Consider the following 285,463-nt stretch of genomic DNA (forward strand, 5'->3'; position numbering starts at 1 on the left):
GGATTAGAACTCGTCTCCTACACAACCTATGTCTGCCCATTACCTCGAAGGCACATCATCTCATCAGGACTGCTTTGAAGCTAGGCTGGAGCTAACAGTCTCCTAACGAAGTCCCCCAACATCTGCTAGCTATCTCAGGACTCCAAAGGGTCACATCGTTGACACAGGGGACCTGGCACTAGGATCCATAGAGTAATGAGGTCGAGGTGCTAGTGTAGCAATTGAGAGCTCAGACTCTGGAGCCAAATGGCTTTAGTTCAAATCTCATGCTTATTAGCTCCATGGCCTCAGGCATATTGTGAAATTTCTCCTTGCCTCAGTTTCCTCTAACAGGAAATGATAGTACATATATAATCAGACCTATATAATAAAATGCATGGGGACCGACTTGGGTCGGTGTGTAAAGGGCTTGGTGTGTAAGGTGTGTAAGGTGTGTAAAGGGCACAGACCCAGCACACACTAAGCACTTGTTAAGCGCTAAATGCTACTATTTATTAAAGGAGGGATTTTCTGCATTCAGGATGATTCTTTTTCTTCCTTATGTCCTTGGAACCTCCACTCTGTGACCTTCTCCCTAATTTACATTTATGGAGCCAGCTGTTCCAACAGCCTCTCTTTCTTCTGGTTGGGGATGGGGAGGAAAAGCACCTTGCATATGAGCTCTTATTATTTTTTGGTATTGCTTACAGTGTCATCTTAAACCAATATGCCACAGCTCATTTTCATTCAGCGCTAAGGGCCCTTTAAACCAGCCATTCCCCATTTACTCTGTTTTAAAAAAGGAAGGTCTTCGGGTTTCATGTTCCTTTATTGTATTTTGTAAGGTACAGAACACATATTGGATACTATGTAAATGTGGAATACTCTAACAATAGTAACAGACAGATGAGAAACTCAAGGAAGTGGAGTCACCATTTTGAATTTAGCTTTTATCGATGGGCTGAGTGATTTGGAAGAGACAATGTGGCTCCAAGGCTAAAGAGCCCACAGGGATTTCGATGGCAAAGGTCTGACTCTCAGTCACAGCGGCAGCTCCGGTGACCCAAGGCAAGCAGCTTCCTTCCCCTGGACCTCAAATCCTCCCCTGAATACTGGGCTTGATGCCACATCGCTGCCTCACAGGGATGCTTGGTTGAGCCTGGCCATATGCGGCTGTGCAGATTGTGCACTGCCGAAGGGTACCAACTGAGGGGGCACCGGGGGCATAGGATGTGGTCCACACTCGGCTATCAGTCTGTACCCTGGGAGTGGGTTGTGTCCATCCAGAGGAAGAGGGTGCTTTGCCCGCCCTTCTATTTTACACAGCAATGTTAATATGGGTGAGTGGAGACCCTGAATTGAGCGTCTTGACAGGAATGGGACTTAGAGTTCAGCAAACAGAGCGTACAAATTCAACACAGCCACCGAATGCTTGCTCCGTGCCAGGCCCAATTCTAGGGCTGAAGATATGCAGATGGATGTAGGCGATTAATACCTGTGGTTCAACCTACCCTTCCTTCTCCAGCCCTTCCTCCACTACATTCAATTGACTAACAAGTCCTGTCAAATGCTCCAGTTTTCTCCGTCCCGCCGCCAGCACTTGGCTTCGCTGTGATACAAGGACTCCCACCTGACTCCTGTCCTTCAAACAAAAGCAAGAGTGTTTGTATTAAAATGTGAACCAGAGAATATTACCCCATTTCAACCCTTCAGTGGCTATAATTTAATTTAGGGTTCTCACAATGGCTCACATTCTGTGCCCTGAAGCAAAACTAACCATCTTGTCCTTTAACTAGCCCAGCTCTTCAGTTAGTTTAACCCTTTTGGGCTGGAACACTGTTCGGCTCTCCCCTTTAGCCACCTCTTTCTCATCCTTCAGCCCTAAGTCGACAGTCAGCTCTTCAAAGGAGCCTCCCTGGGCCACCTTGTTCAAGTTACCAAGATATTCTATTATACTTTGAAATAGAGTATACTTTGAAAATAGAGAATTCCACACCTTCTGACCTATCTGATAGATGGTTGAATGCCAAACCAGTGAGGACCTTGCTTATTAATTCTTCCCCGAGTGCCTTGCTATAAGTCTCTGATACACAGTACTAAATATCAATAATACTTGTTAGACCAAGTTGGTAAATGGAATTCATCCAGGAGAGAAGTATTGTGACTACATAATGTGGGGACAAGTACTATGACAAAGGCTGTGGTGTGCTAGGTGGGGTGGGGTGGGGTGGCAGATGGGGAACACAGGTTTTATCATTAGTTGATTTCTGTGATGCAACCACTACCTTTTTGCCAGTGGTTTTAGTAACTCACTACGGGGTATCAGATACTCAACAAAGCCTTGGCGGAGGAAGCAATACTTGATTTGTGTTTGGCAGAATCTGTGGTTTGCTGGCTCAGTCCCACATCCGCCAAACTAGTTAACGTAGCTCTGCTTCCCAGTAGCCCACATTCAACTGTCCCCGATTCCCTTACCCATCCTATCTCTGCTTACCTGGGCATTAAAACATGACTCCATCCAGGCCTCAAACAGTCTGACCTTCCCCGGATCTGACTTTCTACTTAGACTGAAGGACACTGATTCCCAACTATCTTAGTTAGGGTTTCTATTGTTGTGATGAAAAACCATGACCAAAAAGCAAGCTGGGGAGGAAAGGGTTTATTTAGCTTACTCTCCCACATCATAGGCTTTCATTGGAGGAAGAACAGGAACCCAGAGGCAGAAGCTGATGCAGATGTTGTGGAGGGAAGCTGCTTACTGGCTTGCTCAGCCTCCTTTCTTATAGAACCCAGCCACCAGCCCAGGCATGGCACCACCCACCATGGGCTGGGCCCTCCTCCATTGATCACTAATTGAGAAAATGCCTTACAGCTGGATCTCATGGAGGCATTTCCTCAACTGAGGCTCCATTCTCTCTGATGACTCCAGCTGTGTCAAGCTGACACAGAAAACTAGCCAGTACACCAACGTAGGCTGTGGCAGTCGTAGAGAAAGGAGGAAAGGACAGGTTACTTTTCTTCCACCGTTCCTATCACAGCTGATGATTGTGTTTTGTTGCTGTTGCTGCTTTTGCTTTCTGACATGGGACTATTTCATTAGTCTCTGTCTCTTGGGGACTATAAACTCCATAGGGCTAGGGACTGCTCTGTTCATTATTTTCAGCCCCCGGAATTGGTACACTATAAACGATAAAATATAATAATTTTGTTGAATGATCAGATCACTCGGGAGGAACTTTTAAGGAAGGCTCACACCTACATACCCTATAATGAAATTTGGTATGTCTTTTCTCTCTGGACCCCCTAAGGGATGGGAATGAGGGGAGTGGATTGAGGACTCCTATATTGTAAAAGCTACCTACCCAAGGTGTTCATCTTCATCCCTTCTCTCAAACTCAATTAAACTGTGTCTTTACAGGATTTTAACACAAACATGACTTGATTAAATTTGTTATTTACATAAATTGGCCTTTGGCAGTAGGGAGGACCCCACAGTGGTACTGAGATCAGTAAGGAGGACAGTAATCAGCTAGGAAGCAAAGCAGGTGGGAATGAAATAACAGACAGTGGACATAAAAGAGAACAGACTCAAGTGCTAGAGTTAGAGAAGCTACAGCGTTTGGTTACATTCGGACATGGATGGAAGAGGCAATGGAGACAGATGGGAATCCAGGTCAAAGGGAAGAGTGAACGTCAGTGAACAGAGCGGAGAGACAGTATGTACTTTTCAAATATCTCTTATCTTTCTCCTCCCTCCCTCCCTCCCTTCTTTCTTTCTCTCTTTCTTTTTTATTCTTTCTTTCCTTTTTATGGTGTTGAATACTGAACCCAGAGCACCTCACTTGTTAGGCAACCACTGGGCTATACCATTAGTCCACCAAAGCTTTCAAGCCATTTTTGACAAGCCTGCAAGACAGAGATGAGACAAGGCTATCTAGAAGTTGGGAGTACAATAAGCTAAGGCAAAAAGGGGCTGAGCTGGACTACCCCTCCCCCCATTCTTAGAATTGCAGAGAACCATATTTAAAAGGAGAGTTCGGAAAAAAAGGAGCATAGGAATAGACTGAGTCGAACGATTTGGAATGAGGAAGGCAATCCTGGATAGTGTCATAGAAAATAAATGATAATGTCCAACAGCATCAAATGAGTAATGCTCAAGTTAGCCTGAAAATACCTCTTGTGGGTTTGGCGACAAGGACACTGGCTGCAACAAGGACATTTTCCGCGTGGGTAGAAGCTGCCGTGTAGAACACAGCACATACAAGGAAGGAAGTGGAGACACTAAGCGTAGATTACGCTCGAAGAAACTCGCCTGTGGACGGGGAAAGAGACACGGTATGATTGAGTAGGACGTGAGGAGATTTGAGCGCTGAGGGTAGAGATGGAGGATGGACGATATAGGAGATAAAGGGGCGTCAACCCCCTCCCGCCCTCTTCATTTGCCAGCTCCGCCCCTACGTGACGCGACCGGGCCTCGCGAAGACTACAACTCCCAGGAGGCCCCGCGGCGCGGGCGGAGCCAAGGCCTGGCGCGCACCCCAGCGGCGAGCGGAAGAGCTGGAGCTTCATGGTGGCGGCGGAAGCGGAGAGCGACGGCGTCCTGGTAACCACGAACCCCTGTCCCCGATTCTTTCTCACCCTGAGCTGGGGCTGGTTGCCCCCTCTTCTCCCCTCCCGCCCGGGACAAGGCCCACTGTTTGTTTGTTTTCTCACGTGACTTTGCGGGGCAGGCCCCCGCCTGGGACGGGGGTTATGGGGAAGCTCTCGCCCTTCGACCCCTAAGGCCCCCGGACGGGGCGGCCTTTCTCGGGTTCCTTCTGTCTTCTCAGGGGTCGGAGGCCCTGCAGGCTGCCTTGAGCCTCAGCCCCAATGCTTCTCGTAGGGATCTTCTCCCTCCAGTGTGTCAACAGGTAGCGGGGTCTGTGGGGACCCCCTTTGGGCTGCGGGGCTGTGGGTCACCGAGGTCGCTCCGGCATGACGTCTGGGTCGCGGGCGCCCGGGCACTGCTGGGTGGCCGCAGGTCTGCTCCGCTGCCCGGAGGGAGCCCCGGGCTATGGGCTGGCAGTGAGCAGTTTATAGAGTAGAGTGTACTTCCTGCTCTTCATGGGCGGTCCTCGGAAAGCTTCCAAATCTCTCGATCGAAAGTTTCCTCCAAACTTTTTTCGCCGAGTCTGAGTTGTGAGAGAAGGAGCACAGGGTTTGAACCCTGAGAGGATGATGGGTCAGCCGCTTGCTGGACTTGTGATCTTTTTTTTTTTTTTTTTTTTTTTTTTAAATTTAATTTTATTTTTTGTTTTTCGAAGCAAGGTTTCTCTTTTGTAGTTCCTGCTGTCCAGGAACTCACTCTGTAGACCAGGCTGGCCTTGAACTCACAGAGATCCTCCTGCCTCTGCCTCCCGAGTGCTGGGATTAAAGGCGTGCGTGCGCTACCAACGCCCAGCGGGACTTGTGATCTTTTGTTGTCTTATTACCACCACCTCGGTTTCCCTGTCTGAAAAAAGGGGACAGCCTTTTTGGTACTTTGCCTTTCCATGTTACGGGTTTCAGCAGAAGTGATGTACGTATGAAAAGTTTGGACTATAAAGCGTGTTTAAAATAAAGCTTTTGTATTCTCCCTTGTGCGGTACAGGCCGGTTGCATTTTAAAATGGTGTTCATGTCTTTATGAAGACAGTAGTTAATAAATGGTCTCCTTGGAAACGGATGAAACTTACAAATGTTATGCTAGGTTTCTGCTGGAGAGGTGACATTAGGGCCCTACCACCTGTGGAGACAATTTATCAGAGTGTGGACTGTTCTCCACACCCAGCTACTAGCTGCCCCTCTTGCTCTGGAATTTCTCTTGTAAGCACTATACATAACAAACATCTCCTAAGACTTAGAGCTCCCCAAGCTCAGTGCTGAACTTCTTCCCAGTGTCTACTCCTTGTGCGTTTCCCCCTCCTTTTCAGGTCCTACTCATGCAGTAATCGCTGTAGCTATTTGGTGTGTACTTGCTAGGAGTCTTTCCTCGAAGGATTCAGAATATAAATAGCTACTATTGCAGTCTGTTTTCTGACTCTAAAGATTTGAGATTCTGAATGGTTGCTTAGTGTTGTGTCTGTGAGTCCCCTGTCCCCCTTGTAGAGAAGTTTGGGAGTTTGCAAACAAATTTTAAAAGGATTTGGGATATAGTAATTTTTAAATTTGTTTGAAATTGTTGATTGGAAAAAATTTTAAATATAGTTTAGAAAAAAACAAGGATAGAAGGAAAGTGTATTAGGTCAGGGTATAAAGTTGAACAAATTCAAATCCTTGTGTTGAGACTTATGTTGGACAACTTAATTGACTTCTCTGAGCCCATTTATTAATTTCTAAGATGGAATTTACAGCATTTACCTCATAAAATGTTTGTTAAGATTATGTAAGTTGTGACTTTAAAGGGATTAGTGATGGTAAGGGTATATAAATTAATTTTGTGGCTGTTACTGATAAATGATGACAAGGTGATTGTTAATTTTAGGTATTTGACTAGATGCCATTTGTTTGTTTGTAAAACAGGGATAGTTATCTGTACTCTTCAGACTTTAAAAACTATGGGCTGGAGAGATGGCTCAGAGGTTAAGAACACTGGCTGTTCTTCCAGAGGTCCTGAGTTCAATTCCAGCACCCATATGGTGGCTCACAACCATCTGTAATGAGATCTGGCTCCCTCTTCTGACTTGCAGGGATACATGCAAACAGAACACTGTATACATAATAAATAAATAAATAAATAAATAAATAAATAAATAAATAAATAAATAAATAAATCCTTGCCAGGCAGTGGTGGTGCACCCAGCACTAGGGAGGCAGAGGCAGGCGGATCTCTGTAAGTTCGAGGCCAGCCTGGACTACAGAGTGAGTTCCAGGATAGGCTCCAAAGCTACACAGAGAAACCCTGACTTGAAAAAAACAAAACTATTGTAGAACTGGCTGTGGTGTCAACACACCTATAATCTCATCATTTGGGAGACCAAGACAGGAGAATCAAAAATTTGATGTCAATCTGGCCATTTTTAGTGAGATTCTTTCTCAGACACCACCACTACCAAAAAACTGTAAATAGAAGTTCTTGGCCAGGCGATGGTAGCACTTGCCTTTAATCCCAGCACTCAGGAGGCAGAGACTGGTGGATCTCTGAGTTCCAGGCCAGTCTGATCTACAAAGTGAGTTCCAGTACAGCCAGAGCTGTTACACAGAGAAACCTTATCTAGAAAAACCAAACCAACCAACAAACCAAACCAAAAAAAGTTCTCAAAATTACAGATTTTTTTCATAACAATTTCTTTTTTAATAAACATTACAAGGGTTGAGGTGTATAGGCTCTGGGTTCTCTCCCTAAGACTAGCAATAACAACAGCCACTACCAACAAAAGCCTTTAATCCCAGCACAAGAGTCAGAGGCAGACTGATCTCTGAGTTTTTTGTTAGCCAGTCTATGTAGTGAGTGAGTTCCAGACCAGAAAGGGTGATACAGCGAGTGCCTGTCTTTAAAAATATATATATAGCTTTTTTTCACTATTAGGGTTTCCTATAGTACCATTGTGAAATGGTTGTTAGTATGTGCTTTAGTCAAAATTTTTCTAGAGATTTCAATTTTTTTTGTACCTTGTTAGTTGAAATTGGACTGGTGCTTTATTTATGACCTGTACTAAGTGTATTTCATTGTGCAGTGTAGCTTATAGTAGGACAGTTATTATGACTCAGATTATTGACAAGAATAGAATTTTATAGAGCAATTTTTGTGTCTGTTTACATGACCCCGCCACCCCTACCCCGGGCACATATGTATACACGTACACTTTTTAAGCTAGGCTGTTGTAAGATTTTAGCCTGAGTTGGACATGGTGGTGTATGCCTTTAATTCTAGTACTTGGGAGTCAGAGGCAGGAGGATCTCTGTGAATTCAAGGTTAGCCTGGTCTTCATATCAGTTCCAGGTCAGCCAGAGCTACCTGGTAAGACTGAAACAAAAACAAAACAAAAATTTAGCCCAAAGGAGTATGGGAAACTTGATGACCCTCATTTTTTAAAGGTGGAAACTTAATGACTACCTCTGTCGATGTCCTGTCTGTGTGTGTATCTGTAAGGAATAAGTTTAGAGAAACCAAGGAGGACAGCCTTATGGACTTAAATGATTTGTTGATCAGGGCAAAATCTTAGACAGGGTTTCTCTGTGTAATAGCCCTAGCTGTCTTAGAACTCACTATGTAGACCAGACTGGCCTTGAACTCACAGAGAGTCACATGTCTGCCTCCTGAGTGCTGTGATCAAAGGCGAGGATCACCATGTCAGGGCAAAATCTTATGGGTTAAGAATTGAAATATTCTGGGCGGTGAGGTGCATGCCTTTAATCCCAGCACTAGAGGCTGGCGTGGTAGACAAAGCAAGTTCCAAGACAGCCATGGCTACACAGAGAAATCCTGGCTTTAAAAGACAAAACAAAGAATTGAAATACTAATTTTTATTTTCTTCAGGTGTCTCATTGACTGCAGATATTCACACATTTGGATGCTAAGAAAATACTTCCTGTGCCGGGCGGTGGTGGCGCACGCCTTTAATCCCAGCACTCGGGAGGCAGAGCCAAGTGGATCTCTGTGAGTTTGAGGCCAGCCTGGGCTACCAAGTGAGTTCCAGGAAAGGTGCAAAGCTACACAGAGAAACCCTGTCTCGAAAAACCAAAAAAAAAAAAGAAAAAAAGAAAAGAAAAAAGAAAATACTTCCTTTATTCCTTTTTTAAATAGTTGATCTTCACCAAAAGGCCAAGAAGCAATTATTCTCTTTCATGTTGTGCCCTCTGTTTTTTAGATTCATTCTTTCTTACCTTTAGTTCAACATGATTTTTTGCACAATAGTGTATATATATGTATATTCACATATATGTGTGTGTATGTATATATAGCTATAACAATAGAAATATATATTTAAATCTACTTTGTGCATATTGTGTTGTCTCCTTTCTTTCAAACACTTGCTTTTTGACTCCTTTTTACTTAAAAGGACGTTGGAAGGTAGATTTCATTCTTAACTATATATGTAGTAGATGCTCAGTTAGTGATGATTGCTGAATAGGAACATTTTATTGATTATTTTATGCTATATGGCACAATTAGGCAAGGCCATACTCTATTGTGGAAATACCCTGAGCTTTGGAGTCACAGTTCTGAATCCAGTTTCTGCTGGGTATAGCCTTAGTTCCTACTTTTGAATTCACTTCACATCATCTGTAAAGTACAGAGATAATAGCCTGCATGGCTGAAAAGATATATATATATATATATATATATATATATATATATATATATATATATGCATATACTAGTCGAGTTTAGTAGAAAATAGAGTTGCTCATTAATATTTTTAGTTTTTATTACTTTATGACAGTTATAGATTTTGTTCATAATAATCATTCTCTTAATGTTTCACACGATCATTGTGTTTCTTTGTTACCCAAGGTTAAGGTGTTGACTGTGACCATGGAGCCTGAAACATTGTAAAGCTAATTGGCCCACATGGAGTTTGAATCTGTGACCTGTTCTCATTAACTTCATGCACTAAGTATTAACAGATATCTGACGTATTTTTTAATTTGGTATTCATGTAACTCATTAGATATAAGTAAATGAAATAGTGCCAAGAGTAAAAGTATGGATTTTTTAATTAAAAATGTATGAAGGTAGCCCTCATATAATATATAAAACTGGCAACCTATAGGATCAACCACTTACCCGAGCTATAATTGAAACATTCCTTTTCATTGTTGAGTTATATTTCTGGTAGATTTCCTAGCCATGGAAATGCAGAGTAGACTATTGATGTGTTGAAAGAGGACTCAACTGTGCTACTCACCAGAAAAGGTGCTCATAGTGTGCAGGGAAAACATGAATGAGCCCAGCAGGATGGATACAGCTTGGGTAACTCCTAAGAGCTTAGTGAATTACAGAGAATTTAGTTGTCAAAGCATTAGATAGGAGAAAAGTTATAGGGTGTTGTTCAGTGGCAGCAAGCCTGCATTTGGAGAGAGTTTTCTTCTCTGAATAAACCATACACCATTTTTTCCTAGTCTATGGTCTGCTTTTTTTCACTATATCATGTTAGCTTTCTGTGTAGATGATCATTTTTCAAATTCACTACACTTTATTATTATTTGTTGCCTCTCTCTTGTATCTCTCTCTTTTTATGCCAAACATGGCCAATTTAGGATTGGGGATAAAAACAGACATAAAGAAGCAGTGTTGGAGGGAAAAAGAGAAAAGTAGCAATATTGGAGTCAGCAAGTTCTGGTATATAGTGTTGTGAGGTTTTCAGGCAAGTAGATTAAGTGTATATGATGATAGGAATTTCTGGAATGATCAAGTGCTGACCGCTCAGGACCTAACATTAAACTTGATGCAGAATTGAAAATGTGGGCAAAAGGTGTGTAGTATTCATTAATAACAAATTTGCTTCTTAAGAAGTAATCTGAACATGTGTTAATATTAGCTTATGATTGGGCTATTTTGAATTTTTTGCCATGGAATTTCTAAAGAGAATTAAAGAAAGCATGGAAGTACTTTGATTTAAATCCTGTCAGCTTTATACCAGTAGTCTATTTCTGTTTTCATAACTGTAAAATAGGCATATTATTACTAGTTCTACTTTTAACATACAAGGAAAAAGTAAAAAAGGATGTTTTGAAATCAGTTAATAACTACAGGGAAGAGGTCCATCAGGAGAGTCAGACACGTCAGGCAGCACACTAGCCACAGCCTCTCAGGAAGTGGGTGATCAGACAAGCAGAGAAGGGCAGCTCTAGAAGGTCACGCGAGAATTGAGAGGTGGATAGTTAAGGGGCGGGAGATGAGTGAGTGAGTGAGTGAGAGAGAACAGTGTCAGGTGTGAGCTTACCGAGTCTGCTTGTGTCTTATACTTGAGATCTTGCATTTGCATTTCATCAGGAAAGGAAGGAAAAGCAGGAGGTAAAGTGACATGCTCCTGCAGTTATTACATCACCAATTTCCCTTAAATAGTAAATATACCTTGTACATTCGGCGTAGAACCACCAAATGTTTATAGTGTAGTCATTTTAACTACTTACTTGGCCTTTTACAATATAGTTTAAACATATTTTAGAAAATTGAATAACATTTTTTTTTCTTTTTTTTGGTTTTTTTTCCGAGACAGGGTTTCTCTATGTAGCTTTGGAACCTTTCCTGGATCTCACTCTGTAGACCAGGCTGACCTCGAACTCACAAAGATCCACCTGCCTCTGCCTCCCAAGTGCTGGAATTAAAGGTGTGCGCCACTACCGCCCGGCGAATAACTTCTTTTTAGAAATATTTTTATCTAAAAATACTAATGAATGTTTATTGTAGGAAACGTAGTACAGAAAACTTTAGAAGATAAAAACACAAAACCTTCATAATCTCAAGATTTAAACAACACATAACAATGCCCTTATTGTTCATGTGTTTTTTTTCTACTAATATTTCCATCTGTATGCAAAAGTTTTCTCACTTACGTTCTGTTTTCTTTAAAGAATAAAAAAGTGTTTGTATTATAAATCTAAAATTATAATATAAATTAACCATTGGTGGTAGTTATCTCTATATACCTATTTTAATATTTTCATAAACTATTTATATACCTACTTTTATTGGTAGATACAGAGCCTCTTTTATTATCAGTCTCTGGCTTAGGCATCCAGGAAAGTGTCTCAAGCACAGTATGTTTGAGATGAATTGTTAGACCCTCTGAACGAAGATCGCCTTGTTTAAACAGGTCTTCCCAGTTGTACATTGGTGCTTTGGACATCCTTAAAATTGGGGAAAGCTTCATTTGGGAGAGTGTATTTAATATGGAGCCACTGAACAAGTAAAGATGCCGCCCCCACCCCCAGTTGGCTTTTGTTGTGTGGCATGGTACTCCAAAGCTTACTAATGAATACCAACCATTTTGCTCATGGTAAGCAAATATTCTACTACTGAGCTACATATCTGGCCTGGTTTCTGTTTTTATTTATTTTTCTTCCTCTTTCCCTCTCTCCCTTTATCTTTCCTTTTACAAGTGCATGAGTGTGTACATGTGTTTATGTGTACTCACATCCATGTGTATGCACTTGGAAGTCCAGAGGTCATTGTGTCTTGCTTTATTACATTCCAACTTATTCCTTTGAGACAGGGCTTCTCACTGAACCTAAAATTTGTCATTTTTCATCTAGCTGGCTGGCCAAAAAGCTGATACTGGGGTTACAATGTAGGGCCACACCCAGGCTTTTTAACAAGACTGTTGTGGATCTGAACTCAGGTCATGCTTATGTAGCAAGTACTCTTACCTACTGAACCATCTCCCCAGCCCAACACCCCCCCCCACCCCCCCCCTTTTTTTTTTTTTTTTGGTTTTTCGAGACAGAGAAAGTAGCTTTGCTCCTTTTCCTGGAATTCACTCTCTAGCCCAGGCTGGCTAGAACTCACAGAGATCCGCCTGCCTCTGCCTCCGGAGTGCTGGGATTAAAGGCATGCACCACTACCACCCGGCGCCCAACCCCCTTTTTAAGGAGGCAGAATCACAGTCACACAGGACCCACAATCATACCAGATAGCCTGAAACCTACCAGGCTACCTCCAGATTCATAGTTTCCATCCCGCTTCAGCCTTCCAAATTACTAAGTTTAGCATGAGCTACTTAGTAAACTGGCCAGTATTTCTCTTTTCAACTCAAGTTGATCAGTTTCTGCACTTTGCCTTTAACACCCTCCCCCATCATATTAAAACAACAATCTTAATTTGTAAGTGATGAGATACATGTTTACTGTAGATAATTTGGCCAATCAGGAAATAACAAAATCAACCCATAATCTAACTTTCCAGGTGCAGCCAGCTTTTAAGTCCATGATTTTCTATTCATAGTTCCTAAATTTTGTTGTTTTGTTTTTTGAGGCAGGGTCTCACTGTTTTACCCTGGATGTCCTAGAGCTGCCTCTGTAGACCAGGCTGGCCTCAAGCTCACAGAGACTATCTGCCTCTTGCCTCCCGAGTACTGGAATTAAAGGCATGTGCTACCACTGCCTGGCTCCATAGTTCCTAAATTTGAACCTTTCTGAAATGAAAAGTTTTGTTGTTTTTGGTGTGTTTTATGTTTGTGGTGCATTCAGTTGGCAGCAGAATTTAGACTGGTCTGGTGTAGTTATTTGTCATTAATAGTTCTTAAAATTTTTGCTATTAAATATTTTGTGGTGCTGGGTGTCAAACCCTGGGTCTTGTGCATTTAGGCGAGCATTCTACTACCACTTAGCTATATCGTTAGCTCTTAATGTGTTTAATTATAAATTATCCAAACCCTAATTGAATGTGATCCCATAGATGACAGGATTTCTGTTGAGAGTCAGAGTTTGAGAAAAGTGGTTTTGGTGGTTTTCTATGTAAGATAACCCTATGGATTGACTGGAGAGTGTTTCAAGAGGAGTGGTGGTTATGTAGACATCGGAAGGAGTTGTTGAGGAAGAGCAGGAAAGCAATGGAGCTAGAGGAACTGGAAGAGTCAGAATACAAATTTGGGAGAGTGACATATCAACTATATTGTGTCATTGATAATGGCATTGGGAAAGGATCTCAGATAGATCTGGGAGAAAGATAATGGTTTCAGTTTCTAATTTATTAAGTTTTAATTATATAATTTATGTGGTAGTTTTAAATATGCATTAATCTTAATGAGTGCTTCCTCATATTCTGTTTTTGGGGCCATGAAGTTATCCTAGCAAATATAAATTCTTGGCGATGATGTTATGGAACTGATTTTAGGGCAGTAGAGCATTCAAGAAAACCAGTCTTATCACCTCCTGCTTATGTCCTTTGACTCTAAAGGAGTATTCATTCTGCCTGACCACCCATCTTGTTTACCCACTTCTTTATAAGTGATGTTTGGTAGTTTTTAAAAATTAATCTACAGACCCATGAGGTTTACTACTGGAGGAGATTTTTGAGTAATTACTGTGACTGCTGAAAAGATTTAAAGAGGTTCTAGGCTGGGTTAGCACCTTGATCCAGGTACTGTGCACATTAGTTGAGAGAGTGGATTCAGGAAGTATATAGATTTGACTGATCTTTTTTTTTTGTGTGTGTGTATTAGCATGTATCCTATATGAGTTATTTTTGGGTTGCAACTTCCTCTATTTTTAAATGAGCTGGTACTAAAGCTCTCTACTTGATGAGATTGTGCTAGGGATTAGCTCTTAGATTTAGAGCAATACCTGGCAAATATTAAGAGCTCAGTAAATATTAGCTATATATTACCACCTCCCAGATAATTGCTACTACTATCACTTTATCATTTTATTTTAAAAATCAGTTATCTTCTTGTATCTTACACTGGTGGAATAAAAGCTGCTAGAGATAAATTTGGAGCTCTAAAGAGCAGACGTACGTTTTTAAAGGGATGTAGAGTTTCGTGAGAGAGGAACAGAAAAGAATGAAGATACAATATTGGGAAAATATGGTAGAGAATATGGGTGGGGCAGGAAAAGAAGCAGCAAAGAAACTGATGGAAGGTGTTGAGGGAAAGAAAACTTCAATATGATTGATTATCCTTATAGAAGTTATCTTAATTAGGATTGGATTTGGTTGCAGCCAAGTAAGAGGGACATGGTAGAAATTGCTTTCTCTTAATGAGAAGAATCCCAGAAAGCTTCATGCTGTGGTGTTGTGGTGTTCCACAGTGTGTAGATTCTGTTCTTCACAGTGTCTGCCACTTTAGGAGTTCAAGATTAGTTCCCAACACTAAGGTGGGAGGGTAGCTATAAAAATCAGAGTCACTCCAGTCATAGAGCACTCCAGCTCTAGCTATTTCATCCACATTCCACCCAGCAGAAAGGAGGAAGGAGGGACTCAGTCTCTCCCCCTGATGGGGTACTTCTGGAGTTATATATACTGCTTTTGCTTATATGCCATTGAGTAAACTGGGTCACATACCACAAGTTGATGCTGGAAAGGTTGGGAACTGTAGGCTTTGTTTTGAATCTTCAGTGTCCGTGAATGAAAACTTGGTGAGAATATCTAAAATTTGCTCTAACCAAGCTGCATCAAACAGTCCAAGCTGAACAACTTTAGAATGAAATCCAGAATGATCTTGCAGTGTTCTGGTCCCAGTTTAGAGTAAGGGATACTCACCCAGTACATTGTTTTTAGAGTTTGGTCTGCTTTTGAGCCTGGATATGTGTGTGTACCTGTATATTTTCAGCTAACATTGATGTTGACTACAGTTACTTTATTTGGCAGTTTGCAGAAAAATTGATAGTAAATAAGCCTCTTAGATCACGCTTTTGTTTTTAAGCCTGTAGTTTATGTAGTATTCCACCACTCTCCAATTTAGTTGGTTTTCAGCCAATGTTTTTAATCCATCTCTGTCTTTTTATATTACTTCTCTCTCTCACTGCTGTTAATCGTACTTCCCAAAATAGATAAATGAGCAAATTTAATTAAATGTGTTATTTGCACTGCCTCCCGATCATTAATGAATTTGTAAGTAAGGTCAGACCTACAACTCTCCTAGTGTTACAATTACTAAATCCTGTCTGTCTACTCTAATGGTAAGTGCTTTAAGTTATTTTAAATTTTTGAGGCTTTCATATTTGGTATGTTTATGCCTTGTCAATATTAGAAATAAAAACCTAACAAAAAAGAGAACTATTTCTAAAGGCCTTTTTTGTTTCCTTCAACTGAAATGATTTTCTTTATACATTTTTGAATAACAAATAACTTATTTAAGATCAAAGTATATATTTCTGTTTGGTTTTTGTTTCTTTGAATTAATTTTCCAGATTTTTCTTTATATTTAATCAATAGGAATACAGTTTGTAGACGTAATTTAAAGACACACTAGGGGAGCTGGGAGCTGCCAGCTGACTTAGTGGTGAAGAGCACTTGCTTCTTCTCTTCCAGGGTACGGAAGTAGGTTCTTAGCACCCACATCAGGGGCCTTACAGCCTCCCATAGCTCCAGGTTTGCCCTTCTTAAACAGCCATATCCAGTGGTGTTCTCTTCTTAGCCTCCCAGTGTTGTTACGTTTTGACACTTGGCTAAATTAAATAGTGTTGCATTTACATTATTATGCCTGTGCAAATTTTATGCCTTGATAGTGGCTTAAATGGCCTCGTTGTGGTCTTCCACAAGGTCATAATAATCTTTCAGTTCCAATTACCCTTCTCCCTTCTTCTGTCCTCCCTCACCCTCCTCCCTTCTGTTCTGAAGCTCCTTTTCTACAGACTTCCATTATCCTATTTGGGTGATGGCTCTCTGGGTCTACTGTGCAGTTCTTTCCCTAGGATTATTTCTCTTTTTGTAATCTGTAGACTTCTCTTCTGGGTTTGATTTCCAGTCTTGTCAGAACTTCTATCTTCCTCATTCTTCATTTACCCTCTTGCTTAGGTGGAACATGTCCTCTAGTAGTGTCTGAAATAAAAAGATGGCACTATAGCCAAGAGTGGGAGAATGGCAGTCTTCATTTAACGTACCTATTGTCACGTCCCTTTTGGTCTGGGTTGGGTGCTTTTGACTTGTGGTGCACAATTATTCTGGAAGTCTGATGTTCTAGCATTCTTTTACTTCTTTCTCATGTTGGAGATCTTGTTTTCCATATTCATGCTTTCTTCTTTTGGCTTCTTGTACTTGTCAAAAGGATGGGGCTATCACATATTATGTAGAATATCAGGCCCAAAATCTTTTTGAACAAAACAAATTGCTAATAATGTATATACCTTTCTGTGTTCTAGCTTCTAAAATTTTACTGCTAATTTTTTTTCTTCTTTGCTATTGTCTTTCTTTGGATTTGGATCTTATGTCTGTTATTATCTTAGTAGGGTTTCGGGGGAAGAAGCAGAATTACATGTTTGTATGTACATTCTGCCCACTTTTCCCACAAGACTGAATTTACTTGATTAGATTAGATATCCTGGACATAGAGATAGGATAGTTCAGTCCTGTAAAGTGAGGATCTGATTTGGATTCCCAGTACCTATATAAAAAGCCAGCATGTAATCCTATCACTGGAGAGGTAGCCACGGCTTGGTCCCTGTAGCTTTCTGGCCAGATAGCCTAGCCATATTGGTGAGATCCAGGATCATTGTGAGATCCTGTTTTAAAAGGAGAGTGATTGAGAATAACACCCAACATTGACCTCTGGCCTGTACATGCAGGCTTGTACCCATGTATATTCACCTGCACACACATGAACATGTACATACCACACACATATATGCATACAGACACAAGACTAGGATATTCTCATGTGATATAATACTACACTGTTAAAATTTTAATAAGTGAAAGGTAAAGTATTAATAGCAAGATAGTGGTTAAATACAGTAACCAAATGGATTTGCAGAAAGAGCACTACTGTAGAAGAGGAAAAATGTTGTGTCTCCTTTGATTTTTGAGCTAGCTGCTTAATTGGAAAAGTCTGTAGAAGCATTTCATCTTTATTGTAAAACAAGTAGAAAATAATGATTAAGGTGAAGGGGGTGGATTACTTTGATTCCACTATCCAGGGGGTGACCAAATCCATCCAGTTTTCTTAAACATTGCTAAATTCCATTCTGAAGGCATTATACAAATTTCAGTTCTCAATAGAGATGTGTTAGTTTCTCTCACGCTCCCCCTTAGAGAGTTTAGATATCTTAGACTTTTTCTAACTGGGTAGGTAGAGAATGGGATCTCAGTAAGCTTTTGGTTTTTTGGTTTCTTTTCTATTGGTGGGGATGACAGCTAAGTCTCACTCTGGCCCAGGCAGTCTGGAAGTCAGTGAGTGGTCAGTGAGCCACCATGCTCTGCTTCCGTGTGGTTTTAAATAATGTTTTCTTCCAGTTTGTCAGTTTCCTGTCATTTATAGTGTTCTGAGTATTCAGGCTTTTATGTAATCCAGTTTCTTAGTCTTTTGTTTCATTTGAATATTGTTTTGAAATTGAAAAACCTTTTCTTATATTGTGGAAAAGAATTCACCTATATTTTGATTTAAGTACTTGTATGATTTTAGTTGTTAATTTGGATCCATGCTCCATTTGATATTTTGTTGTTACAAATGTGTGGACCTAATAAGCTTTTTTTGCAGACTAGACTGAACATATTTTCTTTAAAAAGACCCTTTTTACCCTCACAATTTTTGAGATGCCACCTTATCACAGTTGAAATTTTTATAATTTCTTTCTGGATGTTTATTTATAGAGATGTCAGAGGACAACTTTGTGTAGCTCTTTCCTACCTTTATGTGAACTCAGATCACCAGGCTTTTTAGGTCAGTACCTTTAGTCACTGAGACAGCTCACTGGCTGTTTCTGCAGTTTTTTTTTTTTTTTTTGGTTTTTCAAGACAGGGTTTCTCTGCGTAGCTTTGCGCCTTTCCTGGGACTCACTTGGTAGCCCAGGCTGGCCTCGAACTCACAGAGATCCGCCTGGCTCTGCCTCCCGAGTGCTGGGATTAAAGGCGTGCGCCACCACCGCCCGGCCTGTTTCTGCAGTTTTTATGCCTGCATCATTATCCCATTGTTTTTGTTATAAAATCTTTGCAGTGTATCGGGCTAGTTTAAAAATTGTGTGTGTTAAGCACATGTACATTAGGTTTGTGTATACATGTGTGCACATGCATGCAGAGAGCAGGAGTCAGTTGTGTCTTCCTCATTTGCTCCCCAGCTGACCTTTGAGACACAGTTTCGCGGACCTTAGTGATTGGGTGAGGCTGGCTGCCAGTGAGCTGTAGGATCCTCCTCTTTCCGCCCTTCCAGGCATGCTTACTGCGCCCAGCTTCTTAGGTAGGTGCTGAGATCTGAACTCAGTTCCTTGTGCTTGTGTGGTAAGCACTGTATTGACGGAGCCATTTCCCCAGCCCGTTCTGAAATAGAAAGAAAAAAAAAAACACCTATTATATAATTTCATATGTTAAACTTTGTTATTAGCTTGTCTATCTCCATTGAAAACATTGCTGAGGGGCTGGAGAGATGGTTCAGTGGTTACAAGCACTGGCTGCTCTTCCAGAGGTCCTGAGTTCTAGTCCCAGCAACCACATGGTAGTTCACAACCATCTGTAGTGGAATCTGATGCTCTCTTTTGGCATAAAGGGATACATGCAGATAAAGCACTCATAGACATAAATACGTCTTTTTAAAAAGTTGTTGATATTTTTATTTAATTTACATTAAGTTGATAATTTAATGATGATTGGGTGTTTTGAGAACAAGGAATGCCTTCCTATTTGCCCATGTCTACTTTTGTGTCACTGAAGTAGCCTAGGTTGGCCTCAGACTTGAGGTAATCCTCCTGCCTTAGTCTTTCAAGTGCTGGAATTACAGTGGAGCTTGTCATACTCAGCTTCAAGAATATCTTCAAAGTGTCATCATTTTGGGTGTGTATATTCCTTTTAAAACTAGTTTTCTTGTGTGTGGTGCCAGGGATCAAATCCAGGGCCTTGCACATGCTAGGCCAATACTAAACACTCTTTCTTGACCTCTTTTTTTTTTTAAATTCAATAATACCTTACAGATATTTATATCAATTACAAAGATATCTATCTATCTATCTATCTATCTATCTATCTATCTATCTATCTATCTATCTATCTATCTATCTATCTATCTTTTTTGGCTTTTCAAGATAGGGTTTCTCTGTGTAAACTCTGGCTAGCCTGAAACTCTTTGTAGACCAGGCTGGTCTGAACTCACAGAGATCCTCCTGCTTCTGCCTCTGGAGTGCTAGAATTAAAGGCATATACCACCACCACCTGGCTATATATCATTCTTTTTAAAGCATGTATAGTATGAGTATACCATATCAGTGTACATTAGATTTATTTATAATTTTCAACAATCTGAACAGTTCTAGAATAAGTATATGTAGAAGTCCAGATGTTTCCTTATATCAGTCCTCTAAGGAGAATTGCCTTGTCAAAGTTCCTTTGAATTATGAGTTTATTAAGCATATTGTTTAGATGCTGTCTCTAATAGAAATGTGTGTCTACTAGATAATGTTCTTGAGCCTTCTTCACTGACTTCACTGAAACAAGACTTATTTTAAAAAAATTTTAAAGTTAAAAAAATTTGGAAATTCTTAAAAAAAAAAGAACATCTTTAATTTTCATTTCTTTGCTAACTCATGTGGATTTTTCTTTATTAACTGTTGATGTTTCTTTTTATAGCCAGCTAGCCTGTGTATTCAGCACCTGCCAGTAATATAACATATTGAACTACAGTAATGCCTGGAAGTTGAACATCTTTTTGTATTTTTTTGTAATTTGTTCTATTTTATTTCTTATCTTTTTTTGATGGCAGTTAGAAGATATTTCTGGTCCATTACACCAGTTCTCAGAGGCCTAAAGTGAGATGTCATTTCTTTACTTATGTTTATTGGTGGTTGTCTAAAAATGTGTGTGTGTGTGTGTGTGTGAATTTTCTCTATACAGTCCATGGTAAATTACTGTAGTAAGCCTTTACTATTTACAAAATGAGATAAGGAAAGTTAAATGCTTAGATGGGAGTCACAGAAATATTGTGTAGTTTTAGAAATGATTTTTGTTGTTATTTTTAGGCAGGACTGTCAGAAGGGAAGTTTTGTATAATTTGCTTTTAGACACAGCTTGTCTGTATGTAGGGTTTTTCTTATTTAAAAAATAAAAGTGGTAAGTTACCTAATACATAAGCATATTTTATAGACCTATTGTTTATTCTAAATATGTTTGCTTATTTGTGGTGCTTTGTGGGAGCTCGTTCTTGGGTTCCCTGTGGCTTTACCCAGCAGGTCCGAATAGAGGATGATCAGGACCACGGGCCTGAGTGCAGGTGTCTGAGATGGTCTGCACTTGGCTGTGCTGGGGGAGGAGGTCTTTTGCTCCACCCCCTTGGCGTCTCTATAAAAACCCTGGGGCAGAGACAGGGCCCGTTGGAATAGGTTCCAGGCCCTCTCGAGGCTATCCTTTATTTTCTATCTGTTTATCTCTGCAAGATTCTCTGCAATAAATCCTTCTATCTAATATTTCCTGTTGCTCGCACTCAAGAAAACTCCGGGGAACTGTGGGGGTGGTGGGTAAACACCCCACAGTGCTTGAATGTAATTTTGTAACTCTCAGGTGAAACACGTTTCTTGAAAGACTTGTGTCCTTTGCTTCTGCTTACAGTCTTTAGTAAACTTAGTGGTTATGGAGTGTGGACTTAGGTTTCAGGGTTGGATCCCTAGCCTTCCATAGCTTAGTCTTTTTTGATGTAACAACTGAGAATTAGTACTCTTATCAAGCTTTAGCTTTGCTATAATTCATATAGAAGATAGCAAAGATGCAGTGTTATTATAGGGGTTTAATTAACTCACTCAAGAAGAATAGATGGCCATTTAAATCCTCAGTAAAGTATAATGAATAATGTTATTAAAGAACTTGGAGATGAAAATAATTAGTTAACTAATTTTAATTTTTAATATTACTTTTTAGGTATTTATTTTCAATTAACTTTTTTTTTTCTTTCAAAGAGGACAGTATATCAATATGAACTGCTATTTTGTGAGAGTTTTTCCTGCTCATCCTGATGGTCTTGTCACTGTTCTGCAGCTTACCTTATGTGTAGCCAGGAGCAATTTGGGAAACTGGTATTTGGGGTAGAGGTTTTAGTGGTGATCAGAGGGTTGGCCACAGCAGCTGTCAGATGATAGTTTACTTATGTTGCTGAAGCACATGGCAGAACTTGGGTGGAAACTATAACAAATATGATAGTGATTTTTTTTCCTTGTTTTCTTCCATGTCTCTCTATGTAGCTCAAGCAGGCCTTGAACTGTCTTTGTAGCCCAGACTGGCCTTTTGATCCTCCAGCCTCAACCTCTTAACTGCTGTGATTACAGGTATGTTCTTCAATACCCGGTTCAGAAGTTTCCTTTAAATGGTTTTGCACAGTGAGACATAGTCAGAAATAAATACTGATGTCAAGACCCAAGTTTAAACAGAGTGGCTTCAATAGAATACAAGGATAAGAGGCCACAGACACAGAGAGAAAAGAGAAAATAAGACACACATACACACTCCGCCTTTGATGGAGCAGAAAGCTGCTTTTCAGGTATTTCTAGATGTGTGATTTAGTGAGTAGATGCATTCACATGACAGACAGCCTAGATCTCAGAGCAAACCAAAGGGAGTTTGAATCTTGGTTATTTAAAATCTCCTTGTACCTGTCTTATTAGGAGTATTTTTTTTTTTTTAAGAAGAAACTAATTTGCTACTGGCTATAAAGAGTGACATTGTGTCCGGGAAAATGCTGTACTAACACTCTGTACTGTCCCCCAAGAGTACTTCTTAAGTCCCCAAATGCAGTACTGACAATCTGTGACAGGCTGTGAATTGTTGAGCAGCCGTTGGGGAAGGTGGACAGCAGAATAAATTGTTATATGTAAGCTAAAGAGGAGATGGGAGGGGAGAAATGAGAGCAGAGAGGAGCAACTCTTAGGTATTGTGGGCAGTTTAAATGCAAGCTGTTCTAGTAGTTAAACTCTGCTATAAGCAGGGAGACAGAAAATAGGATATGGAGGGGGGAATTGATGGGGCAGAAACACCCGTTCAAAAGTGTCATTGTTTTGTTCTGTCATGTCATCAAAACTGTAAGGTTCAGGGAGCTGAAGAGTTAAGAGCACTGGCTGCTCTTTCAGAGGACCCAAGTTCGATTCCCAGCAACTACATGGTGGTTCACAACTCTGTAACTCCAGCCCAACGGATCTAGCACCCTCTTCTGGCCTCAGGCACACACATGGTTTACAGATATACATATAGGCAAAAACACCCATACACATAAAATGATAAGAAAAAAAAAACCTGTAAGGTTGGATAAGATGGAATTTAAATTGTTAAAGAGACCAGATAAATCACTGTATATCAGGATCAGGAAAAGACACTAAGTATCAGTATAATCGAGATGAGAGTTTAGAAATTCCTCTCTAGGAATTGTTGCAGTGGTTGGTAAGGCCCTTTAACATAACTAGATCCCAAATAGCTTGGCCTTTAACACAGGCCAGTGTATCTGGTTAATTGGTTCAATTAATTTGATTCATAAACTTACATATAACCACCAGCTGGTATGGTTTTAGGAATACACAGCTCACCATAATAGTGTTAGATATCAAGGAATGAGTTTCTAGATTCTGAGGATTACTTCATAGGGACAAGTTATAGTTTTCTTGTACTAACTTGTTCTATATGTGGAATTAGACTTGGGAGCCAGTGCTTTGGAGTCTGGTCTTCCTGCAAATTCTGCTCTGGTTTTAGGTTGTACGTTTTACTGCTTTGTTGTTGGCAATGGGAGAAGTATGAGTAAGTCTTGAGGTTGCTTCGCCTGTCTTTTCAAAAGATAAAAGGGTAATGTGGTGATCAGGAACTAGTAGAGACCAGAGGCACTAATAGTATCACTGTTCAGATCATCTGTAGGGCCCAGACTGGATTCCTCACTGCTCTGTTTGAATGCCTAATCCCTGGTGTTGAAGCCTTTCATTGTCAAGTCTTGGCCTGAGTCTCCACAGCTTTCTCACAGCCATCCTTTGGTTTACTTAATCTCATGTTATGGCCTGAATGTTTATGTTTCTTCCCACCATGTTACTACACATGTGGAAATGTAAATCTCAACATGATGGTGTTTTAGAGGTCGATCGAGTCTTTGGGAAGTATTGTTAGGAGGGTAAAGCCCTCAGATTGGATTAGTGCTCATGGAAGAGGACACTAAAGCATCAGCTTACCTTCTCAGTCTAATGAGGATACAGAGAGGATTAGCCTTAGAAGAGGGCCCTCCTAAGAGCTTGGACATAGTAGCTCCTTGATGCTGCCAGATCAGGCCAGCTGCATACGTCACCACTGTGTCTGTGGGCCTTTCTGACTTACTGCCTCTTCACATGGTTTTTGTTGTTGTTGGTGGTGGTAGTTTTGTAAGTTTGTTTGTGTGGTTTCTTTCTGTTTGGAATGTCTCCCCTAAATTCTGTCTGAATAACATTTTGTTTGTTTGTTGTTGTTGTTTTGAGACAAGGTTTTACTGTATAGCCCTGGCTATCCTGGAATTTGCTCTGTAGACTAGACTGGCCTCGAACTCAGAGATCCACCTGCTTAAAGGTGTGTACTACCACCGCCTGGCTGAATAATACTTCCTAAAGGCTTACCTCTAGTACCATGTATTTCATGACATTTTATTTAGCTGTTCCAGGGCCTTAAAGATGCCTCTTTACTTTGGCTTTCTGTCATTTATTGCCTTTTCTTTATTGGCAATTATATGTACTCCATTCAGACAACTTATTTCCCGTGCTTCATCTTTCTAATTAGTTAAAGACATCTTATTGGGGGAGGCTCCGTTTCTTTTCATGTGTCTCAAATTATGTTGTTACCTGTAGTCTGCTTTATAATCTCCACTGCCCCAGCATAGATCTCACTTAATAAATACTTGTTTGATGGTGAGAAAATGCCACTGCCTATTATTAGCTTTTATCTCTTTTAACATTTATCTTTGTTTTTGAATCATGAGAATAATAGATTGAATGCGCTTTAAGTATTTGAGCAATGTTTGTTCAGTAGATTGTTTTCCTTTGAAAGGCTCTGCAGCCCTCTGTGCAAGTTTTTTGATCCTTAAAACATTGCTGAGAAGATGTTTTTATATTCTAAGGTAATTGTTATTCTTGAAGCTCTTAATTAGTAAACTTTAAAACTGCATGGGAGAGAAGTTCTTATTTATTAACTTCATGTTTTCTTTGCTCAAAGAGAAACTTGATTTTTGGTTTTCTCCATCGCTAGGCACAGTTTTCTTTCATATATGCTGATGTAGCTGCAGGGAGAGGCAGATAAACAGTTGTAGTTATTTATAGTATGTGGACTCCACCTCCTTCATTTACAGTTAACTCATTTTTTTGTTGGTGTTTATTAAACTATACTCTGCTATTCTTTTTACTCCATTACAGGTTTTAGAAAGTTTGTCTTCTAGTCTAACATAGTAGTTAAATTCAGGGTCTGGAACTCTGAATTAACATCTGGAAGCTCTGTGATCTTAAGTAATTGAAGTTTCAGATTTCTCATATATGGAGCTGAGATAATGATAGATACCATGTAGTTTTTTGGTTGGAGTCAAAAGAGATAATACAAAGAGACACTAAGCACAGATTAAGTATAGTGGCCTTAACTTTGAAAGTTCACTTAATGGTTTATTGGCTTTATCCTAAAGAGGGAAAAGTTGTAATGCATTCGAGGGCTGAGACACAGCCCCAAAGCTTTATCCGTTTGAGTGCTTTTATTGTCAGCAATGGGATGCCATTTTAACTCAGAACAGGTCCAGGAGAGAGACTGTTAAGTAACTTTAGAAACACAGACCAACATCCAGATGCGGAGAGAAAAAAAAAGAACTTTTTGTTTAGTTTAGTTTTTTTTCTCTTTTTGTCTCTGCTTGCTCCCTAATGCCAAGTGTATATGCAGAATGGGAAACAGAAAAGTCTGCTTTCCTGTTTATTATATTGTTCTTGTTCAGTTACAGAAAACCTTTGATCTGAGTGCTTTTAGAAATGGTCAGTAATAGAGCTAACATTAAGTTTGGAAGAGTTAAGTTGGTGAGCCATGGGGTTGCCATGCCAGTGGAGTGTGAAAGAGACTAAGTTTCAGCCTGTTTCCCAGCCTGTAAAGTGTGAAATCAGTGGTGCTCATGCGTGGCGACTGTAGCTAGTAAAGTGTGAAATGTTGGGGCATTAATTATGCTACATTGCGAGGAAAACCTTTCATGCTGTGGTTTAAGACTCAGGGTTCTGCTGGGATTATGTGTTAGGTACCTTTTGTTGTCATCCCGATATTCAGATTTTTCAGGAAATGTTAGACGTTGTAGTCTCTTTGTCTAACTGCATGCAGGGAAGCAAAGGCTGTCCATGCCTGAGGAAAACACAAAATACTGTGACTATTATGTCCTCTGTAAGACTGCATCTGAAAATACCATCTGCAGCTCATATTTGATACGTGTTTCTCATTTTGTGATTTTTTTTTTATTTTTTTCAGATAGTCTTGTTTTATAGCTCAAGCTGACCTTGAACTTGGGATCACCTTGTCTCAGCCTCAGGTTCTGAGATTATGGTTGTGCACCACCATGTCTGGCTTTGTTTCTTCAATTCTAAAACAACAAGGAAGAACTTCTATATTCTGATTTGAAGCTTTCTCTAGTCTGAAAACTGTACTATTAGTTTTACTGGTCATTATTCCCATGTGTATGTATGTATGCCTCTGAATGCTTTCAAATACTTAGAGAGTTGGGGGGAAGAAGTACAGACATTGCTCTGTTGGGAAATGGAAGAGAGGGAGCTCCCGACACCTGCTGGAGGTCTTCACCATATGGCTTTGAGGGTGAGGCAAGGTGAATGAGGAAGTTCAAACAATAGTCAGCTATTATTGTCAGCACTTTAAGTCTAGAAGGTTATTGGAAGTAGACATGCCATGAAGGCAAGTTCTTTCATTTTTATCCTGGTGGTTTTCTCATTTTACTGAGGCAGTTTTAAATTGTCTTTGGTTGCTTTGCATTTACAGAGTTTAATCAACTTGTAAATGTTTATGGAATTAATACATTGGTGTGTCTTACTGAATATCATGTAGCCTAATGTAGTAAGTAGTTAAGTGTGGGAACTTTGATATCCTAACAATTAGAAGCTAGGTGAGCTTGAGTCGTTTTTTATTATAGTTGAGAGTAAATGAGATTTTATTTATTTATTTTTTCTGGCCATGTCCCATTAAATCTTAATTTATTAAGAAACAGTCCACAGTCCAGATTTAGACTTGGGGCTATATTTTGCAGATCCTGGTTGTGATGATTAATCATCACTGCTGATTTTGGAGTCACCTAGAAGACTGCTGTGTATGTGTATTGTGTTGTGTTTGTGTGTGTATGTGTGTGTGTGTGTGTGTGTGTGTGTGTGTGTGTGTGTGTTGTGTGTTGTTGATTTCCAGAAAGGTATCACTGAGGAGGGAAGGCTTGCTTCAAGTGTGTGTAACTCCTTCCTATGAAGCAGGGTCCGTGTGTGTGTGTGTGTGTGTGTGTGTGTGTGTGTGTGTGTGTGTGTGTGTTGTGTTGTGTTGTGTTGTTGATTTCCAGAAAGGTTTCACTGAGGAGGGAAGGCTTGCTCTGAGTGTGTGTAGCTCCTTTCAATGAAGCAGGTCCCAGACTCAATAAAAAGAAGAAAAGGAGAAAGCCAGCTGAGCCCCAGATTTCATTTCTCTCTGCTTCTTGACTGCATCTCAATGTGCCCAGCAGCCTCTTGCTCTTGTTGACATGGCTTCTCTGCTGGACTGTTGCCCCTCAAACTGTGAGCTAGAAATGAACTCTTGCTTAAGTTGCTTTTGTCAGGAACTTGTTACAGCAACAAGAAAAGTATCTAATGCTGTGGTGTAGATGAACCTGACTATATACTTGCCTGTTTCCATAACAGTCCCCTGTCCGCCTCAGCATGGCATTCCTTCCAGGGGAGCTCTTCTTCAGGATAGGGACAGTTGAGTGTACCCTCAGAAGCCCATGTGAATGAACATTATGTGGTCCAACTTTTCATTGGATAATATCAAAATGACAGTTTTCTCTCCAAGAGTCTTCAAAACTCCTATCTCAAAGTTTGCCTTTCCAGGCTCTTCAGTACCAAACTACCATCTTGGGCTTCTACTTCCCCAAAACGCTGGCCTTTGGTCACACCTCACAACTCCCTAAATATTCTGTCATGGTTTTCTCCATGGTCAGTGTGATCTTAGTACAGTAAGCAGTTAATTTCAGTGTTAGATGCTGGTAGCAGATGAGATTTTTATACACACACACACACACACACACACACACACACACACACACACGCAATTTAATGCAGTCTCTATGGCACTTAATGTGACACACTTATTAGCTGACAGTTCCTTTTTCTTTCCCGTCCTGTTACTTCTATCGATGATACTCCACCACTGCTTCCCTTTTGTTTGGAGGGCCTAGACCTTAATGAAACAGAAGACATAATTAGATATGGTTCACAGCAGCAGATTAAAAAAGAAATAAGTCATCATTTTCTTAGGCATTGACTAAATACTTTCTAAACCAAATTGGAAAAATGAAAGATCAGAATCTTCATATTGGTTTAAGATAGCTGTACAAATGAGTTTAAAAAATTGATTATTTTAAAATATATTTGGTTAATGCATATAAAACAACCTTTCTATGAACTTATGGATTATATGGTTCAAAGAATTGCCATTATTTACTAATTTAACACCAGATTTTTTTTTTTGAGTGATGTGCCCTTTTTTGAAATTCTTAAAAGAATTTTTTTTCTCTCCTTGGGAGAACAGTTATGGAGTTCTTGTCTAATGTATGAGGCTCATTTTTGTGGGAATCAGATAGGAAAGCTGTCCTGACCATTTACACTAATGGAGATGAGCATTAGCATGGATAATATATTTGGATTTGATGTGCATTATGTGATTATTTTTGCAGCACAATTAACTTCCTGATTAAACTTCACTGAGTGAGTATCTTGAGCATACACTTGGTGGAAAAGTGGGTGATAAAATTATTAGTTTACTTGGTAGGTGATATGGATTTTGGCCTGGCTTTCCACTCAAATAGTTGTGAGTCTGAGATAACTCTCCAACTAGTTTTCTCATCTTCAAAGTGAAGAGGTTATACAACCTGAATTTTTAAAAACTTTTTATTGATTCTTTGTGAATTTCATATCAAGTACCCCAATCCCACTCTTCTCCCCATCTCTCCATATCTGCCCTCTGCCCTTGCAACCTTCCCCACAAAAGAAAACAAAAAGTAAAACTAATAAAAAAATAAAGAATAAAAATAAAAACAAATCACTGTGGAAGCTGCGGTGTGTCATGGTGTGTCACCCAGTCTACCCTTTTGCAGGAACAGCTTTGCTTTCAAATGTTCATTGTAATGGTCATTGGCTTGGTTTGAGGCCTCTGCTTCTGCTCTACTGTCAGTACTGGATCCTCACTGGGGCTCCTCTCAGATATCCTGTTGTTGCTCCATGTCATGGAGATCTTGCAGCTTTGGTTCTGCAGGAGCAGCCCCTTCACATTGTTCCAGCAGTTCTTAGATGAGGTGGATGTTGGGGTGGGCCAACTCAAAGCCCTGGATCTAGACCTGGGTGGTAGTTGAGTTGGTCAGCCCAGCTGCTCTCCTGTGCCACCAAGGTCATCTCTCCTGCTTTGCCCAGGTGAGGAGCAGGGCCAGCTCTCCCACAGGCACACCACCAGAGCCAGCTCTCCAGCACTGCCCTGGCAAGGGGTGGAGCCAGCTCTCCTGCCGTGGGGACCACCTCTCCCATGCCTGCACCACTAGGGCTAGATCTGGTGTTCTGCACTATCCAGGCTGTAGCCAGCGAGGGATGGGGCCACCTCTTCAGCTCTCAGGGCCACTTCTCCTGCCTACCACAGGGGAGAGTATCTCTCCCTCGCCCACGCCACTGTAAGGCCTGTGAGGGTGGGGCCAACTCTCCTGAGCTCCCACCCTCGGTTGGCTCACCTCCGCCCCTACCACTAGGGCCAGCTCTACTGTGCTGCCCAGGCGAGGTGTGGGGCCATTTCTCCCAAGTGCTGCAGCCATGAGAGGTGTGGCCAGCCCTTCATAGCCCTTAGGCATGAGCATGGCCTAAGTGGCAGCCCAGACCACAGGTGTCTGCATGGCTTTTGGTACATGGACATTGACCCAGAGTCCTTCTGCTGCAGGACCATGGACCCAGACATGACCCTCAGCAACAGCATGGGCTGGGACATCTCTATGGCCTAGGTGGCTGGGCAGGCTACTCACATTGGGCAGTTCCTCATCTCCCCACCATGTACTTGTTAATTGCAGTGGCGCCCAAACTGTATGGCTGTGGGTGGGGGGCCTCTGTGGTGTCTCTTACCTTTCAGCCCCAAACTACAAAGAGCTGGAAGCCGAATCTGAACTTCAGTTGGTCTCCACACAGCTTCTGTATAAGGTACTAGGCCTCTTTTTTGGCACTGTGTCAACCCTACTTATCGTTATTGTCTCTCTGAAGTTTTCTTCTCCAGCCAACTCCAAGCTCATGAGAGCAGGAAACTATCTGCCATGTTCCCCAATGCCAAGAAGAGGGCTTGGCCCAGAGTCAGCACTGGTCACCGCCATCACGTCTCTGGTTGTGCCTTTCTCAGTAGAGCGCACCACTCTATTTTTCTATCTTTCCCTCCAGTCCTTCACGTATTTGTTCTTTGTAGTGGTGTCCTGTGCTGGAGAGGTAGGTTGGAAACTATAGATGCAGTAGTGACATATTCTGGCCACCAGAGGGGGAAGTCCAGTCAGTCATCTCATGCTGTTTCTGACCAGAATATGTGTCATTCATGGAAATGAAAGGGGCACATTTCACCCATATCCTTGTCCATTTAGGGTGAGTTGTAGTGCCTCTTGCTCTCTGATTCCTGTTTCGTCCTTTCAATGTTCTTGGTAGAACTGGGACAAATAAAGAGAGTGGAGGTTGTCAGGGCTTTATCTAATTTTATTCTGTAAGATAGTTAATGACTCTCAGATGACCAGTGTGCATCTTAGATGGGAAGCACAGTAGTGATGAGTCACCAGATTTGGGCCTTTGTGATCACTTCCCTTGTTCAAACACAGGCATACACAAACAGTACTCAACCCATGACTTTCCCTCTTGTTGAAACTCCAGGGATGAAAGTGAACTGTCTTGTGAGAAGTATAGCGGATGGAGCATGCCATTTGTAACTAGGTCCCAGTTGTGTATTGCTATTTAGTATTTATGTAACCATGGGCACTAAAACCTTGGATCTGAGCTGAGCATAGTGGTTTATGCCTTTAATCCCAGCGCTCATGAGACAGGCAGAGACAGGTGGATCTCTGAGTTCGAGACTAGCCTAATCTATATAGTGAGTTCCAGGCCAGCCAGGGCTACATAACGAGACCTTATCTCAAAAACAAAACAGAATGGAACAGAATCCTTGGATCTATAGTATCTTTATTTGAAATATTAGGATGCTTACTTTTAACCCATTTGATCCTTTTTTAGTAGTGAGAAATACTGTAGAAATTCTTTAATATTTATGTGAAAAGCAATACTGTTCTTAAATAGAACACTATAGCAAAGGTACATATTTTAAATATAGCACATTGTTTTGATAAAAACAGCTGTTGGTGATTATTAAGATATAAGTACTACAGACAGACAGTTGCCACTCCAGTGAGACATCCTCTTACCCCACAAAAAGATAAATAAATTATCTGAGCATAGGTTCAAAGTGGCAATAGTTCAGTCACCAGTTGAAAGACTAGGAGCAGGTCATCTTGATTGGGGGCGGGGGGGGGGGGGGGGGGGTAGGGGTTGATGATGAATCATTTAGAGGTTATTTGGGAATGAATAAACATAGAAAAAGATTTGTGAGTTCCAGGATTCCATATCACAAAGCTGATGTCACATTCTATTTTTTCTAGCCATAAAAGTGAAATAATTTTGATACAGAATCCAGTTGTATGACTCTTACGTTGCTGGAGAGCCAAGGGTAAGATGGAAGGAACAAAGGCAAGCGTGGAATCTAACTAGTCAGACAGTCATATGGTGTTTAGAAGGCAACAGAACAAATGGATACAGAAATGTGCAAGCAAGGATTAGGATCTAACAATTTGATGTGCAAATAAGAGAATAGAGGCTGGTCAAGCAGGCTAGATCCATACAACGTTTTTGGATTCTGTATAAGACAGGATTTTAAATCTGGCCTTGCTTTAATGAGCATTCTTGGTGTTGGTGTACTTGGTAGATCCAAGACTCCACACATTTGGGGTTATTGATGGTATCGCTGACAAACTCTAGGTGGTTTGATGGTTCTAATAGCTTCACACTCCACTGGATACACATACTCACAGATCTGCTCACCACTGCTGCAGAGTTCATTTCCCAGAAATGAACTGGCTAGTAAAAAATTTGGCAGGCAAGTCAGCTTTTCAAGTACTGCTAGGAATAGAGCCCAGCTGTTCCCTTTGGGCTTTGAGCTGTTGGAATTCATTGTGTTAGCAGCTAGAAAGAATCAAACTGTAGCATTTTTAGCCTAGTTCATGACAGCAAAGCAGAGGTGTTAAGATTTCTGTTTTAGAGGTTTATACTGCAAGTAACTTAACCTGATTGTGTGTCTTAATATTACTGGGCTTCTGACCGCTGAAATATGGCTTGGATCGATGGTGGTTTGGAGAAAGTAGAGAGAGGGCTATCCATCATTCAGAGGCTCCATAGAAGCTGGCTGATAATGCTGCTTTCACCAAGCAGCCATCTGTCCATCCATCCATCAGTAGGATGAAATGAGATTTAGCGGAACAGGCAGCCGTAACTCTGAGACACTTTCTAACCAACAATTGTAGCTCTGGCTTGAGTCTGACCACAAACCACAGCACTGGGGTTTGGCGGGATGTGGCAATAAGGGTAGTCTCCTTCCCGTCACTGCCAGCCTACAGTATTCAGTATAAGGCCCTAGTCCAGCCTTCCTTCCCATACAAAATTTGGCTAAACTTGGGATTATGATACAGTCATTCTCTTTGAGCTCCAGACAATTTTGCAAGTTAAACAAATGTCTTTCATGGAGAATATTTTTGCTCAGCGCTATAGGTACTTTTTGCATATTCATCATAATAATGAGTGATGAGATTAAATTTAAATAATTTAATTATTTAATTTCATACAAGTTCCTTTTTCTTACTAAATTAAAAAATTACCCAAATTCTTAAGTAGTGAAAATTGAATTTTCATTTTTATTTCTCCCTACATTAGTGGTTCTTATATGAAAGGGAGAAAATATGGACAGGGAAATGGGTAACCAATTATAAGCAAGAAACAGGATGATACCTAAATGGATAATGAGGTTCTGATAAGTGAAATCAACTGTGTCTTCCTAGTTACTCTGTTTCCAGCGTACCACGCCTTCTGAAAGAGCCTCTTGATCAGTGTATGGCACTTTGTGTGCTTGTTGCCCAGCCTGCTGCCTTTCCTAGTCACAGCCATCTTCCTTGACCATATTATTGCAGTGGTCACTTGAGGCCTCAGCTCCTGTTCTTTGTTCTGAAGCCGTGGTTCTCACTTCAGTTTGAGGGAGGGGTTGAGGGGACCTAATGTACCGGAGATGCCTCGGAAATGAGAGCCTTGGATGAATTCCTGGGCTTATTGATCCACCGGCAGTTTATGCATCCTGACATTCATAATCTCAGTAGGCTGCTGATGCTCCTGATTAATGGGCCCAGGGGCTGTCCATCCGTCACTTCACATTAATTACTGAAGAGGTGTTTTTCCAGTGATTTACCTGACAGTGGGCTGTGATAAATACCCCTAAGCAGAGTGGGCAGTGATTAATCACAGGACCACACCCCTCCCCCCACTCCTTTCCCCCTAACCACAGGCCAGCATTGGGACCTGACCAAAGAGTGCCCCCTCCCCATAAGCTATCTATCTCCATAATTGCTTGTGGATGCATATTTATTGGGCATAAGACCTGGCAGATAGCATTTTAGAATTTGTGCCAAAGATGATGAAAAATAAATCTTATTGGTAGGAAGAGCATGTTTTTACATGGGGAAGGTAAGTGTATGTGAGCTGCTCTTATGTTACCTTAAAATTTTGAGGGAGCATTGGCTACCTACTATGTATGTATCTGCATGCATACATGCATGCATACATAAATGCATACATACATACATAGGGAAGAGGACAAAGTGGGCTGGCTAATTAGATGGCTTAGCAGGTAAGGGCAGTTGTCACTCAAGTGTGGTGGCCAGAGTTCAATCCCTAGAACCCATATAAAGAAGGAGGGAGTGCCGGGCGTTGGTGGCGCACGCCTTTAATCCCAGCACTCGGGAGGCAGAGCCAGGCGGATCTCTGTGAGTTCGAGGCCAGCCTGGGCTACCAAGTGAGCTCCAGGAAAGGCGCAAAGCTACACAAAGAAACCCTGTCTCGAAAAAACCAAAAAAAAAAAAAAAAAGAAGGAGGGAGAGAAGTGATTTCACAGGGTTGTTCTCTGACCTCTACGTGTACACTGTTGCATGTATGCCTATACAACACATCATGCATGCACACATACGCAAACACATAAATTAAAAAAACAGCCTAGCTTTTGCATTTCTGATGCTTGTGGTTTATTCAGAAACAATATATGAACAAATATACTGTAGGAGTTATTTTAGGTACAATACAATTTGACTGGAGTAGAACTCCAGGGTTCCATTTCTTACCTTATGGCTATAGAAAAGGAAATTAGTTAAGTACTGAAATGATTTAGTGTATTCCATGTGCCAGGCCCTATTTTCAGCTGTGGAAGATGAGTGTAATACAGCTGCAGATTTCACAGAGCACAGTCTAATGCTCCTCGTCTCATTTTCTAAAAATATAAAAGCAAACTTTTCCAGGAAGTTGTTAAAGTAATTTAAAGTTAACTTGTACATTCATTCTTTTTCTCCGAGTGTTTATTTAGTTCTGTGTTCACAGATTTACAAAGGAACATGTTAGGGACAATATCTACCTTCAAGAAAGTTACAGCTTATTTGCTTGCTTTTTTAAAAATACGTATGCGTATGTTGTGTCAAGGGGTTTCAGATCCCCTACAGCTGAACTAGAGACAGTTGTGATCCATCTGATATGGGTGCTAGGTCCTCTGCAGAACAATACATGCTCTTTCTTAACTGCTGAGCCATCTCTCCAGTCCAGAATTCTTGGGTATAAGATAACATTCACAAATGCATAAATGTAACCCCTCCTTTTTTTTTTCTTAAAAAAAAAGAGAGATGGAGATATCTGTTGTTTAGGGTAGCACCAAATTCCTGGGCTCAGGCAGTCATCTGTGCAGGCTGCCTGGACCCTTACATATACAACATCATGCTTGGCCAAAAAAGCAACCTAAGAATATCCTATAAATAATAACATGAGTGCCATAAATGATGAGTGCATATGAATTTACAGAAGTGTGAATCAGTTGCCTTTACAGAGTTATAGGATAAAGTTTAATTTGTGAATGCATCTTTTGGATGAATAGTGACTGGTGCTGTTTAATCTGATATAGTTCAAAGAAAGCATTTCAGAAGTTAGAAGGAGAGGCCTATGATGTCATCCTGCTTAGAATGGAGAATTCATATCTGAGAGTGGTAGCATCATAATTAAAATAGTAGATTGATACCAAGTCAGAGGAACTTTAGTGCTTGATTTATATCTTGTAGGCTATAGTGAATCACTGAGAGAAAGGAGAGAGAGAAGGAGGGGGGGGGAGTTGAGAGGTTGGGTGTTGAACCCAGGGCTGTATACACACTAGACTAGCATTCTACTGAGCTATTTCTCCAGTCCTACTAGAGGGTTTTCTTAATGTGTGGTCTACATTCAGCTTTAGGTTTGCCCTTTTAACCGGTGTTTCATAGAGGGTATTTCTCCATCTGCTAGCTCTTCTCCTAAGTAGTTGCTTCCTTGAGGCTTTGTAGCCATGTGGGATATTTCCTGAGATGTGGTTTAATCTCAGCCTTTTCATGAGCACCTCAGTTTTCCTCTGGGTCTCAGGCATGAGACTTTTCAGTGATTCTGCCCTTGGTCTTCAGAGGTAGAGGTTTGTTTTCTTTTACCTAGCTACAGAGGATCTGTGCCTGTGCCTGGAGGGCAGTAGCTCTTGCTCTTTTGTTTTCCAGACACTTAGGCCTTTTTTGAAGGGGACATAGGGAGCCTTGGTACTTCTCCATGGGCCCTACTGTTCCCTCCTCCCAAATGCCTCTCTTTGCCTATAGTCCTTCTCTTTGTATCTCCATTGAGGTCTATGGAGAAGATACTGTATGTAAGAGTTTCCTTTGTTTCCATGGCTACTAAGAGTTCTGTATTGAACTTATGGTAATCCATATTTGATCTGTGGCTGAGTTTTTGCTGGCTTCTCTAGTGTCCAGCATGTATCTCTTGTCCCGCTTGTCCTTTGAAGAGCCTTTCTTTAGACTTGAGGCATTTGTTTGTCTTTCGTCTTTGGATTAATTGCTTTGTGATGTGTAGAATCACAAATTTTCTTGAAACCAACAAAGGTCACGCTTCAGAATTCTGGAAAATTGATTGATACATTATCCACCTTTCAGTTTTTTTGTTTACAAATGAGAACATTCTTTCTAGCTTCTGCCATCAGTGGCCCTCATGAGTCAGATAGCAGTGGCTGAGGTAGGAAGGCATATGCAGGGGTTATAAAGCTGGACAGTCTCAAAATGATGGGATTTAAAACAAATATTCATCTGTCCATTGTTAAAAGTTAGGTGGCCAAGAGTTGGGGTTGCATAGCGGACAAACAATTACAAACCTGGATATTAGAGCTGAGAGGGTGTCAGTTCTGACTCTTAAACTTGTGAGAGATGTGACCTCTTCATTTGTAAAGTACTCCTGAAGGTGCACATTTGTGAAGGAGCTGTGTGATGGTTCAGTGAGATGGTATGGGTGAGCCCTCAGCCCAGTGCTTCATTTGCTCACTTCTTCGGTGCGTTACAAATTGAAATTACATTGTCATGTACATGCAGCTTCCTGGAGGCAGCAGTCTTGGGCTCTTGGCATGTATTTATTTACTTACTGTGTATGCACGTGTGCATTTGCCATTCTCTCTTTCCACCCTGTGGTTACCTGGGATGCATACCTGTGGCAAGCTCAGAAACTGTCATAGCCTTAATTCTATTTTATTTCATTGCAATGAGTCTATGCAATACTTCAATGCAAAAGTGGGTAGTGCTTTAAAAACACAGAGTAACACTTTATTATTGATAATGGTATGAAATTGTGTTTTTCAAGAATGAACCCTGATGGGTAAGGACTTAAATATGCCTCTGGTTTAATTTTGTCATCACTATTACTTTACACATGATTTTAGTTTCTGTAAATAATTAACACATATCACATGTACATGCTTTACTAGGAAAAGAATGAGTTGAGTCAAAGAAATAATATTATGACAAAGAATTTGTCATTAAAGAATGTGTGTTCCTTTTACTGACTACACACGCACATGGGTGAGAACATACACACACAGTCTCAATGAAACATTGAATTGCTACTGCTTTGTTAAGGGACATTTGCTTTTGTACTCATTTATTGACCAGATTATTAATGACACCCATATGCTAAGAATGCTGCTTAAGTATGGAGAATATAAAAAACACTATGGCTTAGTTTTGCTTTCAAGCAGCTCAAGGGCTAATCGGGAGTCCGACAGGTTAATGGCTTGGTGTGGCAGCAGGGTGTAGAGAAGCCTCACCTGGGTTTGCTCACTCAAGCAACATCTGTTGAAATTGGCTATGTGCTAGTATTCCTTGAGCTTTGAAGGATCTTTGAAGATTTACTGTTAGGTTGTCTAGAGGTATGAAAGAGAGTGAGTTAGGACCTCTGATGTTCTAGGCATTAGCTAATTGAAACCGTTATTCTCAGTCCTCTTTTCCAGAGCATTGTCAGATATTAAAGTGGAGCTGGGTGTGGTGATACCCACCTGTAATCCCCATAGTCAGAAGAATAAGGGAAGAATGAGGCTAGCTTGGGCTACATACATGAGACCTTGTATCAAAGAAGACTAAAGTGAAGGCCAGGCAGAGTGGCACATACGTATAATCCCAGCATTTGGGAAGTAGAGGCAGGAGGATTGCAAGTTTGAGGCCAGGTTGGGCTACATAGCGGGCTCCAGGCCAATTTGGGGTACATGGTAAGAACTTGCCTCAAAAACAAAAAAACAAAAAAACAAACAAAAAAAGTGAACAGTACTAAAAACTCCACAAAGCATCTATGCAAACAATCAAATTAATCTTTTACTGTATTTCTGGTTCTTTGGCCTTAGATGTATTATATAACATTTCTTGATGCCTCACTTTTATGATTTCTAGAACTGGACTAGTACTAATGCATTAATAAAAACTGAATAATAATAGTGGAGTTTTAAAGAGGATTAAGTGAGATCATGCTATAGTGAGAACAACCAAGGTCATCAAGTGAGTAGTAAAATCAGATAAGTGATCAAAATAGGTCTGTAGAATAAAGTTAAGGTGAAGATCATATGTCTTGCTGTAATGGGAGGTACCCTGATCCTTATTTAAAAGTTTTGTTTTTTTTTAATTTTGCATGTAATTTGGAGGTAGTGAGATTTGCACTGCCCAATAGATTGTTGTTGGGCTTTTTTGTTGGGACTGTTGACTCCCCAGTATTGGCACAAAAACTTATTATTAATTATGAATGCTCGGCCAATAGCTTAGGCTTGTTTCTAACTAGTGCTTGTAACTTAAATTAGCCCATTTCTATTAATTTACTTTCTGCCTCATGGGTTTATTACTTTTACTCTGTACTGCCCATGCTGCTTTCCTGCTTCTTCCATATCTGGCTGGCAGATCCACCATCTTTTTCTCAGTGTTCTCTCTGCCCCGAAAATCCTGCCTCGCTATTGGCCATTTAGCTTTTTATTAAACCGGTCACAATGACATATCTTCACAGAGTGTTAAGGAATATTTTATAGCAATTGAGAGACTGAAAATGCTTAAGAATAGCAAGAAATGACAGGTGGCAAAGAAAATGACAAAAGCCATGTACCTGGAGGTGGTAATGTAGGGATCCTGTGTGGGGGTTATTCACAGTGAATAGGTGTTGGCTTATACGTGGCCCAGTTTGGCAGTGTGAATGCAGCTGTTTGACGTCTCCTTCTGCTTCTTGCTTGTGAATCTCATCTTTTATGCCTTTGAGGAAGGATTTTAAATGATTGTCTACCTGACTTATTTCTCCTCAGTCCAGTTAAAAGTCCAGTGCATTAAAGAGAAACATTGAAGTAACTTTTCCACATAGTCTTAACAGATTATTGTCTTATTGTGTTAATTAAAATTGTGGTACATATTTTGTAGAGTCTGGTTTGAAGTGACGTAAAATAGGAATCTTCAAGTGGATATAGGAATTATTTTGTGTTTTCAAGTGGGAAAGTGCAAGTGCATTTATGGATTATGCCTTAAGAAAACTAGCGGAATCAGTTGTGCTTCATTAACAGAGTTCATAGATTTAAAACACGTCCTGGCTTTCTGCTCTCAGTTATAATTTTTCATGTTAGTATAGAACAGAAAAGTCCATTTCTTGTGCTTCCTTCTTGTTCATATTTGCATATATGGTGTTTGTACCTGACACTGGGAGGAGAGGATTTCCAAGGTATAGAAAGACTACATATGGCCGGGCGGTGGTGGCGCACACCTTTAATCCCAGCACTTGGGAGGCAGAGCCAGGCGGATCTCTGTGAGTCTGAGGCCAGCCTGGTCTATGGAGCAAGATCCAGGACAGGCCCCAAAACTACACAGAGAAACCCTGTCTGGAAAAACAAAAACAAAAAAAAGACTACGACTACGTATATTTCTGATTTCTTTTTTACTTTATTGAGTAAGATTTCTGATCAGGTGATACAATATGTTTTTTTTAACTTAGGCATTATTTTACCTTCTATTTTGCACTGCAACTAGAGACTTCCAAACCATATGAAACAGAGATATTTTCTGTGCCTGTTGTGTAAGTTTCTGATATGAATTTGCTCTTAAAATTTTTTCTAACTGACAGTGAGTTGAAGTCAACTATAATGGATAAATTCAGTTTAAATTATAAGAATTTTTAAATAAAAACTAAATAAAATAGGTTAAAAAATAAATAGCAGTGTCTTATTAATGGTATTTTGTAAATACTATTAAACTTTGAAACTTCTGCATAGTGAGAAAACAGCTGAGTGAAAACAGCCTGCAGAATGGGAGAATATATTTGCATACTATGTGTCAGAGGTGTTAATATCCAGAAAATATAGGGAATCCCAGTAACTCAATCACAAATAGCCTGATTAAAAATATGAGGAACAGGCCTGAATGTGTATTTCTCCAAAGAAGATGCTTAAGTGGCCATAAAATATGTGCAAAAGATGTTCAACAGGAAATGCAAATCAAAGCTATAGTGATATATTATCTCACACCTGTTAGGATAGCTATCGTAAAAACAACCAAATCCGGAACAGAAGTGGGCCACGATGTGGGAAAATTGGAACCCTTTCACATTGGTGGTAAGAGTGTAAAATGGTGCTGTTGTGATGGAAAAGAGCATGGAAATTTTTCAGAATACTAAAAAATAAAATTACTTTATAAGCGAGCATTCAGTTTTTAGGTACCATTAGAAAAGATTGAAAACAGTATCTTGAAGTGGTATCTATTCTTATGTCCATTGCAGCATTATTCACAAAATAAAGATGTGAATGCAACCTGACCTTTCATTGGTAGCTAAATGAACAAAGAAAATGTGGTGATACACAGTGGAATATAATTCAGCCTTCAAAGAGGAGGGAGTTTCTCCTAATGACACACACTCTTATGATTTTTCTTTCTTTCTTTTTTTTTTTTTTAAGATTTCTTTATTATGTATACAGTAGTCTGCCTTTATGCATGCTTGCATACTGGAAGAGGGCACCAGATCTCATTATAGATAGTGGTGAACCATCATGTGGTTCCTGGGAATTGAACTCAGGAACCTCTGGAAGAGCAGCCAGTGTTCTTAACCTCTGAGCCATCTCTCCATCCCACTACATGATTATTCTTACATGAGGTATCTAAATCAAACAGATATAAAGAAACAAATGTAGACAAGTTGCCAAGGACTGTAGAAAGAGGCAAACAAGGACTAATTGTTCAGTGAATGTAAAATTGCGGTGATGCTAGTCTGTCATTCAACAATGTGTAAATTAACAGAATTCTACAATATTCACCACTGTAAAGTAGTAATACTCTACAATATTCAATGATGTGTGTAAGTTAGCAGTATCCTCCAATATATTCAATAATATATGCAGGTTACAGTATTCTATAATATTCAGTAACGTGTAAACTGTTCTCCAATGTTCAACAAGATGTGTAAGTTAACAGTGTCCTGCAACATTCAAAATGTGTAAGTAACATTCTCTACAGGCAAATATGATGTGCATTTTATTACAGTTTAAAGATTGGGACTGGTTAGATGGCTTAGCTGATGAGGGCACCTGTGACTAAGGCTGACTTAGTCCCTGGGACCCACGTGTTTGAAGGAGAGACCCAACTACTGCAAGTTGTCCTCTGGCCTCTCTACTTGCACCGTGGCATCTGCACACCACATTTGCTCACACAGTAATTAAAAAACTAAATGTAGAGTGTGTACGGAGAGTCTAGATAGAGCTTTGGAAGATAAGACTAATATTTTACCAAAATATTGTAGATCTCACCGTTTTGTTGTTAGCGTTATACTTTGTTATATTTTTTTTTGTTTTTGAATTTTCTTTCTTGTTTTTGTTTTGTTTTGTTTGTTTTTGGTTTGTCAAGACAGGGCTTCTCTCTGTAGCCCTAGACCAAGATGGCCTTGGATTCAAAGATTTCCTTGCCTTTGCTGGAGTTAAAGGTGTGCGCCACCACCACCTGGCCTCTCCTTTGAATTCTTGTGGATTTCTTTTTTAAGTTAATATTTTTTAAGTTAGCATACAAAGTAATGGGTTTCACTATGGCGTTGTTATGCATGTGTTGTTAGAGGTTTTTCTAATTCATTCCTTTGTCCTCTGCTGGTTCCCTTCCACCTCTAAATATTCCCTACTTCTGCTTCCATTACCCACTCTTCCTCTACTCCTGTAATATCTCTTCTTCCTCTTTAATGAAACCCTTTCTAGTTTCATGGCCTCCCCGCTACACAGGCAGACATATGTTCCACATATGAGAAAAGTCATGTAGTATTTTGTCTTACGGTATCTGCCTTATTCATTTAACATAATGATTTCTAGTTCCATCTATTTTTCTGCAAATGTCATAATTTTCTTTTTCTTTACAACTGAAGACAGTTCCCTACTGTATAAGTACCACATTTTCTTTATTCAGTCATCTTTTGCTAGACAGCTAGGCTGCTTCCATTTCCTAGCTACTGTGAACAGTGTGACAATAAACATAGATGTGCAGGTCTCTGTGGTCTGCTGACTTGCCTGTGGGTATATAGTGGTACCCCTGGGTCATGGTAGTTCTCTTTTTAGTTTATAAGAAACCTCCATCGTGATAGCCTTAGTGGCTGCACAAGTTACATCTCCCAGCAGTGTGTAAGGGTTCTTCTTTTCCCACATTCTCACCAGTATGTGTTGTTTGGTGGGTTTTGTTTTGGTTTGGTTTTAGTTACTCTAACTGAGGTGTATCTGTGGGCAGATTTAATTTGCATTTCTCTGATGGCTAAGGATGTGGAACACTTTCTCATGCATTTATTGACCATTGCAAATTTTTTTTTGAGAACTGTGTTCAGTTCATTATCCCATTTATTGATTGGATGTTTTATTTTTGGTGTTTAATTTTTGCAGATATTTATATATTCTAGATATCTGCTGTGTAGTTGGCAAAGATTTTTTTCCCTTCCTTTCTACAGATTGTCTCTTCACTCTAATGGTTTACTTTGCTGTGCAGAAACTTCAATTTCTTGTAATCCCATTTGTTAATTCCTGCAATTATTCCCAGTGCTTTTGGAGTCCTTTTCAGAAAGTCTTTACTTTGTCTGTATCTTGAAGTATTTTCTCATAGTTAAGGTCTTAATTTAAGGTCTTGATCCATTTTAATTGTGTGTGTGTGTGTGTGTGTGTGTGTGTGTGTGTGTGTGTGTGCGTGCGCGCGTGTGCTGGGAGATACCTAGTTTTATCAAGAGAATAGTGCTAACAAATGCTTGTGAGGATGTGGAAAAGAGGAACACCTAATACATTGCTGGTGGGACCATAAACTTGTGCAGCTACTGTGGAAATGAGAGTAAAAGTTTCTCAAAAAACTGAAAATAAAATTACCATGTGACCCATCTATGTGTTCCTGGGTGTATACCCAAAGGGCACTAGAAATTGAGTTTTCCAACACAATTTGTTGAATAGGCTTTTTTCCAGTATGTATTCTAGATGGCTGTAGCTGTATGCATTTATAAATGGGTCGTCTGTTGTATTGGTCCACATGTCTGTTTTTACATCTGTACTGTCTTGCTGTTTGTTACTATGGCTCTGTAATACAATTTGAGGTCCAATATTGTCCTATCTCCAGCACTGCTATTTCTTTTTAGACTTGCTTTGGCTGTTTGGAGTCTTTTATTCTTTCATATGAATTTTATGATTTTTTGTTAAGTTCTGTGAAGAATATTATTGGGATTCTGCTTGAAATTGCATTTGAATCTTGTGGATTACTTTTGGCAGTATAGTCATTTTCATAATGTTAATGTTACCAGTCCATGAACATAGAGGTCTTTCCATCTTCCAATGTATTCTTCAGTTTCTTTTTACAGTCTCTTAAAGTTTTCATTGTGGAGATCGTTTACCCCTTAGGTTACATTTATTTCCAGTTTTTTTTTTTTAAAGCTATTGTTAGCAGAGTTTTTTCTTAGATTTTTTTCTCAGCAAGTTCATTATTGGTATATAGAAAAACTGATTTTTGCATGTTGATTTTTGTATCCTGTTGCTTTGCTAAAAGTGTTTATCAGTTTCTAAGAGATTAATGGTGGAGTCTTTAGGGTCCTACCGCCACTGTTTGTTTAAACATAGCATCATGGGGTCCCTGTGATGGCTCAGAAGGTAAAGGTGTTTGCTGCCAAGATGATAACTTTACTTCAGTTTTCAGATACGGAAGGAGAGAACCACATTGTTATTCCTCTGGTTGTCCTTTGACCTCTGCCTGTGTGCCATGGCATGAGTGTGTACTTGTACATACATATGGTAAATAAGTAAAATATAAAAAATTAAATATAGGATCGTGTTATCTGCAAAAAGGGTTAATGTGATTTCTTTCTTATTTGTATCCGTTTTATCTTCTCTTACTGAGCAGTATATTAAATAAAGGAGATTGGGCACACTTATCTTCTCCCACGCTTTAGAGGAAATGCTCTCCGTTTTTCCCCATTTAGTATAGTGTTGGCAGTAGGTTTATCATATATAGTCTTTATTTTGTTATTTCTAAATTTTTCTTAAAACTAACTTACCCTCTTTTACAGAAGTTGGATCCATCTGTTTTGTTATTTTGTTTTTTTTTAAGTGTTCTTAAACCTCCATTCCCTCTACTTGAAGCCTCAGTCTTCATCTAGTAGCCTTTAGTGACGAAGTATAAAGTGTTTGAAGTCTGGTTCGATCATCAGATTACTGAGCAGTATATAAAAGCTGCAGGTTGACTGTTAATAGCTATCTGGTCACTGAGTACTCCAGAGATGTGAACTGACTCTGTAGAAATAGTGAATTTATAAATGGGGTTTTTAGCCAAGAATATTTTTACAAGATTTTGAATATGTAAACTTTGTTAGGTACAAATACTGAGATTTTAACTGTCATTTGGTGGATAATTGAGCAATATAGAATATTAGAATATTATATTCTTGGCCGCGCGGTGGTGGCGCACGCCTTTAATCCCAGCACTTGGGAGGCAGAGGCAGGCGGGGATCTCTGTGAGTTCAAGGCCAGCCTGGGCTACCAAGTGAGTTCCAGGAAAGGCGCAAAGCTACATAGAGAAACCCTGTCTTGATAAACAAAACAAAACAAAACAAAAGAATATTATATTCTTTATACCATTTCTGTTTCTAACAAAAATAAGATGAAGCAGGTATTGTTAGCATTTTTAACCTCCCCATTGCTAACATTTTGTTTGAGGACCCAAAGCCTATTTATACCCTCTTCCGGGTTAGCCATCTCACCCCTGTTTACATTCTATGTGTCCCTTCCCACTGGGCATTCTTACCTCTGTGCACTTTCTAACCCTTTCCAGTGAGGCACTCCCTTTTCAGCACCACTAAAGCAGTTCCATTGTTACCAACAACCTTTATCTTGCCAAATTTAGTAGGAACATTTCAGGGCTTCCTGTTGACATCCCAACACATTTAATATTTTAACACAAAAGTATTTTCTGTGCCTTCGGAGATACTAATGCTCCTTTTTGTGTTCTGTGCTCTCTCTCCTTTAATGGCAGTACCTCCTTGTCCTCAGCTCTAGGGATGAGTTCCCCCATGGCTTATCTATCCTCCACTGTATTTGCCACTGCTAGGTGCTCTTATCTTACTCCTTGGTTTGGATCTTGGTGGTGATTATTCACAAATGTTCACCATCAATTCTTCCATGTCCTTGGAGCTTTAGACTAATTTCTTATTATTTCTTTATCGGTACCAGGACATCTGATTAGCCCCTCAAATTTATGTCCACATCAGACTCTTGATTATTTCTTTCTTCAACCCTCACATCTTAATATATATGTAACTAATATCACAACGGATCATCCCAAAAATCTCAGTGACTCCTCTCTTCATGTCCCCTGCTCAGCTCACTATGTTTTGTTGTCTTCTTTTCAAAGTCTGTCCTTTATCTAGTGGCTTCCTCCATGTTTACCTGTGCATGCTGTAACAGGTTTCCCTCCTTCCGTTACCCTTCTGTACTCAGTATTGGAGACAGATCTTTAGCAAAGGTCAGTCAGATAGTGTCCGCTAAAGCCTTCCCGTAGTTTCTGAACACGTTGACAGTAAAATCCACAGCTCTGTCATCACTCTAACCCTTCTCCTTTTGGCCCTTGGCTATCTTACTAACTACTGTTGCCATGTAGTCTTCTCTTAATTCTTGTATGTGCCTTAGGACTTCTGCACTCGTTCTCCCCCCCCAACCCCCCGCCCCCCCCCCCACACACACACACAATTTGTGTACCACATTGATTCAATTCAGTATGGGTTAAGGCGTTGACCATTCAGAGTGCTCTTCCTGCTTTACCACATAGTTTCCCCTTCTAAAACAGCCATACACAGCCCACTAATCCATACCCATCCTTACTTTATTATGTAATGTTTTTCACTTACACATTGGTGGTTTATGTTTAAATGTTTATTATTTTCACCATTGAAATATTTGCTTCTTGAGGTTTGGGGCCTTGTATTCATTACAATGTTTCTAGTGCCTAAGATAAGATGAGACTTAGTATATAAGAAGTATTCAATAGATGTTTGTGGAATGCAAACTGAATGGGTCCCAAATATCAGCTGTGGCATAGAGGAGAGCACCACTCATTGGAAGGTTTCTCTTGCCATGATTTTACATCTACTAATTTAGTGCCAAGTAGATTGCATGACTAGCCCCATATTGAAGAGGCAGATATTGAAACAACCATAAAACAGTAGGTTCATTGCTTTAATAGAGGCACATGTAAAAACATATATTGGCAGCTTTTGTACAGGACCTTGGTCTGTCAAGGAGAATCAGTGATGACCTTATAAAAGAGGTGACTATTTTTCAGCTAAGAGTTGAGGAATGAGGATAAGTAAGCATCTCACTGAGGAAAAATAATATACTTTAAACCACGGAGGTGGTAAAAGACAATTGGACTTGTTTCTAGTACATCTAATACTACCAAAATGATAGCAAACGGAGCCTGAAGTTAGGAGTAGCTAGAGCAGCAGATGGGAAGTGTTGGGGGCTATGGGGCTGAATTACATAAGACTATATACTATGAAGGATATTTTAAGTTTCTGTGTAGTGAAGAGCCATTGAAGAGTCTTATGGCCAAACCTGTGATAATGCCAAGGGCAATGACTTCTGCAGTTGTGTCTTGAACGGCTGAATAATAAATACCATTAGTCAGACTGTGAAACCGAGGATGGAAAAACAGTGATTACTTGTGGTGAGAATAGTGAAAACTTTTTAAGTGTGTAATAATCTTAGAGTCCAGAAACCCTTGGTCTGTTGCTGTATTTTGTGTCTGACTTCTAATTTTGTAAGTACACTGACGTTATTTTTCAGATACCTTTAGCCAGTTCTTTACAAATGAGATACACATTGCTGACCTGAAGGGGCTTGGCAGTCCCTAGTTTTGCCAGTTGGTAAGTTGACTAAAAACAATAAAGAATACTCTTGAAAATATTGTAAAGCCAGGGGCAGTGCTTTCTGAATGTGCAAAGAAACAATTCTAAATCCAGGGCCTTCTGTGGTTTCTAGCATAGGTTTTGTTAAAGCCTCTGTTTTAGGGGAATAATGTTAAAGTGGTAAGCAGTACTCCTGAGTGTGTTGTTGATCAGTTTTATCTCAAGGGCGTGTTGTATAACTTGTCTTACTTCGGGTTTTATGAAATATGAGTAGATTTTTGCATTTAAAATCATTTTGAATTTACAGAATTAATTTGGTGTATTACTATGTTGCTGAAGTAGACACTATAAAGAGGAAAACCAGGCTACCTTTGCTTATGGTTAGCAATATGGAAACATCTTGAGATAGTGCTGTTCCATTAGAAGCATAACATGGGCAGGAATATGAAACATGTAAATGATTTTAAATCCACCAACCATTTTTAAAGTATAAAAATAAACATGAAACTAATGTTTTATGTAAGCTAGTATATCCAAAGCAGTTGTCATCTCTACATAGAATCGGCATAAAAATAACGAGACACTTTAAGTCGTGTGTGTGCATGTGCACATGCATGTCCCAAGTCTTTGAAACCCCAGAGGGTTGCATCTCAGTTCGGACTGAGCACACTTGAGCTGCTCAGGTGCTGCGTGTGCTCCTGTTGGTCAGTGCAGTCCTCGATTACTCTCCAACCAGTAGAGGTTGCTCGGCATTCCGCAACACTTGTCGCTGTCTTTCCACCATCAAGGAATTTATGTGCGGCTTGTTTTCTTATACTGTCAAGTACGTTAAAGCATCCTCTCTCTTCTCCATTCATCATTTTCTTACCTACAGTATTGTTCAGTAAAGATCTGTTTATGAATGTTTATTGCTGTTGGTTTCTCTTATGCCACTTTATTGTACTATCCTGTTTTACTAAAATGGTCTTTGAATTTCGGTGATTTTGTTTTTAATACTGCAGGCTTGTTGTAACAAATTTAAATAATGTGATGCATGTAGTATAAAATAAGTAGTCCTTTGACATCATTCTTTTCTCTCTCATTTCCTGTTCTTTCATATGTAACACTGTAGATAATTCTCTTTAGAAATATACATTTAGGAAAAATTATTGCTAACTGAAAGAAGTGTACCTGGAAAATATTTTTAAAAGATGGTCTATTAAAAGTGGACACTAAAGTTTCATTATATCAACATATATATTTTTAAAGACAGGCAGGCTAGCAACTCACAGTGTAACCAAGGGTGACCTTCTACTGACCCCCCCCCCCCAACCTGCACTGTACCTCTCAAGTGCTGGTATTACAGGCTGACCTACCATACCTGGTTTCTGCAGTTCTGGGGATCCAAACCAGGAGCTCATTCATGGTAGACAAATATTCTACCAATTGTGCTACATTCCCAGCCCCTCATTACTGTGAATTATCTATGAATTAAAAAAAAAAAAAAAGTTGTCATGAACAGTCCTTAGAAATGGAAACATTTCTTTATTATACCTTATATTTAGTAAATTTTAGCTGTGCTGGTTCTCAAAATTAAAGAATGGAGTGTGTAGGTGTATCTCACTGGTAGAGCACATGTTAGCATGCACAGGACCCTGGACTCCATCTCCAGGATCAACCAAACAAAAGGAAAATAAAGGATATGCAATATTTTCTTGGCACAGTCAATATGTAATAGTCTGATGGCACCCTTCTTGTTGTCTTCTGTTCTAGCATTTCTCAGATAGAATAGATTTGTGCAGAACTCTTTACATTTTTCTACTTTATAAACTCTTTTTGCCTGAGGAATTTTTATGTTGCTTTGGCCATATGCATGTATTAGTTACTTTTTGTTGCTGTGTTCAAAAACCATGACCAAAAGGGACTTATGGAAGAAAGAGTTTATTGTGGTTCCCTAGGGGAGCGTTCATAATGGTGGGGAGACATGGCAGCAGGTGGCTGGCGCAGGAAGCTGGGCGATCACATCTCAACTGGAAGCAGAGAGACTGGAAATAGGGGGAGGCTGGAACCATCAAAACCTGCCTCAGTGATCTACTTTCTGTAGCAAGGCTGCACTTCCTAAAGGTCCATAGCCTCTTCAAACAGCATCAGTCGCCAGGGACCAAGTGTTCAAATGTGTGGGCCTGTGTGAGCCGTTTTTATTTTCACATAAAGAATTAAGTCTGCGGGCCCAGAGAGATGGCTCATTAGGTACAGGTGACTGCAACCAAGCTTGGTGACTTGAGTTCAGTCCCTGGGACTCTAGTGTAGAAGGAGAGAACCAACTCCTGCAACTTGTCCTCTGACCTCTACATAGGCACTGGAGCAAGCAAGTGCTCTCCATCACACATGAATGAATAAATAAATAAATAAATAAATAAATAAATAAATAAATAAATAAATAAATAAATAAATGTAATCTTAAAATTTTTTCAAATAATTAAATCTTGGCTGAATATTTGATATTCCAGGAGATAGTGCATCTACAGTGTTTTTTAAGAACTTATTAATTTATCATTGTCAGTTGTCTTAGTCGGTGTTCTTTTGCTGTGAAGAGACACCATGGTAAAGGCAACTCTTAGGAAAGAAACCATTTAGTTGAGGCTTGCTTAGTCTCAGAGGTTTAGTCCATTATTGTGGTGGGGAGCATGATGACATGCAGGCAGACATGGTGCTGGGGAAGGAGCTGAGAGTTCTACATCTGGATCCCCAGGCAGCAGGAGAAGAGAGACACTGGGCCTGGCTTGGGGTTTTGAAACCCCAAACTCTCCCCCCTCACACACCCACTTCCTCAAACAAGGCCATACTTGCTAATCCTTTCAAATAGAGTCACTTCCTGGTGTCCAAGCATTCAAACCTATAAGCCTATAGGGGCCATTCTGCTTCAGACCACCACATCAATGCTGAGATTGTCAGTTCACATAAACACATAGTACTAAATAACAGAAGTATGTTTGGGGTTATTTTCAGAAATTGTTGGAAATTCCACTCTGAATACCAAGTCAAAATTTATGCAGTGATTTTTTTTTTAAATAACATCAAGTTAACTCAGACAGTAATTTTTAGAATAAAACATTCTAACACAGTACAAAGATACAGTAATTTGATGCATGCTGAGGAATGAGAATAAGAAAGTTAGATCTTTGTTTTCTGTGCTTAAGCCATTGTTTCTGTGAGAACAGAAAACTTTATAGTACAAAATATTGTCATTCATAACATGCAGTAGTATGTGTGGCATACTGGTGTGTTTAGTGCAGAGTGTGCACGTTGTGTGTTCAGAACAAAGGCTGCAGTAAAATATAGGATGCAACACAGGTGATTCGTGCCCCAAACACCCTAAATTCATTTTAATTTTGAACAATTGATCATTGTGCAGTCAGTGATAGAGCACTTATCTGTCCTGTTTGTGGCCCTAGACTCCATTCTAATACCATTAAACATCTGTTTGTTAAGAAGAGTCAGCGAGAGAGACTCAAATAGGGCTTTGTGTACTCAAAATTATTCCTGACAGCTACAGATGAGGTCTACCAAATTTTCAAGGAGCACTAAACCCATCTGTAAATAAAAAAATTTAACCGACTGTCTTAAACAGTAACTTTGATAGCTATAGACTGAACTCACTTGAATATTACAGAAAGGTAAACCAAGTGAAGAGCCAGGGAGTGTTCTTATTTTCCCACTGTTTTGAAGTACCACATCTGTTAAAATGAGTCCTATATGATGTAGGACTTTCCGTCTACCACCTGAATCTTGTATTTAAGACAGCTGCATTGGCATTTTATTATGTGACAATTGTAGTCTGATAGTGTACCCTTTATGTAAATATACTACATTGGGTTTCTCCCTTCCCTTCTTCCCCTTCCCCTTCCCCTTCCCTTTTTCCTTCCCCTTCCCTTTTTCCTTTCCTTCCCTTCCCTTTTCCCTTCCCTTCCCTTCCCTTCCCTTCCCTTCCCTTCCCTTCCCTTCCCTTTCCTTCCCTTCCCTTCCCTTCCCTTCCCTTCCCTTCCCTTTCATTCTTTCTTTCCTCCTTTTCTCCCTTCCTTCCTTCTTCCTTCTTCCTCCTTCCTTCCTTCCTTCCTTCCTTCCTTCCTTCCTTCCTTCCTTCCTCCCTTCCTCCCTTCCTCCCTTCCTCCCTTCCTCCCTTCCTCCCTTCCTCCCTCCCTCCCTCCCTCCCTCCCTCCCTCCCTCCCTCCCTCCCCTCCCCTCCCCTCCCCTCCCCTCCCCTCCCCTCCCTCCCTCCCTCCCTCCCTCCCTCCCTCCCTCCCTCTCTCTCTCTCTCTCTCTCTCTCTCTCTTGTAGAATGCTTAAGAGGATGCCAGAGTCAGAACTCGCTATGTATCTTACTTGAGACATTTCTTTATTCTAAAACATTTCATAATTTTTAACAAAGTTAATGAAACTTAGTCTTCAGAAAATTGATTTGAAATAAAACTAATTGTGGAAGTATTTTCAGTTAAGAATATTTTCCTCTCTTACTCTCATATCTTTGTTTATTAACATGAATTGATTGTACTGTGCCTCATTTTCAAAAGAATTTGACATGGCTAAAAAATGAAAGAAAGAAATAGACATCTGGTTTGTATTAATTGTTGCATCTTAGGTCTAGGATATTTTCAGAAAGGAACAGAAAAGGGGCACATGTTGTATCTAGTGAAGGGACCATATAACTTTTGGAGACATGCCCTTTTTTTCTTGTACAAATGGAACATTAGATAAGATAATAATCCTTGATTTTGTAAAAGTTAGAAAATGTTTTTCAGGTGGAAATTTCCTGTATTGTCCAACCACAGCTGCTGGGATTTTAGTATTGAGTTTTTAGCTTAAGAAGTCTTAGCGTGTGTTGTGAGCTAAGATACGTGGTTTGGTTTGGTTTTCAGAAAAGTGCTCTGGCCTGAGTGGTAAATGTGGAGTGACTTCTACTTGATGGAAAAAATCATCATTTTGCAGCCAGCCCTCATAAAAACTGGGTCATATTAAAACCATCAGATTTAGCTAAATGCTCTCCAACAGTTCGGGGGAAGCATTCAGCCTGGGGGAGGGAAGGAAGTAGACAGAAAGAAGGGCCGTGTGTATTGTAAATGATAAAGTACATGTGGTGACATATGACTGTAGGTAAATTAGGTAAAGAGTATATGAATTTTGTATTGTTTTTAACTTTTAGAACTTACCTATAGGTTTTCAGTTAAACCTCGCTAATAGAAAGTTGATACAGGTAGGCATGGTGGCACATTTGTGATCCCAGCACTTGAGAGGTTGAAACAGGATTTCGATTTGAGACCAGTCTAAGGCTATCTAGTGAGTTCAAGGCCAACCTGAAATAAACATTGAGATGCCCCCCATAAAAAATTGAGATAATGTATATGGTGTAGTTATGATACATTTATATGAACCAACAAAGTAATATAGAACATTAGAGAATTTGTTCTCAAAGCATAGTTAGCACACCCATTGGGTCATTTCTTTCAAATATTAGATAGTCTGAGCCTTTTTAAATCCTGAGTTTAGTCAATTCCTGGTTGTCTATTGAGTATTTAAAGGGCTAACATCCTGTTGTTGGTTGAAGAGCTGAGTATATTCAGATAACAGATAAAGGACAAACAGTGTGGACCTGTTGTGAAGACATTAAAGCTTGATTTGTTTGTGTCATCTATGTTCTTCTGAAGATAGACCAGAGAGGTACTTAAAGTTACTAACATTTTTTTCTCAAGAGAACTTGAAAACAGTAGGAGCAGTTGGGAAGGTGCTGAAGCATAGTCCCAGTGTACAAAAGTTACAGAGAAAATAATATGGTCAGAATTGCTTCAAAGATACATTTTAGTAATTGCCTGCTCTCTATCAAAAAGGAACCTGGCTTCTTATCCCCTTTAGAAAATGTAATTTTGAACAGAATTGAATGTTACTAGTCTTTCTGGAGTAAATAAGCTGCAAAATGTAGAATAATTAATTCTTTTCTCCAATTAAGTTAGTAAAAGCTCTTTCAACATTAAAAAAAAAAACTTAAAAAAAATGCTAAACTGTATGGGGAAGAGCTGAGCGGAAGTAAGAAATCATATTCGGTGAGTAAATACCTGGATGGGAGGTTTTGTATGTTCAAGTGTGGGCCTGTGTGTGTGTGTGGGGGGGGGGGCAATGGTTGACCTCAGGTGTCTTCCTCAGTGGCTCTCCACTTTATTTTTTAGACAAGTCTCACTTGCCCTAGAGCATGTTGGCTATGCTACACTGGCTGGGATCCTTCTGTCTGCTTCCCTGGCCCTGAAGCTGCAGGCACAAGCCCACCAGGCATAGCTTCCCCCCTCCCTTTTATAAGTGCTTGAGGTTGAACTCAAGTCCTCATGTGTGTATGGCAAGTGGTACTTGACCATCTGAGCCGCCTCCCCAGGTCCCATATCCGAGCACATAGGCTTACTATTAAATATGCCGAATTTTTAAAATGTAACAACTGCTTACGAACTGTGCCCTGGAAGTTATAGTGTATCATACATCTCTATAGTTGAAGACTAGTATATGTCCTTACAAATTTCCCCAAATTGGTGTTCAGTGATATCACATTAGTAGCTTGAAATTATCCACGCTAAGAATATTTGCTGTACAGAGATTGACAGATGCCATAAATCAGGGCTTGATTACTTACTTATTGATTGTCTAGACTTACATCGATGAAAATACTACTAATGTAAATGTCATGTCTTTAGCTACTGTATTGTGAATAGCTTAAAAAATGAAGATATACTCTTCCATTATTCCTTGAGCAAAGGAGTCACTATAGACATCATTGATATAAACAGCCAACACTCTGAAATACACCATGAGCTTGTTGGTAATTTACCAACATACTGCTTGTTATGGCCCAATTGAATTTAGCACTTAGGTAGGAAATAGACAATATAAGTTTATGCTATTCTGATTTAAGAAATAATAGTATTTGATATATGATCATTAAGGAAAAGGGATTGTTTTGGAAACCGTTCACTATAGCATACAATTTTGAAGTATATAATTTGGGGATTCTACTAGTCTAGTTACAGATTAGAGATAGTAATTTGATTTAGAGTATGAAAGATGCTTAAAATTAGACCATCTTTGTTATAAATAGAAATGCTTTCTCTAGTTTATGCCAGTCATTTAGATGTATAGTTTTTACTGGAAACGACACTCATTACCCAATAATAACATTGGAAAAATATAGAAATATAGGGTTTTGTTTTGTTTTTTCTTAAATTGAGTTAAAGCTGTTGCTTTTTTTAATTTTTGCCAATTGATTCTGGAGAAATGTAGACACATAGAACTGTGGAAGAAGAATGTCCCTTATGTAGAGCGGCTGGTCTCTGGTGTAACGTTAGGTGTGATGCTCCATTTCAACCCCTCTAGAGAGCAGGAAGCATCCCTCAGTTAGTTCTCCCAATCATGTAATAGGATGGCCTTCCTCTCCATGCGAAGTGTTGCTTTTTAAAACTTCCTCATCACATTTTGGCTTTTTTTTAAACCTTGTGCCTGAAATGGAAGATGTCAGATACTTCTTTGAGTAGATTTTACAGAAGTAAATCTTCCGTTAGATTTTTTTTTAATCCCAAACAGACCATTGTGTTTATTGTCTGTTGCCTTCTTCTTGGTTTTCACTTCAGATTCTAGAAATGTGCTACAAGCCGCAAAAATATACAAAGTAGGATTTCAGCTGATTACGACAAAGCTAATACCTGGAAGAAGCCAAGGGCCTTCCAGAGGTCAAGCTGAGGTTTAAGGAGCCTTGGTGATATTGGCTTTGATTATCAGCTGTTTCCTGCTATGAGTTTCTTGTGTGCTATTGTAGCTTTTCCACCATTTATTGGGCACCATTTCCCCTCTACTAAAGGAATATTTAGATAACCTTCTGTGCTGACAGCTATGTACAGCCGGAACCCCAGTTCAAGTCTCCCTGTAATTATCGTTATTGGCAGCATCCGGCCAGGTCCATCCCCAGATGGAGGAAAGTACCTTATCAGAGATACCTCTGTACTCGGTAAGAACAGACTTAAGTGTCCAGACTACCTGTTTGAGAAGGCCTGGTGGATGTGTCAATTAAGCTTAATTTCCTCCTTTCCCAAATCTTACCTCTAGTTCCAGATCTCCCTTTAACTATCACATTTCTTTTGTACTGTTTGTTGATTGTGTGTATCTGACTGCCATATAAAATAATAAATTGAAAGGACTGTGGGGATGAAAGTCCATATTGTTCAGTACCCTCTCCTTGTTTACATTCACTTCTATTCACTATCATTACTTCTGTAATTTAATCAGTCAAAACAAGAGTTACAAGCTATTTCAGCTAATCCACATCTGCCCATTTTTGCCCAGAAGTTTGCCAAGGTATATACCGATAGGTGCTTTACTAATTGAATTGGACACACTGTTAATTACATCCCTTCAAGTAGGATGCATATACCTTAGAAACTTTGACCTTTTTGAAATTTGGCTCACTATTAAAGTCATAGGCCAGCAAAATGGCTCAGTGGGTAAAGGTACTTGTTACAAAGACTGACAGCCTGAGGTCAGTCCCCAGAATCCACATCATGGAAGGAAAGAATCAACTCTAACCTCCATGAGTACACTGTGGTGTTCATGTGTGTATACACAGATATACACATAAATAAATTAATACATTTAAAATATATATATTCTTCCACAATCAGAATAATAGAAAATCTATGAACAGTGTTGGACCAGATAGTAAGAGTTCAAAGTAGCAAAGGGGCTTCAGCTAGGTGGCTCACCAAGTAAGGGTGCTAGCTGCCAAGCTTGACAACCAGAGTTCAAGTTCCAGGATTCTCATGATGCAAGGAGAGAACCGATTCCTGTCAAGGTACCACATGGCACAATGGTGCATGTGCACAAGTACATACATGCATGCACACGTGTGTGTGCACACACAGACAAAATTAACTAAATAAGTACTAATAAATACTTTAGTAGAAGATGAGAGGCTAAATGTATAAGGAAGTTTCACTGGGGAGGCTGAAGCATGAGACTCTTGAATTCAAGGTCAGCCTTGGCTCTATACCAAGTTCTAGGTCAGCCTAGGATACATAGTGAGACTTCGTGTCATCTTACAAAACAGAAGCAACCCAGAAATAAGACCATCACTGGAGATACTTGATCATGGCATTTTTTTTAGGCTTAAACAAACAAACAACAACAAAAAAACAAATCCTGCCATGCAAGAGTGTCATCAATGATGCAAGAATATTGTGATCAAATGACTTTTTAGGAATCTAAGGCAGAGTGAACAGGAGTGACAGGCTTTCCGTCTTTCTTCATATCACTCCTTTAAAATAATATGTTGTGGACTATTAGAAGGTGTATATGAGTTTGTTATGTAGCCCTTTTTTCTCTTTGTCCTAAGACCGCCATGCTTCATAGGACTAGTTTGAAAATTAAAAGAATAATCCAATGTGCCTAGCATGTTTCCTTGTGTTTATTGGCACTAGATAAAGGTTTATTTAATCTTTCCTAAAGTTCTGTTAAATCCTTGGACAAACCATGGTGGAGGTCATCAGGGATTACTAGTGTGGATTGGCTCATCTTAGTTTTCCCGTGCTCCACTTTCCTTCTTCCTGCTTGGATCTATCTTATTACTGCTGGAAGCAGAGAAAACTCAGAGTGGATCACTAAAGTGACTAATTATAGGCTGGGTTTCCTTGATCTGAAATGCTTTGCAGCAGGAGTGTTCCAAATTTCAGGGGTTTGTGGGGTTTTTCTTGTTCGTTTGTTTTTTTATTCCTAGAATGTTGGTATATTGACTTACTGGCTGAACATTTGCTAATCCAGGAACAATTCTGAAAGCTCCAAAACCCAATATTGAGTGCTGACATGTCACTCCGAAAGTTTTGGGTTTTGAAATTTTGGTTTTTTAGGTTAGGGATGGTTGACTTAAACTTAAAAAAAAAAAAGTTTTTCTTCAACATTGTATTTTTGTTTTGTTGGTACAAAGGAATATGTATATTTACAAAGTTTGGTGTGAAACACACACACACATACACACATACACATGCACACAAATGTGTAATGTTTAGACCAGGGTAATTCAGTACCTTTCTCTTTTCCCCTATCTTTTTTTCTTTTTTTTCAGCAATATCATGATTCAAATGTATCATTTTCTAGGAAGAATTAATTCCTCAATCAATTGCTTCATTGTATAGCTGTCACACTTGGCTCTATATGTACGTGTGTGTGTGTGTGTGTGTGTGTGTGTGTGTGTGTGTGTATGTGTTTATGCTGGCAGTTGTGGCGTTTTGAGATCCTCCTTGAAAATACTCTTCATAGCAGAAGTCTAAGCTTTGGAACATGGAGATGGCTATTCTTTATGAGGACAGAAGAGCCATCACTGTTCACACAATCTGTTTTTAAATTCAAGCTAAGACAAATTACTTTTTTAAAAGGAGAAAACTTGAAAGGTAGAGCAAGTGGTTTTGAAGATCCAAAGAAAGGGTGTGTTTCCCCCCCCTTTTTTATTTTTTATTATTAAGAAATTTTCTATTCATTTTGCATACCAACCACAGGTCCCCCTCCCTTCTCTCCTCCCAACCCCCAGCCTTCTCTCCCAACCCCCCCATCCCACTTCCCCCAAGGCAAAGCCTCCCATGGGCTGATACACTCAGCTGAGGCAGGTTCAAGCCCCTCCCCCTGCACCAAGGCTGTGCAAGGTGTCCCACTATAGGCAGTGGGCTCCAAAAAGCCCGCTCATGCACCAGGGATGGATCCTGATCCCACTGTCAGGCCCTTTAAGCAGATCCAGCTACACAACTGTCTTGCCTATGCAGAGTGCCTAGTCCAGTCCTGTGGAGGCTCCGCAGCTATTGGTCCACAGTTCATGAGTTCCTGCTAGTTTGGTTTGGTTGTCGCTGTAGATTTCCCCGTCATGATCTTGATGCCCCTTGCTCATAGAATCCTTCTTCACTCTCTTTGACTGGACACCTGGAGCTCGGCTTGGTGCTTAGCTGTGGATCTTTGTATCTGCTTCCATCAGTTACTGAATGAAGGCTCTCTTAGTCCAATAGGCATTGGCAGACTCTCAAAAGGGTGTGTTTTGATAAAGTCTGACCTCATGGGGCTTTGGGGATCTACTTTCCTTAGTTACATGCATGATTACGTTAAGTATTTTATGACAGATTTTACTTTTTTTTTAACGTTGGCAATTGCAATGGAATAGATTAGTAGACCCTCTACCCATTCTTTAAATTTTTCTTGGTTCAATACATTATACTTAGTTTTTATTATTAAATCTTCCATTTTCTTTCAGATTGAAGTGGTGCCATGCAGCAAGAAGCAGAGAGATGCAGAGTTCGAACCAAAAGGCCTGACATGGCACTTTATGTACCTAAAGCTCGAAGGGGTACAGCACTTCTCAAGGCAGGTGACAAGGAAGAAAGCTGCCGGCCTCCTGCCCTTGTGGTGACAGAGCAAAAAGAAGGTTGTCTCCCCCAGAGGATCTCTGGAAATAACCCCGAGTCTCAAAGACTAAGTGGCCGTTCTCATAGAAGGGAGTATGACTATAAGGAAGGAAAGAGATCTTCATCAAAATTAAGGAAAGATGGGTGTCTTCAAAAAAAGAATAAAGATAAGGTTTGTGCTAAGAGAGGAAGTGAAGAATCCAAAGAAGCCTCATCTCAAGAAGCGCCCCCTGGTGGGATTCTATCTAATATACCTCTACAAAGACTTTTTGAACCAAAGGAAATGGAGTGTTTGGAAGTTCCGACTGTGGGAGTGACGGGACACCCGGAGGTGCTTCTCTCAAAGTCTTACTCAGAAGTCAATGGTGCTCAGGTTCCAGACAGATCATTCCAGAACATGGGGCTTTGTGCTTTTAGTGGAGAAACTTTTGTAAATAGAAAGTTGGAAAGCAGAATTGAAACGGAGGCCAAAGTTATGGAGCTCGTCTCCCAGTTTCCTCAGGTTGTTACCGCTCTGTTGAAACCAGAGGGTATGGTTATACCGGTAACACTAAGTTCTGATCCTGCACCTGCACCACCCAGTGTGGAAACATCAGATGGAGTGTCAGAGCACAGTCCGGGGAGCACCTCGGCAGTTTCTGTGCCTGGAGGTCCAGGTGATGATGTTGAGCCAACTTTTATAGACTTTGAAGTTGAGAGTGAGGATACAGTCAACACTACAGAGTCTGTCTTGGGTCAGAAAGGTGTAGATTCCATTCCTGAGACTATGGGTAACATTTCTCTTAAAATGGCTGTAGTTAGCAAATTAGAGAGCACAAATGGCATTATTGATCCAACAGTGACTAGAGGATGCGAGAGTGACAGCTCTGCTGATGAGTTATGTGTAAAGTATGACCCGTCTGATACAGCTGTCCTTGCTCGTGAAATAGACACAGATAATGGATTTGAGAACGTATGTGACACAACCAGCAAGGCGTATACGGAGGACATTGCAGGTGCACTTTGTGATCATGTGACTGCGGGCAGCCCGTGTGTAGTTGCCGTTAGAGAATCTGATGAGAGTAGTAGCAATGCAAGTCATTTCTCAGATTATCTAGAAATGAGTGCAGATGTAGCCCTGCTTGATGCGGCTGAAAGTGAGAACGACTCTGAAAACATTAGCAGCCTAACTGCTTGCTCAGATATTTATGCTGAGAGTATTGCATCTAGTTTTACAGAGTCAACAGGAAAGTTGATAGAGAGTGTGTCAGGCTGTGCTTGCTCTTTACCCATAAAGAAGATTGCTGATAGTAATTGTACCACTTGTTCGGACTCTGAACTGAGTGTGTCAAATGGGACAGAAGTCCTTTCGGAGAGTGCCTTGGGCAGTGATCTGAATAGTACTGAGGAGATAACAGAGGCATTGCACGAACTAAGAACTGCTGAAGAGTTTAAAACTAAAGAGGAAGATGACTCAGAGAATGCAGTGTGTGGCCTATCGTTTTCTGATAGAGATTCATCTGTGCAAACATCCAGAGAGCTAAAAACAACAGACACTTCTCACATGCAAGGAAGTATTGCTGTGGAGGAAAGCTGGGAATCTATGTTTAATGATGATGGTGACTGTGTAGATCCGCGTCTTCTCCAAGAGGTATGCTCAGTTGAAATTACTTGATATTTAGACAGTTTATAAACTTAGGAAATCTAGATTTGGAAGTATTTCTGATAGACATTGTATACATTCATTCACTTTCTCACATTCAGTTTAAGTTCTTGCAGTAGCAATAGCTTGACAGGATTATACATTAAGAAAAGAATATCTGGTAGATATGGAAAAGTTAAAACATACATAATCCTGCTATATCTGTAATTGCTAAGTTCTAAGAGATGTTATACTGAATAGATTAAATATGAATTTAATGGATTCTGACTGCTCATTGAGGAAATACAGAGAGGAAACTTCAAAATGTTTTTCTGTGTTGACAACATGTATTTTTACATAAGCCATTTGGGGGAAGGAAATAATTTTATAACTTAATCATTCATTTTTACTTTTAGTAAATTTTGGAATGTTGAAAACTGTAAAGGAAGTAGAGAAGAAAATGAAAGAATATGACTATTTTTTACAGAGTCAATACTGAAATCAATTGAATAAATGACTACTGATACATATAAGGACCTATAAGTGAATAATGATGTGCTGAAGCATTAGAATTCATAAATACAAAATGTGTGACTTGAATGCATTGTACAAATGCTTGAGCTCCAGTCATTTTCATATTTTAACATTTATTCTCTCTGCCATTTAAATTCTTTATTACAAATTAGAGCCACTGCTTTTAAATAGAGAACCGTTTTCTCTCTCTTATTATGGGTTCACATGGCCTTGGTCTGGAAGGGGGGAGTGGTTTGTTTATGAGCTCCCCAGGTAGTTATCCTTTAGGAAAGACATCAGGATTTCAGTCCTGTTCTGTCATTGACAATTGAAGTTGTCATTTACATTCATGTTCTTTCTAACAGAGCATGTCTTTACCTGAAAGGTTTTGTCTGAGCCACCGAAGAGCCTTTTCAATGCTAAATGATGAGTTTCTTGTTTCTAAGAATTAAATCAGGTGTATAGAAGAATAGCACACACTGTGAAAGCGACCCCAGAACTAAAGAGAACAGCACATGGACAGAACTTAGTTTCCACTGTCAGGCAGTCCTCCCTCATTCTTGGGTGTTTTACTGGCTTTCGTTATTGCTGTCATGAGTGCTGCCTGATACCAAATAGGAGACATCTTCAGCCAGCATTCCCTAGAACGAAATACAGACGGGAGAGTAGTTATGAGTGAACATCCATGAGCCTTTTGAATTTACATCAGAATTGCATATGTCCAGTGCATTTCTTCATTGCTTTCCTTCGTCAGATTCGCAGAGACGGTAAGTGGTTCCTAGAGTATGATATTTGGACCAGCAGGGTAAGTATCATCTGGGAACTTCTAAGAATTGCATATTCTTTAGTCCAACAACTTATCTATTAACTTTTTCAAGTGATTCTGAAACATGTAATGTGCTGCAAGCCACAGGAAAATGTAATGGAACTCAGCTACTATCACAAAAGCTACTGCTTGGAAAAGTCAAGGACTTTTCCAAAGGTCAAGTCCATGGTTTAAGAAGTCTTGGCGATATTTTAGCTTTTGTATATATATTAGCTGGCTCCTAAAATGATTTTCTTGTGTGCCTCCAAGAACTCATAACAGTGTATTTATCTAAAATACCTATTAAGCATCCAAGGCCAAACGGATCTCCTGAACTAAGGTAACACCCTTGTTCCCTAGATCAGGTGGATAGCTTTATTTCTTGTGCAATCTGAGACCCTCCTTTTCTATTACTAACATTATAGACTCCTAACTTCTTACCTAACCACTTCTAGGAATGTAGAATGAGCACACAAATTTCCTTTTTCTGATGTACTGACCGACATTAGCTCTCAGTTTACCTTCTCCTTTAACCACTCCCCTTTTGGGTTGTAAAAGAAAGCCCAGTGGTCACTGCCTGAGGAAAATTCTTACCTGCCTTTATGACCCTGTAGGAATTCAAGCCTGGTGACCTGGCTGGAGGGGGAGGATTGCTATTGCTTGGGTTTATAACTGGATACCCTAGAGAACTAGGGGAGGAACAACTGAGGAGAGGTATAAGGAGATTCACAGGAGGAATTTGAGAGAGAACTTGAGGGCGAGATGGAGAAGAGAAAAGAGAACAGAAGAACTAGATGGGTAAGAACTGGATTGAAGGGCTAGAAGAGAGTACTAGAGGAACAAGATGAGGAAGAGCCAGGTGGGGAAGAACAAGATGAGAGAGAAGGAGATGGGAGAGGAGCTAAGGGACTAGATGGATGAGAACGTAGATGGGGCAGAACTAAGATGAGAGAATTAAATTAGAACTCAGAGGGGACAGCAGATAAATGTAGAGAGAAATCAGACAAGAAAGGAGCTAGGCATGGGAGCAGAATAGAAGCTGTGTAGAGAGAGAACTGACACAAAATAATAAAGTGTATGGACTAAGGAGTTTCGTGTACATAGATTCATTTCTTATCAAAGATTAAATTATCAGCTAGTTGTAGATCCTTCCCGGACCCTGGGAGGGGACTGTCGAGGGCCTGGACCCCCATAGTTACCAATAGTAAAGTTTTACAATATTTGCCTTAAATGTCTGTCAGAATGTGACTGGGGAACTATTGTTAGTGGTAGTTATAAAATTACTATCAAACAGGAGTTTGAGGCCCAACTCATGTTAGGAAATACTAATAGAGGAGTTAGATGAATGGGGGCAGCTTTATAAGGTTCAGATCATTGGCAAAGGATCTTAGTCAGAGAAAGGAAACTGTTATAGGAGTTGACAAAAGGCTGACTTGAGACTGGGAGAGAAAGAATAACTTCTTGCAAAAAGCATCTGTACACATGGCGGTGCTTAATAACTACCTACGACGGGTGGAAATGACCAGTTAGAATTGACGTACTGTCTTTTTTGAGGTTGGCCTCTATTCACTTAGACACGTTTGTTGTGAGGACTCAGATTCTTAGGGATTTCAATTTCATTTATGTTTTGGAAGAGGGGATTCATGCATGCAGCTTGGTCTTTCACATCTAGGTACAAAAGAATTTAGGCAGCAGTCAAGTGTTTTGAGAAGCATGGTAACAGTGAGAGGATGCTGGATGACTGAAGGCCGGGGATGCCGAGAAAATGAAGTATGTAGTGCTTTAAGCCGAAGAGAGCTAGTGCCTATATGTCTTTGGCAATACTTAAGGAGGGGTGGGGCTAGGTTAAGAGATGAGGATGGGTGCAAATAGAAGGAATCTGATGGGCTGTGGATGCAGTAGACCCAACTCTACCACAAATCTAATAATATAATAGCCCTTTGGTGACTTTTGCTCTTAGTTTATTATTTATATTACTCAAACATACTTAATTAAATGCAGAACTAGAGTGCTTTATCTACCTTGAAAGTGTTCCAACAGGCGGCTTTGGCTTTTTTCCCAGTTGGCCTATTTATTTGTTGATAAGGGCTAGACATAGAAGCATATCTAATGCTTCTAATAGGCAGGAAGATATGCTGTAAAGTAGGGTATGGCAAACATTGATAAGTTACATTTGAACCTCTAAAACTGGTCAAAAGAAAATAGAACATAGTGAAGTCATAAGAGCTCCTAGAACTGCAACCCTTGATGCATTGTCAAAGATCACATTTCATCTTCTATTTTCATTTTAATTAATTTGTTTATTTATTTTTTCAAGACAAAGTCTCTCTGTGTAGCCTTGACTTCCCTGGAACTTGATCTGTGGATTAGGATGGCCCCGAATTCAGAGATCAGCTTGCCTTTGCCTCCTGAGTGCTGGGATTAAAGATATGCACTACCTTTAATGGCCTGGCAACTACATTTCATCTTCTAAAGCCAGGATATTGGATGCCCAGAAATTTAAACTGGTAACCAATAAAGGAGAGAATGTTGGCATGACCTCTTTTATCTCTCTAGTAATTAACTATTTCCCAGGGAAAACAACAGCAACAAAACATTCATAGTCCCTGCTGCCTCCTATTATGGCCAGCAAACTTATTGGTAGAAGGGCAGGTGAGGTACCAACTGTATAGCACTAACGGTGTTGATGGATGTTGGCATTGGTCACCTTCATTGGCCATATCTTATCTTTGAGTTTTTGCATAGAAATAAATAGAAATAGGTAGTCTTTCAGTTTACAGAAAGCCACTAACCTTGTGTAACCCTGAGAATTGGGGACCAAAGTAAGGAATTGCACACACTTCCACTCACTATATTAATCAGCATTCTGGCATCCTCTGTCTCCCTATAGTCTGCTACAAAAATGTTGTCTGTTTTTAAGTGGAGAAACCAAGTTAGAAAGAAAAAAAACTTAAGAGTTCAGCCTCTTAGAGCCTCTATGAAATACAGAGGGAGGAAAACCCTTTATAGTGCTGCTTTCAGACCACTCTTTTTTTTTTTTTTTTTTTTTTTTGGGTTTTTTGAGACAGGGTTTCTCTGTGTAGCTTTGCGCCTTTCCTGGAACTCACTTGGTAGCCCAGGCTGGCCTCGAACTCACAGAGATCCGCCTGGCTCTGCCTCCCGAGTGCTGGGATTAAAGGCGTGCGCCACCACCGCTCGGCCCCAGACCATTCTTTTAACTGGTTGATACTGTATTCTCATCACTTAGCAGTTGAACAGCAAATATTGAACACTTGGAGTTTTGACACTGTTTTAGTTAGGATTTCTATTGCCGTGAAGAGACACCGTGACCACAGCAACTCTTATAAAGAAAAACATTCAATTGAGGTGGCTGCCACAGTTCAGAGGTTCAGTCCATTATCAGGGAGCATGGCAACATGCAGGCATCCATGGTGCTGGCTACATCTTGATCAGAAGGCAGCAGGAAGTGTACTAAAACATTGAGAGGTATCTTAAGCATATATGAGACCTCAAAGCCCTCCACAGTGACACACTTCCTCCAATAAGACCACACCTACTCCACAAGGCCACACCTCCTAATAATGCCACTCCCTTTGGTGGCCATTTTCTTTCAAACCACCAGACACTAAATTGCAAATAGCAAGATATTATTTCTACTACTATGTTAAAAGCATTGTACTGAATGCTGGCTATGTTCTAAAATTGCTCATATTTTATTTAGAGAGAAAATATGTGATTATTTGATCATATAGCCACACAGCAATCTGAATGGTAATTAATTTAAATCAATGACTAAAACAGCAACACAAGATGTTATTTGATTGTCTGAATGACACACACACACTCTAGACAAACTAGATCTCCCAGGGCTGAACTGGTTAATAACAGTTCCATGTTGATGAGGCCATGAAGTTAAAAAAAAGACTATAGATCTTTCTTCCATATTGTTCTGAGTGCCTAACTTCTTTCTCCTGTTTCTTTTAATGTATAGATTATTTTTATACAATTTTAGATTTACAGGAAAAAAATGACGAAAGCATATACTTTCCATTTTTTTTATTACTGTTTCTATTTTCACAATGTTTTTTTTTTAAATTAGTTTCAGCTCATCTTAACAGGTTTTATATTTTGTATTTTTATAAAACTTTCTGAACTGATAGGTTATTGACTACCAGAGTGGGAATTTGTAGAGACATCTTCCAGTTGTTGTGTGTTCTGTTGTGATCACATGGGCCATGCAAAGGTTCACTTGATTGAATCATCTGCCTTGTTCAGTCTGTTAGTGCATGGTGATTAGAGACCCCTGGGTCACACAAAAAGAGGGAACATTAAGTAGATCCCTTTTGTTGCTGTTGTTGTTGTTTTAAACCTGGTGATTCCTAAAATTAAAAAACTCCCTTCTGAGTGTTGTTAGATTTGTTGAGTGATGTACAAGCCATTAACACTTTAATTCTGAGCTGTTTAACAGCTGAAGAAAACAGTTCTGAGTCCGTACTGGCAGCGTGAAGGAGGCTTTCCTTCTGCAGCACCAGATTCCTGGTGCTCCTGGTTCTGTGCTTGAGTGTGCTCTGTTCAGCAAACTCTGTATGAAGTCTATGTGGCTGGGGCAGATGGAGATGCGATAGTGACCTGACTCACAATGTTTATTCCATTCAGTTCATTATATGTTCAAGGACACTGGCAGAGAGGAGAGGCGGGAGTTGGCAAAGAATCTACTTCTTTGCCCTTGTCAGAAATAAACAGACAACAACTTCTCCAGAATTAAAGATCCATTTATGTTGGAAGGTTGGTTAAAGACAAAGCATACTTTAGGGAAACACAATCTTGCATAAGCTTGGATCTTAATTAATGTTATAATTTGTATCAAAAACTACTGGTGAGTTACTCTGTTGCTAGGTGTAAGGAAGGAGTGACCAGCTGTAGTCCTGACTGCAGAAATGATATTGGATAGTCTAACTATATTCAAATCCAGACTTGGTTTTGTTGTGGTAACTCTGGTGTATGGGAAGATGGAGATTTGCATGAAGCCTAGAATTAAGACAGAGGAAACATGAGTCCTTCTCAGTAATCTTATACAGAGCTTTGTATAGATTGGCCAAAGGCTGAAATGATTAAGGAAAAAGCAAAAAGATGCCAGGCATACTGGATACCAGATTAAACATCGAGACTAAGTAGCTAATCCTTCATGCTATTGTATTATACTGCTTGCTCGGATTAAGATTAGCTTTCTTCTTAAAGCAGTGGGTCTGAGTCTGCTGTCAAACGTCAGAAATACATGTCTCTTGCCTGTTGCTGAGAGGAATAGATGGGCAAGGATAATACCCTGTGAAGTAGAAGCAAGGTAACTTGTGTGGTGGTAGACCAGCTGTGCATATGATGCAAGACTCTGGGTAACTCAAAGTAGCATAAGGAAAAATTGTTTTGGGTTCTAGAGAAATTCAGAAGCAAAATGACAATGAATGTCAATTTTGCTAGCTTAATGTTTTCTTAAGTTTCTTGGACAATTGTTGTCATTGAGTATCATAGCAGTACTTGAGGACTAATTTGAAAAAGTTGAAACCTGTTAGCATTCTTCCTTTGACTTTTTTTTTTTTTAATTTCATTCAGCTGGTTATTCTTACCATTCTACTTTATCAGTGGTATCTCCTCGTCTGTTCTTAGAAGCCTATGGGAAAGAGGAGAAACCCCCCAGTTTTCCTCTTAACTGTACATGCAACCTACTATGTGTTTCGACTGTTAGTATATCTGTATAACAGCTTTCCAAGAATGCCAAGGTCAGCCCACCATGTTCACCTGTCTGTGCTGTCTGAAAAGGAAGCAGGTCCTGATTCATGACAGTTGGCACGTTCACTTGGTTCCTTTTTTCTGTATTTTCATGTGCTAAGTGAGTCATGTGCTAAATTCATAGGCGGGTACTAGAGCTTCCATTTGTTCTCTGGTGCCAGAGTCCATAAATGATCATCCGCACATTTGGAGGCCTGATGGATGATTTGGGGGTTAGGATCGAATTAGAGAAGGAGAGGTCTAGCCATGGTACAAAGTGCTGTGTAGTGAATACTATGAAAGTGCAGGTGAAATTAGTACTGTTAGATGCACAGAGGACAATATGAGTGACCCATGGGGTGTTTAGGGAGCATTCACAGTATGGGCAGTATTTGAATAGGTCCATGGAGAATGCTTGAGATGTACAAAGGGCAGATACAAAGGTACATCCTAGTCAGTGCTCAGAATAGTAGGAGGAAGTGTGCACCATGTAGGCCTTCAAAGCATACTCTTTGGTTGGGATGTGTCATATCTGTTTGGTGACATGAGGCAAAGAAAAAAGTATATTCGATATACATATAGTATACATATAGCATATAGTATACTGCTGCTGTAATAAGTGGCTAGAAACTCAGTGGCTTACAACAACACAAATTAATATTCTTGCAGTTCTAGGGATCAGAAGTCCCAAGATAGATCACCTCTGGACTAGATCTGGGTATTGGCAAGGCTGTGATCTCTTATGGAAGCTGTAAGGGAGGTGATTTATTTTATTTTTAAAAACCCTTTTCAGTACCAGAGGCTGCCCTGCATTCCCTGGTTTATGGCCCCGTTTCTGTTTGCAAAGCTAGCAGTGGCCAGTCAAGTCTACTCACTGATTCTTTCCTGTGAGGTCTTCAGCTTTTAGAGATGCGTATTATTGCACTGGACCCACCAAGATAATCTTAGCTATTTTAAGGTCAGCTGATTCGCACATCTGGGTCTGCTGCCTTAATTCACATGCTGTGTGGTGTTTTTACAGGTTTCAAGAATCAGGGTGTGAACATATTTAGGAGGCTGTTACTCTGCTTATCATGGGCAATGTTTTTTTGTTTTGTTTTGTTTTGTTTTTTTAAATTACTCTGTAGCCTATTAGTATATAGGCGTGCAATGAAAGCCGCTGTTATCTTTTCAACTTTGCCATTGATACTTCCTCCCTCCCACCTACAACAGATGTACCCATAAATCCTTAAAACAAAAGAGTGATGCACTGAACACTGACAGGACATTGCTTCTGCTTCCATTTACTGTAAGGCCGCTTTACTGTGTTATTGGATGGAAGGCTAGATTAGCAGCCAGGTGACTGGAATTATGATTCAGACTTTGTCAGTAATCTGATTTGTAACCATAGGGATATCCTTTTAGTCTATCTGTGACATATTCTCTGTCTGCACAAAGAATTCGGGATAATAATAGCAGCCCATCTGACAGAGATGTAGATAACTCTCCCAAAATAATGTAGCATATTTTAATTTTTCATCTATAGAGAATAAATCAAATCTTTTTATTTTCTTTTTGTATTTTAAACAATGAAGAATTAAAGAGCCTGTGGATTTTTTTTTTTTTACTTCTCATTATTCTTTTATTTTTTAAAAATGTTCTGTAAATAGATTTGGATGATTATGTCATAATAAGTTAAGCTCTATTTTGTGGAGCTGGCCAGACTACTAGGGCAGTAAGACTCTTCAAGACCATACTTTGAAGAAGTTGACTAGTTGAATAGTTTGTGGAATCAAGTTGAATAACAGAGGAGTATTCTGGTTTCACCTATGCTTTCTAAGCAGCAAAACAAAACAAAAACCATAAAAGGTGAGTCTTACAATATAAATATTTCATATTGACTTTAGTAAATATTGCCCCCGAACCTGTAACACTTAAGATTAGTTGTCTGCAATAGAAATATGAGCCACATGTATAGCTTTGAATTTCATCCTTCCCTTCCCTCCCTCCCTCCCTCCCTCCCTCCCTCCCTCCCTCCTTCCTCCCTCCCTCCATCCCTGAGACATTCTCATTGTAAAGCCCTGGCTGTCCTGGAATCGCCATGAAGACCAGGCTGGCCGAAAACTTGAAGAGACCCACTACTTCTCGAGTTTGGGGATTAAAGGGCTGTGCTACCACACCTGGCAATAAGTTTGAATTTTCCACTAGTCATATTAGAAAATATAAGAACAAGCAGTTATAGTTTATGTATTTCAATATAATATGTCCAGCATACCATTTCAACATATGATTAGTGTAAGAAATCATAAATAAGATATATTTTATGTTCTGTTTTTGTATTAAATCTTTGAAACTTGCTACGTACTTTATACTTAAAGCTCATCTTATGTGAACTAGCTGTATTTCAGGTACTCCATAGCCTCATATCATGTGCAGGTACTATATCAGACAGTCTAGGTCTGCCTCAAAGGTACCTAGATCATCAGTATAAGTATCTGTCTTCTATTATTCTGTTTATAAATAAGGCTCAAGGTTCAAAGACTGGGTTAAAAACCTTCTAGCTCAGAGAGGCTGGGTTGCAATTAGCTAACTTTCTCTCCTTGCTGGTGTCTCCAAAAGACCCATGCTTCCGCTTCCCTAAACCAGAAAAGGCTGTGCCACTCCAAACCCCACCCTACTACTTCCTGTGTCTGTCTCTCCCAGATGCTCTCTGATGCTCTCTGATTACTTTCTGTCAAGGAGTTGCTAATGCAGCCTCCTAACCCAAGGTTAATTTTATTTAACGCAAATGCAAACTCAGAGTTCACAGTGTGATCGGATGTCCATAAAGCTCTGTCCTGTGTGTCTAACCCTGATCCCTCTATGTTAGTGGTCCTACCTTTACAATCTTGCTTTGGTTCTTCATCTTTATACTCTTTTATTTTGAGGGCATTTCCCTCTTTTGTGTCCCATGTATGTCTCTCCTTCTAGCTCGCCAGTTCCTTCTGATACTTTGCTGAGATTCTCAGGACAGAGAGCATTAACAGTTTGTGTCATGTCCCGTGTCCGTCCCCCTCCTCGCTTTCTCTCTTACACACACACACACAAGAGTGTTAAGAATAGAAATGTAAACAGCTCTAAATAATACCCAAAGCATGAGGGAAGTAGACATTGTTTTTACGGAAGGTCTGTAATTCTTGGTGATAATGGAATCTGTGTTAATGGAAAAACTCATCAGGGGTGTACAGTTTATAGACTTTCTATCTGATGGTCATGAAGTGTTGAGTAAGAATTATGGGGTGTATTAGTTACTTGTCTTGACACTGTGCTGCAGTGACATGCTCTTGATAAAAGAAGTTTAAAGGAGGACTTACTTTTGCTCACAGTTCCAGGTTACTGTCGTTTTACCAGGAAGTGAGCTGGTCACACCACATCTGCAGCCTGGGAGAAGAGAGCCATGAATGCTCCTGCTTAGCTCACTTTCTCCTTTTTTATTCGGTTCAGAGCCCAGGCCCATAGAATGGTTCTGCCCATGTTCTGGGTGCTTCTTTCCACCTCACCATAATGTAAATAATTTCTCAGAGGTGTACCCAGAACCTTGTCGCTTAGTTATTCTAGATTCTGTCATGCTGACAATCAATATTAACCGTTACATGGGTTTTGCTATTATTAACACTAGGTTTTTAGTCTCAGAAGCCAGAGTGCTCAATAATTGAATTTGTAGGTATACAAATTCAGTTTTCCTTACTAGGTTAGAACAAAGAATTTTAGTCAGTTTTTCTTACCAAACCATCCTGATAATCAGTTCATAGGATTTCTGTTTTCAAAGATACTTTATAGTCTGTATTTTACTTCTCACAATGCCTTATTTAACCCTAATTGTAAATGTACAAATACACAGTGCTTTGTTTAGCTTTTGCAAAGTAAATAAAAATGTCAATGCCAGCAATCATAAAATGAAATGAAGAAAGCAATTACATTACAATAGCATCACAAAGAAAGTATTTAGGACTAAGTTTAGCAAAAGAAGTCTCAAACTGGTACTCTGAAACTCCAAATGAGGCCTTTGAGACGGCTCTTTGAATAAAGGTGACCTGAGTTTTTCCCGGGGCCTGTGTGGTGGAAGGAGGGAGCTGTAGTGGGGAGCTGTTCTGTCTATGACCCTGAAGCATCGCCCCTAGAGAGGCAGCAGGTTACTGTTCCACCTGCCTATGATCTTGAAGTACATGCCCCTGGGGTGTGGCCTCTCAGTGACCCTTAACACCTGAGGCACATAGGCATTGGCCACTCTATGCTCCATGGTGGACTTGGATGTGAGACTGATCCAGGCTCCAGGAACAGCCTTCCAGAACCTGTATCAATTCTGTTCTGTACAGTGGGTTCTTCCCCTTAATAAATCCTTTGCCCTTTAAACAGACTGTGGATTTCTTGCATTAGGGAACTAGCTATTTTAAGGTTGTTATCTGATCCCTCCTCAGGAGCCTACACATGTACATGTACACACAAAATAAATAAGTATGTAATAAATTTCAAAATATATCCCACTTTCATCTGCTGGAAAGCAATACTAAGATAACTTTCCAAATTGGACAACATCTGATGCCTACTTTTTCAGAAATTAGAAAGCTGATCTTCAAATTCCCCAATGAAGACACTGGGCCCCAAATAACTGGAGTGATTTTGAAAAACAAAGTTGTAGTCCTCAAACTTGCTGATTTCAAAACTAAATATATAGTTCTGGTAATCACAGTGTACCTCTGGCATAGGCCTGGTTTCTAAATGACTGCAGAATTCTGGAGTCTGTGGGGTGTTACACTACTAGTACCATCTTGCCTGCTTGTGATGACTTCCTGCCACGGTCTGCATGCAGAGAGGAGAGCTGCCTCTGTGCTTGTGGATTGAGGACTGAGTTTAAAAAAAAAAAAAAAAAAAGGAAATAGAAAGAAAGGAAAGGACATGACTGCTCCTTAGTGATTTTGAGTTTTCTTTTTAACAGAGTTTCATTACTATTAATTATTTTAGAGCCTTAGGTAGCTCTTATACTAGGGACCTTGAGTATAACTGCTTATGCTATTTATATTTGTCTTAACAAATTCCTATGTAAGCTTTCTCCTCACTTTTTAATATACAACAAAAGGTGAAGTAAAAGTTTTTCACCCTTAAAACTTTATTTTTGTTCACTTCCAGAAAAGAAATTATGAGATGGGCCTGAACAGTGAGCCCAGTTAAAACAAATGTTAATTCTTCTCTTCAGCTGTTGTCTCTCAGTTTCCAGGATGTGCCATTTGTAACTCATTATATTCATCCTTCCATCCATCCTTCCTCTGGCCATTCCCTGCAGCAATGTGCCCTGGGGCCTTGCATGTGCTAGACAGGTGCTGTGTCACTGAGCTGCATCCACTAATCCACTCCTGATTAGTCTATATTCTCTCACATGATAATCGATAGAAACAAGTTAAGTTTTATGCCTTGCTTATCTGCTGAGATTTTCATACTTTTCTCATGTTCCACATGTATGATTATAAAGGTGGTGGTAAACATCTAGCCATTATTGTGTTCACAAACACCACTAGTACAGAAATAGTGCCAAAAGTTAAGGAATAGGAGCATGGAGACGGGAGCAGGATCGTTTATACATGGAAGGATATTTTTATAATGCCTTAATTTCCCGTTAGTAGGCACTTTACTATGTTTATTGCTCTCTAGTTATCAGGGAATATGAAGAACAGAAAAAGCATCCAGGAGCCTAGATTTGATTATTACAGCCACGAACTTCCTGATATTGACCTCAGTGAATGTGAATTCCCACATGTCATTGAAATTTATGATTTTCCTCAAGAATTCCGTACAGAAGACCTTTTGCGGATTTTCTGCAGTTACCAGTAAGTATTTGCAAGTGGTTCCAAATGATAGACAAGGTGAGATAAAGTCTTAATACTCAAGAAAAAAAATTATGTCTTTTTAAGTTTTTAGTCATTTATTTTGGCATCGGGTTTGTGTATTGTTCGGATCCATTAGAAAGCCTGTATATCAGACTAGTCTTCAGTTCCTCGAAAGGGCCCAGGTAGCCTTTGTAGACATTTACAATGACCACTGTTGATGACTCCTAATTCTGTCTTGTAGATACATTTAGTCCATTTATATTTGTTGTCATTGTTGATGTATTTGAACTTCTATCAAAGCATTTGCTTTTGTATTTGCCTGGCCTCTCTCCTGAGTCTACTTCTCCTACCTTTCCTTCCCCTTTCTAGACCTATGGATTGACTTTTTTAATGTTTCTGTTCTTTGGTGGTTACTCTAGAAATTATAAAAATGTGTGCTTAAACTGTTGGTGGCTAAAACTAATGTTTTTCCTTTGCCTCTTTCTAAATACTGCAAGGTCTTTTTAATTCCATCTCCTACCTTGCACCCAGCTTACATGCTGTCGTAGCTGTTGGATTCATTGTCTTTCTGAATGAGCTATAGTCTTTATCATTTAACTTACTAATGGTTTTCCAGTATCAAACTCAGGTGTTGTTACTTGAATGGTTTTATATCATTTTCCTTCTTGTCACAATGATTTTTTACTGTACAAAAGATCAGTCCTGGCTCCTATGTATGCCAGTATAATGCTCTACCACTGAACAGTCCCCCAGTCCTTCATTCTTGAAAAGGTTTATGTTATTAGTACTTCTAGATTGGCAGTTACTTTTCTCTCAAAACATGGAGATACCCTAATGCATCTGGCTTTCTCTTTGGGTGAGAGGTTCGCTGACTGTCTCCATGCCACTCTGGTTGTAATCTCTTTCCTCTCTGGATGCTCTTAAAATTTTCCCTTTGACTTGGCTATTGATCATTTTCACTGTGATGTGGATTTTGTAGGGTTTTTTTTTTTCCAGATATACGCAGATTGAGATTACGTGGGCTTATTAAATCAGTGGTTAATATTTTCATTGACTTTGGAAAGATCTTGGACATTGTCTCTTCAGTGTTGCCTCAGACCTAGTCTCTTTTCACCCTGTCCAAGACACAAATTGGGTGTGTAGGAGATTTTCTCATTTAATTTTCTTGTTACCTCTCTTGTATATTCCATCTCTTTTTGCCTCAGACATTCGGAATAATTTCTTCAGTTTGGGGGCTCTAGTTTATTTATTCCAAGCTGTGCTAAATTGTTAAATATTTATATTGTATTTTAAAAGTTTGTTTTATGATACCTTGAATTTCTCAAAAAAGTATTTTTAAAGTCTGCCTGGTCATTCTTTTACAGCTTTCCCCCTCCATAGATCTTCAGTTGTCAGTATTTCTTCCATTTTCTTAAGTACACTGAGCATGGCCTCCTGGAGCCCTTCTGTTACCTGCAGCCACTTTGGCTGTAGCTTGTTCCTGGTTAACGTCTGTTCACGTCTGGGCTTGCACATGGTGTCTTCCTTTTTGAGGATTTAGTTATATTTTTAATGGGAGTCAATGTTTTTTGGGGGATTGTATTTATGGGCATTAAGGCCAATGGAAAAAGAAGACTTCTCATAAAACTGTGCCTTTTCGTGTGCCATGTACCAAAAATGCTACCTGTTTGAGTCTTCAGATTAAATTGTGATCTGAGGTTTTTGTGACCACTCAGAAAAGTCAAATGGAGAGTGCTTTTGTTGTTGTACGTCACAGATGCTTTATCTTGACACAGGTTAAGTGTCTGATTACTTAATGTGCTTTCCAGCCGCGCCTCTCTTCTTAGTTGCTAGTGTATTGATTGGACAGTTCTTCTCGGTCATCTCCTACTGCCTTGTCTGTAATTTATAGAGTCAAATTTGTAAAGAAAGACAAGAAATTTTAACACATCTTCAGAGTTTTCTCAGTGAATAGTTCCACGGGCTCTTTTTTAGTGTTGTTTTTAAGTAACTTTTCTTTAGTCTTCCAAATCATTCAACTAACTCACCCCGCCCCCCCCCCCCAACAGGGTTTCTCTGTGTAACAGTCCTAGCTGTCCTGGAACTCACTTTGTAGACCAGGCTGGCTTCAAACTCTCAGAAATCCGCCTGTCTCTGCCTCTCAAGTGCTGGGACTAAAGGCATGTGCCACCACCTTTAACTAACTTTTTTGCTGGTGTTTGTTTGTTTGTTTGTTTGTTTTGACAGGTTGCCATGTAATCAATCCCAGCTGGCCTTGTGCTCCTCCTCCCTGATTCACCCTTTGGAGTGCTGGGATTTTAATCACAAGCTGCCATTCTTGGCTCAATTAGGTTTATAGACACAATAGTTCTTCTTTGCACTCATATTCATTCAGTTTTGTATTATTAAATATAGTGAGGAGTTCAAGTGTGTTACAAGTGCTCTTCAGAACATTTATGCTGACTCTTGGTATGTAGGTAGGTGGTACATTTTGGAAGAAGGTAAGGGGATCAGAAGTATACACATTATTTCTAACTTACAGTAAAAAATAGACTCAGGAACAGAAAGATAATCCAGAAAGTTATTAAGAAAAAGATGTTCAGGGTCTAGAAGAAAGTCAGTATCAAGGAGTATACTTTAATATTTCAATCCTGCTATTAAAAATGAATCAATTCTATCTGATGCTACAAATTTAAACTTAAAATTCAGTTTATTTATATCCCAGATGCCAAGATTATAGACATGCTCTGTCAGATCCCAACTTTACATTGATTTGTAAGATTCTGTTTCAGAGCATAGCTCCTAATCCTTTCTTAAAGGATCCGAGAGTGAATATTTCAGGCAGCTCTGCTGTCTCACTAGAACAGCCATAGACAGGATGTAAACAAATGAGTGTGGTTGAGAAAGTAAAACTTTATTTATAAAAATGGTTGGCTTTTGTTTTAAGATAGGATCTAGGTAGCCCAGGCTGGCCTTGAACTCTTGATCCTCAGCTTTCAGAAGTGCTAGTGTTTACCACCACATCTGGCCTGTCTTATTCTTGAGGAAGAGTTTTAAGTGCTAGCATAGATGAAATTAACTAGCAGTTGTATACTTGTTTTTATTAGTTAAACTCCATTGGGGAAGACAATTGAAAGAGAGAGGAGTGAATGGGTTCTGGAAGACATTTGATCTATACCATAACCTTACTGTAAATGTGTAGTGTAGGTAAGTCGTTAATTCAGTTTTGTTAAGACCAGTGTCGCCGGGCGGTGGTGGCGCACGCCTTTAATCCCAGCACTCCGGAGGCAGAGGCAGGCGGATCTCTGTGAGTTCAAGGCCAGCCTGGGCTACCAAGTGAGTTCCAGGAAAGGCGCAAAGGTACACAGAGAAACCCTGTCTCGAAAAAAACCAAAAAAACAAAAAAAACAGTGTCAAGTGCTTTTCAATTCCTAATAGATCCTCAAAAGCAGTCAATAAGACTTAAATCTCAAATTTGAGCTATCTTAGATTATCATTGATAAAGTTAAGACGACTGTCATTAATAAAATAAGGATCATTTTGTCCATGTCCAAAATTTCCTTGGGATTATTGGGCTTTGTTGCTATTTTTGTTTTTGAGACAGTTTCTTACTATGCAGCCTAGGTTAGCCTTGAACTCAAAATCTTCCCATCTTCACCTCCCCAGTACTGGGTTTTAGGATAGTTAATTCTTTTGTGTCATTTGCTTCCCTTTGCTTTGTCTCTTCTTAACCATATTAGAGCATTTTCTATAAGATCTAAAGCCGTTCTCAGGAGGATTTGAAAGGACTGTGAAGTCTCCAGGGCCAAGATGAGGCTTTTAGCTGTCAAGGTCTTTCCCATCTATTTTAAACCTGCAGCAGAAACTCTTACTGTGGTCATTTTATAGCATGGTCCAGCTTTAGAAGCTCTCTAGCTCATCTTTCAAGTTTCCTTTATTTTTCTGTCAAGGAAATTAAGAAAGAAAAGCTGTTTTAGCATTTTTCTTTTATAGTGATTTATAATTTTTTAAAGGTCATGATGCAGAAGTCTATAGTAATACTTGAGTCAAATACCAGAGTCAACTTTGCTTCATCAACATCTTCATCAGTATTAATCTCCCTAGTGATTATTGCTATTAATAATAAAATTAATGAGCACTGTTGGGTTTACAAGTTGCCTTCTGAGTGCTGATTATCATCTTCTTGGCCTATCGTGGACAATCTCATTTCTATTTTCCTCTCCAATGGCTAGCTTTTATAGTGCCTCAAGGTGCTAGGCAAGCTGCAGGAGAGAAAAAATACCCACAGTCTTACCCCGCTGTGAACCCTGTGAACTACAGCAGTGATTCCTGCAGCCAGGTACCACCCCATTGGTGCAGTAGTGTACTGGGGGAGTGCTGGCCACCACTAGCTGTCCGGCTGGATTTAAGGCCTGCCCAACAGGAGGAATTCATGCCTCATACTGTAAATGACTAAGAAGCCATGGCTCCAGGGGTCCTAGGCCCTAGGGGAGAATCTGTCACTGTCATTTTGCTAAATTAATATGGTATCCAACACCTAAATACTTAGGAGTTGAGGGGTGAGGGGTGGATTTAATCAAAATAAAATGTATTCATGTATTAAGGAAAATTTAAGTGTGTGTGTGTGTCACAATCCTGATAGTCTTTGTGCTCACTGTGTAGTTGTGTTCTAAGCTAAAAAGGTATTTTTTCAAGTATAAATGTTCATTATTTGATTCTTTTTTTCTTGAATTTTTCTGGCTAGCCATGGTTATTCCTAACCTCCCCCGACCCCCACACACATACCTTATTTTCCTTCTACAACAAGGAAGAGCAGTAAGCATTTGTGAGTACCGTTGTATTTTTTATTATTTGGCTTATTTATTTATTTGTTTATTTATTTATTTTTAGTTTGAATCACATCTCTAGCAATGTAGTACCCACCCCCAACACACAGTTTATATTTGCATCAAATCCAGGTGACCCTTCCTGACTTCCTGAATTCTATACTTCCTCTGGCTTCCTTTTTCATCCCTTCCCATTTCACCTCATAAGGACATCTCGTGCATTAAATACTTTACATCTCCAGCAGATTTGTGAAGATTAATTAGTTGGCATCTATAAAATGCTCCCAGGTAATTCTTTATGATGGTATTATTGCTTTTAAATTTTAGTGGCTTCTATGTGTCAAGCTGTTTTTATGTCACTATTTCCATTCCTCTATCTTATGAAATGCTTCGTAAGGCTGTTTTAAAGACATTTCATAAAACAAGTTATAAGAAATGTAAAAATTGTTTTCTTTTGTTACAGAAAGAAAGGATTTGATATTAAATGGGTAGATGATACACATGCCCTAGGAGTATTCTCCAGTCCAATCACAGGTATCTGTCCAGTGACTATCAGGAATTCCAGGGCCCTCATACTGTTGATTTTCTCCTTCTTCTTGTTATTTCCCTTCTATTCCAGCCAATTGGAACTTTGCTCAGCCAGTATCTGTGATAGAATAAATACTGTTTTTTGAGACGTGTGGCTTGGTACCCACATGTTCTCTCCTTCTTCTCTTTAATCCAGCATTTGGTATTTGCAAAGGTAGGCACTTCATCCCAGGCTATTTGCACACAAAAATGTCAGGCGTGGTAAAGACCACAGTGAGACTAAATTTTGCAGTATTTTTTTCCTTCAGACAAATGAATTTGAAGTAGTGTATCCAGTGAGATTACTGTAGTAGCTACTCTCTGAATATTTGGTTAGTCTTTTGCACACATACATATCCTGGGCTCATGATGGAACTTATTCAGAGGAACCCACAGTAATCAGAGGTGCTAGCTTGCTAGTTCCTGTCTGAACCATCTCTAGAGCATGGATTTTCGTGGGCCAGATAAAATATTTTTGGCTTTGTGGAGCAAAAAATTTTCTGTCATTACCTAACCCAGCATTGTAGCAAGAAAGGCAAAAAAGCTTCTGTCCTTACCTCACCTAACCTGGTTATTGTAGCAAGAGAGCAGCTACAGTGTGCAAATGGGCACGGCTCTGTTTCATAACACTTTATTTACAAAAACAGAAAGTCCATTGGCTGGGTTTGGTCTAATCTCTGTTCTAAAGTGATCATCACCCAACTTACTGTTTACAGATGTTCTGTATTGTATGATCTTTTTTCCTTGCCATGTAAACCAACAAACATAACTTCTAAGAATAAGTGCTTTATAAGAAATAACCCTAAATTTTCTTCTGCATCACTTTACTTCCTTATGTCTGTTCTTCCTTGCAGCTCGTGATGCTCTGGGTATTAAACACACCATGGTGAAGATTCGGCCCTTGTCACAGGCCACAAGAGCAGCCAAGGCCAAAGCTAGAGCTTGTGCTGGTGAGCCCACAACCTCTGCCTTTGTTTATTAATGGTGAAGTCACTGTTCATTCCAGCAGTTTCACACCACCCAGAGCTCAATAGACACTGTCTTTTTTATGTTAATACTCTACTGATATGTTTTTAAGGACAAAAGGAAAAAAACCATGTTGGAAATATGCCCTTTGAACGAGCAGCCTCTTGAAGTGTGGGAGAGCTTATGAGCAAGCAGTACAGTGACCAGACTCTGATGACATTTCAGTTGTTTGATAGAGTTGCTGTGAGACGCTGTGCTAATGCAGATAATGCGGCCAGGGCTGTTTGTGCTTTGCCATACTAATTTCCTCGGATCGTCATCTACGGGGTTGTATTAATTACTGCTGATACCGCCCTTGTTAGTCTGTTTTGTATGTTAATTACTGTGTTAAATCACTTGGAGCTGTAGTGGTTTCTTTCTTACTGCCTCTTACTCCTTTTTTTCCCAGAGTTTCTCCAGCCAGCCAAAGAGCGACCTGAGACTTCAGCAGCCTTAGCCAGAAGGTTAGTCATCAGTGCCCTTGGGGTTCGAAGCAAACAGAGCAAAACGGAACGGGAGGCAGAGCTCAAGAAACTGCAGGAAGCCCGAGGTGAGTTAGTGGTAGTGTTGTCCGGTCCACAGGGTTCACTAGGAGGCACATGCTGAAAAAGAGAATGGGAAAGAATGGAGTCCACTCCAGCTTGTCCCTCCCTTTTCAGAAGCCTCTCAAGTGTAGTCGTTCTCAAGCCTTCGATTCAAGAGAAGCAGTCAGGATTTGTCTCCTGTTCACACACCAAGGCATCTCATTAATTTACTGTTATTGAGAGATAGGCTCCACTGTCTCGGCTCATTCCTGGCTTTTCTACAGCTTGCTCCACATGGAGAGAACATTTTCCTTTGAAGACTCTGCTGCTTGCTTTGCTTTTCCTGGGCCATGACGGTGCCATGGTGTAATCAGATGGCTTAGGTCTTTGGTAGAAGGCAAATTAAGGAAGAGCCAGCAACTGATAGTGGTAAGAATGACTGTAAGAGGGATTTCTGTCTTCTTAAGAGAGTCTGGAGTAGATCCACCTGTCTTCTGATTTCTTTCTAACACCTAAGAGTTCTCAGAAAATATTTCCACAATCCACAAGCAGAGTTTTTCTTTCTTAGAGTTTGGAGTCAAGCTTAAAATCTATCTTCTCTTTATAGACTGTTGAGTTCTTTGTGAAGACCTGAACTCGGGCTTGATACAGAAGTATTTTTTTTAATTAGCCTTCAAGCTTTAGACCGGCTCTTTGCCTTTACTCAATATCTATAGAATCAGTGAAGACAATTCTGAAAATTTCACTTACCATAAAGTGACTTTATTTTTTCTTAAACCAATTGAAGTTTCAAACTCCTTGTTTATTGCCAGTCTAGCAAGGCCATTAATACTTCCTGTCCACTCTGCTTTGGTGATAGCGGGCAGCTCTCAGACTCTAAGCTGCACTGGCCAGATAACCAGTGAGGGAGAGCATCATGGCAGGTGTTAGAGTTTTAGAATTGAACCCAACTAATTTACCTTAATGATTATAATGAGGCAATTTTGTTTTTGTTTTTGTTTTTTTCTAATAACATTGTTCATTAAAAGGTTTCTTAGAAAAAGGAAAGGATTGCTTTTTTATAGATGGTAAATAATAGAACTGGATTAAAGTAGAATGAGCGGTATCCTTAATCTTTTGTTAATTGGTTATCTCTGACGAAAATGACTCTTGGGTGGTAGCTACAGTTATCTCAGAGGGGGAATGAATAAAGGCTTGGGGATGTAGCCCAGTTGTAAAGCATTTGCTTAACATGCCCCAAGGCCCTGGGTTCAGTCCCAGCACTGAACAAAAGCAAGCAAAAAATGATGAGTGGAGGGTAAGGACAGTGGCATCGAATGAAGCTAGACTCCTTTTGCATATGCCATGCCCACCCTATAAATGTGATATCACCTGTGTCTCTACGAATACTGTGGCGGCTGCTTTGTTGCTTGGATAATATCTGAGTGTCCTCTAGTTCTTGGCAGGCACATCAGCATGCGGTTGCTCTTGAAGTGTTTGTTTTAAATGCTTTGCTATTCAGAGGACATTTTCATGGTGCAGTTTAAAAATGAGACTGTTGGCCTAGTGAGCACCTTATTGCTTTTATTTGTTTTTGAAACAGAGTTTTACTCTGTAGTCCTGGCTGGCCTAGAACTTACTATGTAGCCTAGGCTGCTTTTGAACTTATGTCAGTCTTGCCTCCAATTCTGGGGTGCTGGGATTATAGATGTTAGCTGCCATGCCAGCTTCTCTGTTGCTTTTTTTAAATGAAGAACATTTCTTTATTATTTAATTATCTGAAATGATATTCTCACTGTTGCTGAACTTAAACTTGTAATCATCCTGCCTCAGCTTCTCAGCTTCCCGTAACTGGAACTCAAGAAGGCTTTTGGTTGTAATTAGAGACCAAGGATAGGTTCTATCAGTGTGTGGATTACAGAAGATCCTTCCCTCATTCTGCATCTGGGCTCTTTTATTCTTTGTGTCTGAGAAAATGAAGATGGGAAACTTCTCTTTCTGGCATCTTTTGTATTGAGCATTCTCAAGGAGTTGTATGGAGGCCGGGCATCTCACTTCAATGTGTTTTGTTCCTCTCCCTAAGACTTGGAGTCCAGTGGGGACTATCTGCATTAAGCAAAGCACAAAACAGGGATTGCTTTTAGATATTTTAAGCAGTTGTTTTTCCTTCCATATTTTCGCTCTTCCATGGCTCTCTCTCTTCTCTTTCTCTCCATGTGGTGTTGGGATTGGATGCAGGGCCAGTGCAAACCAAACACTGTCACTGAGCTATACACCAGTTTCTCCTCATTTTGTTTCTGAAAATTTTTAGTATAAGAAATGGATAAGGTTTTGTTGATGAAAGAGACTGGAAGGAGGAGACTCACAGTAGTTATTTTGATGGTGTTGTCTTGATACCTCTGATGCAAGATGCTGTCTCCAGTGTAGAACTGACCCCAAGAAGTTAAGTCAGTCCTAGGTTACCCAGCTAGGAAATGAGAGGAGGGATTTGAATGTGGGCTTCTCTAATTAAAACTCAGACTTTTTTTCTACCCCTTTGAAGGGTTTTGGAGACAACTGCTATTTTCTCTCTCAAGAAAAAATATTACCTTCGTAAATAAATGTTTTAAGTCCCCAGAGAATGTACTACAGTTGGCTTCTTTTTAGTTATAGATACCAAAGGCTAACTAGCAGCTTTGACAGAAAAATTTTCTTCAGTATGACTTAAATCTGTGTGGTTAGTTTAAACCTGTTTCTCCTTCCTTTTTTCTTAGTAGGAATCCAGAACATCTAGATGTCTTCTATACTAGCAGCCCTTTACAATAAAGACAAGGGCAGGTCGCTAAGGAAATAAAGAAATCTGGACTGTAATAGAGCTGTTGCCATTTAGCTAGCTGTGTGGCTTTGGGCAGGTCAGTTATCATTCTTTGTCTGCTTTCCAACTAAGTGGAAGTGATTGCCCTGCCTAACATGGAGAAGGTTTGGAGCATAACATAGTGTGTAAAAATGTTGAGAAAGTGCTTTGCAAATTCAAGATACTATTCTGTTTTCTGTGTTATAATATAACATGAGGCAGTAGTGTGTGTGTGTGTTTTATGTATTGCCACTCTCCCATTACACATAACAGATGTTGCTGATCAGTCATGGCATTCTCCTTTGGCAAGTACTGACATGCCCATTGCCAGATGATGAGAATTAGCATGTACTGAAAACTATACACTATTCTGTCATAGATCCTTTCATTAGTATTGTGTAATAATCTGACCCTTCTTTGTGCTGCATGAAGAATTCTGTTGACTCCCATGTTGTTGAGGACAAAAAAGGGACATAACGTGTGCTCATTGACTCTCTATATGAATGACGTTTATTATTTTAGTTTTTCTTCATAAATGTTATGGTATTTTACGCTGAGCTTTCTCTACCACCACCCCCAAAAGAGTTGAACACACTTAATCTTTTGGGCTTTTCTGATAGTATTTTTCTGTCCTGCTTGGATTCTACTAACCTTTTAGTGGGACAGCTTCTACCTCAGTCCTTTAAGGGAGATTCACAGACTAAAGCTAGTTCTGAAAGAGTTGAGAAGGAAGTGTCAGATCAAATCACACTGTACCAAGAGGAGAAAACCTTTTTAGTACATTGTTCTTGAACATGAGTAAAGTCTCTTTTGGTCCAGCAGAGTACACAACGGATCAGAGCTGTACTCAGAGTGGGAAATGGAAGTGCAGATCATCCTTGAGTGCAGAGCTATACTCAGAGTGGGAAATGGAAGTGCAGATCATCCTTGAGTGCAGAGCTATACTCAGAGTGGGAAATGGAAGTGCAGATCATCTTTGAGTGCTCTGGACTTGACTTAATCAGGTGTTTTCAACCAGTGATTCATGCTGAATGATGAAACCACATGAGTGAAAGAATGAACACAGGAATATCTGTACAGTTTTTCCATGTTCGCTATTCCAGATATTTGATTGCTGACTAAAATTAGAAATGTAGAGCATTGCTTCTCAAAATAAGCTGCTCTCTCATCTTCAAAGTCTGCTATAATTGTGTTTCATAATTTAATTTCATTTTATTCTTAGGAGTAGGTGATTAACTGACTGGTTCTAAAAGGCCAGCATTTGGTTCATAGGCTAAAGCAGAGGAAGTAAACCATTTGATCATGTAGTTTGATTAGTTAAATCACTGCAAACTTGGAATCATCTAGATAGTACCTGCTCTTTTGTAGTAAAACAGATTTACCCATGGTAACTAACTCTGGAAAACCTTCTTATGCATGCCATTAGTGTACAGTGCTGCATTACTGACCGCAATAAGATTTTCAGGGTGTTTGCATGTTTTATTTTCTGCCCTGTTATCTGAAGTTTACTTCATTTTTAACCATATTATAAATATGTGAAATTTTTTGCAGATGTGTAATATTTACCTTATTTACCTTTTTTTTTTTTTTGGTTGCTTCTAAATCAGAGACAAAAATGTCAACAGTAGGACTAACTGACCACATCAAGCCTTGCTAAAATAAATAGCATGTTGTTCCTTGTGTTTAATACACTGCAAATAATTTCTCCAGTTAAATGGGTCCTGATGAGGTCTCGATTATATTTTCCTAGTGTACTGATGCGGATATAAATACTTGATAAACTTTATCTGAAGCCTTGCTAAAATTAAGAGGTTACGTAGACTGCTTACTTCTCCTTGATCTACTAAGTCTGTCAGGGAATAAAGGAAGGCAATTAAATTTGTCCAGGCTTGTTCTTCACAAAGCTTGCTGATTACTACTCTGTAGGTGGCTACAAGTGGATTTTGTGATCATTTTTAAAGTGTCCAAGGAAATTTGGAAAGTCTTTAATTTGCAGCCCTTCTCTCTCCTTCCCTTTTCTTGTCAGATAAAGCATGACCTTAGAGTGTTCCCTTTTCAGTCGTCAACACTCTCTTCCCTCAGTGAGAAGCAGAATCCTCCCTGATTAAAATCAGCTGGTTCAATAGGCATTTCTGTTCGTTTACTTTCCATAGTGGGGATAGAAGTCTTCAGGGCCAGTTTATGTAAATGTTTCAGGTTAATCATTCACTTCTAATGTTCTAGTCTCTCTCAGTTTCTTGCTCTCACAGCTGCTGTGGGCTGTTTAGTCAGTTTTTTAAACTTTTTAATTTTTATAAAGGCAATGTTAATGACGGCTTTTTTCCCCCATGCAGCCAATCATCTAATTAATATCTTGTTTTGATAAAGGAACATGTTTCTTTCATTTAATTTTTTCACATGCTTTTCCTTTTTGGTATTTTCCGATGTCAGGATAGTAAAAAGTATGCTGCATAATAAGGGTCTGGGTTCCAGCCTCAGTTTTTCCTGATTATTTCATTAGCCACGTTACTCAAGCTCTCCGACTCTGTTCCCTGTCGGAGCAGGGAATTTCTTACAGTGCATTTGACCCTGTTCCTCTCCGATTCTGTTCCCTGTCGGAGCAGGGAATTTCTTACAGTGCATTTGACCCTGTTCCTCTCCGATTCTGTTCCCTGTCGAGCAGGGAATTTCTTACAGTGCATTTGACCCTGTTCCTCTCCGATTCTGTTCCCTGTCGAGCAGGGAATTTCTTACAGTGCATTTGACCCTGTTCCTCTCCGATTCTGTTGCCTGTCACAGGGAACTTCTTACAGTCCCACTTGACCTGTTCCTGTGTGTTTCACAGGCTTCATGTTTGCACTCTTTCTTTGTGCTTCGCAGTTTGTTTTCCTGCTCTTACTAGTGTTTCATGCTTTACCACAAGGATTTACACACACACACACACACACACACACACACACACACACACATACACACACACACACACACCACAAGTTGGGGAGTTTTTGTTAGCAAGCATTTAACACTAGACACACTTCAAAACTGTGAGCTCTGCGGACTTTACAAAGGTGACACGGTATCTATAATATGTTTGGTAATCCTGAAGGCAAACACATTCTCACTGATGCGTCTTAAGCCAGGTGTGTGGCGGGTCACATTAGTAAGCCAGGCAGCCTCGTGTCTGGTTAGATTTGCCACCTACAGTGAATTCTGACCCAAACTTTAAGATAAAAACAAAAACTGTTTTCAGAGCTGTTTTGATTTTGGACTCATGAATTATATAGGTTGGTCATATTTTTCTATTGTTTATGGATAATATTTCTGATTTGTTTGCTATCTTAATGAAATTTGTGAGTTCTAGTAACTCATTTTCCTGGTTTCTTTGTTTTTCCTTGGAATTCACAACGAGTCTTTGACTAATTTCATCCAAGACTACTTTGCATTAAATCTTACCTAACGCCTCTTTCTAAGACTAAAAACTATACAACTTTCCTAAGAAATCCTGGCATCCTTTGGATAAGTCCATTATCCTTGGCAGTGCTCATGAAGAACCTCAGCCAACTCAAGCCTGCCTGCTTTGCAGCTGAGTCCTAACATCAGTCAGCCTTCAGCTCACAATTTGGTGATCCTCATTGTTTGCCTCATGTAACTTTGCTGCTATATTCAGATGATGCCACAAGATGGTGCCCAAATAGCAAGGAATTTCTCTATCTCACATTCCCACGTGTCAGTCAATTTCCCAACCAACTTCTTCCCTTAAAGTATAGTCAAGTATAATTCAGAGATTTTGTAAGTGATTTTGCTGATTTGGAAGATAGGTTGAAATAGCAGGTGTTAATTCTAAACTCACTTTGATTTCTGTAATCCACCTGGTTTATGACTTGAGGGATCTTTTATAGACGTTGTCAATCTGGAACAAGAACTCCTAAAAAGAAGCAGTTAAGACTTATGGTATACATTTTCTAGTATTAAGGTGAATGGCTGTCAGCCATGAATTTAGAACCAGTATCATGTACATAAGAAACTATTTTTACATTATGATTCATAACAGTAGCAAAATTACAGTTATGAAGAGGTAGTGAAAATAATTTTATGGTTGGGAGTCACCACAGCATGAGAAACTGTATTAAAGGGTCACAGCATTAGGAAGGGTGAGAACCGCTGCTCTAGAACATTTCTCATTCCTGAAGTGCTCTGCGAAATACTGGCACAGGTTTGCCTCTGAGTTGTTTCTCTTAAACTTTCAGTAAGGAAATAGTGAACCCCACGGGATGCTGCTGCCATTTGAGCCGTTTGGGAGATTAAAACACATTGGTGGCTCAGTGATTAAGAGCACTGGCTATTCTTCCAAGGACCTGGCTCTGATTCCCAGTACCCAGCCCTTCCAGAGGACATGGGTTTAATTCCTAGCACCATATCATGGCTCAGAACTATTTGTAACTCTAGTTTCAGGGAACCTAATATTCTCTTCTGGCCTCCAAAGGCACTAGGCATGCAGGTGGTACACAGACATGGAAGCAGACAAAACACTTATGTACACAACAATAAATAAAACATTCTTAATCCCTATTGAAATGTTAAAAAAAAGTTCAGTACACAAGGAATTAGGGGCAATTGTTTGAAAGTTGAAGTGCACCTGGAAAGTAGACGTAAGCACCTGCTAGCAAGACTAGCAGCTGAGTCCTACTAGGTTCTGACCTATCAGTATAGTGTAATTAGTTTATTTTTCCAAATCTTTACTTATCATTCAGAAACCATCCAGTGTGGGTCTGGGGAAATGGCCCATTGTGTAAAGGTGCTTATTGGCTCACTGTGTTAAGACACTTGTCACTAAGCCTAATGACCCGAGTTCAATCTTCAGAGCCCACCTTGTAGGAGAGAGCTGACTCCCACAAGTTGTCCTCTTACCTCCACATGTCATTGTGGCGTGCACACAAATGAACACACATACTATAAAATGCTTGGGGGGGGGCTTTCTATTACTATGATACAGACCTGACCAAAACCAACTTGGGGAAGGAAGGGCTTATTTCATCCTGTAACTCCCAGGTCATAATTTATCACTGAGGGAAGTCTGGGCAAGAACTCAGGGCAAGGCATCTGGGCAGGAACTAAAGCAGAAGCCATGGAAGAATGCTGCTAACTGACTTGCTCCTCGTGGCTTGTTCAGGGATGGCACCACCCACAGTGGTCTGAGCGCTCCTTTATCAATCCTGATCAAGAAACTGCCCCACAGACTTGCCTACAGGGCAGTGTGAGGAGGCATTTTCTCAGTTACGGGTCCCTCTGCCCTGATGACCTGAGCTTGTGTCAGAGTCACAGGAACTAAGCGGCACAGTTCTCCTGGGGCCAAAGCTTAGGGGTCCAGTGTGTGTTTAACATGTGTGGAGCCTTGAGCTTTATCTTCAGTATGACAAAAAAGAAGAAAAAGAAAGAAAATGGGGCAAGAGGCAGAGAGAGGAAAAACAAAAGAACAAAAATGTCTTAGAGTAGTATCAATTCTATAAAGCACTTGGAAAGTTAAAAAGATAGTAACCTTTGGACTCAGGTGGGCTGATCAGGAAGCCTACCTGTCTCATAAATAAAGTTTGTCTTGTAATTTGAGTAAAGGAGACTCACTGACTGTGTGAAATATATAATCGTATGATTAACATCGACTTTTATTTACAGAAAGAAAACGGTTGGAAGCCAAGCAACGGGAAGACATCTGGGAAGGCAGAGGCCAATCTGCAGTTTGAACATCACTTACAAAAGGGTGAATCCATGAATTAGGAAGTGTTTTCATATTCTTGAGACAAGAGGATCCTTCCAGAGCTGTGTTCATGCACATGAGCATGTTAAAGAAAATGGGAACAAGACAAAAGACTGGAGGGTATAGCAAGAACAAGGAGTCCTATCCTCACCCCTGTGTTCAGAACTGCCCTCCTATGGTAGATGTTAAAAAGCACCGTCAAGTGAGAAGAAAAATGGAAGAAGTGGCTTCTGAGAGTCCTCTGGGTAGAAGAGGTCAAAGCAGAACAGAGGATTCAGAGCCTGCAGTGACAGAAGTTGGAGGCCCACGGGCAGGGCATTCCTTAGTTCTTCATGAAGTTGAGACCTGCAGAGCGGGTGGTGGGAAGCCTTCATAGAGACAGACAGGCCGGTGTACTCAGCAGGTAGCGTCTACACTGCCGGCTCCAGAACTCTAAAGCCAGGGAAGTGCAGCACGAGTGGGGGTTTGTGCTAAGCTTGGTGCCTGGTACTGTTCCAGCTGCGCAGAAGCCAGCCGTCTTCCCCCTGCCTTCCTCCCTGTAAGCCAGTCCGAGGGAGCTGAGGGCCAGCTCCAATTTAAGCAGTAATATGTTGTGAGAGGGAGAGATTAAAGGCTATTTTATAATATAATCACTTTGGTGTTTATAAGTGTCCCACCCCCCAACCCAACCACAACAAGAAAGAAGAACCCGTAGATGAACTCTCTAATCTTCATGTCTCTGATGCCATGCACGATTTAAACAGGTGCTGCTTGATCAGCCCCCGGAGTATACTCCCTAGGTGACTGTCCTGGTATTTCTGTGTCTTTCCTCCAAGCTCTTGCCTTTGCCGTAGCTGTCAACTCGGACACCCTGCAGGGAGCATCTAGCACCCAGCATGTTCTTAGGACATCTTAGCCTGTGCCAGAGGCACTTGGCCAACAGCACCAGACTGTCCAGTAGAGCGATGAGCTGCCAGCATGAAATAAACACCTCTAGTGAGCAGGTCCCAAAAGGACGTGGACAGGTCCGAGCCACCAGCTCAGGCCTCTCTGTCTCACGTCTGCCCTCTTTGTAGTTTTGGGAAGTAGTTTTCTGCAGTTCTGTGCTGAAGAAATGGAAGGTGCTAGTCTTGACGGTGCTGAGGAGGCAGGAAGTGGTGTCACATTTGCTTTCATCTAGGGCAGAAGCCTCCTCTGTAGCTAGAGTTTTTCTGCCTGGCCCACAGTTAGGACAAATCTTTGTCACCTGCCAGTCCCACAGCCGCTCAGACCCAACCAAGTAAACACAGAGACTTATATTGCTTACAAACTATATGGCCGTGGCAGGCTTCTTGCTAACTGTTCTTATAGCTTAAATTAATCCATTTCCACAAATCTATACCTTGCCACGTAGCTCGTGGCTTATCGGCATCTTTACATGCTGCTTGTTTTGGTGGGCGGCTGGCAGTGACTCCTTCTGCCTTCCTGTTCTTTCTTTTCTCCTCTCTGTTAGTCTCGCCTATACTTCCTGCCTAGCCACGGCCAATCAGGTTTTATTCATTGACCAATCAGAGCAACTTGACATACAGACCATCCCCCAGCACAGCCAAGTGCAGACCATCTCAGACACCTACACTCAGGCCTGTGGTCCTAATCATCCTCTATGCGGACCTGCTGGGTAAAGCCACGAGGAACCCGAGAACGGGCTCCCACAGGACATACAGAACATCCCACAGCATTTCTATGCCCATGACAGTGATGGATTATTAGCTTTGTCTAGAACATGGTCCTCAGGATGACACTGGCCTTGGGTCTGAGTCTTGATCTGTCTCTGTTGCTAGTCTAGTCTGGGAACCCTGTCACAATTCTTCAGCATTGTCTCTTGTTCCAGGTTTCCTTTTCCGGTGGCCCTATTCTGTGAGTGCCACCATTCCGTACGTGGGGAACTGTGCTGTTTTCCTGATCCTCTGTTTCCACTCGAGTCTTTGTCCTGTACGTGTGTAGGGTTTGTTCTCTGTCTTCATAGAACAGACTTCTCTAATATCGCTAGGTCTGTTTGAACAGTGGGTGCATTGAAAGAAAATGCCAAGGAGTCTATCATTGGCTTTTGTTATTATTATTATTATTAACTTTATGTGTGTTAGTGTTTTGCCTGAGTCTGTGAATGCCTGGTAACTGGAGGCCAGAAGAGTGTGTCAGATCTCCTGGACCTGGAATCCAGGCGGTCATGAACCACCATGTGATTGCCAGGCATTGAACCTGGGTCCTCTGGAAGAGCAGGATCTTCCGCTGAGCCATCCTCGAGCCCCAGCATTGCTTTATGCTGAGAGGTGTACTTGTAAGGCACACACTTGCCGTGTTTGGGCAGCCTACCCCGTGTTAGATAGCAGACCTGTAGCCACACATGTGCTGGATAGGACAGCACTCTACCTCTGAGCTGTACTCCCAGGCTGTGTTTGGATTTTTGAAGACTACGAGTGATCTTGAGAATCAAACAAACAAAATGACTTCTCTTATCACTTGTCTGTGAAAGTACTTCTTGTTAACTGTTTAGTACCCTTTAAAGGCATTATTAATGATAATGTACAGCCCCATATTATTACTCAGTTTTTAAATAAGTCTCATCATTTCCAAAACAATTTTTTTCTCATTAAGTGTTCTAGCAACATATCTTCCATCTGATGATCAGCTTAACTCTCAGGGTGAGCCTTATAACCCGTCTCAGAGAATAAGTTTTTTAACTCGGCATTTGAAAGTTACGGTGCATTGCTCTTTTACTGCTAATTGAAATGTGCTTTTTGCTGACATTATTCCAGTAGTTGGGGTTGCTGTGTATTGGCCAGTGTTGAGAAGTCCCGGCCCAATACAAACTGCCTTGAGCTCGTCCACGTAGGATCAAATCGTTGTTATGTCGAAGCTGAACTTTTGTCAGAGGAATGAACAGTGTGTGGCTGCCACTGTCTCATGGACCAGACCTCTCTAAAATAAGAGCTGCTTAAATGATGTGGCTGCTATAAAGAGATATTGGTGTTGGGGATGACATCTCATGTTCTCTGCTGTACATACATGTTTTGTGTATGGTGAACATGTAAATCTCAGGGTTATGTAAAATCTGTAGTAGAAAGTTAGAGTTCCTACAGAGTCTAGTTTTCTCTTCATAGCATGAAGACCCTTGTAGCACTGGGAGGTTACTTTCTGAAGAAGCTTCCTAGCACCTCAGGGACAGTTGCTCTGAGGCCATTCAGTGCCAAGGTGAACGTCTTCTGAGGTTTCGGTTCTGTCTGGAATTTGGTGGTTGGTATTCTGTTAACATTCCTCATCTGGTTATAAGTCACACCAGCCACCAGTCTTCCCGTGCCGTTCCCTTTCAACTCAGAAGTTTAACAGCACAGCCCTTGTGTAGCTTTTTCCAGGAATTAGAACCGGCTGCACCCTCCAGCTGTGTGATGTGGGCAGGGAGGCCGAGACCCGTGCTGCCCGCTACTGTCCGCCTGGCCTGCTTCTATGGCCTCTTGGAAACTAGATCTAACAAGGAGCGGAGGGTAAGCTCCCTGCCCAAATCTAGTCATCAGTACCACTCCCACCCCACCCCACCCCCAGCTAACTGCACATTCTCTCGCAGACCATTAGCTTCATGTATGAGGATAATGTTGTCACTGTTTGCTGGATCCAACAGGAAATCAGTCCTTCCCTTGTTTACCTAAACCGCTACACCAAAATAGCCTTCCTCTGCCAAATGAAGGAGATGAGGGAACGGAGGAAATGGAAAAAGGCACTTTGTACTCACAGAAGATACCCCCAACACATGTCCCTTTTCACTAGCGGGGTAGCTTGTGTATTGTGGGGAGGTGAGTACTGTAAATCAGCTCTGTCTGCTACCTACCGTTCATTTGTTTTGTAGCCTCTATTATAAAAGTTTACGGTCTTTGGATTGTACTTTCTCATTCCTCTCCATCACCTCTCAACCTTTCTGACCCTAGTTTGAGTGCTGAGCCTCGGGAGGGTAATTGTAAAGCAGGTTGGCATCTGACTGGAGAAACAGACTGGGGTGGGCTGTCCCAAGGAATCTGTTCTGTGCATCCTCGGCCAGCTCTGGAGGGACGAGGGTGGAGTGAGTGCTATGTACGGAAGCTACAGAAGCACTGCTGGTCTGGTCTTTGTAGCAGTCCGTAGTGAGCAAACTTTATTGGTATTCTAAATATTAAGACCTAGAAGGATCATCGGTGTGCATGTCATTGGAGAAAATGTCCAGACATGCCCATGACCACCCTGGGGTCTTAACATCACCTGAGCAGGAACGGAGCACAGCCACCTCACACACGGATGGTGGTCTTTCCCATCCGTCCTTGACGAAGTGTTCCTTTTCACTTCTGGTTTCCCCAGTCTTCTTTCCCTAACTCTCCCAGACCTGTCTTCTTGTTCCTGCAGAGTGGCTTGATTGGCCAGCTTCCTCCCAATTGCAGAAGTTTGTTTAAGGTGAAGTGGCCTTGGTGAAATCTGAAGTTTAGGCTAACCCTGCCATGTGGGCGATTCTAAAAGAGACTGGACTGCCTGCCAGATGTGGGACATACTGTCGTCTCTTTTGGCAGAGATCCTGACAGACTGAGTTTATGTGACCTCAGCTGTCCTCTTGATCTCTTGCTACTCTGTCTTGCTACTTCTATGAAACTTGCCTCCCACCCCAGTCCCAGTAATTAGGGATGCTGATCCATCCGGAAATGGAGGGAGGCCTGAGGGTTCAGAGGTATTAGAAACACCTCTGTGTGTGACAGAATGAAGGAGAGGCTTCAGAGGGTGAGACATGAGTTCTGAGTGGGGATAAGGTGAGGGACTGCAGTCACCAACTTCTCTGCCAGCTGTGACTTTGACATGGTTATTTTGCACAGAGCTTGTAACGGAGAACTGACTCCACTTCTTGTGTTCTTTGGTCCTCCGTCCTCTGCTCCTCTAAAATGTTTGCAAAGCAACACTTAGAGGGGGCCTTGGCCACAGTTCATCCCAAGGAACTTAGAGCTCCTGGAACTGGGAACTGTGCATCCAATTTTAAAATCGATTAAGTCCCTTAAGGAAGAGAAGGCTTAGCTGGCCAGAGCCACTTGGAGGAGGTCCAGAGCCATCCTGAGAGTGCTGCCATCCAGGTGGTGGTTGGCCATCAAAAGGCTTCCTGAGCAGGTTCTTGGTGCTCCTTGTCACTGGCCCCTTGTCCTGTGAGTCAGGGCTCTGTGACGGGCATGGCTCCAATAAGCTGAGGTATCTGGTGTGTAAGCAGAGCTGGAAGTGTGCAGCAGTGGCGTCAGATCAGGTTGTTCCTGAGTCGCTGTTCCTGCTCTAGGGAGAGCTCTGCATTGGGTCGGTAGGAATCTCCTGTGGGCCAAAGGGAAATAGCTTAAGTAGCCAACCCCCCTACAGCCCCTTTCCATCAGGGCAGTCATCGGCACAGACAGTCAGTCTACTGGGTGGAGAGGGCTGTGCTAGTTCTTGGCTCCCTCTCCGGGTTCATTCTGTGCCCTGGGGACTGGCCACCCTCCTTGCCTTGTCCCCTGGTTTCCACCTGGTAACTCAACAGCAGCAAGGGGTTGGGAGTGGAAGGAGAGGCCGGTCACGTCCTCTGCTGTGGCTCTGCAGGGGCAGGGACTGTCTGTGACTGCAGCTCCAGCCAGCGTCACCCTCCTCCACGGCACTAGCTGTCGCCTGGCTTGCAGGTGCCCTTCCCCCTGCAAGCTCACCGGGGATATCGCTGGGCTCTCCGGTGCTTTTGTCATGTAACTTGAGGTGCATTGCCGTGAGCCCTCACACTTGTGTAAGGACTCTAGTGGGCTCTGCCTTCTGCCATTGCTGGTCTGTTCTTGTCACTGCCCCGGGTCCCTAGCAGTCTGCATATGGAGGCTCTCTGTGCGCACTCCCAATTCCTCTCCCATTCTTGTTCAGAGTCAGCAAAGGCTGCTGTTACCCAGATGGGAAGCTTAGATGCTCCCTCTCATTCTCCCCCGTTTGTTGGCAGAGCTACTTTTAAAACAAACGAGGTGAGGGATGTAGCTCAGTGATGGGGTGCCTGCCTAGCCCGTGGAGGGCTACTGTGTGAACTCAGGACCGCAGAAGAAATTTAAAAACAAACTTTGTCCCTTGACTGGAATTTGTCAGTGGTTCCTAGAAGCCCATGGGATGGAGGCATCAGTGTCGCTGAATCAGGGCTCAACCCCCAGGGCCTTGGGATCCCCAGGATTGCCTTTCTGTCACAACACAGCCTCCAGTAACCCCTCCCTGAAGAACACCTCAGTGACCTGGAAGCTCGTAGTCTGTTTCTATAAAAGAAAACTATCCAGGCAGAGTGAAACATGCCTGTCTCCAGGAGGCTGAGGCAGAGAGTGCCCCAAGTTCAAGGCCAGCTCGAACTGCATACCAGACTCTGTTTCAATCAAAAAAATTTAATTAAAAAATCTGTAGCTGGAGGGATGGCCCAGCAGTTCAGTGTGTGCACTGCTCTCGAGGGCCTGACTTTGGCTCCCAGCATGCACTGCGGGCCTTACAGTGTCCTGTAACTCCAGTTCCAGGGGCGTCCAGTGCCTCGGGCTCCAGGGACACTTTACACCTGTGCACTTACCTTCACACACACATAACTAAAAATAAACCTTTAAAAAATAGTAAAGGAGAAAGCCCTCAGGTTGAGGTTTCCTGCCTTGGGTTAGAGAGCAGTGGGGTTCGTTTAGAAGGCAGGCACATAGAATGCTCGTCTTCTGCAGCTCCCCCACTTCCAGAACCCCACTCCAATACCACTTCCTGATCTCTCATCCAGCTCCAGGCTTTTGCTTGCTCCCCATTTACTTTATACCCTTTCCGGGGACTCACCAGGTTAGGGGGATCTGTTTGTATGCCTCTCCACCCTCGGCTGCACTGAGTTCCTGTATCCTGCTGTCAGACACATTGACAGGAAGGCCGGCTCGGCCCTGCACCTCACCCTTACACACACACCTGCAGGCACTGTTCAACTGTAAGATGGAGGGATGCTGTACAAAAGGCAGCTGCCTCCTTCCGCTGCCTCTTGGACACTGCAGTTCTCTCTGCCCTGTTTATAACTGGAGGTGACAGGAGAGACCAAGGGGAACTTTTCCTGAGAAGGCCGTTGAGGAACACTACAGGAAAAGGGACAAGTATGGACAGGAAAGCATTTTTAAAGGCATACACTACTACACCCAGCCAAAAAAGAAAATCTTGATGTGGCTTGAGAGGACAGGAAAGATTCTGAGAGGATGGAAATTAATTCATAGTGGAGTGTAGCTGCTGGGTGGTGAGGGTGCTGGTCTGACCAGTGTCCCCCCATCCATAGCCGTCTGTCCATACCTACAAGTCACACCCGGGTGTACCTTTAAAGCTCCCTCCTACATAAGGCTGTTGTCGCCATGGCTGAGTTACCTGTATGGCAGTTGTGCAGCCACACTCGCTGCCCATCATACTTGCAGCGGCAGCGCAACATGTTGTTGGAGAAATCGGACTCTGCCACATCGTTGGTGGGGTTCACGACCACCTGCAGGGAAGGGGACAACCAAGTGGGCGGTGTGGTTTCCGAGTGAGCGGACATGTAGGGTTCTTTACACCTCACCTAGTGTTTTACAAAGTGGTCTTTCTATGCCCTGATTTGCCGATCCTTAGTCACCCCAGGAAGTACACATCAGCGTGCCTTTTCACAGATGAAGACTAGGAATTGCCCAGTGTCCACTGACTAGGGACTCAAGCCCAGAGCCTTGGGGTCCCTGTGAGGGCTCTTCCCCTACAACACAGCTTCTAAAAGGGATAGCGCTCCTGGATCCCATGGGAAATCACCTTCCTCTGACCCCAGAGAATCTGTAACTGCTGGAAATAGTCCTTACCTGGAAGATATAGTCCCCTGGCCGAACATCTGTGATATCCACCCACTGGCAATCGATGTCATGGCGGTACGTGTCCCAGCAACCTACAGCCACCCCCTGTTCCCCAAAGTTGGCACACGCATAACGCCGCTGCACTCCTGTAAAGGAGAGTACACAGTTACCATGGCATCAAGAAGGCATTGTGACCGGGCACTGTGTGGTCCTTCATAGGCTTCAGCAGTTAGTCTTCAAACTGGCTTTACCAGCTCTGTTCTGCCCAGCACATGAGTTTGGGGCCTATGGTTCAGTTCAATGACTTGCCCAAATAGAGGGTTCATGCTCACTGAATTTGGCATGGGCAAACTACAAGGACAGTGATATTTTGGATGCACTAATAAAAGTCCCTGTTGGTCTAAGAAGTGTGGTGGGGATTCTAGCCCTCTGGTGCTGATTCCGTCCCCCAGCCCTCAGAAGGTCTGGTTTACCTGGTTACGTCACTAAGGGATCAGACTGAGAGGTACAAGTAGGAACACATTCCCTGCCCTCCAAGAGCTGCTGGAAGTGTTAAGCCTCTTTAAGGTGGTACAGAGTGCTGGGGATTGAGAGGAAATGAGAGCTTTCCGCGGAAGGTTTCAGAAGGCAGAAATTGAAGTTTTTGAATTGCCCTTGAGTGCTATTGCCAAGCTCGACTCTTCGGGAGTGTGGGCTGTTGACCAGGAAAGAGGAGCTTGACCCCCAAGGTACTTGAGATCTGTCAAGAGTGCACCAGGAGGCTATGTGACTAGGAACCCACAAACCTGTGGGGCAGTTAGTGTCTTCCAGACAGAAGCTGGCCTTGTGATCTGTCAAGAGTGCACCAGGAGGCTATGTGACTAGGAACCCACAAACCTGTGGGGCAGTTAGTGTCTTCCAGACAGAAGCTGGCCTTGTGATCTGTCAAGAGTGCACCAGGAGGCTATGTGACTAGGAACCCACAAACCTGTGGGGCAGTTAGTGTCTTCCAGACAGAAGCTGGCCTTGTGATCTGTCAAGAGTGCACCAGGAGGCTATGTGACTAGGAACCCACAAACCTGTGGGGCAGTTAGTGTCTTCCAGACAGAAGCTGGCCTTGTGATCTGTCAAGAGTGCACCAGGAGGCTATGTGACTAGGAACCCACAAACCTGTGGGGCAGTTAGTGTCTTCCAGACAGAAGCTGGCCTTGTGCCCCTCGGCCACTTTGGAGCCATTGAGTGTGAGCAGGTCATAATGGGTGAAGACTTCGATGCTGTGGTAGTGCCTGAGGAAGAAGCAGAGCTGTCAGCCCCACAGCAACAGGAGTGGGTCATCTGGAGAGGCTAGCAGGGAAGGTTGAGGTCCCGTCATTACCCAAGGAGGGAAGTCGTAATAGCAGGGCAGAGCCCTTCTTCCCAAACTCAAGATTAGCCTGCTCACAGACTTCTTTGTGGCATTCCTGTCAGGCACAGCTGTCTCCTTTATTCAGGTAAAAGAGGTACAAACTGCCCCTGGCAGCCTTCAGAAGCCTGGGACCTTGGCTGCAGGGTCCAAGGTGGGGAGCATTAGCCCAGAGGTGGCCTCGTAGTGAAGAAGATGGGGAGAGAGTACTCTGTCAGCCTGGGACCAAATTGCTACCATATTTTCCAATCCAGTGGTAATGACAGCTCTGTGCATGCTACAGGAAAAGGTGCTTATTAACTCAGGCAAGGCCAAGTCCCCAAATCGCTGCCCAGTCCTCTCAGCCTTCCTACACACAGCTATGTCTTGAGAGAAAATAGTACAAATCCCTTCCACTCTCCTCTGTTACAGGCATTACCTCTCCTCTTTCTGGTGTGGAGCGTCCTTCTAAGAAAGGATGCTTATTATCTCCTTCTGTGCCAGACTGTTCCCTGCCATTCCTTTGAGGCTTTGCCTTGTTACTACAGGAACCTGCCAACCTTTCTGCAGAGCAAGCATCTTATTTTGGGTCTCCAGGTTTCTGGGGTCCCCACTTTACTTGGCTTCTGAAGACCGGGGCCACCTGAGGTCCAATGTGGAAGATGTGTGTCATACCATGCTAGCAGAGATCACCTGCTGGCAATCACATGTCTTTGGAATATTGCTCTGGGCAACCGCTCCCATAAGCACCATCCACGTGGTTACATCCAAGGAAGATGTGAGGGTGTGGGAGCAGGTAGATGCTCTAGGGATCCCCTTGTCTCCTAGGGTAAGGCCAGCCAGGTGGCTGGAAAGGCAGACTTAGCGGGACTTTACCTGAGGCCAGGGAAAACCATACTGTTTAGTCCCTGGACTATTTTTGTCCCTCACCCTCTAGAGCCAAGTGTGGGCAGGAACTAACCTGTGGCACTGGTGCCAAATCCAGCTGTGGCGTCCAGCCTTGGGACGGAAGTCGGCCCGGCCAAGGTTGTAGATCTGTGAGGAGAAGCGCAGCAAGCGCCGGTGTCCGTAGGGCCAGTCCATGTGGTCAGCAGACTTTGAGAGGCACTTTTCCTCGTGGGCACAGTACAGCATGCTGAGTGGACGATCCTCCAAGTAGGCCGTCTCTTGTACCAGCTGGGCGTTCATCACAAGGTCTGGAGCGGCTGGGGGGCAGGGGGCAAGGTGGGAGGCACAATGGGAGGGCAGCAGAGGCTGCTCCCCAGCGTGAGCACAGACTCACGCACCCCTGACTGCCGAAGGAGCGCAGGAACAAGGGCAACTGAGTCAGAAGGTGTGAGTTCTAGTGCTAAGGAGAGCAGCCCATCCATCACTGTGACCCGGGAGCCGCTCCATTGTCACGGTTAAGGTTGCTGCTTTGGGGCCAGCACCCATTGCCTGAGTTTCTATACCGTTTACCAGCTCCGTGACTGCTTAATGCTTTTGTGTCTCATGTTCGCCATCTACAAGGTGGGAGTCATTGGTGGTATTAATAGGTGGTATCTGTAATGTGCTTAGAACATTGTCCTGCAGTAAACAGGAACTGAATGTAAGTTGTTACGTCTTTTTTAGTCTTACAAAGTGATTTCAAGTAGCTTAGAGGGTAAAAGCCTTTCAAAGGCTTTACTGATACCTCACTCGGTTGTTTCAGCCAAGTCCCTGGGCCTCAGTGTCTCGGTGTCTCTTGGGCTGGAGTGAGAGGACCAGATTGGAAAATGAAGGAGTTGATCCTGGAGCCTGCCCCTCAACTGTGCTGTTCAGGCTGCCGAGGTGTGCTCTGTGCTCCCTCTGGGTGGTCCTCTCTAGCCTAACCACTTCCACAGGTGTCCCCATGCACCGCGTTTCTCAGGCATCAGGGTATCTCCAGTGCCTCTCTGCATGCAAGAGTCCAGCCTGAGGTCAGCAAGGTGGCTCAGCCAGTAAAAGTGCATGCCGTGCAAGCTGGGCGACCTGAGTTCAATCCTTGTATTCCAAGTGGAAGCAGAGAACTGACTTCCAGAAGTTACATACATACACACATGACAATAATAATTTTTAAAACTCCGGTGTGCCTCGTCTCACTAGTCGGCTCAGCCTCTTCCCTCACCTTTAGGGGGCTCTCTTCTGAGGCTCTACCACCACTGTCCTTCAGGTGTCAATACTGGTGTGGAGTGAGTCATTGCTGTTACCATGTAAACTCAAAGGGGAAAAGCGGCCTTTCTCACGGGTTTGGGGTTAAGTATCGGGGCAGAGGCACCTGGGGTGAGGCTCTGTGCTGACGAGAGTGGATGGGAACACTCGCTTGTTTCTCTGGCTGGGCCTGGAGTGCTATGCCACACGGTGCCCATGGTGTCACTATGCATGCCATGCGCTTGAAAGTCCTGTGGCTTATGTTGGAGAAAGCCGGAGACGGCCACTGACAGACCTGAGCTCCTGAAGGAAAGGAGCGCTTTCAGAGGGAGTGAGGGGAAAGCAAACAGAAAGATGTGAGAAAAGCCGGGGGTGGGGGTGAGTACAAGCTGCTGATCCACCTGCCCAGTGCTTAGCACCAGATGTGCTCAGGAGGACAGCTGTCCTGGAGGTAGTTAAAGGGACAGTCCAAGGTGGCCAAGCAGGGGGACTGAGAGCAGGTAACCAGCATGCTGTGAGGCCTGCGTGCAGAGGGCACCACTGGCATCCCATCTCTTTCAGGGGACGGTGAGAAGGGTGGGCCCAGGGCTCTCCCAAGGGTTCTACCCAGAGGGCTCACTGATGGTTAGGATGTCTTGGGGTTGGAGCGTGGCTGGGAAGAAGGGCAAGTGGCCTCCGGGGTTGGTGCCAGCCTGCAGCCTTTGGACTGGATGTAATTATCTTGGCCCCGGCCTTGTCGGTCAGTGTCAAACAGATGCTGCTCCCCTGAGAATCTGGGTCTGTGGGGCAAACTCTTGCCACAGAGTGGTCTTGTCCTCAAGCCTTCTGGGTAAACGCCACAGCTGGGAAGGGAACCCGCAGCTCGGCCTTAGGCTCTGGTGTCCCTCACATTTGTGTATCCTCTACAGTGTATTTCAAAGTACTTCCTACAAACAACAGTAAATTCACTTTATGTTGTAACTGGGCGCACACACAGTTCCTAGAAAAACCATTACCCTTCCTAAATGGAATGGACTGCCACGTTTTCTGTTCAGTTTCACTCTTCTGAAAATGTTGTTCACAATCCCCAAGTGAAAAGCCCTCTGTTAGCTTCTTGTGCTTTTATGTTTTCTCAATTTTCGTTCTCACAGAAACTCCATGAGGGAGGGGGCAGGCAGGGCAGGCCCTGCATCTGGATAGGACAGATGGCTCAGCTGCACAGCTGGAGACTGGAGGCGCTGCTGTGTCCACTCCCGACCCTGTCACCCACTGGCCCCATTACTCACTGTTCATGCAGGCGACTCCAGCCGAGAAGCGCCCTGGGCCGTGGGAGCAGTGCACAGGCCCGTGTCTCTGACACTGCTGAAGGGCTAGCTCTGTGCCCGAACAGCGAACTCCGCTCATCACCACCTCTTTAGCCTCTGGTGTCCCCTGCCAGTACCAGGTGTCCTAGGGAGACAGCCAGGCAGCATCGTCCCATCAAGTCATTCCGATGCCTCCATCACGCCATCCCCACCCGATAGTCCAGCATAGGCCTTGAAATCTGTACTCATGAGAACCCTACCTCATGGGCAATCAAACATATCACATCTATCACATTTGGCCCCCTCTGATGTTAAAAGTTTCCTGCTGCCTGTGGCACTGTCCCGTCCATCTCCAAGAAGGCAGCTCTGCTGTTGGAGCAGGACAAGTCTGACCTCTCACTCCCACTAGTGTGTCCCCATTCCCAGCTGCTCCTCACACCCCAACCAGGGCAGAGCCCAGGCCTCTGGGTAAAGTCTGCCCTTGCCTCGCCTAGCAGGCCGTTGGCTACAGTGATTCTGCCTCTTCATCCTTTACCCTTGAACTCTGCGGCCCTCTCCCTGGAGAGCACACTGCAACCCTGGCCCCTCATTTTCTCAACTGGGTCAAACTTTTGCTGGCCGCAGGCCTTTCCACGGCCTGTTTATTCTCCTTCCCTCTTATCTGGCTAACTTCCATTCATGATTCCCACAGATGAAGACAGATTGCTGGCCATCTGAGCAGCCTTCCCTCGGCTGTGCCCTTGTCTGTCACGCCATCCCCAACGCCCACTTTGTACCAACCCATAGCCTCACTCAGTGAGTGACTGCCGAATGAAGGAGGCTGGCAGCTCTGGCAGACATTTAGTCCTGCCAGCCCAGGAGGCTGAGGCTTCACAGAAGGAGCCAGACTGGGACCTACCTGGATCGCGAAGTTGGCATATCCCAGACCAAGTTGTCGGCAGGTCACCATGGCTTCCATGAGCCCCCAGTGGTCACTGCATACGGTCCCCCAGCGTGGGACGCCATTCACCTCCACCTGCACCTCCACCACTCCCTCTTCGGGGTTGCGCCCACCAGCCAAGCGCACCTATAACCGTCAGAGGTGTGTAAAGGGAGAAGCCAGGAGAGCCAGTGGGAAGGCTGCCAGAGAAGTGTGCTATGATCTGCCCCAGACACCACCACCACCCATCTCCTGTGTCATGGGCTTAGTTCATCAGCCAGTGTGTGATGCCCATGCATGCTAAGAAATCTCACTGACAGTGCCCGTGGCAGGGGCTTCTGCCCTGGACCATGCCTTCCTCTTACCTAACATCTCCCACCATCAGTGATGACTCACTTTGCCGAGGGCACCTGTATCTGCCACCTTGTTGACTGTCAACCCGTTAGAGAGTTAACACCATTTTCCAAGACATCAGCCATTTGCCCACGGTCCCCAGGGCTGCTCTCCAGCACTGCTCTCTGGTGGCCCTGGCTTGATGCATCCTCTTTCTCAACTTGCTGAGGACCTGGGAGTGTGGGCCAATGTGTATACCAGCAAGGCCCCACGTCCCTCTGCCATCTGTGGGACTCTGTGTGGGGCCCGGTGACAGAAGGGAGTTCTTCAGGCCAGCCTCAAGGGCACTTGGACCACCATGGCAGAAACAGTAGCTGTTCTTCTGAACCCCTCCCCCTGGCTCCAGGTTGTGCCCGGGGGCTCCCCAGACCCTGCCTGAGGACATACTCAGACTTAGACCCACCTGATTTTGGAAGCCCATGTCAGGGATGTTGCACCTGACAGCAGCATCATTTGCATGTTGACAACCAGTCTGTGACCCTTCCAGGGCAAGGCAGTCACTGAGGGTCCGCTCGTACCCCCTGCAGCGTACCTCACTCAGGTGGATGGGTCCTAAGCCTGCAGGGAAGAGTGTACCGTGTGAGGCTCCTCCGTAAACCACACCCATGACTAGCCCTCCCTGGAGAGTGAACTTTCTGTCCTGGCCTGCCAAGAGAGCCTGTGGCACATCTGGACCGTCCTGCACACCCCGTACCTCCTTGCTCACCTTGGCCCAGCTGGGCCCCAAAAAGGGCCTCCCGGGCAGAGCCAAAGCCGAGCTGACGACACACGACGCTGGCTGAGATGAGGTTCCACCTGTGGTCACAGACTGTGCCCCACTGCCGGTTCAGGAGCACTTCCACGCGGCCCTCACCCACCTGAGCCCCAGAGCGCAGGCGCACCTTCAGCTCCTGCTAAGGAGGAGAGAGCTGGGCTTCAGGAAGGGCAGCCAGGGGCAGAGCCACCAGGACGGAGCTCGGGGTGCGACCCCTGCAAGCTTCAAGGCCAGCGCCAAGACCCAGATTGACTTCCCCCAACTGTCCTTTTCTCAACCTCTGCTTCTTCAGTGGCATGGTGAGGAGGGGCTCCCTACTTTTTTTGAGGGGGAGTGTGTCTTTTTGAGACAGGGTTTCTCTGTGTAGCCCAGGCTGTCCTCGAACTCGCAGAGATCCGCCTGCCTCTGCCTCCCGAGTGCTGGGATTAATGACGTGTACCACCACTGCCTGGCTCTCACCTACTTTTTTAAACAAAAGGCCAGGCTCAGATTCAATACCTTCTTCACCCTCAATGGGCTACAGCTACAATTTAATTACTGTTTTCACAGTTGACTTCTATCCATGGTAAGTGATGGGTGGGATGATAAATGATCTCCTTAAACAACAACAACAACAAAAACCCAAGGTTCTTTCATTCTGTGAGGCCAGCTCCTCCTACCAGTATGGTTCCTCTCTCCTCTACCCACTGGGCAGCGGAGAGAGGTCCACTGAGAAGGACCCCCACCTTCAGGTTGCTCGAGTACTCTGGGACCCACCTCTGCACGGGACTCCTTGTGCCTGGGCTTCGGCTTCTGGGGGTGAAAGTGGGGCCCTGCCACACAGCTGACCACAGCGTGCATGCCCCCTGGGCAGGCTGGCCGAAGCTTGCCCCTTCCTGGAGCCACCTGTACCTGGCACTTGGCCAAGTGGGGCTCTGTCCCCAGACAGTCAACCCGATGAATCCAGAAGGAATTCTTTTTTGTCAGGCTGTTTAGCCTGGAAGACAAGGAAATATGGGTGGTGGGCTTGAATGGGGATGCGGGAGCTCAGGGGAGAAAGAGGGAGGAAAAGAAAAGGGGATCAGGGGAGGAGGGGGAAGCCTTCCATGCCAAACCCCGGGCTGCCCTCTAAAATACCACTCCTCACCTGGACTTGGGGTCCTTCATCTTCAGATTCCAGACTTTTCTGTGGTAGAAAAAACAGATAGGGTGGAGGGATGCGGGAATCGCCTGCCCCGATCCCTCAGTTCTGAGTTTATAGCAGACTTCATATCATAGACTCATAGACTCTTCCCGATCTTCTCTTCCCCTCCCCCTCCCCCCTTTTCTTTCCCTCTCTGTTTCTCCCTCTAAAGTCTCCACTGTGGTGGGGCTGCCACGGAATAAACAACTCATTCTTGCCGCTCCCAGTCCAGATGAAGGGATCCTTTAGGGGGTCTCTGAGAGAAGGCACCTGGAAAACATCCCCTGGGAACAGTGGCAGCTGAGAGCCTTGGTGGGGGCTTGGGGCAGGGTAACCAGGCAGGCTGTACCCAGAGCTGCTGCTCTGCTGAAGGGTGGCAAGTCCACAGGGCCTGATTTGCAGTTACTAGGTGGTGGGGAGCCAGGGGGCCATATCCCCACCATATCCCCATCATCCCCAAGGATGGGGTTGTACGGCTGCTCACCGTGCTTTTTATTCAGAACCAGGCGGCTGTAAGCCAGAAGCAAGGGACTTGGAACTGCCTATAGATGAAGCGTGGCAACCCGTAGGGGTGGGGCAGACTAGATGACGGGAGGCCCCCAGGGAGAGTCCTCTGTCTTGCGGGTGTCATTGGCACAGCTGTGGAACTGGGGTGGTGGTGGTGGCGGCTGTCTGTGGAGCTGACGCAATCTTCTCTGACAGTTTGGCCGCATTTCTGACAGAGTATTTTTATGTCTCCTTTACACAAATTCCCCACCCGAGGCCTTGCTTGCATGCAACCCAATTATAGTCTGGCTTGGAACAGAGCAGGGGTTCCCTGGACAGCACAGAGTCCCCCCCAAAGGGTAGTTGAGGGCCATGTGTACCCCAATCAGAGCTAGTTCCTGATGGAGCCAAGACCAGGATGCATTCTGTCTACACTTGCAGGCAACGATGTAAGGACCTTCAGTTAAATCCTTGTAACAAGGGACACAAAGTTTTCCATCCAGTTGCTTTCATTGTGTACCACAGTCGGTTCTTTCCATTGGGTGGGCGAGCATGAAGTTTACTTTCTGACCACGTCTAGATGATTCTCGGGACCTTGAAGTTCCTTGCTTACCCTTAGGTTTCTTGAGAGATCCATAACTCAGCAAGTCCAGGAGATGTCCCCAGTTGGTCTGTTTTCCTCTGTTCCCCAACATGTGAGGACTGCACTACCACAGACCTCCACCCCATCCATGTGTCCCTCCAGTTTCACTGAACCCTTCAAGGTTCGCACCACTCACACTCGAACACACAGGCCCAGCCCCTCCCTACCTGTAGTAGTGGCTGTTGACAGGTACCTGGCTGGGGAAGCCCAGCATCCCGCACACAACCCGGCTGTTGTTCATGGTCCAGCCCTGGTCACACACCTGCCTCCAGTGGCCCTCGTACCGCACCTCCACAGCCCCCTCGGTCACGGGGCTGTGCCTTTTGGCACTGGCGAGGATGGGTTTGAGCCGTACCTCTTCCAGCCGCCGGCCCTGCAAGGCATGGAGTCACCTTACCATAGGCCATGTCCCCGGGGTCCTGGGTCTCCTCTAGGCCACTGCAGATCTTCCTGAGAAAGCCAGGCTCAGAGCCATCCTCCTGCCCCCTCGTTGTTAGGCCCAGAGAACTGGAGGCATTTGCTGAAGACTGCAGGGGAAGTGTGAGCCAAGATCTTGGTTTGTCTAGATCTAACTGGGGTCAGGAAAGGAGCCCTCGGACGATGGGGATGTTCGGTGGGCGTGGAGGGGTCTTCTTTGTGCCCCCCAGAAAAGAGTTGAAATGGGCAAGAACAGTTGCTTGAGACCAGCCCCTGTATCCTGTGGACCCACCACCCTAGCTCCGATGGACTTAAACCAGTGTGGAGCCCTCCCTCCATGGTGGCCCATTGCAGATCCAGGGTGCCAGGGCCAGCTAGCTGTCCTCAGGCAGAGGCTGCCTGGCAGCAGAGGGTGGGAGCCCGCTCCCGGCCCTGCCCATTACTGTTGTTTGGCTTGAGCTGTTTTTAGCTTGGGGTTGTTTGTGCTGGGAAGAGGCAGCAATTGTGGCCAAGCCTTGTGGGTGAAGCAGTCCCCTTGCCCCATGTCCACCTCCTTCTTGGGGAACAGCTTCTGAGGTTCCCACCAGGCCTAGTGTCTGGTCCCTCGACTGGTTCTACATTAAGCGAGGGTCGGGATGGCTCAGCCCGAGTGCTACTCTTTCCTTCTCCTTCCCCCAGGCTCACCCTGCAGGAGGCTTTCTGCCCTGTCCAGGCCTCGGCTCAGGACAGGACCTGTGCAGCCTCCTCACCTGGGGCCCGAGGGCATTGGAGACCTTCTCAGAGTGGTAGCCACGCTGGCGCTGTGGGTGGCATACCACCCCAACATCTTCTGAGTGTCTGCAGTCACTGACACCCCAGCCGTTAGATCCACACTGGTCCAGGGTGTTCTCGGTGCCCAAACAACGCACATTGTCCAGCCAGATGGGGCCTGTGGGGGAGGGGAGAGGAGCTCAAGGATGAGGAGAGAGACAGCCTTCTCCTGGGTGGGACCCTACACTGTCAAGCACAGAGGAGCAAGGGAGGACAAGGGAGTTGGTTCTCTGGGGAGTCTCGGGGGTGGGGGCGGGGGTCTTAGTATCCACACCCCTGCCCACCGCGTCCTCTTGGAGCCAGCTCCACAGAAACTGTTTCCGGCTACACAGGTAGATCTAGCGATCAGACCTACCTGTCCATCTGTCTACCCTCTCTCCATCAGTCACTTCCTAAGTACCCACCGTGTGCAAATCACCATGCTCAGAGAAGTTAGATTAGTGATGGTGATGCTGGTGATCTCCTTCCAAGAGAGAATGGGAAGGTCAGAGCAGAGGTCACCTGCAGCTACACTCAGGAAGGGTCTCCAAGAGGCCATTTGAACTGGTCATGAAAGGTTGGATGGGCTTTTAGAAAGTTCTGTTGGGGCCTCAGGGAGCCTAGTTCTAAGAGAAAAAAAAAAGCTGGCTCCCATCTCTGCATCCTCTGGGGCAGTGTGTCGCAGTCACTCACCCTCCCCTTGGCCGTACTTGGCACTGTGTGCCCAGGTCAAGGCTGACTCAAAGCCCAGTTGTCGGCAGGCCACAGTAGCCTCCTGGAGCGCGAAGTCGTCATCACACACGGTGCCCCACTGGCCCTGGTGCAGCACCTCCAGGCGCCCTTCCTCTGGCCTGTTCGCCGGACCCACCAGCCTGAGCTTCTTGGTGCCTGAGGACTGCAGCCTGCAGGGAGGGGCCTGGTCTAGCAGCAGCAGCAGCAGCAGGAACAGAGAGAAGGTGGCTGGTGGGGGCCACATCACGGTGACTTCAGGAGACCTGGGGAAGGAATGGACAGGGATCACCACCTCCACCCCACCTCGCCTCCTCAACAGTGTGTAAGCAGGAAGAGGGGCCTGCTCACCAAATGCTCTCCCTGGAGCCTCCGGGAGTACCCTCAGGTCAGAAACACCTGCCTGGTGGTAACACGCTCGTCGGCCATCTGATGTTCCTGGCACCCCAAGTAAAGGGTAAAATGCTGCTCCCCAACCCGCAAAAAGGTGCATGGAATGCTGGGGTGGGAAGGGACATTCAGAGGAGTCAGGGCCCTTCCACCACTGCTGTGTGGCCTAGCCAAGTCTCTTAAATTCCAGGCTCCAGTTTCCTATTTCCAAGGTGAGGAGGTTGACCCAAATACCATCTGCTGTCTCCTCTGGCCTGGGTGGCCTGTCTGTTAAGCCACAGCCCAGGCCTACGCCGCTGTATGGCCCGTGCATCGGTTACACTCTTGGGAGGGATTTTGCTTTGTTCCTTGTTCAGCCAGGGATAGGGACATGAAGGAAGCATTATATACTCCTCACCTTCACTACACCCAGAAGGGGAGTGGGCGAGGCTCTTAAAGAAGAGATGTGTAATCTGGGCAGGGTGATCTACAATCACAGCCCTTGGGAGATAGAGGCAGGAGGATCAAGTGTTCAAGGTCAGCCTCAGTTACATGATGAGTTCAAGACCAGCCTGGGCCACATGAGATCCTAGCTCAAAAACCAACTAACCAAACGACGAAAGAAACATAAAAAAGAGAAGGCACTACTGAACCTGGGTCTTGTTGGATGTATAAGAGTTCTCCCAGGCTGGAAAGGGGGCAGCCCAGCTTAGAGAGGTCAGGGTGGGCAAAAGAAGGAAGAGGAAAAGGAGTAATGCAGGAACAAAGTGCAGGTACCCGTCCCCCATCCCTGCTTGAGATTTGAAAGGAAAGGGGAGAGGGAGGCAGGTCCCAGATGATCAAGGGTCCTGTGTGCCTAGCAGCGCATGTTCCCTTCATCTTGTCGGAAATGAGGAACCCTGGGAGGATTCAGGCAGGGACACATACATTAGAGGGAGGGCCAAGCTGGGCCCCTTAGCGTTTTAGCAGCCTTAGTCCTGAGACTGGAGGGCAGGGCAGGGCACAGAGATGAACCAGGTCTGAACAGTTACTAGAGTCCTCTGGGGCCGCTGCTGCTTCGTTTCCTCCACCCTGGCTCTGGGGGTCACTATAGGAATGGAGGGAGAAGATTGACACTCTGCTAATGCTTTGTGTCTTCTGAGTCACACACACACACACACACACACACACACACACACACACACAGAGGATCTTGCTTATACAGTTAGAGCTAGCCTTGAGTTTGGGACCCTCTTGCCTCTGCCTCCCGACTCCCGGGATTCCAGGATGTGCCCGTACAGCTGACCTCTTGGGGATTATCAGTTAGGACAGGTGTTGAGACATAGAAGTGAAGACATTAAACACTATCCTTACCCTCACCACACACAGAGGAGAACTGGGAAAGCTTCTAAAGGTGGGCAGGTCAACCAGTAATGGCAATGTGTAATCCCAGCACTTGGGAGCCGGAGACAGGGAGGTCAAGAACTGAAGGACAGCCTTAGCTACCTAGCAACCCTGCTCATGGGGGAACTCATCAGCCGGTGTAGAGAAGGTCTCAGGCCCTGCTACTCCAGTCCCCAAGGTGGGTATCCAGCTGAGAGTCACTCCTTATTCCTCCAGGACCCAGCACTGCCCTGAACCCCATGGCCTTGATGAATGCAAGGCTGGATGGTAGGGAATAGAAATACACCAGATGGCCTTGAGAAATGAGACTCCGTGGCAGTGAGGACTTCCTGTGGTATCCCCAGTGCCCAGAATGGTGCCAGATGTGAAGGAGGCACTCCAAACCCCCTATGGTTGCCTGTGTGGGAGGTGCCATGGCATGGGGCTTGAGACGGGGGAGTCAGACTGCATGGGTTCAAATTGCACCTCCCCACAAGTCTAGGTCATGTGAGGCAACTTTGCACCTCAGTATCTCCCTTCTGTAAAATGGGGGTGACAGTGACATCTGCATGCACCAGATCAATAGGACTGTCCACTGGATGGACACTTCTAAGGCAGTCCCTTAGAAGAGCAGCTTGCAGCAGCGACCATCAATACCACCACAGCAGCTCGACAGAACTGCTGGTCTCCACCTGTCCAACTGTGGGTCCGAGACTCGCCCCGTCCCTTCCACCTACACTGCGAAGTCAGACCTCCCACACACACTGAGGCCAGGCCCCTGCCATCTTCCACTGGCCCTGCTGCTCTCTTCCAGATGACAGCAATGACCTGGTGTCACTCCAACTCAGGGGCCCCGGGGGCTTCTGGCTGGCTGTCACCAGAATGCTCTCTGCTGCTTCCCGGTGGCCCTTTCTTTCCTCTGTGCTTCTCTGAGGAGGGGGGCACCAGGGTTGGAGCCACACCAAAGTCACCCCAGAGAGCATTCCCTCTCCACAGAGGGGGCACAGGGCTCACAGCCTGGGGTCACGGGGTCTGAGTTGAGAGATGAGTCTACACTGCTCCCGATAGGAGTCAGGGAACTCCTGACTACCATCAGTGACCGTGTCGAGTCCAGGTTTCTCAGTGCACACCTGTAAAGTGAGAACTGGTCCTAGAGTGTAACACGCTGTTGGGGTCTCCGATGGATGGGCTGGGCTGTTCTGCTTTGGGGCTTGTGGCTATGGTCCACACAGCATAGAGGAGGTCTCCCCAGAAGGCACAAGACAGGGAGCTTCTGCTGCAAGATCCTGGGCTCTAAGGCAGGGAAGTGCCCTTCCTTTCCAGCTACCAGGAGGCAGACCCTAAGAGGGGTTCCCTCCCATACTTCCCACCCACTCCGGGATGCCATAACTCACGCCGAACTCTTTGCATCATTCCCAAAACAGAGCCTTCACTCCAAGTGCTCAAGTGTTTGCTCCTATCGCTCATTCTACTCAAACTATTAAGACTCCTACACACACTTCAACACCCTGTTCAAGTGCCACTTCCTCCAGTAAGGCCTCCCTGGGGTCCTACCTTCCTATTTGTTTCTGCAGAACTGAATGCAGGAGGAGGGCTGGGCTGAGAATGAGCCCTTGGAGAAGGAAGCAGTCCCTTTTCTCGAGGGAAGAAGGGACTATCTGGGGGGTGGAGAAGGGATAGAATGGAATGTCCATTAGAAACATGTCTGAAGAGGCATCTCCATTTCACAGATGGAAAGGTCAGGCACAGAGAAATGAAACAGCTGGAGTGGCCGGGATTCAAACAGGCCATTTGGCTACAGGTTCGGCTCTCAAAACCGCAAAGAGTGAAGAATGCTGGGGGGGGGGGGGGGGGCTGGGTAGGTGAATGGAACAGCAGCTTGTTGCTGGTTGTGACTCAGGCTGAAGTGTGAGGGCGCTGGTGTAGGTACCAGCCCTGCCTGCTTCCAAGGGGCAGATCCAGGACCCTGGCAGCTCCAGGCTGAGCACCTGTGCCGCTAGGTAGGAAGGGCTAGAAAAGGGTGATTGCCCCAAGGATTACAAGAACGCGGGGAAGCTGCGCTGGGGCCCCCGCTGTGGGTCGCTGCTAGTGCTTTGTAGCTCTCTGAGGCCTGCTCTAGGTCCTGCACCCTCATGACATCATTGCCGTGGGAAAAGCAGAGCCTGAAAATGGGCCGCCACCTGTACGGGGCTGGGGAAGGTGGAGTTTAAAGCCCTCTGCCTCCATTCCCTCTTCCACCTCATCTCCAGAAGTCAGCTCTGGGTGGGTAACTGGGGGAGCCCAGCTCTGCCCTCGTGCTTAATAACCCAAATCGCAGGAGTGACATCTGGTCCTGTTTTACCCTGTCCCTAGCATTCCTGGAGGGTGAGAAATGGTTTTGCACAGAGTGTTCAGAAACCTAACACACGTACTTCCTCGGGCCGGGGCGCACCACCCAGGCAGCCTTGGAACCAACTCCCCCAACTTGGACACGTGTCCAGTGGGGAAGCAGGTTGTGACCCACGGGGGCAAGGCCGACGTGTCCATGGGGTCCCCCCATCCCTCGTAGCCCCTCGGAACTCCCAGAGGCCTGCCCACCCGCGAGAGACAGAAGGACAGAGAGCAAGAGGCAAGCCGGGGAAATCGCGTCAAGCTGGAGCTCACCGGCTGGATCCGGAGGTTGGGGCTGGGCCGGCGCCACAGCCGAGCAGCGCTAACGGGCCTCTCGGGGCGCCCTGGGGGCTTTTTATCCGCCAGCCTCCCGCCCCCAGTCGGGGCCTTCCCCGGGGAGGCCGCAGGCCCCGCCCCGGGCGCGCCTGTGTGCACGGGCGCCCCGCCCGCCCGGCCATCAGCCAGGCGCGCAGCTCGGGACAGGGCCAAGCCGGGAAGTCCCGGGCGCTGCGGGGAGCGCGGGGGCTGATGGAGTCCCGGGAGAGGCGCTGTGGGGGCGATGATCGGGTCTGAGAATCCCGATGCAAGCGCGGTCTCCTCCTCTGTCTAACGGGAGATCAAGGCTGTGTCCTACTGACCTCGTGGCACAGAGCGTCCTGCAGTCTTAGGTCTGGATCCTGGATTCCATGGGCTGCTCATGCAGGACAATGCAGGCGCCCTTTTGGGGTGAGGGCCCTGCTCAGTGATAGGGTACTGCTGCTTCAATAACAGGGGGTAGCCTCTCTATGACCTGGTCCCCAAGGGTTACTGAATGCAGCCTGAGAGCAAAGCTGTATTCTGCTCATTGTGAAGTTCTGTCCCAGGAGCAAGGACTTGCTTCCCAGGAGCAAGGACTTGCTTCCCAGAGTCATAAACCGCACCGCGGAGAACTTAAGACTTGGCCCTTGTCAGGCTTAAGGGGGTGAGGGATGGAGGATCGATGACGGATAGTGAGGAGTGAGAGTCTGTGGAACATAAATGAAGGAAGGCCTGAGAACGGGGGTCCCTAGCTCAAGTAGCTCCCAGGCTCCAGGCCTCAGACTTCCCAGTCTCGGTCACCCACTTGTGAAATGGACAGAAGTTTTCAGCTCCTCGTCCAGTCCCAGCGCAGCGAGTGTCTTGTCTCCCACCTCCCATCTTGCCCAGGCGTCCCCCTGTACGGGCTTCTTCATTCGGGACCCTCTGTTGATTTTCTCCTATGTGCTAGAAAGGGCCCCGAGTGCTAGACACTGTCCCAGTCTGGAGAGGGAGGGATGTGCAAATAAACGTGGCCTCAAGGCAAAAGGTCAGGAGGGCCAGGATGGCAGATGTCGGCCAGGTCACCCTCACCCTGGTGCCAGAGACCTGGGTCCACCCCTGGCTGCTCATGTCTAAGATGTCCCCCCAGTGGCCCTGCCCCACCCGACCTGGGCCCAAAACATTCCCGGGGATGAATCAACAGGAAAGAATGCTCCCAGCCTCGGGTCAGTGGCAGAGGCAGCAGCCTGGCTCCTCCCCCCCGGGACAATGAAGCGGCTGTGGACCAGGATACCAGGTATGCGCGGGCCTCCGCCCTCTGCCCAGCCACCTCTAAAGCTGAGCCAGGAGCAACAGGAGGGCTCCGCCTGCTGCCAGTCACCCACCAGGCCTGGCTGCCCAGAGCTAAAAATACCTTGGAGCCCAATGAATGAATTGATGTTGTCCGGAAGTCCTTACCTCGTAAGACGGGCAGAGGCATAACGGGCAGTGGATGAGGGTCTTCCTTGAGAAGTGAGGGTATGGGTTTAGGCTTAATTGTAGTGGGATTTTCCGAAGAAACCATACCCTAATTCTTTTTTCTTTTTTTCTTTCCGAGACAGGGCTTCTCTGTGTAGCCCCTGGCTGTACTGGTACTCATTCTGTAGATCAGGCTGGCCTTGAACTCAGAGATCCACCTGCCTCTGCCTGGGATTAAAGGCGTGTGCCACCACTGCCTGGCTTCATACCCTCATTCTTAAGTGCCATTTTGTGAGGGTCAAAAGGGAGAACTCAGCTCATCTCCGCTGGCTGTGATTAGATTGAAATGCTGGAATTTAACTGGGTCTGCAGCTTCCTCCTTCCAGCCTGGCTGGACGCACAGGACCTCAGCCCAGTGTCTGACGCTCTACCATCCTCCTCACGGGCAAGTCTGTGGCTGCCTTGGCTCTCTTTGACCTTCTTGTTTATCCTAACCCGGAGTTCTTTACAAGGCCTGGCACACAGCAGGTACTCGTCACTACTCACAGAAATGAGTACATGGGCCTAGGAGTCACGGGTCCCCAGACTGGTCCCAGAAAGACACAGGCAAGCCACCTGTGGTCCTGTCCTCCCCTTAGTGAGTTTACAGAGTCGTGGGAGGGGATGCATACAACCAAGCAGCCAGGAGAGGCCCCTGCCAGGATCACTGTAACCACAGGAAGGCTGGGGGACAGTTGCCGAGTTCCATCTCATTCAGTCCTCTCAAAAACCTCCGTGCCTCATAGTCTCACAATTTTAATAACAGATACTAAGATGGGGCAGACAGAGGCTATACAACACGGTCAAAGCCACACAGCTGTCATCCACGGAGGGTAGCTGCGGTGAATGGAAGCAGAAACAGGGCTGGGAGGGTGAGGGGAGAGAGTCACCCCAAAAGTGCCTTGCGCCTCGAAGGATCGCATGAGTGGGGAAGGTGAACAGTAGGGTGTGATGGTTAGTACTGACTGTCAACTTGACAGGAGCCAGGACCGCAGAGGAGACTAACCTCTGGCGCGTCTGTAGAGGAGTTCCTACTTTGGGTTAGTTGAGGTGGCAGACCTACACTAGCTGTGGGTGGCACCGTCCCCAGCGGCCCTGAACCCAAAGGAGAAAGTGAGCTAGGCATTGCCATAATCAGTGCTTCCTGACGGCAAATGCAGCCTGAGCATCTACTTCCTGCCCCTGCTGCCTGCCACTCCATGCTCATGACGTCACTCTGCTGCCCTGCCATGACGCGGGGTATCCTCAAACTGTGAATAAATAGAAACCATTCCTGAAGTGCCTTTGCCACAGCAAAGAGAAAGTAACTAACATGTGGGGTGATCATGGAAAGAAAAAAAAAGCCTTCCGTGCGCTGGAGGCTGCTGTGTGTCGCACATACCAGGGAACTTCAGTTCCAGCTCAGACAGCTGTGTGGCTCCTGGAAGTCCTCTGACCCAGCCAAGGCACTTCTTCCAGCATCTGTCTATCTCTCCTTTGCATCCCAGATCCCTCCTTGGCATCGCTGCTCCACTGACATCAAGTGCCCCACCAGTGTGCTCTGGCAACAGCCTGGAAGCTGCTCCCCCCCCCCCCCCCGGTGGTCCCTGACTTCATTATACCTCACACAGGCTGACCTGTGTAAAGGGCTGATGAGCCCTGCCTCTGCCTTCCTACCACCTCTGCTCAGAGCTCCTTGACATAATTTTCCTGCTCTTCCTAGCCCGGCTTAACTCAGATTCTAACCATGCCCCAGATTCTTCCACTAGAGCTCCTTACGTGAATGCTCCCACAGTAAAAGGTGCTGGAAAACAAACACACAAAACCAAGCCACAGAGCTGAAGCAGACCGTCTGTGCCCTCAAGGATCTCGCAGCTCAAGGGCGTACAGAGCTGTGAGGAAGGTGGACTGTGATCATGGAAATCGGGACGAATGAGGGAGCACAAACCAGCAAGTTGGACTCTACCCTCAGTGGGAGACGTCTAGCAGCCATGGCTGGGGGAGCTGGGGGACCTTGGGGACCTTTCGGAGGAGGTTGGGTTGGTACTGTGAAGAAAGAAAACGTAGCAGGGAGGGGGATGGGCCAGGAGATGATTCCCTGGGCGAGAGACGGGTAAGCTGGCAGCAAGGAGAGGAAATCTTAGGCAAGGCAGGGGTGGTTTGTATGACAACCTCTTCCTTTGGGAAACTAATGAGAATTCTCTATTACCAAGTGAAGTTTGGAGTTAGACAGCCTTACCCCAACATCCACAGGGAGCCAGGGTAAGAATCAGAGGGGCCTCATTCCATACATATGCCCAAGTGTTTACAAGTTATAAATCACTCTGACTGCTAAATAAAACATTGTCTGCCTTCCAACCCTGATGTGCACATGCATACCTTTAGGGAAACCTACCAGGCCTGAGTTCAGAACTTTCCAGTGCTTACAGCTCTGGGTGGAACGTCATTACGGATCCTTTTCTAGCCTGGGGTCCCCATGTTTTCAGTCCATTTTCTGCCCTCTCTCCATCCCACAACAAGGGCCTTGAGCTGTCACGGCTCCCTGAGCAGGGTAGGTCTCTGCACACAGCTGTCTTGTACTGTGCCCAGGGCACACCTCAGAGGGGTGGCTCATTCAGCTTCAGCTTTGGGGCTATAAAGGGAGACGGTTCCCCCAGGAGGACAGTGAAGACATGTGATCTGGGCTGAAGTTGAAGAGATTGAATAGGGAGGCTGAAGAGTGAAGGGTGAGAGGGAGTACTAGAACCCAGGACATGGGACAGGGACGGAAACAGCCTGGCCTGAGAGCTGTGAGCTCTCAGGTGGGAACTGACCTCAGCAGGTAGGTGTGTGTGTGTGTGTGTGTGTGTGTGTGTGTGTGTGTGTGTGTGTGTGTGTGTGTGTGTGTGTGACAGCTTCCTGAGGAGGTGTGGGTTCAGATTTTAAGAACCTGGTACTTTTTAAGCACTGACTGGAGTGGGATCCAATTCCTCATGTTCACACCTTGGGCTGGGGTTGGGGTGGAGCAACAGCTAGGAGTTTCTAAGCAGTGAAGCACTAAAAGGCGGGATTCAGATTCCCACCTGCATGTCTGCCTCTACTTCCCGGATTCCCACAGATGTTCGGACCTTCAGTTTTACTTGCTATCAACAACGTGATGCTCATCTCTTCCCCGGAGCCCCTTACCTGCCGCTGTAGCAAGAAGCATGGCATCACTTCACCTCGCTCCCCCAGCTTCTCATGTCTGACTCCTCACATGGGGAAGGCTGAAGTCATCATCATCCTCACTGCCATCCCTCACATTCTCTCCCTCCCCTCCAGACCACTCTAGACCCATCTTCCTTCTCTCCCTCTTACCCACAGACCCTCTCTCTCCAAGACCTTTCCAGCTCCTTCAGAAACATTCCCCACTCCTGTGCCCTGATCCAGGGTCACCTGCAACCCTTCGATTCCCTGTCTCAGCAGCTAAAAGTAGGCACAGCACAGTGCCCAGGCATGCTTCTGTTCAGGTAAATTAAAGCCATACATTCTGAGGGAAAGTGAGACTGAAGGAAGACAGTGCCAGAGCCGAGAAGCCCCTGAGGTCCCGTCATGAGTTCACTATGACTTCAGTGCCCTTTTTACCCACCAGTAATTGAGGCCCTTTTTCCTCACATGGCACCAGACAAGTTAAATTAAAAGACATTTCTTATTCTATAATGTTTTCCTGGGTCATTCATAGCAACAAGAATAGTAATTAGATTTCTGCTTCCGGTCTCTCTTGGCAGGTGAGATTACCAGGCCTTAATGGGCTAGCCTAGGAACTTCAGTGACTGTGGGATGGCTCCCCTCATTTAGGGTTTTACCTCATCACACCCTCTCTGGGGAAAATCATTGACTGAGAACAGAGGCACCTGAAATGCTACAGTACTCACTCTTAGCCCTGGGTCAACCACTTGTGAATCACTCTGGAGCTGACTGGAAAGCTGAGGGGAAGAAGAGGGAAAGGAGAAAGCTGTTGACTGAGGAACACCACGTCTAACCTTAGCCCAGATATCTGCAGTCTCCTTTTCTCCTGAACTGGAGTTTGTCATTCCTGGACCTTTGAGAGCAAATTATATTATCTTTGTCAAGAACTGGTCTTTATCTTTGCAGCAATAATGTAAGATTGCTTTAATTTTTTATTTTAATTCTTATTCTTTTGTGTTTTTGAGACAGGGGCTCTCTATGTAGCCTTGACTGTCCTGGGACTCACTACGTAGATCAGGCTTGCCTCAAATTCACAGAGATCCACTGGCCTCGGCTTCCCAAGTGCTAGGATTGAAGGCCTGGGCCACCACGGCCAGCAATTATTGGAGATTAGGACTGGCAGATTCTGTAGTTTGCTTCCATGTAATCAGCACATATCTTGCTCTCAGAAACCAGCAGAGGGCGGATAGGAGGTATGCTGATGGGAATTTTTGCTGACTTTGTTTGCCAAGGGGTTGAAGAAGGACCTGCTAGAATAGATATCAAGGAAGAAGAGTCGTTCCAAGACACCCATCAGAGAGCCAGGGGGATGTGGGTCCATTGGCATCAAAGGATAACCAAGACTAAGACGGACCTCAGGCCAGCGGATGAAGGGATAGGAGACAGGCCCTATCAGAAGCCAGAGATCAATCCACTGGACATGTCATGTTCAGATAGGGTGGCGGGGGGGGGGGGGAGGGGGGGAACTCCTGGCACCATGTGTTGGTCCAACCATTCTCTGAGAGTGGTCCTGGACCAGCAACATCAGCATCACCTGAGAACATCCTAGGATTGACAATTACCAAGCCCCACCTTAGACCCACTTAATTGAATCAGAAACTCTGGGGATGGGACCCAGCACCTGGTACACAGCAAGCCTCCCCTTCCCTATAATTCCAGTACCTGTTGACACCGGAGAACTTCTCCACTCACAGTCTTAGAAAAAGTTTGCTCTTACAGAATCTAGAGTCTTGTAGATGCCATTCTCCTTGGCATCTCCAACTTGCCTGGTGAACCTAGTCTTCTCCAACCCTCTTGATTATGATAGGACTCTTTCATGTATGGTGAGTCTCTGGAAATTTCAGCCTTTTACATCCAGGATTACTCTCAAATGCATCTGAAAGTCTCAAATCTCTTCCTGATGGGGTGGGTGGGTCTACAGGTCTGCTTAAGAGTCCTTTCTGTTGTGAAGCATCTTCGTGTAGGAGTATTCCTCATTACTGTCCCTAGGAGGTTCCCATTCCTGGGCCAAGAATTAGGCGGTTAGGTCAACATATAGATTGTGGCAGAGTCTTCCTTTGCAATAGGAAATTTGGCCTTTCTTCAACATCATAAGAATCAATGGCATTGTAAATGTCAGACTCTATAAAATCTGAAATCTCTCAGAGAGAGTTGGCCAACAGGTGTCATTGAGGTCCACTATCTTGTAGCAGGCTTTCTCTGTACTGCCAGCTCCCAATAACAACATGAAGGCATCTTATTAATTATGAAAGATTGACCTTAGCTTAGGCTTGTTTCTACCTAGCTCTTATAACTTTAATCTATTTCTATTAATCTACATGTTGTCCCATGGTTCATTACCTCATCTCTCCATGCTGCCCATGCTGCTTCGCCATATCTGTCTGGCCACTGGCTTTCTTCTTCCCAGAGTTCCCTCTTTGCCCTGAAGTCCGGCCTGTACCCCCTGTCTAGCTATTGGCCGTTCAGCTATTTACTACACCGATCATAGCAATGCATTTCCACACAGTGCACAAATATCCCTCAACACTAGCTCTTGCAGAAAGACCAAGAGCTCATTCTTAATGTTTTCCTTCTCCTTAAGGTTGGTCCTGGCCTTATAACCTACACTTGACACCGAATCTTAGTCCTTGACTATCCCAGATACCCTGGTGGCCCAAGAAGAGTTAATTACCTGTAGGGCTGTTAACATTTTCACAGAAGAGACCTGCCCAGAAAAGAACAGAAAAGCTTCATTTCCTAGCCGCTTCCCGAAACCCACTTTTCTTAGGACAGCTTGACCTCTACGGGTTGACTGAGGCATCCAGAGGAAATGCAGATAACCTGTGCCTCCTTTTAGCCTTGAGTGCTAGTAAACAAGGTGGGGAAAGGAATTCCACCAACAGAGCAGCAGCAATGTGCTTTGAGGGGAAGTAATTTCCTCTCTTCATTACCAATTAATGAGCATAGCTCCTGCCCACCAGGGCTCTTTGAGTTACAGTCACTGTGGTGAGGTGGACTGATGGGAACTTGGTGCAACGCCTTATGCCTTTGGCAAGCATCAGTAAATCAAAGCTAATGGCTGAATGCGTCTCATTCAAGACAGGGTGTTGTCCTGTACTAATTCCTGGGCACAGATCCATCATCTTTGCAAAGAGAACACTTTTCTAGGCACTACAGGATCACAAGGAGGCAAAGACCCAGCTCCTGGCCTCAGTGTGAGCTGCCCAAGTCATGAATTGTACTCCTGTCATGGTACAAAAGTATGAATCCCATCGGCCTCTGAGGTCATTCATTTACTTGTCCATTCAACAGATACTTATTGAGCATTCATTGTTTATGTAGTAATTTGGGGACTCTAACAAAAAAAAAATCAAACCCAAGTTTCCAACGCTCTCTATATACTGGTAGGGCCATGAGTGGTAAGGGCCATACTTTCCAGATTCTTGTCTCTGTTATTCAAGTAGCACTTCCTGCCCTTGCCCCCACCCCTAATCAGGTGATCACTCAGTTTCCATTGAGGAGTTTTCTGAGCCATGTACCCTTCAATAGGCTCTGAGCTCTGATTCAGTGCAGTGTCTTCCATGTCGTCCACCTCAGCTTTGCTCCTTCGTCTTCCCACAGATGTTCATTACCCAAGAAGATTCTTGGAAAATCTTGTAGAGTTTCAGTGGTTACTTGCCACAACAAAATGGTAAGGCCCCGCCAGTCACTGTTTCAGGCACAAGGTGGTACTTTCTCCTTTAGAAGTGAGGACCATGCCTCCCCACTGGACTTCCATGTGTCACCTGCGCCTACCTGTGCTTTTCACTAAGACACACTGCTGATTATCACAGTTTATGCTGCACTTTACATCACGTAGCGTGAGCCTTTCTAAGTGGTTTGCTGTGGGATGTTCTGTATGGCAAATGTGTTGCTCTGATTGGCCAATAAATAAAACACTGATTGGCCAGTGGCTAGGCAGAAAGTATAGGCGGGACTAACAGAGAGGAGATAATAAAGAACAGGAAGGCAGAAGGAGTCACTGCCAGCCACTGCCAGGACAAGCAGCATGTGAAGATGCTGGTAAGCCATGAGCCACATGGCAAGGTATAGATTTATGGAAATGGATTAATTTAAGCTATAAGAACAGTTAGCAAGAAGCCTGCCACGGCCATACAGTTTGTAAGCAATATAAGTCTCTGTGTTTACTTGGTTGGGTCTGAGCGGCTGTGGGACTGGCAGGTGACAGAGATTTGTCCTGACTGTGGGCAAGGCAGGAAAACTCTAGCTACAGTGATTCTTTTTCCAAACTGCCCGGCTTGTTGTAGTTCCTTTGTATTTCCATACCTACTTTAGAATCCATTTATTACTTGCTACCATAAAGGGGCCAATGGGATTTTAATTGATATTGCGCTGGATTTGGAGATCAGCTTGAGGAGAGATGGCATTTTAAGAAAATTGGGCCTTCTGATGCAGAGTTCTCCATTTATTTTGGTCTCCTCTGATTTCTTTAATTAGTGATTTGTAGTTTTCAACATAAATAGCCAACAGGCCCTAACATTTCATTAGGCTTATATTTAAACACTTACGTATTTTGGTACTATTATAAGTAGCACATAAATGTTCTTTAATTCTGATTAGTCATTGCTAGTATATAAAGCAATCAGTTTTTACATATTGACTTTATGTCCTATGAAACTGCTCAACTTCTAGTAACACTGGATTTTTCTGCATAGCCTGTCATCTGTGAATAGTGTGTTTCTTTCTCTTTTTAAATATTCATTTATTTTTATTTATGTGCATGGATATTTTGCCTGCATTTATGTCTGTGCATCATGTGTATGCAGTGCTTGTGGGGGCCAAAAGAGGGCTTGGATTCCCTGGAACTGGAGTTACAGATGGTTGTGAGCCACCATGTGGGTGCCTGGGAACTGAACCCAGGTCTCTGCGGGAACAGTAAGTACTTTTCACCACTGAACCACCTCTCCAGCCATCCCACTAGTTTTGATGAGCTGTATTTTCACTGTCATTTAGTTCAGGTTTCAGACTTCCTTTGTGGGCTGTGAATTATTTAGAAATCTGTTGCTTTGTTTCTGAGTTTGGCTGATCCTGTTATTTTTTTTTCTTATTTAATCTGGTTTTGTTGTGGTCAGATAATATACCCTCTGATTTACAAATCTGTTGACGCTTGTTTTATGGTCAGGACATGGTAAATGGCAGCATATGTTCTAGGTACTCCCTGGAAGGATGTGTGTTCTGTGTGGGCAGGTAGAGTTTTCTACATCTTTTAGGCCCTGGTGTTTAGTAGTGTTTTGAATCTTCTGCATCCCCTGATGTCTGGGCTGGTTGTCCTATTGCTTGTTACAATTTTAAGTCCCATCTTCTCTTCTCTGCCTCTAGGAGTCCAGTTGGGTGGGTGATAAATACAAGATCTTGTTAAACCCACAGTTCCCGAAGGCTCCGGCCATTCTTTATGGGTCTCTATGTCAGGATTATGTAATTCCTTGCTCTTTCTTGGGTCCTTCCCATAGTGTTTTTGAGCGTACTCACTGAGATTTAAAATTTTGTTGACTGCAATCTTCTGTTCCAAAGTTTCCTTTTATTCTTGCTTTGTTTTTCAGTTCTACCTCAGCTCTCCCTTAACTGTAATGGAAGAAAATACTTCCGTTTTATCTTCCTGGAAGCTGGCCCATGCTTCCTCTTGGTTTGTTCCTGTGTAGGGTTGGTGTCTTTGCTTCCTTAAATGTCTGGTAGAATTTTCCAGGGAAATTTGATTTTTTCTCCCACTGAGCTGGAGGTTTTCTTTGTTGGAAGAGTTTTAACTGAATTTTTTTACTATATCTAGGGTTATTTGGGTTATCCAGTTCTCCTTGAGTGGGTTGACAGATTCCAGGACTGTCCCAAGTCTCATGTCCTAGACTCTTCCAAGGTGACTGTTGTGGTTTGAATGAGAAATGTCTCCCACTGGCTCATGCATTTGAGCATTTGGTTGCCAGTCCATGGTGCTGTTTTAGGAAGTTATGAGACCCTAGGCCATGGAGCCTGATGGAGGAAGTGGGTCACTGGAGGCAGGCTGAGAGAGTCTATAGTCTCACCCCTCGTCTGGTTCACACTCTGCTTTTTTGTGTGTGGATGGGAATGTGATCTTCCAGCTCCCTGCTCCTGCTGCCAGGCCTACTCCACCTTGATGGACATCTAGACCTCTATAGCCATAAGCCAAAATAAATGCTTTCTTCTCTAAGTTGTTTTTGTTGTGGTTATTTTATCACAGAAACAGAAAAGTCACTAATACAATGACCTTAGTTAGGAAAATGGTTTTTGAAGATGTGATTAGGCTCTTGGCAAGAGTCTCTCTCCTTATAGAATGGGTCCTACATCTCATGATTGTGCGGGGGGGGGGGGGGGGGGGGGCGGGGGGGGGGGGACGGGACCCGGGGGAGGTTTGAGACACACAGGCACAGAGAGGAGCCCACGTGGAAACAGAACCAGACAGTGGATTAATGCTGCCAGGGAACTCCTACAGCCTTCAAAAGCTGGAAGAGCCAAGGAAGACATGATGACTCATGTTGACTGTCACCTTCAGGATCTGGAGCCACCTAGGAAACAAGCTTCCTGGCACCCAGGAGGGGTGATTTAGACTAGATTAATCTCTGGAGATGCCTCCGAGGGACTATCGTGATGGTGCTGATTGCGGTGGCATCTTTTCCTTGGCTTTGGCTCTGGAATACAGAATCAAGAAGGGAGCGAGAACCAACTCCTGTTACTTCAAACTGCCCACCTATTTTGTAGTGAATTCTCTCGGCAGCTGCAGGCAAATCATGCAACACTCACAGATGAGAAGTGGCTGAGAGACCATCAAGGACCCCACTGCCACTTTGGAGATCACAGCAATGACCTGACCTTCACGTACCTCCTGAATCTCACTCTCAGTGCGTCTGAAACCCGTCCGTATCTAAGTCTTAATATCTACTCAGTGTTTGCTGTGACCTGCATAGTGTCTCTGCTTAGCCTTCAAATGGGAGAAAGGGCTGGAGGTCAAAGGGCTTAGCTTTGCTGGAAGACACAAGTATCATCCCTCTGATCTTCCTAGTGGCAGCCTTTGGGGTGACATTGATGTGAGGCCTGTGTTTGGAAACAATAAACACCAACTTTATCTAATTTTAACAGCAAAGAGTCTATTGGAAAGTGGTAGGAAAGGATGGACACTGTGGGATCAGGCTAAGTTCAGGAGACCTGCCCTTCAGCTGAAACTACAGACTTCTGATTCAGGTACCTACCCATGAAGTGACTTAGACCCTGTCGCTCTAAGCTCCCAGCAGAGAATGTCCAGCTGGGCCAGAGGATGCCAGTGTTCAGGGGTGCAGGTGGGGGTGCAGAGGTGAGAAAGGAACCCCTTGACAGCCTGCCCGAGACACCATGAAGTGAGAGGGTAGTTTCTGGAGGAGAGTGAGATGCAAGTACCAAAAAAAAAAGGAGAAAGGACACTGGTCAGAATGTCAGCTGCCCAGCAAAGGATGGGCCCAGTCTGCTGTTCCTTCTCCAGCTCCCTTTCCCAGTCACATCCGCCTGCTTGGTGCCTAAGAAGAGCCAGGAGCAGGAAGAGCACTGGGTTTTTCTTTGTTTATTCGTTTGATTTCTCTCTCTCTCTCTCTCTCTCTCTCTCTCTCTCTCTCTCTCTCTCAGACAGAGTTTCATTCTGAAGCTCAGGCTGGTCTGGAACCCACTATGTACCCCAGGCTGACCTTAAACTTGCATCAATTCCCCTGCCTCGGCCTCTGGAGTGCTGAGATTACAGGCTTGAACCACCAAGCCCAGCCCGCCCCCACCTCTGACTTTAGAGGATGCCTCAAGTCAGCGGTGAGCGATAATGAGACTGTGATCGTTCTATTTAAGCGCTTCACTTAATCAATTGGCTTCGTCCATGTTGCCTCCTAGTATTGATCACAGAGTTCCTGGTTCTGAAAATCTCCAAGCACCCTCCTGGGACTCAGCCACCACTGCCACTACGAGTCTCCTCAGCATACCAATGCTCTGAGCTGAAGCACACCTTTCTGTGGGTTGTCTGGGATCCTTGCTCATCGTAATTGTTTCTGAGATAGGACAGAGCGGTAGTTCCCGCCATCACTAACCCGAACCTGAGTGAGGAGCAGTGCAGTTAATGGTGCATACAGTTGCTCCCAGAGGGAAGGATGGGCTTGACTGCTCCAGACACCTCTCAGAGGACAAGGACACAGTCTAGAGATCAGCTACGAACAACTGTGAGGATGGAAATTGAGGAGAGGTGACCCCGCGCAGACACCAAGCTGCCCCATCTACCCGCATTCATCGTGGTAGGCAGTGGCGGCTCAGGCCTGGCCAGTGACCTGTGGAGGCAAGAGGGGGCTTGAGCTGCCTCTGCCAGAGGCAGTGCAGGAAACAGGGGAGGGCCTGGAGGTCAGGCACAAGGAGACAAGCTGCCCTGATTTTCAGACTGGAAGCATATCATACAGCCACACAGCCTGGTTCTGCCCGCACAGGATGAATCAGAATCTCAGGAGGCATCTTTATTTCCTCAAGTTCCTGGTGATGGTTTATTTCAGTTGAGAAAATGAAGTACACATGCCTTACTGTCTGGTCTAGACCTCAGGTTCTTCCAGCCCTGCATCCCAAGTGCTGGCATTACAGGTATGGGCCACTGTGCCCGGCTTCCCAGGCAATCTTGTTGCACATTAACGTTGATAATCACTGGGATAAAACAGGTTCCTTAAGCCGATGGCCAGGGCTTTGGAAATCTGTCTTGTCCTCTGAAATTGCCTACAGTTTTTTTTTTTTACATTTATTCATTGCATTCATGTATGTGTGGGCATGTGTATGCCACAGTGTGTGTGTAGACACCTTACAGTTCATACTTTGCCTTTGTCAGGGTATTTTATAAAAGCAACAGAATTAAAATGAATGCATTGCCTTGAAAAAGTGTTTTGCAGAGTGGGTGTGAGGAAGACCATTCCGTTTTGTTGTCATTGGGGAGACGGTGGCCTCTGTTGGTGGCTGTCCAGGACGGGGTGAGGTGAGAACTCACTCCCTTTCAGGGGTTCTCAACTCCAGTGTGCACCAGAATTACCAAGGGGCCGGTGATAGGGAAGCTCCTTGGGCTTTGGCATAGTAGCCAGCACCACGTGATGCTGATGCCTGGGCACCCTGGAAGCTCTGCCGTAACCCTTAACAAAATTGCCTCCCTCCCTTGGCTTGGCAGGAAGCCTGCTCACTGTCAGTCTTACTGGTAATGGGGCAGGTGACTTCCCTCCATTTGTGTGAAGCAAGCAGTGTTCGAGGCGTCAGGAGCGCTGTGTGGAACAGCCCTTCCCTTGATGTTCTCTCCTGGGTGGTAAACATTTTTCAACCACTGTTCAGTGAGGTGGAGGCTGCTGCTCTTCTCAGGGTCTTCATGTGTCCCTGGGAAGTTTTATAAGAGACCAGCTCTACCCATACCACCCACCCCTTATTCATTTTGAATTCTAAGCAAGCAGGGAAAACCAGAATTAATTAAATATTTAATTCATGTCCATTAAAGCTAGCATATTGGTTTTAGTTAAAATTTATGGCCTTGTTGTAATTTTTATTGCTGCCCATATATTGCCTATAGGCCACTGACTCCTTTCATATAATAAAGTGTTCCGTATCTTCATGCCCATTTTATAGGATTTGGAGCATAACTTGAGTGTTCTCAGTGATTATAGAAACATCCAGTGTTTGCTTTTATGATGTTGGTTGTAACCGTGATAAATTTGCTGTTGGGTTGCTGCTAATAGAGCCATAACTACACTCATTCTTCCGTGCCTGTGGGATGCAGGCCTCCTTACTACAACCCTTTTTACTGTGCCATGTTTAGGACTCTTCTGAGGCAAATTTGAAGCTGTTGGTGAGGTTGTTGGTGACTGCCTGTGAGGCTGTTGGTGACTGACTGTGAGGCTGTTGGTGACTGCCTGTGAGGCTGTTGGTGACTGACTGTGAGGCTGTTGGTGACTGTGAGGTTGTTGGTGACTGACTGAGGCTGTTGGTGACTGACTGTGAGGCTGTTGGTGACTGCCTGTGAGGCTGTTGGTGACTGCCTGTGAGGCTGTTGGTGACTGACTGTGAGACTGTTGGTGACTGGCTGTGAGGCTGTTGGTGACTGACTGTGAGGCTGTTGGTGACTGACTGTGAGGCTGTTGGTGACTGCCTGTGAGGCTGTTGGTGACTGACTGTGAGGCTGTTGGTGACTGTGAGGTTGTTGGTGACTGACTGAGGCTGTTGGTGACTGACTGTGAGGCTGTTGGTGACTGCCTGTGAGGCTGTTGGTGACTGCCTGTGAGGCTGTTGGTGACTGACTGTGAGACTGTTGGTGACTGGCTGTGAGGCTGTTGGTGACTGACTGTGAGGCTGTTGGTGACTGACTGTGAGGCTGTTGGTGACTGACTGTGAGGCTGTTGGTGACTGACTGTGAGGCTGTTGGTGACTAACTGTGAGGCTGTGGGTGACTGGCTGTGAGGCTGTTGATGACTGTGAGGCTGTTGGTGACTGACTGTGAGGCTGTTGGTACACTCACTGACTGGGAGGCTGTTGGTACACTCACTGACTGGGAGGCTGTTCGTACACTCACTGACTGGGAGGCTGTTGGTACACTCACTGACTGGGAGGCTGTCCCCTGACCTCACAGTAACAAAGTAATGCTCAGAAGCAAAGTTCTTGACTGAAGACATGACTTCAGCAATTCCTCGTGGACAGAGTACGTGTGAGTGATGCATACAGCTGGGAGAGGACCATGCAGGCCTCCTTCTGCTCCTTGACTTGTCTAGAACCTTGGACAGACTAGAGTGACTCTTGTAAAAGATTTCATGGTCTATTATTATTATTATTATTATTATTATTATTATTAATTTACATGTACATGTGTGTATTTCTGTATATGTGCATGTACCTGAGGTTAGGGCCATCTCCTGGAGCTGAAATTACAAGCAGTTAGTTGTAAGTTACCTGATGTGGGTCCTGGGTATTGAACTTGGGTCCTCTACAAGAACAATACGTGTTCTTAACCACTGAGTCATCTCTCCAGCCCCGATTTCCTGGTCTTCTACCATCAGTGAAACTAATGTTGAAGTTGGTTTTGGCTCAGTGGTAGAATGTGGGTAGAACTGACCTTCCCTACACTGGCCCTCGTTTTCAGTGAATTGATTTTATACAGCTTTAAATGTCTAGAATGGATGAGGTGGGCTGTTTCATGTAATACAAAACCTGGAAGAAGGTTTAGAGGCAGATGTCCTTTGAAGATAAGGGGGAAAAGTACAATTAAGCAATACAGAAAGAAAACCAACTTTTCCTGAAAACACAACAGATACCGGGCTGTCCTGTCTCATTGTCTCTCAGAAAAGCGCCTCCCTGTGGAAATCCCATCCCTGCCTACAGAGGAGAAAAGCAAGGCTGGGTGGAGTTGAATAACTTGTCAATGTCATCGAGTGAGAAGGCAGCTCAGCTGTGAGGCCCCGCCTTGTAAATCCCCCCCCCCACCCCTACCCTTCCCCTGGGATGTCTTTATAGGCTAGGGAGTGGAGGGTGAGTTTAAACCCAGGGGAATGAGGAGTCAGAGGTATTAGAATGGTCCCGAGAGAAAGCTTAGAGACACTCCCACACTTCCGGTCACTTTTGCCAGATAGACAGTAGAAGGATGTAGAGAGCGGCTTCCTGGGCTGGATCTAGTCCTTGGTCTGAGAACATTCCACAGGATCCCCAGAATGTCATTATTTGAAGCAAAGCATTTTCAAACTTTGCACCAGTATGATGTATCTCCACCTCAGTATTACTGGAGGATGTCATGTCCTCCAGATGGACTGGAAGTGACCGCACCTGAATCCTAAGCCTTTATTTAGAGCTTAATTCTGATGCTCAGAGTCTCACTATGCAACAATTGAAATACCACAAATTGTGGCCCCACTGAACCTGCAGGACTCATTCTGAGCAGAAAGTTGAGGGCCAGGGAAGCAAAGAAGCCTGCCCACAGGCACACAGCAGAGTCCTGACCGGGCCAATGCCTATGACCCCTCAAAGCTCCCCCAACCATGTCCACTGGAAGCTTCACCCTAAGGAATTTTAGCATTGGGCACACCTGGTGTTTTAGAGATGGCCCCACTTGGCTCACAGCCACTTCGATCCATCCTTCAGCTCATCTTTTTTTGTTGTTTATTTGTTTGTTTTTTGAGACAGGTCTACACAGAGAGCTGTGTAGTACTGGTTGTTCTGGAACTCGCTCTGTAGACCAGGCTGGCCTCTGCCTCCCAAGTGCTGGGATGAAAGGTGTGCACCTATTGCCCAGCTTCTTCAATTCATCTGTAGACCTGGGTTTTATTTCAGTTCATCAAGTTCTGGCCTCTACCTTGTCAAGGAAGATAACTTGACTTTCATGTGAAAATCAAAAAGGAAGGATGCCCGTTCTTGGAATGCAAAGTGGTAAAAGCTAGTGTGGGAAAACAATTTAGTTATTTCTTACAAAGTTACACATACACATAGCACATGGTCCAACTCATTCCTGGGTGTTTCCCCAAAGGAATAAAAATAGATTTACACAATTCATAATCAACAAACAAACAAAAACCTGGAAAACATACATGCCAGATACTTTTCAGTAGATAAGTAAAACTGGAATGCCTGTATGGTGGCTCTTGCTCAGCCACACAAGGATCAAATGCAATGGCCAGGTACCTTCAGAGGCAGCCTGTAGCCAAAGGAGCTAGTCTCAGAGCTGAAGACCCTTATTCCATTTATAGAACGTTCTGGAAGAGGCAAAGCCAAGGTGATGGAGAACGCATTATCAGGGGCCAGGGATTCTGGGTGTGACTTTAGGGGGTGGAAGGCAGTCTGGGAATGATGGGGTAGCCAGAGTAACCTGACTGTGGTGGGCTATGTGTGAATCTGGCTGACATAATAAAGCAGGTCTGCAGGCTGCTACACATGAACAATCAGTAAGCCCCACACACCCAAAGATACAGTCGTCCCATGGTAACCAACATAACAGCAGGGCTTGGCACTGTGCTGAGGGATAGAGTGCTTGCCTGGTGTGTTCCAGGCGCTGGGTTTGATCTCCAGTATTCCGCAGTCAACAATAGCAACAGCTCAGGGAACTGCACACTTCAAATAAGATAAACAGCACGAAAGACAGGACCCATGGCTGCTAGCATGTATCCAACAGTGCCAAGAGGAGGAGCGAGACACAGACGAGGGCTCCACTTTCTCCTCTGCCCTCACCCCGGACTGCACTCCGCTTGCCTTATAGGAATGCCCTCTCCTGACAGCCCACCTCCTCCCCACCCGGTTGGGAAGGAGCACCAGTTCTGAGGCTTTTTCTGGACTATTCTGAAGTTGGTCAGAAGGTACCAAGACCCTCTGCTCTCTGGTGGATACTGGGGAGCAATTGGCTGGCTCTAGGGACAGAGGTGTGAATCACACTTGGCTGTTACTTGGACCTCTGCCTACCCCCTGGGATTCCAGAGAAAGGAACCCCATCCTCCGCTTCCACCCCAGTCATCTCTCAAGGAGTAGCCACTCCACCCTGTTACTAGGAAGGACTCTGGAAGCAAATTAGCTGCAGTCAGCTAAACTAACTGGGAGCTTGGGAAAGCTCGAAGGAAGAATCCAAGGATATTGGGAAGAGGGACCCAAGGGTAGCCAGTTCCTAGGATGCTGAAGCTGATGCTGGCAGAGCCTCTGGCCCTTCTGAGGCTGTGTGATGACTTGTGTGACACAAGGTTGTGTCAGGAGACAAGAAGGGAAAAGACTCAGTGGTGGTTCTAACCATTGTGGTTACACAAGGGGGATTCTTAGAGTGGCCTCTTACGGCACAAGTGACAGGCTAGGTAGTGGACAGAGCTGGGCCATCATCCCAGGCGGCTCTGGGGCTACTGGTGTCAGCAGCCAGTACTTTTCCCGGATTACTCACCCAGCTTCAAAACAACTCCACCCACTTGCTTCGGAGGCTGCCCTGCATTTTTCACCTTTGGGCTATCATGCCAAGGAAGAAATATCAGCCCAGGAGGAAGGTTTTGGCCAAGTTCAAAGGGAAGGCTTTGGGGAATGGAAAGTCCTTTGAAACCTGGCTTGGATGGTGACTGCCTGACCCAGATTTTCCCCCTTTCAAAAATATGCTTCGAGCTCAAAGGCCCGGGTGTCATGTAGACATGGGTGTGACAGAGTTGCAAAGAAAATAGAAACCAAAAACACAGCTGCGGCTTCACTCAGAGAACTCTCAAACCTGTGCGTGGCCAGCCTCCAGAGGTTAGCCTGTCCAGGCACGTTCCCGGGGCGCTTCTGGGGACACTTGTTGGGTTGAGCCTGGAGCACACCCGGTGGGTGTCCCTGGCTGTGTGTTTGGGGCCAATGCCTGTGCCAACAGGAGGACCCTCTGCTTTGTTTCTCCCGCCTCAGTATCTTCGTTCCTTTCGATAAGGAACCTGAGATGCAGTAGGTGACCCAGCTGTCACCTGTCTGTTTCTGAAGCCTGAACTATGCAGGTAGGAGCCTTGGACTCCACCCTCTATAGTGAAGGTGGGCCAGGGCTACATTTTCTTTTTCTTTTTGGTTTTTCAAGACAGGGTTTCTCTGCGTAGCTTTGGAGCCTGTCCTGGAACTTGCTCAGTAGACCAGGCTAGCCTTGAACTCACAGAGACCCGCTCACCTCTGCCTCCCAAGTGCTTGGATTAAAGGCACGTGCTACCACCTCCTGTCAAGGGCTACATTTTCTATGTCTACAGTTAGCTGTCATCTCCATGGTGGACAGCAAACCTTCATCCATCCTCCTTCCAGTAGGGAAGTGGGTTTGACCCAGCAAGGACAATCTCGGGTCCCATCTACATCTGATAGCTACCTTTCTCCCTGTAGAAAGAGTCAGAGGCGGCCTTTTTGTAGGTTCTGGTTCACCTGGGACTGTTCAACCCAGAATTACTTGGTTATCCACTGAGTCACCACTGCCATGACACACTTGAGTCTCAGCTAAACCCAGCTGCCAGGGGCCCTTGCAGTTCCATGGCCCGGAAGCCTCTGCTTGGCTGTCACATTGCAGACTAGGGCTTCCCTGATTCTCTCCTACCTACCAATCCTTGACAGCTTCTCTCAGCCCAAGCCCAGAGTTCTAGTCTTCACTCTGTGGTGTGACTCTGGGGGCACGTGCTTTTGCTAGCTGGTTCCTGTTAGGTTCTGCCAGCGGGAGACAAGGTCCCTGGAGACCTCGCCCGACGATGGTTCTTTGTCTTGGCAGCCACAGCCAGTTCCTGTGTTTAGCTTTGACACTGGGTCCTGGACCGACTTCCTGGCATCCTTCAGATATACCAAGTAGGTAGCAACCCTTATCCTGTCTCCAGCCCCAGCTTCTAATAATGCCTTTCTGTGTGTTTCTACCTGTGCTGGCAGCTGCTGTTTTCAGCCAGTCCATTCTGGTCTCTCAATGTGTGTGTGTGTGTGTGTGTGTCTGTCTGTCTGTCTGTCTATCTTTTATCTGTCTTTTTGTCATCTAATAACTAGTTTAACCAACCCACCAGATTAAATTTTCTTTGCTAAAGTAACTGCAGCGGTTTCCGTTTTCCTGACCAGACACTGGCTGCTACACACCCTACTGCTGCCAAGCAGACCGAACGGGGAGGCTGTAATTTACCATCTGTTTTTCATTCATCCAAAGACTAGGTAGCTTTACCTAGTCACCACACTGTGCTGAGGCCATTCCAGCCCAAAGCAAGAAATCCTGATATCCTGGCCAGCCCTGTAACTCAGGCAGGAGCAAAATTATGGATTCCCTTTCATCTTTACAAGTGGCAGGATGCTGAGATCACAGGAAGAGAAGGCACAGTTGTCTGGCCTCAGAGGTCCTTGGGCTTGAAGACACCCCTACGGTCATGAGACATCCCTCCAAGTTCTCAATTCCAGGGATTCTCCAGGGTTATCCTTTTGTGCCCATCTCTCTGCCCATAGCCGGTTAGAAATGATCCCCATGGTGTGGTGGAGTTCCCTAGGGCCCAGAGGGAATGAGGGAATTCCAACACACCCACACAGCAGCCAGGTTGATCCTTTCTCATCTTAGCAGCAACAGAAAGTCCGAACTGGAAGACTTCCCAAGGACCAACTGTTCCTATCCTGCCATTTTACAGATGCACCCAGAGAGCTTGCCAAAGCCTCACAGTCATTAGAAGCAAGCTGTGGCTTTTCTGCCTCTAGAGAATTCCTTGCTCCTCTCATGGGTAACACTGAAATTACTCTGGTCCCTAGGTCTCCACAGGTTGCTGAGTTCAATGTGTCTGGGGCCTCGTGTGAAGTTAGAAGAGCTCTCTGCTAAGCCCTGACTTAGCTCAAACTTCCTCAGAGTTCTCCCCTTGATCTCTGTCTTACTCTGTGAGAGAATTTATAGCCTCTGTTAATTGATGGGAAAAGACCCACCCTAAATGTGGGTAATGCCACCCCATAGGCTTGGGTCTTGGACACACTACAAAGAAAATGAACTGAGCACCAGCATTCACCTCTGATGTGGAAGCAACCTGACCAGCTGTCTTCACATCGACTTGCCTGCCTTTAACTAAGATCTTGTTCTCAAACCACAGGCTTGGAGGTACCATTCTATTGAAGGTTCCTGGGAATCTGGGCAACATCCCATCCAGAGGAGTCCAGACACACTGTTCTATTGATCAGCCTCAGTTACTCCCTAAGGCATTTTCTCGGCAAGCTTGACAGTACAGAAGAAAGATATCTTCTCTCTTTGAGCAGCAAAAGCAGCGGCCGTTCTTAGAAAGCTCATCTAGATTCTGTCCCTAGCATAATAGAATCACAATTTCCATTTGTGGCAGGAGGCTTTTTACCCTGGTTCAATCCTTTAAAGTCACCCGGGAGGGTTCTTAACGTCATGCTCTTGCCTTCCTCCTGAGCTTCCCAAACAGTCCCCTGTGTGTGGTGGGGTGTCCGAGGATTCTTGTGCTCAGACAAATTGAGATGCACCACCTAGACAGATAAACAGCGGTGCATCGGGGTTATCATCACGCTTGTGTGGGGAGAGAGGATACAGATGGGGGTCTGAAGTGCATGGTGAATGATGAGATGCCATCAAACCCTTTGAAGCTGACCATCTGTCCCAGAAATGGGCTTCATGGGGTCAGATTCTGGGCTCAGCTCTTTGATTCCTTCTTCTTGCTCGAGGGCGACTCCTGTGGGGTCTGGCTGCCTCTGGAACCCAGGCTGAGAAACTGGAGACCTTGCTACTCTGCTGTCCTCTCCTGCTGAGTGGCTCCAGGACCATACACCCCTTTAGGGGCTTCTGTGAAAATGTGTTGTTTGTGATATCTGCCCCACACAGAGTTATCTAATGGCATTTGTAGTCTCACTTCGGTTTTGACAAAAACCATTACTTTCATTTTGTGCCAGTCTGATAATAAGAAAATCACATTTGGGGGCTGGAGAGATGGCTCAGCAGGTAGGAGCCCTGGCTGCTCTTCCAAAGGACCTGGGTTCAGTTTCTAGCTCGCAACTGTCTGTAGCTCGTGTTCCAAGGTATTCTACATCCTCACGAAGGTATGCATCCAGGCAAAACACCAGTGCACAAGAAATACAAATAAATCATATACACATCACACACACACACACACACACACACACACACACACACACACACACAATCACATTTGAAAAAAGGTGTAGCTAGGGGCTAAGGAAAATGGCTCAGCCATGCAAGCATGAGGATCTGAGTTGGGATCCCCAGTACTGATGGAAAAACCCAAATGAAGTGGTGGTGTGTACCCAAAATTCCAGTGCTGGGAAGGCAGAGGCAGGAGGATCTCTGGGGCTTGCTGGCCAGCCAGTCTAATCAAATTTGTGGACTCAGGGTTAGTGAATGAACCTGTCTTAAGAAATAAAGTGGAGAGCAACAGAGGAAGACATCAACTGGGGGAGGCTCAGCTCAAAGAAAGCACTGGAGAAACCAGGATTGTCAATCACCTGGACCTGTTTTCTTCAATGGAAGGAAATGAACGATGCCTATTAACCCGGAATGCCAGAGTGAAAAGTGGTCAATCAACCTGGTGGTTCTTTGCTGTCTAGTAGGAGCCAACATGCACTTGAACCCCCAACATCTTGCAGTGAACAGAACACATCCCTATGACAGAGGCTCCAAGTACTTTGCATCCTCCACCAGTAGAATCTATCCACATGCTTATCACAGATCCTTTTCTAGGCCCTAGCCCTGAGCTCTGTTTATCAGTCAATAGAAGTTATTCTTATTGTAAGGGTCACAAGCCACAAGTTGTACTATGTTTAAATGTGTAAGAAAAGTAAACCATGAGGTCAGTCCCTGGAGGTCTTGACCTAGTGCCCACAAAGATGGCGCTGTCCTGAGTTTCAATCCTCACCTCCCCCACAGACCCCCCCCCAGTCATGAGGCTTTTGGGGGTCCCTGACAATCAACCTCTTTTCTACACACACACACACACACACACACACACACACACACACACACACACTAATTTTTAAATGTGACTAAAGTACTTTTCCTTCTACCACTTCTAAATTTTACATCTATCGCGTCCATCTATCCCTCCATCCATTCATCTATCATGATAGCTTCAGAAGATTTATGCGTCAACCAGCATTTGAAAATGGAGTACACCAGGAGTCAAGCAACCCCATCAGATGTGTGTCCATCCCGTCTTTCCAGAAATAACTCTTCCTGCTCCAGCACATATGCTCTTGTCCTCAGGCTAGCCCATTTGGATTGAGTTGATTCCAAACAGATCCAATCATATTTTTCTCTCCCAACAGGTTGGTCAAGGTATGTTCTGAGCCTACAGAGTGAGAACTTAAGAGCCAGGGAGGGTGATAATCTGCTGAGTGCTGTGAAGAGCAGAACCAAGGAGGAGACCCCACTGGGAGGTGGAGATGGTGGGGAGCCTGTGGCCTTGCAGACCCTGGGTTACAGCCCTTCTGAGGCTCTGCCCTCATGCTCACACTTCTACCACATCCTTGTAGCACGCCACCATTTGTGTTTCTGGGTTTTGCTCACCTGAGCAAGCACCTTAAGGGAGGAATTATTTGGTTCATAGTTTTTAGCCCATCATGCTGGAAAAAAAAAAAACATGGCATACTGTAACAACAATTTCATTGTAGCCAGGAGAGGGAGGGAGGAAAGAGGAGGGAGAGGGGGAGGGGGAGGGAGAGAGAATATGCCAGTAGAGAGAATGCCAGTGGTAGGTTGCTAGATGCTGGCTGGCTTTCTCCTTTCTCCTTTTTATTCAGTGCTGGTCCCAGCCTATGGCACAGCTCACATCCAGTGTGGCTATCCCCCTTCTGGAAGCATCCTCGCAGATACACACCTAGAAGTTGGTTTTACTAATCCCCTAGGAGGAACATCAAATTTAGCTATCATACAAGCCTACACTCATTTTCTGTGACTTGCAACCATCGAGTCCTAACTCATGATTGGGGAAAGGAGTCACCAGGTCAGGTGACAGCATCGGCCTAGATATGGCAGGGAGGCTAATGTGGATATTAACACTAGGCATTTGTTTTGAGGCATCAGATGTATGCTAGACACGGATAAGTGTTTTATGTTCGCCAACTTTAAAAATCTCTACATCCCTAAGAGGCAGATGTTATTATCTCATCTCAGAAAAAGGAGTGGAGGCTCAAAGAAAAGAGACAGCTCCCTCCACACAATAAACAGCAGAGCTACGATTCAACCCAAATCGGTGTGGGTTGAAAATCTATTGACTTGCCACGCTGCCACACTATTTTTTTTTTCAGGCACTGTAAGAGTGAAGAGAATGCAGGCCCTGTCAGGCTGTTGGTAGTGCACGTAGTTGGCACACGGACAGCCAACGCAGCTCAAGACCGGAGGGTCTGCTGGGTCAGAGTGGCCTGCGGAGGTTGTCCAGTACCCTGGAGAGCTCCCACCGAGCGCAAGTCCACTTGGTTCCATAGGCATGAGCCTACCTGGCAGCTCAGCCTCCATCAGGAGCATCAGGGCTGCCGTTCACTGGCATGGACAGAGACAGCTCATCCTGGGTACCCTAGGTCACCCTCCCCGGTCCATCCTAACCCACTCTAAGCTTCATCTGCATCAGCTCTGGCGGGGGGGGGGGGGGGGGGGGGGCGGATACTGGCTTAGGATGCCTGTGTCATTATAGGCAGAGAGTTGAAAATAACTTAATCTCTTTCCAGCCAGTCCACCTTTTTCATAGATGAAGAGACCGGCAACTGTGATCTGTTAATCATGCCAAACCTCCTTCGGCAATGTAAAACCAAATGGACTGCTTTGCATAATAAAAGGTTAAAATTATGAGTCGTTGAGGGAACAAACAGAGCCTGATCATCCAGGCTCGAAATGTGTGACTGCCATCTTTGCACTTGCGTTTCCCCTTTGCTCCGTCATCAAAGTCTGCCCTCTGCCGCAGCTGTTTATTTTTAATTCATACGTCCCCGAAATAGATATTCATAATTTTCCCACAGTGTCTCTGGCAGCACCTTCCACATCGACCAAGAGCAACAGTATTTCCTTGACTGTGCGCATTTGGGGTTTTCTTTGACATATAGATGGATCTTTTGCTCGGTGTCTAAGCTGTTTCTTTGTGGGTAGTGTTGGCTGGTTCAGGCTTCCTTAATACGTTCTTCATGACTGCATTTTGATGACATTAATGAAATCATTCTGAATATCAGTGGGCAGATAATGAGTCTCGAGGCAGGGATGGGGCCAGGGCCCAGATGGAGGGAGGGGCAGGGTGATGAGGGGAACGGTGAGCGATCTTGAGTTTTTGGCTCCAAAAGAGAGGTGACGGTAGAACTTTAGACCCCAAGGTCTACTTTTCCCCTCCATCTGGAGAGGCGTGGGAGGGAGCATCCTGGGGTACGGCAGTTCTGTCTCCAGCCTGGGTGGGAAGGTGACATGCTGCGTCTATGCTCTGGAACAGAGGTTAGCTGGGGTTTTTCTTTTTGAGTTTGGAGAGGCCCTGAGGCAGGACGCTGGTGGGTTTTGAATTATTTGCCTGTACGCTCTTCTTTGCAGCCCCAGTGGCCCTCATGCCGGCCCACCCCCCTGTGCTCTCCCTCCCTAGCATCCTGCTTCTACACTGATGGGCCAGCTCGCAGTCCTCCAACCCTCCCTTCCAATCAGAGCTTGGCCTGGGCTCCCATCCATACTTCAGCTATTTTCTGGGCCAGAGAAGGGCAGAGGGGGGCTCCACCGATCTGCTCCCAGAGTTTATGGGTCGCCAGAGGCCGTCTCTTTCAGGTTGAACCAAAAGTCGAGGGAACTGAAGGGGAAAATCAAAGTCCTTAATGGGACCTCATCTGAGGGGAGGTAGAAAGTGACAGGGCGACCAGTCCAGTGTACCACACGTGGCTGTGCAGAGCAATGGGGTGACCAGTCCAGTGTACCACATGTGGCTGTGCAGAGCAATGGGGTGACCAGTCCAGTGTACCACACGTGGCTGTGCAGATGATGCACAGCACAAGCTGGGAAGACAGGTCCTGTTTGCTGCTGCTATAACAGATTTACAGATGAATTAGGGCACTTTTCTGGCAATCAAGTGTCTTACACTAACAGCATCCATACCTGACAATATTGTTTCAACCACTGGAGTGGGCTGGGGGACATCTCTGCATCTCAATTAGAGCGGATCTCATTTTGTCCGTCCTGCTGGGCCCCAGCAATGTGAGCCTAAACTTGTTTCCAAAACTAAGAGAGCTGTTGACAGGGTAGCTGGGTTCTCTGGAATCAGTCACGTGACTGCTTGGACCCAGTTGATCCTCTGTGGACCATGATGGTTGCAAAGCCTGGTGACCTTGTACACCAGATGTCAGAGTGCAGGCACGAAAATGATGCTGTCTTTCTTTGGAAACCGGAATTTGAAGTTGTTTAAAAACTCTGATCCTATAATATACACAGAGTTGCACAGGCAGGGGCCAGATCCTCCCCCCGCAATCTGCCCCTGCAAACAGTAGTTCCGTTTCATCCCTCTAGACATTCCAGAGCTGCTGGACTAACAGTCTGCTCTTCAGAAGTATGCCATTCAATAGCGGCCGCCCTGCCCTGCCCCTCTGGCTCTTCCCATAAGAAAACAGGCTTCGCTGGAGGTAGAAGTGTGAGGCCAGGGTCAGCAAGGCAGCTGCAGAAGGCATTGGGTGAGCCAGCTTTGCAGCTATGACTCTGGGCAACGGATGACCCAACTGAGCAGCCAGCCAGAGTCCCTCAGGGAGGTCACTGGGAGGCCAGGAGCTGTGGCTGCCTTACGGGGACACAGACAGTGCCTCCTCTGGGCCAATCAGTAGGAAGGCTGGAAGAGGTGGTCACGGAAGGCCTTAGCGACTCAGAGTTGGGGCCGTTCACCTCCTAACAGACTGTAGGTGCCTGGCGAGGGGATGGCTCACAGGTGGATCTGTGTCCACCTCGGTCTTCTCCCTGGAGCCTGAAGCTCTCAGACCACCCCGAGACAGCTTGGATGGGAGGAAATACATTCCTTTCCCATCTGGGAATGGAGCATTGCCCCAGCCCAGCTCTGTGGCCCCAGCTCCAGACAGCTGCTCTCCCAGCTGGAGCACATAGAGATGCCAGAGCAGCAAGAGCACTCAGCAATTGATTCTGCAGCGGCTCCGAGGCCGTGTGTGTTTTCTCCATCCCCTGGAGAAACTGGTCCCTGGGGCCAAACAGCTCAGGGAGTGCAAGGCTGATAAAAAATAGATTGCAGTCAAAGCAGCAGAAGAGGAAAGAGGAACAGAGCGCTGAACCTTCCTGACAACTCAGCCATGGGCCCTACCTGGGGAAGGGGCCTTGATGGTCCTCTGAATGCAGGTTTTGGACTATGTCCTCACTCAGGGAAGGATATGGGACTCACAGCAGGATGTGGGTTCACAGCGTTACTTAGTGGAGAACAGGAACTTGGTTGTCAAGTGAATCACACTTGGCCAAGTGTAACAGGAACTGGGTTCATTATTCCTAGGTGACCATGGTACCCCTTTGCTGAGAGCTAGCTACATACTAGGAACTGACCATTATCACTTCACATAGTTCCCAGAGCATTCATCAATGAATTATGCTGCGACAGTTAGTTCAGGCTGCTGTAACAAAACACTGTAGACTGGGTGGGGTAATAAACATAGAAATGATATTTCTCTCAGTTTTGGAATAGAAAGCTCAAGACGGGGATGCCCTGGATGGTCGGGTTCTGGTTGGGACACTCTTCAAGCTACAGACCTTGGACTTCTATTATACTCTCACATGTGGGAGAGAAGAAAGAAGGCAGGGAGAGAGAGACAGAGAGCGAGAGAGAGGGAGGGAGGGAGAGGAGAGAGAGAGAGAGAGAGAGAGAGAGAGAGAGAGAGAGAAGAGAGAGAGAGAGAGAGAGAGAGAGAGAGAGAGAGAGAGAGAGAGAGAGAGAATATGAAGAATATAAGTGTACATACACCCTGGGGTCCCTTTCATAATAGGCCAACAATTGCACTCCTAAGGCCTCCATCCTCAAGACCTTCACACTGACCCCCCCCCCCCAAGACTCCACTCCTGAGGCCACCACATAAGGATTTCCATGTGAATTTTGGTGCATTGCATACCATTAGCTCCACTTCCCAGGCAGGAAGAAACTGCAACAGGAGCTTGCCTGAAGCCACCCAGCTGATCTGCAGCCATGCCAACTCCTAGCTCCGGCCTCTCCAACCATTAAGTCACATGCCTAACCACTGGTGGTGTGGGCAGCAGACCTTTTGTGGAGCTCTGCATCCACATTGCCAGACTAAGGGGCTTCCCAGCAAAGATATGAGGGTGTGGAGAACAGTGGGGGGGGGGTGTCAGTGCATTGGGGAGATCTTCAGTATTTGAGATGCACAATGCAAGAGAAAATGAGGGTATGGATCTGGCACATGTGTCAGGACTGTCAGGGGCTGGGAAGTTGGGGGAGCCCTGGACAAGTGGCCCGTGTCTGGGTGTCTGGCAGAAGAGCACAGCAGGTAACTCAACAGACAGGTACTTGGCCCGGAGAGGGATGCCCATGACACGAGAAGGATTTTTCAAAGCTCTCAGAAGCCTGCCTAAGTCAGAACCTGGGCCTGCCCATGACGCTCTCTGGGGGAGGGGACAAGGACCAGGCTTGCACAATCTCTTTGAGTGACTCTCAGTTAGGTGATCAACCACACCAGGAAACTTCACCAAGGGACTTGAAGAGTGCAGGACGGGTCCCATCTCAGAGAAAATGGAACAGGCAGGAAGGCAGTCCAGCCTGGAGCTTGGACACCAGGACCCAGAGAAGGGCCAGCTGACATCAGGACAGATCCTGGGTTCCCAAGAGGAACTCCCAGGGAGTCGAGTGAGGTCTCCTGATCTTTATAGGACTTGCTGCACCCTTAGAATAAACCCAGCTCCCTTCATGTCTGTTAGGGTCCTGTCTGCCATGCCCTAGGCTACTTCTCTGGCCTTGCCCACCCAGCCTCTTTGTCGTCTACATGGCTCTCCCTCCATGCTTCCACCTCCAAGCTCTGACAGGCTGGCTATCTACACGGGCAGTCACTTTCTGCCCCAGTCCTAAGGGAAGACTCCAGGCTTGGGTGCCTCTCTGAGATGATGCCACCTCTGTCCCCAAACACTGCCCATTGCAGTTTTTCTTTCTTTCTCGCCACTGTCCCAGGATATCTTCCTTCTCGGGTGCTTCCGGCTACCATCAACTTTCTGAGGTTGGAAAGGACCCAATAATCAGTCTTGTATAACTGTAAATCCCCACAGCCTATTGCTTTATCATTTTATTAGTGGTGTGTGAGTGTGAGTATGTGTGTGTGGCATGTGAGTGTGTTTATGAATGTGAATGTATGTGTGAGTGTGTGTGTGTGGTGTGTGTGAGTGATGTGTGTGTGGAAGAGTGAGTATGTATGTGTGGTATGTGCATGTGAGTATGTACGCTGTGTGTGGTATATGTGTGTGTGTGTGTGTGTGCGTGCGTGCGTGCGTGTGTGTGTGTGTGTGTGTGTGTGTGATCAACAAGGCTGCAGAAGTCTCTCTGGTGACTTTTGAAATGCTTTCTTAACATTAATTTAGTCTCCTGGAATGGGGAAGCAGAGGGAATCATATCCCTTCCAGCTCTGCTGTCCAGGGATATGTGTGTTTTTGCTCACTCTTTACAAGGTACAATAAATACGGACAGCATCTGTTGACCAGTTCCCCTTCCATCAAGGCTTTGCTTCAAATGTCGCCTCCCCAAGGAGACCTTCCCGACCACCTTCTGCCTCACTCAGCTGGCCAGATGTGGTCGATCCCTCTGTATGCGCTGCACCTTCGCTTGGCTCCTAGTTACTGCCACAGCTATTTCAGGCAGGGTTTCTGTGTATGTGGAATTGCTGTGCATGTTTGGACTCATCTACATGCCTTTGCCAATGAGAGAAACTCCAGTCAAATCAACTGAACTAGTGAGGAGTGAAAAAGGTGGTCAGCTGATGAGAAGGTGGTACTCCAGTCAATGAGAAGGTGGTGCTCCAGTCAATGAGAAGGTGGTGCTCCAGTCAATGAGAAGGTGGTGCTCCAGCCAATGAGAAGGTGGTGCTCCAGCCAATGAGAAGGTGGTGTTCCAGCTGATGAGGTGAGTGACATTGAAGGGCTGGGCAAGGGTAGCTATGATCTCTCTCTCTCCCTCCCCCCTCTCTTTCCTCCCTCCCTCCTCCTCCTCTCCTGTCTTTCCCTTCCTGTCTCCCTCTTTTTCTCCTCTCCCCTTATCACCCCATGTTCAGGCTCTTCCCTGTGGAAGTACCATTTTTTCTCCTTTGCTGTGCATGGCGTATGAGTACTGCCAGACCCAGGCATCCTGCGTCACTGATTACTGTCCGTGGAATGAGCCCCGGGCCCACATCCTCAGACTGCATGGCAGCATCCAGCTCAGCACTGCTTGGGTCACTTCAGCCCTTTGGCCAGCCCCTGTGAGTGGGAAGAGACTTGGTTGCCACCCTTCATCTGTGGCACATGCAACACATATGTAGGAGGAGGGAGGAAGAGGGTTGCTAAAAGAAAGAGCCATGGGGGAAAAGTGCCAGGAAGTTGGAAATGATAGATGTTTACCTAGATTGTATAATTGCTTCTATTTAGAGTGTCCACACGTAAAACACACCACTACTTATGATTGCTTTGTAGAGTCAAAATGAGGAGTATGCATGGTAGGTATAAAGAGGAAGCAGGATGAGAAGGACGGGTCAGCAGTTAAGAGCACTTGTTGCTCTTGCAGAGGACCAGATTAGTTTTCAACACCAAGGTCAGGCTGCTCACAACTGCCTGTAACTCCAGTTCCAGGGGTTCTGACACCCTCTTCTGGCCTCCCTGGACATCTGCACACGTATGTGTGCATCTGCACACGTGCATGCATGTGAACACACACGCATGTGCACACCCATGAATATAAAACAAATCTTAAAAAAGGAGGAAACCAAGTTCAGAGAAGTAAAGTAACTTGTCTAAGTCACTTAGTGAGTAAGTGCCTGGCCCAGAACTCAAATGATGTAGCTGTGTTGTTCCTCAAGGTCCAACTCGGTCTCGTTATTCCTGGTAATAGAGACAATCTGTTACTAGATGTAAGCTGATAACGTCACATGTTCTCACTTTGGAATTTTATTAGTTAGGACAGTCTTGGTTAGGAGACACTGATAAACAGCCCCAAAATCTCAGTGGCTTAAAGTTCTTTCTTGATCTATGGACATGGCCATTACAGGTCAGCAAGAGAACTGTGTTTATCACAAGAGCTGCAAGAGATGAGCGGACTGAATAGCTGCTGTTTCAAGTGTTGCCTATCACTGTCTGTCCTAGTTAGGATTCCTATGGCTGTGATGAAACACATGACCAAAGAAACTTGGGGAGGAAAGGCTTTATTCATGTGACATGTCTACATCCTAGTCCATCACTGAAGGAAGTCAGGACAGGAACTCAAGCAGGGCAGGATCCTGGAGGCAGGAGCTGACGCAGAGGCCAAGGAGAGGTGCTGCTTACTGGCTTGCTCCCTCTAGCTTGCTCAGCCTGCTTTCTTATAGAACCCAGAACCACCTGCCCAGGGATGGCCCCACCCATGATGGGCTGGGCCCTCCCCCATCAATCACTAATTAAGAACATGCTTTACAGCTGGGTCTTACGGAGGCATTTTCTCAAATGAGGTTCCCTCCTTTCAGATGACTCTAGCTTGTGTCAAGTTGACACACAAGTGGCTGGTGCATTGTCAGAGTTGGGAAAGGAGCTATCGAGGGTGAGATTAAGCTTTCAGTCAAAACTTTTAGGCCAGAGTGGCTACTGAGCCTCAGCTAAGTATGGGGCCTCCAAAAAATGAAATACGCCCTGGGGACTATGATGATTAAAACCAGGAAGCACTAAAGAAATGCTAATGAATCTAAAAATAATTTTGTATATAAAGTGTTTTTAATACAATAATTTTATTTTATATCAGAGTGTTATTAAAAAGTATATTATAAAGTTTATTTTAATCTTTTTTCATACCCATAATGTATGAAGAGGAATTGAGGCATTCTCCTCATTAAGTATATGATAAATGTTGTTTACTTTACTCTAAGTTAATTATGAAAAAAGGCGATTTGTTGACAAATCTAATTTGATATATTATGTTTTATTTGAGAACCAAAAGTATTTTAAAATGCAGATTGTAATTATAAGTTACAGCATTAAAAAAAACTGTTTCCAAAACCTCAGATTAAAGCTATTGAAAGTTTTGTGTTTTGAAAAATCACTTCATCTTTTAAAAATGTAAAGCATTTTCTTCTATTGAATATTGAGATTAAAAGAAATGCTTGTAACTGCTATTTGCCAGCATGTCTTAAAAACATTGGAGGGGGGTGGATCATCTTTATTCTTAATAAACAACAACAAAAAGGCTAAATTGGCTCTAATTGCCACTGCGTTTTCCCCTTTTAGCACTGTTTTATGGAGTGCTAGGAAAAATCTAGAGTTATTCTGTGTTTTATGTTCCTCATGAACGTGATACTGCCTCAGTGTTCCTTATGTTTCTTGTCTTAAGCCAATGGTCCATAGTAGATGTAAATTAAACTGAGTATGACTAAGTGCAAAAAGAATTTAACCCTGAATGCTGGTGAAATCCATGGATGGTTCTCCTTCAGCTGAACGACGAGCCAATGGGCTGGAGACCCAAAGAGTCACACGGCCACATTGACCCGGTCTTCCACACAACTGCGGGCAAGAGTGTAGATGTACCACCTGCATACCTCCCGCTCCCTCCCTCCCACCCTTCTGTTTGAAGCAGTAACCATTTCACTACTGATTTAGAAAGAGCTGGAAATGCATTGTCACGGCCTTGGAACCTGGGTCCCTTGCAGATCACAAGCATGCTGTGGGGGAATGTTCCCAGTAGCCTGTCAGAACCTGGTGCACATCTGAGATATGATAATCTCTGTGGGCTGCAGCTTCCCATCTCCAGCCTATGGTATTTTATAAAAGCTTGGCTGTTTGCTGCTGGTGCATAATCTGCGATTTGCATAATATTAGAGGGGAAAAAAGCTAAATAATTTTTAAAAGGAGGAAAAAATCAAGGGCCCCTTCTTGAGTATTTTCGGCTTCCTGGTTTAGTCAACTGCTTTGCCCAGGCTTAGGCTGTGTCTATACAACCCAGGGGGTGCGGGGAGCGTGGGGCTGATGGGCAAAAGGACCAGGCAGCTGGAAAGGAAGGCAGACATCCCTTAGCCAGCATGTGAACTCCCAGGCCCTCCTTGCCACAAGGGGCAGAAATAATGAAGATGGAGCAAGTTCAGAGAAGGGCGACCGAAGCCATGCAGGAGACATGACTTACGGGACAGAGTTTAATTGGTTTAGCCTAAAAAGCCCATTATGCTCTCTAGCGGACATGGAAAGGCTATAAATATCTGCAAGGTGACAACAAGCGAGAGAGGCTGAGATCCACCTGGCTGGCTCAGAGGGATGGAAGAATCTGCTGAGGACTGGAGCCCATTTCAGGGGCTTTTTTGAAGTCAAATCCCTCTGTCCTGTAATATGCACACGAGCTCTGTCATGGAAAATGGGCCCACAGGGTAGCATCTAGTTGAAGTGAAGGACCCGGCTCAGACCCCTCTGCAGCTCACTAGCCATCCTTCTTTGTCAAGGCTTAACTAGTATTCTCCATGGGGTGGGGTAGGTGGCCTGGGGTCTCAACCAGCTCTACTAACCCCATCCCCTCCCCCCGTGAAGAGTGTAGCCATGTTCAAATTGGAGCCAGATAGAGAAGCCTACAAAGGACAGGGTGGTGGGCTGCCCCCCACAACAGGGCCATGGGGCAGATGGGAATTTGGAGGAGATCCCGGGATTGTGAAGGCCCGCCCAGTCATGCCTCAGAAGAGCAGAGCTCACTCAGTCCTTAGCTGAAGCTGGCAACAGGGTGGGGGACCTCGTGTGCTTGTGGAGTCAGGGCAGGCAGGACAGTGCTGAGATTCATCTCCGACGTGGAACAAGCAGGTCTTTGTGATGGAGCGGACACAGAAGAGGAGCCCAAGCTTCCGGCCAGGGTGGCCTCTGGTATTCCTCAAGATGGGGATCTCGGAAGAGGGAAAATTGGTCAAGGAGACCGCTGCTCCTTCTGTTTCTGGTGTTAGTTCCACTGGGGTGGGGCTGTGCAGCCCCGTTGTCTAGAGGGGAGGCTAACCCGCGGCCCAGCACCAAGCTCTTGAGCTTCTGCCTTGCATTTGGACTGAAGACAGCTCAGCAAGGCCATTTCACAGATGGCGCTGTCTCAGAGGAAAAGTGTCGTCTTTAAGTTGAGAAGGAGATCTTGTCTTGCAGAGGCTGCCTTGTGGAGGAACCTCCTGATTCTCAGAGTGAGGGGCTGACTTGGAACTGAGCAGAAATTCTTACCCAGAGGGCCAAAGGGCAGTCCCTGGGGAACCTGTTGCTCCTCTAAGCATGTATTCAGGAAGTGCATGGACGTCTTCTTTCAGTTGATTCTCAGCCATCCTCCATCCCCAGCTCTCTGTTGGAGGGAGATCCAGGGCCCACTGCAGCTGTGAAGACTGGAGGAAGGGCAGAAGATGAGGGGAGGGGGGCAGAGGGTTATGTGGATGCAACTCATGAAACACTAGTGGCCCCTGGGTGATACCAGGTCATAAACACGGCATCCGATGACCAAGGTCAGCAAATGTGTCTCAGTTGTGCTTGGGGCTGTGACACAGGGGAGTCGGAGGGGGAGCCCTCCACTCTGGGTCTGTGCTCTAGTCCATGTGCATGAATGCGTGGTCTGTGTGTGTGTGTGCACATACATGCATGTGCTTGTGTGTGCACACACCTTCCTTGGTCTCTGGACTTGTTTCAGCGTGGGGCTGTGGCTCACTCTGATTTCTCAAGTCATGGGGTGGGGGGGTTGTGGGGGTTCCTAGCGGGGCTGCCTATGCCTGGAGCCCATTCTACCATTTGGATGGGGTAAGGGTTCCTTAAGTGACTTGGGAAAGTAACGGATGGGAAGGAAGATGGGCAGAGGGCTGTGGTGCAGCAGCAGAAAGAGGCCCAGGAGGCCCCATTCCCTAGGAATATGAGAGATGCACATATTCGAAGGGCAGTCATCACCCATGCTTTGGGGCTACGCTGCTGTCTCTCATCTTTTGTATGATCATCACGGAGCCCCGATTTTCCCACCAGTCACTTCACTAATTCTCATGCAGCCAGGAAATGTACCAGCTGGGAGTCCCATAACAGGTCAATTCTCTAGGCATTGTCCTTCAGTGTGGGGTTAGTCTTCCTCCCCTCTCCCTACCTTCCCTCCTCACTTCTGCATCTAGCACTGGCCCCTGGGGCTTGTCAAAAGCCAGCTCTTGGCCAGATGGCTGCCGCTGGCCCATCACCAGCACTCTCCTGCCCTCTTATGGCCGCCCCGGAGCCAGCCTCTGATTAGAGCCTTTCCCAGGTCATAGGCATGGAAGAGCAGCAACCTAGAGAGATGTCCTGGGCCCTGGCTCCTGGGAGAGAGACAGAAGGCTTGGTTCTACCCCGAGTCAGGGGCTCCCTCCCCAGGGACCACCCAGTGGGCCACCCTTGGATTCTTCTTCCGTTAGGGAACAAGGACAGTCCCTCAAGGCAGTCCCCTGCTCAGAAACTCAGTCCCTGTCTGTCTTGAGGCAAAATTGCAGAGTGATGGGCTGTCTACACTCTAGTGTCTTCATGTCTTTCCTCCAAATTTTCCTCCTCAAACTGCATTTAACACCCCCCCTCCCCCGGCTGCAGCCACTCTATTTCAGCCTCTGCACTCCAGGCCCCACAAATCTTTGCTCTATTTCTCTGAAATGCTGGTCCAGTGCCAGCACTCTTCATGACCGTGGATCCAACTCCCTCTTTGTGGGATGCCAGAAACATAGCCGGCAGCTCTTAATGGGAAGTCACCTCAAGCCTTCTCAGCAGATGCCATGGGACTCCCAGAATTTTGTCTTGGGTTGCTTGTTTGGGGGTTTTGTCTTACTCTGTGGCTGTGGCATCCTTGGGCTTAGGCAGTAGCTGCATGATCATGTATTAGATTTACTGGGGGGGGGGGGTCTCAGTCTGGGTATGGGCTAAGTGCTATTTGTGCAGGAGCTCTGTGTTTGTTTGCCCCTCTCCCGGCTTCATTAGCATCATTGGTACAAGACAGCAGGTGCGTCAGGAAAGAGTTCATTTGAACCAACGTTTTGTGCTTTAAAACACAGGGGGTGTGCACAGCCGGATGCACTATCTTGGAGAATGATTTGGAGTGTACAAATTTTCTTTTGTCCCCTTTCTTTTCTTTTAAGGAGTGTTCCTGGGCATCTTTATCTTCCTGCCCACAACCCCTCATTTTCTGGAAGAGCACACGGGCTTTTTTCCTTGAATTAAAATTGGGCTCCCAAGGGGCAGGCTTCGGCCCTGCCATCTCCAAGCCTGGCACAATTGCTGTATACAGTAGACCCTCACAGGTGGAGCCGAATGTGAAGGGTGCTGTGCAGGGGAACTGGAATGTGCCTAGATTGGAAGGGCAAGATCAAGTTCATAATTACCTAGTACATGGGGTAATTTGGGGCTGGGGCCAGCTCCCTGCTCTGGGAGACTCTGGAGTCTCAGAGGGCAGTTGGCCCTGGGCGGGAGTTTATTGTGAGGCACCAGGATGGAGAAGCAACTGTTGCCACCCTCCGGGGCTCAGGAGGGGCCTGACTCTGTCTCTCACCCTCTGCTGTCACCTTGCCAGAGGAACCCATCTCAGAGGAAATGCCCTTCGGAGTCTCCCAGAGGAGGTTTCACCGGGGATGTGCTCCGAGGGCCCTGGGTGTATGTGTGACACATGGATGCTTCTCAGAAAACCACGTGGTGCCTGGAGGAACTCTGTGTTTGGAATCTGGGCTCCACTTCCCATCCCAGCCTTACCGTTTCTGAGCTGTATGACTTTGGGGAAGTCACTCCTCATCTCTGACTCACTATTTTCTGGGTGATAAAATGAAGATGCCCAAAAGTCACTCTGCCAGCGTCAGGACCAGAGTGAGAGAGGAGGGTCAGCCAGTATTGACCGGGAAGCCTAAATGGTCCCTCTTCTTCCATGACAATTTCCTGGCTCACCTTCATTTCAAAATAGCAACTGACCTTGAAAACTGATCTCTTTTCTTTCTCTGCCTCTCTCAGCCCATCGCTCATTCCCGATGTGGTCTCTGGGTCTTATCATCCTTCATTAGAAAGTGGAGGCCATTACACAACTCACAGGGCTGTGTGAGGACCCGGATGATGTATAGCGCCTGCTGTCAGGTTCACACACAGAACATGCTCAGTAGAGGCAACTTCGGTTCTAAGAAGCAGGACCGTACCCTGGTCATAGGGCTGGACTAGAAATAAACTGAACCCCCATGGAGGATGCAACATCTAGTTATCCCTTGAGGAGCGCCGAGACTGAGGGAGCAGACTTAGAGAAAAACCGCAGGCCCCTCCCAAGGCCCAGGCCGGGTGCAGTTGCAGGAGCAGCAACAGTAGTAACTGCACCCAGACCACCGTGTCCCACTCTGCCCCGCTGCAGGCTGGCCAAGCTGCAGGCTGGCCAAGCTACAGGCTGCCCCGCTGCAAGCTGGCCCCGCTGCAGGCTGCCCCCTGCAGGCTGGCCCCGCTGCAGGCTGGCCAAGCTACAGGCTGGCTCCTCTGCAGGCTGGCCAAGCTGCAGGCTGGCCCCGCTGCAGGCTGGCTCCTCTGCAGGCTGCCCCGCTGCAGGCTGGCCCCGCTGCAGGCTCTCTCAGGCAGCAGCCCCTCCCATGGGGAGTCCATGTGACACATCAGATGCCTGGACACATCCCTGTGCATCTGCCAAGAAACACCACTAGCAGCTCTCTCTGGGTGGCAGAGTGGTGTGTGACCCACAAGGTTCTGCCACCTTCTGGGGCTCATTTACTCTCTCTGACCTTCTCAAGACCCTCATTTCATAGACAAGGAAACTGAGACCCAAAGACAAGAATCTGTCCAAATCCCACATCTACCAGGTGGCTGAGTGGGGCATCTGAGCTGACACAGGCCTTCACCTCACTCCTCCAGCATCCGGCCCCTCCTGTGGATCAGAGCCTCAGGCTGCAGCCCGAGTTGAGTGCAGAGAACAGAAGTGGACTTAGATGACGAGAATTGTAAGTTATTTGCTGAAATCTCAGGGTAAGAGGCACGCCGTGGTTCTGACTCAGTGCAAACACCTTCCCTCAAGGAGAGGCCCCTGTCCAGGGATTGGGCCGGCACAGCAGGAGATGCGTAACTCCAGTCACTCAGGCCAATGTTCTAGAATCTTCCTTGGCATTTGCAATGACAGGCTGGTAAAGGTTTCTATTTCCTTTTCCACAGTCTCCAATCTTTCAGGTTCTATTTGTCTCTGTTATTTGCCCAGCATCCTGGAAGTGTAACAAAGAAAGACATTGATACTGAGCACGCCCCTACTGTGTGTCTAACACGTGCTCTCCTCAAATCCTCCACGTGAGTCTAGCAGATAACAGAACTCGGGTTCCAGACAGGGACAGTCTGTGATGGGTCCAGGTTGCACATGCAGGAGAGAAGAACTAAGGTCTTGGGGGTGAGTGTGGCTGGTGGCTTTTCCCTGGCCTGTGAGCGTCAGTTTCACAGGGAACGCTTCTCAGAAGCCAGCAACACGGCTGAGCAGGTGAGCTTACTCTACAAGTCTGTCTGTCTTCATTTGATCCCTGAGACCCATGTAAGAGTAGGAGAGAAACCAGACTCTACCAAGTCACCCTCTGACCTCCACACTTGTGCTGAGGTACCCCCACCCATCGATCATAAATGAAGAAACAAAACAAAAAACAAAAAAACAAAAACAAGAAAATGAAGCCAGCCACACCTTGGACTGGAATTTTAAGCCATGTTTAATTGAGCCAAATGTAGAAACTGTCCAAAGAAAATGAGGGACCCTTGAGGACCTTAAAATGTACTTCTAGGGTTTCAAGGACACCGTTCTTTTAAACTGCTGACAAACATCCATGAAAGGAATTTTTAGCATTAAATAAAATTTAACAAGTTTTTATTGCTACCTTCTTAGAGCAGATATGTGTGGGGGTGGACAAGGCTAGCAAGGCAGACCTGGAACTCTTGAAACAGGGATGGGGCACTTCTGGTGCCACCATCCTGGCACCCTCATACTACTGTGGTAGAAGGAGGGTTCTCTGGTGAAGTTGTCAAGCATATCTGGGAGGCATTGCTTCCAGAACCTTCTTTGGGAGCTCACCCACAGTATCATTTCTAACGGTTCTAAGTGGAAGGGTACAGGCTTAACTTTCTTCAGACCAGACTTCTCTGAACCTGTTTGGTAATGGTCTCTGCCCCTAATACTCTCTTGCCTCTGGGGAATATTTATTGACATCCTAGGAATATCCCTTGGGCCTACAGGCAGCTCGGTGGTGGGTGGGTAGACTGGCAGGCAGAGGAACACACTCTCTTGGTTCAGCCCACCATCAGGCTCTGCTGATGCCTCTCTTTGCTCTCTTGGACAGAAAATGTGTTTGCTACGGCTAGGACCCAGCTTGGCTGCTTGCTTGAAATGGGTGTCTTTCCAAATTGGGGGATTACTCAAACTCTCAGCCTCTGAGCTACAGGGATCCCTCAGGGTCAGCAAGCAAGTGTTCGGGCATGTGAGTGCTGCGTGGCTTTCCTAACACGTGCAGGAGCGGTGTCCAGCAGGAGGCTGATGTTGCCTGAATTCTAATCGGAAGAACAGACTGGAAAAACGACAGAAGAGGGCCCTTGGCCTCCAGCACGCAGGCTTGGTGCACAGGACACTGCTTTCCTCTGTTCTGAGCTTGCCCTCCCAGGAGCCAGACTCCCAGCATTCATGTGCAGGGTGAAGGGGGGGTAGTGACTGTTTACAGGACCCAGCCTCCAAGCCTGGACCTCATGGCCATGGCCTCTTCTCAGAAGTGACACGTAGCCAGGGCTGTTTACCCAGCAGAGCCAGTGCAAGGGGCCACTTAGCTTGCCAGGACTGTGGTAAAACGAAATGCCTGTGTGGGTGTGGTGACATTTTTTTTTTTCTGGGTTGGGAAATAGCCTGGCAGTGTGACGAAGAGGATGTTCTTTTGTGTCCCGCAGTCCTGGCCCGGCCTCGGGCCTGTCACCAGGCTTTCTGAGCCACCAGCCTATGAGGCATGGACCCCCTGAGCTTGGCTTTCATAAAGTCAAGAGTCTGTGGGAATCTCTGCAAACTTTACCAAGTAGTTCTCTTCTGAGTCACATGCATTTAAATGGCCCAGCAGCCATGTGAGGAGGGATATGAGGGCGCTCCTCATGTTACCTGTTTGGAAACAGCCCCAGAAAGGCTAAACTGGCTCCAGCATTCCTGGGTGGAGCTGGTACCTTTGCTTAGGTCTGTTTACAGAGTCCACGTCTTGGCCTCTTCATCTCTGCTGCAGAAGTGTCCTTCCTCCTTTGTATGTGAAGGATACAAAGAGGGCCTGGAGGAGCGTGCAGGGCCCAGGGCCTCCAGGTTCCTTCTTAGGACCTTTCCTGCCAGCTGCTCTAGAGAAAGGTGTGGGGAAAGGAGAAGTTTCTCACTCTGGCCTGCAGGCAGCTCTCCTCTCTCTTGGGGTCATGGGGCACTGGCTTATGAGAAGTCCAGTGGCTTTGTTGCTGTGTCATGACGAGTGGTGAGGACGTCGATCAAGCTCACTTTGTTTTAGTATCTCACTGTGTCCTCCCAACAGCTGTGAGAAGGGAATAACCAAATGCCTCATTTCAAAGTCAGGGAAACTGAGGTACAGAGGAAAAAAATGTATAAAGTTACATGCTATCGAGCATCAGAGCTGAGGCCCAAACTCAGAGTGGCTGGCCCTGGGCATACCTGCTGTATATCATGCTGTATTTCAGCTCTGGAAGGGCTGAAGAGGGAAGATGTGGCCTTGTTCTCAGACCAGGCCTGCAGAGGAAGAGATGGGTCCTCATCCTCATATCGTAGGAAGCCACAGACTCTATCTACCTTAGTCCCTTTCCTCTGCATCCAGACCCAAGGGCAAAGTGTAAGATCAGAAGCCCATCAAGAGGCAGCTTAAGGGAGGAAGAGCTGATTTTGGCTCACAGTTTTAGGATACAAACCCACTGTGGTTGGGAGGTCAAGGCAGCTGGAGGTCACATTGCATCCACAGTCAGGAATGAGAGAGCGGACAGGAAGTGGGACAAGACTACCAAAATGTAAGGCTCGCCCACTCCCTAATATTTTTCCACCAAGGCTCCACCTTGTAAAGGATTCATTATCTTCCACATCAGCACCACTAGCTGGAGTCCAGGTGTTCGAACACAGGAGACTATGGGAACATTTCATATACAAACCATAAGGGTAGGGGGAGGCTGACAGGGGACACTGAGTCACCTGCTGGGGCAGTGCTGTCAACTGGAAAGAATTTAGAATCACCTGAGAGATGGGCTCCTGAGCATCCCCAGGGGGATTATCTTGATTGCACTAGTTGGTGGGAAGACCCATCTTAATTGTGAGAAGGACTGTTCCCTTGGCGGGGGTCCCGAACTGTATGAATAGCCAGCTGAGTGCTAGTGCATGTGTGTTCATTATTCCCCATTCCTGATTACGGATGGGATGGGACCTGCTCCCTCAAGCCTCAAACCACGACTTCTCTGCTCTGAACTGTGAGCCACATTATATCCCTCTCTTTTAGCATGGTTTCATCTGGGTATTTTGTTTGCCTTTTTTTTTTTTTTATTTTGTTTTGTTTTTTTTTTTCGAGACAGGGTTTCTCTGTGTAGCTTTTGCGCCTTTCCTGGAACTCAATTGGTAGTCCAGGCTGGCCTCGAACTCACAGAGATTCGCCTGCCTCTGCCTCCCGAGTGCTGGGATTAAAGGCGTGCACCACCACCGCCTGGCTTTTGTTTGCTTTTAAATCATAACAACAGGAAAAGAAGCTAAGACAACTTCCTTGTATCTGTGATGACCACAAGCACAATAGTTTTCTCTGGAACTCTGATTTCTCTCTCCTCTCAGCCCCTTGACCTATCCCTGTCCAGAACTCATGTGTTTCCTTACACAGAATCTCCAGTCCTTCATGGTACTCCGGGTTCCAGGACCAGAATCCTACAAGGGAATTCAGGGCACAAACTCAGCCCTGTTGGAAGGCACCAGGCCATGGAGACACTATACTGGGAAGAGTGGATGGAGTGACGGATGTCCACACAGGCTGAGCCCAGCAGTAGGGAAAAGGCACCCGTGTATCTGTTGGCTCCTTTGAAACATTTTACTAAGCACCTGCCACGTCAGGCACTGTGATTGGCCCTGGGTTAAGGACAGAGCTCAGTGAACTTGAGTTTGACCTCCATCTGAAGCCAGTCACTAAGCTTCCGGGCACCAACGTCCTTCCCTCCTCAGTGATGCTGGGGGTAGCACAGCTTCTGAGCTCTAATGAGGCCTCCGTGAAGTAATAGACATCAGATACTTAGAATAGTGCACGCCTGTGTAAGAGCTGAACAAATGGTGGCTGTTAGTGCTATTATTATCTCTGTCCTTGGGAGTTGACTGTCTGGTGAGGCACAGACATTAAAGGAAGTAGATAATTTCCTGATGACTTGGGCCAGGAAGTGATGCTGAGTTGCTGGGAGCAATGAGGTCAGAAGTCCTGCCTCTCTTGTTCTCTTGGGGGCTGGGGCTGAGGCTAGCTTCAAACACTCCTGCTGTGGGCCAGGAGTCCTGGGGCCCAGGCGAGGTGCCTGTGCCACTTGGGGGTGTCTTCACCTTTTAAAAGGAGGGCGAGGCTGCCGGGGCGGAAGGAGCAGCCAAGGCTGCTTTACGATTCTGCGGTGCAGACAAGAGACAATGAGACGGGAACTCCAAATGGCCAAATGAATACATAAAAGCAAGACATTTAGTAGCACGATGACAAGCCACCCGTGAAGTGATCGTCCCCTGGCAGGCGATGAGCGTTTGGAAGCGATGAAACAGAAAAGGACCCTCAGTCCCGGCCTAGTGCAATTCCTCTGGGGACTCTCAGCCGTGTAGATCAGGTTCACTCCTCCGTGGCAGGACCTAATTCCCAAGTATCACCTACTGTATGAACTCATGATCTTGGGCTCCAGTGGCTCCAGACATTCTCACCTTCAATTAAACCTGTGGTTTTCTTACTTTCTAAGTCTAGTTAGAGAAAATAAAATGATTTGATTTGTAGCTTTATATTGTCAACTTTGTACCCAAAAGTTATCTCCAGGAGGTATTTTTGAAAGATTAAAAAAAACCAAACAAACCTTAAATACAATCTTGAAGTAAATGATGGTGTATTTGGAAAACCGTCTTTCTGGGAAGAACAGTGTGTTGGACTTGTCAGAGATGGGGCTGAAGCTAGAGGGGGCACTGGGCTGCTGATTGGTGGGGACATTCGTGGGTAGTACTAACAGAGCTCGGTCGTGATCTGGTCCTCGCAGCAATGCTGAGCTGAGACGGTGGAGGAGAACCAGGGTGAGAAAGAGGAAGCCTGTAGGCTGAGCTAGCTCCCTGCAGGTGTCGAGATCATTTGAGTGGTCTTGTCTTGGTGGGATAATGGGTTGAACGGTAGATTCCCAAAAGATCTGTCCACACCATAACCCCAGGAACCCACAAATCCTTCCAACAGAGAAGAGAGGATTCCATGAGAGACGGGAGAGCTTGGAGTTTGCAGCTCATGCCCGGGAGTGCATTGGGGTCTTGAGAACCCGAGGAGAGGGAGGCTGTCTTCCGTGGAGGAGGGTCACTCTTCTGTGGCGTTTTGGACCTCTGGCCACCGGAGCTATGAGCGCATACATTTCTGTGGTTTTGAGTCCCTGAGTTTGTGCTGGCTTGCTATGACACCCTAGGAACCAAATGCAGTGGGTGTGGAAGCAAGTGTGAGAACCCAGGGTGCAAAGCTGAACCAGGGAAGACAGCAGTCCCTGAGTAGAAGGGGTCTCTGGTGGCACTGGGTCTAGGGTGGGCTGCTGTGGGACAGATGGATGAGAGTCCAGAGCTTTCTGTCTCCATCTTCATTCAGCCTGAGGAGATTCCGGAATGACTGGGTAAGGCCCAGCCTGGGTAGCCCTCCCATTCATTCCTGCTTCTTCATCCTTCCAGTTATGATTTCTGACTTGTCATGGTCACAAAGAACAGACTCACCCAGGTGACTTGAGGATGTCTGAAAAAGCACAGCACAGGGACATCATCTCACCAGCAGCCAGGTCACACTGGTATCTGGTACTTTAACCCATGTTTCAGCAGATGCAGGGGGTTAGGGCAGTGTTGGTGGCTCTGGGGGAGCTTCCCAAGACCACGAGGTGCTCTGACAACAGACAGCAGGGCTTGGAGTTGGAAGGGACTTTCTGAATCTCCAAGGACTGGGTTCCTGCTCTCAGGTGCTCCGTCTTCTCACTTCTGATGCATGCTTTCTCCTAAGCACGAGCGTGTCTAGGCAGCCTTAGGCTGTAAACACAAACCAAGGTGGAAAGAATGCTAAGGAGGTTCCCTAACAGCCAGGCACTGCCTGCAGCCTTCCTCTCCTCTTCTTTCCCTACGACATGTGTGTTTGTGGTTGTGGTGTTATATTGCACACATTAACGTAGTCATATTTTTTTTTTACTAATAAAATTGCGCCTGGCTCATATAATGGGATTAAATATATCAGTATTTCATGGTGTTCCGCAAAAAGCCCCATAACTTCCAGGTGCTCAGCCACATGAACAAGTTTGAGAACCACTGATCTATAATGAAGGGTGAAATCACTGAACACAGAAGCAAGCAGGATGTTTGAAAAAAGAAAGAAAGAAAAAAAAACACAACCATTTGTCATGAACCCATCGGAATTCCTGTAAGGTGTAACTGCCTGTGTGTGGGTGATCTGATAAGGGCAGTTTATTCGAATTTTTCAGCAAGTGTTTGGGAGGCTGGGAAGATGCTCAACTGATAGAGTGCTGCTGTGTGAACATGCGACCTTGAGTGTGATGGCTGTTCTTGGTTGTCAACTTGACCATATCTGAATGAACTACAACCCCGAAATGGAAGGCACACCTGGGAGAGATTTTCTGCTTGTTTTGACTTGGGTGAATCCACTTCTGGTCCAGACCTTTGAGGCAGGAAGACACAAGCTTTTGATCTGGATCCTGAGGTGGGAAGACTCACCTTTAATCTGGGCCACACCTTCTTCTGGAAGCCCATGGAAGGACATGGAATAAGGAACCTTAGGCTCTTCGCCTGCTTGCCGTCACCTTGCCGGCACATCCATTCCTTCACTGGCATTAGAGCCGACTTCTTCAGGACTCCAGCATATACAGAAGACCAGCTGAGACACCCAGCCTTGTGGGACTGAGCAACTACTAGATTCTTGGACTTTGCCTTCACAGCTAGACATTGTTGGATTAGCTGGGCTGCAGCCTGTAAGTCATTCCAAGAAATTTCCTTTACACACACACACACACACACACACACACACACAGAAGTTCTTTGACTCTAGAGAACCCCGATCAGTATACTGAGTTTAGTCGTCCAGCACCCACATGAAAAAGTTGAAAGGTCAGAAGATGCCTAATGTACACCTCTGGTTTCCACATACATGCACACACATGTGCATTTGCACCTGCACATACATGTGCACACACACATGCCCTACACACATATACACACAAAGGTATTTGGATATACATCACATCTGGTAGACTTGACATGAGATGTCCTTGAGGACCTCCTTTGGCTCCAGAGGCCAGCTAAAATATCAGCCTCATTGCACTGTGAACCAGTTGTAGCCTGATGAGTAAAGGTCATACTTTGATTTCTTTCCAGTTGTCCACATAGATAGATACCATGTGTGAAAGCCACATCACAGCTCCTGTGGGCCACCTGTGGTCAGCTGGCTCTGGAAGACTTCCCTCGAGGAAGCCATCATCAGTACTGGGGCCAAGGCCATTGTTTTCCTGACTTGAGTTGCCTCCTACTGGGGGATCACATGAAACCTCGGTCACCTTGAGGCCCAGAAACTGCTCTCAGCAGCTGTTTCTGTTCTGCAGAGGGCAAGAAGCCTGGATGTTGGCCCACTGCCAGTGTGCCCCCCTCAGCCTCTCAGCACAAAAAGCTTGCACAGCTGGAGTGCAGCATGCTTACCCACCACTGCAGCCCTGGAAAAGGAGACCGGTCAGAGAGGCTTGCTGAAGACCACTGGGTGGTGTTGGGGAGCAAGAAGACAGAGAAGTTAAAAGCCGTTATACAGTGGTGGTCAAAATAGAACTCTGTGCACACCAGGATGATATTATCATATAATGAGGATTAAAAATGGTGAAGGAAAAGCAAGGGGGGGTGGGGATGGACGAACATTAGAGCTGGAAAGAGTGGCTTGGAATGAGCCGGGAAGAAATGTTGATTTGTAAAATGGAGTATGTTACCAGAAAGTGATACCGCCTAAGGGTGCAGGCATGAGCTCATTTTCTGTGCTGACTGAAGAATCAAAAGGCAGAAGTGTCACCAGAAATCATCGAGGCGTCCCAGCAGGGCCATCCTGCGGTGCTGGGGAAGTCAGGGTCCCCTCTTACGGCTCTTAATTCCATTAACAAAAAGAACTTGAGAACAGACTCCAATGCAAGCTTGCGGGCAGCCAATCAGAGTTTAAAGGGAAAGCCCCTGGGCAGGCAAGCTGTCCATCTCACAGCTGCCCAGAGGAAGAGAAGGGAGGAGAGAGAATGCTGGGAGGGTCCGCCACGTGGTGGGGAGGGGAGATTTAAAAAAAAAAAAGGGTGCAAGGAAGCTCAGAGCATTTGAAAATTTAAAAAGCATGCTTGGGCTCAGAAAGAAAGTCAGAAGAGCTAGAAAGAGCTACGCCACCCTGAATCAGGACCCGGATGAAAGAACCTCCTAGTGCCTGTTGCCTATAGGCTTCTCCAGAGGGCGGGGCCTCTCTCCAGGGCGGGGCCTCTTCTCTTGAAGGCGGGGCCTCTCTCCAGGGCGGGGCCTCTTCTCCAGCAGGCCCAGGCCCGCTCAGCCCTTCCCCTCTTCACAAGGGAGTTACTGGGGCCAATGGTTTTGAAAGCATTGGAATGACTGGGCCTAACCTAGAAACACAGAGAAGGCAATGCAGTTATAAATATTTGATCTTAAACAGTGTGACTGATGACATTATTAGCTGCCTTGAAGAGTTCCAAACACCTCATTTATGTCCTCCATTATGAGTCTAACAGAGAGGGAGGCACTCTGGGGACAGGGGTCACAGGCAGGCTCCAGGGGCTTCCGGGAGGAGGGTGTGGGCAGCTCCAGGAGAGAGGTAGCTGGAGGCTGGTGCTCAGATGGTCAAGGACAAAGGGACTGGGGGGTGGGGACATCCCAGGAACCAGTTGAGGAGGCTGCCTTCCTTTGGCTCCCAGAGAGGTGAGAAGCCGAGCCAGCAAGGAATAGTGATCCAGAGGGAGCTCTGTTCCCTGTTCTCTGGGCGGCCCAGGGTTTATACAGAGTCGTGTCGGCCTGTGAGACAGAGCAGGCTGCCTATCTTCCCACAGGCTGTGTGGCAGGAGGATAAACTGAGCCCAGGGTCCCCAGACATGGAAAGGCTGCCTGCGAACTCTGTTTTCCTCTCTCCTGGGAACATGTGGGATCCTGCCATAGAGGAAGATGTCGCCCCCACCCCCACCTGCCCCTGCCTCCGCTGCCCTATCTTGGGCTTCATCCTGACCTCCCTACTGCTGGCACAGCGGCTCCTCACAGTTTCACTATCACCCTCACTCCCACACACTGGCCCCTCCCACTTCCTCCTGGCTGCCTCCTCCAGACCTGTGATACTTTAGTTGTTAGAATTTCTGTGTGGGGCTTGTCTAACATCAGTAGTCCTATGACCTCAGCTTCGTCCTCCCGAGGCCTTGGCCCCAGGCAGGAGCTCACTAGCTGGCTCCTTCTCCTCATGGCCACTAGCATCTGGGAATCAAGAATGGGGTCTCACTCATCTCTCTGATCCCCAGTGTTCCACACAGTGCTTGGGCACAGTACTCATTGCTGAGTGACTCTAATCCCCAGTGTTCCACACAGTGCTTGGGCACAGTACTCGTTGCTGAGTGACCTCATTAAAGAGTGACCATCTCCAAAGGATTTCATATCTGATGTGTTCCTAGGGGCACTTTTCAGAGGCCCAGAGGGGTTAGGTGACTTGTTTAGAGTCACACAGCAAATCAAGAAAATGATGCCACTGGGACTCTGCCACAGCCTGGGCCCATGGCACCCCTGAGGGACTATACGTCCTAGAGCCTGGGTTGTCTGAGCTTGCTTGGGGGATCGGGCTGGTACAAGCTGAGGGCCATCGGTCCTGAGGCTCCTGGATCATCAGGGGGACAGACAGACAGACAGACAGAGATTGAGAATTTCCTGAAACAAGAGGCCTTTAGGAACCAGATGTTAGTGCTCGCCTGATCCTGCAGTGGGGCAGCTGGATTACTGAAGTGTTCTCTTTGTAGTGCCTACAACTATGTCCAGCAGAAGAAAGGCACAGAGATGTTGGGTTACCTCCTCAAGGTCACACAGCTACTCAGTGACAGAGCTTAAGAGCCATATATTTCCAGAAGTCTTTGACACAGAGATCATGCCAGAGCCTAAAACAAATCTACCCCCAGGACGGCTGCTGCCAATGATTTAAGGGGCCCGACAGTGCTTAATCTTGCTTCCAGGCTCCCTCATTTTAGAAAATGTAGAGATTTAAGAGCCTATAAAACTGAGCTATAACATGACCTGACAATGTCTTGCATGGGCTCTCTATCCTGGGCTGCCCTCTGCTCAGGGGCCCTGATTGTGTCCCAGGTCACTCCAGGACATGTCTGTAGTCAGTTAAAGCTGCTGGTCTCCTTGCAGCCTTGGGGACCCATCAGGCTATCACGTCCTTGCCAGGACCTCAGTGAGCTTCTGGAGTGACAACGTGGAGTTACCTGTGGGATTCCCCACATTCTTGGGGACTCTGATGATGGTGGCGATGGGGGTGGCTGCAGCAGCCTAAGCAGGGACGGCACTGGGCATCGGGCACGGCTTGGTGACAAAATCCAATGAGCACTGACAAACATCCACACGGGGCCATGCTTTGGTGGCCACAGCCAGACCCCGGGGCCCACAGAGGCAGCTCATAGCTATCAGAAGCCCCCTCCTAATCTGTTTCAGTGCTCACACCCTGAACATTATTTTCCAGTTAGGTCTCCAACACATTGCACAGGCCTATACGGTCCATCCGACATGCAGGCTGCATGCAGCTCAGGGGCGCTATGAGTGCTGACTATCACATGATTGTAAACTTACTTAAGCATGTGTGTGTGTGTGTGTGTGTGTGTGTGTGTGATTTGCTTCTGTGACTTGGTTGTGTAATTCTCTGGTATGAACTCTGTGGATCACAATGTTGCGTTGCAATTGCCAAAAGTCTGGAGCCCATTGCATGTGGCCCAAACAACAGATATTAGATGGAAGGATGGACAGACAGAGGGAGGGATGGTAGCAAGGAAGGGAAAGAAGGAGGAAGGAGGAGAAGGGCAGGGCCTAGTGATCATGAAAATGACCCCAGTTCTTCTCCCTGGATTCACAGCTTCCCAATGTGGCTTAAAGCTCCTTAGTCAGAGAGGTGACATGCCTGGTCCCTCCATCAAATCTAGGTGGCATTTATAACTTGCTTTGACTGATGGAACTCAGTGGAAGCAAGTGTCGCCAGTTCCCAGAAAAGGCACGACACCTCTTGGAATGTTCTCTCTTGTGGAGACGTGTTCAGCTGCCAAGTGAGTAAGTCTGAGCTGACTTCGTCATGACAGACATGTGGGCCAGCCTCACTTCCACCCTTCTCCAGCCACCAGATGCCACCCACGTATATGAAAGGTCCAAGGCTGTTATGAGCCCTGGCAGGGTTGGTCACAATTGACTTAGGTCTGCTCAAGAGGCACCAATCACACAGGGAACAAATGTCAGCTGCTCCTAGAGTACTAAGTGAGGCTAGTTATGTCATGGTAGCTACTGGACACAAGGAAGAGACCACAGGAATCTGTGTATTCCAGGCCAGCGTGGCTGCATGCCTGAGTTGGAAGACTCTTTCTGCCCCGCTCTGTCCTATGCACCTTGCCACACCTTTCCTGGAGGCTTCCATCCTATGTATAGACTCTGGTCAAGGCCACACCTACGATACTGTGAAGCCCTTCCAATTCCATCCAGCTGACACTTGTAGTGCCTCTCTGTGTGCAAGATGCCATGGCAGTCTGTGGCAGTAGAGAAAAGTAGCAAGGCTCCTACCTTCACTTACTTGGCAATAATAGCGACGTTAAAGATAATGATGCCTGCACAGTGTATGACGGTGTGTTTAGAGTGTTCATGTGTTTTGGGGATCTGAACGTAGGACACAGCAGCACCGAGTGTTTACTGTGTCCACAGCCCGCGATGGAGGCCGTTGAAGCACACATATCTGTTTTGGTGTTCTGGTTAAGATGCTCCCTTCACAAAAGGTTGTGGCGCTTGAGCCCACTCCCTTTATGCTAATTCCTGCTAGTGGACATCCAGCTTGGCATTGGTGTGAGGAACATATGGGGTCACGTCTTGGGGTGCTTGGACACAGGCTGGTAGGAGCCTGGCTAGGTCGAGGCCTTCCAGAGCTGGCTCCATGTTCTGAGTCACAGGTTGACAGGTTAGGGGCTGGCCTGGGAGAGTGAGGATGAAAAATGGCTGGAGAGCAATCCCGGTCAATGGAGAGGATTCAGGATGTGCAGCCCAAAGAGTAGCTCGAAGAGAGATGGAAGGGCAGTTTCCCAGCTCCGAGAAGCCCAATGGGTGAGCAAGCAGCTTTCCCCCTGTCAGCTGAGCAAAGTGAGGGGCAGATTGGCATTTTGGAAATGGAGTGGGGCTGTCCCTCCTGCTTCAGAAACTGCTGTCCGGCTCTGAGCCTCAGTCTGACAGGTTCTTCCACTGCCCAGCACCTCGGGTCAGGACCCAGTTTCCCTCACCTTCTGGGGCTTCTCAACCTCCTTCCTTTTGAGTCTCTGTGAAGAGGAACAGGCCCTGCCCATCTTTTGGAAGATGAAAGCATCACAGATGAAAGGATGCCTGGTGGCCGCTGAGCCCAGAGAAAGCACTGGTTCCCAGGGCACGCCTTCTTACAGGGGCTTATCCAGAGGTCCTCTCTGTACAGAGCTCCACCAGCCCGGGGTTACAAAGACCTTGCCTGCAATTACACAGCTCTGTGGCATCTATAGAGATGTGGTATGTAATTTACAGTTCTGCTCTGAAGAGGATGTTTCCCCTTTTTTGTCATGACTAGTGGCTCATCCCTCGCAATTAAAGAGTGCAAGGGGCCCTGGGTTAGCCAGAGGCAGCTGCAGAGGTGGGCAGGGGACTACCAGGGAACACGCCTAAAGGGTGATCAGAATAGCAAAGCCATGGGGAGCATGATCTGCCGGGTGGCAGTGAGGATAATAGTGATCTTGGTTGGCAGTTATTGAGTACGTATTGTGTGTCAAGGACTAAGCTTTACGTGTATCACTCCATTTAAACCTTCCAGCAACCCATTGTGGTAGATGCTCTTTTAGTAGAAAGGCAATTAAATGACAGAGTGTTAATGTAACTTAGCCAAGGTCACACAGACAGGAAGTGGCGGAGCTTACGTTTGAACCTAGAACACCTGCTCTACATCTAAGCGTTTACCTCTTGGCAGTCATATCCTCTCTGTCTGCAGAGGGCCATCTGTCTGTCTTTCAGTCACCCACGGTTCCTTGGGGATGATGGCATCAAGGAACCTTTCAAGAGTGAGCAATCCCACAGTCTCAATATATCGATTCCCCCTACTGAACGAGGCAGGAGAGAAAGATGACTTCCGGCTGGCGGCATAAATTAACTCTGTGCCCTTGGGTTTTGTGACACCATGCTGCCTCGGTGCCATTCAGGTACGGGCTGGCCTGCTGCAGATCTGTTGCTTTGGAGCGATTCACGAGCGGCACATGGCAAGTGCCGGGACAGCAGCTTCCACACGGAGCCTGGACAAATGGCAGCCCAGAGCAGAGGGCAAGGCAATTTACAAGGAATCTTAGCAACCAGGCAACGGGCAGCAAACCAGAAAATCGCCAAGGAAACCCAGCAGAGCGTGAGCTAAACGAATTGCAGGATTTGTGAACCAATTTACACCCATCAGGGGAGGGGCAGCTCGGAGAGTCACAGCCAGAGACACAGAGGCTGCCACCTCCAGTGCACTTGTTGAAGGGCAGTGAGGACATAGACTCCATTGAGGGCCAGACAGGCAGGAGCCTCTGGTGCACTACTGAGTGGACTTCAGGCCTGGTTTGGGGGTGCCTATCATTGCTACAGAGAATGGATGTCGGGTGCAGTGGGGAGGCTACAAATGCAGTGGCTCTTTCCCCTGATCCAGGAAATCAGTCAAAGAGAAATGGACCACAGTTGACCAGAACTGGAGACCACTCTTGGTGTCCATCCCCAGGATTAGGAAGTAGGCTCTATTGATCATGTAGGAGGGCAGAGAGGCTCATGGGGATATAGAAAGCAAGCAGATGAGCAAGTCTGTGAAGGATGGCTTTGGCACACAGCTGCTCAGAAACACATTGTCCTCTAGGGACAGATCCACTTGTGCTCAGGACCTGTAGAGTAGTGAGGGCCCAGAGGAACAGGTTTCCGGGATATCAACATGTCTGCCTGGTTAAACAAGAACTCTGCAAGGACATCCACAGGTGAACACGCCACTTCCAACCACACCACAACCAGAACATTGTCTCTGCTTCCATGCAGCCTGGGAGCCTGAGTCTCAGGGGGATGAAGTCGCACCAACAGTGACACGGGCCGGATGCAGAATTAGTCATAAGCAATATCACCTCACGTTAAACTGTGCACACATTTCCACAAGGAAATTGAGTTGCCACTCATGAGATAATTAACTGATAAAGAGAACAGTTTCTTCCGGATCATGGTTCTAGAGGTGCTGTGGATATTGCTCTATATAAATAAAACACTGATGGCCAGTGACCAGGCAGAAAGTAGGTTACCAGGCAGGAAGTAGGTGGGACAAGGAGAGAGGAGAATGCTGGGAAGCGGAAGGCTGAGGAGGGAGACACTGCAGCCACCACCAGGACAAGCAGCATGTAAAGACTCTGGTAAGCCACCAGCCACGTGGCAAGGTATAGATTTATAAAAATGGGTTAATTTAAGATAAAAAAAAAAAACAGTTAGCAAGAAGCCTGCCACGGCCATACAGTTTATAAGTGATATAAGCGTCTGAGTGATTATTTTATAAGTGGATTGTGGGACTGCGGAGAGAAGCCCTCCAGCAACATAGAGGCTTCAGTCCGTAGTTGGATACTCATTGCTTTTAGGCCTTTGGCAGGGTGCTGAGTGATAATGTCAGGGCATGTGTGACAGAGTAAACTACCCATCACTTAGCCAGGAAGCAGAAGAAGAGGAAGGGCCTGGGGTCCCACAATTCCCTTTAAAGACCCTCCCACCAATGACTGAGGGTTTCATCACTCACTAACAGCACCATCTTGGGAACTAAGCCTTCAACACCTGGGGCTTTGGGAGGCGTCTGAGAGTCCAATGGTAATGGACTAAGGGGCTGCCTCAGGAGTGTGACTCTTGCTGATATTCCTGCAAAGTGGCCATTAGGTCATAGCACAGGGGTGCTGGGGGATGGTCTGTATGTCAAATGCTCTGATTGGTCAATATATAAAACACTGATTGGCCAGTGGCCAGGCAGGAAGTATAGGCGGGACTAATAGAGAGGAGAAAAGAAAGAACAGGAAGGCAGAAGGAGTCATTGCCAGCCGCCGCCATGACAAGCAGCATGTGAAGACGCCGGTAAGCCACGAGCCACGTGGCAAGGTATAGATTTATGGAAATGGATTAATTTAAGATATAAGAACAGTTAGCAAGAAGCCTACCACAGCCATACAGTTTGTAAGCAATGTAAGTCTCTGTGTTTACTTGGTTGGGTCTGAGTGGCTGTGGGACTGGTGGGTGATAGAGATTTGTCCTGACTGTGGGCAAGGCAGGAAAACTCTAGCTACACAGGGGGAAAAACAGATTTCTCCATTGTTTAGTAAGGGCACTGGGGCCACAGTTCCCTGGGCCTTACCCAGCTCTGCCCCATTAACTTGCTGTTGTGGTTTGAATGATCTTCCTCACAGGCTCTTGTGTTTGAACCCCTGGCTCCCAGCTGGTGGTGCAGTTGGGGAAGGTCGTGGGTTACTAGGGGTGAGGTTTTATAGCCTGGCCCCCACCTGTTTGCTCTGCTTTCCTCACTGCTGATACAGTGTGGCAGCTGCATCACATGCTTGTGCCGTACCTTACCCCACCCCCATGCCGCCATGATGGACTGCATCCCTGTCAACTGTGGGCCCAAACAGAGTCTTCTCTTAAACTGTTTCTTGTCAGGCATGTTGTCACAACAAGGAGAAGAGTAACTAATACGCTCGGTGACTGGGAATGTAATGCTCAAACCCATGTGCCTCTGGGGAACACTTTATACTCAAACCACAATAAATGGGGTCTTGGGACAGACTTGGAATACAATACAAGTGGGGTGAAATTTCTGGGGATCTTTGTCTGAAAATCAAGGTCAGAGGGTAAGACTGAGAAGCAGGAAGGCTGTTTCATAGTGTATCAGTCAGCTTTTGCTATATAACAAACAGCCCTAGCATCTCATTGGTAGGCAGTGTATTCTGCTCCATAAAGCTCCATGTTGAAGGAGATGATATGCTCATGGCCTTGGCAGAAGCACAGAGGGACAAACAGAAGGTTACTAGGTCTTAGGCACACTGCCACTTGTGTCCCTTCTAGTGACTAAAGCAAGCCACAGAGCCAAGCTTAAAGTCAAGAAACAGAGTCCACTCTGGCCACATTGAGGCCACAGCAAGGGTGTAACTGCAGAGAGGAGTGAGGAACTATGTGATTTCTCATAGAGCAGACTCTGAAGGATGGAAGTGGGATAGGAGGCAGAAACAGCCCGAGGGGACACCAAGGGACACACATCAAAGTGGGAGAAGGTCCAGATGGAGCCTTAGTATCCCTTGAAGTAGCAGAGCTGTCCATTCTCATAGGTCCCAGCGCCCTGAGCAAAAGAATCACCATCCAACACCCCCCTATTTCACCCATCAACTGCTAATGGACCAGCCTGAAAGCAGGGTGACTGTCATCCTTACAGGGAAATAGCCACTGTCACATCCGAAAGCCAGTGTGCATGATAGAAGACTCTCATGGATACAGGAAAATGCCTGGTGGATGCCACCACGTGACAGTCCATTCCTAAAGACCCCATCCTGCTCTGTCGACTTCACTGTCCTCGAGTTCATCTTGCTATAGTTTCTTAGTCCAAGAGCTTGAAAATACCAGAAGGGAATCTGGGGCTGGCGAGGGGAATTACCAATTAGCAAGGCAGGCAACATCTTACAGGCTGGACTGGGGTGAAGACAGTTGTTTGTTTATTTATGATTTGGATTCCTAGGAACTTCCAAACAACTTCGAGATGATTTATAATTAAAAAGATAGACCCTGCGACAGCAAGATTAAAGATAAAATATCCAAAGTCACATGGATGAAGGGAGGAAATGATTAAACCAGAAACCTAACAGAAGATACTCACTGCAATTGCACATTAAATTGAGCTAAAGCGAAGGGGGAAATATGATGAGTTATTGGATAAAAGAAAGTATAGCCATTTGTCAGGGGAGCCAAACTTTTCCCTGACACTCCATGTGAGCACAGATTTATCATAAGAATTGCAGTAGACGGGACAGAGAGGCACATAATAGACACTCTCTTCAAAGACTTTTGCAGAAGATGCAGAAACATCCCTCAGACAGTCGTTTATTATATCGACCCAGGATAAAAGCTAAGGACTTAGGGATGAACCCGTTGAGATTTAATACAGCCTTGGCTAATGGCTTATAGATTGCTTCAGGCATGGTGTTTGGAAGTCCAGGGCTAGAGCCAACAGCAAGAGTCTTGGAAGCCAAGCTGAGAAGGAACTCCTTGGCTTGACATGATGTGTGTGGTTCATGCCATCCTGCAGTCTTGATGGGCTAGCAAGGCAGTGTCCTCAATGAGCAAAGGGTAGGGAAGTCCGCTGTCTAAGAAGAGATGTGAAAATCAGGCTGCAGAGTCCAGGGTAGCCACATCTCACTGACAGAAACAGAACGTCCAAGAGAAAAAAGAGGAGATTGAGAACTCCACCCACTCCTTCCCAGAAGTCATTTTGGGGCTCTGTGAACTTGGAGGATTCTTTTTCTTTATTATGTTTTAGCACTTACTACATTTTCCTCATGGAACCTGTAAAATCTCAGTCTAAAACAATTGGGGAGGGGCTGTGAGGACAACTTAGTGGATAAAATGTTTGCTTGAACAAGTGAAAGGACCAGAGTTTACAGCCCCAGAACCGATGCAAAGGCTGGGTAGGTGTGATGGTCACCTGTAGTCCTAGCACTCAGGAGGCAGAGATAGGGGACCTTCCCACAAGCAATTTAGCAAACTGCACTGCCTGAAAGTGGCGACCTCTGGGCTCAGCAAGAGGCCCTGCTTCAATAAATATTGTAGAGGGAATAAGGCTGATGTCAACGTTGAGCCTCCACACACACACACACACACACACATACAGAGAACTCCATGCACATGCAAATGCAATACACACACATGCACTCATGCCACACATACACATGCAAAAAAAAAAAGGTGAAAAAGTATTTCTTTTCTAAGTCCTGATTTTTGACATCTTCAGGTTGGGAGGAAGAATCACATTTACAACCTGTGTTCTCTTGAAACTTCCAGGCAGGTGGGAATGAGACTCTCAGAACTACAGCTCTTCTTCATCCCCGTTTCTGCTTCTCTCATGATCTCCTAACTCCACTTTTCTGATTTCAGAAATAAATCCTATGCCATTCATCCCACTGAGGGGTAGAGAAGATAATGAGTGGCATGGGTAGCAGGGTGATCTACTGGACCTAAGGGTGACATTGCATTGACATATTCCTTTGGCAAGAAAATTGGCAATTTTTTTTGGTCAAAAGTTGAAAAAATATGTATCTTCTCCCTGTATTAGGTTTACACGTGGGGACTTGTCCTAAGGAAATAATTGTGGCTATGTGTGATTACTGAGCCATAAAGCACGTGTGGAACAACCTGAATATTGGCTCCTGGGGGTCTAGTTGAGTAGACATCCCAGAGAAAATGATATACCCATCCTGAAGGACAGCTTGAAGGATCCTGAAGGTGTCGGTCATGCTTAACAGCCTCTGCTAAGAGAAAAGTGTGGATCGGAAGGTCCACACAGTGGACCACTTCAGTTTTGGAAAAAAGAAAAAGTGTATGTATCGCTCAGGGTGTAGATAATTTCTGTTCTTCCTTGCTGTGGATATCGCTCTGTATAAAATAAAACGCTGATTGGCCAGTAGACAGGCGGGAAGTATAGGCAGGACAAGCAGAGAAGAGAATTCTGGGAACAGGAAGGCTGAGTCAGGAGACACTGCCAACCGCCACCATGAGTACCAACATGTAAGATACTGGTAAGCCACAAGCCATGTGGCAAGGTATAGATTTACAGAAATGGTTTAATTTAAGATGTAAGAACTAGATAGCTAGAAGCCTGAGCCATTAGGTCAAACAGTTTAAATAATATGAGAGTCTGTGTGTTTATTTTATAAGTGGGCTGTGGGACTGCTGGGGCTTGGCGGGAGCTGGAGAGAAACTCTCCAGCTACACTTCCTCTTACTTCTGCCTAGTTGCTCTGTTTCTGTGTATTTACTACAATTTATATTTTTGGCAATAAGATAAAAGTAGAAGGAGCATTCCCCCGACAAAAACGCTAAGTGTTATTTCATAATCCTGTCTTTGAGGGTGAAGGAACACCCTCAGGATGAGGGAACTGAGACAAGGTCTCATTATATAGCCTGGGCTGGTTTGACACTTACTTTGTAGCTCAGGCTGGCCTGGAGCTTGAAAATGCCCTGCCCTGCCTCCATGGTGCTTGGATCGCAGGCATGTGTCGGTGTGCCCAGCTTTAGGGAGTTTATTTAGAATAAGCTGACACTGGTTTCAGGGTAGGAAGCTGCTTGGAATGAGACACCTCTAGGCCACCTGTCTCTTATTCTTTCTTCTCTGGGTTTCTTCTCTGAGTTTGAAGGGATTTTTGTGAGAGCCCAGAGCCTCAACAATCATCCTCCACCCCTTCTCCTGTGCCAATGGACAGAGGAGTGAAGAATTAGCTCTGGATGATTACGGGGCTTGCTTCAAAACAGTGGCCTGTGGTGACATACCCCACTGGATTGAAAAATGATGGTGGTGAGGATGAGAACAATTGGTGGTGCTGACATCAGGTTGGCTTCTAAAAGATGACACATTCTTCTCCGGATAAACCAGTTTCCCAGAGACCAGACCCCAAAGCGTGCCCTGTGCCTCGTGTACACACTTCAAGAGATTTATTTGGCTTTTCGTTATTAAGTTCAGTCCTTCAAAAATCCATCTCAGTCCAATTTCTTATTGTATCGCTCATCTTTGCAGACAGGCTAAGACCGACGAATGCCTCTCACCTCGGATTCCTTGGCTTGTAAGCCCCCAGAAGTAAAGGGACCTGTCTTCCAGGAGAAGAATAAATTTGAACATGTTGTTGGACATTGTGCCATGGAATTAAGGGATGTCTGCTTGAAATAAAGAAGGACGAAGGAAAAATGTCATTGGGGCAAAGGAAAGACCCATAGACCACAGGAGTCCTGACTTTGAAGAAGTCCAGATAAAACTGGAAAGGCTTCATTGTCTGTAACCCAGAGCTGTGGATGGGACTTGAGAATTGCCAGGTGCTGTGTGGACAGTGAGGAAACAAGTCAGAACAGCACCAATCGTTGGGTGCTTGTGCTAGGTACCACCAAGCCTCACACACCCACAGGGAGCAGCTGGCGTTATTCACCTCCAACACATGCAGATACCGGAGTTCAGAGGAGTCGAGTGGCATGTCCAATGCCACACACCTAGAAAACAGTGCCTGATTTTCACCGAGTGGCTTTCCTTCAGCACCAGTGTTTATTGTTAACAAATTATGGAAACGAATGGGCATGGATCTGCCTTGGCAGTGACCAAACAGCACCAACTGTTTGCCAGAGGCACTTGGTGGAAACATTTCAGTGCTTTCTGTTTCCGGCATGCCTCCATTGTTGGCTTTTGAGATCGCAAACAACACTTCCTGGTGTTCTGCCAAAGCAGTGCCATCGTCTCGTTGGCTCTTGTGAGAGATTTTTTAGTTTATTTGATTTTGCCTCGGCATTTTGCAGTGGTCAGCAGAGGGAGGTGGGATGCAGCACTTGGCTCACTGATGGGTAATGGAAGGGACTTTTCAGGAAGACTCCCTCCTTGTGTGAAGCCTGCAGGGCGCGGATCATCATTGCAGCTCATGGTGGTTTGATAACCCATTTTAATAATTTATTTTGAAGTACTTTCACACTCACAGGAATGCTGTGAGAACTCCATTATCTCTTTACCCTCGTTCCCCGAAGGTCAGCATTTAGTTTCCTCACCCTCTCTCTGCATTTGAATGTCTATCCATTCTTGTTATTCTTCTCTGGAACTACTTGAGAGCGAGTTGCAGCCATGATGCCCTCATCCTTAAAGTCTTCAGTGTGCACTTCCCTATGTCAAGGACACCCCACCCCCACCCCACACATACACATACAACCATAAATCTTATGCCTTGGACAATGACGTTGAGAATGATTGTTCAGTTCACAGACCCGATTCAAAGCTTGCTGATCGTTCCCTCTTTTCCTTTATCCACAACCTCTGCAATGGTTTCTAAGTGCCAACCGCTGATTTTCTGTCCCTTCTACATATATTTATTTAAAAGGAGCTGGCTCTTCTGATTTACTCACCTACCCACTGCCTCCCTCCCTGTCAACTCATATAGTACAATCTGTTAACATCACTGCTTATCTTGGCATCCAGTTGCCCTGAATTTGGCTATGGGGCCCTTTAGGGGGCCTCATGTATCTTTTTAACAGGTCTTTGTCCCCTCTGACAGAAAGATCATTGAAGTGTTTTCTGGAATGAGGTCTTTGCTCTGCTTGGGAATCAGCCGTTTCTAACAAAGCCCTGGGTCCTTTAGTGGAGGGAGGTACCTGGGAACCAGCCTCTGTGCTGGATCCTTCAGCTGATGGAGTAAGGAATCACATGTGTGCATGCAAGAATGTTCATGGATGTGGTTTACTGTATATTTGTGTGTGTGCATGTGAGCAAGCATACACGTTTATCTATCTTCAGCCATCTATTTGATCACAAGTTCACTGCCACACTTCTGATTGTACAACGTCACTTCTGGGTTTTATCTACCCCATTTGTAGTTGACAACCTTCATTTCCAATTTGACTGGATTTGGAATCACCTAGGAGACACACCTCTGGGCACATCTCTGAATGCATTTCTGGAGAGATGTAACTCAGGAGGGAAGGTGCACCCTGGATGTGGGTAACACTGGTTTATGGGTTGGGCCCCTGGACTGAATAAAAAGGTGAAAAAGAGAAAGCCGAGACTCAGCATTTAGTTAATTCTTGGTGTTTCCTTACTACAGACACGGTGTGGCCACCTGTTGTGGGAATCTAGTAGAGTCATTGTATCTGGGGTAAGCATTAGAATGAAATAGTTGTTTTTCACTGCATCCAGGGTAACATTAGAATGTAATAGTTGTTTATGGGAGGTTTTTAGACCTTGAAGAAGTCATTGTAGAGAACAGTGATTGTTTTCTATGCTTTATAGAGTTGTTTTTCTGAAGGGGGTTTCCATCCATTTCATGACTTTGGTCACAAGACTATCCTGGCACACCTGGAGCATCTTGCTTTATTGGGTACAGCAAAGAGCACACAGTAAGGACTAAAGTTGTGGGGTGCGATGATTTCCTTCAGAAAACACATAAATCAAAGGGCTTTGGTATGAGGAACTTGCTTTATCCAAAAAACAACCCTTATGTAAATCAATAAATACCCTTCCGCACGGCTGTTTGGGGTTCAGCTCCTTCCTGTTGCCACAGAACCTGAATGACATCGTGGAGTGCCCTTCTTTCTTCGATCTTCATGAGCAACACAGAACACCAACAACCAGCTGCCTCGTAGTCCCACAATCACGCTTTTTCTGTCATAAGGGATTACATCTTCAGACTGAGCAAAGCAAACCTTTTCTTTCTTACGTTGCTGTTGCCAGGCATTTTGTTATAGCAACAAGGAAAGTACCTAACATACCTCTCTAACAGTGAAAACAGCCTGTCTCCAAATCAAATATTCTTTTATTTTCCATGACTCTTTATTTATTTATTTTGCATGTGAGTGTGTGCGGGGGTGGGGGTGGGAGGCACATGTATGCCTTGGTATGTGGAGCGGAGGTGGTCAGAGGACAACTTGTGGGAATTGATTCTCTTCTTCCACCATGTGGGTGCCAGGGTTTGAACTCAGGCCATCACGCTTGGCAGCAAGCAACTTTTATCCACTGAACAGTCTTCTTGTCAGTGTTCCCCTCACCTATGTTTTTAACTAATTTCATCTCCTTCCACAACTAATAGTCTAACAAAGTCAATTGATTCTGAAGATCTAGTCTTGCCACTCTGATTCATCTCCCTACAAACTCCCTGGGCTCCAGCCACATGTCACCAATTTGGGCTTGATGCCTTTAAGCCATCAGCTACTCTGGCCAAAGGAAGAGGATGAATACGAGGAGGAAGAGTCATTTGAGGACTTGATCGTCTTCTTTGGGATCTTTCTGTCTTATTCTCTTCTGTAATGAAGACAATCTAGAGCCTCCTTTTTGGAAACCAGCCTCATTCATCCCTTTACCTTTGCCCCCAAAAGGCACCGAGTGGGGACAGCTAAGGCGTTGGTTGGCCAACAGCAGTTGTGACCAAGGGCTGGATGGAGAATGGCAATTCCAGTGGTGACAGTGAGCAATGGAATCACCTATAGACCCTGACTTCAGCATGTTGGTGGGGTGTCAGCAGGGGCCGATCTGTGGAGAGAATGAGGACAAGACATTTCCACCATTTGAGGAGACTGAAGCTTGTATAACTTGGAGATCTTGGAGAAAATGATATACTAAGTGCCTTAGGTCATTTTTGTTATTTCTATAAACAAATGCCACAGACTGGAAAGTTTACAAAGAATAAAGGTCTAGTTAACACACATTTATGGAGGATAGGGCCTTGAAAAGCTGTATCTTGTAAAGGTCTTACTGATGGGGACTCTGCAAGGTCTCAGGTGATGCAAGGCATGTAAGTCAAAAGACCCACTCTGGAGATAACCCATTAACTCACTGGTCCATGAATGAGCCAATTACCTCTTCAAGATCTCACCTACTGTCATCTCTTAATATTGACCAATGGGCATTGGATTTCAACATGAGCTCTTTGGACGCTCATGCCGTAGCAATGGGTGCACAAGCCCACAGTACTCAGATGACCCTCGCTCTCTCTCTACTTAGGAATTTTTGAAATTAACCCAAATGGGTTTCCACTACTTGCACCAAGAGCTAGCATGGAATTTTAGGGCACTGAGAATGAACAAACTCTAGGCAGTGTCCTCTCCTTTTGATTCCAAAGGCAAAGTCAGTTCAATATTCTGTCCCTGAAAAATGGTCCCACCACCAGACCACAGGATTTCTAGATAAAGTCCGAGATTCTGCAGCAGTAAATAAAGGATCAAAAGTTATAGTCTTGGCATTGCTGTCCTGGTGTGTGTGTGTGTGTGAGAGAGAGAGAGTTGGTCTTGTCTCCACAGCAGCCCTCTAAATCAATACAGTGTCCTTCAGCACCGCCGTGACTAGGTGTTGCCGGGGGTGCTTTTCATGCAGCCTAGGATCTGTGGAGTTCTGACCAGAACTCTGCATGTCCTCCCCCAGCAGATACTTTAGGAAGTGTATGAACAACCCCTTCTGCAGGAGTCAGTGGGCTTCTGACTCAAGACTTAGTTGGTGAACTCACCAGCAGGGGGCAGAGTGGTTGCTGGCTGCTCCTCCTGGCCTGCATTGCTTTGTTCTGGTCAACAGGGCAGGGTAGAGAGAGGTTCCCTCTGCCCATGGCCTTCTTCCTCTACCCCCACTCCCCACCCCCGACAATGCAAGACTTAGAAATGACTTGGGCGTCTTTTGTGAAGGATGTTCCAGACTTCTCATCAAATGATGACGAAGGGCTAGAGCAGGAGGGACCTTTGTTACCCAGCCTCTGCTGCACATGCTCTAAACAAGCTACCTGCCTTCCCTAAATGTTGAAGCTTCTTCTATAAAATGGTACAAAGAGAACACCTCTAAGGCTCTTTGTAAACAGCTACCTGTGATGACAATGATGGAGTGTGGCTATCCTTGTGAATGATGTGCCAGGCTCTGAGTGATGGAAGATTTGAACCATAATATAAATATCTGATACACAGGATATCTGATATGTGACCCCTGTGGGGGTCACAACCCACAGGTTGAGAACCTCTGTCTAAGAAATATATTTTTTTTAGTTTCAGACGGGACATTCACAGCAAGCTCTTTTCCTTCTGACTTGGGGGAGAAAGGGGTTGTGGGGGGGACTTAGAGACTTATAGGATGTGGGGAGCACACGCTTCTGGTCCATTAAGAGGAAGGGAAGCATCCCCACATCCTCAAGAAGGTCATGTGGGTCTGGTGAAGGGCTCTGACATCCTGGCATTCTCTGGAGGGGCAGGAGTGCGCTCTGCCTGTGGGTTCAGGACTGCACTGACCATGTGGACAGCCTGTGACCTTGGCCGCCCCAGAGAGGTGGCCCTAGGCCTCACTGAGAAGAGTGAGGCTGCCTGGGCACAAGTGACCCAGTCCCCTGTGACAGTGTGCTTCCTAGAAATCACTACTGTTTCCAGGGACTATGAAATTCGAATTGCTACTTTATAATTAAGCGACACCAGGCAGCTTATGCTTTAAGACCTATATAAGCTTTGACTAATTTGGGGGAACGATTTGGTGACCCTGAAAAGGAAAGTCTTATGAGATATTGCTTGGAGGTGTCCAGTCACTAAAAGGATATTTGCCCAGAGACCCACCCAGTTCAATGACATGGCCGCTTAGTGGCAGAGCCAGATCTAAGTGCCTCTCTGGATTTAAGAGCTTGGGCTGAGGAGTCATTGTGAGGGACCATGAGGAAGCTTCTCACCCTGCCCACACCCCTCCTCCCCAAGGTTTTATGAGGATTGAATGAGTTAGCGCACGTGCTGGTCTAGCCTGGCTGGCAGTGTGAAGATGAACTGTAACTGCTGTCTGGTGCTTGTGCTGTGGCTTAGGGATAATACTCCCCGCCCAATTCTTTTGAAGCATTGCTGGAGTGCTCAGGGTTTTTGTTTTTTGTTTTGTTTTGTTTTTTTTGACATACTGACCTGGCTGACAGTGTACCGCACACACTGATGAGTTCAACTGAGTGAGTCTTTGCATAGGAACGCATCTGTGAAGCATCATCACAGCTACAATAATGAGCAGATCCATCACCCACAAAAGATCCCTCATGCCTCCTGGAGGCCATCCCTTCCGCCTCCTTCTCAGCACCCTACAAACACTCCTCAGATATTTGACATGGCACATTAGGCTGCGGACCCCAGAACTTTTATAATGGGGTGATATAATATGCACTTGGTTTGGGTCTGCCTTGACTCAGCATAACTACTTGAGATTTGACCCTCTTCTCTGTTATTGACATGGCTTTTTAAAAAATACCTTCCCCAGCCCATGGCAAGCAAACATCTCCCTCTTCTCTGGGGTCTTGCTGGGCTTTCTAGTCTGGACTCGTGGTGCTGGGGGTTTCGAACATGTGCATTTTGAGTGTTCTGACACACCCATGTCCCACAGTGTTCAAGTGTATGTGACTCTAAAGCCACAAGGCTTGCCAGGGCACATGCAGCTCTTCCTTATTACACGTGCCCAGGGCTGAGGTATAGCCTGGTTGAAAACCACTGTTCTGAAGTCTTGACACTAATTTCCGAAGGCCATTTGAGCAGTGTCACCAAGGCAGTGCTTGGTGGTGAGAGCGATATTTCATACAGGGGCGGGAGCTTAGCCTGAAACCCCTTATGACACCCTCAAGCTATCGTGGCTAATATAGATTGACCATCTCTAAAGCCAAACTCCTAAGTAATCCAGTTCTGAACATTTTGAGATCCTCTATGACACCACAAGTGTCCGCGCCTGATCTCATGTGCCAGGCTGACACCAACAACATGGACTCATTAAAAACACTATATAAAGTCACTTTCAGATTGTGTTCATAATGTGTATATGAAGCACAAATTTCATGCTTAGATTTGGGCTCCGACCCTCAAGTCATCTCATCATGTATAAGCAAAGATTCCAATATCTGTGGAAAAATCAGAACTCTGAAGAACTCTGGTTCCAAGCTTTTCAGATTAAGGATACTCACACTGAACCTACAAGCTTAATGGCCACATCCAAAAACCCACCTATTTCGTGGATTTATTTCAGCTTTCTAGACACACGTGACCAAAGGACCACTATATGTTGTCCATCAGGAAATACACAAGGGTGTGGCGTCACCTGCCCGCACACTCAGTTCCAGAAAACCACACTCAAGGGGAGGCGGAAATCAATATGGAAAATGAGACACTCGAGTTACCACAGAGGGCTATTTTTGCTTATTCCAAATTGCTCTGTTTCTGAAAGTAGCTATTTTCAGCCAGCCGCTTCCCTGGCTATGTATAGGATGGCTCTGCCATCTAAACACAAGTGGTAAGCGAAAAGAAATCTGCAAATAGGCTTGCACCCCAGGGATAAATCTGGGGCAATTGAAAAGGTGGTGGGAGTTGGTTCTTCCCCAAATACGGAACCACTTCAAATTCCACTCACAGATTGGAACCCATCAAGAAATAAATATCTGTGTAAGCTTGAGGGACACTTTCTAGTAAGTGCTCAGGGTTTAAAAATAGGGATTTCAATGTGTCTGGGGGCCACTCCCAGGGCTCTCCTGCTCTGCCAGCCAGGGACGTGTTTAGAGAGCAGGTGAGGGGAAGCTGACTCTATTTTTAAAGGTTTCTGGTTTTCTGATCATTGCCAGGGACCCTGTGGACAAAAGAGGAGTCCACAGCTCAGAAGGTGGCCTCACACGTTGGTCCAGTGAATCACTCGTCAGTTATTTACTGGTCCTACTGCCCCAAAATACCCCAAATTTGCCTAGTGGGGCTTCGATCCCTTTGCCACAACATGGCCTTAGCTGCCCTTTCTTTTCGCCTTGGCCAGGGCACTTCCTGTTTTCACTAATGTCTCCCACAGTTCATGTTCCCTCCTAAAGCTAGAGAGAGTCTTTCAAGAGTCAACACTGGACTAACCCACCACCCCGATTAACATAAATGGACCGAAAAAAACTTGGAAGCCCGTGATGGCGGACGCCTGTGGGGAAAGGACTGAGGAAGGCCTACAGCTTTCACTGCTCCTGTTTCCATGTGCTTTGGGTTTTATACACCGAGCTTGTATTTCTTTCCACAATTTCCAAAGGTTCTCAAACATTCAATGCGCTTCTTCCTATGCTCCAGGAACTCTTCCTCCTGCCTCAGAGTCCCAAGCAGTAACAATTCCACTTGTCCTCACGCCTTGAGAAGCAGTGGTCACCACAAGTGGACGTTATTGCAGAACTGAGCATTCAGCGGGAGGGTTCTGGGAGGCACAGCTGCCTGAAGATTGGCTGGCAGGTTGTCACTCACTGACAGTGACAAACGTCATTGCACGCAGCTGGTGCCGGGTGCCCTTTGCTGGGAAATGTCGTAGGGATTTAGGCTCTCACAGGGTTCCGTGACTCTGTGATATTCCAGCAGGAATGTAGTTTGAGCCCTGGCCCTCAAGGGGTGTGCTCCAGGAGGCCTCGCCGATCTCCTCTTTCCTTCCTTCCTTCCTTCCTTCCTTCCTTCCTTCCTTCCTTCCTTCCTTCCTTCCTTCCTTCCTTCCTTCTCTCTCTCTCTCTCTCTCTCTCTCTCTCTCTCTCTCCCTCCCTCCCTCCCTCCCTCCCTCCCTCCCTCCCTCCCTCTCTCCCTCCCTCTCTCTTTCTTTCTTTCCTATCTTTAGGTTCTATCCGGCAAATGCAGGACTCAGTCTTGCAGGACTCAGTCTTGCAGGACTCAGTCTTATATGACTTCCCCAGTTTCACATATCCAAAAGGTGTGGACATAAGCAGAGTGTGTGTGTGTGTGTGTGTGTGTGTGTGTGTGTGTGTGTGTGTGTGTGTGTGTGAGAGAGAGAGAGAGAGAGAGAGAGAGAGAGAGAGAGAGAGAGAGAGAGAGAGAGAAGGTGGGATTTGTGGTGAGTCCAATTCCCTATCACAAGTCAAGGGGACAGAGCAGAGCGGACTTTCCCAAGCTTGGCCTTGGGGCTTTGACCATAGTGGCTCGGTTTCACCCCAGCTCTAGGGCACCTTTTCTCCTGGTGGCTTGCTCTCTCTAACTCAATGCCTTAGGTGCAATGTCCCTTCTTGACACTCATTGTTTGACTTCTGGAAGAGAAGCCATACCCAAACAGCTGTCCAGAAGGATGACATATCCTTCTAGCTGTTCTGAGTCTCCGTGAGAAATAAATAGAGAGATGTTGGTCCGATTGGACAGGGGCTTTATGGAGCCTACCTGGTTTCCTGCACTTGCCTAGACGTTTACAAATTGGTTGAACTGTGTTTTTATTTTTTTCCACTACCTCAAGGCCATACCATCTTTCTTTTTAATATACAGACCATGCCTCAAACGGAGTAAGTGCCAATAAATATTTGTTGAATTGATTTTCCTGTTCAGAGACATGGCAGAAAGACCCTCCTGCCTTATGAGCATAATTCTTTAGTTTGACTCTTGTTGAATTTCTTCCTTGTGGATATGGGTCTCATCAACCACTACAGGGAAAGCTCTGAGTCTGAGCTGAGCTCTTTCTGGGTCAACAGTCACAAATGCAACCCAATGCTGAGTTGTGGGGTGTGACAGGAAAGGGACCCCAAGGTTGGGCTATGATTTAGCTCTAGACTGCCCCCCTCCAGCTGATGGGCTTCTGACCTCATCACTGGATCAGTCCACTGATGGGTTTATAATTTGTTGGACAATGGGGATGTGATGGAATCTGGATGGGGGTCCCCTCAGAGGAAGTGGGTTGCTAGGGGCATGCTCCGATCTCTTTCTCTGTTTCCCCTTTCCTTTCTCCCCCCTTCCCCCCTTCCTCTTTCCCAGTAGTGTGCAGCTAAACTTCACTCTCCTTCCCCTCTGTGGAGCTCTGCTTCACGGTTCAGGAACAACAGAAGCAAATGACCAACATCGAAACTCTGAAAACATGAGGCAAAGTCAGTCTTTCTTAAATCAACTCCCTCGGGTGTTTGGTCACAGCAATGGCAAGTGACTGATAGAGAAGCTCAAAAGGAAGCAAGTCCATTCTCACATGGATGGGGGTAACCGTGAGCCAGAGGCGGGAGTCAAGGTAATAGAATCGTGTGTGAAGAAGAGTTTAAGGAATGGAGAACAAAGACAGGTGATCTGCTTCAAGATCAAGCAGGAGAACAACCCGAGTGGCCATGTCAGACACCCTGGGCTTGCATATTATTGTGGTAGAAGCCACCGGGACCCCTTAGCTCTGCCGAGGCCCATCCTCAGTGGAGAAGCCAGGGGGTTCACAGTCACCATGAGGAATAAACAAATAATTTGCAAACACTGTAAGCTGAGAGATGTAATGCAAAAGGAAGAGACGTTAATAGGATTTAAAGACAATCGATACCCTTGAGTAATTCTTTCCAGGTACTCCTCAGTCTTCCTGGCTTTCTCCCTGGTTTGTTCACAGAAACCAGGGCCTCTAAGTTTGACAGGTTCTCAGGATTCATTTGGCACATCTCTGTCACCGTAGGCCAGGAAACTGGCTCAGAGGGTGTGATGGCTATTCTTGGTTGTCACGGTGACTAGATCTGCAATTAACTAAAACCCAAGCAGCTGAGTACACTTGTGAGGGATTTTTTTTCTTAATTAAATCATCTGAAGTGGGAAGACCCATTTTTAATCCAGACCTTTTGAGGTGGGAATAGCCATCTTTAATCTGGGCCATGCCTTCTGCTGGCAGTCTATATAAAGGACATGGAAAAAGGAAATTGGCTCCTCTTTGTCTGCTCCCCCTTTCTCTCGGTGGCAAGTCTATTCCTTCACTGGCATTAGAACTTACTTCTTCAGGACTCTGGTGCATACTGAAGACCAGCTGAGACATCCAGCCTCATGGACTGAAGAACTACAAGATTCTTGGATCTTCCATTGGCAGACAACCATTGCTGGACTAGCTAGATCACAGCCTGTAAGCCATTCTAGTAAATCCCAATTCTATATCTATATCTGTATCTATATCTGCCAGTCTATCTGTCTATCTATCTATCTATCTATCTATCTATCTATCTATCTATCTGTCTGTCTGTCTGTCTGTCTGTCTGTCTGTCTGTCTGTCTGTCTGTCTGTCCGTCCGTCCGTCCGTCCATCCATCCATCCATCCATCCATCCATCCATCCATCCATCCATCCATCTATCTATCTATCTATCTATCTATCTATCTATCTATCTATCTATCTACACACACACACACACACACACACACACACACACACACACACACACATTCTATCAGTTCTGTTCCTCTGTAGAAACTCTAGTCAGGGTTCTCTAAAGGAACAGAATTCATCGAATGAATGAATGCATATGCAGTATGTATTAAAGGGGGATTTGTTATTAGAATGGCTTACAGGTTGTGGTATGGGTAGTCCAACAATGGCTGTTTCCTAGTAGAAAGTTAAGAATCTGGTAGTTGTTCTATTCACAAAGCTGGATGTCTCAGCAGTCCCAATCTGGTGCTGGAGTCCCTGAGGATTCCTAGAAAGCCACTAGTCTCTGGTCTACATTGAAATTCTGAAAAAGTACATCCCAATTCCAATGAAGGAATGCCTCAGCATCAGGATAGATGAACTTGCCAGCAAGAGTGAGAGCAAATAGGCAAAAAACAAAAGTGCCTTTTTATGAGGGCTGCCACCAGAGGTATGGCCCAGATTTAGGGTGTGTTTAGATTGGAACACCTCAAATGATCCAGTCAAGAAGATCCCTCACCCGCATGACCAGCTGTTTGGGCTTTAACTGACTCCAAATGTGTCAAGTTGACAACCAAAATTAGCAGCTATCACATAGTGCTAGCTAAAGTCACACACGACTAATTAAAAAACAAATCAAGTGCCACCCCCCAAATGAAAGGTTCTAACATTGTTTACCTCAGCATGCATGTTTTGCTTTCTTTGTTTTTGCTGTTTTGTTTTTCTTTCATCCCACGCGTCATTTGAATGGCAGTCACATGGTTACTATAGTTAGTGGCATCTGTCATTAACAATTGAATACATGGCAGACACTCTCTCAGCCTTAGCAGTAATACTTCCTCAGCTCAGATGCCTTGAATCTCTGCTACTGCAATCCAGCTGCTCAAGAGATGGATGGCCTTCTGCAAGGCAAGGTGGGAACGTTGGGACCCCTTAGCTCTCTTGGGCAGTACAGCTTGGTCCTTGTGCTGGCTGATATTGGCCATCAGCTTGAGCAGAGGTAGAATCACCTAGGAGAAGAACCTCAGGGCATGTCTGCAAGGCTTTGTGGATTGGGTTAATTGAGATAGGAAGACCCACTCTAAATGTGGGTGGCACCATTCCATGGGGTTCTGTACCAAATAAAAAGTAGAGGAGCTGAGCACCCACATTTGTCTCTTTCTGCTTCCTGACTGGCTGCAATGTGACCAGCTGCCTCACATGCCCGTCACCATGACTGTCACACCCCACTTGAACTGGGACGCCAAAGCCTTCCTTCTCTGATGCACTGTCCGGTATTCCAGAGACAGGGAAAATAACTGATGCAGTCCCACTCTCCCGCGGGGAGTTTCTTTTCCTTCTGCACGTTTACCTATGTACTTCCTGCTTCCTGCTACTTTCCCCTTTTATCTGATGAGTTTAACAGAGCCCTGAGGCACCTCGAGGGCAACCCCTGAGCTTTTCTGGTTGGTCCTGGTCTAGGTAACTGGGGCATACCTGAGAATATGAGGGATTGCTGTAGACCCACATCCATGTACGGCACAAAGACATTACACAGCAGAGGGAAAAGAACTGACTGGAGAATGAACAAACCATGTTCTGTGTGCAGGTTTTTTAAATGGAATAATGAGGATCCCTAAGGAAGGTAGATGGGTGCGCTCTTTCCTACCTGTCCCTTCACGAGTGAGAAGAGGAAGAACAGGCCAAGGGGGCCAGCAAAGGCACAACACCTGGGGTGTTGCTCAGCCACAGAATTGCGGGCTCCCCCCGCCAACACACCTCATTTAGCAGGCTTCCAAACATCACCATCTCCTCAACTGCTGGGAGCTTAATTCTGCTCATCCCCCAAGTCCCCTGTGACCCACCGGTCCAATGTGGTTGCTTCCCCACAGCTGTGCCCTGTGACCCCCATGCCGGGGCTCCCTGCCTGTGCCTGACCATGTCATCTCTGAAATCCTGGCTATTAACTGTGGGGCCACTTGACCTCCCAGATGTCTCCCCTGTACTTTCTGATGGGGAAACCAGCCCCACGATACAATCGTGTCTCCTGATGCTGGCCAGCCTACTCCTGCTTCCCAGGAGCAAGGTCTGATGTCCAAGGCTGATGATGACAGCAACATGCAAGATGTGTTTTCCAAACCACCATAGGCACCACATAAATCTGTGGATGCATACATATGCTAAAAACTGCAGACAATACTGCTAACGACCGAGCGAGCTAGCTAGAGCTGGCTTGGGAACAGGCAGAAGCTACCAGCAATCTCGTTAATGTTAATTTGTGCAGCCAGGCACAGAATGCTGGTGTTAGAGGGCTGCGAATCCCATAAGCTCCCTGGTTGCATTACCATTAAAATAAGTCTCAGTTTCCTCATTTGCAAAATGGGCTTAATTATCTAAATATTTCCCATCCTATTTACCTAACAAGGTTGTTGTATGATCAGAGCACACAAAGCCCCGTGAAACCTGTTCTTAAAACTCTATACATATACCAGACTGTTAGTTCCACAATTAGCAATTGTCTCACTCGGTATAAGTGCTCTTGAACAATAACCCCATCTATGCACACAGGAACTCTCTCTGTAACTCGGAGCTGTGGTTTTTGTGCCAGGAGGCGACCTGGCACCAGCATTATGCTCATTAAGTAATTTATGAGGGTGTGATTGACAGTCTCATCGCTTGGAAGGAGGCAATATTGGGATAATTAATGTGGGCTTCATTCTGTCAAGCATATTTAATTAAGACTTTTCTATTGGTGTGGAAATAAAATGTACTGTAGGAAGTGACCAGTTTGCTTGGGAGATGGAAACACGCAACGACACTAGGTAAGAGATCTCAGATCCTGAGTAGGGCAAGATCAGTTCTTTAGGTTTTCTAAGGGGTCAGCTTCATTCGTGTTACTCCAGAATGTAGAAAGAGGGTCCACAGAGATGTGTCAATGAGAGGAGGTGGGTAGGCCAGGGCCTGGGAGATGGCTCAGAGGGTAAGAATACTTGCATTGAAGGCCTGAGTTAAAATCTCTGGCACCCTTGTAAGAAGCTGGGTGTGGTTGCATGTGAGTCTGTAACCCCAGACCTCTTGGGGGTGGGACAGGAGGACTACTGGGATTTGCTGGGTTCCAGCCTACCGCCAGGTTCTGTCAGAAACCCCTCCTCCAGGGAATAAGACAGGGAGTGGGAGAGCAGAATATGGATGTCTTCTGTTGGCTTCTGCGAATCTGCACAGACACGTGCACATACAACATGTGCATACAACACAATGCACTCTACACTCACTCCCCCACCACCCCCACGTAGAAGAGGTGGGACAGATTTGTGAGAGCTGAGGAACTAGGATGGCAGATGAGCTGCCGGCTGTTCTCTGTGGTCACATCTCATCTTAGCCTGTGGGGCTCTGTAGGCCAAGTTCAAAATAAAGAAAGAGAGGAAGAAAGGCAAGAGAGGGAACGGGAGAGATAGAGGAGGACTAGAGAAAGGGGAGGGAAGACTTGGGACCTCTGCCATTATTCTTCTCTGAGGATTCCTCCCATTGTCAGACCAAGGCTTCCTGCGAACACGGCACAAACCACTCCTGTGGTGGTATTGTGTTCACCAAAATCTTGTGTACTCTAATAAATTTATCTGGGGTCAGAGAACAGACAGCCACTAGATACAAAGGCTAGAAAATGGTGGCACTCACACCTTTAATCCTAGCATTCCAGAGATAGAAATCCCTCTCCATCTCTGTGAGTTCAAGGCCACATTGGAAATAGCCAAGCATGGTGACACACGCCTTTAATCCCAGAAAGCCAGCCTTTAATCCCAGGGAGTGGTGGTAGAAAGCAGAAAGATATATAAGGCGTGAGGACCAGAAACTAGAAGATTTTGGCTGGTTAAGCATTCAGGCTTTTGAGCAGTAATTCAGCTGAGACCCATTCCGGATGAGGACTCAGAGGCCTCCAGTCTGAGGAGACAAGACCAGCTGAGGATCCAGTGAGGTGAGATAGCTGTGGCTTGTTCTGTCTCTCTGATCTACCAGCATGGACCCCAATAACTTGCCTCAGGTTTGATTTTATTAATAAGAACTTTTAAGATTCCTGCTACACACTCCCATCCCAGAGTGGCCTGTGAGCCTCATCTCCTCAGGCCACACATATGTCCTCACTGGACCCGTGTCCTGGTCAAGTCCCTAGCTCTGCAAACCAGCCTCCAGGCAGGATTCTCTTTAACGCAAGGAAGGCAATGGCTTGCTTCATGCTGAGCTGGTTATCATGGATTCTTTGTGTATGGCCTTGACTTAGTTAGGATTTTCATTGCTGTGAAGAGACACCAAGACCACAGCAACTCTTAAAAAGGAAAACACTTAACTGGGGCTGGCTTACAGTTCAGAGCATTAGTTCATCATTGTCATGGCGGGAAGCATGGAAGAGAGCTGAGAGTTCTATGTCTGGATCCACAGGCAGCAGGAAGAGACTGAGACACACTAGCCGGACTTGAGCTTCTAAGACCTCAAAGTTTGCCCCCAGTGGCACACCTCCTCCAACAATGCCACACCTACTCCAGCAAAGGCACACTTCCCCATAGTGCCGGTCCCTATGAGACCATTTTCATTCAAACCATCACAGACCTCAACACACACCTGAGTAGGAACTGGAATCTATTTGCTTGTGACTCTTCGACTTCCAGAAGGTTCCCAGAACTCTGAGAAAGTAAATGTCTGCTCATACAGCCCCCAAACTATGGTACTTTGTTATGTATCCCTAACAGACTAAGCCACACTCTCGAGAAAAAATATTACAAAAGGAAGAATTTCTTCCAGATGCCATTCTGCTACTTACTGGCTCAGGGTTCTTGTACAGATTTTTGCTTGTGAACATGAGTGCCATTGGTAAAATGTGGATCCCAGCACCCATCACAGAGTTGGGGATCAAGAGAGAAGTTTAGAAAACGTTAGATGTAAAGACACTCACCTCCAGTCAACATCTTGGTGTGATCATTTGAAAAATAAACCCCTCCCCCATCAAGACCACCTCCTCTGGAGGTACAATTTGAATTACTTTGGGAGCTGATAGCAGATTGGTCATCTCCTACCACCTGCTCTTTGGAGAGAATTACCAATCTGTTAAACATTAAAAAAAGCACCCACCCTCCCGGGATGGGCAGACATAGGTAATGTCCATGTGCACATTCCAAGGACAGATGGGTCCCCCAAGGCTATAACTCACATCCGGAGCCACTGCTTGAGGGGCAGCCTTGAGAACCCCATAGAGGAGTCCGTGTGGTCAGTTTCCCAGATCACATCAGAGACAGGAGAGATTTACAGCTTATCTCAAAACATCCCAAGCAGCGATGTCAATTCCAGACAAGCACCGGGAGAAGGTCCTCCGTGCCAAATATCAGGCCTCGCTTCTAACGATCAGCTGCCTGGCCGTTGACCTCAGCGTTTCGCCGTGTGCTGCCTCCTCGTGAGTGCACATCTGGACTCACAACTAAGAGCGAGCACTATACATTTTTCTTGTTGTTGACATATGGCTCTCCCGGGGCCCAGCAGGTTGGGCCAGCACAGACACTTCCAGCATCCTGACCTCAAAGATCCCGCATTCTCTGGAATGACAGAGGGAAGGTTTCCAAGTCTGTGAGCCGCTGTCAGCTAAGAATCCAGGCATGCTGAGAGGGGACTCTTCCGCTCATCGCTGCCCTGCTGCAGCCGTGGAGGGGAGGTAGAAAATGTGATTAACATGTAACTGTAAAACGCCGCTGCCATCAAAAAAAGAAGTGAGAAATGTTCACATAAGTAATAGCTGCACTCATGGCCACGCCAAGCTGCAAAGCCCCAGCCTGTTAAGCCGCAGCCATATTGTTCCACCACCTCTGCATTTGCCAGGAGCCAGTCACTGACTAATGGCAGAAGAGATCCTGGCTGCAATAGCTCACCAGGGTCTCCAACACCCTTGCATTGGACTTTCAAAAACAAAACAAAACAAACCCCCCCAAAACAAAAACGACCCAAAGATGTATCCTGCAGGGGGATACGTCTCAAAGGCCGGGGTTTATTCTCAAGGGCAGAGTGTAGTCGAGTTTGATGTGCTAGAATTAATTTCTTTTCTTTTAGATTTACTTTTTTGTTTTGAATTCTGTGTATGTGCGCGCCTGTGTGTGGATATGTACTAGTGAGCACAAGCGCCCACAGAGGATGCCAAAGGTGCTGGAACTCTTGGGACTGGAGATGAGCAGATGTGGGTGCTGGGAGCCCAGGTCCCCTGCAAATGCCCTGTACACGCCTAGTCGCGGAGCCGCCTCTCTCCAGCCCGGTTGGTTTCTAAGATAAAGGAATCGCACTGTGAGGAAAATGGAGGGGTGGGCAGGGAGGGAAAATGTACAGGAGTGTATCCATCCAACTTGTGTTCTGAAGTGATTTTCTAACCAGGAGACAAGGAAATTGTTAAGACAAGACAAAGAGCCACACAACTAGAAAGCTGAGGTCAGGAAGTTATCTCCTGTGCTAATATGCTTGAGATTATTTCTTGCTTTCTCTTCTATCAGGTTCAGTGTATCTGGATTTATGTTGAGGTCTTTGATCACTTGGACTTGAGTTTTGTGCAGGGTGTTAGGTATGGGTCTATTTGCATTCTTCTACAGGCCAACATCCAGTGAGACCAGCATCATTTGTTGAAGATGCTTTCTTTTTTTCCACTGTATAATTTTGACTTCTTTATCAAAAATCAGGTGTCCATAGGTGTGTGGATTTATGGTTTGATGCAGACCCACAGCCAAATATTAGGATTAGAAAGGAGTGTAGGAGCCAGAGGGGTTAAAGATACCACAGGAAGGCTCATACAATCAACTAACCTGGGCTCATAGGAGTTCACAGAGAGTGAGCCCAATCCAGGGAGCTCTCAGGGGTCTGACCTAGGCACTCTGCATGTATGTCATGGTGATATAGCTTGATCCTCTGTGGGACTCTGAACAGTGGGAATAGGGGCTGTCTTTAACTCTTTTAGTGGCTTTTGGGAGCCTATTTATTTCTCATACTGGGTCCCCTTGCCCAGCCTTAATACATGGGGAGGTCCTTAGTCTTTCTGCAACTTGATATGCCATGTTTTGTGGATACTCATGGGAGACCTGCCCTTCCTGAACAGAAACAGATTGGGGAGTGGGAACAGAGTGGGGTTGGGGGAGGGACTGGGAGGAGAGGAGGGAGGGGAAACCCGTGACCAGGCTGTAAAACAAACAAACAAACAAATAAATTTATAAGAAAAGAAAAGTTGACCTCTTGCCGGCCTCACCTCACCAGGGAACACCCTCAGCAGGGAACAGACAGCAGCCCTGGGTGGCAATGAGCCTGGGGAGTTGACGATTCAGAAAACAGAGTTTCATTGTGGCTATGTGAGCCAAGGACCAATGGTTACAACAGCCTGGATAGTGTAGAGTGTGTCCAAAAACTCACACTACAAATCCACACATCTCTCCGTGGCAAGTTAAAACAAATCTCAGTTTCCACTGTTTCGAAGAATCTCCTGAGGTCAGTGCATGGGGTGGGGTGGACGGTGGGGGTTGGAGTGGGGTGTGCTCAGCTCATGGTCCTTTCTGAGCTTGGGCTGCTTAGAATTAGTAGGTGTGAACCACAGCATCCACTTTGATATCTCCGAGTCAAATTTCTCGGCAAGTGGAAAGTTGTTCAGCAGGGAGTCGTTGAGGCAAGGACCGTTACAGGTGCATCATCAGCATCATGCCATGTTGGGAGGAGATGAGACTTACATCATCCATGTGAGCCAACCGTCCTTTCCTGCAGAAGGTTCCAGCTTCCCGGGGCTTTGCCTTCTGCACACATCCTCAGGGGTTCTCTCTCATTGTCGTGTTAGCAGTAGCCTCCCCACCTCGGTGCTGCTGAGCCCCTGCGCCCATTCTTCCGTGAGGGTTTCTGGCTCACTGTTCTTAGGTGGCCCTGTTTTGCTGTTTCAGAGATAACATTCTTGCTTTATCTTGTACTTACAAATGCATTCTCTTGTTCGGTGTCACTGCTCGAGTCTTCTTGATTCATTTTGTTCTATTATCATCCGCAACCCACTTTCTTGACTAAAGGCTCAGTAACAAGAATCAGGCCTCCAGGTTCATTGGTGGAACCACACAGACAGGAGAATGTTCTGTCTATCGGACACTGACCGACCTAGACTGAAGGGCCTCCTGGCCCACTCCATGGGGCAGCACCGTGCGCTTGGCTGCTTGATTGCTTGACACAGCTATCAATGTGACCTGGGCCTGAGTCCTCTAACTCTTACTACTGTGGGACAAAGCCAAGAACATGCCCATCTCAAGCCTCCATCTTTTAGTGTGTGACACAGACAGATAGGTGTAGACCCTGCTTAGTCTGTGTCAGAGAAAATAAGCAAGCTCACACTCGGCACCGTACCAGCAACACTCCCAGGGACCAGTGAAGAAGAGCGTCTGCGTTCTTTGTAGTAAGGGAAGAGTTCTGTATCTTGACTGCAGTGGGAGCAGCACAGGTTTACCCACGTGAGGAAGTGGCACACCCAGTGTCCGTTTCCTGGCTCCGGCTTGTACTACAGTTGCACTCTGGAGCAGGATTCAAGGGGGGCACTTCTGTTTTACCTTTCCAACTTCCTGTGAGTCTGTAAGGAAAAGGAGAGAGAGAGACAGGCAGAGATAGGGAGGGAGGGAGAGAGACAGAGAGACAGAGAGGGAGAGAGATGCTAAGCACAGGTCACTAGTGTTTATAGATTTAATTTCCGATTCCCGTCTGCTGTGTGACTCCAGAGCCCTGGTGCAGACCTGCTGCTGGATCGCTGTGCCTTCGTCTTCTGATCCATTCCAGCTCCAGCCTCACAGCCTCAGTGCCCATCCCAGCTAGGCCCGAGATCACTTTCAAGCAGCGCTCTGTGGCAACTGCCATACGTGACTTCTTGGTAAAGCCCAGCCAACAGGAAAGGCTGTCCAGAGACAGCCCCAAACCGGGCTTATTCACTGTGTGAGCATGACTCTTACGGGTCTGTAGGCCTGGTCCTGGAGGGAAGCTGAGGAGCTGAAGTATCGCTGTAGTCCCAGGATTTCGGGGAATGGGTCCAGTTTGTGAGTTCAAGTCTCCATGGAAGTTCTACCCTGAAACATACAATAGTTTCAGTCTCAAGATTCTCTCCCAGTGAGAATGAGAAAATGCAGAACACGTCAATGACAGAATTATCCTCCACAGTCCCATATCCTCAGGACTCCACCCCCTAGCTTATGGCATTATTTTTGAAAGCTGTGGAGCCTTTAGGAGTGGGACCTAGCTGGTTGAAGTAGGTCAGCAGGGGTGAGCTTCTAAAGGTTTTACCCACATCTGGTTTGGGTTGTTGCCTCTGCTTTCTCGTACACAAATATGTGAACAGACATGTCTCATGCTCCCGCAGCCATACACAGAGCCGCTCCAACCTCCACGCCTTCCCTACCGTGATGGACTGGAATCTCTTAGAAACCATTTTCCTGTCCGGTGTTTTGGTCACAGTGACATAAAAGCAACTGATACAGAGAATACAACCTTTTGACAAATTCTAAAGTCAGCGCTGAGAGCCAGGGTGAAACTGTAGAGAGTGTAGGAAAGTAGGAGGGTCGAGTGGACTTGGGAAGGAGCGGGACAGCGGCAGGCAGGGCGAGCTTGTCAAAGCCTCTGTGCCTCTGGCAGTCAGATAAGGCAGATAAGAAGCTTCCACAGGAGTCTGCGGGAAAGTGTTAAAACCATCCACACAGGACAGGGAGACTGTCGGGGGGGGGGGGGGGGTGTCTCTAAGATGCCTTCAGCTTCTGCTGAGGCTGCAAAGGTGTGAAAGCAGTGATGAGACCATCTGCCAGAGGTGAACCCCAGCCAGAGAGGTGAACCCCAGCCAGAGAGGAGAACCCCAGCCAGAGAGGCGAACCCCAGCCAGAGAGGCGAACCCCAGCCAGAGAGGCGAACCCCAGCCAGAGAGGCGAACCTTTGGGTGCCTTCTTAGGAGTGACAAACAGAAAGTCAAAATTCTGTTCCCTCATGTTGCTGAGCTTAGGGAGGAGTCTTCACTCCCATTCCTGGGTGTACATGGAATGATTTGGGGGCACTCAGTTTCATAATTCCAGACATGTCTGTGGGAGCTTTCCTGGGGAGGAGGACCACATCTCTGGGATTTTGCTAACAGAACGAAAGGTGCGATACTTCTGCCATGCTCTGGGCTTCCCACCCACGATGCCTCTCACCAGCAGGAAACCTGGGGTTGTCTCTGAATTTCAGTGTTCTCTGCTGGGTAGAAATGAAGTTTCTTCCCCGAGATAGCTGGGAAGGGGACTGGGAAGGTGAGCAGACTTTGATGGCGGTGGCTTCCTCTCAGATCTAGTCCTGTAACTGTGGCAGCAGAAGAGACAGGGGACTTGTAGTCTGGGGTGTTTTCTTAGAGATGGGCAGGTAAAGTAGTGCAGTAGCTTTGCTTGGAACTGGAACTTGGAGCCAAGTGCCCGGAACTGGTGTGTAGGAGTTAGAGTCCAAGGAGCAAAGGACATGATCGTAATCCACGCAGGAATGCTCTGGACAGAACAGACCCCGGAAGCAGCGATGGAAGTCTGCAAAGAGCGAGGGGGAGACCTGGGAAGTGCACGTGGGGCTGTGAGGCCGTGGGATGGAAGACAGGCTGGACCTGGAAATGCAAAGTCTACAAGTGAGAAAGAAGGGAGGGCATGCCAGTTCATGTCTGCTAGCAACTCCACCTGTCACCAGCAACGACCTGCTGGTGCTCAGAGCTACAAGGAACAAGATAACGGAGGTCCAAACCAAGTGACCAAGGAGAAAATGGGACCTTTATAAGAGCAGTTTCCAGATGTGCTAGTGAACATGGGCATGGCTCAGACTGCATGGTCATGTGGGGCCTCTTCTACAATGCTAATGAGGAGGGGAAATGGGGAATTTAGGAAACATTATCCAGGGATCCAGGAGCCCAGAGAGGAAGCAGCATTTTGAGGAGGGGTATGTTTTGTTTTTGTTTTGTTTTGTTTTTTTTGTTTTTGTTTTTGTTTAAAGAACCTTCTGCGGGTGATGGCCTCATTGACCAGAGAGGATTAGAGCAGGGCATGTTCCCTACCTGCCAAGTCCAGATCTCTGACCAGCCCCAATTACATTTGCATCATTATTGACCCCAGAGAAGAAGCCTAAACTGCATCAATGGTCCTGATGAGAGCTGATGGAATGATAAGGATGTTAGCTGAGGATAACCCTAACTGGCTTGAGGCAGCCATGGCCAGTGAGACAGAGCAACTGTCTCCAGCCCTGGGCTTCTTACCCAGTCAGACCTGGCCTCTGACTCCAGGGTCACTACCCTCCAATCACATCCCCGTGGGCAGGCTGCCTGAGTGCTCCCTGAGACTCAGCACTCCAGGCCTTAGGTGGGAATGACATAAGCCCTCTCTGACTTGACAAGGAAGTCACTGAGGCAGTAGGTGAGGCACTCGGCAGTAGATCCAGGACAGTCCTCGAGGGATTTTCCTTTCAGCCCCTGAAGGTTGACTGAGGTGCCTGGATAAATAACAGAACTGCTGTTTGCAGCTGCCCCGACTGCTGCCAACATTGCCACTGGTCCTTTTTTATTCGTCTCTCATATTGTGAGCACAAGGTGCCTCTTAAAAAATTGGGGCTCCAAATGATGAACTCACGTGAGACACAAAGACCACTACTCGATAAAAATCCCTTTGGGGGAGCTACCGAAGGACCATCAGACACCCTGGAGAACAGTGAGGTAGGTGTGTGGGGACCTAGCAGACCTTTGTGCCTGAGAGTGGCCCTGTGTTTGGCTCTGTGGTTCCTGGCCTATGCTACTTTCTCTTTCCCGGGGCCTGGAAGCTTCTTCCTTCATTCCCACCTGACACATGATTTGCTCCCCATTCCCGGATCTTCTCTTTCTGGGCTCTTCTGTGTCCTGTTTTGCTGTCCCAGAAGCCTTGGGTCTCTGTTGTCTCCTGGACGTTGGAATCTCCCGCCCCATGCCACCTACTGGATTGTACCAGTTCACACTGGGTGAATGACGCTTCCCGGAGGAATATGTTTGAGGCCCTGAGACACAAAAGGTGAGGGGCAGAGGGGTTGTGGTGGGGCATGTGAGACCACTCAATCTTCAGGGGCAGGGAATGCCACTCACCCAAGAAAATGCCCCACTCCTCCCCATAGACGCTTTCTCAGGGCTGTCGGGGAGAAAATGAAAACCTGATGTGGAGTCAAAGGGCCTCCCTTCTGGAAACCTCCGTTTTTTAGCTGAAGTTAAGGGCAGAGTCCCTGTGGCTGAGGCTATGTGATCCATTGACCTGGCAGAGGTTTCTCCTCCAACCTGCCATGGGCTCCATCTAACAAATGTAACCAAAGACAGGCAGCAGGTTCAGCATTTTGTCCCTCTGCTCCGGCATATTGCAAATATGGGTTTTTGAGCTGTGAGGTTCCATTAACTCTCCCCTGACCCTGGGGCTTTAAATTTTCCATTGAATTTATTTTATCCAACATTTATTGGCCATGGCTGAGATTCTGAGCTCAGCATAGAAAATAGTAACTTGGCTTCATGAAGGCTTATGCCGGCTAGGCACAAGTCTGCCAGTCTGTGGGACTATCTGGGCTGCTGAGTGAGGGAAGAGGCCGTATTCCTGGGGCAGAGGTCCTGGATGTGGGTGTACTGCTGGCTGAGGAGATCCACAGGAAGGAGGTGAGGTTGATGTTTGCCTGAGAAAGGTCTTCAGGCAGAGGCAGCCCCGTGAGTGAGAGGCAGAGGGAGGTGTGGCAGACAGTGAGTGAAAGCAGTTGGCCCAGACTCCAAAGGGCATGGTCTGAACCTGAAGGCTAAGGGTCTAGAGGGCGTTCGATCACTTGGATTCTGTGCAAATATCTAAGAGATGTGAATTTTTAAAGGAGAGAGTCTGTGTATCTCACTGGGTCCTCAATGAGAGCCAGAACCATCACTAATGATATGGACCATGGAAAACTCAAAAGGACATTCCTTTACAGTATCAAATTTTCTACTTTGGAGAATTTTCAAGCACATGAAAAGCAAAATAAGAAACTAGTACAATGGCTCAGCACCCACCTTAACAATGGCCGACGGTGGCCAGTCTGCTCACCACCCCTGGATCAACATGCTGATCTCAGATATCATAGTTTCAACTGCAAAAACTCTCTATATTTATGAATTAAAAAAAAATATGATAATGGCCTAAAAATCACAACCAGAGCAGTCGTCTACAGTCTTTTAATAAAACTGTCTTGGTTCCAACAGTATCTGTCCAGTTAGAGTTCCATTTCCCTAATTGCCTCTGCACTTTCTGAAAACAGTTCTGTTTCAGGTTCCTGTAAACAATCTTTAAGCATTGAAAGCCCTTTAAACCATTCTCCCCTTCCCTTTCCCTTTCTCCTCCCTCTCTTTCCTTCTCCTCCTCCGCCTCTCCTTCTCTACCTCTCTATCCTCCTCTTCCTCTCTAACCCTCTCACTTTCCTTCACTCTCTACACATGTCCCTCTGCCTGTCTCTGTTCCTCCTAACTCTTCCTTTCCTCCGTGTGTGTGTGTGTGTGTGTGTGTGTGTGTGTGTGTGTGTGTGTGAAAAACCTGGCCATATGCCCAGCAGAGTTTCCCACAGTCTGGGTTTTATGAGGTGAGCATCCATGAAGTCATTTAACATATGACTGTAGCTCTGTATTTCCTGTGAATTTTGGGGGGTTTGGCCTACCCATGTCATCAGATTTGGAGTTGATTTGTTTGTTTGTTTAACTCCTTCATGACATTCATAATGCTTTTTGTCTTTCTTTGTTGCTGGCTAATGATTTTAAGCTTGGAAGGGATATGAGCACTTGAGAAGGGTCTGTGCAGTGTGGCACCTTATAGAGGCAGAGAGACCAGTGAGGAGGCTCCTGCTCTGTCTAGTCAGCCCTGAGGACCAGCCTGTGTGAACCAGGGGGTAGCAGTCACTGGCATTTGTAAAGCCCCCCTGGAGATACAGGCATTCCTTTGGCTTTCTACAGCTTGTTTTTGTGACCTGGAAGAACTTGACTTGATGTAGCTAAATACAGCAAGACAAACAGGCACTTTCCTAAACCTATTTGCCTTTTCTGCATCTACCCAAAGTCCCGGGAGCACTGAGTTTGAGTAGCTGTCCCTTCTTAGAAACATAACATCCCCAGGACTTGTTGCCATGGAAAAATCTACCAACAAAGAGAGCTCCCCTGCCCTGTGTGGCTTCATATTTACGTGCAAAGGTGAAAAACACAGCAGCTTTTAGTAACGGTAAATGTCCAAACAGCGAAAAAGCTCCAGATCGCAAACATCCTCTCTGAAGGAAATGAATTTAATGTTTGAAAGGGTTTAAAACGTCTTTGAGGACTAAAGACTGTCTCTTTGCCCATCAGCCAGTCTCTGATATTTCTTGAAATTTCATAAGAGGGAGGGAGGGAGGAAAGGGACAGAGAGGTATATTACAATTCTTTTCAGAATGAGCACACATAAAAGTATCCGGTAATGCAATTTTTGAATGTTTGAGTAGGCTTATTTTCTTATAGCACTGAGTCATAAAACAGACATTAATTTTAGACAACATTTTGATTTTAGGGTATAATAAAATTGTATTTGATGCTGTGAAATATCCTAAAGTATGTTTTTAAAGGAAGTAATGCATTTTGGATAACTATTAAGGAGCTTAGCTATTGAGAATAAACTATAAAAGGCAAATAGAAGCATATTTCGAAATTTGGTACAATACCTTAGAGATGTGCTATAGCAACAAGGTTAACTCATCTGCGTAGACCTCATTGGGCTTGTCACTATCCGCTCTCTGCACCCTGCAGCTCTATCTGTGCAAACCGATGCTGATGACTCTCTGAATGCTTGGGGGAAGGTAGTTTATGAACAGCCAGGCTGATGTGGCATGTTGAGCAGAGAGCAGGGTCTGGCCTGCCCTGTGTGGAGACCAGAGACTATAGGACGGTGGACAGGAAAGGGAGACTTTGATTTGAGGCTTATAAAAGGCTTTATTTAGTTCAACTACAACCTCCTGCCTGATGACTTTGGGTAGGCTGTGTAAGGACTTTTGATAGACCCCAGTGCTTTTCAGGAGTCAGTGAGATTGGGATGCTGGACATCTCCTGGATGTCTGGGAAGGGCTTTCTAAGGTACCAGCACTCTGCTGTCCTCTGTTTTGTTTTTCTGAGAAACTTATCATTTAGAAAAGTCACAGATGCCAATTTCTGGGGGCTTAGAATTGGTTATTCATATAAGGGAAAATGATCTGGAGATAATGTCCACAGAAATGTGTCTCTTTTTTGACAATCTGGCTTAATGGGGAGAAGACAGGCTTCATCTGAACTTTGCCCAAAACTCTGAGGTAAACTAAGATGTCAAGGGGCTCGAAGAATTCATAGGAGTTGCAAAATATATTAGTGGAGCCTTGGAGATGGTGTTCATGCCCACATGGGAAGCTATTGACAAAATATGGAACTTCCCAGAAGATTGGGCATCATTATTACATTCTATCTTTATGCAAAAACACTTTTTAGAGACATGATCTCACTATTTCAATCCAGCTATGTTCACCTTAAACTCCTGGTCCCCCTGCCTCAGCTTCACAAGTGCTAGAATTACAAGTGTTTGTTACTGTGTTTGTCTTTACCAAACCTTTAAGCAGGCAACTGTCATTCCCATTTTACAGATGAGACTGTAATAACAGTAACATACGTAAGATGTGATATAGGTGATAAGTGACAGCACAGACTGACCACACAAGGCTGGACTTGCTAGACTTAAGCGGTGAACAGTCCTTCAGCTTGTGACTAGATGTGGACAGGCTAGGAAGACAAAGGTTCAGTCTAGATACAGCTGTAAGATATTGTGCCCAGTCTGTTATCTCTTGTTGACCTAATAGTTTGTGAGTATGTGTGCTTATATCTATGCAATATATATCACATTATTAAAAAGTGTCTACGAAATCTAAAACAATGTAATAAAATGATCACCCAAGTACTTAGCAGCCAGTTTTCAAAACAGAGTGTTGCCAGGAACTTAGCTTCTCTTATAAAGTTCTTCTGGTGGATTTTCCATCTCTCTACTCAAAAGTAGTACCAAATTTTCTGTTAATCATTCCTCATCTTTTTTCCTATCCACTGTTTGAGAAATTTTCTGTTCTGCTCTTAGTGATTAGCATTCTTGTCATGGAGAGGCCTCTAGACAAGACTGACAAAGCTTTCCAGTTTTCTGGATGAGAAATCTATACAAAAAAGGAGTACTTTGTTGTAGAATATTATTTTACAAATATTAGGCAAAGATGTGTTATATTTGTTTATGCTACAGAATATTACTTTAACTGTGTAAAAGTGGGCTACTTTTGTTGATGTTGCATATGTTTAATTATAAGAAAAGCTGTTTTACCTTGCCTGCCTAAGGCACCTGATTGACCTAATAAAGAGCTGAACTGCCAATATCTAGGCAGAGAAGGGATAGGCAAGCCTGGCAGGCAGAGGAAATAAATAGGAGAAATCTAGGCTCGAGAGGAAGAAGAAGAAGAACCAGAAGGAGGCGAGGAGGGGCATGCCTGGGGCCAGAAGCCAGGTGCCCAGCCAGCCAGACATGAGAGACAGTGAAAGTAAGATACCCAGAAGTAAGAAAGATAGCAAGTCCCAAGGCAAGGGATAAATAAAGAGACACAGGTTCATTTGAGCTAAAAGAGCAAGCCAGAAAAGAGGTAAGCTAAGGCCGAGCACTCAAAACTAAGAGTAAGTATCTGTGCCATGATTTGGGAGTTGGAAGAAAAATCCTGGCTTTTCCTTCTCCTGAGCAATACAAGTGACAAGGACTCAAGGTGTTAGTCATGGACCTGTAAAGGTTAAAAGAACTTTAGATATCATTAGGCTAGAGACGGTGAGTAGATGAGCCGTTCCTGTGCTCAGGCAAACATCACTAATCAATCATGGCATCATTAATCAATCACAGCACTCTCTCACGCTAACCTGTCTTGTTGATTCTAGCCAACGGGTTTTGTTAAAATTCTAGCTACTCCTCTTGGACTAACTCATTACTCCTCCAGAAGATCATATAGCATTGTTCAACTTTTATTTGTTTTTTCATCTTGTTATTGTTATTGCTCTGAGCATATTTCTTTGGTTCTAGTTGGCATGACTCTCAGGAGGTAGCTTGTGAGCTACTTGAGGATAGGGGTCTTAGCCTGTATCTATAGTCCTCACAGGGCCTACTTCAACCTTGAGCATATAGTAGTTAGTACTTCATCAGAACCAATGGTTGACAGGTTTGCTAAGGTCATATTCAAAGCCAAGCCTAACTGGGTATCACTGGTGACTTGTAAGTCAGCGATCAACCACTCTAGCAAGAGGCAATGAGGCCAAATAAAGAGATGCCTCTAGTGTGCTAACGGTACTCATGGTTGGCTTTTGTTTTCTTTTGTTCGAGAGAGGGTCTCATTCTATAGCACAGAATGTCCTGAACTTACTGTGTAGCTCAACTTGGCCTCAAATTCGTGGCAATCCTCCTGTCTCAGCCTCCGTTCTGGCTCATAATTCTTATTCTAAAACCATTTGCTGTGGTTTACCTGATTCTTTATCTCTAAGTATTCCAAAATTTCCCATTTGGTACTAAAGAAAAAACCACACCAAAAGTCCAAAACCAGCGTGGGAGCGAGAGAGGACACCACCCATTGGATGGAAACAAGACATGAACTCTGGCTAAGTCTGTCATCAGTCTGCACAGGAAAGGGACTGATGTTAACATCTGTTGTACGTCAGGAGCAGTGCTAGATATTTTCTTTTTAGTCTTATTTAGCCTTTATACACAGTCTGAAACATCAGCTTCCCCATTTACAGATGAGGTAACATCAATCAGAGATGTCTGAGTTCCTGCCCAGCTGGTTTTATCAGGTAGGTATTCCAAACCTGTAAGATTGCGGAGCTGGGCAGAGCTGGACCCACTGAGAGTACAATGTAGACTGATCAGTGAGAACTCACCATGAGACCAGACAAGAGTTCATCTGAAAGATCGACCAGGTGGCCCCTGCTCCTTGCCTAAGAGAGCAAGCACAGTTTCTAGGGGGACCTTGATTATTAGGCACAATATTCTTGTGTATTCATGATTCTCTCTTCCTTACTATTGAGGATGAGGAAACAGAGGAGGGGAGGGGAAGCCATGTGCCCTGTGATCCCAATGGCCTGAAGATCACATTCTTTTTCTTTTCCCTTGCCAATCTCTGTTACCTGAGCACTCACAGGCCACTAGAACTTTGCACATTTAGGTATAGTTTCTGACCCTCCTGCAAGTGCTTGGTGAAAGACACAACTTTCGCATTGAACTCAGAGTTTTTTGGTACGGTACAAACGGTGGTGCTCATGTGTCTCTGCCTGGCAAACACTTGATGTAAAAGGTATCTGAGGAGAATTCTGGTTCTGAGCAGAGGAGGAGGTCAGGCCACCCCTGTCAGAACTCTCCCATTCTGGCATTAAAGGCTCCTGCCTCTAAGGCTGTGGGAAGTGGCATGGATGGAGCGAAGTCAAAGGCTAATTATCATCCAGAAAAACAAAAACGCTGTTTTCAAGTTCTGTCAAAAGGGACTCAGATGGGTGGAAGTCCAGGTTATGTCGTTGATACTCACAGCAATGTGAACAGGCTACATTTCGAATGCCAGGGCTAAGTTCTGGTCTTCTAGCTTCCTGTTGGCATCCTGAGGCCTGCTCGTGGTCTGAGGACCAATATGTTCATCTGGGTAATTCACAGTGACCTGTGCACAGCTCAGTAACCCAGTGTGCACACCCAGCTTGGAACAAGGGTCAGACACAGCACAGGGCAGGCTTGTTCTGCCGGAAACATGCTGGCTGCCTTGGGGGCAGGCTGATGAAGTGGGAGTTCCCGACTTCACCTCAACCTACCCTCAGCTTGGTCACGAACTCTGTGCCCTCTTTATCCCCGGATGAAAGGGGACAGTTGTCTTACTTGGAGTTAGGGTGCCAATGTGTTTACTCTTCTTTGTAGGGAATGTTTCTGGACCTTTCTTCTCCTTCTCACAAAGACCCAGGGCAACCCTCAAGAGTCCAAAAGGGCCCTAGACCCTGCTCCTTTCCACACGACAAGGAACTTTGACTTCTTTCCTTATTTGTTTCAGAAGGTGCTTTTAGCTGACCTGCCATCCCACGATGGTCAACTACCACTAACAATGCTCTGTGTGCGTGTAACTCACCGTCAACTCGCTGCTGCATCAGGACCTCGGTCCTGCACATCGTACGTGCTGGTTACTTGGAGATCAGGAAGGTAAAGAGGAGAGGTAGGGTTCTAAGTGGTGAGTGGACATGGTGGAAGAGGGATGAGGAGGTTTGCTTACTGGAGGAGATGTAGAAGACGAACGAGGAGAGGAAAGTTTATGTGGAGAATAAGGAAACTGGGTGTGGGATGGAAAAACAACCAGGATACGGCCAGGGACCGTCAGGTACCACACCAGGGCCTTTGTGTGATTTTTCACATAATCCTTACACGAATCAGAAAACATTTCTTACTCATATTCTTTGGTAAGGGGACTTAATTTTCAGAAAGTTTACGTGGCTTGTCCAATGTCACTCAACTATGAGGCAGTAGTGACAGATCTGGAGGGTCCAACCCTCCCTAAGGGCAAGCTGGTGGTTAAGCATTGTTGGATGAGAGTTTACTGGAGAAAAATGTAATGTATGTTAAGTCTTTATCGCAACTCCCTTCCCCCCTTTTAAATGGCTGGAGCTATTGGGCATAAGTAGTTTAGCTGCTTGATTGACAGCTGTCAGACCCAGGACTGTCCATGATGGCAGCTGCCTGGGGGCAGAGCTCCAGGAAAAGATGGAAGTCAGATTGGGGCTGCTAGTGTTGTCTGCATAGACCCTACGTCTGGAGGGCTGGTGCACTCTACCGCTGCCTCTTCTCAGGCTCTCCTCTGGGGAGGGGGCCACAGTCTAGCCAGTGACTCCAGGCAGAGCCTGGGACCCACCACAAAGATCTTTGCCTCCTCTCCAACCATAGCTATGCTTTGGAAAGCGTTGCTTTAGGACACTTCAGATACCAGATACCCTGCCCCAGTTCGGGGAGACTTCACTTTGACGACAGCTCCAGATGACCCTTGAATGACTCTGCCTACAGCTACTCCAGGTGACCCCTCCTGCCCCCCGAGTCCTCTCACCTCCTCATAGCCATCCTCAATCTGGTTGGGGAAGAACACTAGCCTACACCAATGGAAGAGAGAGCTCCAACTCTTCAAATGCTGTTGAAAGCGGTGGAGAGTGGGAGCTGAGCGCTGACATGACTCTTCTACTGGACGTTTTCAGGTTGTTGCCTTCTGGTCTCTTTAAACTGCATGCAGGCTGGAGCAGAACTCAGCAGGTTGAGTTTTTCTCATGCTATTGGAATTGTAACCATTACCATCACCATAGGAGGATGAGCAGGATGCCCACATTTTCCAAACCTGAGGCTGGAGGGAAGCTCTCTCTTTTTGGAAGTTGGTCTTCATCCAAAACTTACCATAATTAGTCTGCAGATCCATTGGCAGCCCGTAATCTGCCTCATGGATGCATCTTGTGAAGGTCACGCATCACGCAGAGGCCTCCAGAGTCAAGCAAATTGAGTTGAAATCTGGCCCCATAACAGGCTATATTCACCATCTACTGTAACGCGAATTGCTGAACTGTCTTATTAATAAAAAACGCAGAACCAGATATTGGGGAGAAAACTGAGAGATCAGAGAAGCAGAAAGAAGCCAGCCACGTTCTTACCATTAGGAAATGCTCAGCCAAAGAGAGCTACTTCCTTATATACCTTTCTGTGCCCTGCCATCTCACTTCCTCTCTCTGCCCAGCCACATTACTTCCTCTTTCTGTCCAGCGCTATCACTTCCTGTCTGTCTGTACAGACCTCCAGACCTCTATGGTTAACGAGCACTGGGATTAAAGGTATGTGCTACCACTCCTGGCTTTGTTTCCAGTGTAGCCTTGAACTCACAGAAATCTGGATGAATCTCTGTCTCCCGAATGCTAGGATTAAAGGCTTGTGCTACCACTGCCTGGCTTTTATGTTTAATATAGTGTCTGGCTTTTTCCTCTGATCCTCAGATAAGCTTTATTGGAGTGCACAAATAAAATATCACCACAATCTACGTTCAGGGCCTCAGCTCGTGCTCTGTAAATGTGGAAGTGTAACTGATGTACCTGGAAGGAAGAAATGGATTCTAACTACACGTGTCCCCCTCTTTCTCTGTCAGACTCTTGAAAGAATGGGCTCCAAGAAATTAGAATTCTCCAGGAATCTCTTGCTGGGAGAGGAAATGGCTGAAGTCCTGGGGGAATCCAGAGGAGGAACTTGTCACCTAGAGAAAAATAGTTTCTCACATGACCTTGTAGGAGAGACTTGGAGCTGAGACAATGGTGGGCTGAGGACCACTCCTTGCTGAACTGCTTAGTTATGTATTATTTTTGCTTTCTATTTAAACCCTGCCCTCATGTCAGGATCCCAAAAATTGGGGGCATCACTGGATCCTTTGGTCCTTCTGCCTATGGCCCCACTGAATAAATCTCCATTTTCTGCTTTTCACTGTTAATTTGGCTTTTTCCAATTGGCATATGGGTGGCTGGATCTGGCTTGTTGGGGCATTGGCTGTGACTCCTGAGTCTGATAACAGGAAGGTAGTAGTAATGGAGACTCTGCCTCTGTCTGGATCTTATTTTATTACATGAGGTGAGAATTGTCACAAGCACATATACTGAGTTCTATAGGAGTCGCTGTTGTGAATTTCACTGTCATCAAGGGAGCCCAGGCTCTTGAGTAGGAAAAGTGGACAGTCACCTTCAAACCTCGGTGACGAAAGTGGAACTTTCAGAGGCTAAGGGTAGGTCATGGGGGTTGTGGTCATTGGAACCTTCCATTTGCTCTGCATTTAGAGCCCCAGGAATAATTGAGGCTCCTCTACATCCTTTTACACACCCCAAGACTAAATGCCCCGAGGGTAGAGCTATGGGTTTAGCCAGTAATTTAATAACTTCTACCTAGTCACATCTAAGCTCTGTCTTCTTTACTAAGACTCCAAATGTTCAGCCCTTCCTGGCAATTAAACTTCTAAAGGCTGAACGCTTGCAGAGCTGGGCCATCTCCAGATTCCCTTCCTGCCTTCCCTCCTGCGGGTTGGCAGCATGCAGGGTGGAGCCTGGTAACGTGCCACGTCCCCCTCTACCACCTGCATCTCATTGGCTGGCTGACCTTCACTGCAGCTGTGCTTCAAGATGAGCACTTCAGTCATCGCTTCCTAATAACCTATTCCCCACTAATTCCAGAGCTAGTGAGTTCCTGTCCTCACTCACACACTGCACTCCAAGCCATCTGCACACACTACAGGGTGCTTCCCCTAACATCGCAATGTTCAGACCCACTTGCATCTCACATTGCACTATGCATGCCCTAAGAGAGCAACCCAGGAAGACCAGGCCTCCTGTCTCTTTACACATTTAATACAGAGGCCAGGGACTGATTTGTAGCAATACAGACTTGGTCTTAATCATTCTTCTTACTAACTTCTCATGGTATTCCTCATCTACATCTTTTAGTGACTGTTCTAGGCACTTGTCCTGAGGTCCTGGGCCCACTCATGTCTAAGAGTGGTCTTCAGATTGTGGACTTTATTTTCTGCCATATTCCATGGCATCTGGAACAGTGCATTGCAGACCCTCAGTAACCACATGTCAAAGAATGATCAGTTGTGTGGACAAGAGCCATGATGCTGTGGGATGTCTTTCTGTACGCTGTGATTATGTGTTGCTCTGATTGGTTGATAAATAAAGCTGTTTGGCCCATGGTAAGGCAACTTAGAGGCAGGTGGGAAATCCAGAGGAGAGAGAGGAAGAAGAAAGGCAAAGGCGAAGGAGACGTCATCCCGCCATCCAGGGAGCAGCATGTAATAGCACACAGGTAAAGCCATGGAATATGTGGCGACATATAGATAAATAGAAATGGGCTGAGTTTAGTTTTAAGAGCTAGCTAGCAAGAAAATTGACCATAGGCCATGGCCATGCAATTCGTAATTGATATAAGCCTCTGTGTGTTTACTTGGGTCTGAGCGGCTGCAGGACGGGTGGGACACAGGAAAATTTTCACCTACATCATGATGCCACAGTATATAAAGCCCCTCCCTCATCGAGTCCAAGGATTACTGCAGCCTCATTTTGGAAAGGGTTTTATTTCACCTGCCCCTTCACTTTGGAAGCAGGAATCTTATTTTCCCAAGTTATTTAGGGGAACTTCCAGTATAGATTCTAATTATGATGATATCCAGGGAAGCTTTTGCTACAGGGCTTCTAAAGACAATGACAAACTTGTCTAAAACTGAACCTAATTTATGGGGTGAGAATTTTACACAGTTTACTGTAAACCTGACATAATTACATATCATAAGCCACGATCATGCAGTAGGATTCTGGTATTAATTTCCAATCCCTCCTCACCAAGGACTGGTGAAAATCCATAGCCTATGTGGTCATGGAGACGTCTTATCAGCATCTGCTTAGGCTTCATCACTTGTGTGACACCGGTTATTGCATCCCACCTTGCAAGCTGCTCTGGTCATCACAGGGATGTTCATGTCCTTAATCTGAGAGTTTTCTCTGAGGAATTGCAAAGGCTTCTTCAGTTTTGCTTGGAATCGAACACAACTCGGATTTTAAATTCAAAAGATGAAAATGGGGCGGTTTGGACAAAGGTGCCCAGAATATCTGAATTAGAAGAGATGTGAAGCACCATTGAGCCCAGCAACACACAGCTCTCTGTCTTAGGCACCAGCACCAAGAGATGCTGGGCCCTTTGCCAGAAGGAATGCTGAGATCATTTGCCGATGTTGGCCACAAGAGCAAGGGGTGAGGCATTGGTGGCAAATGGCCACCGATTTCTCCTTGCAGAAGGCAGGGATGCCCAATGGGTCAGGGGTGGGAAGGACTCACTCAAGGATCAATGGTGAGACGGTCTCAAGTTAAAAATAGCACTGGATTTTAGGGAAATGGAAAACAGGTAGAAGATGGTGTCAATGTCAACTGGTATTCAAAAGCTCTTCCAAAATGACAAGGTTGGGAACAGATTAAAAAACAAGAATGCCTGGCCACAGGTAAGCAGCTTTAGGGCAAAGAAGGTCTGAGTCCAAACAATGGTGAAATGTCCAACTGTGAGTCCAGCAGATTTCCATTCTTGTGAGCATCACCAGGAGTGACAGGGACAGGAAAGTGACACATGTCCCTTACCCACAACAAGTGTACTAAAATTATGGGAATCTTGCTCTTCAGGCATTTGGAAAACCTCTCCCACTTCTGCAGAAAAAAAATGTTGCCATTTCCTAAGGACAAATCAAATTGGTTCTGAGAACACAAAAGACATAATTTAAAGAAAACTTAGGCTCAGAGACAGTCCAGAGTCTGCAGCCTGGACACCCCAGGAGACAAGTGACTATGGCCTACCACAGCTTCCTGGTGGAGCCCATCAGTTGCCATGCCTGGAGCAAGGACCATACACAGATCGCCATCTGCCCCAACAACCACGAGGTGTACATCTTTGAGAAGAGTGGTGCCTAGTGGAACAATGTTCATGAGCTTAAGGAGCACAATGGGAAGGTGACAGGCATCGCCTGGACCCCTAAGAGTAAACGTGTTGTGACCTGCAGCACAGACCACAATGCCCATGTGTGGACACTGAAGGGCCACACATGGAAGCCCACAACGGCCGTCCTGTGGATCAACCTAGGCACCCGTTGTGTTCCCTGGGTCCCCAGTGAGAACAAGGTCACCATGGGCGGTGGCTACCACATCATCTTCATCTGTTATTTTGAGCAGGAGAATGATTGGCAGGTGTGTAAGCACATCAAGCAAGAAACCCATCCATTCCACTGTCCTCAGCCCCAGCTGGCACCCCAACAATGTCCTCCTGGCTGCAGGCTCCTGTGCCTTTAAGTACAGGATCTTCTCTGCCAATATCAAGGAGGTGGAGGAGCGGCCAGCACCTGCACCGTGGGGGTTTTAAGATGCCCTTGTGGGAGCTGATGTTCGAGTTTAGCAGCAGTTACAGCTGGGTGCATGAGTCTGCTTCTTGGCAAGCTGGAGCTATGTGGCTTGGGTCAGCCCCGACAGCACCATGTGCCTTGTAGACACTGACAAGAAGATGGCTGTCGCTACCCTGGCCTCTGAAACCTTGCCACTCCTGGCCATTACCTTCATCACAGAAAATAGTCCAGTGCCAGCAGGCCATGGCTGCTTCCTGGTGCCGTTTATCTATGGCAGTGCTGTGAGGATGCTGAGCTTTGGTGGTCAGCTGAATGTGCCCAAGCAGAGCTCTCAGTGTGGCCTGACGTCTGTGAGAGCTTCCAGAATCCTCACAAGAAGGCCAGCTCTGAGGGCGGTGCAGCCACGGGCATCTGTCTAGACTCACTGCACGAGAACAGTGCCCCCCAAATGTCAGTGCTCAGCAGGGTCAAGGGCAAAGACTCGAAGCTCTGCACTACAGGCATGGATGGTGGTGTGAGCATCTGGGATGTGAAGAGCTGGGAGTGCTGAAGATCAGATGAGATGTCGAGAGTGCCACCCTCGTTCCAGCTGCTGGGAAAGTGGGAGAAAGGATGAGGAGGCTAAGGGTTGCTTTGCTGAATGATTCTAGGGTGCCAGTACCAGGCTTCTCCCCAAGGAAGGGAGGGGACAGGTGGGAAACTTTCCTACCTATTTAAGGAACATATGCATTTTAAAGAAATGCTTTCACTTATTGTTTTAAAAAAAAGCTGCCCCCCCCAAAAGAAAATTTGTAATTTAAAGAACAGGAGAGAACAACATGGTAATATAAATACATACTTATGTATATACTATGGATAGTTACAAAATAAATGATGGCTTATTAATCAAAAATAACCCAAATGGCATAAAAAAATCACACAACTTGTAAATTGCCCAGACCTCTGGATTTTGATGTTAGAAGTAAAATACAAAATTTCTAATGTTAAGATTTCAAATATAAAATTTCTAATTTATGGGCTGTTTAAGTAAGTGAAAACTCTGCCTGGTGACTGTTGTACTCCTGCTAAATGTCACAATTATTGTGACTGGAAGATTCAGAACAACATGGGGGACATTTGTTATGAAGATAAGAAAAGTATGATAGTGTAAACACAGGATGTCCAAGGCTAGACCACACCAGGGTTTCACTGGGAAAAGCCTCATCTTTTCCTCCCCAGAGGAAGGACAGTGAATGCTCTCTGCTATATGTGGGTAAGGCCCTTTCTATGAGCATCTACTAAGCATCAAATTATTAATAACATTTGTGCTCAAGAGCTGTAACCAGGGACAATTTTGTGTTAGTTTTTATTCCATCATTTATTTTTGTTTATTGTGGCAATATTAGCAAAGAGACGCATAAACATAAAGAAATGACATTTGCAATTCTGCCTTGGATAGATAACATTTCGTGTTTTCTTTTCAGACACTTTATTATGCAGACTGACATGTCAGCACATTTTAAAAATAAAACTGGGAACATCCTCTATTGCTGGAGGATGTTTACAACCATGGCCTTGCATGGGCCAGCACCAACCTGCTCCATCAGGACTGCCTTCCTTCTCTTCCGGCAGACCAGAATGTTCTATAATCCAACCGAGTGAGTTCCTCTGCCGAATCTATAAAAAGGGGTTGGAGGAAGAAGCAAGGTGATTTGTAACCTGCCCGGTTCCCGCACAGGCCTACCCTTTGCTGCCACATGACGAGCATGGTGCTTTTGTTCTAGAATGAGGGAAGGGCAGAATGGCTCATTGAACCTCTGGCCTTGCCAAATGGTGTGTGGAAAGGCAAATGCCAAACGGCCCTACCTGAGGCATTGGAGCTGGCGCGTTCCCCATCCTCACGGCATCCCTGGGAGAAGGAGGGTTGGCAGCCAGGCTCCCAGGGGAAGGGAGTCCCAAGGCTGTCTGATCCTGCTGTGGCAGGGACAGAGGAGATGCTGAAGAAAGCAGGCTGGTTTCCGCCCAGGGGCCCCTTTTGTCCCTGGGTAGCTGCAGAACATGGAGAGGGGGATGTCCTGACAGCTAGGGGCCTGAGTCCCTCAGAGGCAGTCACTCTGGGGGCTGCCGAAACAGTATCCCAAGCCTGGTGGCTCGAAGCAACACAGACTCATTCTCTCTCACACCTCTCTCTCCCTGTTCTCCCTCTTCCGCTCTCCTCTCACCAGGGCAGAAATCATACCTGGATTGGAGCCCACTTCATGACCGTCTACACTTGGCCATACATATAAAGTTCTGTCTCCCAAGGAAATAATATTTTCACAGGTAGCAAAGGTTGAAATTTCAGCATGGTGGCACAGTCAACCCTCACAGGACCAGTAGGGGGAACTAAACATGACTGACTAAACAAGCTGCCCATAGTTCCGGAACACTCAGACGATTTATTTTGGGTTTGGTTTGGTTTTTAGACAGGGTCTCACTCTCCATCCTACAGTAACCTGGTTTGGTGACTCATCCTTCAAGTGCTGGGATTACAGGCGTGCACTAACATGCCCAGCTAGGGAGAAGACTCATGGGGGCTTCGGGTAGTGGTGTTCGTGGTTGTGGTTAAGGGGCTAGGCACCTATAGCTTTGTAAAAGCAACTTCCCTGGGCCTCAGTTTTCTACTTAATGAACTGAGTTAAAGCAGTGACTTTCAAAGCGTTGACCTTGACACTCTCGCTGGGTGAGAGTCGTTCTGATGACATTAGCTGACCCCAGCAAACGAATATTTCCTGCCCTCTCTCTCTCCCTTCTCCTCTTCTGTGGACTCTCCTGTACACAATTAAAGGTTACTTGCCAGTAATCCCCCAAAATCTGATATTCATAAGCTAAACTTAGTGTTCCCCAAGTTTGTTATTCCATACTATGCTTTACACAGGAGGGGTGATTTTGAACTTCAACCGCTGTTTTGAGCTGCTGTGGTTTTGGTTGCTGCGACTCATAATTTTTATTTATAAAGTATTATTGGTTCTGTGTCCTCATTATCCATTTAGCTTGATGAGAGTTTCTGGTTTGTCATAGAGTATTTACTTTAAGAGAAAAACTGACCTATGAAAGTGTTCAATATTTAAGCATCACATATAATTGAATAGCAGTAGAATAGTTGACCTCTTGTGTGCCCCCATTGCTAAAGGAGATGTGTACACAGCCCCCTTGTGGCTTGTTTAGAGGGGGCTGGCTCTAAACCAACTCGTTCACACAGACTGAAGGGCTTGCCAGCATGTGGAGCCTTCAGAGCTAAAATTGGGAAGATCCTGGGCAAATTGCCACCCTGGGTAACCCTATTATATAGGGACACTTCCTTGACACATCTGTGGAGATGAGCTATTTTAATATAAAACCAAATCTAGCATAATAAAAGTAGTAGGACTGTTTCTGAGATCAAGTCTATAGCATAAAATGGGAGCAGGTTCTTTAACCTAGACAGGAAGTGAGAGAGCTGGGTTAACAGGAAGTGTTCGACAGGTTTAAAGCAACACCTTCATTTAGTTCCTGTGCGATTCTCGAATCCTTCCCCTGACAAGCCCTGGCCTACTGACAGACTCTATGGAGGAGTGTGTGTGTGTGTGTGTGTGTGTGTGTGTGTGTGTGTGTGTGTGTGTGTGTGTATGTTATGGTGCTCTTGACCCTATCCATGTAGGTATAGTTGAAAGAGTCAGGCATGGCTATGTAAGCCTATAACCCCAGCCTTGTGGGACGAGACAGGCACATCCCAGGAGCTTTGGCTTCTAGCTTTGCCAGAAAGGTGAGCTTTGAGTTTAGTGAGTGACCTTGTCTGAAGGCCATGAGGTAGAGAGTCATAGAGAAGGGAATCTCTATCTAACTCTGACCTCCACATGCATGTGCATGAACACAGTCCCTCACCACACACACACACACACACACACACACACACACACACACACACACACACACACACCCTGCTGCTAAGCCCACCTTGGCCTAGCTCACTACTCTAAGTAGAGGGGAATATAAGAATGGGCCTCACAGAATACCTGGGGTGGTCCTTACAGACAGCAGACTAAAGGGCAGGCATCTCACCCTACCAAAGTATGTTTCAAGGGTGGTATCACTAAGGACCAGCTTACCTGACTGCACAGGGACCAAGGGATGGAGGGCAGCTCCCTTGAACCGGGAGTCTTTTTCTTCTGCATGAACCCATCCTCTGAGCCATGCGTGGGGTATAGCCAACCCTGCTCTGTAGGTTAGGAACTCAACTGGAATCCAGGCCCAGATGCTGTGACCTCACTCACATCAAGCTCTGGCCTCTCGACCACTGCTGTGGTCCCAAGGAGCCCAGAATGTACTCACCCAAGTGGAAAGGTCATTTGAAATTGAGAAAGAGACAGGAGCCTTAAATAGCCCAAACAAACAAGAGGCTGACAGTTTAAAACAAAACTAATACAAGTTCAGTTTGGAATAGAAACTCCTGACAGACCATGCTTGGAATCCATTGTCCCCAATTTCTCCCAAGTCCTGGGCCACACCAAGGCCACTGCCTAGGCTGCACTTGGCGCAGAGTGTGCTGGGCACCATGAAAAGCAGCTGAAGCACGGTGGATGGAGGCTTCCCCCACATCCTCCTCCTAACTCATGGCGCCTGTTCTAATGCAACAGTGTTTCTGATCTCTGAGTTATCCTGAACTGTGGATAGGTGACCTCCGGCAGCCAAGAGCGAGAACTCTTTCTGTCCCCGGGCAGGGGACAGACACAGCATTCCAGACATTGTTAGCATTGGGACTGCCATTTATTTAACTGCTAATCCCACTTATGTGAAATTAATTTACTCTGCTATTATAACTCACCCAGTTTCCCGCCCCGCTGGACTTTTATAATTCACACCCGGCTGCTCCGTTATTGCTCCTGTTTCCTGTGCTAAAGGGCAGAGGCTGACGCCGAGTCTCAGGGTGACTCACATTAGGAGGCTGCTCTGTGCCGGCCGCTGCAGAGGGCTTTTCTCATTAGGGACTGAGGAAGGTTATTGTAAAAACAATGCTGTTTTCTTTGCTCCTCAAACCCAGCTGCCCGGGAAGCCCTCCCATTGCAAGGAAATCTTTGTCCTCTCATTCAGTTTCTTCCCAGCTCCAAATATGGGCTGCTCCAACTTCGACAGTGCGCAGCTGGGTCTCTGGCTTCTCTGGGAGAAACTGGTTCTGTCTGTCCTGGTCCTGGACGAAGTGCAGATGGCCACCAAGTACCAAAGTGGAGTCTTACTCCAGGGGTCTGAGTTACTCTTATGGGAAACACTTGCAAGGTGCTGAGCGCTGAGCTCTTGGCCAAGCAGTGGGTAGGACAAGCTGATGGTCTGTCTGTTCTAGCCTCCTGGTGACAAGTTCCCACTTCTAACCCACTTCTGACTCTAGATAACTCACTGAGGTCTCTGGCAAAGAGCTGGGGGGTGGCAGAGGATGGAATGCTGGACTCTGGCTCTGTGCCTTTGCCAACATTGTGAATGGGATCATTTAGACCAGCCAAGGGCAACCTGCCTCCCACCCCGTTGACTGATGAATGAATTCCAACTCCTTCAATCTTGCTCAGGCTCTCAGGAGCTTGGACCTCCTGCCTGGCCATATCCCACCATCTCTCTTACAAACCCTCTTCTATGCCATGGTGTGTTGTGAGTACTTTGCCCGATCCCAACATCCGGCTTTTACCACATGGTCCCAGCAAAGCTGGAATGCCCTCCTTGTCCTTTGCACTCACCAAATCTAGTCCACTCCTGTCCTCTACTGTAGGAAATGTTTCAGCCAGATCTGATGGTGCACACTTTTAGTTCCAGCACTTGGGAGGCAGAGGCAAGCAGCTCTCTGAGTTCGAGGCCCGCCAGAGCTACAGAGAGAGACATTGTCTTGGGGAAAAAAAGAAAAAAAAACAAAGAAAGAAAGAAAGGAAAAGAAATGTTTCCTGACCCTGTGAGCTCATGCAGTCAGGCCAGCTCATCTCCATCCCATGAGTGCCCGTGCTGGTCTGTTTCACAATGGAACATCTGGGATCTTTACATGTGGGCTCTTTGTTTTTCCCACTGGACTGTGACTGTGCGGAGACTCTGGGCCACTGCTTCACATTTGTGGAAACCTTGCACAAAAAGTGGTCAGCCCTATGGTGACCATGCAATCAATTGTCTCTAGTTGGGTCAGAGTGCATCTCTTTGCTTAGAACGTGACTTTCAGTCCCAGAAAAACCTCAGTTCATCTTGACTGGATCAATGTCACTGTGCCGATGCTCAGCTGAACCAAGCCGCCTCACTGTAAAGTGAGGTTGGCTTACTGTGGACCTAAGTGAAGTAATGTTCGTGCTGTGTCTGGTTGGCTTGCCATCGGAGCCCAGGAAACAGCAGCTACCATTATTAGTGTGTGATTCTGTGGGGGGCTGGTACCTCTGTTGCAGTGAGTCCCTCAACAGCAAATGAGTAGAGATACTAGTTTTAGGGGTGGCATCCAGAGAGAATGCTGGGTAAGTTCTGGAAGTCCAACAAGGAGAGACATCAGAGGCCAGTCCCCATCCCATTTTTCCTGGTCTCTCACAGCCTGCAGGCAAACTCACCACCAACTCTTTGTCCAGGAGCTGCAGAGCCTTGCTTGCCCAGGGTGGGGGTAGAATGCTTGTGCGGGACCAGGAAAACCAGAGCTTGTCTCCTGACCTTGAACGTAGCCTGCAGCCCCTGAGGAAGGTAGTTCCAATTACAGCCACAGAGTCGGAGGAGCCCTTCTCAGGCACATTGATTTATTGGACCAGAAATACAGCCTAGCAGTCACTCGGACCTCTGCCTTTGGCAAGCTGCCCAGCCTGCTTCCTTCTTTGCTGTCCTGTTGTATTGATCTGCGTGAGTCGCTGTGGTTTATTGTAGAGGTGTGTGTGTGTGTGTGTGTGTGTGTGTGTGTGTGTGTGTGTGTGTGTGTGTGTTATTGAGGTCCCAGGATAGAGGCTGTTCGGCTGGGGCCTCTCCCATGGAGAGAAGCCCTATGCCTTCAACGGAGGGGATGCATATCTTTTCCGTTTCAAATGATGGCTTACATTTCATTCTTTTCCAGGTGGGTCCAGAATGTTCCCATATGCTTCTCACTTTGTCTAATCCATTTATGAGCATAGTAACTTATCATTTTGTAAAGAATGAAGAAAACTTTCCTTGTTGTGTGCCTGTGTGAGGCAAAACGTCTTCATCTCCATTATTTACAGAAGGAACCGAGAGTTGGCTGAACGAAAGACTGGCCAGAGGTCTGGTGATGGTGGATTCCCAGGTGCTCTGCCTTGATGACCTCGGTGGTGCCTACTCCAGGCTTCACCCTCCTGGAGGGCAGATGGCCAGGCACCAAGAGGGTCCTATCCTAGAGTAATTGTGGAATCTATAAGCACAATTTCAATTCCCACCATGAGACCTGCTTTGCTCCCATCATGTTCATGCTGTGGGTCTTCTCTCTTGCCGTAGTTACTTGTCTCTTATTTCGTAGTGTTAGACAACACACATTTGTTCTCACACAGTTTCAGATGTTTAAGGATCCAGGCTTGGATTAGCTAAGTTCTCTGTGTTAGAGCCTCATAAGCCTGTACCCAAGGCACTGGCCGGGCTGCACTCCCACTGGGAGGATGTTAGGGATGTCCACACTCCTTCTCACGTGGCTGTTAGCAGCACCAGGTGCTCTGAGGTGCAGGATCGAGAGCCCTTCTGTCCCCTGGAGGCTGGCTGGAGCTACTTGCCACCTTGCGTTTTGCAGTGTAGCCCTCTTCTTCCTCACAGAGAGCCAGAGATCCAGAGAGTTCTGAAAGATGTGTGTTGTCACCTTATGTAACCTAATTGCCTATGTCCAGGTACCCTTGTCATATCCTGTTGCTTAGAAGCAATTCACAGGTTGCTTTATATTCAAGGGAGGGGATAACACAAGATAGGCTCTAAGCAGGGGTCATGGGTGGGGAACCCCAAGGGTCTGTCTATCACCGCTTTCTGTTCCCTTCTTTTTCATCCTTCCTTCCATGTTGAGACTCAGACCTATGGTTTTGCTGGGAAACGAAAGCTTTGAAGCCAGGAAGCTAATACGTGATAGCACTTACGGCTCAGGTGCCAAGCTGGTTTTCAGCTTTTTTATGTGAGTATAATATGTACAAAGAAGCTGCCCCATCCTAAATGTGCAAGCACAACCAGTATTTAGGAAGGGGAACACATCTTCGTTACTGTAACACAGATCAAATTACAGAGATCACCTGCACCCCGAGGGTTTCCATCTGCCCCCAAGGCCCTAAAACCAACGAAGATGAAATCTAATAAGATAGCTTTCTTTGACCTGATTTTACTCGTTCCACAAATGGGATTCTGCAGCATGAATTACTTTATCTCTGGTTCCTGAAACTCACCACAGTACTGCTGTGTGTGGCTCTAGAGTGCTCATTCTACATTGTTCATGGCATTTCAGCACATGAGTGTACACAATTTACCGTTCTATAGTTGGTAGGTGTCCGTCTGGATAGTTCGGTTTCCAATTTAGAGGTGCTATAAACAGTGATGCAGGCTGAGTACCCTAATCTGAAAATCTAATATCTCAAATGCTTGGAAACCCAACAATCTGAAGGGCTGACGCTCACAAAGTTTCAGGTTTTCAATATCCCACCTGGCGGTGCTCACCCAGGACAGTCTATGCCAATGTTCTCAAATCTAGAAAACTGAAATCTGAGAACACTTCAGTCCTGTATAAGTCTCACAGGGGGTGCCCGTCTGTGTGTCTGAGATGAGCGCACGAACACATTTCTGTTGGGTCTCTACCTAGAAATGAACTCGATGGGTCTATGGACATATTCTGGAAAGCTATGAGAGCTATAGCCCTCGAAGCTCCTTGGTGAGGAAGGCATCATTTCCCTTTTTATATATTATACATTTTATATATATACATTTGAGTCATCTACATTTCTCTGCAGACCCCGAACAATCAAAGACAACCTTCTTTTATTATTTAATCTTAAGCATTGTTTTGGAAGATCGTTGCATCCTGAGCAAATGCCCTTTGCTCAATATCGTTTAATTTGTCTTCCAGGTCTCTTGTCATTGGGAGGCCTCTCTAGCCAGCTGTAGAGCTGTTGGCCTGACCACTTGTGGTACAGGGCTGACGAAAGTCAAGTAAAATCAGGGAAGATCCACAATGCTAATTTTCTATCATGGTGTTTTTAACTTTCCAGATCAAATGTGATCATGAGGTTTGGACCACAGTTAGTTAACTTCTGGTGAGGTTAAAATGATTTTTTCAGGCTTGCTAACCCATGTTCTGCCCCCACACTCTCTCTTCTCTCTCTTTAAGTTTCCCCTCCCTCCTCATCCCCGTTCAAATGCGTTTCTGTGCTCACTGTCCCATCTTCCACCACTGGAGTTCCATCAGTGTCCCAGAACTCAGGCTGTACAGCTGCTGTGCAAACTCACAAGGCACACTACCCACCCCCGCCCCCGCCCCCATCTGGCCCTCCTCCCACCAGGATAGCCAGATCTCTTCCGGAGCAATAAACCTCACATGTCGCTGAACCTCTGCTCACCGTCACTGCCGCTGTGTGACATAATGACTTCACCAGGTGAGCTTCCTGTGCACTTGTGGTTCCTAAAGATCTGCGCCTGGGAGGAAGTTTCCCTCCTGCTTGGGGACGCCGGCAGCTGTAAATCAGGTAAGGGGAGGGCCCTGACTTGTTTATCCCGGTAAGAGTTTTATGTGCTGAAGTCAGCAAGGGACCTGTTCGCCTGATTCATGGCCAGTCTGAGGAGCCATCACTTTGAGTGGGGCCGACCCACCCTTCTCAGTGGATTGGCATGAGCCGGGGCCTTGGAGGACCTGAGGTACTCCATAGTACTGAAGCCTCATCTTCTCTCTCCATCCATCTGGACCAAAAATTGTATCTTCCAGAGATGTGAGACATCCGGTGGGGAATCTCCAAACAGTGGGAAGTTCTTCCTCACAATGTTAAAACAGCTCCCCCCCGCCCCCAGTTCCTTCTCTGTTAGCAGGAATGGCCAGCAGCTGTGTCTGTGAGCCTGGCTTTGGTAGGGAGGCTCCACGCAGGAGAAAGAATGCCAAGAGCAGCTGTCTGGCCTTGGGCTGGTGTCAATTAGCAATCAAGGTCAAGGCTGGACTGAATGTCCCATAATTATGGCTCATCCTCACATGGGAATATTAGACAGCTATTAAAAATGTTTTCAAATGTTAATGGACTGGACATTGTTAATGTAGTTCTTGACTGTATATATTGTATGTACTTATTGGATATAGTATTTCTTATATTTTGTGAACACTAATAAACTTATCTTGGGTCAGAAAAAAAAATGTTTTCAAAAGCACTCTTACAAGACTGAATAGGTTTTGATATGGAGTAAATTCAAAGGTAGACAGATGTAAATCACACAAAGAATATTATAATATATCCCGATTGTGTGAAAGACTAGATGTTGTAAAATGGTAGCCATGACTGTCTGTGCAGGAGTGGTTGGGTGAGGTGTGAGATCCCAGTAACCTTTTCTCTGACCTACAGAGGGGACAGCTTGGGATGGTGGCCTTTAACCCAATGTGGAGAGGCTGCCGGCACAGTTGTGTTATTAGTGGAACTTTCGTGTGTGTGTGTGTGTGTGTGTGTGTGTGTGTGTGTGTGTGTGTGTGTGTGTTTTCCTCTGATAGTGACAGCCCAACTCACTGCAGAATGACACCTGTTTGTGTTGAAACATTTCGTGACAGACGTGGCAGATTTAGCGTCTGGCAAGCAGAAGGTGGAGCGCTCTGGTATCAGGCAGGTGGTCCCCCACACAGCTTCCGACGAGCCCACTTTGCAGTCACCCTCGACTGCTGTTTCCTGACCGGAGGTTTTGATGGCTTGAGAGGCAAAGCTCAGGTCCGTCATGTGGGTGACACTGTGGGTCACTGGGGCTGTGAGTCTGTTCTCATAGTGACAGGAATGTGACAGTAGCTGACTGGACCTGGGCAGGCCAGCCCTCCAATCAGCTGTCAAGAAGGGGACAGCAGGGCCAAGCTCTTCCATTCATTAAGTGGACTGTGTCCATCTCGTATGCAAAGTTCCTCCTGCCTGTAGACACGCAGGAAAAACAATACACACCGTCTGTACAAAACATTGTTTTTAATAAGACACTCCCAGATGGTCCATAGAGGCCTGGGGCACAGATGAAACTGTGCTAAATGTAACTCGGGCCCCGATTCAGAAACAATGGCACCTTGGTAATGCAGTTGTCTCCAGTGGTGTCCTTCCGAGCAGGGCATCTTGCAGGCGCCTCAAAAACGCAGGGAAAGCTTGTCTCCCAGGGTCAGAGTTGGTCCAGCATCACATGCTCTTGAGGTCCCTAAAGACTGCGTGGGCTGCATTCCGTCCAGCCGCTCCCATGACGCTGCCTCCTGGAACCAAAGCTCCTTTCAGAAGCCCACCAAAAAGGGAAAGGGTGGGGCTCAGAGAGCAGCCAGAGTTGGAACAACTACCACACTGTCTGGGCTCCCCACAGCTTCCACACAGGCCGGCCTGGGGGAGGGCAGGCTGTGGTCACATTGGCCTCCTGTTCCTGAGTCTGCCAGACTACAGGGGGGCACTTAGCAGTCTAGCAGGTAAAGCTGAAATGTAAGAATCAGGAGGGGCACAGAGGACACAGCTGTTGATGAGAGGGTGTCACCAGGAAGTGACAGATGCAGCGAAGTCAGGTAGGCTTGGAGTGGGTACAGCAAAGAATTTCTCACTAGAAAAACATTACTGATCCTTTCTGGCCTCAAATATGGGCCAGGAATTAAGGAATGTGAGTCTCCCACAACACCTGGAGGAGTTTTCCCCGCCCTCCATCAGAACGTGTCCCTACACCTAGGTGGGAGGAGGTGTGTACCCAGAGCTGAGGGTTGTGGCAGCCTGGCAGAGATCCTGCTGTATGCTTACCCTGCACAGAGGGTGGCTTCCCACATCCTCCTCTGTCTGCAAGCTTACGACCTCCTTCATCCCACAAGCCCTTGCAGCCCACATAGGAAGTAGGTCACTCACCAGGGTGGGCTCCACTTCCGCAGAGGTACAGGCCCTGGATAGGGCATCTGTAGCCAGAGTGCTGGGGCACTGGACGGGCGAAGTAGAGCTGGTCCAGGGACATGGCACCATGGAATATGTTCTGTGGAGGCAGGGCTACGGTTGTTAGCTTAGGCGTGCTGTGGGGCTTTGCCATCCTGGCTGGCTCTTCCTCTCTCTGTTCTCTAACCCAGGTCCTTTTGCTTCTGGCTATTTCCCTGGGTTCTTAACTAAGGGTGAGGGAGGAGAGGGGCATGCCCCAGGCTGCAGGTGAGAGAGAAGAGGGACATGTCCCGGGCTGCAGGTGAAACTCCCAAGGTGCTTTATTTGGGAAGAGAGGTGTAGGGGCCTCCATAGAATGCAGGAAAATTGACTGGGAAAGAAAAGGGGGGACTCTGAGGGTTTGCTGTGGACCATGAGCCCCCGAGTCTGTTGGGAAGGCGGACTTGCTCTGTTGGCACAGGCTCTTACTGGGGCATGGGTCTTTGGGCAGCCACATCTCTCTCTGGCCTTGAGTGCCCCCACTCCCACACCTGTTCCGCGGACATCACTGTCAGCAGCAGATATGGCACAGGGGGACCTGGTTCTGCTCACTAGAAAGACAGTGGGTGTCCTAAACAAGACCAGAGTCTGCTAGATGTCACCATGGGCTGTTCTTGCTGCCCCCTCATCTGGTCCCCACGTGAACCCTTTCTTCCCCGACGCCAGCGCCTCTCAAGCCATCCTGCCTTCAATGACCACACTGCCATCCTATCCTTAGCCTCTGGTTCAGCCTTCATGTCAGGCCCACCATCCAGATCAGACTGTCATCAACACTTCTCACCCATCCCTGCCTCGTACTGACTATCCACACATGTAGTGGGTGGCCGTTCTAGCTATGACTTGAAGCATCACCCCTAGTGAGGTAGCAGGTAACTGTTACACCTGCCTATGACCTGAAGTACATGCCCCTGGGGCGTGGCTGCTTAGGGCACCCTGAAGACCTGGGATGCACGTACAAGGCCCTTGCTTTGCTCCCTCGAGATGGTTCTGGACGCTGGGACAGACCAGGCAGATCTTAGAAGAAGATCAGCATGGGACATAGCTCGGCTTTCCCGGACCCTACAATAAATGCCTGTGCTATAGTGAGTTACCCCCTAATAAATTCCCTTGCTCATTTAATAGACTCCGCGGATTTCTCACGTCACACACAGTCTGTGAAGTCCCTCTCCCTCCCTGACATTCTGCCTTCTGTCTGGATCAGCGCTGCCAAAACAAAAACATGACTAAAGCCATGCATTCAATTTTACACTTACATTTAAAAAGTAAGAGGCAAATTGGTGACATTTATGTCAATAGTGCATTTTATTCCTCTAATAGATCCCAAATTATCACCTTGGCACATAGGCAATGCAATAGTACTAACACGATGGCATCACTTTTGTCCATGCTGGGTCTCCCCTATCACACAGCTCACTCTGGCCTTTTCAGGCTCAGTAGCTGCTATGGCTGGTGGCTGAGGGGTTGGAGGTGCCTCCTCATGGAACTCTGGACTCCTCACGGGCTCCCTGCCTCCTCATGGGACTCCTGACTTCTCTCTGAGTTCCCTGCCTCCTCACGGGCTCCCTGACTTCTCTGAGTTCTCTGCCTCCTCATGGGCTCCTTGGTTCCTCATGGGCTCCCTGGTTCCTCATGGGCTCCCTGGTTCCTCACAGGCTCCCGGGCTCCTAGCCGGGTTCTAGCTTCTGGCCTCGCATCTCCTTTATCTGGTAAAGTAAACTCACTACAAGAGCCTGTCTCCTTAGGGAGGGAGCTCTCTTTAGAAGAGGCTGATGGGATGTTGGAGCAGAAGTGCTTCAGGCCTGGTGATCTTCTCGAGTGGCATCTGTGTGTCTGTGTCCTCTCCTGTCCCCACTCAGCCATGGGCTCTCTACCACTTCCTAATGAAGGCTGGGTAAAGCCCAAGGCGGCCAGCCAGGGAGGCAGGTAGGAAGATGAGTGTCAGGAGGCCCCAGAGCTCCACTCACCCCTCCAGGAAGCCTGAAGATTTTCTCTAGATCCGGTGGGGTGAGGATGTCTCTGGCCAGCACAGAACTCTTGAAGCCGGGGGCGTAGGCCTCAATGCAGTCAAACACTGTGGAACCCAGGGAAAGCATTGGGAAGAAGAGTGGACAATAAGGTTGTATGACTCCTAAGTTTACTAAAATCTATTAAATTACGTGAGTCAGGGGTTTATTTTATCCTATGCAAATTATATACCAGTAAGAACAAAACAAACAAGATGAAAAATGGTCCCTAAGCAAATGCTTTATCAAAGAGGCATGTAGCCAGTCCAGCCTCACGCTCTCATTTCTCACCCCGACCTAAGCACGAGACTACTGTCACTTCCCGAATAAGTGACGCATTCTCCTTCTCGTTGCTTTGCCCAAACTGTTCCTTTGGCTGGGGACATTCTTCGCACTTGGACCAACCCCATTCATCGTGGAAAGGCCACTTCAATGTTTCTTCCCCGGAGTGCTCTCCTCGTCTCTGGCTCATCAAGTACAGTGTACTCTGGTGATCTGCCCCCTTGATAGTCTCCCCAAGTGGACTCTGAGCAACTGGAGGGTAAGAGTGGAGTCCTCCGCTTTATAAAAATGTTATGAACTATTGAGTGTGTGTGTGTGTGTGTGTGTGTGTGTGTGTGTGTGTGTGTGCGTGCGTGTGCGCGCGCGCACGCGCGCGTGTGTGCGCGTGTGGCCCAGTGTGTGTGGAGATCAGACAACAACTAACTTTTGGGACTTGGTTTTCTCCGTCCACTGAATGTCAGACTACCAAACTCAGGTTATCAGACTTGTACGGCATGTGCCTCTACCTGCTGAGCCATCTCTCTAGCCTGGGACCCTGTCCTTTTGGCTTTCTTAACTTAGTGCCTGGTCACAGCCAACATTCACCACGTTGGTGAAAGGCTGCCTCGGACACGTCTCTTCCCCTGGGACAGCACCTGCGGAGTTTCGCCTGGATGAGGCTGTGTGTGGGCGTGCCCAGTGGACCCCACGGCCAGCTATCACCCTGCAGAGCATCCTGGGCTGCACTCTTTACCGTTGTCAGCATAGGTGTTTTTCTCCTGCTCATCCCAGATCTTGCCTCCAGCCAGGGTGTAGGGCGTGTATTGAGTGAAGAGGGAGACAACATGGCAGCCAGGCGGAGCCAGGGTGGGGTCCAGCGATGAAGGGATGCAGAGCTCAATCATGGGTCTGTGACATGGCGGGGGTGGGGGGTAGAGAGGGTCAGGACTGAGAAGAGCTCGGGGCCACTCCGAGGTGACATGAGTCAAAATTAAGGCCCTCAGAGACCACCAACCTGGGCTGATTATCATGAGACCATGGTGGTTAGCACAGACCAGACCACCTCTGTGGTGTTCCTCTAGACCCACAACCCCAGATTCCACGGCTCTGGTCCTTTCTCACCGGGCTCAGAGATGCGGTCCAGTCTTGTCTTCCTTCCCCATAGACCTGTGTTCTAATCTGGGCTCCCCAACTCCAATACTACCAGGGTCCAGAGAGTGAGAACCATGGAGGAGTCAGGCCCAAGTCAGCAGGTGCTCAGGTGTCCGGGGTCCAACCAAGCCCCCACGTCCAGGCTACCCCCTTTCCTACCTGAAATCACAAGCCCCTCAGCTCTCTAGGAACATTTGGCCCTCCATGCCTGGGTGATCTGTGCGTGCTCCAACTACAGACTGAAAGTACTCTAAAAATGAAAACTGTGCCTCACTGAACATGCTGACTCTCCCCCTGGCATCACCCCATAAACAATATCGCATGGCAGCCATCTACCCAGCACCCACACGGGTATTTTAAGTCATCTAGAGATGACTGCCGAGCTACAGGGGATGTGAGAAGGTTAAATACAGTCTCTGCCATTTTACAGAAGGGACCTGAATGTCAGTTTTTGGTAACCACAGGCTCGGGGATTCTGGAACCGTTCCCCAGAACCATTCCCAGACCACATGAGCATCTTTCAAGGCCATGTAAAATGCCCTTTCTCAGGGTGCCAGCCCTCAGCTGTACCTTTCACCTTAGATATCTGCCAGCCTATCCAGCCACTGTCCAAATCCACTGCCTAAATCCTCTCAACCCTCCCAGAAGCCCCTTCCTTTCTCATACTTTTCCTCTCTTACACACCACTTCCTGTCCAATGGCAAACCTCCCCGGCCCCTGACCTTACCCTTAAAACATGCCGAGTATTTGGACACTTCCCATCCCTTCTGCTGTGTCCACCCAGGTCCCCGTCACTGTCCTGTTACCCTCACACTCCGCATCCAATAATCAATTGCAACAGGACTCCTCTCTTTTGTCCACTTTTTTTTTTTTTGGCGGGGGGGGGGGGGGGGTCTTTCTAAAGGAACAGTCAGGCTTTCCTTGAGTGAGAGCGAGGGCAGTGGACAATGCCTGGCCGCCGCTGCCGCTCTGCGTGCTCCATTTTGGCCTTGTCTTTATGTTCCTAATCCAGCAGCACATCCCTGCCCTAGGGCACCGGCTCTGCGCTGGGTGTTCTTCCTCAGCTACTCCACAACCTGTCTTGCTTCCTGCAGTTTACTGCTCAAGTGTCCTTCTTTGAAAAAGCAGACCTCCCCCCAGCCTGCCTTCTTTTTCTCCTCAGTGCTTGTTATCAGTGCGTGGTGTTGGCTGTTTTCTAGCCAGCAGAGGCCAGCACAGAGGCAGAAGATCTTTTCTTCCTGCTCTGTGTCTGAGCTGACAAAGAGTTGGCACCACATGAGCAACCTAGCGTCTCTCTTTCATCTTATGCTGTGAGTTCTTTTTATTTATTCATTCATTCATTCATTCCAGTACTCTGTAATAAATTTGTGTACAGTACTCTGCCTGCGTGTGTCCCTGCAGGCCAGAAGAGGCACCAGATCTCATTACAGGTGGTTGTGAGCCACCCATGTGGTTGCTGGGAATTGAACTCAGGACCTCTGGAAGAGCAGTCAATACCCTTAACCACTGAGCCATCTCTCCAGCACGCACCAGGCTTATCATAAACTTGTGTCGGCTTCACATCCCAGGCCCCACAACCTGTGCCCGGTGGGAGCCTGGCACTGAGTAGGAACCCAGCACACGTCTGTTTAACAACACAGAGGATGAAGGGTGTCCACCCCACAGAGCCCCGCCTACCGTCTGCTCTAAAGGATGGAGACGCAGCTGGGACCAGACGTGCTCCTGGGACATGACTAGGGGACAAGTGAGCCTGTCTCCTACTGCGTCACGGTACCTGAGAAGCCCCCCGCCACCCTCTCAGAAAGTAGTTTCTCCTCTTCTCAGAGTACTGCTCTCCTTGGGACTGTCCTCACTAACCTGGGACACTCCTAGCATGCACTGCTCTTCACCTCCTCTGCTCTGATGTCCGGATTTCTTGTCTGAGATACAGTTTGTGTTCTTGGAACATGGAGATGTTGGGAATCTCCAGCTCGGGGGAGGGGGGGCATGCCAAACCCCGCCCAGATGTTGGGCTGGGAACCCGCCCCACTCCTCCCATTCCAGACCCCGCCCAAAGAAAGCCCACCAAGCGGTGGCCCCTCCCCTGGAGCCGCTCAAAGACTGAGCCTACAGGGTACTTAAGCTCCGGTCCCTAGGGCTTCCATGTGGTTTCTCCTGAGATCACCCGGGGATGCTTGGCTCATTAAATCTAGACTTTTAATTCAGTTTGATTTGGCTTCCTGCATCAGCGGAGTTACCACTACCGGGGGATTTTTCAAAAATACTTATCAGAAGAGACTTAGGCAGACTGGCCCTGGGACACTGAATGAAGGCTTAGTGCCAGGTAGAAGAGGCCAGGCCCCTGCCTCAGAACACACAGGGGACACAAAGGCCAGGTCTCACCTACTTTTTGGAAGGCAGGCCACCCTTGGCATCTTCAAAGGCCTGGTGGAGGATCAGGGTGTCTTCACAGTTCAGGTGAATGGAACACTGATGATGTGGCTGCGGATGATCCCTGGGAACATTGGGGGCCGCCCGGAAGTTTGGCAGCCTGTCCACAGCCACTGAGGAGACAAGAGGTCAGGTCAGGTCCCCAGCCTTGCACCCCCCCCCCATAGTCACAACCTGCTTGTCTAGCTAATGGACCAGAAGTCTGAAAGTAGGATAAACTGGGGGGACAGGAGAAGGAGAAGACAGTGTGGCTGGGTTTCCCTGATTTAGAGTTTCCCACACAGACGGTGTCAAAAGGCAGATGAACCAGGTGTCTCTTACCATTGATCTTGGTGACAGGAGACTTTGTGTCCAGCTGGGAGATCCTCTTCACAAAGGCCCCAGGGAGCCACTCCTGGAAGGAGAGAGCTCTGTGAAAGGCCTGGGGTAGCCAAGGCCCAGAGACGCTGCCCACACCAGTCTTTCAACCTCTATCTGAGGAGATCCTCTTCTTCCTTCAGAACTCAGCACCAAACTGCCTCTTCTGTGAGATCTTCCTGGAGTCCCCCCACTTTAGGCTAAGCACATCTTCCTCTGCCCGTGGCCCACTGTCCTGGCTGGGAGTAACTCTCATCACGTCCTGCTTGGGACAGGGATGGCATTTCTATGCACCCTTGCTACTTCAGACTTGCCTTAACGATATGCACTAAGAGTTGTTGAATTTTGTGAGTGGAAATACTCAGAGACAGTAGTGCTTTGCCCCCAGGAGCAGGCTGCCTGCTCAGACACATTATCTTATCTTTCGGGGACAGGGAAGGTATGGCCAATTGCAATGTTCCGAAGTCCTGAGCCTTTCCTGGACGCACGCCCCTTTCCATGTCTCTCCACAGTATCCCCCACCTCTGCCCCACTCACACATGACCCTAGACTGGCTGGGAGACTTCGCCAATGTCAACCAATAAGATGGATCCAGATCAAACAACCTGGAGCTTGCATGGCTGAGCTTGCCTGCTGTTACCCTCTGCCAGGCCGGAGAACATGCTTGGAGCTCCTGTGCCAGAGGCCACAGGGTCTGTCCTGAACCCCCCACAGCCAGCCAGGTCCCAGGCACAGAACTGAGTCCAGTCAAGACCAGCAGAGGCACAGCCACAGCAGGTGACAGACAAGCCTCAGCCACGACTCGGTCAAGATCAACCAATTTCCTCCTGTCCACGAGCTAAGGTCATATCTGCCCCGAAGTTTTATGGCTGTGCTAAAAACAAAACAAAACACAACACAACAAAAAAAACCTCCCAAAACCTCCATTCCCAGAGTTAATACCGCAATAGATCACTGGCAGAGGGTAGAATCCGAGACAGTGAGAGGGGAGAAATCCAAATACAGGTGGTAGACAAGTCAGAAGGATAAGGCAGACCTGGGCTCTGGCACTAGCTTGACCTATTGCAGGTGGTGTGGTTGGGGCCCTCTCACTCATGAGGCTTCTCCACTGTTTGCAAGCTGCCAACTTCCTCAGAGAAGGAGGCTTAGTCCTTGGAGCTCCCACCCTGATGTAATCTGGGCTCCCGACCCCACGTTCCAAGCCCCGTGTGGCAGATATTTTACCCCTACTCTGACCCACCTCACCTGTGGCGTCAGCTCCAAGAAGGTGACCTGTGGTGATGCACAGGATAAGACGACTCTGCTCCTCACCTCCTGGCCATCCTGCAGTATGACTCCTTGAACATGGCCTTCACTGTTCACCTGCACCTTAGCCACAGTCTGGGGTCCCATCAAGAGACCCCAAAGCCCCCAGAAGAAAGCCCAGGTTAAGAATAGTTGGGTGTGTCTCGTGGGCACCTAGACTTCCTCACCCCCAATCCATGCCCTTAACCAGAGACTTCTCAGGAAGCCTTGATGCAACCTATCCACCATGGAGCATAATCCAGGCATGGGTTCATGACTGGTGGACTGGAAGGGTTTGCTCAGCTGCCACCAGGCCCCAGAAATGTACAGCCCAGATTCTGGGCTTCCCTTGTTCATCAGTAATTCCAGGGTCTCTCTAAATCTATTCTATCCTGCCAACAGTCAGGGTTGGGGGATGGGGTCCACACCTTTTCTGTGAAGATACTTGCTCCATGTGTAGTAGCTGAGCTCGCAATGGCATCTGAGAGGGCACCCATGCCACCTTGGACGTAGCCCCAGGCGCCCTGCATTCCCTCCAGGCTGCCCATCACATGATGCAGCAGCACATACCTGAGGGCAGAGCATGGGGGGGGGGGATGAGGCGGGATCCCATCTCAGTTTCAGATGCAAATGACTCTCCACGTCCTGGACCTTCATCACCTCCTTCCCAACCCAGCCCTTTCCCTGAGCCTTTGCCAGAGCTCAGTGCCCTGCATCTCATGCCACACTCTCTCCCTGCGCATATGTATGACGCAGGCCTCCAGCCTCCCTGTGCCACAGTCACTCCAGGCCCCTGCCTGTGTCTACCTCCCGTAGCCATCTCTTCGTGGGTGCAGGTCTGGCATGCAGGCATGTCCGGCATGCACGTTAAACCCAGCACCTTCACCATGCATTCTCTGAGCTGTTCCTTTTCAGTGTCCCCACCCACATGAAGGGCACTTTCAGAGTTCCAACAGAGACCCTGGTGTCACCCTTGACCATGCTTCAGCTCCTCAGAGTGCTCAGATGCCTCTCCCTTCTCTCCCTCAGACACAGCCAGACCGGGGTCACCGACGCTCCTCAGCACTTGCTTCCCTGGAGGCCGCCCTCTGTGGAGCTTGGATCCCTGGCCTCAGGGCCAGATGCTCCCGTCAGGCTTCTTTTCAATGCCTTTGCTGTATACAGTCCTGCCTGAGGGCAAGGCCAGCCTCATCAGGTGGTATGCATGGCTCCTGCCTGGTGTCAGCCTGGTCCTACCGCGCTCCCTCACACTGCACACCCCTACTAAGCCGAGTCCCTTTGGTTGCTGGAATGGAGCACTTGTCCATGCCTCTCGGGCTTCTCTACTTGCTGTGCCCCCAGCCCGGAACCTCTCCTTCCTCAGCTTTTTGCCAGCAAACCCCTTCTCTTCCCTTTGTTTCAGACCAAACATTCCCCGCTTCCGGTCTTTTTTTTTTTTTTTTTTTTTTTTTTTTTTTTTTTTTACAGCAGGGCAGTTTCCCCTGCCGACCCACTATCAGAACACACTCCACACTTCATGGTCTCTGCTTGCCCCGGGTCTCTCTCCTGTGAGGATTTCTGGTCCCTTGACTACTGTATCTCCAGCACCCAGCACAGGCAGGTGCTCATCAGTAGTTGTTAAGTGAGGCAATGGATTTCTAAAAGGCATGGTTCACAAGCTGGCCAGTGGCTCGGCTTCCCTAAGACCCAAGCGAAAAGGAAGGGAGGCCCCAGATCCACACTGGCTGGTTAGTCAAGAGCTTGGCCGAGGGCAGGCGGCACTGGCCATGCTTCTTCTCCATGGCTCTGGGGAATTTAGGACTGGCTTGACCTCTGTCGAAAAGCCACTTCCTGCAGAGGGGCTTTCATCCTGGAGAGATAAGCCACACTGACAGCTCTAGTTCCATCTTAGGAGTTCAAACCACAATGGCAGCCCTCACTGTGTCTGATCGCCCCTCTCCGACTGGGCTCCAGACACAGCTGCTCACAGAGACGGGCAGCTGCTCATCCCCGGGAGGAAGCTGTGTGAGTCTGCAGCCAGAGGAGAGACGCGGGCTTTGCAGGGGTCAGGAGGGAGGGAGGAGGAGGGAGAGAGAGGAGGAGCAGGAGGAGGACAGAAGATACGGATAGCAGGAAGAGGCTTTTCCTGGAGACTCGTGGAGAAGAGCAGCTAAGAAGGAATTCTGGGGTTCAGACAGCATGCGCTGCAAGTCAGCTTTGGGCAGAACACTTCTTTGAACTCCAGTTTTCAGATGTGACTCTGAGAGTCCATTCAACACGCATGATATGCTGAGCTTCACGACTGGTGCACTAGCTGAGCTCAGAAAATGGCGCTCTGTGAGCGTCTTCATTGGGAAATACGTTCTCCTCAAGCAGTCTCCCCATCCCCCACCCCTGTCACCTTGGGCCCTACTCACCCACTCCCTGGAGTGTGGGGACTTGTCATGGCTCCGATCACAGCATCCGTTGCTAGAGTGGCCTTTAGAGGCTCGGACTCAAACCACTGGTCCAGCACCTGGAGAACAATGCCACAGAAAGGCTCAAGGGCCTGGGTGGCAGGAGAGGTCCCTGGGCCATCATCTGGCCATACTCACCTTGGAAATGGGGGCTGTGAGGACCTGGTAGTACTGGGGGAGCTGGGCTCCCAGGGTGCGCCCTGAAAGAGAAGTAGAAACATCAAGTGGGACAGGCCTTGAGGAGACTCTGTTCCCATCCCCAGGCAAGAAGTAATAGGAAGAGGCAGAGACTTGGTGGAGACAGTGTGACCTTCAAGGGCAGTGTGTGCTTTTCACCCCTTAACAAGGCTGGGCCCCTCTTAACCATCTTCAGCTCTGAGCTGTTTCTCTGTAAGATCGGAGACATATTTCATATGCTACTGTAGGACTGAAATAGGAAAGAGCTGTAATTTCATGGGTACCAGTTACATTTTAGCTGCCGGACAGGGCTCTGGCCATTGTGGCCCCTCTGCATACTTTGGCAAAAGTAGTTGCCTGATAAATATTTATCATAATAAATGTTTATTGCATGAAGCTCCTAGGACCAGTAATCTGAAAAGGAGTCTACTTTTGGTGTTGATGACAAAGTCCACTTGCTTCCTTCATTTCCAGACTCTCTGCTGTATAAATGCAGTGACAACCACGTAATGTAGCCGCTGACCTAATGCAGTGACAATGGCCCAGTGTAGCTGCTGACCTAATGCAGTGACAATGACCCAGTGTAGCCACTGACCTAATCCAGTGACAATGACCCAGTGTAAATGCTGACCCAATGCAGTGACAATGGCCCAGTGTAGCTGGCTGACCTAATGCAGTGACAATGACCCAGTGTAAATGCTGACCCAATGCAGTGACAATGGCCCAGTGTAAATGCTGACCCAATGCAGTGACAATGGCCCAGTGTAGCCACTGACCTAATGCAGTGACAATGGCCCAGTGTAGCCGCTGACCTAATGCAGGGACAATGGCCCAGTGTAAATGCTGACCCAATGCAGTGACAATGGCCCAGTGTAGCCACTGACCTAATGCAGTGTCAATGGTCCAGTGCAGCCGCTGACCTAATGCAGTGACAATGGCCCAGTGTAGTCACTGACCTAATGCAGTGACAATGGCCCAGTGTAAATGCTGACCCAATGCAGTGACAATGGCCCAGTGTAGCCACTGACCTAATGCAGTGACAATGGCCCAGTGTAAATGCTGACCCAATGCAGTGACAATGGCCCAGTGTAGCCGCTGACCTAATGCAGTGACAATGGCCCAGTGTAGCCGCTGACCTAATGCAGTGACAATGGCCCAGTGTAGCCGCTGACCTAATGCAGTGACAATGGCCCAGTGTAGCCGCTGACCTAATGCAGTGACAACAGTCCAGTGTAGCCGCTGACCTAATGCAGTGACAGCAGTCCAGTGTAGCCGCTGACCTAATGCAGTGACAGCAGTCCAGTGTAGCCACTGACCTAATGCAGTGACAACAGTCCAGTGTAGCCGCTGACCTAATGCAGTGATAACAGTCCAGTGTAGCCGCTGACCTAATGCAGTGACAACAGTCCAGTGTAGCCGCTGACCTAATGCAGTGACAACAGTCCAGTGTAGCCGCTGACCTAATGCAGTGACAGCAGTCCAGTGTAGCCGCTGACCTAATGCAGTGACAACAGTCCAGTGTAGCCGCTGACCTAATGCAGTGACAACAGTCCAGTGTAGCCGCTGACCTAATGCAGTGACAGCAGTCCAGTGTAGCCGCTGACCTAATGCAGTGACAGCAGTCCAGTGTAGCCGCTGACCTAATGCAGTGACAGCAGTCCAGTGTAGCCACTGACCTAATGCAGTGACAGCAGTCCAGTGTAGCCGCTGACCTAATGCAGTGACAGCAGTCCAGTGTAGTCACTGACCTACTCTGAACCGTGACTCTCGGCTTATCCGTGTGACTCACCAGCCAATGGAATAGTTCTAAATGTGTCACAAATGGAGACTTGTAGCTGGCCTGGGCAGCAGGGCTTGCCCCTGTGCATCTCTTTGATGTAAGAAGTACATGTCTAGCTGGGTGGTGGTGGCGGCGGCGGCGGCGGCGGCGGCGGCGCACGCCTTTAATCCCAGCACTCAGGAGGCAGAGGCAGGCGGATCTCTGTGAGTTCGAGGCCAGCCTGGTCTACAGAGTGAGTTCCAGGAAAGGCGCAAAGCTACACAGAGAAACCCTGTCTCGAAAAACCAAAAAAAAAAAAAAAAAGTACATGTCTAGTGTAGCATGCTGCCTCCACACACAGGGCGAGAGACACTGAGAGCAGAGTTGGCCCACTGGTTGCCCCAGCCACAGACATGTGCATGAGACCGGACCAGACCAACTGAGCCTGCTGGGATCAGCTAAACTACAAAGACCCATGGGAAAGAAATGCTGACTCGTAGATGCCAAAGGAGTTTTGTAGGGTTTCTTTTTCTTGCGACCATAGCTAACTGATTCAGTATTTTTCTAGGATGTGGGAATTTGTCTGTGTACTCAAAGCGTGGTAGAAAAAAACGGCATACTTCCTGATCAAGCTTCTATCGTAGACCCACGGCAGACCTCCCTAATTGATCACAGACCTTTTATTATTTTTGGTCTAAATTTAGTATTCTTTCTCATTTGGAGGCAACTCTTCAAATTCTCTTGGCTCTTACATCATGTTCTAGCCATGGCTGTGGCAATGAGCTCCATGCTGTGATCCGATCACACACTGGAATTCCTATAGCACCAAGTGAAGGCCTCTGTGAGCGGTACCTTTCCTTTCTTCTCTGGGCTTCTCTGGCACCATGCCAGTTCATCTACAGATGCCTGGCCCAGAGGCCACTGTCTCATGAGGGAACCCCTGACCATTGGGGGAAAAGGCCCTTTCCTTCTCTTGGAAATGGCCAAGGACCTACACACCCCTTATAAAGGACTTTCCTCAGAGAGTCTCAGTAGCACCAGTGTCTTGTCACCCATGGCCAGTGCCAACATGCACCCTAGTACTGGTGTTGCCTCTAAGTGGTTTGAATACGACGTTGCACCCTGGGCTCATGCATTTGAACACTTGTTCCCAGTTGTTGGCACTGTTTGGGGGGGTGGGTCATGGAACCTTTAGGGGGTGGAGCCTTGCTGGAAGAAGTGTGTCACTGGGGGTGGGGCTTAGGAGTTTCTAGCCCCTCCCTCCACTCAGTTTGCACTCTCTCCGGTTCCTGCGTGTGAATGGCAAGTGATCCACCAGCTTCCTGATCCAGCCACCTGCTGCCATGCTGTCTTTACCATTATGGACTCGAACCCTCTGAAACCTTAAGCTAAAATAAATGCTTCCTTCCTTAAGTCACTTGCTCATGGTACATCATCATAGCAACACGAAACAGCTAATGCACTCGAACTAGCTTCATCCTTCAGTCCCCTCTTTGGGTGCCTTGGGGTCACCCTTCTAAGTATTGTGCCCCATTTTTAGGGTAGGGTAGGCTGAAATTTTGGGGGGAGTGCCTGGCAGCCTCTGTGGTCCATGGTCTATTAGCTGACTACACCTGTTGTAGTCTACAGAAAAAATACTCTACAGAAAAAAAGCCCAAGACCAGGTCACAAAATCCTCCCAATTCCTGAGCTTGCCCCAAGGTCAGGCCACAAAATCCCGCCAATCCCAGATCATCCTGGAAAGCTCCACTCCCCTATAAGAAACCCTATATAAAGCCTGCGTCCCTTCACTACCCCCCCAAACCCTATATAAAGCCTACATCCCTCCACCCCCCAGAAACCCTATATAAAGCTTACATCCCTCCACTGCCCCCCCCCCAATTCTCTGCTGCTTCTCCCCTGAGCAGAGGCAGCCGCCTTTTTGTGTCTTTCCCAATAAATCTCTTGTGTGAGGTTTGCTGTGCAGTGTGACTTTGTGGTATTCCTCGGCTCCTGACGGCCAGGATCCCTTTCCCCTCAGAGCTGTGACACACACACTGGTGGCTGTCTTGGAGCTTCAAGCTTAGGTCCAGGCATCCAGAAAGTGGACTTGTTTCCATGAGGGTCACGTTCCACACCCTGATTTCCTGTGCTTTACTCACCTGCCTTCAGCAGCGGCCTCAGGGTGGACAGTGCCTTGAGTCTCTGCAGCAGGGAGCCACGCTGGAAGGCTTCTACGTCCACTGGGGCAGTATCCAGCAGGGGGTCAATGGCCAGCACCAAGCGTTTCATGAACTCCTCGTACCTGGGAAAGGCCTGCAACAGAGCTTCAGGATAGCTTCCACAGTCCAGAACCCCACAGGATACCGTCCCCATGCCCGGTCCTCTGTGCCACACTTCCATATTGTAACTGATTCTTGAGAACCATTTGTGTCGTAGATAACTTTACTATGTTAAAGTTGAAACCGCTTTCCACATATGGCTGTCATGGCCCACAGCGCAGCCCTGATGGTTCCCTCGGGCCACATCCCTAGCTGCGGCTCAGCCCGGCTCTGCTCAGTTCTTTCACTTCCAGGTATATATGTCACATGTGAAGGACAGAGAAGCCTGTGCATTAGGACAGCCACCAGGGCCAAAGGTCAGTATGGCCAACACCAGCCGCACAAAACTGTCAAGTGTCTGAGGGTCTGGGTATAGGCCCTGTGATGGAAACCATTTGGAAGCTCTATGTCCTTTGTGTGTGACTGATGGAAGGCAGATGTCTTCCCGGCATGCTGGCCACTCTTCTCATCCCTCAGTCTGACAGGCCGCCTTATCCCACCTCGCCACGGAAGCCTGTGTTCTCTCAATTAGCAGCCCCCACAGCAGAGCTGTTCACAGCCGGGGTCCAGTCTCTGCCCTCCTCGCCTGGGCTGGGAACAGGAACAGGGATAGAAGTTGCCACCACCAGAGTTCTTACTGATTCTTAGCCCAGGACTTCGGATTTGGGCTCAGCTAGACATATGGACAAACCCAGGAACTGTGGTATTACATAAAGTTCTGTGGTAAAGAACTTCTTTTTTTTTTTTTTTTTTTTGGTTTTTCGAGACAGGGTTTCTCTGTGTAGCTTTGCGCCTTTCCTGGATCTCACTTGGTAGTCCAGGCTGGCCTCGAACTCACAGAGATCCGCCTGGCTCTGCCTCCCGAGTGCTGGGATTAAAGGCGTGCGCCACCACCGCCCGGCTTTGGTAAAGAACTTCTTAAAAATCATAATAATAAAGCTTTCCCTAGACCGGGCTTGCAAAATGACAACTTTCAAGCATAAAACCATAAGCTGAGGCCTTTGGGTTCCTTGGGAAATGTTCCAGGCCTCCCACTGTGAGGTCACTAGCAGGTAGGGACACAGGCACTGGACCTGGCCATGCACTGATGTCCACCAGTGTGTCTGACAGCGGCAGGACTGAGCAAGGGTAGAGATGGCCCTCAGCCCACGGCACTGGATGTTCCTGAAGACCGGAGGGCAGTTCCGCTGTCAGCCAGGCGCTATGATCTCCAGCAGAACCGTCCCTCAAGGCTCAGCTATTGGGGTTAAGTGACGCTGCTCAGGAGAAGACACGGGACTGTTTGGCAGGATGTAGGGCTTACAGGCAAGCTCTGAGGGGTACAGGCTGGCTCTGCTTCTGCTGAGCTCTTCGCTCCCTGACAGCCAACAAGAAACAACCAGCCCCTCACACTCCTGCCGCCCCAGCTGAGAGCTGTTCCCATCACGACACCTTCCCACCATCACGAACAAGCAACAAGCCAAATACATCCTTCCTCCTTTAAGCTGCTTCTAGTCTGAATTCTGTCACAGTCTCACAGTCACAGCAGCTAATGTGGCCAGGCTTAGGATGCTCCGGGTGAAGGGGCCAGTGCTGCATGCCTGTGGCTATCCGGGCTTGGCCCAGTGCCAGATTAGCACACCAGAAAGCAAGTGCATCGATTGCACGAACCTAGGTTTTCTTCACAAACGTGCCTCCACGGAGACAGGATTTGGTGCCACACCTGCAGCTGGCACCCAGGCTGTTACAAGAACGGCCATTCTAGAACACTTCCTCAATTGCAGAACCCTCCATACCAGGCCCATTGCGTCACTCACTGACTCATCTGGACGAAGCCAGCAAACGTGTTCCTGCACTAGATCTGCAGGAAGCAGCCTGCATTCTCCATCTGGTGCGGTGTGTGTTCTGGGAGGCAGAGCTGCGCACCCCCACAGACACTTTCTGGCTTTGGCCGTCATGGATTGATGTCAAACTGAAAGAATATTTTCCTGTCCTAAGTTCTTCTTGTGGGCTTTCATGGGCTTTAGGATGGGTAACACGTGGGGTTCTGAGTAAAAGCAGAGGGATAATGCATTCCAGGGATTCCTTTATGACATCCAGCATGCAGAGACCACCTGCTCAGCAGCCTCAGGCGAACACATGCAGGCTCCAGGAGTCCCAGTGTCGACTGGTTTGAACCACTCTCCACCACTCCTTCTCAGAGCGCCTAAGGTCAAAGGCCAGCATGGACCAAATTGTCCAGGGAAAGCGGCCTGTTCAAGCCCCACAGCCTTGACGCCCATTTCCTCTGGAAAGCCTGCTCTGGGTTGCTGAAGGAGGATTGAAATCCCTGTCCACCTTCCCTACCTGAGCATCCTTCTGTGAGAACTGAGAGATTTGCTTCTGGTTTTCAGCCATGTCTGTGCCCAGCAGAAGGGACCTTGGCACCTTGCTCAGTGTGCCCTCTTCCAGCATGGGAGTGAAGGAGTAGGGATTTCGGAGGTGAATCTTCAACCCATGCTTCTGCAGAACACACAAAAAACACAGACATTTTAGGGATCCATGTTCCTGCCCGTTCTCCAGTTCCATTTGTGTGACCAGCTAGGTGTGTTTGTGATTGGTTCCAAGGTGTGCAGACCCACTTCCTATCTTTTTAATAGATGTTACAAGTGACCCTCTTGCCCAGACACCCACTGATAGACCAATGAAGCCATGACACACAACACTCCACCATGCACCCCATCCTGTAACATGTCAGACCGCCCCACCCATACACACTATTCTTACTTCATCAGAAAGGGCACTCAGATTTACAGTTACCACTACACTACAACTCGAGAGAGCTTATTACCCTCTCCATACACACAACAATGGAAGTTCAGAGGAGTTAATTTGTCCCATGTCACTTTAGAAGGCAGATCCGTATTTTAAAACCACATATCCATGACTCCCAGGCCCCGGAGCCCTCATCTATAACTGCCTTCCCTCACTTCAGAAGTAAATAAGTAAACTTTAAAAATAAACAATAAAGCAGTGGTTGTGTGAAAATCCATATGTACAAGGTGGATAAATTAGTCACATAATTTTTAAAATAGACATGCCAGTCTAATTTACTACAAGGTCACTTGAAGTGGAAGTTCCCTTGATGCATTTAAATCAGGACTTGATTTACAGACGTTTCACCAGCACACAGAGCTTCCTAAGAGCACATCTACTTCTCCAAAGGAACCAATGCAACAGCAGACTGGGTGCTAACATCAGTTGGATGGACTGTGGCTGCTTTCTGGAGACTTCTTGTCCTGACCCATGGCCTGCCCCTTCACTTTATGTCTCTGCTCAGATACTGCCTATCAACAAGCCCCACCCCGGCCCCGAACACACTGGCAGGCTCTCTGTCCCCTTAATATGTATTTTGCCCAGAATACTTATCACCACATGGTTAATTACACGTACATTTGTCTCCCTCTCTCTGGGCGGAACACAATACTTTGAGGTGGGGGCACTGTCTGTTTTGCTACCGTCACATCCCTCCTATGGGACATTCTCTAAGTGTTCTAGTGACTGAATGTTGCTGACAGGACAGTGCCACAGAGGATAAAAGCAAGAAAGCAAAAGAAGCCCATCCTAGCATTCCAGGAGATGTGCAAACCGGAGACTTCCCAAAGGACAACTGGACACCTTTATCCAGGCAACGGGATTCTGCAGAGCAGAATCCAAATGTGGGTAGGGACTGGGCTGGGGCAACTTAGGGCTTTATTATTTTTTTTAAAGCATTAAAGTTGAGATTTCTTTATTACAGGTTGGAGTAACTTGTACCTTGGTCCCTCTTTTTAATTTCATTTTGTGTATACAGGCATTTTGTGTGTATGTGTGTGTGACACCACGTATGTCAGGTGCCTGTGGAGGTCAGAAGAGGGCATCAGGTGTTCTGAAACTGGAGTTACAGATGGTGGTGAGCAGTCATGTGGGTGCTGGGAATTAAAGCCAGGGTCTCTACGGGAGCAGGAAGTGCTCTTAACTTAAGTGCTGAGCTCTTAACTTCAGGGCTCTCCAGCCCCTACCTTGGTTCCTCTGGATATGATGAATTGTTTAACTGTGGGGGCTATCCTCAGCTCCTCCCTATCCCTCACCACTGACATCTCTTCTGTCTCTATACCTTGTCAGCTCTGTCTGCAGAAGTTGTCCACGCCTCCCAGCCCCATGCCCTCATCACAGACTGCCATCTTGTGGTCCACTGGGAGGCTGCCTCTGGTATCTGTGGGCCCTCCATGCCACCTCGAATCATGGCCAGGGGGCTGATATTCTATAAACTTGTAAATCCCACACTCTGCTTCCTGACTAAACACTTCTGCCTTTTCACTGATGCCGCAAGAAAAGCAGTCCTAGCATGAGCTGCCCCGCCCCCTTCCCAGCATCCCCTGGAGTCGGACTTGCCTTGACCTGCCCACTTCTACATCCTCTGGCCAGAGCGCTCTCTGTTCAGATGTCTAGTGACTTTTTTGAACATCAGCTCAAGTGTCATCCCTTCAAGGAGTTCCTGGTCACCAGGTGAGGGTGGGACTTCACTTCTTCCTAGCACACTGCCTTCCATTTCTCTTTCTGTCACCTACCTCTAGTTAAAGTTCGCTTACTGTGCCTCCCCCCAGGCTTGTTCTGGGCCAGGTAAAAGCAGGCACTCTGGGGACATTGAACAAACCAGTCGATATGGAGCCCAGGGGAAGTTGAGTTATTTCAAGTGTAACTAATTGAACATGGATGATTTTTTTTTTTTTCCTAAATGGAATCAAGGGCTTCTACCTCTGTCATTCCTGACCGTTCAATTATGAGAAGGAAGAGGAAGATGATGCTAAGCCACCACCAGCATGTCGAGGAGTTTGTTCAGGGAATGCAGTTAGCCGGAAATAGCAAAACCAAAGCAGCCCCTTCCTCTGCTTGCCCGAGTCTCAGCGTGCACAGCCATCCCAGGTGGAGAGGGGCAGGGAAGGACCATCCCAGGTGGAGAGGGACAGGGAAGGACCATCCCAGGTGGAGAGGGACAGGGAAGGACCATCCCAGGTGGAGGGGGACAGGGAAGGACCATCCCAGGTGGAGGGGGACAGGGAAGGACCATCCCAGGTGGAGGGGGACAGGGAAGGACCATCCCAGGTGGAGAGGGGCAGGGAAGGACCAGCTGTGTCTCACAGACCGGAGGATGCTGGAAAAGGCTGCTCTGGGGTCCCACAGTTAAAGCAGGCTTCTGAGTGAGAACCTTGGCACTCCCCCACCCCCTCTGCCCCCTCCACCCCCCTCCCCCGACTCATACCTAGGTCATTCCTACCAACGGCTAGCTCTGAAGGACTCACCGTAGGCAGATTTCCCCAGTAAAATGTGAGTGGAAGGAATGTGGATGGGAGAGACCTAGAAGATCCTCCAGGGATGGGAGGGAAGGCTGAGGCTGCCTCTGGCAGCCAAATCCACCACAATACAAATTCCCTTCGGCTATAGTCTGAGATGGACTGAAGACCCTGGACCCAACCCAGGCTTTGGTTAAATTCTATCCACTTCTGATACTATATCTCCTCCACTCTCCTTCTCTCTCTCAGATAATAATTTCCTCCCTTGGGCTTCTGTTATCACCCAGTCCACAGACTCTTGTGCCTGGTTCTATTAGAGCAAAGAGCTTTACAAACAGTGGCTGGCGTCTTCTTCATTTCCACTTGAGCAGGACTCGAACTCTATGGGAGGCTCCCAGGCTCTTTTCTCTAAGGTGGGAGGCAGCCCAGCAAGCACCTTGGAGCTAAGTCATCCCCAGGAAGGAGATGGTTGAGTTCTAAGGCTGTGGCTGCTCTGAGGAGGGGGCGGGGCCAGAGGCAGGCATGCCAGGGGACAAAGGTTAGGGGACCAGGAGAGAACACGGGACTGGAAAAGGGTTCAAGGATCCCTTCCAAACGGCCCAGGAGCCCGAAGAGGCCCAGTCCTCAGAGACAAGCGGCACAGTGGTGGTCAGTAACTCCCTCTATAACAGTCTGACCCAGGTGAGGGAGGGGAATCTCTTTTGAGGCAAGATCACCACACACGTTAAAGAGAAAGCCCTATTTCACTAATAACTAAGGCCAAGCTGAAGGCAAGGACAGCAAAAGGCAATGGAAGTGGGACACACAACTGTCCCCTTAAGAGGACTGCCCCGCCCCAAGTGGTACCCAAAGGTCTCAGACCTTCACTGCGGGCCTGTTGCCAGGCTGGGGTAGCGCTGCTGGGGGAGGGGTTAAAGATTAAACAGGGAGCACATCTCAGGTACTGCAATGGAGAATCTCCAAGCTGCCTCTAACCGGTTTTCATGCCCTAGCCTTTCATGGCTATATTAAAAATAATCCCGCACTGGCCTCCCAGCAAGAGGAGGTCCTCAGCTGTCTGTCACTAATGGTGGGGTTAAAGGTGAGTCAAGGTGAGGGCTTTAACCTGGTCACAGAGCTGAAGGGTAACTGGCCGCAGTAAATACAATTAGTCCCTCCTGGCCCAACGTCAACACACGTAAAGGGTAAACTAATGGTCGTACATGTTATTCCTCCCTGGTCACACAAGTCAAAGGCAAACTCAGGGTGATACCTAATTCCCCCCTGTTTTAGGTGCATTCCAAGTTCTGGGCCACCCAGAGCGATTCTTAGCAGACTGTAAGTCTATGCCAATGACACTAAGGTTAAATATTCCCCCTTGACTAGGCCTTAAAAGGGGGCGCATCCAAGGCCCACGCCATCCTGAGAAGAGAGCAACCTTCCGCTCCTTCAACAAAAACCCAGGGATAAGGCTATGGGTACCAACTCTCTCCTTCTCTGGTGTGCCTACCCTGTGTCTCACTGGCATAACTTGGCTTTGCGCATTATTAAAAATATCTGTCTACCCCTCATCTTCCAGCTCTTTCCCCTGATACCTTGACACCCATGTTGAGGGCACCCCCCCCCCAGCTCCAATAAACTGTCTCTGGCTTCCTTTCTGTGTCTGTTTTTAAAGTTCTTTTATCTTTGAGACCAAGAACGTGCAAAGGGGATGCTGCTAGCCGTGACATCGTTTCCTGCCCGGGCTGTCAAGAACGGCGGTACGTGTGCCAAAGTTTAACAACGGCTTGTTAGGCAGCCCAGCAAACTCAGGCACCCAAAGCTGCATGCAGGGCCCTTATGAAGACCAGGTAAGATTCCAGGAGGCAAAGGGAGCTGGAAGCCCCGGCCAAGGCACCAATCAGGCGCTGCCATGCAGATCGAAGGTCTTCTGATGCTAACAGACCTCGTTTTACAAGAGGCCTGTTTCTCATTTGAGATTCAAGCTTTTAAAACAGAGGGTAGCTAAGACAAAACCAAGCTGTGGCATGTGAGTGGAGATGTGTGGGGTAGACAGAGCCTGGAAGACAGGAAAGACCTCAGGGAGGGAGTGGATCGGAGTATGGGATATGATGCTTCCCTCCCAGGCCGGGAAGACGGAATCACTCCAGCCCTTGACCACCAGGCCAAGAGGGGCAGCTGTACCTTCAGCTCCAGGTCTGTGTAAATCTGTGGCCTCAGGAGGCTGAGGAGATAGGATGCTCGGGAGAACTTGAATCCTGGAACCAAATCAGAAGAGCCAGTCACCCCGAATCATCCCTGCCTCTCCTCCCCACTTCTCTGGGCTCACCTGGAATGATCTCCTCAGTGACAGCTGCACCCCCAATCACATGGCGTCTCTCGAAGACCGCAGTGTTCACCCCCAGTCTCTGGAGGTATGCCGCCTGGGAGGACAGAGGGCCCTTTCTTGACCCCTTGGCCTTGACCAGGGAGCCTTGCTGCAGGGCCTACACCATGCCCTTGGTGATAATGTCTAGATGTCCTCCCAGATCTGATGCACCTACACCTGCCCCTCCACTTTCCAGCTGAAGATGACTGTCCTTGCTTTAGAGGAGGCCTGGTGCCTGGGGGACACATAGTGCATCCTATCTATCCTGCCATGGATGTCCCTCTCCCCGTCTCCTTCCTCCAGGCTGGGACAAGCCCCTCTCTTCCACTCAGGCATATATATATATATATATCAAAGGCAGTATAGTGAGGCTGGGAACGCCAAGCCAGAATCTTCAGTTCAATTGTCATTCTAATTTCTGCTGATCATGTGCCTCAGTTCCCTCCCATGTAAAGACAGAGCTCATGCTTACAGTTCCAACTTGCGTAGCTTCACGGGGCTGGGGAGGGCTACCTTAGCTGCTCTCTAACGAGTATTACAATATGCTTCATTGCATGTGCCCTGACACCTGTGGCATGTGCAATAAAGGGATGCAAATAAAGTGGCTGTAGCAAAGCTTCATTTGGGGAGATGACTGATGCGGGGCTTCTACAAACCTTTCTCTAGTATTCAGTGGGAAACAAATAAATACATATTGAGCTGAGCTAGTCTAGGACTGCAGGCTAGTCTAGTCTAGCCCTGCAGACGTGTGTGTGTGTGTGTGTGTGTGTGTGTGTGTGTGTGTGTGTGTGTGTGTCTGTCTGTCTGTCTGTCTGTCTGTCTTTGCACCACTGATATCAACGTGGTGATACAGAGGTGAAGTTCATGAGTCACGTTTTGTGAAGTTCACTGGGTCACTACCCTGCGGGGGTACCTGATCACATTTTGCAAAACTCACTGGGTCACTACCCTGTGGGGGTACCTAGCCTGCCATGCAAGGAACAGTTGCTGTGGTGCTCCCTGCTTTGCAGATGGGAAACTGAGGCTCAGTGAGGGTAACAGCCGGCCTCGGGCTCCCAGAGCGGCTTGTAGGTGTCGGGAATCTAGTCTCCTGATATATCCTATTGAGAACAAACTGGCACTGGGGAGCTGGCCTGGCACGAAGGGAAGCCATGTTGTTCTCCTTCCCCGAATGACATCAGCAAACCAGGCTGCTCTGAGACCATGGGAGTGAGACCAAGCTCTGAGCAAGCCCACTGTGCTGTGTGAGCACAGAGGGAGCTCTCTGTACTCTCTACGAAATACCAAACCCCCCCCCCCCCCCCCCCCCCCCCCCCCCCCCCCCCCGCCTCTTGGCTACAGATAAGCTTTGAGATTTCCAGGTTGTCTTTGCTGAGAGCATCTACTGGAGAGCAAGCTCCTATTTTTTCAGATCCTTTTCCAGTTCTTTCCAGCACTCTCTTCCTTGGAGAGCACAGACTGTCTCCAACTTGGTGTGAGAGACCCTCCCAAGCCCAGCCTCCAATCTGCAGCTCTCTTCCAGGGACATTTCATAAGCCTTTCACAGGCCATGGGGACCACATGCCTGTGGACCCGTGATGTCCCTCCCCTCTAACTGGCCCTGGGTCAGCACTACATGCATGGACAAACTGCCCTTTCCTTCTCCCCTGTGGCCTTTGTCCTGCTTGCTTTTTTTAAATCCTCCCCTTCACTTCTGGGAGTCACCTGCTCAGGGGCCAGTGAAGTGGGACCAAAGCGGTACTCACAGCCACCAGCCCGTTGTGTCCTGCAATGAGACAAAAGAGAGAAGTGTTACTAAGTACAAGTTCTTTAAATGTTGAGTCCCCATTCCTATCCCCAGGCCACAAATATCCTCTCCCCTGTTGTCCACATTTGGATGCAGGACCGCGTCTCACGGGGGTCAGGAAGCCCACCCCTGGTTCTGTTGACCTTGGCTTGGAAGAAGCTCTGTTCCTTGTTTCAAGGTTAAGGGAAGTCCACAGATACCTGGACTTCTGTCCCTAGAGGGAGCTGGTGACCGTGTATGGAACCACCATGGTTTACAGGGCTGTGAAGGGCAGGTGGCCATTTGCTGGTATGTGTGGGCAGGGGCGATTCAGCCAGCTGAGTGCCATTCAGGGCGACAGTTGCTGTCACACACAGCTTGTTTGACCCAAGTGTGGCTCATACCAGGCACAGCTGTGCCCCTAAAGGCTTTATCCACACAAGAATATCTTTGTCAGTCCCTAGGGCTCCAACAAGGAAATGTGAATAGTTTGAAATTAAAAAAGAATGGGGTGACTAGCACACACACAGCTTCAAGGTATGCACCGGTAACAGGGTGGGCTCCATTCTGCAGGCTGGGGTGTGTGCTGGGACCTGATTTCTCACAGGTTCCCAGTAATTTCCGTGCCAGTGGCATCAGAGCCACACTGAGTGCCCAGGCCCCAGGCTGTTCTGTTCCTCTTCCTGGGAGACAGCTCAGCCGTTGGTGGAGAATCACTCACAGGCAGAGAAAAGCTCAGAGGGCATCAGCCAGCTTTGCGGCTTCTGGTCATTTTTCTCCTTGGTGAGAGATGCCACTCTTAGCCTTTCAGATGTCTGTAGATGGTTATGATCCCTCAGCACCTACCGGGACCCAGTGTGGGCTCAAATAAAACTCTCAAATCTTCACCTGACAAATGTCCACAAGAAGGGGAGCAGCAATGACCCCCATGATGAATTTCTCCATGGCTGAGTTGTTTTTGTTTTAAATTTCCCACATGGAGACATCCAGAATTTTAGAGGTCACTGAGCCAACTTCTCGTCCATTAATGGAGCCTCTGAAACTGGGTTTTTCAAGCCCCTTTGCTCACGGTTCATGAGAATAAATGTAGCTTGCATCATGACCTGGCATACGGCTGACTAACAAATGTTTTCACAGAACCGAAGCTCCCTGCCCTAGTATTAACCTCTCCTGTGATCAGTCTACAGGATAATCTATGTGGTTTTAAGAATGTTAGAAACATTGCATAAGAAAATTTAAAATAATGCTTGTTGGACCTGCCACTGGTTTGAACCTGCAGCTGGAGAAGCCATTCTCTACACGTAAATTCAAGGCAGGCAGCTCCCAGCTTCATCTGGCTTGGCCCTCAGAGAGGCATTTAACAACCAGTGGCTGCCTTCATGTGCAAGGCAGAGAGCAACATGTATGTAACATGTTTTCTTCATATGAATGTGGAACCCCATGGTGTTGAGGGAGGAGAATTAGTAGTCTCTGAGAAGCGCTCAGCCCGTTGCAAGGCCATAACAAGCACTGGAGTTATTTGGCTTTTCATTAGCGGTACTTATCAATCTTGGAAAACTAGTAAAGTCTTCCTGGCCAACTGGTCCCAGTTCAGCCGTGAATGGACACACAGACTTCAAGTGACCAGGGGGCTGTAGCAGGAATCTTACAGATTCTTATTAATAAAATCAAACCCAGGGCCAGTTATTGGGGTGAAATGCTGGATGGTCAGAGAGACAGAACAAGCCACAGCTAACCTCACCTGGCCAACTTCTCAGCTGGTCTTGCTTCCTCAGACTGGAAGCCTCTGTGTCCTCATATCCGAATGGCTCTCAGCTGAACTGTGCTGCTAGAAGCCTGAAAGCTTAACCAGCCAAATGCTTAACCAGCCAAATGCTTCTAGTTTCTGGTCTCCACGCCTTATATACCTTTCTGCTTTCTACCACCACTCCCTGGGATTAAAGGCTCACTCCCTGGGATTAAAGGCATGTGTCACCATGCCTGGCCTTTTCCAATGTGGCCTTGAACTCACAGAGATCCAGAGGGATTTCTACCTCTGGAGTGCTAGGATTAAAGGTGTGAGTGCCACCATTTTCTAGCCTTTGTATCTAGTGGCTGTTCTGTCTCTGACCCCAGATAAGTTTATTAGGGTGCACAATATTTTGGGGAACACAATACCACCACAGGGGGCAAAGATCTAAAAGTCTGAATCCTACCTCCATGCCCTGGCTGACTCTCTTGTGGCTTCTAGTGACCTGTCTCCTTCTGCCGTGGGATCTGCTAATCCCCAGGCCTCAAGGGATGCCCACTCAACAGTTGATGCCCTTGAATGGAGCTTGCTGAGCCTGGGCCCTGAAGCCAGCCTTTTCCAGATTCACTCCCTGTGTGGGGTGCTGGGTCGACGTGTTTTCAGTCGAAAAACATGGCATTTAAATCAAGAGCACTGTATATTTGATTTTTAAAACTGTGTGAGACACATCTTTATTTTAGTATTAATAATAAACACAAGTCTGTGTGCAATAAAAACCCATCAGTGCACACTCGGAGAGAGGATAGCTCTCAGCATACACCCAAAGAAGCCAACCCAGGCCAGCATTCAAAGCTGTGTGATGTGGCCCATGGAGATGTGAACCTGCTATCTTGTATGCGGAGCCCATCTGCAAATAAATGCCTTCAGACCCCAAGAGTGTGAAATGGAAGGCCCTGGGGCAGAATGCAGCCTGGCCCTAGGCTGTGCCTCACCCCATTACCCAGCACACATCAGTGCTCTGAGCCCCAGTCAGCAAAATGTTGCCGGGCCACCACAATGCCTGAGGGAAGGCGGTGGAGAAGGGCACCATCTGTGGATGCACAACAGGGTATCTGGGACACCCCTCCCCCACCAAAAAAATCCTCTTTTCTTTGTGAATTAACTCCCTTTCCTCTTTGGATAGGTGACCTCAGTGGTGAGATGGGTACCAGAACTCAGGGCTCAGAGTGGCAGGATTTCTTTTGCCTGCAGTCCAAGTTCTTTCTTCCTAACCCTTAAGTACCATATGCTTTCTGAGGGAACTCACAGAGTCCGAGGAGGGAACTCATTCATTTCGCAGGAGATCCGGGGAAGCTCCTGAGTTTACCTAGTCCTCATTGCCAGTCTAGAAAGAAAGATTTAAATCCAGAAGGCAAGAACCGTTCTAGACCACATAGCAGGCCCAGGATGGAACCAGAACCAAGGACTCCTGACTCCCAGACCAGGGGGACTCCATCACAAGCTCTGCTCACTGGCACTCCTGGCCAGGCAATGCCCACAGCCGAGGCGGCGGCAGGGCTCCCTGGAGGCCCCCCGAAGGGAGTGTCCTTCCCTCTCTGAGCTCTGGCTCTGCCTTCTTTAGCTTTACCTGCTCCTATCACCACGGCATCGTACTCGGGCTTCAGGCGCCCCCCGGCTCCCGACTGAGCTCGTTTCCAAGCAGGGCGGGGAGAGGAGTGGAAAGCCCTGCAGAGACCTCGGCGGCTGGCAGCCATTTCTGCCCCCAGCAATTTTCTTGCAGTCAGCTTTTTCCAGCGGCCCAGGAGGGGGGAGGGGCTGAGTTACAGCCTAGTGTCCGCCTTGGCCTTGGGCCACATTTCCCAGGGCCTGGCCTTGGGCTGCTCTGAGTTTGCGCACCCTAGCCTTGGGAAGGGGGCGGGTAGCCTAAGGATCAGCAGTCGGTGCCACCTGCAGTACTTAAGGACCAGAGTGAGAACCATTAACTAGGTTCTCTGGGGCCCAGGGGTGGGACAGAAAGAGGGTAGGAGGGAGGGGTGGAGCCAAAGCAGAGGCCCCGCCTTCCCTGTGCCTCCTTTCACAGTAAGGGTGCGGGGTGCCTGGGTGCGGGGCAGAGATCCTGCCCAATGGGAGGGGCACAGTCCAGTCAGACTTCACTCCTGCTTGAAGGGTAGAGTCCGACCTTGCAAAGCGGCAGCTGCTCCCTGTGGCGGGGACCTCCCAGCCACCTTTCAGCAGGACCAGGGCCAGGGCCTTTGGTCAACAGAAAAGGCCACCTACTTCCCTGAGAGCTGTGTGCTCCCTCCTGCACACTCCACCGAGGCTAGTCTTGCTGGGCAAAGGCAATGACACTGTCGTGATTCTTGAGGGTCACTCCTTTGAAATTCTGGACAGTTTTGGTTTGGGACCTTTCACGTTTTCCAGGGATTCTCAAGGATTCGAACTCATACCTGCAAATCACCACAACTAGTGTGCTTCCTTACTGTCCCTGTATCCCGTCTCTAATGGGGGATCCCTTTGGACCTGCCCACTCCTCAGGAGTCAGTCCGCCGCAGGAGAAAGGGCACCGGAAGTGGAGAGTGCTGCACTCTGAGCTGGGCAACCTAGTGTGGCAGTGAGAGGCGAACCTGATAAGAAGACAGACTGGGGGAGGGGCCGTGGCTAGCTAATAAAGACTGTGAACTTCCAAGATGGCTGGCTTCTACCTCACCCTTCTGTCCTGAGACAAATTCCTGGCGGCTTAAAACAAAAGCCTGGCTAGGCCTTTTCTCTGCCAGTAGGGCCCACCGGCCTGTGGACCATGACAAGGTCAAGGTCAGACTAAGCTTGTTCACCCCAAAGATGTGGATCTCTCAGCTTCCCTGTCCTGTTTTTTCCCAAACTGACCAAGCCTAAATTGGCAGAGGCCCCCCCAAATACCTTTAAAACCCCGAGACCTTTGGTTTCCTGAGCGCCCCCCCCCCCACTGCTTTGTAGTGTCTTTTCTCTGTGTGACTTGCTGGGGGCATGTTTCTTCGTCCAAGGGGAGCAGGGCTGTACCCCAACATTCTGGTGGCCCCTGGTCCTTGTATCTATCCTGAAGTAGGTACCTCTTGGTTAGAAGGGAGGGCTGTACCCCTAGGAAGTTCTCTGGGTATACTGCTTTTCTGGGGAGCTTTAAATAGGCACAGAGCCCTGTCTTCATGGTGGCCAAGTGAATCTGAATCTCTGGGCACAGATCTCAGAACCACTGGCCCGGGGCAGGGGAGAGCAGGCTTGGGCAGGCCTTATGGAGGGACTTGTGGAGGGATTCTCAATGTCACCAGAGAGGCAAGAAAGACAGACACATATGGCTTGGATAATGACAAGAACCAACATTTATTGAGCACCTACTGTTTTCTCCTGACCACCCTGAGAGGTAGGCATTACCGGTTCAAACATGAAGAAACAGGATTCTCCCAGAGTTGGAGGGGGAGGTAGCTTGGCTGGAATGCTGGCCAGCAGTAAGAAGCAGCTACCCCATTCAGAATGGTAGGAAGAGGGCGATGTCACACAGCCTGAATACTAAAGACTCCTTTCTGCTCTCCTGGGCACCCAGAGAGGCAGCTCTCCAGGGAAGCTGCTGCCATCTCGGACCTCACAGTGCTGGAGGCCCACAGAAGCATGGCATCCCCTTCCCTTCAGAGAAGGCTTGCTCATTAGCCCATGTGGAGGAGTCAGCGGTGGCCTGTGAGAGACCCAGGGCTGCTGGGGATGGCGGGAGGAGGCCTAGCTGTGGGGAATGCCTGCAAGCAAGGTTGGCTGGAGATCAGGCAGAGGACAGCACCCTCCGCCTAGGGCAGGGTCACCCGGGAGGCCTCCCCCAGGCGCCGGGCTAGCTGGCTGGCCTGCTGCACCAGCAGGTCAGTGGGGATGACGGACAGGTGCAAGGTCAGTAGCTCATAGCAGCGGACGGGTTCCGAGGGGCGGCTCTTGCTGTAGTAGCGCAGGAGTTTCCTGCAGGAGATAGGGCGGGGCTCAGGCAAGGCCAGGGGGGATTCCTGGCCACATGAGCCTCAAATGCCCACCCCACAGTTCTCAGAGAATGACCCAGGCTGTGACATCACCTATTGCTCCTAAGCTCCAGCTCAACCTAGGGACACAGTCCCTTTCTTGGGCTCTCTATCCTTGAACAGTGGTGTTTTAGCTAATGTGTGTGTGTGTGTGTGTGTGTGTGTGTGTGTGTGTGTGTGTGTATTATTATTAGTAGTAGTAGTAGTAGTTGGGGGGGGGGTACTGAGGTCTTCCCGTGCTGCAGCTGAGACTGCTAGCATCAGGACAGTAGGGACTTGAGTGTGCTTCTGGGGCTTCCCCTATCCATGCGAGATTCGCCCCAGCTTTGTGTTGTCAAGGCAGCTGCTCACTCTTGGAAAGGCTACTCCCCGGGCACTGGAGCCCTCGCCACCAACCCCTGGGGCACACGGGGGGTCCAGGGCAGGCCAGCGTCACCTGTAGTAGTCACCTCCCAGCACTCCAATGGGGACTGAGTCATCCGAGAGGACAGGCACCTCCATCATCTGCAGTTTGTAGCCCTGAGGGAGGAGGCAGGCAGTCTTAGGACAGGAGGGAGGGAGCAGAGGGTGGGCTCCAGGGAGACGTGTGAGGTGGAGTCCTGGCAGGGCTGGCTGTGTGCCTTATCTCTGTGTGTGCCCCATGCTGTGTGTGTCCCATGCTGGGGGACAGCATGTGTACCCCCTTTTACCTTGCTTCCTTGCCTGGGAGGTAGACACAGCCTCCCAGGGGGAGCTGGGTTACTGAGGAGCTCAGAAAGGCCCAGGAGAGGGACATGGGGTTGGGGGTTGGGGTTGTTCCAGGGTCTTGAGAAACAAAGGATTCTCAAAAGACCCCAAGTCTCTGTTTTGAAAGAAGTGGGAATCCTGGGGCAGGACAAGGTGGGGGAGAGACGTAAGATCTGTAAAGCATGTGTGCGGTATCAGGCACAATTCTGATCCCTTCAGAGTCTCCCAGCAGGGGCTCAGGTGGCACCACAGGGCCTGCCCCATAGGGGGACGCCTCAGCAGTGTTCAGGAACCCTGGGTGGCCTGTCGCAGTCAGTGATCAAAACTTGGTCTCCCACAGCTCCGTGGTACCCCACTGTCCCATGGGGCCACTCTAGTCACCAAATCCTTGTCCTTGAAGCTCTAGCCCTTGGAGGGCACTTAGGAAGACCAGGAGCCCGAGGGTCAGGGCAGCAAACCTTGGGCTTCAGCTCCATCATTTGAGTTTTGTGGACCTAGCCATAGTGTTTATCACCAAGACAGCAGTGTGTCCCCCATCTGTAAAATGGGCCAACAAAACCTATCCCAACCATTCCCCTGGGTTGTGAGGGACTGATGAAGAAACTACATTGCACTATGGTAAGGTTGGGTTGTCACCCTCAGTGAGCGGAGAGAAGAAAGCAAGAGCCAGGGAGGGTACAGGAGCAGGACAAGAGGCCCTGAGGGAGGGAGGCGTGATCCTTGGACAATTAGCAGTAAGTCAGAGGGAAGCATTAAGAAAGAGGCAAGGAAAGGGGGCGGGGAAGGCAGAGGCAGTGGATTGAAATGACCTTGTGGTACTGGGGTGGCGGTGAGGTCTTCAGTACCGCACAGGCTGCTGGGAGCAACCCTTCGGCAGGCTGGTCAACAGCCTTGAACCTGGGTCTTCCCAGAGCAGGGGCCATGGTGCAGCCTTCTTTGCACACACAGGAACAGTACTGAAGTAGAGCTGAAGGTACGGTCAGGGCAAAATGCCTTCTCAGAACAGGGAGCGTCTCCTGTGGTCGGCTCACATCTACCTGGACAGTCCCACACCCCTGCGCGGTGCTTACCTGCTCCTCACCAGGGACAAGAAGAGACAGACAGATGGAAGAGCGCAGAAGAAAGCTATCCCAGGGGTTAGAGCAGCAGTCAGCTCTCAGGACCGTCCCGCCCAGAGACTGGGCACACCCACCATGTCATTCTCGAACCACAGGAAGTAGGAGCAGCGGAAGTCCCCTTCCTGGAACAGCAGCGTGGTGCAGCCCTTCTGCAGGTACCTGCGTGCCAGCCGCACCAGAGCCCAGACCTGGGGAGGAGGAGATTGCTTAGCACCACTCTCATGGCCATGGCCTCCGTACGGAAAGGGAGAGCACAGAGCGGAGGGGTTCCTGGGCGTCCAGGGCTTCTCAGAGGCAGGACGCTCTCTGGGCTCAGAGTAGTGGGAGCAAACCATACAGGATGGATGCCAGAAGGGCTCCCCCTCCAGCTGCTGTGGGGATAAAATACATGTGGAAGTGCGTCCTGCAACTTTACTATACACACGACCCAGAACACAGACCTGAAGGTTGTGAATAAACCCACTTGCCGGGTCTGCAGGGCTGCGAGGCAATGGTACTGGCTCCGTGCCAGAGGCCCGGGGAAGCACACCTACATGGCAGTGAACTCTGAGCTGTGGCATCACCTGCTTCAGGGGTCGGGCCGAATGGAGGCTCACTACAGGGTGGCTATAAACAGTGGCCCCGAGGGACTTCCCGCTTTAGGCCCCTTCCTGGGAATGCTCTGCCTAAAGCAGGTATTGATGCCTAGGTTGCCTAAGGGCAGCCTGAGGGAAGGTCTCCTCGACTAGACTTGCCCACATGCCATGCCAGGGCCGGGAAATGACCCACTCTGTCAAAAGCCTCAGTGGAAGGGATGTGGGATTTACTTCGTGCTTGACCATAATGTACTATCTAATTAAATCTGCAATAGACACAGGAGCCGGCTCCAAGCTCCAGGAACACAACCTGACAACACAGATAGATAACTTTAATAACATCCCTCCCACCTGACTTTGCACTCGCATTTCTGGGGATCCTACCGAGGACACCCAGGGATGAGGACTTAGGCGTTCGCACAGGTGTGTCCACAAATCATTTCTAACAGTGACAGTCTGGAGACAATCTAAAGGTTCGCTCAGCAGGGGACGGCTTTGTGAATTACACTACATCAGCATGATGGGCCGTCATGGGACTGCTAAAGATGAGAAATGTAAAGAGTTAACGGCGGGATGCGACACACCTGACACAATGTGGATGAGAATGTGTCACTCAGCCCTGTGCTCGCAGAGGGGGAAGCACGCGGATGGACCTTAAGGGAGGATTGAGGGATGATGGGCTAGCGTCCCACTGCCCGGGCAGGATGCAGAGGGAGGGAAGAGGTGGTAGGCGAGGAAGGTGGCGGTGCTGTGCCCTGCAGGCTCAGCCCCTGCTCTGCCCCGGCTATGAGAGTTCACCTGTGCTTGGTGACCTGTGCCCTTTGCACTAATATTACGTCAAAAACAGTAGCATCTCCGCAACACATGTTGGAATTAAAGAAGACCTGAAATGTAACTAAACCATGCCAAGGCCACACGATGAGCAAGAACAGAGCTGGCCTTCCACCGTCTAGCTTATTTTTTTTTTTTTAACCTATCATGATACACTTTATGTGGACAAAATAAAAACATAGCATTTTAGAAATGGCAGAGGTGTCCCTTTCCTTCAAAAAGAAAACCACCAGTCTGTCATGAAGAAGTGTCAGTTAAATTAGAAGAACAGAGACAGGTGCTTCTTTAGCAGAAATCACCCAGTTGTACACTTGGCTGGGCTGTGGGTGTAGCTCAGGGGCAGAGTGCTGGCTCAGTTCCATATCCAGCATGACAAAGCTAAAGAAATCAGGTTCTGTTGTAGGATAGTTGTACACCGTGTGAAGGTGTATTGTTGTGATTGGTGTAATAGAAAGCTGAATGGCCAATGGCTAGACAGGAGGTATAGGCGGGATTTCTGGGGAGAGAAGGGAAGAGGAGGAGGAATCGAGGCACCTGGGAGATGCCAGGAGACACAGGAAGGAAACAGGAGGTGCAAGAGGTGTTAGAGAGGTAATGTCTGCCACATGATAGAAAGTAGATTAATATAAATGGGTTCATTTAAGCTGTAAGAGCTAGTTAGGAACAAAGCCTAAGCTATAGGCCGAGCTTTCGTAATTAATAAATCTCCATGTCATTATTTGGGAGTAGGTGGGACAGAGAAAGACTCGTCACCAATTCTGATGCCCAAATTTGTTGACCCTGATGTTCTTTCCAGTTTGGCCAATTCAAAAGACCCTGGATGAGCATTCACTTATGCTGGACGCTGACCTGGTTCCAGCACTGTGGATGCCAGGCACACCGAAATACACCAGGAGCGGCTGCTGATGTGCCCGGAGGATCTCTGGTCTGGAGGATAAGCTGCTGAGCTCATGGCAGATGTAATTAGGCACACAGGTCACGGCGGATGAGCACAGCAGTGCTATGCTAGAAGCAATTAGCGCCTCAGAGACCAGAGTGGTCTATTTCTCCTGGGTCGGGGCCAGGCCTCAGTGTACCCTGACAAGCAGCAAGGAGCACCTGCACCAGAGGACCAGTTACCTTGGCTTTGACGAAGGCAGCCAGGGGCCCCTTGCCCAACTCGGAAGACATCTTCTTGCTGCTGCTGAGAGAAGGGGCCACCATCTGCCCAGTGGTACGGTCCACATAGATGAAGTGGACCAGGCCTGGGAAGTCCTCCAGGTAGGTGAAGGCCTGAGTTAAGGGACTTAAAAGCCAGCAACATTGGGGGTGCCTCTGCCCTGGTCATGGGGTTCTAGATTTACACAGACGGGGCTTAGGGGACCGCTTCTGCCTCCCAAGGCCCAGGGATCTGATTTTCCCTCAGCTCTCTCCCCCTCCCCGCGCCCAGTCTTAAGATCCTTGGCACCTGCACGTTTAATATAATCTGCACTCTATGGGAAGGACGATGGTGTGTTCACAGCTGGTCATTCCAGCAACAACACACACCCTGAGGCTGGCATGTAAACAGAGCCACTTAGCTGATGAATGAGCTCGACGGACTGCCCACCCCTCACCATGCTCCTCTTCTTCACCTGAGGAGTTGGAAGCATCACAGCTGAGAGGGGAACAGACTCCCATGGGACGGCAGTGGCTTATGGCTAAGGGGCCTTGTGGCTTCCTGTCACCTTCCTGCTTAAGACCCAAGTCCCAGAGACCGAGCTCAGAAACGTGGGAGGTTTTACACAGAAAAGCTGCTTCAACCCCCCCCCCCCCCCCGCCCCGAAACCAGTGTAAATAAAACTAGTTCCTATAACGCACAGATGCGTGTCTTGGAAACAGGGACGCACATCCATGGTGTCCCACACATCCCAGTGCTTTTACCTGCCACAGCACTGTGACCATCCATGGAGGTCTCAGAGCAAGCAGACCACCCTGGCCCTCATGGACTAGGATTGCCATTTTGCTGGATGGACAGAAAGGTCCTTGAAGACGTCTAAGACAACTCTGGAACAGCAGGGATTCTGAAATTTCAGCTGTGGGCTATTGTTATAGATGGGCACATGGGACACCGTGGCAGAAGAACGCACATGTCTAGCTCCCCCTGGGGCCTTGCGCCCTGGGGACTCCGGGCTTTCTTGGGCTAGCTGAGCCAGGCAGAGGATATGACACCAGGGTGACGTTCCTCTGGCTCTTCACCAACAGGAAATCCTTCCAGTCCAGAAGCCGCTCCCTGGAGAGGGAGGGAAAGTGGCAGATGAGCTTCTGTGCAGAGGCCGGCCCACCCCCTGCTCATGCATGCCACCCTCGCTTACCTCATGAGTTTCTGGGCTTGCTCCTGCAGGTGCTGGGGCAGGTGAGGGCCTCCCCTGCTGGGGGCAGTGTCCAGGAAGCTGAGCTGGTAGATGGCACACAGCTGTCTCTTCAGCCTTCCACAGGCCTGGAGCAGCCTGGGCCAGGACACCGAGGGAAAGACACACAGGGCCTCTGGCCACACACCCCACTGCACTGGGAAGGCAGCTGCCTGGCTTTCCCTAGGGGTGTTCTTTGCCACACAGCATCTCCTTGAACCACATCGTTTTGCTAATACGTGGGACTGTGACTGGCCTTAGGTGGTGGTACCTGCTCAGTGCTGCATCCGGGTACAGCCCAGGCCTCAGTGCTTGGCGTTAGGTTCTCATGTTCCTGGCCTTCATTCCCCTCCAACCTCCCATGGTCTGGCCCTAGCTCCATGGGACTCCCTCTCTGTCATTTGCAAATCTTCAAATACTGCAGCAACTCCCTGTGAACAACTCCCCTTCACCCCAAGTGTGGCTACTCACTCCCAGGATGATCCTGCTTCACTTCTAGAGAAGGCCTTGGTCTTAAACTCCAGCCAGGAGCTCTGTAAAGAAGGGTAACAGGTATGTTCCAGGCTGTGTTCTGCAGGGAGGTCAAGGGAGACTCCGTCTACACCTGACCCTCCAGGAACCCTCCTGTCCTCCTGCCGCCAAATCTGGCCTTCCCGGCAGTCACTTAGCAGGGCATGATGTAAAGAGCAAGTGGAGGTCATGTGGCCTTGACGGGCACAGACATGCACCCATCAGAGGGACTAAGTGAGTCCCTCAAGGGAACACAGCAAGCTAGGGGACCAAAGAGAAGTGGCTGATGCAGGTGGCCTGGGGATGGGTTGGGGTAGCCTCAAGGGGATTCTGGCTGGTGCTCCCCAAAGTGAGAAGTCAGCATTGTAACAGCTGTGCCACCACAGTGCCCAGGGCATCCGGGATACCATGCTGCCCGCGACAAGCCACCACGGTGTCCAGGGCATCCGGGATACCGTGCTGCCCGCGACAAGCCACCGCGGTGCCCAGGGCATCCTGCCGACAAGCCAGGGCTCCGGTTACTTGCTCTCTCCCTGCTAACCCTTCTGCCCCCTTCAGACAACACATATTCCAGCTCCTCACACAGACTCGGGCAGAGCCAGCTACAGCAGAGGCCCCAAGCTGTCAGTGAGCCTTCTGTTCTAGAACTCTGCCACTTGGAGGAGGTCTTGATGGGAGCCTGTGGTGGCCTGGCCACTGATTTCCCTACATGCTCAGTGCGTGGTCTCAGTCTCCACCCAGCTCTACTTTCCATGAGGCCAGCTGGGAGAGTGCCCCGTGATGGGCAGGGTCTAGCGCCACTGCTCATGGGCTGGCTACTCTTGGCTACATCATGGTTATCTAAGCAAGCCTGTGTCCTGTCTAAAGCACTGGAGTTACACTTTGAGTTCTGCTAAATTCCTATAAAGAGGTTCTGACAATGTGAAGTCCAGCTATTCGTTTGTTTGTTTGTTTGTTTGTTTTTATCATTTAATAAGGACAACTAGGGCCATAGACTGAGACAAACATGGACAGGAACCAGAGCTGTGTGCCCCTCATCTACCGGGGATGAACTGGGCCCCCTGCCAGCTCCGCCTCTTCTCCAAAGCTGGGTGCATGCAGTATCCGGGTCCTACCTGAATCTTTTGTCCAACCCGATTCTTGATAAACTTGTCCATCTTCTGGCGTAAGTCTCCAACAAAGGGCTGGGACCGCAGGGCACTTCCAGGCTCCTGACCCTCCTTCAGCTTTTTCTCCAGGAGGGAGAAACCGTCCAGCAGTTGGTATAGGACCAGGGCCAGCCATGTGTTGGAACTCTGCCAGGAAGAGTGGATGCCATGGTGGAATGGGGTACCCAGGGAGAGGCCAGGCAGGCCCCGAAAGCTCTAGGGTGGGACAGCGGCTCTGTACCTTGGTCAGCAGCACCATGTTGATGCCCGGCCACAGGGGCAGGTAGTACATGGTGTGGGGCACTAAGGGACAGTAGCTTTCTTTCACATTGGCATCCAGGAAGATCCTTCTGGGGCTGGAAGGTTCTGGGGAGTGTGGCGCCAGCCCCTGCAGGGTGTCCTCGGCCATCTGTGGAGGAGGAAGACCTGTCAGTCTGGTGGAAGAAGAAAGGCCCAGGTTCTCCTACAACTTGGACCCCTCACCCATGGCTTCCGTTCCTTGCCCAACCTCTCAGTCACAAGGAGCAAACATGTTTAGCTCCCAACCCTGCCCTGAGGTCTCCGTGCTGCTGAGGCTGCCCTAGCAGCTCCCATTCTCTCTGCTATCTGCCTCTTGGCTTCTGCTGGGCTGTTCTGTCCAATCAGGACTGGATGCCATGACGGGCAGTGGGGGTGGGGGGTGCGGGAGCTGGGTGGGTAGTCAAGGGCCATCTGAAGAGACGCAGAGCCGGGTGGGAGAAAGCTCTGCCTTCAGGGAGAGGAAGGAACTTGTGAAATGCTTGACATTTCAGTCACCCTCAGAACATTCCAACGGCCCTCCACACTGGGGAAACTGAGGCATAAAATGACTATATGAACAGGACTCCAGCCTGCATGCACATGAAATCTTTTAGCAAGAAAAATTAGAGAATTAAAGAAATCATGAGAGACGGCACAAACATTTCTCTGTAAGGAGGTCAGTCTAGTTATCTACAACAATAAAAAGTGGGAGCCATATGCTGATCATTCTGGGTCTTGCTGAATAAATAGAAACACGTGCGTGGATGGACTCTCCAACGCCCTCACAAGCTGCAATGTTGAAGGGTTCTGTGTGGACAGGAAAATGCTAGGAAAAAGGAGAAGGAAGCAGAGTAGACTGCAAGTGTGAACAAGAAAAATGCATACAGTACGCATACACATGTTCCTGCAGTGTGTGCATGAGTGCACGTGCGTGTGCAAAATAACAGTTAGAAGGCAGCACCTAAAACATTTTTCACCTTTGAGGGTGGGACCGAGTTATCGATACTCAGTCCCTTCCATGTTTGACTATTGTTATTTCTCATATCTAAATAGAAGACAGATATCTAAACTTTAATGTTTCAGTATCAGCCCTTCAGCTGGGCTTTCACTTCCCCGTGGGGGCGGTCACCTACACCGCTCTCCCCAGCCCCGCTTCCCTGCTGAGCTGCGCTGGAGCCCCGAGGAGACAGTGGTGCGGCTGGCTGCGGTGTGGAGTTCCCCAGGAGGGAAACCTCAGCCCTCGGCGGCATCTCAGAGCAGCGGTGCCCAGGGGGACACAGGAGACTCACCGGAAGAACTTCGGTGGGTGGGGTGCCACCATCCAGCCAGAGGATGCTACCTGTCACAAATGGGAGCAGAACTGTGGAAATACTACAAGAGTGTAAATGACCCCACAGCCCCATCTCCCACTCCCGTAGCTTAGGGGTTCTGGATTGCTGACAGTTCAAGCCATTTAGCCCCAAACACTGGGTATGGCAAGGCTGTTTCCTGTGGCTCTAGCCCCAGAAAGCCATTCCCTCAGAGTGCTCCAGTGCCAGCCCAACTCTGCATTTCCAGGGTTAAATTAGTGTGTGTGTGTGGGGGGGGGGGGGGCAGAAGCTTCCTGCTGGGAACTAAGCCTGTGGTGGGTATCTGGACACAGGGTGGGTGGTGGGGTGGTGGTGGTGGGTGGGTAGGTGGGGTGGCACATTCCTCAGACCCTGCCTTGCTCCCCAACCCCCTCCTCGTTTCTGCTCTCTATTCCTTCAGGTTGCCCTACATAGACAGCCAGCATTTCCCCATTCAGTTATTCACACACCAAGCTTGCTGAGCGCCATTGTGTGCAGGGGATTGAGCCTGATTTCCTTCCTATGGGGCTCACCAGCCTATTGAAGCCACTATATGTTTGAAATATTACATGTTTGTAATATTATCCTTTCTTGCACTTCATTGCAAATAACCCTCATTTATAAGCAGCAACCCCCCCCCCCCGTGTCCCCCCCCCCCCCCCCCCCCCCCCCCGCCATCTTTGGACGGCTCTGCTTCAGAGCTATGCATAATGCTCTGGCATGGACGAACTCCCAGTTTACAAATGACTTGTACTGCAGTCATCCATTTGTAAATCAGGTGTTTGAAACCTAGGGACGCACTTGCTCCATTTGTATGCTGGGAGTTCCGTGCATGTCAGAACATGATGATCAGCACTGAGGCATACAAACCTAGCCACCCAGAAAGGGGGGGTGGTAGTGGTGCAGGGGAGGGTCGTGATAGACAGGGAAAGAATTCTAAGGTAGTATGTCATGAAGGCCAAGGTCACGCAAAGCCTGCAATCATACCTTGAGTCATGGGCTATTTAGTAAAGCTGAAGGTGGCTAGGAACCCTCCGCCCAGAAAAAAAGCTCAAGCATATGAATTCTGTAATCTCTGGGTCTCCCAGGTGCCCTGAAGCCCAGTCCAGACCTAACTAAGGCTCCTAACTAAGAACACCTAACTCAGTGTGCTCAACTTCAGCCATATATGAAAATCACTTGGGGTCCTTTGTAAGAAAACCCTGCACAGCTCAGCCTAATTAAGTCAGAACCTCGCACAAGCTCGGCTTAGGTGGTTTGTGAGGATGCCCAGGGCAGTCCAGCTGGAGGTGGGGATAGAATCACTGTTCCAGCCCAGTGCACACCACAGGTTCCCTTCCAGGCACACAGGGCTCACCTGTACCCAGGTCTGAGGACTGCCTCAGCTGTGCTGAAGCTGGCTAGGGATGCTAAGCGCAGCTCGGGCTGAGGGCCACTGGTCTAGGGAAGGCACACAGCAAACTCTTATAAGAAGAGTCCTGAATGTGTCTTTTCCACAAAGCTGGCCTTCTGTCAGTTGGGTGAGCCACAGGGTCCCGCCTTTTATCCTAAGAGCTTGGCTCTTTCCTGGTGATGGCGACAGCCTGGCTTTTGGCTTTTATCCTCCTCTAAGCAAGACTGTGTATTCAAAGGTCAATTTGATTATTAATAGTGTTAATAGTACATTTTTACTACTTACTCACAGATCTTGGAAAAACAGGTTAAAAAAACAAAAAACAAACAAACTAACAAAAAAACACTGGCCCTGTGGCGGCGGCTCACGCCTTAATCCCAGTACTTGGGAGGCAGAGGCAGGCAGCTCTTTGTGAGTTTGAGGCCAGCCTGGGCTACAGAGTGAGTTCCAGGACAGGCTCCAAAGCTGCACAGAGAAACCCTGTCTAGATAAAACTAAAAACACTGAAGCTGAATGTGCTTGAACCCAAGTGGACTATTGTTTAATTTTACTTACTAACTTAAATATTAATTATAATGAAGGCAGAGGAGGTAGAGAGAACTCACACGTGCAGTTGTAATTGAAGTACATAGAGCTTTGGGGATCATCTGCACGATCTTAGCAGTTTTTGAATTCAGGCTGGGGTTCACAGGGAGGCCCTACCGACAGAGCTAAGTAATGGCTGAGTTTGTGCTTAGCCCTATCCGAAGGAACGAGGGGAGACGGACCCCCAAAACACATTCTCTAGAATGCAGACTGGTTTCTGCCCCATGATGCCACCCACCCACGCCATGGGCTTCACCTGAGCTCTGCTCGCCTGGCGAAGGAGCAGGCGTGAAGTACTCCTCAGGGAGGGAGATGCTGTCTGTGTCCTGGGAAAGAAGACATCACATTAGATGAGGGCCAAAGGCCAGGTGGCTTCTTCCACCTGCTTCAGCTGGGCCTGCTCTCGGGGGAAAGTTGGAAAGGCCTGGCCTGGACTGAGACAAGATGGGGCTGCCCTCTTTCCTCCCAGCACCCAGCACATACCGTCTCCTCAGAATTCCTGGTGGGGCCCGAGGTGCTCTGGCTCCTAGCCTGCTGCATTGGGATGTTCTGGCTGCTCAGGGGTCTCCTTTGAGGGAAAGGCTGTGAGAAGTCCAGGGTAATGCAGTCAGTGAGGTTGATCTGGCTGCTCCCACAGACTCCCAGTTCTTTACAGAGCCCTCCTCTCTACCCTGCTCTAGGAGCTAGCCTGGGGACATGGCCTTCTAGCTGTCCAGGGTGATCTCAGCCTGGAAATTCTGATGTGTTGGTATCTGAACCAGCACAACCTGGTACCACTGATGAATGATAATATGATGCCAGGCACTGTTAGGCACTACATGGCCTGTCTCCTTTACCTTAGATTCCTGCATAAGTGACACCACCATGTTCCCAGCATCCCCACTGCACAGGTAAGGGACTCCAGGCTCTAAGATGGCAAGCTCTCCTGTGCTCAGCTCACACAGCTAAGTGGAAAATCCAAGTATCAAACCAGGACCAACTGCTCAGATCTACACAACCCTCTAGACTACCCATTCCAGATTTCTTCCATCTTAGAGTCGGAGGACAAATGCCCCCTTGTTCTCCTCGTGCCGCCCTGAGACCTGAGAGCTGTCGTTCTCGTTCTCGTCCTCCTCTGCGGTGCCTTGGGTGGGCTGGAGGTCCTGAACCAGAAGGATAAGTGCCAGGAGATCTGCCGGGCGCAGGGTGCTTGCACCGTGGCTGCAGAGACAGGGCAGGGCAGCCTGTGAGCATGCAACCTCAATCTTGCTGGATATACAAGGTCTAAAGACTAGTCTATCAATTGTTAAAATCAAAGGTGTATAAAAAACAAAAATTATCACTAGGGAGGCCCTGGGGACCAGCAATAGACTCTGAGCGTTTGGTTAGAACCAACCCCAAGAAGGGAGGGGGCTGAGGTTTGAGACCTGAGCCTGGGACAGGCTGTCAAGGTCCCGCAGACAAGGACCAGGAAGGGCTTTGGCTGAGGCCGGGCCCTCAGGGTTACCTGGAGTAGAAAGCCAGTAGTTTGCAGTGCACAAGCAGGAAGGCGTGCTGGGCCTCCTCATTGTCCCGCTCAGGGCTGGAGTTGACGGCCTGAACCACGTGTCGCTCGAGCGTCTCGATGCTCAGTTCACAGAGCTGGGGGTGAATCAGCCGCTCCACTGCCTAGTCAGGGATTGGCAGCGAAGGAAAGCACGTCAGTCTGTCAGCCTGTACCGGACGGTACATTCTCTTAGCCCACAGGACGCTTAACGCTAGATGCCGGGTATGGGAAGTTGGGGGACTAAGATGGCCAAGGTCAAGCCCGTCTGGGTCCAGGCTCTAGTGGAGGCAAACAATGCAGAGGAAAGATGGAACATCAACTGTAGTGTGTGCCAAGCAGGAACAACGATACTGAACTAGAGAGGAGTAGCTGAGACCCACTGGAATAGAGCGTTCAAAGAAATGTCCCTGAGGAGATGACCTTTAAACTAATATAGAAGGGACCAGACAGCCTGCCAGACAGAGCAGAGAAGAAGCAAAAGGCAGTGAATACAAAGGCATGAGGTATACAGACGGTCTGGAGAAGTACTGTCCAAATGAAGTAGAAGGCAAACCTATGAACAGTTAAACCATTCCTCAGGGCCGGGAAGATGGCTCAGTAGATAAATGTCCTCGCCAAGCCTGACAACCCGCATTTGGCCTCTGGGAGCCACATGGTGGGAGGGCAGAACTGACTCCTACTAGTTACTCTGACCTTCACTGGCATTAGATGGCACCCGTGCACCTGCCCACACCCACCCATCCATCCACACGCACAAAATAAACCAATGTAAAAAAGTGAAAAGATTTCCACAAAGTATTACTGGCATAATATAAATGATGACGTATAATGACATATAATGACAGATCCACTGTATTGCTATCAAAGCTTGGTTACATTACACACCCAGCAGAGCTGAGTCTGGACCAGCTGCATCTCAGATGTTCAAAAGCTACAAGCACATTATGCTGAGCTAGACCCAAGGGTTCCAGGGACTGACGGATGGCCTATGTCACCGCTGTATAGTGACAGAAGCCTGTCAGAGAGGCGCGTCAAGATGGACAGAGCCTCCAGGGTCCTGCGGGGTTGGGATTTCATCTTAACTGCACCAGGCCTCTTTCTGCAGCAGCCTTTCCTGGCGCCCAAGAGAGAGCTGGCCACCCATCCTCTGTACTGCCACAGATTTGGATGGAGAAGGTAATACGGCACCAGGCCGTATTTGGACTGCATGTACACCTGGTTTCCTCTTAAGAGCAGGGATTATCTTTAGACACCACAGTCCGGCCCATCTTCCGGCACACAGTAGGTCTATTTCTTGGCAGAGCGAATGAGCAGGGCTCTGAGAATGAATGCTTTCAGAGCCCTTCCCAGTTTACAAACTCTCTTCAGCCACGTCTCACCTGCTCACGGCCTGAACTGCTTCGCCAATCAGCTTTCACGTCTACACTGCCTGCTAGAGTTCTTTTTTAAATCTGCCTGGCCATTTTGGAATCTTTTATTATTTCTATTTGTGGTGTTACTTTTCATATCTTTAATTTTTAAAAAAGATTTATTTATTTATTATGTATACAGTGCTCTGTCTGCATGAATGCCTGCAGGCCAGAAGAGGGCACCAGATCTCATTACAGGTGGTTGTGAGCCACCATGTGGTTGCTGGGAACTGAACTCAGGATCTCTGGAAGAGCAGCCAGTGCTCTAAACCTCTGAGCCATCTCTCTAGTCCCACCTTTAAAAGGTTTATTTTGTTTTTTTTTAATCTAGCAATTCCAACTCCTTGGTATCCAAACCCGTTGGTAATTGATTGCCTAATGTCTTGACTCTCACTTATGGTGGCTTATTTTCTTGTATATCTGACTATTTTAAACTGTGAGCACATTTTACACACACACACACACACACACACACACACACACACACACACACATATGCACAGACATACACACACAGACACACAGAGACAGAGACAGAGAGAGGCAGAGGCAGAGGCAGAGACAGACAGACACACCCTCTAATTAAGTGGTTTTCAAAGAATAATGAGATTGCAGAGTATCACTGGGCACTTGTTAGAGCTGAAACTCCGCTGAACAAGACTCTGTGTAGTTGAGGACTACCTTGCCCTTAATGAGCCCACCTGCTCACTCTAACGAATGCCATGAGTGAGACCCACAGAGGGACCCTGTGTTTGTCCTCAAGGGAGTGGAGAAGACGACAGACCAAAGCCACCTGCCTCACTTGCTGTTTCTGTTCACTGCTTTCCACTCTAGTTTAAGGTCAATGTGGTTCCTCTCTGGGATGAATGAGGTCAAAGAGGCCATTTTCAGAGGGTTCTGTGATTTATAGTGAGCCCCAAATATTGCCCTCAAACTCTCACCCAGAAGCGAGTTGCTCACTATGGGAAGAGTACCTAGCCTACTGCATGGGCAGAGAGAACAACAGGACAATTGGGAGAATTTCGGGGTCCACCTGTCCTTCTGTCCTTCATGGTCTTGCAGCTGGACACCCCCAGTGACCTAACACCCCTGAGGCCTGACACCGTTAAGGCCCCAGTCACCTCCACAGCGAAGCTCTGCTCCTGTTCCCGCAGGTGGCTGTAGGTCCCCAGCAGCCTCTGAAAGTGCTTCCACACCCGGGCACGCTGTTCCAGGTCAGGGGGACGAAGCCTGGGGAAGAACCAGGGAAAGCAGGGGTCAGTGGAAAGCTGGTCATCTCCAGACCCGATCCAAGGACCCTGCCTGTCCCAGGTCAGCATCAGATACCTAAGTGGTCAGGCCAACAGGGCACAGAGAGGCTGTGAGCTTGGGCAGGGAGCCAGGCAAGAAGGCACCTGCATTTCCTAGGCTTCTCATCTCCACAGGGCTCGGTAAACAGACAACCTGGCCCAAAATCAGGGTTAAACTCGGGGTACTAGCCAGCACTACCACTGCGGCTGTCAGGCACCCATGGCTGTAACTACAGTCTGTGTCATTGATACCACGGCCATGAGGGCTAAAATGATCCCTGAAAACAATGCCAGCAGACCTAGCAATGCCTCAGCGATGAACATGTGCTCACATCCCTTCAAAACTCAGGACACAGCATCTCAAACCACGTGACTTTCCCATTCATGTTAGTGAGTCAGACAATCCTGATTCTTTCTCCTTTGGGTCCACATCTCAACCCACCCTTCTCCATGGTCCTTTCTTGCTCATGTATGCTGTGAAGTATGGCGCCATTCTCAGCCACTGAGGCTCTTCGTATAGGCCCAGTACGTCACAAGGTTGGGGGGACTGCATATTTTTCTGTAGCGAGTTCAAATGGCTGCTCTGAGATGTCAGAAGGGATATGCTAATACCCCTTGTAATGATAGAGTACTGATGCTGGGAAGCCCCAGGCTGGGAGAGCTGGATGCTGCCACTAACCAGCGAGGTGGTGCTGGGGAGGTCTAAATTCTCTGCCCCGTTTCCCCATCTGCAAAATGAAATCAGAGCAGATGGTCTCCAAGGCCCTTCTGAGCTCTGCTTCTATGGCCTGACTCAGCAGAAGAACTGATGAGGCCAATGACTCACTCCTTCCGGATGAGCTGGCCGTCCACGGTCACCAGCCCGAAGTGCACCTCGAACAGGTACTTGAGCACGCACAGCTTCCTCCGGAGGTCCCCCTCGCTCTCACTGTGATCTCCATTGATGGCGATGAACAGGCACTCTCCAAACTGTGGACAGTCACGTAGCGTCAGTTGGTCCCCTGGGGGCTCCCTTTGCCTTCCGGGTCTCAGAGGATAATTAGGGGCGGGGGTGAGGCCCAGGGGACTCTACTAAGCTGCAGTTTCTGCCTTCTAAAGAGCTGTACAGTCCAAGGTAAGAAAGTGGCATCGGGGCTCCCAAGGACTGGACAGGAGTGGACTGTGGGTGTACTGAGAGCTGCGGGGTCGTATCCTTACCAGATGCAGGACGCAGAGGTGGTTGTCATTTTCTGTGGAGAAGCTGGTGTATGTGTCTGAGAGCTTCTCCAGCATCGTCATGGAGGAGATGATGATCGGGGCCAGCAGGGTGCTGAGCTGGTCCTCCAGGGCAGGGAGCTGCAGGAGAGGGAGAACAGGGATGTCTGACGTTTTGACACTGGTATGATGTCTACAAACAAAGAGGGACACATTCATAGCTTGGACAAGTCTGAAAGTGTGCCAGATACTGGGGACAAAGGAACAAGGCCTTACAGCAAGAGACCCACAGGTTAGACCTGCCTGAGGGGCCGCAACAGCCCTGATGGGGAAGGCAGGAGGAGAGACTGCTCCAGACCTTGTGTGGTGCCTAGGAGGCTGGGCTCACACCGGTGACTGCGTGGCTCAGGGTCCAAACCCAGAAGGAAACATTCAAGTAGGTGTGTCTGACTGCATTCACAGGCCACGTGCACCCAAAGAGAGGTTATGAGCGCAGCCCAACACAAACCCACAGATTTGCTTAAAACACGAGGTAGTTTGGGTGACTTTTTTTCTTCTGTAATTCAACTGAATGGTTTTCAAGCACAACCTTTGCAGATACTCCTGCAGATACGCTGTTAGGAGGCTGGACAAACCTGCAAGAACTTGAGCCATATTTTCCCCCATCAAATGCTTGAAGCATTTAACTGAGACCCCCAAGGAAGTCTCTTAGACACAGCAAAGTCTATGCCATCTGTAGACATGGACGACTTCAGGGACTTTATCCCAAGAAAACAAATATGTGTGCACAAGAGCATTCACAACAGCAACATGCAATTTCAAACAACTGGGAAAACAGAGAAATGTCCAATCCTAGAGAAATAGTTAAATAAGTAACACATCTAAACCACAGTTTCTTAGACTGAAGGTCACAATACGACACAGGTTTGACTAACCAAATAAAGGGTTTGCAAAATATTTGGCAATGGTAATAAGGTTCTGAATGTACAACCATGAAAAACTAATACAAAATAGAAAGTATAAAGGATCAGAGGAAGCACTGGTCCTAACACACCAGTGTGCTCTGCTTCTCACACCACTGTATCACAAAGCACCGATGAACATGGCCTTTAAACACCCCACTTCAGATTTGAGACTATGTTATGGATTTTAGACTTTTTACACCAGTCTTCTGTTTTTATAGAAATATAATGATTTACTCATGGAAAACAAAGACTTAATATTTCTTATTGCCATTCCTGTGCATATAATAAATTAGTGTATCTCAAACCATATTGTGTTAGAATTTTTTATTTAAAAAAAGATATTTGAGTGACTGACTTTAATTTCATAAAAATAACTTGATAAATTTTGACTTGGGTGTAGGCAGAATTATAAAAAAATTAGAAATGGCAGAATAATAGAAGTACTTCTATTATTTTGTGCCAATGTTTAGGTGAAGTGCTGTTCTCAGAATCGACAATTATAAAGTCACAATATCAATCAGCTCAGAAATATTGAAGATGGTTCGTGTGCTACAATACCAAACAGTATGGAAAAGATGTGTGTGTGTGTGTGTGTGTGTGTGTGTGTGTGCATGTGTGTGTGTGTTTGTTGCGCACATGCATGCATGTGCGTGAGCCAGTACACGTGCAGGTGCCTGCAGAGGTTAAAGAGGGCACCAGACACCCCGGAGCTGGAAGTACAAGTGGATGTGAGCCGCCACTGAGGGTGCTGGACCTGAGCTCAGGTCTCTAAGGCAGCAGTAAAGGCTCTCAACACCGGGCCATGTCTCCAGCCCCAGGTTTCAGCCTTTTGTAAAAGCAAACAAGTACACCATGCCATTAGTGTTTAATGTGGCTTTCCTCTTTCGTTAATGAATTTAAATGTATACAAATGAATTGCTCAAAAAAATTTTTTTAAGGATGTATTATCAGCAAGTGCCTGGTTCCACATCTATTTTACACCTATATGTCAGGGACTATGGAAAACTCTCTGCGGTGAAAAGAAGTTGCAGTTAGAAAGTTTATGAGGTTCTTAACTAAGTGATGAAGAATCCATCTAGCTACTTAAAATATTATTGTTTCAATGACACAGGAAATTCCTCTGACACAGTGTATACGCTAAAAGGATGTGAATGCTCTATATTTTACAATGCATAGAAAAAGACAAAGTATTGAAAAGCATGAAGAAACCCAACACCATTCAAGATATTACTTCTGGATAAAGAAATTATAAATGACTCCCCTCCCCCATTGTTCCCTAACAAGCACGTGTTCACGTGAACAGACTCTTCTTCCTCATTCCCATTCCTTCTCCACCCTTCCAGAAGAAGGGAACAGTTGATACCAGAGTCTGTGAAAACACCAGAGGAAGCCTGACAAAGACTCCAATTCCACCCTTGGTGCTGGGGGGAAGAGAAGGGAGGAAATGCTGGCCTTGCTGATTCCACAAGACTCAAAAGCTCCTCGCAGGAAGAGTGCTGAAATACACGAAGAGCTGAACCCCTCACCTTGCAAACAGAACCAAGCTACTCACTGGCTGGTGAGTAGCAGTGGCTCAGAGCAGGACCAGGCACTTTCCTGTCAACCTTCCCATCGTTCAGGAGCCGGGTCTGGGTGCCAGCTTGGGCTGCCCACCCTGTCACGGCAGGCCACAGCCTGTTCAGTTCTGACTGCTGGTAGAGAGCGGCCTGCACTCACGGGGATTACTCAACCTACAGTCCACTGTTCATGGTGCCTTCCTGGATCCTACGTTCCCGAGAGCAGGAACTACATTGTTATACTTGCTGCTGTACTCGTAGAGGCCAGCAAACTTCAGGCTCACAGTGTTTGGTAAACGACTGCACCCTAACACAGGTAGGAACAAACGCTTGCAATTTATTCAAATTCTATTGTTTTCTTTAACTGTCACAAATTATACTGAAAGTCATTTAAAAAAAATCCAGACTGAGTGCAGTAACTCATCTACAGGTAGTAGCTTCCTTCCTCCCTCCCTCTCTCCCTCCCTCCCTTCCTCCCTCCCACCCTCCCTCTCTCCCTCCCTCCGTCCCTCCCTTCCTTCCTTCCTTTTCTTGGTTTTTTTGAGACAGGGTTTCTCTGTGTAGTTTTGGTGCCTGTCCTGGATCTTGCTCTGTAGACCAGGCTGGCCTCGAACTCACAGAGTTCTGCCTGGCTCTGCCTCCTGAGTGCTGGGATTAAAGGTGTGCACCACCACTGCCCGGCAGTAGTAACTTTTTCTACTGAGAATATTTTGTGGTGAAAGAAGACCAAAAAATTTCAATATACAGAGTATAAAGGAATATTCTTATATATTACTTGATAAATTATAAAGTGTGGAAACGTTTTTGAATGGCTTTTAACTCATTTTTATTTCTAGAAATAACTGAATCAGCCGGGCGGTGGTGGCGCACGCCTTTAATCCCAGCACTCGGGAGGCAGAGCCAGGCGGATCTCTGTGAGTTCGAGGCCAGCCTGGGCTACCAAGTGAGCTCCAGGAAAGGCGCAAAGCTATGCAGAGAAACCCTGTCTCGAAAAACCAAAAAAAAAAAAAAAAAAAAAAGAAATAACTGAATCAAATAGTTGGATAAAGGGATAAAGCTCAAGCACAAATGAATGTTCCCCACAGTGACAGCTATCTAGGAGATATACATATATATGTGTGTGTGTGTGTATGTATATGTGTGTATATGTTTATACATATGTATATAAATATCTTTATATATTTAGAGAAATAGTTTAATGATGATATTTTATTCATCTATTTGGATATAATGGTACCATTAAGAATTATGCTTTGGGGTTCATTTAACAAAATGCAAAAAGGATTTCATATAATGAAGTGAAAAAAATCAAGAAATAAAACTGTAAATGTGGTGTGACCCCCCACTATATAAAAGATAAAGCCCCAAAGCAGGGATGTCAAGGAGCTATTGGTGCCAGGTGGCCGGATTATGAGTTATTTAAAACTACCCTGCGCTCTCAGGTTCCCTGTAATAACGCCTGCTATCCCGCAGAAACTCAGTATGGCATGCACACAGACAGAACTTGAGGATGTGTTCCTTTACACTAGCTGTTTAGGAACTGAAAATGTGGGACTTTGTTCTCATACCAGGTTTTAATTAGGAGAAAGAACTGAAATATTTCTTATAAATTCTTAAAGATTAGAAGCTAAAGATTAGATATGTTGATTTTTAAAAATGGAAGTGTGCTGTGGGACGGTCTATATGTCAAATTGCTCTGATTGGTCAATAAATAAAACACTGGTTGGCCAGTGGCCAGGCAGGAAGTAGGTGGAACAAGGAGAGAGGAGAATTGTGGGAAGCGGGAGGCTGAGGTAGAGAGACACTGCAGCCGCCGCCATGACCAGCAGCATGTGAGGATGCCGGTAAGCCACCAGCCACGTGGCAAGGTATAGATTTATGGAAATGGATTAATTTAAGCTGTAAGAACAGTTAGCAAGAAGCCTGCCACGGCCATACAGTTTGTAAGCAATATAAGTCTCTGTGTTTACTTGGTTGGGTCTGAGCGGCTGTGGGACTGGCAGGTGACAAAGATTTGTCCTGACTGTGGGCAAAGCAGGAAAACTCTGCTACAAATGGCGCCCAACGTGTTGGCAAGAGTTTCCACCTAAAACCTGAGAAAAGATTCTAAAACGGAACTAAAAACAGCTTCCTAATTGTCTCTCTCAAATGAGCGGCAGCTGCCGGTTTGAGCTACTGGCGGGTTCCTAGAGTGCGAGCTCGGTCTGCAGTATGGCGGGAATGAGGCCTCTGCAAGTGGCACATTAAGCTGCGTGGTGGATTTAGCCTTTGCTAGTACAAAACAAAAAGAGGTTTCTGGGCTACACGCTGCTTGGATAAAAGCACAGACCCACGATGGCTCCCAGAGCTGGCGGAAAACGTACCACCGCCATTTTGGGAAGCTGAAGTGGGAGGAGCCAGCAGCCACAGCGCCGTTTCAGGCTTAGAAGGCTGCAGTTTAAAGCAATAGGCTCAAGGTAATATAAAACATAAGCCACATAAAGATGGCTACCACACAGAGAATCTGGATTATGTTCTCTTTGATATTCGTAACTGAAGAGAAACATTTGATTGCAAAAGCTGTTGAGTTATGCCAAAATGTGTATTTTAAAGGTACCTTAACTTCAAAATTTGGATGTAAGGATATGTTGCTTTGGAAAGGAGGCTCTGCTTTTGTTTCCACAGAAAGCCAGAGGCTATGGATTTGTTCCAGATTAAGATACATCAGGTTTGACCAGCCAAGACCACCTGAAAGGTCTCCGATGACACCATGGCCCAGATGATCCAACATCCAGAATTGTTTCAAGGCAACTGGCTCAGACGATACGGTCTCACGGACTATTCCATGATCCTAAAATTTTCTTTGTGTCCCCATAAGATACAGCGCCCCCCTCCAGCAGGAAGTAGTAAGAGAAGCTACGCCCAAATTCCCAAATATACCAAGCTGACTTTGGAGATGTGTAAAAGTTAAAACCTTCCTTTTAAAAAAAAGAAAGGGGAAGTGCTGTGGGACGGTCTATATGTCAAATTGCTCTGATTGGTCAATAAATAAAACACTGGTTGGCCAGTGGCCAGGCAGGAAGTAGGTGGAACAAGGAGAGAGGAGAATTGTGGGAAGCGGGAGGCTGAGGTAGAGAGACACTGCAGCCGCCGCCATGACCAGCAGCATGTGAGGATGCCGGTAAGCCACCAGCCACGTGGCAAGGTATAGATTTATGGAAATGGATTAATTTAAGCTGTAAGAACAGTTAGCAAGAAGCCTGCCACGGCCATACAGTTTGTAAGCAATATAAGTCTCTGTGTTTACTTGGTTGGGTCTGAGCGGCTGTGGGACTGGCAGGTGACAAAGATTTGTCCTGACTGTGGGCAAAGCAGGAAAACTCTGCTACAGAAGTGTCAAAGAGATGGGCCTGGTTTTTAATTTAGAAAATCATCCGAATGTCCATGATCTCCCAAATTTTGTTTTCTCTTAACCAAGGACAATGGCATCAGTGGCTGATGGTGAGGGTGATGTGGCCAGCGAAGCAGGTAAGTTCAGCCAGGCCTTAGTCTCACCCCTGGATCTGGGGAGCAGCTAGATTGTGCTGCCAGGAAATGCAAGAATGACTTGATCATTGCAACACTAATAAAAATAATTTAATCCAAAATTAACCCTGAAAAATGCAATATAAACTTGTGAAATATAGAATGGGAATTATATAAGATAATATGGCAGCCATTTCTGAGTGATACTAAATAATTATGTAAGAGAATTTGGCAACCATTTCTGAGTGATACTAAATAAAATGGATGTCCATATGCAGAAAAGCTTACAGCCATACTTTACACTATATTCAAGTCTAAAAAGGGTCATTAGGTCTAATATAAAATCCAATAGAGGTTGTTGAGCTACCTAGTGAGATCTTGTCTGGGCAGAAATAGGGGCTGGAGGTGGTTTGGTAGATAAAGATGCTTGCTGCCAAGCCTGACGACCTGAATTTGATTGCCAAGATGGTAGAAAGAACTTTCCCAAGTTGTCCTCTGACCACCACATATGGGCTGTGGCATGTGCACACATTTGCATGCATGCATACAAATAAATAAAAGTTAAGCAACAATAAAAACAACAAAACTCCCAAACCAAAACAAACCCCAAAGTATACAAATTCCAGATATGGGGAAAATTCTTTGTGATCTTCAGTTAGGCGAAGATTTCTTAGACATATGTCACCAAAAGCATGATCCATAATTGCAAAAATGGAAGACTGTGCTGTCAGAACTAAAAACGTGGCCCTTTGAAGGGACTCTTTTTTTGCCCTAAGCCTTTAAAAGAAGCTTTTATTTATTTTGCAGTATGTGCAAACAGGAAACACAATACAAGAAGCCAAGAACAAAGTCACTGAGTCACAAGCAGCTCAGCTTGACGTGTCCTTCTAGATCCTGCAAGTGTATGTGCATTTAGGGAACTGAGATTATACAGTATGTACCATGCTTTCCCCAACACTGTGACTATTCACCAACTAAAAACCCCACGCTACATGAGTATTTTGATAACCAAGAATACACCATGCTATCTCAATCTGTCAGACAGAATTGTAATCCTGTCTTCCTTGGCAGCAAAAATTTCATTGAAGACAAACATGGCAGCAGGCTTCTAGACAGAAGGACTGGCAGAGTTACAATTAAAATGCTGCATCTCTCAATGCTCAGCTGAGGAGGAAACACAAAGCCACAGACAGCAGAGTACAGCCTTCCTGCGTTTATCATCAGATCTATATACTAAATTATGAGGAAGGCATGTTCCTGCTCAATAAACATATTCCTATGGAGTAGCTGAAGGTTACCTATGACAGGGCTTCTCAGGATGTCAGTCTCAGCACAGCACAGCGCTGCAGATCTCGCACTGAGAGCCTCCCTCTGCCCCTCCACAGTCAGCCTAGCAAATGAATGAACTCACACTGTCCAGACATGGCTTAACAACTGTATGTTCAAGAGGAGTCTGTTCTGTCAATCTGTCAAACTATCCTTTAAACCATATGATCTCCTTTAGGACATTCATAAAGTTCAGATGTTGTGAAATGAACTTTGTGCAAAATAAACACAAGAAGTCTCTTCCCAGAAATGCACATATGGATCCCTGGGCACACTTGTAACTGTCTTCTAGATGTGGTGGTCCTAGCAGAGAGCTCTTTCCTCATCCATCCTCTTCTCTGCACAACTCCAGTTCAGGATGATTCTAGTGAGAGTATTACAAAGGTCACCCCCAGAAGACAGCCCTTTTGGAAGGCACTATTAAGAGCATGTGCAAACAAGCCATAGTCTGAGAGGAAATATTTGCAAAAGATCTAATAAAAGACATGTTCAAACTATGTAAGAAATTCTGAAAATTCAGTATGAACAACTTGAGAACACTGATCTGTTGTGGGATATTTGTACACTGTGTGAAGATATATTGTGTGATTGGTTTAATAAAGAGCTCAATGGTCAATAGCTAGGCAGGAGGTATAGGTGGGACTTCTGGGCACAGAGAGAGGAAGGAGGAGATAATCAAGGCTCAGGGGAGATGCCAGGAGACATAGAAGCAACAGGATGGACAGTGTGTGACAGAACATAGATTAATAGAAATGGGTCAATTCAAGTTCATAGAAGCAACAGGATGGACAGTGTGTGACAGAACATAGATTAATAGAAATGGGCCAATTCAAGTTATGAGCTAGTTAAAAACCAAGCCTAAGCTAAGGCCGAGCTTTCATAATTAATAACATCTCTGTGTTGCTATTTGGGAGCCGGCAGACAGCCCGAAGCAAACTCTGATTAGATCAAATATGGGAAACAATATGGCAAAGTAGCACATGAAAAGCCTCCCAGAGTTATTAGTCACCAAAGGATGGAAAACGAAATATGGACTTCTAGCTGACATCTATTAAACTGTCTAAAATAAAAAAGAATGAATAGTAAGCATCAGCAAGGACCTGAAAAGCAGCTGGTGAGATGTAAAATGGTAGATACTTCCTCTGTGGAGAGCTAGGGGGTTTCTTAAGGACTACAGGGCTCGGAGAGATGGCTCAGCCATTGTGAGCATTAGCTGTTCTGGCAGAGGATTTGGGTTCTATTCCCAGTACCCACATGACAATTCAGAATCATCTGTGACTCCAATTCTAGGTGATCTGATCCCCTCTTCTGGCCTCAGTGGGAAAAGCATGCACATGGTGCACAGATATACATGCAGGCAAAACACCCATACACATAAAACCAAAAACCAAATACATCCACAGAGTCCAAACCATGTAAAGATGTATGTTCACAGTCAATGTGTTTATGGTAATCAAAACCTGGAAACAAGCTCAATGTCCACCAAGAGGAGAAAGAAGGATGGAATTGTGGCCTGTGATGTGGCTGAACGCTGCACAGAAAGGAGAGGACCCATAGGTGCTAAGATGGATGAAGACACAACAAAGAATCATGCTGAGTGAGAAGAGCCATTCGAAACCAAACACAGCACAAAGTGGAACCCACACACACTGTGTACGACGCTTCTGGGTAAGTCTACAAAACACAAACTCATCAGCACAGGTGCTCACTGGTTCTTAGGGAGCAAAGGAAGTAAAAGAAGGCTTGTAACTTTGGGGATGGCAGGCAGGTCAGTGAGTGTGACTGAATCACAGATATAGACACATTAAATCGTATACTTTAAACAGGAAGACAATGGTTAGTCTAGTACACCTTAATAGAGCTGTTAAAAATGAATGCCTTATGTGAATGCCAAGCTTTTAGGGCTAAGGACCCGATATTAGGTTTCCCTGATATGTGGCTAAAATTTACCTCCTTTCCCTCCCATTGGCCTAGACAGCTCTGGTGAGGTATGAAATTACAGTACTCAGAACATCAACGGCTGCCTCTGTTGGCCGGGTAGCCCAGCCCTCCTGCTGGCTAGGCACAGGCCCTGCCAAGCCCTCCTGCTGGCCAGGAGGAGGCCCTCCGGGTGCCTTGGGTGCCTTGGGTGCCTTGGGTGGCTCCTCTCCCACGGAGCTGTCTTGAGACAGCCCACGCTGCACTTACCTCCTCTTCCTCATTCTCCGACTGTCTGAACTTCAGCCTGAGGTTCTCCTCAAACTCCTCGTCTGTCCAGTAGAAGAGCACCTCCGCGCCCTCAGTGGCCACCAACACGCACTTCATCTTCCAGGAGAAGCAAGAGCAAAGGTCACACCTGTTGGTTCAGCCTGAGGAATGAGAAGACCCTCAGCCTGCTGGACATTCTCTGAGCCCTCTGGGCATGCCAGCCGCCACTGAGAGAGCCATTCTGAGGTTGTTCTGTTACACCCCGACCAAGGAGCGACATGAGGGTCGGGGTGGAAAGGGAAGGTGTACAGAGCCCACAGTGGTTCAGTCCACTATCCTCATTGTTTTCCACAGCCCTAAAGTGGATGCGGCCCACCTTTCCATCCCCACCCCCACCCCAGAAGAGGAACATCATTTACCTCGGCAAGGCATACAGCAGGGCTTCCAAGGAGCTAGATTCTGACCAGTTCAGGGAAGAGCACAGCATCCTTGGTCCTGCAAAAGCTTAAGGCAGAGAGGGCATGAGAGCCCGCAGGAGCTCTGGTCTCCACCGCTGCCTGTTACTGAGAGTGGACAAGCTGGGGAGGGGCTGAAAAGTCACAGGCTCCCCCATTTTAGGGACCATGAGCTTGGGGAGCCCTCTATGTGGAGCGAGTGTCGGCAACACTCTAGTTCCTACCTCCTCTGCTGCAGGAGAGGTCTTGTTCTATACACTCGGTGCCACTCAAACACATGGTGTGGTCAGCAAACCCACCCTGAGCCGCCCTGGGGAGCTTGCTGTGAGCCAGTGACCGGTCACCACACAGAAGGTATCCTGGGAAGGGGCCACAAACTAACAAAAAAAGCATCAGGGTTTGCTTCCAGTTTGGGCTTTCCTAGGCCACATTCAACACTGAGCCTCAAACTCTGCACTGGGAGACCAAGGAACAGATAGGGATGTGCGCCTTCCTCCCAGGTATTCCCACCCGGTTACAGGGAGAGTCACCCAGACACAGCCAGATGCAACCTCAGCAGAGTAGGCTCAACTCAAGGACAAGAAATAACAGGAGAAACAAACTCACTCCGGAATCCTCCCTCTTTTGATAAAAGGCAAGAAGAATGTAAAGTCAAAGAGGAAGGTTCGATCCTGGGGGTTCAGCATCTTTTGCAGTGAAACTCTGAGCCTGGCTGAACCACCCTCGGGCTTGGCCTTGATGACAACTTCCTGGAAACACTGGCATGCTTCTTGGTGGGGATCAGGTTTTACTGCTTCGGTGATTACCTTCAAAGGTTGCTAACCTCGTGTTTTAAACTTTTGTTCTCCTTCTATCTTGCCCTCAACAGAGGGAACTTGGAGGAGGGCCAACCTGAGAAAATCCCCTGTACCCGCTTTTACCACCCGGACCACAGCTCTCTCACTATCCCCAGCACACTGTCCCTGTGGCCTCTGTCCTGTCGACCACAGCCCAGTGAGAAGTGGGGGCGAGGGGTGGGGACTAGAGCCTGCGATGCCCCGATACCCGGCAGGAACAGCTAGCCGGGGTGGAGTCTCGCCCCGCGCACTTAGCGCCGCGTCACGGCGGGGCTCCGCCCAAAGGCAGCTCACTTAGCATTCTTGCAAGGTCACCCTCAAATCCTCACGTCCCCTCCCCTACTCCCCGAATTTCACGGTGACCCGGGGGACTAAGGCCTGGCTTGTGGCGCCCGCTCTGAAAGATCGTGAGACTGAGGCCGTTCCCGGGGACCCCCGGGCCTCTCCAAGCTGGGAGGGCTGGGCGGCGGAGGTGCCCACCGAGGGGCGACCCAGGGTGGCGCTAAGACACCCACGATGCCCACATACCAGATCCGCTGCTCTCAGCGTTCAGTGTAGCCAGCCCCGCGGCTCGCTTCCGGGTGGGACCATGTGACCCAGCCACATGACCCGGGCCTTCTGTGTGGGTTCGAGCCCCGCCTCCGTCAGGCATTGCTCTGGCTTGACATTGCCCCTGCCCCGCAGGGCACTGCTCTTGCTGGTCACCGGTCTGGCAAGCTGCGGGTGCTGGGGTGTGGTCCCACGTTCCCCCGGCATAAGGAGGGCTCCCACTGCCATTAGAGGCACCTGCTGTGTGCCCGTGACATTTCAGAGACCCTTCTGCTTAGCTAAAGCGACTCCCCCCACACTTACAGAAGGGGCAACTGAGGCCCCAGAGAGAACAAACTTGCTAAAGAGGAGCCAAATAGAAGCAGAACCCAGGTTTCCTTGCACCTCTCCCGGGATCTTCCCAGCCTCTAGTTTTCTTGCTGAATTTGGTTGTGGGTGAAAGCTGCCCTTTTGTGGGTGTTTTCCCTTACCTGAGCAGGAGAGCCCAACTGCCTCACATGTGCGTGTGCTGTGGCTCCTTGATTTACAGGGGTTCCCAATCCGACTGAGGGTTTTTGTCTTGAACCTCTGATGGCAACCTATTTAGATTTTGTTTGTATTTGGAGAGATCAAAAGAGCGAAAAGAGCCAATGTAGTCTGCAGAAGGGTCTGGAGTCCTCACTGGGTACCTTGATGCTGTTGGGGAACTTTGCATCCAGCCCAGCAGGGAAGGAGATGCCGCTGAGATGCCGCAGAGGGAACATTAACACCCACACCAGAAAGGCAGAAGCCGAGAATGAGTGCCTCTGCCACTCCAGCTGCCTAGGGTACAAGCCAACAGGGTATCACTCCTGCCCCTTCACCAGCCACCCTGCCCAGCCCAGCTCCTCTACACAGTGCAGCCACATGGCGGGCACCCTTCTAGAGGCCTGCCCTCTGCGCCCGGAACGCTATCCTGCTGAGTTCGGGGACACGTTTTTCCTCTTGTTTCAAACAGTTTGTAAACTTGAATAACTATTACCCATTAAAAATGTATAACCATTCTAGTAGATGTTATACAACCTGGGTGATAGTGACTTTCGTTTCACCAATGACTATTGCTGTGGGATGTTCTGTATGTCCTGTGGGAGCCCATTCTCAGGTTCTTTGTGGCGTTACCCAGCAGGTCCGTATAGAGGATGATTAGGACCATGGGCCTGAGTGCAGGTGTTTGAGATGGTCTGCACTTGGCTGTGCTGGGGGATGGTCTGTATGTCAAGTTGCTCTGATTGGTTAATAAATAAAGCCTGATCGGCCGTGGCTAGGCAGGATAAAAGGACAGAAAGGCAGAAGGAGATGCTGCAGCCGCCGCAATGACCAGAGAGGCTGCAGCCGCCGCCATGACCAGAGAGGCTGCAGCCGCCGCCATGACCAGAGACACTGCAGCCGCTGCCATGACCAGCAGCATGTGAAGACGCCAGTAAGCCACCAGCCACATGGCAAGGTACAGATGTATGGAAATGGATCAATTTAAGATAAAAGCACAGTTAGCAAGATAAGGACAGTTAGCAGGAAGCCTGCCACGGCCATGCGGTTTGAAAGCAATATAAGTGTCTGTGTTTACTTGGTTGGGTCTGAGCGGCTGTGGGACTGGCGGGTGACAGAGGTTTGTCCAGACTGTGGCCGAGGCGGAAAAATCTAGCTACATTTGGCGCCCGAACTTGGGGCTAAAGAAAAAAAGGGCTAAAGAAAAAAAGGGAAGAAAAAAAAAAAAGAGGGACTAAAGAAAAAGGACAAATGAACAGGGATAAAGGCCGGTGTTATGAAAAAAAAAATAAATAAATACTAAAGACAAAGTCCCTTAACCAAGAGGCGCTCCAATAAAGTGTGATCTGAGAAGAATCCTCGCGTGGTGGTAAAGAGGATTCAGAACTCAACACACGGAGCGGTGACGTCGGTAAGTTCTCCAGGAACGGTGACGTCGGTAAACGCCCCACAGTTCCTACTTCTCTCTCTCAAATGAGCGGCAGCCGCCGGTTTGAGTTACTGGCGGGTTCCTGGTGTGTGTGCTTAACCTGCAGTATGGCGGGAAAGAGGCCTCTGCAAATGGAACATTAAGCTGCGTGGTGGATTTAGCCTTTGCTAGTAAAAATAAATAAATAAATAAATAAAAGAGGTTTCTGGGCTACACGCTGCTTGGATAAAAGTGTAGACCCACTATTTCTGAGACTTGATAAGCCATGTAAAAATGGATATCACACAGAGAGTTTGGATTATATTGTCTTTGGGATTTTTAACTGCAGAAAAACATTTGATCGTAAAAGATGTTGAGTTAAACCAATATGTATATATTAAAGATATCTTGACTTTAAAATTTGGATATAAGGATGTGTTACTTTGGAAAGGAGACTCTGCTTTTGTCTCTACAGAAAGCCAGAGGCTATGGATTTTTTCCAGATTGAGATACATCAGGTTTGACCAGCCAAGACCCCCTGAAGGGTCTCCGATGACACCATGGCCCAGATGATCCAGCATCCAGAGTCGTTTTGGGGCAACTGGCTCAGACGATACAGTCTCACGGACTACTCCATGATCCTAAAATTTTCTTTGCATCCCCATAAGATACAGCGCCCCCCTCCAGCAGGAAGTAGTTAAGAGAAGCTACGCCCAAATTCCCAAATATACCAAGCTGACTTTGGAGATGTGTAAAAGTTAAAACCTTCCTTTTAAAAAAAAAAAAAAGAAAGGGGAAGTGCTGTGGGATGTTCTGTATGTCCTGTGGGAGCCCATTCTCAGGTTCTTTGTGGCGTTACCCAGCAGGTCCGTATAGAGGATGATTAGGACCATGGGCCTGAGTGCAGGTGTTTGAGATGGTCTGCACTTGGCTGTGCTGGGGGATGGTCTGTATGTCAAGTTGCTCTGATTGGTTAATAAATAAAGCCTGATCGGCCGTGGCTAGGCAGGATAAAAGGACAGAAAGGCAGAAGGAGAGGCTGCAGCCGCCGCCATGACCAGAGAGGCTGCAGCCGCCGCCATGACCAGAGAGGCTGCAGCCGCCGCCATGACCAGAGAGGCTGCAGCCGCCGCCATGACCAGAGAGGCTGCAGCCGCCGCCATGACCAGAGAGGCTGCAGCCGCCGCCATGACCAGAGAGGCTGCAGCCGCCGCCATGACCAGAGAGGCTGCAGCCGCCGCCATGACCAGAGACACTGCAGCCGCCGCCATGACCAGAGACACTGCAGCCGCTGCCATGACCAGCAGCATGTGAAGACGCCAGTAAGCCACCAGCCACATGGCAAGGTACAGATGTATGGAAATGGATCAATTTAAGATAAAAGCACAGTTAGCAAGATAAGGACAGTTAGCAGGAAGCCTGCCACGGCCATGCGGTTTGAAAGCAATATAAGTGTCTGTGTTTACTTGGTTGGGTCTGAGCGGCTGTGGGACTGGCGGGTGACAGAGGTTTGTCCAGACTGTGGCCGAGGCGGAAAAATCTAGCTACAGACTATGGAATGGTGTTTACTGTGTTTTCTATTTTTATCCATTTAAATTGTCTTTACTAAGGACTGTAATAAAATAATTCTTTGTTTTAGATGTGTTTTAAATATACTCATATATTTAAAATTCCTATTATGTGGTCTGTCTTTTTACTTTTTTTTTAATATGTGAGTGTGCATGTGTGTGTGTGGGTGCTCAGCATCATCCTTAGGAATGCCATTCATCTCTTTGAGGCAGGGTCTCTCACTGTGTGGAGCTTACCAATCAAGCCAGACTGCCTGGCTAGCAAGCCCCAGAAATCCACTCTCCTGAATCCAGCACTGGGATTACAAACACAGGCCACCTCATCTGGATTTTAATGTGGGTTTGGGGGATTGAACTCAGGTTCCTATGCTTGCAAAGCAAGCATTTTACCAATTGAGATATCCTCCCCCCCCCCCCCCCCGCCTCATCACTGTCTTAATGGTGTCATTTGAAGCATCAGGGTTTTCAGTGTTGATGTGATTCAGTCTAATCTATTTTTATGGACCAGGAGAATGTTTGATCATCATACATTCCAATTTGTGTGTGTAGATGTGTGGTGGATGTGTGTGTGTGTGTGTGTGTGTGTGGTGAGGGTTCCCATGAGTGCACGTGCAGAGGCCAGAAGAGAACGCCTTTTGTCCTGCTCTGTCCTTTGCGCCTTCTTCTCCTGAGATAAGATCTCTCCCTAAACATGGAATTTGCTGCTTTTTGGTCAGGCTGGCTGCCAGCAAACTCCAGAGCACTTCCTGTCTCTGCCCTGTCACCCCCACCACCACCCCACCCCCACCCCACCCCACCCCACCCCACCCCCCGCATGTGGCCACTCCTGGCTGGAGAACCTTCATGCTTGCGTGAGCACCTAACCCAAAGTCATCATTTTATGGATGAGGACTCTGAGGACCAGAGTCTGAATCAGTCGGGCAGAGCTGCCATGGTCTCTGGGTGTGGACCTGGCTTCTGGTTCTCCAGTGACCCATTTGCCCACCTTGAGGTTTGTTGCATAGCTCCTTCTGAATTGAAATGCTCTCTTTTGGTGGGAGGGGGGATTAAGAGGCTCACGCTCACAAAACCTAAAAGCCTTAGGAAACTCAGGAGATGATAGGATTCCCGCAGTCCCTCCCCAAGGTTATAAAAGCTAGGGTGAGGAGACTCAGGGGTCGGTTCCTGCTAGGGAGGCTGTCTTCATGGCTTGTCATCTAGCCAGGTTGTACTTTCTGGGATGCACTTGCCCCTGAGTAGTCTATGCTCCCAAAGTCACCCTAGTCAATTCGTTGGCTCACTAGCTGGACTTTGAGGGAATCATTTCTTTGATCTGTTGTTGATGCCTTGTCTTGGCTGAATCAACCTTGTTCACATCTTTCCAGAAAAAAGTCACACAACATTGCTTGGGTTTTAAAATTATGTTTTAGATATGTCCAGTAGAGGGCACAGCATCCAGTACTGATGTTCACTACTGGGTAGGCATGCCACAATGCCGATTGTTCTCTGATAAAAATGAGCTGTGAACTAGGATTGTCAGGACACCAGGAGTGGGGGTGGAGAAGAAAGCTCATCTAAGTCACTGTGGACTGTGTAACAGCTTCTGTGGATTTTGATATCACCACACAAGCAGAGACAGTCACCTGATAGCAAACCAGTGGTGGGAGCTCAGGCCATGGATGCATTCTCCAGTCTCCCAGCAACCCTTCAGCATTTTGTGCAGATGTCGGAAAGTGGTGTAGGCAAGGACTTTATTTCCTAGCCCCTAGTCTTAGGTGGGTCAGTGGAACTGAGTGCAAGGGATTTGACTGCTAGTTCCAGGTCAATCCCCTGACTAGTCTCACTACCTGCTTCCTCTCCTGTTTTGTCAACAACTCATCGTTACCCAGAGGAGCCTTGAAGGAAAGGGCCTAGGAGGGCAGTGGGTTCACATCAGTCTAGATGCCAGTGACTGGAAGAAACACAGCCACGGCCCCTTTCACATCACCACCAACTGAGCTTTAGGTGAGCTTTGAACAAGAACTAAATCTTGATCATGCTAGCCATAAAGATTATGGAGTTTCCATGTTATTATAATTAATCACATCTTCCTTAACTGATACATCAGTGACATCTAATTTGAATTATGAAATACAATTTCTACTTCTAATGGCTGAGGCAAGGCTTGTTGGGGGGCAGGAGGACAACACCATGAAATCCAAGACTCCAGTGTGTGGTAATGTTCACGCAGTCAGACTCCGGTTCCAGGTGTGGTGTGGAAAACTGATGCCTCCCTCTCCCCCACAAAACACCCTGACAACAGGAAGTTAAAGTAGTCATATTTTATTTCTTACAAAACATTACCTCAAAATAAAAACTACCTCATGGACTCAAACTCCCTGCAATCACCAGGTTTGCATAAACCACACTGTAATGTGTGTTGTGGATGGGAAAATTAACACCCATTAGAATCCCTGCACAGAGACACAGCCTTCCCTGGGAGGGGCCCCTGTGCTCATTTTGGTAGCTTCCAGATGGATAAAATTAAGGTTTCTTTCTATTTCTTCCCAAAGTATAATTTATTATGTAACATTTACAGCTTGAAAAAGAACCCTAGGATGTTTTCCTGAATAATAATTAGAAGAGTAATGTTCCTGACGTGGGTTGTCAGAGGGCATCTTTTCCACAGCTAGCTCACAGGACCACGAGGGGGGGCGGGGAATTAATGAGCCAGTCAAATGGAAACTTCTCAGCTCCTCCCCAATGCTCCCAGCTCTCAGGAGCTTCTCTGGTGTTTAGAACAAAGTGGTGCCAATGTGGTTGGTTTATTCTTACGTTTCAGAGTGCGATTTGCAAGTGTTTGCATGTGCTACCCCTCCCCCGCTAGGCTGTGGCTCCACCACTCACTGTTCACTGTGGGCAGATGCAGACTTCCCAACCTGAGGGATGGAGGGAGGGAAGACAGGGCCGTGGAAGTGCTGGCTGGCTCTGCTACTTACCTCCCAGGATGCGGAAATGCCAAGCATCCTCACCTAAGGCTGGGTCAGTGTGGTGGAAATAGTCTTTAGACTGTCCTACTGAGAAACCCAGAGAAGCAGAGCAGGGAGGCCACTGTGGGCCACAAGGAGGCCACTGTGGGCCACAGGGAGGCCGCTGTGGGCCACAGGGAGGCCGCTGTGGGCCACAGGGAGGCCGCTGTGGGCCACAGGGAGGCCGCTGTGGGCCACAGGGAGGCCGCTGTGGGCCACAAGGAGGCCGCTGTGGGCCACAAGGAGGCCACTGTGGGCCACAAGGAGGCCACTGTGGGCCACAGGGAGGCCGCTGTGGGCTATGGTGAGCCTGGACTGCAGAGACTAGTCACAGTCCTCCTCACTACAACAGAGCTGCCCCTTGACTGCTTCAAACCTGAGGTCATCTGCTGTCCAGGCAGGCAAGTGAGTTCTCTGCGGGAGGAGCACAGGGTGCTGAGAAAGCTGGGGGTGGGCAACACCAGTTGAGGCCAGGGTGGCTGGTGTCATGTTAATGGCAAGGTGTCATCTGAGCAGGTTTTGAAGTTCAGCAGACCTGGGTCTAAAGCCTGTTCTGTTTATCTGGATGGGTGTGCAGGTTCATCCTCTATCCTCCTGGTGACAACAGAGTCTAACTACTGAAGAAGAAGGCATCCCAGAAGGAAGGGCAGTTCCTTCACTCTGCAAGTTCCAGTTGTTTGGACCCATACTAGGATAACTCACCTCAGCATTGCTTCTGTTTGGAATACTACCTTCCCAATGCATAGAGCCTAAGGAAAGGGCACGAAGAATCTTAAAATTGAACTTTTCACTCGGTCTCGGAACAGCAGATTAGCTGGACGGGATCCCTCTGGGGGACAGAGTGGCTCTTCCTTCTTCACCGTCACAGAGATACCTCACTATCACTTTGGCTTGCTTTGTTTGGACCTCGAAACATTAAAGTCTTCCTGTGTTCCGGTGTTTTGACCTTCATAGGAATCTGCCTGCTTTGCCTTTACATCTCCAGAGGTCAAGCGCTGGGCTTTTGTTTTCAGAAAGGAAGTCACTCTCCATGGTTTGCAAGGCACAGCCTGTAGCCTGAATCTCGGTGTGCATACAGGACACCTGAGTGCAGGTGTTGGTCTGACCCAGAATATGCTGGATGCAGACGCTCAGTAGTTAACATCCCTAGGACCCCTGCGTGAGAGTACAGGGCTTCGAGTCCACCCTTCTTGGAGCTAAGTGTCCAAGAAAGGCAAGACTGCAGGAGGAATCCTGGTTTGGGGGGTGGGGGGAGGCTCAAGTCTTTAGTCTCACGGTTGGTTGCTTGTGTCTGATATTTTCAAGCCTTTCTCTAGCTAGAGATAATACTAATATCCCACAGTGGCAGCTTTTTGCAGGGCATTAGAAAAATGGGGTCTTTCTCTCCCAATAACAATGAGAATTTATTCTGAGGCTTTGTGATAAGAAATGAGAAAGAAAATCATTCCTAGAGGCAAGAGGAACAGAAAACCATCTCAACAAAAGGCACAGACTTCTCATTATGCGTGATTACTCCTTCAATACGCATTTCCCCAAGCCCATTCTTTGGTTTAAAAAGAAGGGCTCTTAAGTCTCTCATGATCTCTGCCATGTCTTGCTTGATGAAGGAAAACTGACCCAGAGAAGCTGGTGGAGAATTGGGTTATTTTCTTCTCTGGCTGCCTCAGCCTGCTGCACTTCTGCTGTGGGTGGTGATGCTGTGTTTACCAGAGACTGTCTTTGGGGGGTGAATGTGAAAGGCAGGATTCCTGTAAAGAGCAACATCACTGCTTTAGTAACTGCCCTCCCCCTCCCCAGGGCTTCAAGACAGATGCCCTGAGTTAAAACTGCTGTGGAGCGTGATGTTCCAGTGAGTGACGCAAATACTCCTCCTTCCACGAGGTAGCTGTGAAGACAGAACAGCAAGGCTCTGGAGACAAATTCCAGGGCTTCCCTCTTCCCCCTTATTAGCTCAAAAACAAACAAAACTTCAACCTCTTGGGTGCAGCTTTTAATTCACAGAGAAAGACAAAAGCAGCGAAAATGACCTACATTCTGCAAGGCTTAGTGAAGAATCAGCACCTATTTACAGAAAATGTGTTTGCACTGGGCTCCATCTTGGCTATCCTGGGCAAGCAGAGTCTACCAGGTGAGGGGCAAGTCTGTGACATGAAAAGCCACTGAGCTGGGTGACTAAGTAGGCCGGTTCTGGATTATTCCTCAAGCAAATTCATTCCCTTGGGTGATGCTGGGCTGTGTAAGGACTCTTCCATGCCTCACAGGTGCACGGGAGGACAAGAGAAGCTTTGTCATGGGGGTTCTAGACATGAAAGCAAACTAGCCCAGGGCCTGGCACTCGGAGGCTCTGGCTACCCTGCAGTTATCAGGGGCCCTGCAGTTGCCCCCAGACAGGTACCTGGAAGGGATTTTGATACGTGTTCGAGGAAAACCCATCCATTTGTTTTCTTTCCCTTTCCCACACCTCTCTTCTTTTCCTTCCTTCCTACCTCCAGTATCAACACTTCTCTCTGTCTGGAGCTTCCACGGAAGGTGCCTGGGAAGGGAAGCTTCCTGGACGCCTTTCTGGGTAAGCAGTCTCATGGGCCCCCATCTCCAGATGCTTCCAAGCTGACCACTGACGGGTCCAGCCCGTCCTGAGTCTTCTGTTCTTGCCCTGATATGACTGCTGTGTGATGCCCCTCCTGTACTGAAAATAAGCACATCACAATCCGAACCCACTGTCTCCCTTGTACAGACTACGATGGGCCCCCCAACCCCCTGAAATTCCCAGTTCTCTACACTGAAAAGCGCTGGGGACCTTGTTTGTCTGACCTTCCTCTTGCCTCTCACTTTGCAAACTGGACCACATCCTTATTCTTCAGACATCTTAGGTGTGCCCCTGCTGCCTCCCTCACGACTGGCCTCAGCTTCTCCCTCAGGCCCGTCTGTTCACATCAAAACCCTGTCACTGACTCATGGGCACCCAGGAGAGTGTCAAGGATCCCCTTCCTCTTAAGAGCATCCTCCTCCTTGGCATTTATCCTGAGGTCAGTCATGTCCACAGAGTCTCTGCCGCTGCAGCTTGTTTCCAAAGACTCCCAAACCCCACAGCTAATTTAAAGTCCTGACCATAGACATTAAGTCAGTCCTCCTGCCTGCCCAACTCAGAAGCCTTCCACCTATCATTTTCAGTTCTGCTATCAGACCAATTCCCTGTTCTTCTTCAATGGAGCCAACTGAAAACTTTGTACCATGCTTAAGTACACTCACCTGGGATGTGACCAGATGGGATTTCTCCCTAGTAAATGCCACTAAGACTCAGCTATGTGGGAAGAAGTGGAAAGATTTGGCTATGTTTACGATGACTGTGATTCACACCGTCAATCAAATAACTAAGGGCTTAATGTTTTGAGTCTTTGCAATCTTTTCAGTTTGATGGCAAGGTCTAAATTGCTTTATTAGATTGGTGTGTGTGTGTGTGTGTGCGCGCGCATGTATGTGCTGGATGTTGCCATGTGCTTTTTCTTTGTACTACAATTCTCTCCCTCCTGGCAACATGAAGAATGATGATTTCTTTTTGTGGAGACTAATACATTGCTCTCCACTCAATGAATATTGTTACCTGACTCCCACTCCAGGCCTGAGGGAATCTCGAGTCACAGAGGAATAGAACCTTACAGACTTCGGAGTATGACTGTAATTCTACTTGTGAAGCACCCGCTTCCCAGAGGAATAGCCAGTGATGGATGCCATTGTCAGAAACCCAGATGCACACACTCATACATCAGCCAGGAAATTATATAAACAGCTCACCCAGCAGGCCAGAGCTGACTCACCCATTTGCTCCCCATGGGAAGAGAGGTGTCAGGAAACCCAAGGCAGCAGCAGGAAGCAGACAAAGGGGG

General features: G+C 46.9%; 5 protein-coding genes, 1 long non-coding RNA gene and 1 pseudogene across 19 annotated transcripts in view; 2 read left to right on the forward strand and 5 right to left on the reverse strand.

Annotated features, from left to right (window-relative positions):
• Window positions 1-789: 789 nt before the first annotated feature.
• On the reverse strand, window positions 790-4,290 carry LOC121832715 (uncharacterized). 2 transcript variants are annotated; one of them, XR_013048359.1, is made up of 2 exons: window positions 4,154-4,290; window positions 790-1,621 (listed from the first exon to the last, which is right to left on the reverse strand). It is a non-coding gene; the product is annotated as an uncharacterized LOC121832715 (long non-coding RNA). The 2 variants fall into 2 exon arrangements; XR_013048360.1 differs by having other exon boundaries at window positions 790-2,953; window positions 4,154-4,271.
• A 160-nt stretch (window positions 4,291-4,450) lies between these two features.
• R3hcc1l (R3H domain and coiled-coil containing 1 like) lies at window positions 4,451-88,849 on the forward strand. Of its 5 annotated transcripts, XM_076563127.1 has the most exons (8): window positions 4,513-4,582; window positions 46,732-46,811; window positions 58,084-59,864; window positions 72,601-72,776; window positions 78,045-78,115; window positions 79,003-79,098; window positions 79,563-79,703; window positions 88,139-88,849. In XM_076563127.1, the coding sequence occupies exons 3-8, from the start codon at window positions 58,098-58,100 to the stop codon at window positions 88,204-88,206; spliced, it is 2,319 nt and encodes a 772-aa protein (XP_076419242.1). In that variant the 5' UTR covers window positions 4,513-4,582; window positions 46,732-46,811; window positions 58,084-58,097; the 3' UTR covers window positions 88,207-88,849. The 5 variants fall into 5 exon arrangements, 4 of the variants coding, with proteins under 4 accessions (XP_076419244.1, XP_006990536.1, XP_076419242.1 ...); XR_013048358.1 differs by lacking the exons at window positions 46,732-46,811; window positions 88,139-88,849 and adding an exon at window positions 79,227-79,471 and having other exon boundaries at window positions 4,451-4,582; XM_006990474.4 differs by lacking the exon at window positions 46,732-46,811 and having other exon boundaries at window positions 4,455-4,582.
• Window positions 88,850-89,691: 842 nt separating this feature from the next.
• Window positions 89,692-111,830, reverse strand: Loxl4 (lysyl oxidase like 4). Of its 2 annotated transcripts, none has more exons than XM_006990475.4 (15): window positions 111,492-111,830; window positions 107,082-107,383; window positions 106,349-106,527; window positions 105,350-105,555; window positions 104,018-104,056; window positions 103,648-103,867; window positions 102,844-103,030; window positions 102,541-102,695; window positions 101,724-101,891; window positions 100,808-100,970; window positions 98,356-98,599; window positions 97,184-97,299; window positions 96,044-96,180; window positions 95,589-95,700; window positions 89,692-93,542 (listed from the first exon to the last, which is right to left on the reverse strand). In XM_006990475.4, the coding sequence occupies exons 1-15, from the start codon at window positions 111,674-111,676 to the stop codon at window positions 93,472-93,474; spliced, it is 2,484 nt and encodes an 827-aa protein (XP_006990537.2). In that variant the 5' UTR covers window positions 111,677-111,830; the 3' UTR covers window positions 89,692-93,471. The 2 variants fall into 2 exon arrangements, with proteins under 2 accessions (XP_006990537.2, XP_015864250.1); XM_016008764.3 differs by having other exon boundaries at window positions 102,844-103,027; window positions 111,492-111,691.
• A 93,681-nt stretch (window positions 111,831-205,511) lies between these two features.
• LOC102922411 (actin-related protein 2/3 complex subunit 1B pseudogene) lies at window positions 205,512-206,669 on the forward strand (annotated as a pseudogene).
• Window positions 206,670-217,163: 10,494 nt separating this feature from the next.
• Pyroxd2 (pyridine nucleotide-disulphide oxidoreductase domain 2) lies at window positions 217,164-245,309 on the reverse strand. Of its 2 annotated transcripts, XM_006990476.4 has the most exons (16): window positions 245,055-245,307; window positions 241,679-241,698; window positions 239,895-239,988; window positions 239,750-239,823; window positions 234,621-234,776; window positions 232,137-232,290; window positions 228,198-228,259; window positions 228,021-228,118; window positions 226,053-226,194; window positions 225,586-225,720; window positions 224,305-224,377; window positions 223,940-224,096; window positions 221,156-221,310; window positions 220,102-220,208; window positions 218,078-218,198; window positions 217,164-217,452 (listed from the first exon to the last, which is right to left on the reverse strand). In XM_006990476.4, the coding sequence occupies exons 1-16, from the start codon at window positions 245,179-245,181 to the stop codon at window positions 217,382-217,384; spliced, it is 1,746 nt and encodes a 581-aa protein (XP_006990538.1). In that variant the 5' UTR covers window positions 245,182-245,307; the 3' UTR covers window positions 217,164-217,381. The 2 variants fall into 2 exon arrangements, with proteins under 2 accessions (XP_006990538.1, XP_076419245.1); XM_076563130.1 differs by lacking the exon at window positions 234,621-234,776 and having other exon boundaries at window positions 245,055-245,309.
• Window positions 245,310-246,757: 1,448 nt separating this feature from the next.
• Hps1 (HPS1 biogenesis of lysosomal organelles complex 3 subunit 1) lies at window positions 246,758-275,157 on the reverse strand. 5 transcript variants are annotated; one of them, XM_076563131.1, is made up of 20 exons: window positions 275,092-275,157; window positions 273,692-273,776; window positions 273,273-273,433; window positions 263,738-263,875; window positions 263,367-263,509; window positions 262,373-262,481; window positions 259,804-259,964; window positions 259,400-259,517; window positions 258,801-258,899; window positions 258,574-258,643; window positions 256,301-256,350; window positions 254,974-255,141; window positions 254,700-254,879; window positions 253,546-253,607; window positions 253,039-253,173; window positions 252,896-252,956; window positions 251,825-251,977; window positions 249,374-249,487; window positions 247,892-247,974; window positions 246,758-247,399 (listed from the first exon to the last, which is right to left on the reverse strand). In XM_076563131.1, exons 3-20 carry the CDS (start codon window positions 273,387-273,389, stop codon window positions 247,237-247,239), a joined length of 2,124 nt encoding a protein of 707 aa, XP_076419246.1. In that variant the 5' UTR covers window positions 273,390-273,433; window positions 273,692-273,776; window positions 275,092-275,157; the 3' UTR covers window positions 246,758-247,236. The 5 variants fall into 5 exon arrangements, with proteins under 5 accessions (XP_076419246.1, XP_015864257.1, XP_042119734.1 ...); XM_016008771.3 differs by having other exon boundaries at window positions 251,825-251,969; window positions 252,891-252,956; window positions 275,092-275,154; XM_042263800.2 differs by having other exon boundaries at window positions 251,825-251,969; window positions 252,891-252,956; window positions 256,301-256,371; window positions 275,092-275,154.
• Window positions 275,158-283,554: 8,397 nt separating this feature from the next.
• Window positions 283,555-285,463, reverse strand: part of Hpse2 (heparanase 2 (inactive)) — a 630,225-nt gene continuing 628,316 nt past the window's right edge. For all 3 annotated transcript variants that reach the window (XM_076563135.1, XM_042263859.2, XM_042263852.2), the window contains one exon: window positions 283,555-285,463. This exon is cut by the window's right edge and continues 590 nt beyond it. The gene's annotated coding sequence lies outside the window, so the exon portion shown is untranslated.

This window comes from Peromyscus maniculatus, chromosome 1 (genome assembly GCF_049852395.1).
Source record: "Peromyscus maniculatus bairdii isolate BWxNUB_F1_BW_parent chromosome 1, HU_Pman_BW_mat_3.1, whole genome shotgun sequence".
NCBI lineage: Eukaryota > Metazoa > Chordata > Mammalia > Rodentia > Cricetidae > Peromyscus > Peromyscus maniculatus.

Bases quoted from the DNA above. Each gene is read 5' to 3' on its own strand.
- R3hcc1l (XM_006990474.4), top strand. From the start codon at position 58,098: ATGCAGCAAGAAGCAGAGAGATGCAGAGTTCGAACCAAAAGGCCTGAC. The intron at 78,116-79,002 runs GTATCTGTCCAG...TCTTCCTTGCAG, and splicing joins ATTCTCCAGTCCAATCACAG to CTCGTGATGCTCTGGGTATT. The intron at 79,099-79,562 runs GTGAGCCCACAA...TTTTTTTCCCAG, and splicing joins CAAAGCTAGAGCTTGTGCTG to AGTTTCTCCAGCCAGCCAAA.
- Loxl4 (XM_006990475.4), bottom strand. From the start codon at position 111,676: ATGGCCGGGCGGGCGGGGCGCCCGTGCACACAGGCGCGCCCGGGGCGG. The intron at 107,384-111,491 runs GTGAGCTCCAGC...TTCCTTCCCCAG, and splicing joins CCAACCTCCGGATCCAGCCG to GTCTCCTGAAGTCACCGTGA. The intron at 100,971-101,723 runs GTAGGTCCCAGT...CTGTCTCCCTAG, and splicing joins ATGCCAACTTCGCGATCCAG to GACACCTGGTACTGGCAGGG.
- Pyroxd2 (XM_006990476.4), bottom strand. From the start codon at position 245,181: ATGGCTGCCAGCCGCCGAGGTCTCTGCAGGGCTTTCCACTCCTCTCCC. The intron at 228,119-228,197 runs GTGAGTATGGCC...ATTGTTCTCCAG, and splicing joins TCACAGCCCCCATTTCCAAG to GTGCTGGACCAGTGGTTTGA. The intron at 217,453-218,077 runs GTGAGTGACCTA...CTTTGGTTCCAG, and splicing joins CGGAAGTGGAGCCCACCCTG to GAGGCAGCGTCATGGGAGCG.
- Hps1 (XM_042263800.2), bottom strand. From the start codon at position 273,389: ATGAAGTGCGTGTTGGTGGCCACTGAGGGCGCGGAGGTGCTCTTCTAC. The intron at 258,644-258,800 runs GTATGTGCTGGG...CTTCTTTCCCAG, and splicing joins CCAGGAATTCTGAGGAGACG to GACACAGACAGCATCTCCCT. The intron at 247,975-249,373 runs GTGGGTGTGCCC...CTCCTCCCTCAG, and splicing joins TGTGGTTCGAGAATGACATG to GGCTACAAACTGCAGATGAT.